Source organism: Serinus canaria, chromosome 1A (genome assembly GCF_022539315.1).
Source record: "Serinus canaria isolate serCan28SL12 chromosome 1A, serCan2020, whole genome shotgun sequence".
Classification (NCBI taxonomy): domain Eukaryota; kingdom Metazoa; phylum Chordata; class Aves; order Passeriformes; family Fringillidae; genus Serinus; species Serinus canaria.
Window position 1 is genome coordinate 46,026,965 of NC_066314.1, and position 210,365 is coordinate 46,237,329.

At 43.1% G+C, this 210,365-nt stretch overlaps 8 protein-coding genes and 1 long non-coding RNA gene across 25 annotated transcripts; 5 read left to right on the plus strand and 4 right to left on the minus strand.

Annotated features, from left to right (window-relative positions):
- Positions 1-760: 760 nt before the first annotated feature.
- CNOT4 (CCR4-NOT transcription complex subunit 4) lies at positions 761-77,708 on the plus strand. Of its 7 annotated transcripts, none has more exons than XM_009086626.4 (13): positions 761-1,127; positions 34,260-34,503; positions 41,779-41,976; positions 44,685-44,771; positions 45,322-45,423; positions 46,120-46,245; positions 50,742-50,866; positions 54,803-54,958; positions 57,532-57,589; positions 58,047-58,296; positions 60,149-60,646; positions 75,269-75,481; positions 76,277-77,708. In XM_009086626.4, the coding sequence occupies exons 2-13, from the start codon at positions 34,330-34,332 to the stop codon at positions 76,576-76,578; spliced, it is 2,289 nt and encodes a 762-aa protein (XP_009084874.1). In that variant the 5' UTR covers positions 761-1,127; positions 34,260-34,329; the 3' UTR covers positions 76,579-77,708. The 7 variants fall into 7 exon arrangements, with proteins under 7 accessions (XP_009084874.1, XP_050842417.1, XP_050842420.1 ...); XM_050986453.1 differs by lacking the exon at positions 761-1,127 and adding an exon at positions 1,757-1,775; XM_050986460.1 differs by lacking the exon at positions 54,803-54,958 and having other exon boundaries at positions 50,742-50,875.
- Positions 77,709-84,489: 6,781 nt separating this feature from the next.
- LOC115485213 (sushi domain-containing protein 3-like) lies at positions 84,490-93,097 on the minus strand. Its single transcript, XM_050986542.1, is given in 5 exon segments — positions 84,490-86,146; positions 86,440-86,612; positions 88,432-88,571; positions 89,594-89,782; positions 91,425-93,097. Coding segments are annotated over 5 exon segments (876 nt in total). The 5' UTR covers positions 91,603-93,097; the 3' UTR covers positions 84,490-85,950.
- On the plus strand, positions 86,080-118,702 carry LOC103813632 (solute carrier family 23 member 1-like). Of its 3 annotated transcripts, none has more exons than XM_018910055.3 (13): positions 86,099-86,173; positions 98,541-98,620; positions 102,174-102,317; positions 103,624-103,781; positions 106,753-106,912; positions 108,238-108,419; positions 110,118-110,238; positions 110,565-110,721; positions 110,899-111,152; positions 114,145-114,309; positions 115,157-115,265; positions 116,235-116,330; positions 117,432-118,702. In XM_018910055.3, the coding sequence occupies exons 2-13, from the start codon at positions 98,567-98,569 to the stop codon at positions 117,713-117,715; spliced, it is 1,884 nt and encodes a 627-aa protein (XP_018765600.3). In that variant the 5' UTR covers positions 86,099-86,173; positions 98,541-98,566; the 3' UTR covers positions 117,716-118,702. The 3 variants fall into 3 exon arrangements, with proteins under 3 accessions (XP_018765601.3, XP_018765600.3, XP_009085211.3); XM_009086963.4 differs by having other exon boundaries at positions 98,545-98,620; XM_018910056.3 differs by lacking the exon at positions 98,541-98,620 and having other exon boundaries at positions 86,080-86,173.
- On the minus strand, positions 118,617-134,751 carry STRA8 (stimulated by retinoic acid 8). The gene is given in 9 exon segments (XM_009086962.4): positions 118,617-120,205; positions 123,759-123,870; positions 125,536-125,612; positions 126,882-127,164; positions 130,069-130,201; positions 130,204-130,220; positions 130,615-130,699; positions 132,084-132,159; positions 133,882-134,751. Coding segments are annotated over 9 exon segments (966 nt in total). The 5' UTR covers positions 133,990-134,751; the 3' UTR covers positions 118,617-120,130.
- A 281-nt stretch (positions 134,752-135,032) lies between these two features.
- WDR91 (WD repeat domain 91) lies at positions 135,033-153,505 on the plus strand. 3 transcript variants are annotated; one of them, XM_050983571.1, is made up of 15 exons: positions 135,033-135,189; positions 136,861-137,040; positions 138,023-138,229; positions 139,064-139,147; positions 141,273-141,397; positions 143,189-143,366; positions 143,635-143,793; positions 145,845-146,044; positions 146,497-146,647; positions 148,103-148,197; positions 148,498-148,666; positions 149,367-149,475; positions 150,931-151,043; positions 151,811-152,008; positions 152,874-153,505. In XM_050983571.1, the coding sequence occupies exons 1-15, from the start codon at positions 135,067-135,069 to the stop codon at positions 153,036-153,038; spliced, it is 2,256 nt and encodes a 751-aa protein (XP_050839528.1). In that variant the 5' UTR covers positions 135,033-135,066; the 3' UTR covers positions 153,039-153,505. The 3 variants fall into 3 exon arrangements, with proteins under 3 accessions (XP_050839528.1, XP_050839533.1, XP_030093823.1); XM_050983576.1 differs by having other exon boundaries at positions 151,782-152,008; positions 152,874-153,022; XM_030237963.2 differs by lacking the exons at positions 135,033-135,189; positions 136,861-137,040; positions 138,023-138,229 and having other exon boundaries at positions 139,064-139,187.
- Positions 153,302-157,046, plus strand: CYREN (cell cycle regulator of NHEJ). The gene is made up of 4 exons (XM_050969909.1): positions 153,302-153,321; positions 154,921-155,146; positions 155,238-155,624; positions 155,941-157,046. The coding sequence occupies exons 1-4, from the start codon at positions 153,302-153,304 to the stop codon at positions 156,172-156,174; spliced, it is 867 nt and encodes a 288-aa protein (XP_050825866.1). The 3' UTR covers positions 156,175-157,046.
- Positions 156,923-162,247, minus strand: TMEM140 (transmembrane protein 140). Of its 7 annotated transcripts, none has more exons than XM_018910052.3 (4): positions 162,096-162,247; positions 160,000-160,118; positions 159,263-159,373; positions 156,923-158,478 (listed from the first exon to the last, which is right to left on the minus strand). In XM_018910052.3, the coding sequence occupies exons 3-4, from the start codon at positions 159,273-159,275 to the stop codon at positions 157,841-157,843; spliced, it is 651 nt and encodes a 216-aa protein (XP_018765597.3). In that variant the 5' UTR covers positions 159,276-159,373; positions 160,000-160,118; positions 162,096-162,247; the 3' UTR covers positions 156,923-157,840. The 7 variants fall into 7 exon arrangements, with proteins under 7 accessions (XP_018765597.3, XP_050839578.1, XP_050839571.1 ...); XM_050983621.1 differs by having other exon boundaries at positions 156,923-158,766; XM_050983614.1 differs by having other exon boundaries at positions 159,106-159,373.
- Positions 162,248-162,269: 22 nt separating this feature from the next.
- On the plus strand, positions 162,270-166,818 carry LOC127060429 (uncharacterized). The gene is made up of 3 exons (XR_007779489.1): positions 162,270-162,351; positions 163,729-163,818; positions 166,359-166,818. It is a non-coding gene; the product is annotated as an uncharacterized LOC127060429 (long non-coding RNA).
- Positions 166,819-192,781: 25,963 nt separating this feature from the next.
- PDE6H (phosphodiesterase 6H) lies at positions 192,782-197,918 on the minus strand. The gene is made up of 4 exons (XM_009086621.4): positions 197,740-197,918; positions 194,502-194,688; positions 194,212-194,252; positions 192,782-193,371 (listed from the first exon to the last, which is right to left on the minus strand). The coding sequence occupies exons 2-4, from the start codon at positions 194,639-194,641 to the stop codon at positions 193,295-193,297; spliced, it is 258 nt and encodes an 85-aa protein (XP_009084869.1). The 5' UTR covers positions 194,642-194,688; positions 197,740-197,918; the 3' UTR covers positions 192,782-193,294.
- Between the last annotated feature and the right edge of the window lie 12,447 nt (positions 197,919-210,365).

Below are 210,365 nucleotides of genomic sequence, written 5' to 3' on the forward strand. Positions count from 1 at the left end.
TTGGCCCAGCATCACAGCAAGAAGAGAGGGATACAGGTTTAATTTGAACAGGTCCATGGCACAGGGCGCCTGTGGTAGAAAGAGGGGATAGAAGCAGCACAGTTTCTCTGAGTTTCTACAAAATAAGAAGTGAGAATAAAGCGAGAGGCGGCGCGGGGTGGCGCGGCCGGCTGTGGCGGCGGCAGGGCGCAGTCCCGCTCCGCCGGCGGGCGAGGGGCCGGGCGCCGTGAGGCGGAGCTGCCGCGGCCAGCCCCGGCCGAGCCGCTGACAGCCACGCCAGGCGCTCCGGGCACGGCACAGCACAGCCCCGACGCTGTAGCCAACAAACGGCAAAGTCCGACGGGGAGGTACACGGGATCGCTTCGACCCGCCAGGGGGAAAAACCCCAAAGCAACACCAATGTCGGGAAAAAAAATATTTTTAAAGAAATCAACCCATTGCTTGAAAACCGCGCGTGTCAATGTCCAGCAACAGGTGGCTGAAGTTGCAGGGAGTTTATGGACGGGGACTCCCCGGAGCAGGGCGGTGGGACGGCCCTGCCCGGTGGAGAGCTCTGGATCCCCGGCCTGGCAGAAGAGGACCGTGCTCCGGCTGGGGCTGGGGCCGCCGCCGCCATCGCCATCGCCACCGCCACCTCCCGCTCTGCCCGGGCCACGGCCACCGCCTACAAGTCCCGTCATGCCCCGCGCCGTCGCGGCCGCTGCCGTCGCGCCCCGTCCCCCCTCCCGCGCCGCTCCCCGCCCACTGCCGGCAGCGCACGCGCAGCGGGGGCGGCGTCCGGGGCAAGTCTCCCCAATGTAAGATGGTGGCCGGGCTGGCAGCGGAGCGCCCCGAGCTCGGAGATCGCCCGTCCCTCGCGTAAAGGTCGTCGGAGCAGCCGCCCGAGCGCCCGACCGGTTGCCGCCACACGTCTCGCTCCAGGAGCGCCGCTGCGGGTTTCTACCCTCCGCTTCTCTCCTTCCTCGCCGCCTCTCTTCTTCCCTCCCCACCCTTCTCCTCCTTTTCCCCTCGCCTCCTTTCCCGCACGCTCACTCACCCACCCGCCCGGCCGCCCCCGCCGCGCTGGGCAGCCTGAGAGGGAGAGCCGCGCACACGCACCGCGGGCCGGGCAGGCAGGAGGAAGGCGGGTGAGTGCGAGCTGAAGGCCGGGCCGGGGAGGGAAGGAGGAGGGAAGGAGAGACGAGGAGGAGGCGGGGGGGAGCCGGGCCGCTCTGACTACGAGAGCGCCGAGGCTTCGCTGGGACGGCGCAGGCCGCAGCCCACCCGCCGGTGCAGCCCCGGCGACGGGAGGACGCGCCCGGCCGCTGCCGGGGGCCGAGGGCACCGGGCCGTAAGGGGAGGGCGCGGGGGCGAGCGGGCGGCTCCTCCTCCCCGGGGGCACCGGGGAAGGGGCTCCCTCCGTGTCGCTGCCCGGAGGAGGCTGTATTTATTTCCTCCTCGCCCCCCCCCCCTCCGGCGCGGGGAAGCCCTTGGGCCGGGCCGGGCCACCGGCCGGGGTGGCGGAGGGACGGTGGCCCCGGAACCGCTCGCATTTGCCGGGCCAGGCCGGTGCGGCCAGGCGCGGGCATCGCAGCGTGATTCACTTAGAATTTGCGTGGAAATTTCCTCTCTCCTCTTCTTCCTCTTCCCTGGAGCCAGGCTCCATTTCTTCTTGTGATAGGCACTTTTTTCCTGAGGGAGAGGCAAACAGATGGTGAATGGCAGCCTCTTAATTTTGGTGTTATTTTGGACAGTCCGTGCAACCTCCTGAGATTTGTCTGTCAGTAAAACAACCGGTATGTAACTTTCTGTCTCCTGCTTGCAAAATCCTAGAAGCTCTTTCCGTTTCGTGTATTAGCAGAAGCAAATGAGGAGGGTATGTATGGGTGCTCATCCTGCTTCTAGCGACAGCTCTACCTGCCAGTTTAAAATTGAGCAGCCGGTGCCTTTGTATGTACAGTAAAGGGGAGGGAAAATACACTAGATAATTAACTTAAAATGCTTAGTTACTATACCAGAAAGGATTTAATTGTCCATGGCTTGTATGCTTCTGTCAGTGTGGTAAAACTAAGTATGCTGTTCATAGGAGAAGCAGTTCTCTCCAGAGGGTATGTTAATGTGAGCAAAATCAGCTGGTTAAAGCTGTGGATCTAGACCTGCAGATGTTGGCTTACTCCTGTCCAAAAGTTTTAGGAGTTAATGTTGGCCAGTCACATGTTAACTGAGCCTGTACAGGTTTCTAACTTGCTGTGTTTTACTGCCTGTGTTTTGTTTTAGTTTTGAAATGTCTTGACTTGAACATCCCTGTACTTTGACTTCATATTCATGTAAACATGGTGTCTGGCACTAGCAGAAGAGCACACATACTGAAAGATGAATATGTAGAAGAATGAAACTTTTTCTAGCCCCTTTCACTGCTTAAAAAGGAAAGGGAAAAAGAAATACAGGCTTATGAAGAGCAGGGAATAAAACAGCTGTTTGACTCAAGAGGGTGAATTAGTTTCAGATGACCTACAAATGGCCAAATGTACTGCTAGTTTCTTAGCACCTCTGTAATAACGTAGTGATCTAACTTGTGGTCTAGGATTCAGCTGTGCTGCACCTTAGGCTTTTGGAATTCTGTGATAGAGTTTCCATTTCATAAACAAGATGAACAAATGTTTAGAAAGGCTTGGCAGTTGAACTTGGCTGAATTGCAAACTAAGTTCATTTTAGGGGAAAAGATTGTTTTGGAAAGGGGGAATACAGTGATAAAATTATGTATTCTTTTTACTTGCATGTTTCTTCAGGTGCTTCTCATTAGCTTTTTAGCTAAAATTAGGGGTGTTGGAGGATCCTGAGTTTGTCTCTTAACAGAGAAACAGTGATGAGTGTCTGTCAGGAATAGTGCTCTACTAGTTTCTTGGTACCTCAGAAAGTTTAAGAACATCCTTGGAGTGCCAACTAAATAAAAAACTTGGGTTAAAAAGGCTGGTGAGAGAGTATACACAAGTACGTGGCTTTTTTTACTTAATAAAAAATCATCTTTGTGTAAAAGTACGTGTTTTCCTTTGTGGCTTTTGTTCATAGAAGTCAGGATATTCTTTGTGAGTTAAATGTTTTTGAAATAGCTCTGACCAAGATCCTAAGTATGGGCCCTGAAGGCTTAACTCTGGCAACTATTGCTCAAAATCTCACCTGCCTCTTTGAAATAAATGAGATTATTTCAAATAGACCAGTCTGTAAGCACAGGTAACTGTTAAGTGGCTGATCACAGATTGCATCTTGGGCCTTGGTTGTTATGGTAAGATGAGGCTGATCTATAGGCCTTAACACATGCTGGAAGGAAATGACTTGCTCAGCAAGATTGCTAGGGTCAAGGGTTCTTAAACTTTCACACGGTGAATAGTGCCTTAGGTTGTACAAACCACCTCTTGTCCCACTTGCAGTTATGCTGTATTGCTGAGATAACTTGAGTAAGTGCATTTGTGAAAGACTGCATAACTTACCTTGCTTCAATGTCCTGAATGCTTTGTCTCTTTAAAGATGTTCATGCGGTTTTTTTTGGTTTTTTTCAGTGTGTATCTTTCTACCTGATTAGTCCCCTTTTTATTGGATGGAGGAGATAGATAGAGCTTTGTGAATAAATAGAGTCCCCATCCCTCTGGGCTGCTCTCTTCTGTTTTCTTGGAGAATAGTCCATGAATTTTTCCTTTCTGAAGGTCGGTTAACACTTGTTAGCATTTTAACAACTGTAAATACTTTCCAGACTTGGAAAATTAAGTTTAGTAGCAAAAAGTTTGGCATGGCTTGAGCTGCTGCTCAGACCTTCTGGTTCTTTCTGTAAGTAAGTTGGGAGGACAGTGCAAGTGCCTAGCAGGAAATATGAATATAGCATACCTAAGTAAAAGCATGTATGCATTTTTGCATTAGACTGTTTGGACCAGTTAGGTGCACGTTTTTACCAAAGTGGGTTTTTTTCTGTCACACCAGAAACTTTGGCGTGCTTGGTTTTGTCAGATGGTGTTTTTTTTGTATGGGTTTGAAAAAGTCTCCTTATTTCAAATTTGTATTCAAGATTATACAAATTTAGTGAGTATTCAGGATACTGGTTTTGGCTTCTGGTTAGCTGTTATTAGACTGGCTGCATCAGCTCAAAGGGAAGAACTCATGTTTAAACTAGTGATTTCCACGTAGTACTAAAATCAAGAAATTTTTGTGGTGATATGTTTTATTTTCTGTCCTTCCACTTGGCTGTTCTGGGAAATTGACAACTTCAAGGTATTTCTCGTAGGAGTCTATCATCATTTAAATGGAGCTTGCAAGTGTTTTCTAACCATGGATCTGCAAAATAAGGTATTCATAAATCTCATGCATGTACTTTAACAACTTGAGGAATCCTGGATCCAGAGCTATCAAGACAAATACAGGCCCAGGGAATGACACTTCTCATCATTTTCTGTGTATCCTGAAGGCTATGATTTTATTCTGGAGCAAAATATGTTAATATTGATTTCATAATGGTTAATCAGTTGTTAGTGTATTTTTATTAAGGTGTTTCATCTGTTGCTAGTTTTCAAATGGGGGAAAAATAGGTTGGAATCAGCATAAGGGAGATTTTTCTTAATCCTTTAGTCACTGAATTAAAAATAAAGGTGGATGTATAGATCAAGCAAACATGCTTCTGAAGTTGGTGGAAAGGGAGCTTGGATCTTTGCTAAGGCTTGTTCTCTGATCTGTGCTGTCTAATTTTGATCCAGTTCTGTTCTCTTGCAAGAGAAGAATGGAAAACTTCATCTGTGAGTAGCTTTCTATTTACTGTGATCCCAGGATCTGTTTCTTCTATCTCACTGTTGTCTTGAGAGCAATAGATGCCTAATATGAAGTGGGTTTCAATTGACTACAAAATCAGATGTAAAGTAATTGGACTTCTGTGTATCTTGGTGGAGGGATGGAGGGTCCCTTGTTATAGTGCAGGTTCTTGTACTGTCTGATCCCCTTCTGGGCTTTGAATATTTTACTTTTCTCAGCCTAGCAGCCTTTCATTGCTGGAAGGTGATATGGCAGTATTTTGTATTTGATTGCAAGAATCAATTATTAGCACTAGAAATTTGGGGTGGTGTTTTTGTGTTGTTGGGGTTTGATTTTTTTTTTGCTGTTGTTTTCTCTTTTCAAAACAAATGAAGTGAAAGAAACTGCGAAAATGGCAGCACACTTCTGTCTTCACTTCTAATGAGTTCTTCAAATTTGAAACAGAATCACATGAGCTTTGTAGGGATGGCCAAAAAATGTCATAGGCATGTGTGCTGTGATTTTCAAGTAGTGCTGCATCCCAGGTTTTACTTTGGGCCAATTTTAGGCCTTTTTTGTGGTTGAGTGCTTATGTTTCACACTGCTGAGGCCTGATCTTTTCCTTGCTTAACAGAAGGGGCATTTATTTTTTTCCTGGTGTGGATGTTCTTAAATGTTTTCTTCCAGATAAGATTTGATATGCAAAAGTACTAACTAAAAGGGTAGTGAACTTATTCTTTGTAGAATAAAATACATTGCATAGGTAGACTTGCTAACAATTTTTCAGCTTATTTTTTTTCGGGAGCACTGAATTCAATGGATGATATTTATTTGAAAGCAGACTTTATGTTATATTTTGGTTTAGAGTCTCTTTCCCCAGTATGGATTTTATGTGGATCCTGCTTGAATAGTGTATATTCAAATTGCAAGATAGATGAGCCAAGACACCTCGAGTGTGAAATACTGTACTTGCAGGTGGAGTAGTTTTGTTATTTCTAAACCTGTCTCTTACTACAAGTTACATTAAGTTGCCTTCTTAAAAAAAAAACAAACATAATTTGAGTGCAGGACTGGGAGGAAGTAATTATATTTGTATGTGCTTTGGAACTGCCTACCTGAAGAATTTGTAATAGAAGTTTTGATGAAGGTTGTGTCCCAGATAGGTAAGCATGTGGTGGCTCTTGTTCAGAGTTTGTTTTCTACTACAGCCTAGAATTACAGAAAAACAGGACAGGGAAGAAATCTGTAGCAATAATCACTAGCTGTGGGGACAAAAGTATTCAGCTACTTTTTTGTCTTTGTCTTCACTCCAGATATAATGAATGAAGATAGGTATGTGTAGCTATAGCTGTACCTGTCAGTTAAAGACCTAAAGCTTTTCTATCATTTGTAGATATTACCTTGGGCTGTTGGACATTCAAAAATAGAAACTGTTCCCTGTCTTTGAATAGCTCCTGCTTCATGACATGTGACTTTTTTTTTTTTATTGAATGAAATCTAGAATTAGTCTTCAGTATCTCATTCATAAAGTGTGTCTGTCCCCTGAGAGCTCTTAAACTAGCATAAAATAAAAGGCCAGAACTTGCTAGGTCAAAATTAGTGTTTATGGGTCAGCATGCCCAATAGTTAATTTGAATGCATTTCCCTCAATCAGTGTGAACTGTAGGAGCTCCTAAACTCCTGAAGTTCTGTAAAACACACTGGTCTGAATTGAGAGGGGCCCAGTAGCATTAATCCAATTTGCCTAGTGACTTAATCTTACTGCCATTTATCATGTAACTGCTGCTCCTCTGAACGAGCCTTCTTGCATGTGTTTCTGTTGATCATTTAGCATGCTGAATCTCTTTTCCTAAGAAGGTAATCTTCCCTTTTGTGAAACTTCATCCTAGGTTAAGGGGCAAGTAATTTATAACTGAGAAACCACGTTCGAGAAGTTAGAGCTTCCTTCCATCTTTGAAAGCTCCTTTGCTAATCCTTTCATTTAGTAAAGCATATATTTAACATATTAATGGTTTCACAGTTAGTGGCAAGCTGGTTCTAGAACATAGGTGATCAGTCTGAAACCAGAAGATGATTGCTGGTTTTCCTTTACGTAACTGTTAGTGTACGTTGAAAATATGGAAGAACAGCTGGGAAGTTTAAGGGAATAGCAGCTCTTATATCAGGCTGTCTTCTGCACATTGGTAGTTTTATCTGACTGGATTACACTTTGATTTGAGCCTTGAGTAGTAGTTATACCTTGAAGCATGCTTACAATTATGTCCAGTCTCACATTTTCACCAGTGTAATGGCTTCTTCCTTTCACTGAGCCCTTTTAGAGACATTAATTTCTTAAATTTTTGTGCTCATGCTCTCTTTCTGATTTAACTTGAGGCTTGTGATTCTCTGGGCGTGGGGCAGGGGCATACCTTGTGTGAGAACTATTCCTCTGGTTACTAGGGTATACATACATAGCACAGTGAAACTTGGTGAGAGCCAGCTGTGTTGTGTGACCATGTGACTCTGACGGTCAGAAGAAAACACCATACCTTGGGTAGAAACTGCTTAGAATTGGTTCTGTAGTATCTTTTCCTGGGAATCTAGCTATTTGCTTTTGACTTCAGTGTCCAAAAAGAGAACACTCTACAGCCATCTTTTTAAGGAAGCCTGCAGTGGCACATGGCTTTTATTCTTAGAGCGTAGTTGTATAGAGTGTAAGTGAAGAGTCAGAAAATAGGCAGTTTTGGAGTAAAATGGCTATTCTGTCTCTTTTTGTAATGAATACCAGTTACCACTGTAAGGGTAATTTTTTTTTAAATTCATTGCACATATATATTAAACTATTGACCAGAGGTGCAGCAAAGTTTGTTTTCAAATTTATGTGATTTGGTGTAATGAGGTGAGAGGGAGGGTTAGGTTCCTTTTGGCATTTGCAGTGCTGTAGTCATCTGCTCTTAACAAATGAGCTACTTAGTACCAGCTGCTGTTTCTGCTGTATTCAGTGTGTGCCACCTCTGAAAGCCTGGTACAGGTAACTTCTACAGAGGTGCAGTGCAGCATCTTTTGATTGTACTGTTTTTCCTAAGACTTGTGATGGACTTAGAAAGTACCATAGTATATGAAAGTATAAGGGAGGAGATGGACTCAGTGTCACTCTCTGTTTTATTTGGGTTTTTGTTTTACTTATTACTAAAAAGAAAATCAGATATCCAAGAGCATATTCTCAAAGCTGACAACAGCACAAATGTTTCTGAGGCATCCTTAATGTCTTCATTTTGTTTTTTTTTTCTTCTAGTTTTAAAGGAACTTAAATCTGTCAGCCAGTTCTTTGTTCTCTTGAGGCAGTTGTTTGATTTTCTTATGGATTTTGGTTAGTTTCTGTCTCATATGGGCTTAGGCTTCTGCAAAGGAATTGCATTCAGCTGCTCTTGGTTGGTAAAACCTCAGACCTGTCTCTTAATATTAAAACATCACAGCATTTAAAGGATATGTTGGGCAAGTGCATTTGCAGTCAGCTTGAACCTCTGTGCTTTTTATAACATATATTTGTTGCATCTGACAAATTGTTTGGGATTTTATTCAGCACTTCATATGTACCAAATGACTCCTTAAGTTCACCTGCCTGAGTTAATGCAGCTCCAGGTAGTGGAGGTAGCAGTAGAAGGAATTTATATAAATCCAGTACTACACTTTCTGCTTAAATTTGTGGAAGCTGATGCTGTTATTTCTCATTGTTTTCCCCTTTTTTTTCCCTAAGAAATTGCTTTATATGTGTCTAAAATTTGTTTACCACAGGATATAGATTATGTTCAAACAGTTCTCTATGTTCTATTCCTCACTGGGATAAAGGTGCTTCCCTCAATGCAGGTCTTGATCTTTCTCAACTTTGTTTTTTAGCAACAAATCTGTATTTCCCTGAAAAACAGAAGTAGGCAGTTATAGCTTGGATAGCAGATATGTGGGAATAGGTATTTATGATATGGGTGAATATTTTGTGCAGAGCAACTTGCTTTTTGAATTTCTAGCAGGTATGTGGAGCGTGTGTGATTAGAAGGTTCTTCGACTCTCCGAAATTTTTCTGTGCTTCTCATTAAATTAATTGTTTGCTTTTTGAAATAAATCTCATTTTTTAAATTGCAGAATGGAAAGTAAAGTAAAATTCTAAGTATTCTCTGTAGAAGCCAAAGCAGCTCCAAACTGAAATTGAGTGTGGCTGTAACGTGGTAGATGTTTTTACCATTTTCTGCTGACTCCAATGTCAATACATGGTATTGAAACAGCATCCCGCTCTTGTCTGAAGCAGATGATGTCTTGAGCATAGTATTCTTATTTTCCATAGTGAACTCCAAGCTGATCTGTTTCTTCAGCTAATAGAACTGATAGCTCATTGGATTTATTTGCTCTTACCTTTTAATTAGATGTACCTTTTATGTTACAGAACTGTTTTATAAATTACTAAAAAAGAAACTTTATTGCCTTGAATTGTGTGCTAGAGAATTTCAGATTTTAGAGAAGCTTCATCCTTTGTAATTTCCAGCATGAAACAAGAAATAAGCCACAGGCCTTATTCCACCTACTTTCAGATAGTGCCACAAGTTTGAGCACAGGACATGTGCTATATTTGGAACTGACTTTACCTCCCAGATACATATCAAGAAAAAGCTGAAATGGTTCACTCATTTATTTTTTCCACTGGGCTTTGCAATTACTAGCTAAAGGGGCTAATGCTTTATTTCTCACTCTTGAAAAATTTTAAGTGTAGATACCTTGGTGTAACTGTAGTCTCTTTAAAGTGTAAGTGGGTTTGTATGTATTAAACTTCTATTGTATCTTTACAGTTCCATTGTGCCTTGTGTATTTACATATTAAGACTGTTATATTGTGTAACAGCAGTGCTCAGGGTAGGAAATTGTTATAATAAAACTTACATTTTTTAAGCTAATACTGCAAATGTAGGCTATGTTTCTCTGTTTCAAACATGTTCTCTAACCTCATTATCATCAATAGATCTATTCCATTGGGTAAAGTTGACTACTTAAATGTTTGTAGGATCACAGCCTTAATTTGTAGTATTTTGGTTTTCTGCCTTGAGCATTGCCTAAATTCAATTAGGTTTTAATGCATTTCTGTGTTGACTTAGGTTTAAAGTGGAAATAAAGTATAGGCAAGTTCATAGAATCACAGAATGGTTTGGTTTGAAAAGGACCTTAAAGATCATCTCACTCCAACACTCCTGCTATGGGCATGGACACCTTGCAATTGCCCAGGTTGCTTAAAGCTCTATCCAGCCTGGCCTTGAACGCTTCCAGGGATGGGACATCCACAGCATCTCTAGACTGCCTGTTCCCAGTGTCTCACCACCCTCATAGTGACGAATCTATGATCTAATTAAGATCATAGATTCCTAAGATCTAATTTAAATCTACCCTCTTTCAGTTTAAAACTTTTACCCCTAGTCATATCACTTCCTTCCTGAGAAGAGTCCCTCTCTGTACTTCTTGTCGGCCCCCCCATGGGATACTGGAAGGCTGCTATCCAGGTCTCCCTGGAGCCTTCTCTTCTGCCAGCTGAAAAACCTCAACGTCATAGGAAAGATACTGCAGCCCTCTGCTCATCTGTGGCCCTTCTCTGCACCTGCTGAAACAGTTTCCTCTCTTTATCAGGCTGGGGGCCCCGGTTAGTTGCTCAGCTAATAATGTTCTGTCTCCCAGTTGTCCAGTGTTCATTTACCTGGGGCTTAAACTGACTCGCCTCTCCTGACTGTAGTGAGGGGCGAACACTGCCATGTTTTGCAGGAGTCAGGTTTGCTTTTTTTCCACTTGTGACTAAAGGCTGAGAGTGAATCTGGGGGCGGTGGCTGCTGTCTCCCAAGTTTTAGGATGAGCCTGAAGAGGCTGACCAAATCCTCCTTGTTCCCTGTATTTCTTGGTAGTTTCTCAAGGATTCTGAAGAATGATTTTAAGCCTGTGCAAAAGTTTATTTTATCTGTGTAGATTTTTATTTAATGGGCTGGATGATGAGTACAGCCTTTTTTCTGACATATTTGCTCCCCTTCAGCTGTGAATGAAATACAGAATGCGGGTTTTCCAGAGAAATATGGAGAAGATTCCTTTTTACTGCCTCTTCCAGTATCTGTAGCCCCCCAGCCTTTTCTTTTGAGAAGTGCTGGAACACATCTCACTTACTGATAGGAGGTATAAAATAAAGCTTTGGATACATTTCTTCTTTACTCCTTCCCCTGTCTCTGGGATTTTTTGACTGATTAGTCATGATGTGAATTTTCCAGTGGTTACTAATTCCTGATGTTATTTGCCTTATCAAAGAGTGTGGGACTTTTTCTGAAGAGCTGTTGCTGTCCTGAAATATCTTATTGTTAGACTGATAAGTAACTTTGGAGGATTGGGAAGACTGATACAGGAAGTTGTGTGTAATTGTTGGTAGGGTACCTTACCTTACCAGGAATTTGCTTCAAGTGCTAGAGTACTTGTAGTGTCCTTGGAAATGTTACTACTTTTTTTGGTGCATGGTTTTGTCTAAACCAACAATGGTTTAGACAGCAGCCCTAATAATGTACTCCTATTTTCCTCCCTGATATATTTCTGATCTTTGAGGCTTGGTTGTTGGTTTGCTCTTTTATTTCTCCTTCAGTTCAGGGCATCTTTTTTTCTTCCTGTGTGTGTGTGTAAATATGCTCTTGTGAAATTACAACTCTTCATTCAACTGTATGATGTTTTTCTAGAAGTTCATCCATAACTTTTAATTCTAATTTAGAAACAGAGCTGGAGGCTGAATAGGAGATGTTGTCTTTAGAGTTGATCTACATCGTAGAGAGGGGCTATAGTGGCCCCAGAAAGACAGTACGTATAACTCATTGTAGCTTGTACTAGAGCAGATTTTAATATGAGTTCTTAGTTCCTGCAGTTGTTTCTGGGGAAGTGCAAGGATAAAGATAACAGCTGCTTTGAAACAAAACTTTGTCTTTGTGTTGGAAGGATTTAAATCTAGCAGATGTGTATAAGAAGTAACAGTTTGCTAAAATTGTGTCTGCTGTTAGGGATGCATCCTCAGGCTGCAGAAAAGATTTTGGGAAGCAGGAAGAACTAATGGTTGGAGTACCTATGGACACGCTATTGGAGATACTGAGCCGAGCTTGCTAGGGCGGTGTGTGGAAGGCTGGCAAGAGATGGCAGGCATGCATTAAAATAACTTCATTTAGGATGAGCATGTTTCTCTGTGGGGTGGGACAATTATTGTGACAGGTGAAAGAGGTTCTGCAGTGTTCAGCTTTGAATGTTTTGATGCCCAGCTGGATACAGCACAGTGTAATATAGACTTGTTTTTCTGGTTTTGATTTGAGAAGGAGGTTGAATGGAGAACCCTAGAGATCCTTTCCAACTGGGATTATTCTGTGAATCTTTAGCAAAAACTCTAACCATCCTCAGCTTCATGAATATAAAACTGTCCATGTTAGAGCTTGAAACTAAAAATCAATGATAAGCCTATAAACTTACATGAGGCTTAACAAGACCAAGTGCAAGGTGCCTGCACCTGGGATGGAGCAACCCCAGGTATCTGGCTGGCTGGGGGAGGAACAGGTCAAGAGTAGCCCCACTGAGAAGGACTTGAGGGTACTGGGGGATGAGGGGCTGACCCTCATGCTCGGACATGACCCAGCAATGGCACTCACAGCCCAGAAAGCATCATGTAGTGACAGTCAAACTGAGAGTAGGCTTAGCTTAGATATTAGAAAAAAAATCATTACTGTGAGACATTGACACAGGTTGCTCAGGGAAGCTGTGGATGCCCTATGTCTACAAGTACTCAAGGACAGGAGGGATGGAGCTCTGAACAACCTCGTCTATTGCAAAAGGTGTTGCTGCTCATGGCAGGGGTGTTGGAGCTAGGTGCTTTTTAAGGTCCCTTCCAATTCAGTGATACTATGTTAATAGGCTTAAAGCAGATGTGGCTTCAGTGGAAGTGCAGGAAGGTTTATTTAAACTTAAAGGTACTCCTTGATGTAAATACTGAAGCTTATGGATGTAATGCAGAATGTCTGAGTCTCTTGCACAGACACAGGATGTTCATCTTCCTAAAGTTCAAGGTGGTTGCTTAAAAACTCAGTGATAAAATGCTCAAAAGGGAATGGGAAAATACCAGGCTTGCCAGTAATGTGCAATGGGATGGTGTGCCAAAATTCAAGGAAATGAGCACTGATGGGATCCCTCAATGCTACAAAGTACCACAACTGAAATGTTTTTACACCAATACAGGCAGCATGAGGAATAAGCAAGACTAGCTCCAAGTGTTGGCCCAGTCCTAGAAATCTGATGTTGGCATAAGTGAAACCTGGTGTGATGAGTCTTGTGATTAGTGTGCCCTCTTGGATGGTTGCAGGCTCTTCAGGAGGAATAGGCAGGGCAGAAGAGGTGTGGGGAGGATGAGTGGGTTGGGGGGGGGTGAGGGTGGCATTTTTTTAGTGGAAGTGATGGACTCTGGGAGTGAGTAGTTGTCAATGGCACATGCAAAAAGCATTTGGACACTGCTCTCAGGCACATGGTGTGTGGTGTTGAGGTGTCCTGAGCTGGGCCAGGAGTTGGACTCAGTGATCCCGATGGTTCCCTTCCAACTCAGCTTATTCTATGATTCTATCAACTTTTCCATACACTGTCCATGGTACTGCAGTTGCAGACATTTCCCTTCCACAGCTGTAGTCAGGCTGAGAGTGTGTTGGAATAAAAGTGATTTAGTATTAAAGTTGGGCTGGATTGTGTGTGTGTGGGGTGGTTGTGGGGTTTTATTCCAGTCTCCCTTGTAAGGTTTTTGTTGTTTGTCCTTCAGGTTAAGTACTTCTGTCCAAAGCCCCAGGAATAGCAACAGGGTTTTGTATTTGGGTAAATGTTTGTTTCTTTAGTTGTGTCTATGTAGAAAGCAGGAGAAACATATTTTACTTCTGTTGGCTAAAAAGCATAATTTTGATAATCCAGATTTATTTCTCCAATTTGTAACTGCAAATGCAGTATGATTTATCTTACGGCAGAATTTAGTCTAAGATCTTTAGGTAGCTTCAGTGTGATGATCAGGACTATGAATAGAGCCCCTAATGAAAGATAAAATTAGGTGTTGAACATTGTAATGGTCTTTCATATCTTCTGCAGAGTCTCTTGGGAGAATGAAGGAAAATCTGGTCCTAGCAATTAGCTCCATCTTTGCATTGTACCAATAGGTAATGTCCTTTACACTAGTTATTCTAGATTTTGCAGGTATTCTTTCTCAGGCTTGGGAATTTTGTTTGAGTAATTAGAAACGTGTTTTTAAACTAACTCATTATTATCTTAGTAGTGCTCTTAGGTGAAATCTGAAGGACATGTAATTTTTCAGCATATTAGGACTTGTATTTCCTTTAAAAGCAAAGCACTGGACAGTAATTATCACTCATCACACTTAAGACTTGTGAGGGTTTAATGGCACTTGCAAAGTACAACTAATTAGGAATTGATAAATGAATACATGTGTTTATAAACCTTTATAGAATGTTGTAAAGGAAGTGTTTGAGCTTTTTGTGTATCTAGTACTACTCTTCATTTTTTTGTCAGTCATGGAAGTTTAGCAGATGTAATGCAAATAATCATACACTAATTCTGGCCTGGAGGAATGCAAAGGTACTTCATTCTTTATTCTGGCCGTTTCTTGGTTTCTCTCCATGGATGGTAACTTAGTTTGTTAAGGGCACTCTGTGGGTTAGTGTGGGTGCTGGATACCTGGGCTGACAGGTGTAGTGAGTAGTTTACATGTGTGCTGTGCTGTACAAGTGGTGTTCTGCAACTTAGTGTTCCACTGAAATACTCCAAACCACGAGCAGCTTGCTCACTCCTCCCTCCCTCTACAGCAGGCTGGGGAGGAGAAATGGAGGCAGAAAGGTCAAGACCATGTGTTGAGGTAAGAATTTGCCAGAAACAGCAATGAGATAAGGCATGGAACAGTAACAGCAGCAATACAAATGACAGAGGGTGCAAGAAAGAGGTGGATGATGCACAAGTGATTGCTCATCCCAGGAAACTCCTGACAATACTTGACTTGCCTCCACTGTACTGTGTGACCCAGAAGGAATGGACTCTCCCATCCCTGGGAAATGGCCTAGAATAACCTCTGTGTCATAGCAATGCCCCCTTTCTGACTACTGTAAAAACTAACCCTGTCCTGACTGGGACCAACTCTGAGTTGGATCTAGGTGCCAGCTGGAAGGTCAGAATTCTAGAATGTTCAGTGGCTACTGTAGATGTGCTCTGTAAACAAAATTTTTGTGTTGTATTCGAAGAGCAGAGGAGATGAAGAACAAGCACTTCATCTAAGTGTATGATTTTTTTATGCCTTTTTTTGTTCTTGGAACTGTTAAACATAAAATGTGTTTTCTGTTGTTTCCCTCCTATATAATTGTAGTGAATTACATCTGTATTTTAACTGCTGCTAGATATATTGAAAATAAAATATTATTGTCTTTGTCTAAAAATGCAAGTGTAACATTTGTAACAAGTGTGAGCTTTCTTGAAAGGAGGGAGAAGGCCACTTATATTTGTTCAATTCTACATCATAGTCCTTTTGTAGATAATTAGTATTAAAAAACAATTCTGAAAGACAAAATTACTTTTAAAGGTTGATGAAAGTTGAGAAGCAGATCCTGTATGTTTTGTGGAGAACAGTAAACTTTTCAGTTTAAGCTGTTCTAAGTTAATTTTTTTTCTGTGCAAAGTGCATATGCCACTGCAGTTCTGCCTAAAATACTTGGTATTATTTACATACCTATATGTAATGAATTTTGCCACCTATACCCCGAATTTGTGTTGATCTGGGAGAAAAGAGCAAATGTGAGATTTGCAAACACATTTAAATAGGAAGCAGATGCAGTTGAGATGTTCAGCAATGATAATGCTGCCTATTACAGACACTGTGGAATGACTGTTTAATAGATACTTCAGGGATTTTTTGATCCCTTTTAAACTGATGCAAGATACTTATTTTACTGCTCAGTTATGTGCTGAGGGGTCTGGTTTTTTCCTTTTACCTTGTCTGGAAAGACTTTGCTATAGTGGATGACTTAAAATGTGTATGTTCCAAGAGTATCCTAAAGAGCTCTTTTACCCCTCCCACCCCTAGGTGTAGCTATTGGTTTTCTCTGCCATAATGTAGTTGATTTTGATCTATTTACTTTCCAAATAACAATGTTTCTCCTTTTGTTGTTTACTGAGAATAACAAGGTAAATTACTATTAATTTTCATTCTTATGCACACTCTAAGATAGATTTATCTTTATTGGTGATAAAAATTTGGGAAGTAGCTTTGTATCAAGTGTTGAATATAAATTATAAATAGGCCCTTTAATATATCAGTCAGTAATTACTGAATTTTTAAAGTGTCAGACTTTGTCATCCTGTTCCCTGTCCAAAATGAGGGCTGCAGAAGTAGCATCTTGTTGGGTGCAGAGAGAGTACCTTGTGTTAGACCAATAAACTAGTTCATTATATGCATTGGTTTAAAAAAAGATGCAATCTCAACGTACAAACTCTATGGCTTTTTTAGAGTAGGATGAATGTAGGAGTATATGCAAGGCATGAGGTTGGCTTCTTTCTCTTAGGCAGTTTCAGGACTCTGCAGAAGTGTGCAGTGCTAGGAGGAGACAAGTTTTCTTCATGTTCATGCTCATCTTCTCTTGTGGCTGTCCTTGATCTCTGTCCTGCTGAAGGAAAACTGGGCATGTGCTTTGCCTTTGCTACACCCTGAACACAGAGGTACCAAAGTGACTTGTGACTTAATTCTGCACAGTGATGTGCTATTTTATATGCTGTCTGTGCATTTAATCTAGACGGAATATTCAGTGTGCTTTAACATTCTTAATCTTGTGCATAGCTATGTTTTTCAAGTACTTAAAACAACTTGTGGGACTATTAATGCTCTTTTAAATGTATTCAGAAAATTTTTTAGTCTTTCATAGAAACTGTTTTCATCTGAAAGTTGAAAAACTGAACTGTGGAGTTTTCATCAAAAGATGGTTACTGGAACATAGTTCTTTACCTTGAGATTGCTTGTGGGGGAGAAATAATGTAAATTCTGTGTGGGGTTGGTTTAGCTCTTGCCGTACATAGAAGGCAGCTAACCTGGCAGCTGTTGTAATCTGTTACCCTAAGGAATGGGGCTGTGGGAAGCATGTCCTTGCCACTGACTGATGTCAGCGTGCTTTCCTCTGCCTGGGAGAGGATGTTACTTTTCTATTACTCTATAACTGGATTTCTTCTCTGCACTACCTGCTCCACCCAAGGAGCATTTCCTTCCACAAGGTCAGGGAATTGAGTTGCTCATGTTCCAACAGTAGCAAGAATATTTCATCCCTTTCCAAAGGCTTGCTGTTTGTATAAGAGGTGGGAATTTATGTAACTGATGATCTGGTATGAATTTGGGAACAGTGATGTAGTTGAAACCTGCATACATAACTAGATATTAATAAACAAAATGGCTGGAGAGCACTATAAAACCAAAGGTGCTTTTATTCACCCTGACTATTCATTGTTGACTATCTACAGGCACACTAATGCTTTATAGGCAGTCTCAGCTACCAGCATTTTTCCATGTGTTTTGTTATCAGTGTAAACTCTTGACAGCATCTGATTTACCTATCTGTATGCACAGTACTGATCATGAGACTTTTCTGTTACAGTAGATAAGGATGAAACACTAACCTCTTCCTAAGACAAGTGTCCTATCTTAAAGTGGATAAAAATCTCTAATTTTATTGTCAGAGGAGGAGAATATACTGTATGTGGTCTTACTGTTTGTACAGATTACTTTATCCTCTCTTTATTACTGTATGGGTCTGGCCCATCATGCAGATGGGTGTTAAAAGAACCCGGAATGTGTAAACTGTTCCTTGTCAGGAAGCAGATACCCTGGGTGTTATATCCCTGAATAATATGATATTCCCCTGCTGTCTCTCTTAAGTCCTCAGAAAAAATATTGAGAAATATCTTTGTATAACTCAAGAAGTAGATTTAATGCTAAGTAAATCTAATGCTTTGATTTTGAAAGAGGACATTGCTATTAGGGACAGTGGCAACCACTCCACTCTGATGTAGGAACAGTAATATGGGTTTTCAGGTTGCTCTTTAAAATATTTAGTTACTATTCAGCACCTTGCAGATGAAGACTAAACCACACTGTAAAGTTTCTATTATAGGTCTGGAATCACACACACACTAGCCCACACAACAGTAGCAGTGCAATATGACCCATTGTTTTATTTTCTCATGTCTGCACACACATTTCAGATGGAGTATCTGTGTCTTTAAGACTAATTTTGAAAGACTTTTTCTCATCAAATTAGGCTCTGTGCTTAACTGTTTTCCTAAAGTATATTACATGTCAGATACAGCCAGTGCTGTCTGTCCTGTGCTAAGTATCTGTAGTAAGCATAAGAGTAAAAAGCACACATTTGTATTTCGTTCTGGTTCACTATTACTTGGCCTCCTGACGCCAAGATCCTAGAAATTCTGAAAAGTACAACAGAGCGAGTGCGTCATTTTTCTTGTAGAATGCAACTGCTGGGCTGATTTAGTTTTATTTGCATATTCATTTTTCAAATACCTTGATTAGCAGGGGTTTATGGCTGTTTATAACATTTATATAGGTTAGCCATTTTCCCATTCAAAATGAGATTTGCAAATTATTAATTTATATTATTAATTTGCTTTTTTAGAGAATCAGGTTTTAGAATATGTGTGAGTAATGCTGTAGTTATATTCAAGACTCAAATATCATAAATCTTACTAAGTAGAATGTCTTAATGAAAAGAGAATGATATTGTCAGAAACTGTTGAGCTCTGAAAACCAAAGCCAAGAGTCAATAATAGCACGTCTCAAACGTGATCATAGCAAGGGAAAAGCATGTTGTTTTGCTGCTCACTGGATCCTGTTCTCAGGGGTTCTTGCACACCAGTCTGGACGCACTGGACAGATCTGTCCTGAGTAGCTGTTGTACTTAGCCTGGGTTGCTGGAAGAATAAGGAGAAGTAAGGGTGCAGACACCTCTTGGTTCTGATTTGCCACAGTTCAGGAGTAATGGATCCTAAATTGATGTGTGCGATTGATTATATGGCTGATTATGTGGCTGCTTTTAGTGTTAGGCTGGTTTGGAATCCACTGCTCTTTGAAATTGCTGTTTGGTACTAATGACTTTCTGAATAAAACACCATGTACATTTTGTTTTTTAAAGAAGTCCCTGCAGCTTGTAACCTTATTTCTTTGTGGTCTGCTTTGATACGTTTTTGTATGGGTTCAACTTCTCTATAGAAAATGCTAGGAAAGCCTTCCTGAGCCTGTAGAGGCCTCTTTTATGACCACTGTCTATAAAGAGAAAGGATTGTTCTGCTGAAAGACTTACAGTGGATTCCAATACAGATCAAGAAACAAAGATGTTCTTTCTGTATTTAATGTTCTAGACCTACTACCTTGAGACTTCTAGAATCTCTGTTCCTGCCGTTTTATCTGGAGAGGACTGTGAAGCTTTTGAGACTGTTCAGTCCTGAGAACTTTTAGTGATTATCATGGTGCTGGCCATGGCAGTCTGGCACTGTAACTGACCCCATTAAGCAGGGCTTTGCAGTTGTCCCTGAGAGTAATGTGTAGCCAGTATAGACTTAGAGTTGAAAAAACTCGTTTCCTGACACTCACATCTCTGGCCCCAAACAAAAATGCTTGCACTGTTACTGATGCAAGACTTTCTACTTGGGTTTCTCCCCATAGTGGGAAAAAAGGGCCAGGATATACAAGTCAAGGATTTTCAGAGAAAGCTACAGCTTTTCAGGAAGTCATGATGGCATACTAAGTTGGGTTTTTTTCCCCCACTTTTTTTGTTTTGTGGTGTGTTTTTTGTGGGGTTGTTTTTTTGTTTGTTTGTTTGGTTGGTTTTTTTTTGGTTTTTTTTTGTTTGTTTGTTTTTTTTGGTGCTTCCACAATCTTTACACCATCCAGCCGGGTATGGTTAAAAGTGTTAGTGGGGGAAGCTACCTTTCACAAAGGCAAGGATCTCAGCTGCTGTGGGAAGCTACAAAGCAAACTCATTCAGTTTGTTTTGTAGGAAGGTAAGAAATATTTTACTAGTGCTTTCAGATTTTACTGAGATCTAAACATTCAGCCTCCTAAGTCTATTTTCATTGATCTCCAATACAATTAAGGAATGAGTTGTAGATTTTCCAGGAATGGAACAAACTTGCCAATATATTCTGAAAGCTAATCCTGAATATAAGGGATGTGACACTTAACAGTGGTATGAGTTTTCTTGTGTAGTTTCAAATATTGATTGTTTCAATAGCAGTCTAATCCATAGATAATACTGTGTTCTTACAAGTTCTCCTTAGCTCTTGAATTCTTGTGTAGTCCTATTTGAGGGAAAATCTGAGTGTTTGCTTGTGAGGTGGTGTTACTACAGTCATCTCAGCTTTGTTAGCACCAGCCCTCTGAATTCCTCTTCTGCAAGACAGGTTCTGTACACACAATGTATGATGTCTAGAGCAATGGTTGAGTATAATGGGCCTTGTTTAGGAATGAGTGATCCTTCTGTAAAACAAACTGTGCAAAGAAGCTTTCAGCTTGGGGTAATATGCTGGACTTTGAAAGTTTTATGTTGCTATTTCACAGGAGAGGTGCTGTGTTGGGGGGGCAAGGAAAAGACCTTGTGTTGATTCAAGATGCCAATTACCTGGGGGGCCTAACAGTAGCCTCTTAAAACAAAATTCTTGTGTATTTACCTCCTTTGTTAAAATTCTTCGATACTGGTCAGTGGGATGATCTTGTAAATCAAAAGTTTTAGAACAAATTGAGTTAATTCTTAGAACCATGCCTCTGGGCTGTGATTGGTTTGGAGTTTCTTCTTCCCCAGGAAGTGATTTAGGCTTTTCTCTGGTTCCTTTGATAGGACCAGATTTATAAAGATGAGTAGATGGTTGTGTGCTGGTTGTATGAATGCCTGTTTCAGACTTCTCTCATTCCTGTTTGTTGGTGTTGTAGGTTTGATCATCACCAGTAAAAGTGAAGAGAAACTTGATTGTGGTACTGATCTCTCTGGGGTGCTTGCCCTTGCTGAGGAGACTCAGGCTTTCTCTGAACCTGCCCAGGCTACATGTGATCATTTGTTTATGCTCCCTGATGCTGGTTGCAGGATGTTCTCTGTGCTCCTGCCATCCTCCTCATTACAAAAGAACTCTGGCTTTTTGGTCCACTGTGGAGTCTCTCCCATGCCTTGGATCCTGACGATTAAGATAGACTATTTTGATCCGTGACATCCTGCTTCCTCTATTTTATACCTATCAAGGCAGAATAAAATGAAAACAAGCTTACTTTGGCAGCTAACTGGAAGAACACTGGGATACAGGCTCATGTGACTTGACTTTGATTTACCTTATCAGAAATATGGCATTAATGTAAAGTTTAGCTCTAAATTATTGGCAGAAGTGGGCTCAAACTCTTAACCTGAACAAATACATGATTAACTAATTTTCTTCCCAGGAACTTTATCCAGGGCAAAGTAAAAATGCATGGATTCAAACCTCTGATTGTATTGTCCAGCTAAGAGTATTCAAGCAGAAAATGTTTGAAGATGATCTTTCTCCACCTAGAGGGAATCTTGACATAAGGTTTGCTACCAGGTGGTAAATATGCACCCCCACGAACACTCCCAAACTGGGCTTGTATAGCCTCTCTATTTTTTACTTTGTCCTTGCACATTTTACTTGTAACAGTACCTTAGTTCTTCAGGACTCTATGCTCTGTGTATTTTGATGCTGCTCTTTTCCAGAATTTATTTCTGCTGCTCTTTAGGTTAGAGCTGCCCTGTTGGCTGTTGAAAGCCATTTACTAACGAGAATTGACACTACCAGCATGAAAAACATTGCAGTGGAGTCCTTCTAATTAGGCAGTATGAGGCCATGTGATTTACTGGCTAGGGATGTGTTGCTTCTTTTTTCTTCAAATAGTTATGGTTGTGGTTGTGGCTGTCTGTACAGATTATGTATGAAGTTGCAGGATATTGGGAGGTGTTTGGATCTGTTTGAGATACTGCTGTGCCAAGAAAAAAGTTTTATTTATATTAACAAGCAAACCAACAAAGAATAGTATGGTCACAAGAAGCTTGTTCCAAGTGATAATAGCAGTAGGTAAGTTAGTCTCTTGTCAATGCTAAAGTTTTGGAGCTGGGTTATAACTGGTTTTTTTTTTTTTTTTTGTGTGTAATGATATTCAAGTAATACTACAGAAACATGTCCTCCCAGTTTACACTTAGATCAAACCAATCTCAGTGTAACTAATGTCTTCCTCAAATTTTTATCTGTTGCGAGTGACTAGAAAAGCATGTTTATGGACAGTATTTCAGTGCTATGGGTAAATGTTTCTCCTTAATAATATCTGGTACTGCTGGACACAGAAATGCTTTTCGCTGTAGATTTGCTTACGATGTCTTTTAAATGTCTCGTAAATGAAAGCACTGCAATACAACAGAGACCTGGGAATGTCAGGTAGTACCTGTAGTGAGAAAATAAAAGTGATGCAGTTGCAATTCTGTGCATGTAGTGTGAGGGTGGTTACCTGGATGATTCAGCAGTTTGTTACATTAAATTAGGTTCTTGTAGGTTTTATTGATCAGAAGCATAATTTATAATGTTCAACATAATTTCCTGATGTACTTCTACAAAGAGCTGTGAAATTTCATGGAGTGTATATCCGTTGCCTGACTAACTCCTGGTAACTATCTTCAGGACTTCTAATGAAGTTATGGTGGGAGAACTTTTCTTGATTTTAGTTAAACGTGAGAATCTTTATGCTTTCCCTATCTTCTCTGTGTGAAGTACAGGCTCAGCAGGTAAAAACTGGGCTCCTCCCCAGTTGCTTTATCAACATGGGTCACTGACGACAAGACTTTGTGAAAGTAAACCTGGGTATAAGTTTAATAACTTGTAGAGACAAACCCAGTCAAACTCTTAAGTAAAATGGCTTTTAAAATAAATATAAAGTAGAATTTATAGCTCTTTTGCATAAAAAGTTTGTGAAGAGATTTATTCTTTAACCTCATTGACGTTTGTTTCAAAACAGATCAAGCATTAATTATGTTTGATTTTATAAATTTTCACTCCTTATTTGTAGTAAGTAGAACTTGTATTGGATAAAGAATGAATGTGGACGTGTGGAGGGAGAAACTTCTGCCAACTTTTCAGGCCATGTGTACTAACATATTGGACCTTCTATATTTATCAATGGAGGCAAGAAATTCCAGTTCTAGACTATAGGTGGGTTAATATATTCAAGGTCTTTGTGATATTTAGTGATTGGGAATGTCAATTCACCTGTCAGCATTCTATAACTGATTGCTGATAGTCATTCTCTTTCCGAACTGTGTATTTTTCTTGAAAACTCAAAATGCAGCTTCATTAACTTTGGCTTGATGCTCCTAAAGAGAAAATTCTGGCATTGTTCTTTGTGTGCTGAATCAGGAACACAGTCAGGAAATCTGTTCTTTTTTTTTTTTTTTTTTCTCCTTTTCTTTCTTTCTTTTCTAAGTGAGCTGTAGACCACAGCACATTCAAAAAACGTGAGTTACGTGAAAGGAAATTACTGCTGAGTTACCTGATTAAAAAAAACCCCAAACTCTTCATCTTGGTTTGACCATATGTAATCAGAGTCACTAAAAGGCAAAATTCTTGATTCAGAATTGGAAGTACTTTAAATAGGATAGTACAAAAAAGCTAGTAGTCTGTCAGAAGCTGTTATTCCTCCAGCAGTTTTCCTTGAGTTCTGTCCTATGTAGAGGAATGACAGCAGCCAACTATTGCTTCTACACCATATCTCTAGGTCCAGAAATATGAGGTGTTTAATAGTTTTTAAGTAAATAATTTTACTGTCTCTGCTTCATCTTGACCCTTTCAGGAATGGCTTGTATGGTGATGACTGGGCAGGGGTTTGATCATTATCACTGCTTACTCTATTGTGGTCTTCTTCAGTTAAAGCTAAGAGCTCCAGTTAGCAGCCCTCTGCTGATGCTGCTGCTCCTGGGGCTGACCTAGGTGTGGAAACATTGCCTTGAGACAGAAAAGTGTGGTTCCTGTTAGCTTTTCAGGGGAGCAGTTGCAGCTTCAGAGAGGAATCTCTGGAGTTTTTTGACTCTGATTAAAGAATGTAGATTCTATTATATACATATTAGGCTACTTTTCCTTTAATTTTTTTCCTTATGAGTTCTTTTCAGAAACTTTCAGGAGTGAGACAGGCTCATCATGTATCAGTACTATTCAAACTGTTGATTATCATGCTTAAAAAGACCTGAGAATGTCTTTTAAGACTTGAGAAGGTTCATGCTTAAAAAGACCTGAGAAGGTTTCATTGCTTCATGGCATCCAGTAGGACACTGAGTTGTGAGGAATAAAGCTACAGTCTGCAGAATCAGATGTTCATTTGGATTCTTTCTAAGTATCCACATGATTTTGGAGTGAAATGGGGGAGACATTGACATAGGTGCTTCACAGTTGGTGACCAGGGAAGGGATGCAGTAATAGTTTGTGTTTTACTAGTATAAGACAGCATTTCCAATGTAGTAGTCTATGGCTTTACTTTATGCCAATCTTCTAATTTCTGGCATCAGCTGCCAGTGAGTTTCAGGATGGAATTGTGGGCCCTGAGAAGTGCATGGACTTTGACAAAGAGTTTTTATTCTTCTGAGCTCAATTCTTTGCATTATTAGTTGATTAGCAGAAGCATTCAAGCTGGAATCACTACTCATCCAGAACCTATAGATGAGCTGTATAAGGCTTTCTTTCTCTGTCTTAAACTTGTTTGGGTGCTTTTCTCCCCTTCCAACCCAACTAAAAAGTCTTTTTGCTTTCATGGATTATGGAAAAATATGAGAGATTTAATACTGTGTATGCTAAGAAATCAGTAATTAGGCTGATGTTATGTTTATGTTTGCTGTTTAAAATGACTTGAAAGTGACATAATAATTACTGCCCTGTAAAGGTCAAATTATTTGAAAATATTGGACAACTGCATGAGTTGAAGCCTAATAAAAACATTTTAATTGAGAAGGTGGAGAAGAAACAAACCTTAAATACTCATCTGTTTTTTGAAGGTTGTTTTAAATTAATTTTTAACACATACACTAAAAACTTTGAGAATTACTTAAAATTTCTTCTGTCTCAGATTTTCTGGTGTATTAGTTAGCATCCTTGAAATCAGGAAAGCAATCAAAGGGAACTGAGGGGTAGTTACTAACCCTATCTGGATCCCCCAAATCCTCATTCTGAAGTGTATTTTCAGCTGTGTTATTAAGTTTCAGAGTGAATAATTCTTAGTTTTATGCATGTCTTAGTAACAAGGAAGAAAGATTATCTCTTACATTGATTTGTTCTCTTTCTATTGGAGAGAAGCTTCTCAAACAGTCTGTGAAATCACAAACCATGTTCAAGGGGGCTCTTGGCTAGAGGCAAGGTATGTGGGGTGGTCAGTCCCCCCAATTATACATAAACAGAAAATTTATTACTTACTGTGTGTCTTGTGTGAGGGTTTTTTGATAATACTAGTGTGTGGCTGCTACACTTCCCTGGTTTTTTATCACTTAATATTGCTGTGACAACCTGGCACTTCATAAGGATAGTTAAAAAATTTGGAAGGTTCCTGATACACTAAGCAGGTTGAGAAAAGAAGCCATAAGCTGTGATCATGCTGATCTGGGTTTTATAGCTAATTTTCTACAAGCCATTTTGGTAATTCTTACTTGCTAAAGGAATATATGTGTGTCTTTATAGTGCATCATGCTTCAAATAAGAAGCAGATATCTCTTCAGTGTGATCAGCTTCTATCCCCTTTTTTTGCTTGTTTCCCCCTGCCCCTAGCAGCTCTAACTTGCCAGGTATTATTCCCAAGATAATTTCAGAAGTGTGTGTTTTAGCTACTGGATATTATTCCCCCAAGAGCAAAAGTGCTGCCTGTTAATGATTAAAAATCTTAGAATTTTTGTAAAAAATCCAGAGAAAAAAATTAATGTGTAGTGTGCTTTTGCGCTGATGACAAGTTACATTTCTTTGGTTATGCTTTGTGTGGTACTGTTCCTGTACCTGCTTCTTCAGGGAAGAATTCAGAGAATTCCTCTGCTGTAGAGAATGCAGTTATCTAATAGATACTTAAATCTCTGGAGATCTGTTTGCAGGAGTTTTAACTGAATTTTCTTTTTCCTTCATTTGGATAACATAAATATCCAGGAATGAATAAGAAAACTGCTTACAGGTTTTTTGCACTGGACGGTATAACTGCTGTAGTTTTAAAGAGTACAGCTGGATAAGCAGGCTAGGACTTCTAAAGGTGCTGCAGTGGGTCTTGTTCATGCTGCACTGTGAAAATGCAAATCAGGAGTTTTTTATAATGTAAAAGCTGAGCTGTCCTTGAATGCAAGTTTAAAAAAAAATTATATGCTTCATTCTGAGCATACTGTGTTGATGTTCTGTGCCAGATTGTTCTTCAGTGATGGTATGACTTTAAGATCAGACCGGTTGGAATATTAAGTCTGTGTGAACTAATGCAGCTGGAGCAACAGGTCAAAAGTAAATCCTTCTGGAAAATTATCCAGAAGGTGATGGCTGCAGGCAGAGTTATGCAAATGGGTTATATTCAAATACAGACTTACAGCCTCAAGTGGGCTGATTTTCCTGTGTGTGTAAGAATTTCTGGGTCATTGCTCTTTAAAGGATGTGGAGTTCTTCCGACCTGAGCTGTTCTTTCTAATTGGATCTGAGAATATTTACCATTACTAAGAATGTTATCTAGTACGAGCTAACACAAACTTTTGTTATAGAATGGCATGTTCTCACCTCTTCTGTGAGGAAAGAAAAGGACTGATAAAAACTCTGATACCTGGAAGCCTGGAACAAATGCTGTTTTTTTTTTTTCCATCTTTTGGGTGAAGGCATCCTACAGAAATGTGAATAGCCTGAATGGTGCCAGGAGATCAAATGAAAATGGGAGATGGTGAGAGGACTACCTAGGAGACAGGCAGAGAGAGCTGAGCTGTGTCATGAGAGATGGAAGAATATCCTGAATGGCAGTGCAGAGGGGAAGGGCATTTATTGTTGGTGTGGTCACTGGGAGTGACATGTTGAATATTTGCAAACTTAGAGTTTAAGTTCTAAATTGATCTGTAGATCATGTGTAAGTGTATGTAGCCCCTTAGTAGGGACTAGATAGAGCACAGCATTGTGGAAGAACTGGACTATGGCACAGTGATGTGTAGACACCCCAACTGCAAACTGAGTGTTTCATGCTAGAGTGCTGTGTGAGCACCATAAAGGCACTCCATTCCCCAAACAGCCTGTTTCCTAGCCACCTGTGGTTGCTGCATGATTGGCAAGTTGGTATATCTAGGTCATGTGTCTGATAGTGACTGGTAGCAGACGCTCTGAGGAGAAGGTAGAAGGAATGGAGTAGTACCCTTTTTCCCAGTAATGAGAGATTTAGGGAATTCAGAATAGTTCAGATGGAACATATTTTGTATTTAATGGGAGCAGACAGATTTGGGGGTTTTTTTGCTATTACATGTTACGGTCTCTGCAACATCCTTTGGCAACAGTTTGTGATATATGATTTGCTGTATACAAATGTGTAGGGGTATAGCTTTTTACTTCATTTGTTGCTTGAGCATCTGCTTTGTCAGGAGGAAATAACCATGCTGGAATACGCATACCAATATTACATGGGCTCTGTGTGTGACAGAGGCCTAAAATATGTAAACTAATAATTGTATAGTCCATTTCTAATTAATTATCCAATTGGTTTAGACATATAATATCTATATATAGTGGTGCTGTAAGTACAGAAAATAAATAGGGGCATGCAGAAAGTGGAAGAATAGGAATCCTAGAACTGAATGTGAGTCAATGTGGGAAATTAATTTTTACAATCAGAGGCAAATATTATGTTTTTAATTTCATGGAGTGAGATGACCTACATGCTGGGAGACTGTTGTCTTGTATAATTATGCCCAGGCCTTTATGAGCTTGCAGATGAATTTGTCAAAATCTTATTTGGCCTTTTTTTTCTGAATAAATTGTCTTGATTGTGTCCATTACTTGTAAGAAGGTAAGTTATCTGAGTAAATAATATCTTAGTTGGCATTCTTGTGTCACTGATAGTATGTAGTCCTTTGTGCAGTGTTCGGGGTGCTGTAACAATAAGCCAATAGTGACCAATTCTTGGTTCAGTTTAAATGGGAGAAAAGTATCTTTTTGTGGTCCATAACTTTTTTCTTTGCCATATAACTGTCTTAAAATAGTTTGTGTTCACATTGGGTTTATAAAGAATGATTAGTTGCCTTTTCATTTAGTAGGAGTCATCTGACTATTTTTGTTATTAGTTGCCTTGAAGGCATTAGGGTGGAAACTTCTCAGGTGCTTTCTTTGGCTGTGTTGCACTGTTGCTGAACACCCTGCTTGAGCAGTTGCTACCTCTAGATGCTTGTTTCTGTGTTTTCACAATACTCAAGCCAGCTTCTGTATGGCTGTGATGGAGAGGGAGGATTGACTTAGTTAAATATCACCATGCAAAGATCGTTATGTTTTGGTCTTTTGGGTCAGGTGATGGTACAGCTGCTTATGCTGGCAGAATTTGAAGTCTGAGACCATGAGGGTGAGCTCCCTAGGCTCCTGTAGGGAGACATAAACCAGCGGAGTGCCTAGAGGCTGACCTCTGAGCTAAATAACTTGGGGATAATCCTAGCCAGTGTAACAGTGGTTTTAGAAGTACTGAGATGACTGTGTGATTCCTGGTCATACTTTCCAAACATTTGGGACTTCGTCAATGTCTTAACTGTTCTTAGATGTTTGTCCTGTGATCAAAATGTAGCTGTAGATTACAAACAGAATAATAAAATCCCAGAAAGAGGCCATGGGGGATAATGGACTTTGTAATTACAGGACATAATTTTACAATCAGTAGTACATTTTGCTTTAAATATTCAGCACAGTCAGGAAATGGGAGTAGGAAGTGAACTTTTCATTTGTCTTAAATTAAAATTAACTTGGATGAATTCAGGAGCCTGCTTGCTTGCTACTGAAGTGTCTTTGTTCCCATTCAGTAACAGAGCCGTAAAACTCAAATCATGGCCCCTTTTCAGTACTCCTGAAAATTTTGTCTCATATGTCAGTGTTGCTAACCAGGGGATTATAACATATTACTGTATTTTGATGTGAGTGAAGGGCTGGTGGGAGAAAGGGATCCCTCTTTTTGGTAGGGCTCAGAAAAAGACAGGCAAATACAGGGTAGCATGTCAAAGAGATGGAAAATTCTGTGGAAGTTTCACAGATTTCTTCTGAATTGTGTGGATGACTTCATGAAAACAGCCAGTCTTGTGTCTGTTACAAGGATTTGGTATGTGCATATGTGAATGTTCTGCTATATGGATTATCTGCTAAGTCACCGAATCTCCCTCAGTTCTGTGTGCTTAAATCAGTAAAAATGGACATTTCTTTGTAACGTGCCTATGAAAGGTTTTAATGTGAAGCTTCAAGTGGTCACTGCAATGCAATGAAGTGATAGCCTTTCTTTCTTGCAGTCTGAAGGAGGTGGATGTTGTTTTCCTTCCAGCAGTCACTAGTGGAAGCAGGTTGCCTTAAATATGCCTCAGATGACTTAAACGTACCCCCCTGGCAAAGCTGGCCAGAAGGAGAGTGCTGTGCTGACAGAGCTGCTGATTCTCCCCTGATTCAAGGAAGGGATAACCCATTATTGCTGCTGTCTTCAGTCTGCTTGTCTTTCTCCCTCCAGCTTGTATGTGGATCAACATGGAAGTGAAGCGTAGAAAGGGAAGTGATCCTTCAGCAGAGTGGGAGCAGGGGTCTTGCCAGGGGGAGCTGCCTTCCCAGTAGCATTTTATGGGCAAGCATCTACATACACTGAGGTTTTGAGACTTCTGGTGGCTGATGCGTTTCAAGAGATACAAGGCCATGAAAAAAGCATGGGTTTCTGTTTGCGTAAGTTTAATGAGCCCTTACTAAAGGTTCAGTGCATAGACTCCGACCTGTTTCACTTCAAGTGTCAGGTATGTTTGAACTTTAGGTGAAACATTAGCTAATGCATGTCTGGATTTTTTTCCTTCAAGAGGCCCTAAGTCTCCAAATGCTTTCTGGGATGTGAGTCTACTAAGTTTTTTCATAACTAGATTTTGAGAACTTTTGTCTGTGACACTTGTGTTTTCTTAAAGCAAGTAGCAAGGCTGGATTCAGTCCATTGTGTGAGAAGAAGAATGTGTCTGTATTCCCTGGAGCTAGCTGCCCTCCTGGAGGAGAGCTTAAACTTTAAGGGATGTGCTTACTAAAATTACCTGCTAGCAAATGGACATGATCTTGTGTCTGCTTTGGAAAGATGAGGAGTGTGTGTCAGGTCTTAAACTGTTGAGGAAAAAGAAGGCATAATAAGCTTAATTTTTTTCCCCCTGCCTCCTCCCCTCCTTTTTTATGACCTCTTTTAAAATTAAATAGGGAAGATAAACTGCTGGAAGTTAAACTTGCTTACCTCAAGTGCAAAAGAGAAAGGCAACAAGCATCTGCATCCTACATGGGCTGAAATCACTAGGTATATTAAGAGATTGTGTTTAGGTGAGTACCCTCAAATAGTAGGATCACTTTTTCCTCAACTGCAAAGTCCAGAGGTTTTTATCAGGAGTAACAATTGTTTGGTGAAGCTGATTAGACACAGCTGTCATCTGCTAAGTAAGCACTTAAAGTTAATAAAAATGTCTCAATTTTTTCCATTCCATATGTGTTTGGAAAAGAACTTACTAGTTGGTACAGTACAAAGAACTTCATATTTCTGTAGTTTGGGTATTACCTTTTACAAAATCACTCTACCTAAAGCATGCTGCTGGACATTGTCTGCTTCATTTCTGTGCGAAACTTTTGGCACAGTGTCCTGTAAACAGGATGGGGAACTGTTGGAGCCATGTTTGATTTCAGTCATTGGAGTTTTGGATATTTATGCACATCTACACATGCAGATAGAATTTGTACATAATCTTCCTCCTTTTCTTCTCCTGAGACACAGTTAATTTAATCTCTTTGAATTGATCCCAAAGACAAAATAGTCTGGATCAAGCACAACAAGTAATACTGCCTTTTATTTTTTGCTATTGCTGCATTACTTTTCCTGTGCTGTTTATCTGGAATTGTTTGGAATAGTCTTAGAGCTGACTAGTTACTCTCTGTTTCTTGGTCGTGCATGAACTATATGCAGAATGCATTTTCAATGCCTTACTCTCCATGTTATTCCAGTTTTGAAAAGAAACAAGCACTGTTCCGATGCAGATTTCAGACACAAATCATGGTATATAAACCCTTCTGAAATGGAGACACACTTCAGTAGAGAATCTTTAAATGGGATGCTTAAATGGTCTGTGGCCAAGTAAATAAACATTTCCTCAGTTTCAAGAAACATGGCACACAGCTGCTCCTTACTCCTTGTTGTAAAATAACGGGCCATTTGCTGACTGAAGCAAGCTATTGACATTATTGTTAGCAGCTGCTGAACTCTTGGTGTTAACTTAAACAGCTCATAAATGTTAATTATGTTGCAGTTTTGTTAGAGCTCATCTGCATATCCCAGAGGCACTAGCTAATATGTCATGCTTTTTTTCCACGTGAACTGATGTCATTTTTTAGTGGAGATTCCAAATAATAACTTCCTAAGTCAGTTCAGTGATTTTACTGTAGCGGTGGAAGTTTCTTCAAAAACTTCTCTTTTAACTAAAGTTTCACTTTAGTATACTGGTAAAACTTTACTTAAATGTCTTCCAACAGGCTCAGAGCTGCTGAGCATGTGGTGGAATGAGTATGGAAGTATAAGGGAATATACTGAGTGCTTACTGACCTGTTGTTGGGAGATCTGTGACAAAGTTAAATCCAAGCCAAACTGAACTAAATCTGTTGAGTTTATCCCATGCTTTGGTTTAAAGTCACTTTCATATTGTTATGGTTTTGCTGCTATACAAATGTGAAAAGCTTACAGCAAGTGTTTACAGGCTACTGTAGAAGTGCGTGTTATCTGCCTAATAACCACTTAAATTATGTTTTGGAGCTTTTTAACAGTCCCTTCCATTTTTCAGCCAGTGGGGATGTGTTCTTTAGAACAAAGCTCCCAAACAAACGAATCCTTTTTTCCCTTCAGATCAGATTCTGCTAGTGTTCTTTTAGAAAACACTAGTAAACTTCCAGAACCTGTTTTTGAGACTGTCAAAATGATTGTGAATGTAGTATGAATGAAAGAACAGATAATGAAATGAAAGCTGCTGTATTATCACTGAAGTTTAACTTTTTTATTTTAGTCATTGTGACAGTCAGAAAGAGGACAGTGTTGTTGCTAGTGCATACTATATAGAGAAGTTATACTTACAGCATCTAATAGTTGTTCTCTCATCCTTACTTTTTCATGGTCATCCAGTGGACCTTTTTCTCTCAAGGGCAGTGGTATATGTTTACCAGAAGTACACTTGGTGCTTGGAGGCTATACTGCCTACCAAACTAGTTGGAATTGCAGGTAGTCTGGTCTTCTGGTATCAGTCTGTGATTGCAGGTTAACCTGGTCACAATGCAGCTATTCCCATACAAAGCTGTATGCACTCTGCTGTGTATTTGGATGGCGCTTTGATTGCATGCGTGTGTGGTTTTCCTCTTCAGGGTTCTTTTCCTGGCTGCTTGTAGAGGAATTTCTGTCCCTGAAGTGGTGTGCAGACAGGGATGAGTATTGCAGACTGATGCTAGATGGATCCAATCCCGTATGGTGGGGGGGGTGTCCCAACTTGAGCTGAAACCTCTCGGTCTTTAAGATAGACTTCACACAAGGAAGTATGATATGGGGTGAGGAAGATCAAAATACAACCAGTTGTTTGGCTTTTATTTTTTTGGGGGGTGGTGAAAGTATCCAGTCGAGGCTATGTAAGTCTAGCATCAAACCATACTAAAATCTGTGAGCAAGGGTTTGATCTCACAACAATTCAGTCATCTTATTTCCAGGGACAGAATTAAATGTCACTCCTCTTCAGGTAGAGGTGTGTGAGAATTGGTTTCTGGATTTGCTCATAAGAGCCTGGAGAAATATTGGATAGTACACAATCCAGTAGCTTTTGGTTGGAAATGAAACGGAAAACTTTTTGGAAGAGTAGAGGGAGACTCTAAATTGTGTGTGTGTGGTTCAATTATAATTCAATTACTGATGTTTTGGGAAAAACATGATTGCAAAAAGAATTCTGGATTTTAGAAACTTTAGAGTTCACTTATTTCTAAAGAAGTGGTGTCGTTCATTAAAGCTAGTATGACCATCTAGCTATCAATTCTGGTCACATCTTTTCAGTATTTATCAATGGGTTTCTAGGGTTTGTTTATTTTTTCCTTTTATTTTTCTTCCAAAGGTCCACCTAAAAATTCTATTGTTGCCCTTGATTTCTGCCCCAACTACATGCATGCAGCAGATGTAGACAGCTTGTTGAGATTGGATACAATTTCATATATCCAGAGTGTCACTTAAATAAGAAAACACCCACATTGATTTTTCTCAGTGGTGACTCCAAGTGTTTTGTTTTGAGTCTGAAAGTAAATTTCCTGTGCTGCATCCTTAAACTGAGAATAGAAGCATACTCAAATGGCTGATTTCAGGAAATTAATTAAGAAAATAGTGACTTGAATATTGGCCTTCTTCAAAATTCTGGTTCAGAAATATCTTCTTGTGGCTGCACTCCAAATTACAGCTTGATATTTTTAAACCACATTGCATGTATTTTGGCTTTGGTGTGAATTGGGTGCTGATGAAAAAGATAGCTGACTTGGATGGAAGATTGACACATGTAGGAAGATGTGTACCTGAAAAATCATGGCTAATGAAGTAGTCCTAAGGCTGATCTCAGATCAGTCTCTGAACCAAAACAATGAGATAGAGAAAAGAAACAAATTATCCTGAGTAAGAAGCCTTCCTTGGTTTTGTTTATTAATTCTGTAACCTCAAAAGTCTGAATGGATGACTTAAATTTTACTGCAAATCTCATTGTTCCAAGTCTTTGAGCAAAGGAATAAATTGATTGTAAACATTAAGTCCTGCATTCAAGGATTTGACTTTGGGTTTGTAAAGGACTTCAAGAAAGCAATAGTTAAAGGAGGTTCATGTACATAGGAGACAACAATGTATGGTGTACACTGCTTTCTTTGCAATCTACATTTTAAAACCCAAACAGGCCAGTGAACTGCCAAAGTGCTTGTCTGTCCTGGTGGGGAGGGTGCATCATCAGTACCATTTTTCATATTATTTGTGAGGCTTGTAAATAGGAAAAGACAATCAAATTGATTTGGCAGAAACTTGTGTTTTAGTAGGTAACTTGTGTGGGGAGAAGAAAAGTGATAAAAAACTGAAATGTTAAAAGGTACAAAAGAAAAGTTGTCAACAGTTTTAATAATATTTTTTTTCTTTTTATTTCCCTCTTGCAGACCTTCAAGTGCTGACCTTCTTGGTCTATTAAATTATTATAAACTTTTGCTGCTCTGCGAACATATAAAGATGTCTCGCAGCCCTGACGCTAAGGAAGACCCTGTGGAATGCCCTCTTTGCATGGAGCCTCTGGAAATTGATGACATCAATTTCTTCCCTTGCACCTGTGGGTACCAAATCTGTCGTTTCTGTTGGCATCGTATTCGCACTGATGAGAATGGACTTTGTCCTGCTTGCAGAAAGGTAAATCCCTGCAACAGCGGCTTGTCTTGCATATTTCACAAGGCTTAATTTTTGTGTTGGTACCAAAGACATCCTTTTCCTTGAGGGAAACAATCATCTAGTTATGGCCTAGATCAAGGGTGAGGTGTTGGATCCTTCAGATTCTGTCTGCATATGTATTGAAGCTGGTCTTGGTTTATTAAATTCAGAACCAGATTGATAAGGGAAGCTTCAGATCAGAACCAAGGCATGCTGATGCTGTGAGAACTGCCAGAAATGAAAATCCTTTGAGTTGGGGTGCTCATGCATTAGCAAAGTTTTTTCAGGAAGAATAGTGAGGATTCCAGCATTGGGTTTGCTGAGAGCTAAGGTTCAGCTAAACTGACAGAGCTGATTGAGAAGCAAGTTTATAGAGCACCTACTTGTTTTGTTTGTGGCACTGGAGCTTTTTAATCCATATTTTAGTGGATACTGAATGTATAAAAACCTTTGGAAAGATATCCAGAGGTGTTAAATTTTGAAGCGTTTCAAAATATAGACTGTTTGTGTAGTATTCTGATCTTGTTGACAGATGCTTGAAGGTAGTACTTGATATCTCCCTGTCGTCTTGATGTCTGGCTGATTTGGTTGGCCACAACTGTAAATGTCAGCTTCATTAAGTTGCCTGTTATTTCCTTTGAATTATTTTATTTCTCCTTCTAGTGTTTTGCTTAAACTCATTATTTCCTAATCTTCAATGTTCAATAAAATTCCTTTTCAGTATCTTCTTGTCTTTAATGACTTCCCTTGACTGTAACTTTCTTGCCTGGCCTTTCTCTTCTTGTAGCTGCAGCTACTTATGTATTTTTGCTCTCCTACTATTTAATCATGATCCTGTCCCTAGTTTATGCCTCTCTTGTCTTCCTGTCTCATGTTACAGCTTCCTTTTCAGACCCCAAGTAATCTTACTTGGTCTCACTATCTTTATTTACTGCCACAGTATTTTATAAGCACTTCCAGTCGTATTTTCTTGCTGCTCTTTTGAGCTTTGGCTATGCTAGAGCTGCTACTGTTGATCTGTGTTTGGATGCCTCTGCAAGCCTGGAGGCTCTCCCACAGCAAAATGTTTATTTAAAAATTCTTCAAATTTGCTGCAATATTTGAGCTCCATGTTCTGCAAGGAAGATCCACGTGTTATCAGCCAAATCCTTCTCCACTTGGGATACCTGCTGTAGATGACACATGCTGTATAGTAATTTCCCACAGTACAAGATGATTTCTACTCTTCTGAGACAACGTGAGATTTCTGGCATTTCCTTGTTTAAGTCGCTTTGTTTTCCTGGATTTGTTCCGCTACTTTCACCTGTTTGTTATTCGGAGTTTTGAAATCTATTTGAAGAATCACAGAAGCAGTGTGCTAGTCACTCTTTTTGGGTGTCTGAATTCTTTGAAATATGCTCAACTCTTAAATGTGGAATACTCTGCCCTGTGGTTCAGTGTGCAAATGTTTTGCCTAATATTGGATACAGTTTGCTCAGAAAAACTGTTTCATGAGGAAACCTGGAGTAAGTGCTATGATTGGAGTGAATCATATGGGCCACTCCTGGAGAGAAAGGAGACATCTTTCATAACAGATGAGGATTATGTTGATACTTCCTTCATCTATGGACTGCAAGATACTCTTGAGTGGATTTGGAGCTGTATCACTGGATTGTAAGGGATTGGCTTGAAGAAGGCTGGCTAAGGAGGACGTCTCTTCTGTGGCACAGACACAGACATTGTGATGCAGAGACCACACCAGGATCTTGGGAATAAATCATCTTGAGCCACAGAGTTACAGCATTAAATGAGTGAAGAAGCCATCTTTGGAAGTGTGCTGGACAGAAGGAACCAGGTATGTGTATTTGTGTTCAGTGTGTCCAAGTAGTCACTGTCTCTGCATAGTAAAGCTTCTGGGGATAGATCTGAGCATTTTTCTATTTGTAACTACTATGGTGTACATTGATTGTGGCCACTTAAAATGCTGGAGAACACTGCGAAGCAGCAAAGTTTTAGCAGGAAAGTTATAGTAGGTACAATGGTTTCAACAGGTATGCCATATTGTTATGACAAGTATACCAGTGCAGGATACTTACTGTGAAATGGACCATGGATACAGATATATTAAAACAAGGATGAGTTTTTTATTTACAATTACATAATAGAAACCTGCTATTTGTGCCAATATTATTGAATGCAGTGTGACTTACCCAGTAATTTGAGCACTACTCCATGGAGAGGAACAGTGAACAACCCCCTGTCCAGGGGTTTTGGTTGAAGTGTTTGGGGGAGATTTTGGAGAAGTCTGTAATAGAATATCTTGGCTAAATGCTGTGGTGGCACATATGCAATTAGTTGTCAACTGTGCGTTTCATATATACCATTATCTTCCTAAGCTTCTTTAATTCACTTCTAACTGAAAAGATGTTAGCATGTGGTTTCTTCTGCCCAGGAGAGAGTACTTCTGTGTTTTTGAACTGTTATATAACTTAATTTCTGCACATGCAGAATATGTTCATGTGGTTGCAGTCAATTGATTTAGTCTACCTTAAGTTTCCTCCTGTGAATAATAGTAGTACACAAACATTCGCTTTAGTAAAGTGCTAGTGTGAATTAAACTTAAATGCTGGTTGGAAACTGGTACATCTTAGTATTAACATGTTTAAAACTTTCTAAACTTCATTTGAATCTTCTGAAATAGACTTGGAAAATAGTCTTATTTCTAGAGAAGTAGAAATTGTTTCTATTTATTTCACTAACTCCAAAAGTACCTACTTCAAAAAAAAAATCGAACTGTCTGGCTTTGGGTTCCTGATGCCCTTCAGAATTGTAGGTGTAGCCAGTTGTAAGATACCAAGCAAGGCTTCATGTTTTTTCCAGTTAATTGATTTCTTAACTGTGAGTGAAATAGCTGCTAACTAGACAAAATAGAATGAGAATATGCTGTCTTCAGAAGAGATATCTGTAGCCAGAAGCTGGTTTGCTAGCCAGCAGACTTGCTGGTTCTGATTGTAATGACAGTGATTTTTCTTTGCAGGGGTGTTTCTATTATCCTTTCTGTAAAATTCAGCAGTCTAGCTCCTGTTTGCCATGTGAATAATACATACTGTCTCAATTGCTTAATTAGAACATGCCACTCTTAGCCCTTTGTCAGTTCCTGCACTTTTTAAATCCAGCAACAAAAAACCCTAGCTTATTCACCTTTCTTAAGTACTTTGCTCTTCCAAATAATGTAACTTAATAGACAGTTGTTCCTGTGGTGTGGCTTTGGCTTTTTCTCAAGTTGCTTGACTAAGAGTCCTTTATCTCTCCTATGAGAGATCTAGCACCTTGTGTTAGAGGTGGAGAGCAATAGCATACTGCTAGATGTATGATCAAGAAATTAACATGCTTTGTTGATGTTTCTCTATTACTTCTGTATAAAAGGAACACTTAGTCTTAATGCACAGTCTCCAAATATCAATGTTTCTTCCTATGCTTTTTATCCCACAACTTAGTCGTTTGGTGCAACAATTGATATTTTGAAATAGATAGGAAATTGCTTTTTTTTAAAATGTAAGTATAATGGTGTATACTGTGCATAAACCTTATTGACTTCCTTTGTATTTCTTGTTTCAGGACCTATTTGGTAGCAAGACAACAAGTGGGAAATGTTGGTGCATCCATTTTGTGGAAGGAATGTGACCTACCTGGCAATGACAAAAGCAAAGTGCTTGATAAATCACAGCTCAGCTTTCAACAATTGGGAAACGGGGGAAAAAAAGTCTGGCAGGAAACAAAACTGAAATAACAAGACAAAATTAGTCAGGAAGACTGAGAATTCATCAAGGGCCTTCTCGGATTAGAGAAACAAAGACTTCAAGAGAGGCATTCAAACTTTTTGGTGACATTCTTGCAGGGACTACCTTGCACTTAGTGTAAAGAAAATTTGGTCATATTCCATGATGGCACACTGATTTGGGGAACCTCCATGTTTTTTTCTGAAAAGCGTTGGTATGACTGAAGTGAGAGGTGTCAGCTGAACTTAGTCAGTGAATCAGTGATGTTGATATCTCCTAATGTCTTGCATCTGAAAGTACATCAATGCTGATACCACTAGAGGTAGCTACTTTGTATCAGCTAAGGCATTGGAGACAGTATGTTAAGCAAGTAGATTGTTTAAAAAAAAATAAGCTGTAGGCATGTCAGTAGCATTTCCACTTCAGTTGTTGCAAAACCTGAGAGCCTCTGATGTGTATAGTCCTCTCTCTACTTCTGATTTGTAGGGTTAGACAGCAAAAACAACATACCAAATGGTGCTGTGAAGTACACCAGCTGTCAATCCACCTTGCTTGGCTTTCAGAGACTTGTTCCAGCAGTCTGCAGTGCACACACCTGTTTGTAGTTGAACCATCATCCAAGTTCATTAACTTCATCACTGGGAAACAATGACTCTGAAGATGAAATAATTTATTTCACTATCTGTAGACTGATTTTGGTCCTTTATTTGAAAGGAAAATGGTTTCTAATACTATTTTTTTTAGACTTAGTTTCTGAAATGTTGATGCTGTGCTTATTTGCCTTCCACTCTCTTTAAATGTGCAATATCTCCTAATTTGTTATTATGCCACACATGATACATAGCTAGGAAAATCATCTACCCCTCAGTTGTGTTTGGATTATTCTTGGGATTCAAGAATTCAAGAGATGTGTGCAGATTCATTTATAGGTCCTGCAAGTCAGCATATCAGACTACTTGGGTGCATTTAGAAGCATGTCATATGGGTGATGCACATACAAAACATGTATCTAATACAGCCCTACAGTATCTAGTGAGAACTTCAGAAGATTCAGGTGCTCAGACAAGTATGGTTATCCATGGTGGCATACCAATTGCTGCTTCTACTTAATGATTGAAGTTCCTGTTCTGCTAGTCTCAAGCTTTCTGCTGAGATGGAGACATTTCTCTGTCCCTGATTCTGAAGCTGCTGCCTAGTTGTGTTCTACTAGGAGTTTTTTATGCTTTTCTGTAGAAATACAAACTACTGTTTGGACATATAAGTGTTCTGTTCAGGGTTATGCTTGAGCTACCCAGGATGTTTCCTGATTATTGTTCAGGACCTCCAGCAGCAAATAGCTGTACAGAGAAGAAATATCCTGTCTGATTTGCTACTCACTTGAGAATATGCTCTGAATGTGGCTGGACTTGGCAAGAGAGAACCTGATGAATTTTGACACTGTTTGCTGTAGTTTCCTTGGACCTTCAGGAGCCTTACTGAATCTACTGAAAATCATTAATGCATTTCTTGAACAGTATCAGAGAGCAGCACTATTGCAAGTTTTGCCTTGCATAGTATGGGATGTGGAGTAGGAATTAATCTTTGAAAGAATGGATTGTGGATAGGACAATCACTTGATGTAGGGCAATCTGTGTTTTTGGAACTATATCTGTTATAGTGGTGCACTTTTCTTCCCATTCCTACCTGAACTCACTGATAACTGAGATAACTCACTCTGCCCTGAGTAGTCTTTTTTACCTGTAAAAACCCAACATTTTTCTTCTTTTGTTTACATGATTGACTAATACAGATTTTAAGAAGCTCGTGAAGTGTAAAATTATTCTGCAGCTCAGAAGCCCGCACATGTAGATGTGTTAAAACACAAGATAATAATTGGCTATAGCATATCTCAAGTGACCTTACTAGTTGGTCACTGGTGTTCATCAAGTACATTCTGAAATCTATATAACGTATTCAGTGTTACCTCTGAGTTAACTGAGTAACTAATCAGAGTAATGCTGAATATCTTCCTGAGAAATCCTATGGTTTTGACTGTTCTTCAAGGGTAACTTGAGTCCTTATTATGTTTTCATGTTAAGGACACCTTTGGCTGCTGCTGAAGTATCACAGACTTTTAAATTCCTTTGTGATACTAAAACACGTTCCAGAGGACTTGATGTTTGACTGTGAGATGCCATCTGCTCAAGTCAACTGTAGCATATTTGCAGAAGATATCTCACGTGTAGCATAACAATGCTGAACTTTAACTGAAGAATGGATTTTGGTTTGTTTGGGGATGTACTCAGAAGACTGTCAGGTCTGAGCAATTGTTGGCTCTTTGAGTAACATCATGCAACTCTTTAACCTACGCATTTTCATCTGTTGTAGATTTTTTTTTCAGGTTATTTAGTATGACAACTAGTTCTGTACTCTTGTGACTAACACAGGACTAACACAGTCAGGAAAAAGTTAAATTCATTTTTGTTGGACTTGGACACTGAAAGCTTTGGTTATGGTAGAACAAGCAAAGACCTTAGCTCAACATATTGGTGAGCTTAGCTTCTTTGTCTTAAGTCTTTGTCTTAATTCACATCTCCTGTACTCTTATTTTTTTACTTCTTGGTGTTTAGAAACTCTTTTTGTTTGAGACATGTTCTGTATACTTGTTTTTGTGCTTAGCATTGTTTTCTGTGTACAATGTGAAATCTCACTTTTCAGTCTAAAGAACTGGGGCAGGTAAGGAATGTGGGAATGCTTTGAGGAGTAATCTGGGGCAGAGGACAGTGCACTGTAGTCTGCAAGACCCAGCTAAAATAGTGCCTTTAGAGCAAGAATAGAGCAGTCTTTCTAGATAACTCTGAGGATACTTGTACTTCTCTTATATACTTATGAGATTAAAATATATGGTGTTATATCTGTGAGGAGTTACCTGCAGGGATGGAAAGACCAAATTTCAAACTTGTACATAAGCATGGCAAGAATACTGTCATTAATTGTTTTGAAATCTGTCTCTTCACTAGAAATTAACCATGTAAACTTTGAGTAGTGTGATGATGTTACTTAGTGGGCCACTGAAACTACATTTGTATTTTAATTTCTTATCTCAGAAATACTTAAAGATACTTAAATGTCTTGAGTACATTTAAGTACCAAGATCTGTATCAGAAATAAATATAAAGTGCATGCTTTCATCCTGCTTACACTAAGCTATTGTTAGGGAAATTATAACAGGATGTGTTGGCTCTCATGTTGTAGCTGCTTGTAATGTTACCAAATTGACTAGGCAGCTGGGTTAGAATTTGGTTGCCCAAATCAATATTATGTCTATAAATAAAAGAATTCCATGTAAATATGCAAGAAAATTTACCATTCCCAGAGGACTGAGTATGCCTCTATAATGTGGGTGGCCATAACAATCAAGTATAATGAAGAAATTTTTGCATTAAAACACTGTGATTAATGGTTTTCAAAGGTGTTCTTTCTTACATGGGTTGGTTTTAATGCTGTTTGTTATGTTTAGCCATATCCAGAAGATCCAGCAGTGTACAAACCACTCTCCCAGGAAGAGCTGCAGAGGATAAAAAACGAAAAGAAACAGAAACAAAATGAGAGGAAACAGAAGATATCAGAGAATCGCAAACATTTGGCCAGTGTACGGGTTGTACAGAAGAACCTTGTCTTCGTGGTAGGGCTATCTCAGCGCCTAGCAGATCCAGAGGTGAGCACTTCACACCTGCAGATCTTGCTCTTAACTTGATGCCATGAAACACTGGAATATTCTTGTGTTTCTCTGAAGGATTGAAAATTAAGCTGTGTTGAAAAGGTTTGCTGCTATGAGGCCCCCATTTCTTAAGGGAACTTAGCTTCCTGCTTCATAATACCCTCCATAAGTATTTGTCTGTGTTTTAGTGCTCTGAATATTTTTTTTTGGGGGGGTGGGGTGGGGGGAGTTGTTCTTTGTTTAATAATGGGAGCTTGGATTTAAGCTAAAAATAAGCATAAGGACTTTTCAGGTACTCGTTTTCCTAGGTTGGATCTGGTGGCACTATACAGCTATGTCATGAATCACCAATTCTAAAATGGGAGTTTGGTTGGATTATGAAGAACTAATATACAGTATCACACAAACCTGTAGGGACAGAAGGAAAAAGCCAACACTTGGAAGTATATACTAGGAAGAACGATAAGGATTATGTCCTTAAGAAATTGTGGGGAAAAAATTAGAGGAAGACCCCAGAAAAAGTTGGCCTGCTACTCTGCATCATCAAAAATAAGGTTTTCATTTGAGAAAATTGATTATATTTAAAATGCTCTATTTACTTCCGTCATCAGTCATAGGTGCAGGTGGCCAATGGAATAAGTGCTAATGCACAAAAGTATCTTGAATTAGAATATGGAGGAAATGTACTACAAGGTAACATAGATGTCTTCAAAATTACAGTGCCAGATTAAATTCACTTTATCAGACTAAATTATCTGGAGAAGTCTCAGACAGAAGTGGCTGTTTCTGAGGTCTCAGAGTATGGTCTGTATTTTGCTAGACTGTTAAAGAATAAGTGTAAAAAGCTGATTTTAGTGAAGGAGAAAAAAAGGATAAGAAGGGAAGAGAAAAAATCAAATTAAAACTGATCTGATGTATAACACTTCTGTAAGTACTGAAATATAGCAGCAAGTACTGTCAGCACTGGCTTGGGGCTATTTTACCATTGAAAAATGCAATATGAATTTATTATTGAAATTTAATTTCTTTGACCAGATGGAGGATTTGTAATTAAGAGAAATAGTAGTAAATAGAGTTGATTTTTTTTTTTTTTTTAACACCTCAGATAATTTTACACTGAATACTTTAAGTAACTAGGAATGGGTTTATTTGGGGGGTGGGGATGTGCTGCACTAGGTGTATTGGTAGCAGTATTCTCAATTACATACCAGAATGTTGTATATAGCACAAGGTGACTTGATCTTCAAGAAACCTAGCCTGAGAGAGACAAGCTAAAGAAAGTATATGCTATATTCAAGTTTTCTACTTAAGCAGGCAAAAAACTCCTTCATAAATTGAGATTATTTGGAATGGGAACTTGGCTGCTATGCGCTGTTTCTGGAAATAGGTCTGTGGATCATAGTGGAGTACAGGTGGATCCTCTTCTGTTGACGTGTTCTTAGGAGAATTGTGAAGGCTGTACTGTCCTATTGTACCAGGAGTATCATCTGCAATATGCTTAAGTAAAGGGAAGGCTTCTTCAGGATTGTCATTCTCTTTGGAATAATGCCTTCAGGGTGGGTGTAGTATGTTTCAAGAGCGTGTAGACCAAATGAAGAGCAGTCAGAAGAGACCAATGAGTGCCTGGTTATCTATACAACAGATAGTAGTTCTTTGGGATGTTCCCAGTGTGATGATGCTGTTAGTTCCTGAAGGCATTGATGCATGCTTGGGAAGGGAGAGGGGTAGATTAATTCTTGGATCAGTACAGTTCACCTGCACTATCCAATGCTAATATGAAGATGGAGCAGAGGAAACAAATCTTCCTTTATAACTTCTCAGGTTATTTTCTAGAACTAGAAATGCCCTTATTTTGTCTAGCTTCAGTCTGAGTAGCCAGTACTTTTGTACCTTCTTCCATCACAGAAATGGGGAAAAAATAGCTTTTGGTATAAATGTCAAATATGTTGCCAGTTTCATTGGCACACAGGTAATGGTTATGCAGCAGAGTTGCTTAATATGCTGGTGACGTTCTTGATTTGCACAGGGTCCCTTAAATGATGTGTTAGTACTAACTGGTTCCTGGAAGGGCAAGACGAGTACTTATTTTCCTTTATGGATGTGATAATCACTCATTCATTTCAACATGATATTGATTCCAAAGTATTTTTTCTTGTCCCTAGAAATTTTCCTTTGTCTTCCTTTACTTAGTCTGGTCTTTAGAAAACTTGAGGTTATCTTGAGCTAATTGGTTCACTCCCTTTTTTTTTTTGGAGTGTGGGGCATGGCAGTCAGGATTCAGCATTTTATACCTAGTAATTAATATAGCTGAATGCAAGTTTAAGGTGTATGGGTTTTGGAAATGAGAATGAATGTGATTTTTATTTTTTAAATCAAATTATAAAACAGGTGTATACAGGAACTTCTTATGCTGAATAGGATATATTTTGCCAGGGTGGGATTTGGGTGATCAGAGTACTGAAAGAACTTTTTAAAATACAACATGAAATGCGAGATATTTGTCATTAAAGTTCTGCAGTAACAACATAGTTGTAGTGCCAGTAACCATGTTTTTGTGTGGGAAAACAAATCTAAGTCTTTGTGCTCTTCTTTTAGGAGAGACCTGATTTTTATTAGTTAAAGGTATAGCTGCACAGTCTCTCAGAATAATAAGTACACCTCTTTATGAATTTTAAGTTTACCATTTGAACTTTCTTTTCTTGTAGGTTTTGAAACGACCAGAATATTTTGGGAAGTTTGGTAAAATACATAAAGTTGTCATTAATAACAGCACATCATATGCAGGCTCACAGGTAAGTCAGAGGTCTTTGTAATTTTTTTTATTAATTCCTTTAAAGAATACATGTGTGCAGAGTGATTCTAGGCTCTCTATTTCTGATTAAGCAATAGGAAAGAGTGTAAAAAGAAAAAAAGGCCTTGCAAGAATCAAACTACTGTTAAGTTACTGGGGCATTTTCCAACCACACTCTTACAGCTGGATGCAAAATGCAGTGTAGAAAGATTGAAAATGGGGAGACAGGATGAGAAACTTTAAAGAAGCAGCAATATAGCATTTAGTCACTAGTCTGCATTTTGGGGATAAAATGTTTTTTAAGTATTTTTAGACCGTTAATGCAGCATACTGATGCATTTCCTCATCAGGCATTTCCTCCTTCCTTTTCTTCATTCTTTATGCATCACAAATGAGTTTTTATGGCTTTTACCTTTTGGGTCAGTTTCTTGTTAAAAACATCAAGCCCTGAATATACCAGTTTATTAAGGGAGGGGCTAAAAAGGTGACTTAATGATCAGATCTGTCTGGGGATAAGGAAAACAAGTAAATAATGTGTGTTTTCTTCCTAGGGTCCAAGTGCCAGTGCATATGTAACCTACATCCGGTCAGAAGATGCCCTCAGAGCCATACAGTGCGTCAATAATGTGGTGGTAGACGGCAGAACACTTAAGGTAGTAATAGTTATGTGTTCTTGCATATATGTTCTAGAACATTAATATCAGGGATGGGCATACAATTTTGTTTGTATTGGCATTTGACTTCCTGGTATTAATCTCAAAACAGAAGTTCAGTGAGCATCCAGCCAGCTCTTTATTGGTGTGTTAGCAGATATAACTTCTTAAAACAAACTTTGAGGCAAACATATGCACCTCCTCCCCATGCTTATAGTGGCTTTTTTGTTGTATAGCATAATAGTACAGTGTGAAAACCCACTGTTTGCTTCTACAGAACCTTTCTGTAGTCTGTATACCACACCTCTCAAAAGCTCCCTGGGAAATCAAAGGTTTTTTTTTCCTTTTGGTGTCTGTGTAAACAGGTCTTCAGGCTGCTTTGACCAAAAAGAAGGTGGCTATAGAAAATCTAGTTACTACTCATTTCCTGACCCTGCTACATGTCTCCTTATGATTATGCAAATATTTACTGAGGCTCTTAGTTAAGCATTTATTTAGATTAGGATGCATTTTTATTTTCATCCAATTGTCTAATCCACAAGAATATATATCTTCCTTACAAATTGATTTTTTATTCCATCTGCATCAAAAATGCATTATGATGGAATTTCAAATCCTGAGGTAATTTTTAGATATAACTTTATCTTATATGGTTAAAGGCATTCTTAACCTCCAGTACTTTTTTTTTTCCTTCAGGCATCATTAGGTACAACAAAATATTGCAGTTATTTTCTAAAAAATATGCAGTGTCCAAAACCAGACTGCATGTATCTACATGAGCTAGGGGATGAAGCAGCCAGTTTCACAAAAGAAGAAATGCAGGTAAGTGTAGTGAATAGGAAACACATGAAATGTGCCACATATGTCTTACTGTTTATGATTTAGTCTAATATGTGTCACGTGTTTGCTGAATGTTGTGGCGGTGATGAATTTTGAAATCCAAAAGGTGATTAACCAGTTGGATATTGCAAAGAACAGTTAGCTCAGGTTTTTTCATTACGTGCTGTTTTTAAAGTCTGAGAAGTCCAGTGGATGTTCATGAGGCAAAAAGATGGAGGTAGACTCTTAGCCAGGAATTCAAACAACCTGAGCTAACTGATTTCCCTTTTTTTACACTAAAGTAAGGTAGTGTCATTTTAGATCTCTATGAGTGAAGTTAGTTCAGATCTGGGTTTTATTGTAAAATTGGTGTGTGGACAGTTATCATGGATTGACTCTTGTGCTGTGACTGACCACGCTGTCTGAATCCCAATAACCCTCCTAGCCTGTGAAGCATTTAGAAACCATTTGTAAATAAAACATTGAGGTTTACTATAATAGCACATAAAAAATGATGCTGGGATTTTTTTTTAACCATCTCAACAACAAAATGCTTATTGCCTAGGATAGGGAAGCAAGTAAATGGATAGCTTTACTGTCTCAAATGTGGTGCATTCTGAGCAGACCATTTTTGGCCTGTCTCCATCCTTCTACAGGAGGTGTGGTAAAGCTGTTAAACTCAAGTATGCCAACCTTGCATCCATGCTGTCATTTTTGCATGTTGTCTGTCCATGTAGCAGAGGGTCGGTCTCCACCCTTAGTGCCAGCACAAATGTTGTTCTAGTAGATTATTTTTTGTGTTAGGCTCATGTAAGCTGGAGAATAAGGAAGAATATTCATATCTATTAAACAATACTTTCCACAAACTATTTCTGAGGATTTCAGCAGATAATTGCAATAGAAGGGGAAAGTCAAGGACCAACCAGGCCACCTTCCCTGTATGTTTTCCTTGTATTTCTCCCATTACCTAGATCATATGCATGTTTGAGGATATGTTCCCATCTAGTCTTTCTAGTTTTTTACAGACCTGTCAGCCGTGAATTTATTTAATCCATTTTGAACCTGTTGATGCTGCCACAAAAGACTTGGCAGTAAGCCCCAGAAATTGATCCGCTGTTTTGTAAAGTGCTTTCTTCTGCCTATGTGAAACTGTGAACTAGTTAGTTATGTCAAGTGTCCCTTAATCTTAGCTTTGGAGTGCTTGCCTTTGTGATATGGTAAAACTTGATCTAGTCTCTCCCAGCTTTCTCTCTGAATCATAGTTTCCTGTCCTTTAAACTTCTTTTAGAAGCAGTTGCACCTTATCTACGGTGTCTGTTGCCCTTCTCTATATTTTCTAGCTGTGTCCTCCTTGAGATGGAGAGCTCAGATGCATGATGTGGGGGAAGCCAAGTTTAATTTACCAGTTTTCAGTGTGATACATGCTATTTTAATTTTTAGTTTATTTGAAGTGGCCTTCTTGGTGATGCCCAGCAAATCTTTTGTGGCTAGTGCATAATCAACTAACAGTTTCTGAGCTCTGTTGGCAGTAACCTCAGCATCTTTTTTCCTGAGCTGTAACAGCCAGTTCACAGATCAGGAATGGGTTACTATGGTCTAGACTGCTTTTCCCTTCTTGTGTCATCTGACATGTCCTTGGTGAAGCTTATTTGCCACCCTTTGCTTATTTATTGATTTTTTTTTTCCTCTGGGATTCCTTTGGAGCTCCTCATTATCAGCGTGGCAGTTTATTACCCAAAAGCTTGATATTGTCAGCAAAGAACTTGCTTTTAAGTCCTTTCTCGTGCATGCTGATGGTGTTGCATAGAACTGATGCCAGTCATGAGTCCTCATTGCTTGCTTCTGCACTCTAAGAGCTATACTTTGAACCATCTTCAATTCACACTCTCTTCCATGGCAGATTAATAAATAATTGGTGTGAAACCTTATCAAAAGTGTCTTCTTTTAAAGTTTTGTGGAGCATCTCTATGCTTACTGGCTCTATGAAGAATTCGTGTTAGTGAAATAGGGTTTCCCTTTACAAAAGATATTCAGATTCAATCCCAGTGGCTTGTGTTTTTCCATGAACTTCTATTTTTAAAAATTATTGTTATTGATATTATTGTTACCTTGTCATCTTTGGAAGGATGGAGTTTTACTTAGCAGCCTGTAGTTCACAGAATCTTTTCTACAGCCCTTTTTGTAGAAGTCAGTGGCAAACTGTCAATCCTCTGGCCTGACTCTTAGTTAAAATTGATAGGCTATGTACCTTGGTCAGGATTTAATTTTCATGTGTGAGTTTCTTCAGAAGTTGAGTGGATTTTACATCATCTTGGTGACTTACATGAATCTTCCTTCCCTATTCCTTGTTATATTGCTTCAACTTTTTTTGAATTTCATTTTGCTTCCTTAGGAGTAATTGGAAATTACACACCTGCTAAGTACATTGTTCTTTAGGTGTGCCAGCTTTTTTGCATTTGTGTGTCAGTGAATTTCCAGATCCATTTAATGAGATTGAATGTTCGTTGCTTCAGACTTTGACACTGTATTTTTAAAAAGCATGGTCAATGGATGGTTCAGTTCTAAATTAAATAATTAATAGATCTAAACATAGTGACAAAATAAAAAGAATTGGTAGAACTCCAGGAAGTCTAGGAAAGTGATGTTGGGAATTTTAGGTGGGTTGGAAATGCCAAGTTTGGCCTCTGGGCTGTCTGCTATAAATAAAATACAATTACTGCAAGCTTCTTTATAGGATTTTAATCTTGTTTCTTTCTTGTGTTGGTGTGGCAAGTAAATGAACTTAAAGACTGACCTCTGATGTACCTGACTGTGATATTCAGTCTTTAGTCACTGAAGCAAGTTGAGAGGTTTCTTCTTACTCAGCTTAATGTTTGCAAATTGTTAATTTTGCAAATCTGTGCATCAGCCTGGTTACTACAGTCATAGTGGATGGTGAAAGAAGCATTTCCAGGGTGCAGAATATCTCAGGTTTGCATTTAGGTGAGCCATACTGTAGAACCACACTTTCCTACTATAGGTAGCAACTTGGGTGTGGACACTGACCAAGTGTGTAAGGTGATGCATACACCAGATGTTTCAATCCTTCTTGAGAGGTGTATAAGTTGACCATATAAGGACACATTCAGGATCAATCAGTAATGGAGAACTGGAGACTTAAGTAGCAAAAGAATGGACTCATTGATAGGGTTTGACCTGAAGTATTCCAGTGAGATATGCAGTTGGCCTTCTACAGGCAACCATAAGGGAATGTAGTTTATCAACAGTATTATTTTTTTCTATTTTGTCTATGCATGCTTATTTTTTTAAAAGAAAAACAAGTTATATTTTTCTTTTAGATTGTAAAATTTTTCTAGGGGTATGTCCACATTGCCTGTGCATTAATTCCATTCTTGTTCCAACAGAATTGTAAGGAAATAATTCATGTTACAAAGAGTTTAATTTTATATGTAGAAATAGTGTGAGAACTTCTAAATCAATACTGAAGGTGTGATAGATCACAACTTTGGTGTTTCAGACTTAAAATTCAGAAGACCTGACCATAAATCTTGGCACTCGTTTCCTTTGCTAGAGGACATCTAGTATCTGGAAATGGTAGAGAAAAGCTATAGACAACTTCAAGGTCACTGTTTTATTTTGTATCTTGATTCAACTCATAACAATACTTAACTTGCAAGTAGTAATTCTTAGGTTGGAATGTTGTAACAACCTACAAAAACCATGAGTGCTCATCTTGAATTTTATATGTTACTGTAAGTGTTGGGGGTAGGAGTAGATCTTGCTGGTTTTGTTTTTTTTTTTATTAAGCTACAGAATGTTATCTGCAAGCTAGACTGAAAAATACTCTCTTCCTTCACTTGCCATATTCTAGTACTCTGGAGTTGAATTGGACCTCCACAATTTCTGAAAGCAATAAATTGTTCTCAATTGATTCAATTAGCTGAAAGAATATTTCAGTTACTAAAAAGAATGGTTTATCAGTTATTACCTAGAATATGCTGTTTGTCATGTCATACACCTCAGCTGTTTTATTAAGCCAATATAAAATTGCTTTCATTTTGGAAGAACTTTTGTTTCAGAGGAACTCTTTGTTCCTTCCCATCTTCTGAAAAGCTAAGTATGGTTGAAATATGAAATGCAGACTTCATTGGCAATGTCTCTGTTGAATTTTATGGTATATTTGTGAAGCTCTTGATTAGAACTGAGGAGCAGGTTCTAATTAGGTTGTAGGTGCTTTTCTGCTTTAGAAGTCTCAAAAAATTATAAAAAGTATAAATAGGGGATTTTTAGGCAAACTTTAGAGCTGTTGAGATTACGTCTGTGCTGAGAGTGAGAAGCACTGTTTTGAGTTTGACAGTGAGTGAGCTGGTAAGTTGTAAAGGCTAAACTACGAAGCTTTGGGACATTGATATGGGCATATTACATATATTTAAAAAATTATAACTATAAATATATATATTATACCAGTATTCATTCATGGTGAGTTTCTCTTTCCTTAGGCGGGTAAGCACCAGGAATATGAACAGAAACTACTGCAAGAATTATACAAACTAAACCCCAACTTTCTCCAGTTATCTACGGGTACAGTTGACAAGAACAAGAACAAAGTGACAGCACTGCAGAGGTACGATGCGTAAGTACTGATACTGGACTGCCTGGTTATTCTTTCTGGTTATTCCAAGGAAAACTTTTATTCCTGTTTCATCCCCCAAATTGCCTACTGTTTTTAGTACCTACTGTATGATAAAATCTGATGGGTTTTCTCTGTGGAGACACGTATTGTTTAGGAATGATATTCTCCAATTTACCATGTTCCCTCTGAAGCCGCTCCATATTCCTCCCCTTGCCCTCCCCTGTACCAGGCCAGGAGAGGAGAGTTGGAGGCGCAGAAGGTAAAGATGAGAACAATTTCCTGGAAACAGCAGTGAGATAAGAAAACAGTAACAGCAACAATACAAAGGACAGAGGGTACAAGAAAGTGTCCAATGATTCACAAGTGGTTGCTCACCCTGCGAAAGCCCCCAGCAGTACTGACCACTTCCTCTGCTAGGCCATGCTGACCCATAAAAGAGCCCTTCCCCAGAAAATTACTTAAGGTGGTATGGAATTGTCCTAGCCATGCCCCTTCTTGGCTACTGCAAAAATTAACCCTGTCCTGGCCAGAACCAGGACACATGCCCCGCTTTGTTCTAAAACAGAGTGCGTATCTTCAGAAATAAATATTTCTGCATTTGAATCAGTAGTTCAGAAGAAGGTATTCTGAAAGAAGATTTTATATTTGCAAAACCAAATGCATTTGTTAAAGACCAGATGTCTACTTTCTTGGCATGGTATCATTATGAATGCAGTCTGTATTTTATAACTGAGATACCTTATAACCTTAATATGTTTTTTTACATAATGATTTATAGTGCAGTCCCTGCATTTTTTACTATGTTGTAACTGGAGATATAACTTATTATGGCTCGTTAAAATAATGTTCTGTTGATGTAGTTTGTTTGGTAAGTTGTGAAAAGATTTCTGTCTATATGAGTATATAGTCACACAAAGATAGATGAAAGTCTGAGGTTACCAGTTCTTAATTACTCATTCAAATGTCATATGTAAGATAAAGCAATAAAAACTCTTGACAATTTTTTCCACAGCTTTTTGTAGGAGTTTGATAAAGGAGATTGGCAGAGCAGAATGTGAAAGTTAGATTGCACTTCATATGAACCTTGGCCTTGTATTCAGGGTTGGTGTTGTGTGCCAGTTCATGCACTACTGAATTTTTCAGACAATAGTTGGCCAGTGACAGCATCACTGCACAGCTGTTTAATCAAGACAGTGGGTACTGTATCTAAAATACTGTCAGTGGGTTTGAATGAGCAGAATACAATTCTGAGAACTGGTATTCCAACTGGTATACAGGGACTATTTTCTTTAATTTCTGGAGTCAGTTTCATATGCACTTTGACTGCAAGTGGTCAGGGCTTCCAGAGGGATCTTTTTTCTTAAGGACAGAGCTGCTTCTTATTTCTCAGGCACTGGTTCAATATTGACTTCAAAGGTAAAGTGTGGCAAGCAAAACAAATACACCGCTTCTTGAACTTGGGTATTGGTTATTTTAAGTTTGAAATCTGAACTAATTTTAATTTGAAACCTGATTAGATCCCAGCAAAATAGGTTATACTAGTGTGGGAAGAATGCACTATCTGAAACTGCAGCAAACTTTTATGCCTTTAGGAAGCAATTAGGAGTTGGAGCTTGGCCAGTCTTTGGTGCTAACATTTAGCACTTAGGGAAAATACGGCATGTTACTCTAAAGACAGCAAGTGGTAATTTCTGGAGGTAATTTCTCTTGTCAGTTGAACAGCATAGTCACAGCTCAAACTCTGTTCTTTGCTAGTGCCTAGGTACCATCTTTAGAGTTGCAAAGTGAATTTCCTGCCACTGGGATTTGGACAAGTTTTGTTGTAGCTTTTGCACTGGTGATGCACATTGTTCTTTCACAGTTTCTACCCAATTGAGTTCTTGTAGGATTGGTTTTTGTAGGATTCATTGATAGGATATTCATATTTCTAGCAGTTTGTCACAACCTCTGACAACTCCAAAGTGGTTCTTGTGTTTCTGGGGTGCAGAATTTCTGTTTCATAACAGAATGGAACAGAAGTTGAGGACTAAGTAGTAGATAGTTAATTATAAATATCCAGTAGTAGAAAAGAGTTTGTTAAACTCTGATAAGTGTTTTTCTACAATTGTTTTAATTTGAAAGGTCCTGCTTGGAGACCTTTTCTTCCTGCTGAATACAACTATTAAAATCCCCTAGGGCCATTCTGTGTACTCATCTTCTGTTACGTTATTTGATAGTCATGATGACTGTGTTCTCTTAAAATTGGAGATATAGTCCACATTTAAAACAGATCAAGCTTTTTTATTTTCTTGATGACATTTTTCTGAAGAACTGAAATGAGTGTTTTGTTATGCTACAAGAAGAACCAATTATTAAGCATATACTGATCTTTTAGAGAACAGCCCTTCAGAGACATGCAGCCTGAACTTAACTAAAACAAAAAAGCCACAAACACAACCCCCCCCCAGAACACACACCAATTTGTTTCTTTTCTATTTTCCTTGGATGCAAAACTGACTTTTAACTGACTTTTAAACTAAAAGTTTGTTTTAGTATAGAGATGGCTTTGCACTGTAGTGAATATAAATATGGATATTTAAAATAAATGGACTGACAATTCTGATAATCCAGATTTCAGTTCATTTTTGTGCAGTGACACTATTAAATTACAGATATTCTGCTGCTGCTGTCTCTTCATTCCCTGATGTTCTGTATCTGATCAACTCAGTATGTCAAACTTAATCCAAATGTGAGCAAAGCCAAGATGAGATCTGTAGATCTGGTCAAGCTACTCATCTATGTACATATTGTATATGTGGTTGAGAACAGATGGATACAGAATAGCAAATCTTAAAATACTGAGATTTGAGGGGAGCTACTATTACTAATTTTATCTGAGTAGAAGTAGGAGGCATTTGTGTTGCTATAAACAGTTACTGAAATTTCCAGATTCTGTCTGTGAAATTACTAAATTGACCTAAAGATGTAGAGTAAATTTTGGACCATGTAATAGGAATATGCTAACATAGGGGAGCATCAGAAGGACATAAATGTTAATTTTTTTTTTTTGGTGAAAGCTGCTTTCTTACTGTAAGGCAGGACTTGGACACTAAAACCAGCTCCTAATAGAAGGAATGAAAAGCTACAGGTAATGTAGAAGAACTTGAGAACACAAAAGATCTTTTATAAGAAGATTGCAGAGTTGACAGACAACACTGTATTTGAATCCATTTTGTTATAGATTATATTCCATTTTGCTTAAATTTGTACAGAATGTTACTACAGATAAAACTTGGGCTTTGAGTCCTCTCTTGAACTTTTTTCAGTTCTAATGTGCACTCTAAAATGAAATTTATTATTACTTTATAAAAGGGAAGTAATTATGGCTTTAAATTAGAAATGAAGAAAGCAGTAACTTGAACAATGTTTGTCTGGCTGGTCTCATGGTCTGTTAGTAAAGCTGTGGACTCCTCTGTAGGTGTAAAACATAAAACTTCATCTGTTGTGGCCAGGCTTGATAGGACCTGGAATATAAAACATATATTATAAAAAGTATGACTTACAGAACTTAAAACTAGTTAAGGGCTAAAGCAAGTAATTCTGAATGAGTTGTGCAGAGGTCTGGACACTTGAACTATTGATGGCATTTTAAATTTTTATTTACCTTTTTTTTCCTCTTCTTCAAACGGGCAAGTTGAGACTTTAGGATTGGCAAAGCAGCTATCTATTCAGGAAAGAAAACACAATTCCCTCTGGTTTTCTCTCTACCCTATCCCACTAATTTTTTATCATCTTTTAAAATCTGAAAAATAATGTCCAGATGAATCTATTCTTATGGATTGTCTGGCACAATGTTTTATTTCCCCAGTGTTTACAATTTTTAAAACACTTTCTTCATAACTTGAACTCTTCTATTTTTTTTATTATTTTACTCTTGCCTTTTTCCAGACCCAACAGTAATAACAAAGATGCCTGGCCATCATTACAGAGTTCAAGTAAATCGGCCAACGGTTTAACAATGGAACACAGGAAAACGCCTCCTATATTAGAAAATGGCACAGACCCAGAACACATCACTCCAGATGGTGCAGACTCAGATTTCGGGTAATTGTGCTGCCTTTTGTACTTCAGACAGCTTGCTTTCTCTCTCACTGATTGGTGTGGAGGGAATGATTCTTCAGTCTCTCTGGTTGGAGAGCTGGATACAAATCCTGATCAGGTCACAAAAAGCTGGGCTTAGTGTAGCCCGTGTTAAAAAGACTGATTGGCACATTGTTCAGGAGAACCCTAACATGAGGTTAGTAAGGACATTACAGGTAATGGCTGAGGGGAGCAGAATAACCAGGGGATCAACAGCTTGTACAGCTGCACAGTCCCAGTCAGAGCTGAGTCCTTCCTTTTTTTCCATACAGAAGCTTCCACAAAAGTAACATGCCATTTGCTGTACATCAGGAGGTTTGTCACTTGGAAAAGCTTCAGGAGAGGGAAGTTAAATGTTAGGGCTAAAATATCTAATTTCCTTCCCGTGATGTGTTCCAGAAACACAACACAGAGGAAAGGGCTCCCCAGTTACCACTCAGAGGGACAACAGAGCAGCAGGTTGAACTGAGGCTTCTTTGTATAGAGGAAGTAATTCATCTGCTTACAATAATCTTATTGCCAGCCAACTTTTTTTTTTTATGCCCTTCTTAAGTAGAACTGGTGTCCTAGTCTACCTTATGCATCACTAGCAGTTACAATTCTAGTCTGTAGTCATGCTGGTTTGTTTTTTATGGACCCATTTAGGTAATAAACATTAGACTCATTCAGAGGTTGGATGGGGAAAAAGCAAGGTAAACCCTAATACTTCAAGCAGTGGTGCTACTGATTAGGTAGCCAGTCTTCATTTTAAATCAATATTGAACCAATGCATTAACATGGAGAGTATTGTTGCAAGTGGTACCTTCTTACTGGGCTAAATAGCAGTCCAATTGAGGAGCAATCAGAGAGCCTGTGAATTGCATCTCAATAGTGATGTGCAATTATTTTTTCCCTGAAAATAATGTATTTAATGTAAATAAAAATATTGTAGTCAACAGATAATGAGCCTTATTCATTCCTGGGGGTTGGAAGTCTGTCTTGCAAATAAAGGCTCCTTAGGCAGGTTCAAGTATAATAGGCATTTTCATTATTTAGATTGTCAGTAAAAGTTGTCTTACTCATAGCTTTTTAAACTGCAGAATGGTGAAAGCTAGCTCTGTAGGAAAAGAATTTGACTGGAATATCAACTCTTCAATCAGAATTGATGGTGTAATGAAGAGTCTGCAGCAGACTTCTGTGCTATAGGAATTTAAAAATTACTAACCAAAATCACTGTGTTTCAAATGGAAGAGCTTTATTCATGCTGTTGGATCACTAAGTAGAGAGGATTTGTAAATCCTCACTGGAGTAACGCAGTGATTTTTTTTTAATAGTCATAAGTATTTCAGCTTAATTTTTCTGTTTGAGATAGTCTCAATCAGTGCCATTTTTCACAAAAAAAGGTATTGATGATTACGCTTACACAGTTTCTTTTAGAATGGAGAATTCTTCTGGGTTTCAATTACTCATTTTGAGATGAGGGGAAAAATTACAAGTGGAAGAAATCTTACAAATAGCTGACCTTACTATATGGCTGTATGCAGTAATTAAAGTTTGCAGCACCAAGGGCTGTTTGAAAACAAGGTGTGTCTAGAATCTGAAGTCTGCACCCACCTTAAAAAAAATTGTTACATGTATTTTTCAATATCATGACTGTAATTTTACTTGTATCACATTGTGGCCTTTTAGTGGAACTGAAATTCATGTTCTTACTTCTGATGCTTGTTTGTAGAATCTGTGTATTGGCCTGTGGAGCCTGATGCTTGTGCATCTTTTCTCATGGGTCGATGAAAATGAGTACCTTGAAGTTGCAAAGCAAAGATTTTAGTGTCATCTTCAATAATACCATTTCATTAGTGTGGTGTTTAGCATTATTGAGGCAACTCACAGATGCTCATAAGAATCTTGAGTCCTGAGATGTGCCATTTCAGCCAAGTCACAATAATTTGCAGTGAATGGCTTTCCAAGGTGGTGTTCTGCTGTATCTTATTTTATCCTTATTTTTGGCAGGTTTTTATGCTATGTTTTTTCCCCTTCTGTCATCTCAAACCTCAGTCTTTAAGGCTGGTGGGAAGCTTAACTTGCTACCAAGACTAAATCATTAAATTAATGTTTTATATCTCCCAGATTTATTTTGGATTTGTATGGAAACTGAAAACTTGTGTGTTTGGAAAATAGATCTTTTCCAATTTCTTTACAATAGTATCATAGATGGAACTGACTGTTACAAAACACTATCATAGTATAGACTTCTAGGGTTTTTTATGGCATAGATCTGCTATGAACATGTTCAAAACTTTTACTTTTGTTCCTTAAGGCAGTCAACAAGCAGAATGGAAAGTGGTGAAAAGAAGTATTACGGTATATAACAAATTATTGGAATGCTTTTGGTTAAAAAAGCAGTCTCATAAAAATAAGTGGACTTTTTTCCTTCTTAATCCCTGCTTTTTAATTTTTGCCATAATTTTCAGGCGTTTCTTCCGCTACAAAAGCAAATGTTGATTTTTTCATGTTAAATACTTGTCTCTTACTGTCTTTTTCCCCTCCCACTTTTGCAGCCCTATCGATAAACCTTCAGATTCCCTCAGTATAGGAAATGGTGACAGCTCTCAGCAGGTAAGACACAAAGATAAGTGCTCTGAAAGTAACAAGTGGGTTTGAGGACCCAAATGCAACTTGCAGTTGGAGAAGCATGTATTTTCTGAAGTGTATTATAATTGGGCATTGGAATGGGCTGTGTCAGGAGGCAATGAAGTCTCTGTCTCCGAAGGTTTCTAAGAAAAGATGGATGTGGCACTTGGTGCCATGGTCTAGTTGACAAGGTAGTGTTTAATCATAGGTTGGACTTAGTGAATTCAGAGGTCTTTTTCCACTCTATTTTATTCTGTGATAATTTTAAACATAATTTAAAAATGCTATTGCTAACTTGATTTTTTTGGTTGACTTTGTGCTGAACTATATATTAACAAACCTAATTGTGGTCAGGAGTTTTGAGGAAACTTTTCATCTGAGTTAGTGAAGAATATTTTAGATATAAACTCATGTCCTAATTTTTCCTCTCTCTTGCTTGTAGATAACAAACAGTGACACACCTTCACCACCACCTGGTTTAACAAAACCCAATCCAGTTATACCCATCAGTTCATCGAATCACAGTGCACGGTCTCCTTTTGAAGGGGCTGTAACAGAATCACAGTCACTCTTCTCTGACAACTTCCGGCACCCTAACCCCATCCCTAGTGGGCTTCCTCCTTTCCCCAGCTCTCCACAGACTTCGAGTGACTGGCCCACAGCACCCGAACCACAGAGCCTCTTCACATCAGGTATGTCCACAGGTTACATGGCTGGGTGTTGCTTGCTTTAGCAGTTGTTTAAAACTTGTACAGAGTTGTACAGAGCTTAAAACTCTGTAGAACCTAAAACTCTAGGATTTGTCCCATCCTGTGTTTTCCCCCCTTACAAATGGTTAAAGTTTTTTACTTACCTGTAGATGAATTGCAGTGACCTAAGGGTTCCTTCCTAAAGAAACTTTGCAGAGCTTTCAAGCTGCATGGCTAAATTAGCAGAGTGCTTATTTTAGTTTTTCTTAGCAACATGCATAGGATGTGACATGTATGCTTTAATATTTAGTGTTACAGGTTTTTATTGAGAGGGGGGAAAATACATGGCATCAATATATTTTGATGTGATAATCTGTAATTCTAATATTGGAAGCTGCTGTGTAGAATTCAGAATTATCTTAGTATCCTGCATAGTTATCTGAAGGTGTCTCATCTTTCTCTTTGAGGTGAGATTCTATAAATTCAGACATGTTTAATTCCATCAGCTGAAAGATACCTGTATTTTTCAGGTACTCTCCTATGAAATACCTTGTCATATGCACAAAACATTGTTTTCGTTATAATTATATAGTCTTGGGAATGGTTAACAGTATTGAAGAGCTCACAGATAACTTTGAGGGAATTGATAGAAAATTAAATGAAACAATATCAGTAAAAAAATTGAACGTAAATAATATTATATAGTTGGTTTACTTAGTGATTAGTCATCTTTTGATGTTTATCTTGCTCCTGGATATCATAATTCTGTTTGTAAACAATATTTATTACCAAGGAAATTCCTTTCTGCTAAGGCATTTGGTGCACCAATTTTGTGAGGATAAAGTAGTAGTGAGAGATAATTTCCAAGTAGTAGAGATCATAGTTAATATAAAGCTCATGGTTGTGGTTTAAATAAGAATGCAAAGGACAAGTTCTTGTTGGTCTAGCAACTCTTTATCATCATGGATTTTAAGAATGAAAATAGAAGTGTCGATTTCTTCTCTGAAGAGAGGATACTGAACCTTCTTACAGCGGCACACCAGGTCCCTACCAGCAGAGGGAGTTAATGTTGCAAGTGAGGCTACCCTGTACTTCGCAAGTTGCTTGACCACAGTTTTGAGGAAAACTAATGTGAAGATAGACCAGAATTCACTGAACCTGAATAGCAAACTTAACACAATCATGAAAAGAAGTAGTAACTGAAAATGAGGACAAATTCTGATAACTTTTTTTGCAACACTCCCTCAAAATATTTAACGATATCTTGTAATGCAGTTCCCTTTTTTTGTTTAAGCATTGTGTCTCCTCAAGAATTTGACTTCTCTTCATAGTAGGGGATTTTTTATGGGTTTTGTTTGTTGGTTGCAGTTTGTTTTTTGAACTACTGCTCTGAGGTTCTTCCTTTTGAGAGGGAACATCCTGCTTATCTTTTTTTCATTAATGGTGAAAGCAAAATATTGAACTGAGTAACAGCCTTGTTTATGCTCTGCTTGTTCATGCTTCCATGAAGTAGTATGGGGTATAGAAGGTTCTAAACAAGTGGTCATTGGTCTCTTTCTGCTTGGGACTATTCCTGAAAATACTTTCTGGATAAGGTTTTTCCATAGTTCAAAACAGTGCAGCTGTGCAGTAAAAATGTTATTTACTACTTCTAGCACTTCACTTTTAGTAGAAGTCTATGACAGTTTGATCTAAAAATGGCATTCTAAGCTGATGAATAAAGTCTCTTTGGGGAACGTATAAAGTAGAATTACATGGAAGATAAGACCACAGTCAGATACACAGGCTGAAGTTTTGATATGGAAAAATGATTTCTAGTTCTTGTTCTAAATCCTGTTCCTTTCTTCTCCAACAGAAACTATACCAGTATCCTCCTCCACAGACTGGCAAGCAGCTTTTGGGTTTGGTTCCTCCAAACAGCAAGAGGACGACTTAGGGTTTGATCCCTTTGACATCACCCGCAAAGCCTTAGCAGACCTGATTGAGAAGGAACTGTCAGTCCAAGACCAACCTTCCCTTTCGCCCACATCTCTTCAGAACCCCGCCCCACACACTACAACTGCCAAAGGGCCAGGTTCTGGATTCCTGCATCCTGCTGCACCCACAAATGCCAACTCTCTCAGTAGCACCTTTCCAGTCATGCCACAGAGGTTTCCACAGTTTCAACAGCATCGAGCAGTTTACAACTCCTTCAGTTTTCCAGGCCAAGCAGCTCGCTATCCTTGGATGGCCTTCCCACGCAATAGCATCATGCACTTGAACCACACAGCAAATCCCACCTCAAATAGTAATTTCTTGGACTTGAATCTCCCACCACAACACAGCACAGGTCTGGGAGGGATCCCTATATCAGGTAGGTGAATAGGGATGGTGGTGAATATGACTTAATTCATGCTCTCAGCTTCTCTGAGTCAGAACCAGAAAAGGAAATAGCCAGCAACGAGCAGTAGACTGTTATCTCTTATGAACAGAGGGAGGAATATTGTTTTAAATTGGTCCTTTGTATGAAAAAAAAAAAGTAACTGAATATTTAGCCTTGTAAATGTTGAGCTTTATAAGGAAGGTGGAGTATTATGTGCCCTCTTAATTTTGTGCCAAAGCAGATTGGTATTTTGGTTCTTCAGTCTTGCCAGACTGGCTTTACTTAAGAATAGGCCCTGGAAGTGCATTGTGACTTTCATGTTGGCATGCAGGTGTTGACCAGAGTTCTTAGTGTCATGCAAAAAATTGTAATGATGGTAATTTGTGCCAGATGTCTTGGCTGGGTCGTTCCTCTTGTGCATAACCGAATGGCTGCGCAGAAAAACATTCAGTGCTGTTCATTTCTGTACTTCAGATGGCCTTAATATTATACTAATCTTCACTGAATGGATGCTTGCAATGTGTGTAAGAGGATTCATCCTGATTCTGAGGGCTGTGATGTTGGAGAAAAATAAATGTGCAGTCAGGCCAGTTTAGGCTGCCCTGAGTGGATTAATAGGCTCTTGCATCAAACATTGCAGCCAAGGAGCTAATTGTAACAATAGTTGTCTTGATTAAAAATTTACTTCTGGGGTTTGAAGTTCTTCCATAGTTCCAATTTAGCTTGTCCCAAACAAATTCTTTTCTTGTAACAGGGGAAAAAATTGTATTACATGAATAATGAACTGCAGGTAGAAAGTGTCTGTTAGCTCTTTGTAGCCTTGAGGTGGAGAAGACTGCTCCTTGAGATGTTGCCAGCATTATTTTCTTTTCATGGGTTTTAGAAGTACTAGCTTTACTATAAGAAAGTGACCTAGAAAAAAGTTAGTGGTTTTTTTTGGTGCTCTAGTACAAGAACTAATTTTGGCTGTAACTTTGCTGTACTTTGTCCTCTTTGAAGGCTTGTTGCAGCTACTGTACTGTTGTAAGGTCTTTAGGCTGATTGAAGTATAAACATGGACTGTACCTAGTGCAAGTAATTCAAAACTTTTTACACTGGCAATAGCCAAGTTTTAAGCCTAAAATGACTGTTATTGGTTGCACAAAAAAAGTTGTTTCTGGCATGGAGTAACAAAATACAGCATCCACAGCTGCACTGTTGCTCCCTTTCCCCTAAACTACATACAATTTTCAGAAAAACAACAGGACATGACTTTTCAACTCTACCACACAGTTGTAAGTGCTTCTACTTTGAGGGGTCAGTAACAAGACTATCTTATGACCTGGGAGACCAGTCATAAGTGTTGAAAAAGATCTGTTCAAGTTGATTTCAGGTTTGTAAAAGTATTGCATTATTTTAATTTTGGTTAGCAGTTTGAAAGTGGAACATTTTGTGTTTGTAGGAGACTTGTAGATCTTTTTTTCAACTTCTGAAGAGCAGGTTGTGTGGTACTGGTTAACACATAGCCCAGGCCATGTGCTTCCCCCATATGTTTTAAGGTAACAGAATTGATATTTAAGTATGTCCTTTTTTTGTGTGCAACTGCTACAACCAATTAATCCAAAAATATTTTTGGCAAATATCATGCTAAAACCACAATAAACATCTGCTGTAGTAACCATGGTAAGTTCTTTGTGTTGGTTTTAATCTCTTGTTATAGAAAATATTGTTAGTTGACTGGCTGACAATTAGATAGCAGTTGCTGCAGTGCAAACCCTTCTCAGCTGATATATGTCAGCTTTGATATATCTTGAAAAAAGAATATTTTGCAGAAGGATATAGTACTCCTTTTTCCTGCTGCCAGAAATCAGCTGAAGTCTCAGTTCTGCTTTAGTTTGCTGGGTAATGAGCTTATATTATTTATATTTATTTTAGTGCTCTAACTGCTTCAGAAGTACAATGAATTTGAAATTCAGGAGATGACCTCATAGCTCTTTTCTTTTCTGCTGACTTAAACATTTCCAGTTCTGTTTATTTTTTGATCTGCATCTAGAGTAAAGGTCTCTCAATCCCTTTCATTTTCTGTTTAAAAAAGAATAATTCCTCTTCTTTGTTTGTTTTTAATCTATCAGTAGCAAGTATTTATTTACAGAATTTTCCTAGTTTCCTCGTGTAATTTACAGATACATCTATCTGGTGGGGTTGGGGAAAGAAAGTGGTGTCCAAATACAGAGAACTCATGTGTGTAAGACTTTATCATACCCTAGCTGACCTGCTGGAAAGGCAATTCATATCATAACAGCTGTTTGCAGTATAGAACAGTTAGTTGCAGTAGACCTGAAGTCCCTTTCTCTTGGTTCTTTTGGTCCATATTAGGGTGTTTTAGTCAATGTTACCAACTTGGCTGGTTCAGATATAACAGGAAAAGAAACCAAGTGCAGGTGAAACTTCACATTCTGTCATGTAGCAGAGACCCTCTACTGCTGTAAAAGCCACATGTTTCTTAAGGTCTTTGATCAGTTTTTTACAGGATTATAAATTCCTAAGGTAGCTAATACTGGACCAGTTGCTGGTAAAAAAAAAAAGGAGGGGTGGGAACAGGCACATGAATCTGCTTGCTCTATTTAATCAACCCTTTTGAAGGCTTTTATTTATGTCAGAACAAGCAGATCTCATAACTTCTATAAATTCACATGTTAGAATAGTATTTTCTAGGCTTTCTAAATTTGAGTTGGTTTCACTAGGTGTATTTGTGGTATGGAAGCTTGCATTAAGAAAATGGTACCTTTTAACCTGCTGCTGTTTTTGCTTTAGACATTATTATTCACATGAATTTGAAATGCTCCTGTGTGACATGTTAAATGTAATTTGCTGAAACTGTGTTTTGTTTATTTGAGCTGTGCTGTATTCATAAACTCACAGCTTCAGGCAGGTCTGTTCTGTGATGTGTATCCAGTTTAAATGGAGAAACACAGGCACTACCTACCTCTCTTTTTTTAAAATTAAGCTCTCACTTTAAAATATTTTTTATGTGGAATTGGTTGTTTATTTCTCAGAGGAAGTAGTTAATAATTAACTAATTCTGCAGTTTCCAGTAAAATGACACAATGACACATGACTGACTTCCCAGATTTATTATGCAATTACTTGAAATGTGTCATACTCATCAGGCATATGTTTGTCCCCAGCCCATATTTAAATGAACTTTGATTGATTGATTCCCAGAGTAACTTTTTCCTTCCCTCACTGTATCATTTTTCAAACTGTAGCAGATGTTTCATGTTGTCATTTTCAGGGACAATTTAATCTTATGCTGCTCTCTGGAGTGGGATGGATTAGATGGTTTACTGTGAAATTACTAATGTGTAACTGTGCTTCAGGAGAAAAGTCCAGTGACTTCTTCATGGACAGTGTGATTGCTTCTACAAGTGATCTCACCCTAGATTGTATGCAAGCTATTCTGAGAGTATTGGCCAGCAGCTAGGCTTTGTTCTGCAGATAATGCCAAGGGAAAGATTGATTTACTGACAGCAATGTGGGTGGGTGTGTGCCTTTATTTTTATTTTACTATAGGATAACAGGAAACTTTGTGATTTGATAGCTAGTACACTACCATCTTTGCTACCCTACTGCCTGGTGGTGTGTTCAAAAAGAATAGGTATAGTATGGGATCGTAGAATAAGGCAGGATTCAGATTAACAGTGTTTTTTGAGATATATGCTTATAAAATGAGATGTTTGCACATTAATTTGAAAATATAAATATATGATTTTATTTCTTGAATTTACTGAGTGGTTGGTACTCATTGATTTTTGTTACATAGAAGTACAGTAACAAACTCAGAGTTAAAAGTATTAGGAAAAAGTTGAAAATGGTTAGTCCACTTTCCCCATCATCTTCTATGCAAGATGAAGTACTTGACATTTTAAAACACTGGCTATTACTTCATTTAGTAATTTCATAATTACCCTGAATGTAAAACTTAATTGTAAGCTCTCTGTAGACCATAATAATGAGGTAGTTCGAACTCTTCCAAGACTACTCCTACACAATATCTATATATTCTTCCCAGAAAAATCATTGAAGCCCCTGAGTTGGAAGGGACCCACAAGGATTATCAAATTAAATTTCTGACTCTGTAGAGGACAGCCTAAAAATTAAATCATATGTCTCAAAGCTTTCTCCAAATGCTTGTTGAACAGAGGCAATTTATGTATATCATACATGTATTAAAAATCTAAATAGAAGAAAGAGTCAAGTGGACACAGATACGAAGCATAAAGAATTTAACCTTATTTCGGATGGGGAAAAATATTTTATTCATTGTCTTTAAAGATAACCATTGTAAAGTTCATCAAGATATTTTAACCATGCAGCTGACTGATACAGAAGCTGTCATAGTTTTCTGTGAGCTGTTCATGATATTTCAAAACATGGGGGTTGAATGTAATAAATCTGTGTAATGGAATATAGTGAAGAATCCAAGTTTCATTCTCTCAAAACCTTTTAGTTTTGATGTTGTGGCCTATATCTGTTGAATATGCACATCCTTTTTGATTGATATTATGTATATTTAAAGATGAGACAATAAATGGGTAGACAGCTCTAATAATTTTAGGTGTCCCCCAGCAGTATCTGTGGTAGTGGTGTTACATTCCTTATCCAGACACAGATTAGCATGCATGTCTTCATGTCATGGCTGCATTTAGGTTGTTTTGAAGCAGTAGCTGGTAGCAGAGAGGACAAAGCAATGACAGTTTTATTAAGAAGGTCCAACATCTTCCCTCTTAAAGTACTGAGCTCTTCCACTTCTGACCTATTTATGGTGTTGCATCTTCTGCTGCTTTAAATTTTCTGTCCTCTATGCTCCTCAGCTGTTGAATTTGGCTTGAACATCAAATCCTTTCTTGCCTAATGCTGCCTTTTAGACAAGATTTTAGTAAAACTAGGGAAGATCCCTGTAGGTTGGCTGTGGTCATATTTTTTCAAGACTATTTGCAGCACGAAAAAGGATGATATATCAGAATAAGGGTTAACATGTTTTCCCTTTAATACTGAGATTCCTTGTCTGACTTGCAATTTTCCTATAACATAACTGCATTTCCATTTGAGACACAAAGTTTTTATTTGGTCTTTGTCTTTTGGTTCACTCTCCCTGGGTTGTTTCTGTTTCCTGAAAACAAATAAACAAACACATACTCCAAGCCTTGTTTTATACAGTCTTGGAAGGAAACAGAATTTGTGGCATAGCAGCTGACGGTTTCCTGTGGTCTCAGGATAATAATTTGATATGGGGTTTTGTGTGTGTTCTGCTACTGGGCCTTTTCAAAAGAGGGTTTTGGCCATGTGGTATGGCTGTTGAGGTCATCATGCTGTAAAAATTCTCCAAGTGCTGTGTAAAAAAGGCATTTGATCCCATACCCTATCAACAAGAATGTGACTTGAACAGTGGTGCCTCACATCCTTTTATTTGGATGCCATGGTTAAACATTTTCCTATACTTTTCCTCTTGACCTGACAGTATGTGAAAGCTTTAATTTTTGTTTTAAGTATTGGTTTCCTTACTCTTAGCAGTAAGAGAGGTAGTAGTCAATTATTTTTCTGTCCTAATCTTTTAAAGAAGACTGCTTGCTCACTTGGTGTTCTTCCTTGATCTTTGGCTTTTCAACACCAGCTGGGCAGAAAGCATGGCAGCTGAATGTCATCTTTTCTGTGCCCCCTGGTTAGATCTATGCCTGCCTGAAGTCTTTCTCTGATTAGGGATAAATATTGAAAATAGGAAACCTGGTGAACATTTTAGCTGATACAGCTAATAGTTGTAGGTGCCACGTATGGCATTTCCAAAGGCTTGTCTCTTTTCCAGAGTGCAGAGCTGCTCTCCAAAGTAGATGTGTTGCCCCCCTAACAGGGTCACTCCTCATTTGAAACTGCTTTGAAATTTTAAAATGAGAAGTACCTTCTGTAAACCGCCTTAAGTTATTTACGTTATTGCTTCTACTGATTCTTGTACGTCCTGGTTTCCTCAATAAAGATGACTGTTAGTACAGCCTTTGCTACTGAACATTTTGTTCTTCTCATCAGTCCTTTTGTTCACAGCACCCTTTTTTTTTTTCTGTGGAGGTTCTTAGTCCTCCATCCTTCCTCTTCAGGAGATGCTTTGTATCTGTGTGTATCCCCACCTTGAAATTCGGTCTCCTTTTATTTCCTATCACAACTAATTTTCTGTTTCACTGCTGAAGAAGTGTTCAGCACAATATGGAATTAATCCATTTTGAAAATAAACTTTTGGCTTGCTCATTTCTGTTTTTCTGGAGGAGTTTAGTGGGGTTTTTTTTCTTATGCATCCAGGTTTAAACTAAATAAAATGGAAGTGGGATTTCACATTCATTTCCAAAATATAAAATCACTGTGAGGATCAAAATCCGCTGTGGATATTCCTTTTCTTAGCTCTGGTGTCTTGTCCATTAACTCCCATACACTTCCTACATTTACTACAAATGCCTGGCTTCCTTGATGTAATCTTGTCATGATCTCTGAGAGAACATCATCCACAGCACCTGTCCTTTAAGTCCTGCTACTTCTCCATCTGTTTCAAAATCTCATCTGGCACACCCACCCTTCCTTCCAGTGCTATTTCAGTGCTACTACAGCAGGAGTTTTCTAAATCCTGTTGTATTTTTTTTCTGTGATTATATAAGCGATACTGTTTCAGACATAAATATCTGTCTTCATCTCTAGCTTGACTTTAAGGTCTTAAGAATTTTTTTAAATCTTTGATTGCAAGATTTTAGGCATGGTGGTGAAAGACAGGCATCCTGCTTTTTTTTGGGTACCAAGATGCCTATTTTTAAATATGTAATTTTATTTTGGAAGAAGAATATGTATGTGACAAAGAAAAAAGTGGAAAAAAATCCTCCAATTTGGCTGCAGTGTATCAGAGGAGTGACTAATCACATTAACTCTACTACATTTGAAATAAACATGGGGTTGGCTAAAATAGGTGGCCTGAGTAGCTGACTCAGTCTGCATTCTGGACTGTTAGTCCTGTCAGCTTTTTTGGTAACTTTCCAGAACCAGGGAGAAACAAGCAGACAGGAGGTTTTTCACATCATATTTCCTGACTCTCTTTGTCTGTAGTAGTGTCATCAAAGGAGCTTCAGCTACACTAGATGTTTGCTTTTGCCTGGGTCTTAGGGATGGAAGACTGCATTTTTTTAGTACTGGTTCACCAAAACATAGAAAGGCTGTTTCCTTTCACAGGTAACGGTAAGATATCGGGATGGCCCTGCAGTAGTGTAAGAGGCTGTTGTCTTAGGTGTCTCCTTCCTCCAGCAGGCAGATGCTTAGCCTTGGGATGCTGTGTTCTCTTAGATGCTTTTCTGAAGTCACTTCAAAATATGCATTAGGTCAATAGCATGAGTTAAAAGGTGCAACTGCCTTAGTGATGTTAAAAACATGGAATTTTCCTTTTAAAGACTGGAAAGTAAGTGCACTCGGCACTGCCATCTCAGTGTCGAACAAAAGGCTGTGCCTTGGCATAGACCTGAAACTTTGGCTCTTTCTAAGTCCATTTAACAAAATACCAGTAATGACTGGTGCATTTCAGCAAAAAGTACAAATAATTCAACGGCTTTCTGCATGAACTTTTTCTAAGTGCTTCAACTTGAAAAACAACTGAGAGAGCCAATGTAATCTTTTTAAAAATTGTATTGGGGGAGGAGGCATAAATGAATCCTGAAGGAATAGCAGCAACTGAAAGAGCAGTTTTGCAAATAGTGTTTCTCCTCCCAGTACTGCCAAATCACATTTGAGGGGGAAAAAAAAAAAATTTTTCCCATCTCTTGGTTTCTTCTACACAGCTTCATTTGAACTTCATATTGTCCTCAGAGGAATTACTTTAAAAAATCTATTTAAAAAATAGGTCACTTCTATAAGAAGACAGCAGCTAGTAATCAGAAGGAATTTCATGTCATGGAAGGTGAAAACTTGGCTTTCTTGCAGTTTATCTAATTTTCCCACAGAATTATTGAAATCTACAAATATATATCAGCCTTAATTGTTTGCAGATGTGGGAAGATTAAAAATGAGTTTATCATTTGTCAGAGTATGCTTTCATTGTGCTAATGCTGGTCTCACAGTCTGAAGTCAGAGGGTTGGTTAATTGGTTGGATATTCCAGAATCTCTTATCACGATAGGCTCTTGATAATTGTTACTATAACTTTGAAGATCTCAGTTTTTTTCTTTGCAGTTTCTAGTTACTGCATTGCCCATAGGGCAGATTTCAAATATTTTGGTTTTATTTACGCATGTATCTATCTGTGTACCCACAAGTATATTTGTACACGTGGGCTTTTCTTTTGAAGTCAGAGTTTGTTCTATTGACAAACAGGGTTACCTGGTGAGATTGAACTCTGATGCATGATGTGAGAGGAAGTGGGTTAGGTTAAAATGAACTTTATTTCTCAGATGAATGGAATTACATGCTTTCTGAGCTTTTAAATCAAACTGTTCTGTGTGTAGGGTAAAAGTATCTATTTCATTTGTTTCAATATCTTAAGTCTTTGTGCACTTAGTTTAGATTTATGGTAATATTAAAGATTATCAACACCAAAACCTATTTTCGTATGGAGTCAGTGATAAAAAATGTGGGATGCTCTGGAAACATTTTGTAGGAAGTCAATCATGTTTTTCAAAGCAACCTGGAATCTCAATTTAAAATTTGCTTATAGATGAAAATTGGGTCGCTGGCTGCTATAATTATGGTTTGGTCTCTTGAGCTGTGGTAAGTGCAAGTCAATCACAAGAACTCTCCAGAATACTTGATGTTACACAGCTTTTCTCAAGCATAATAAAATTGACACTGTACATGCAAGCAAATATGAGTCTTTTTACTGTCCCCATACTAACATTGTAGAAGGAATTTCCTCTGAAAATAAACGACATTGTCTGACTCATAACATTTACATAGTCACAGAAAGCTCACAAGTTGTATTGTCAGATCATCATCAAAAATCATTTAGAATATCTCATTTTCCCCCTTTAAGTGTATACTTTAGAATTAGTATATTTTACTTGATAGTTTGGCTAACTGGCAAGTTAAGTTGCAGTTGGATTTATTTGACATTGAAGAATAGTGTGCTTCTGTTTACGTGGCTGGCTTTTAAATTGAGTGGAATTACTATAACCATGGAAATCAATATGGAATTGAGGTAAAATGTGCTTTATCTGCAGTATTTTAAAGCTGAGGTGAGACTGGTGTCTCTTGTCTACCAAAGCCAATTTTGTAGGTGTGTGTATGTACACAAATTGTAGATACATGTGCATCTTTTGTTTCCCCAGCTCTTAGAGCTCATGACTGCAAGACTTTCACTTGAAATTCACACTCTGAAATGACACTTAAAAATCTGGGTTTTGTCAATTGTCAATTTGTTTCCTGTGTATAGCCAATGTTTGTGAAGCTTTTAAAGGTTTACTGCAAACAGCTTTACCTTCTAGTGCTCCTCTCTCTTTATGTCTCTCTAATATGATGAAGTGGCTGCTTGTATTCCTGATGGGCTGCACTGCTGTTTAAATGTGGACAGTTTCCATCTTCTCTAATCTGCCAGTACATTCTCAGGTCTCTGTAAATGGATGAAAGGTCATTGTTTGGTTTAACTGTTGTAGGATTTCTAGGAGTCATAGATACAGAGTCAATGAAGCTGAGAGAGAAATCCTTGAGGTCATAGATGTTTAAATGGGATTTTATTTGTGATTAATAAAATTTCATGAGCAAACAAGCTTATTGCTCATACTGAAGTGAAACAGCTATAGTTCTTATCATAAGTGTTTTGTTGATGTTTAAATATACAACCTTTGAATGGAAAGCTTTTGAGTTTATGTAGTGTGATGGTCATAATTTCTTTTTTGGGTGTGGTAAATTGTCCTGTCTTTCTCAGTTCCCCCTCAAAGGCTGGACAACTATTTCAAAACAGAAAAACAGTGGAAAGTTATTTTGAGATCAAAATAGAGAAGCCCCAGTCACTTCCCAGAATAGGGCAATAGGCTGTTTCAGGGAAAGCACTTGCCTCTCTGAACATGGTAGCACAAGGCAGAGACTGGGACCAGAGATGTCACTTGAAAGGGTATGCTTCTCTGGTGGCCCCATTTGTTTCTAATTGAGTTGAAAGACTTGGTGGACTCCTGGTAATCCTTCCTGTTCTTGTTTTTCTCTCATTTTTCTTTGGCTTCAGAATTTATTGTACAGTGTCTTTGCAGATTTCCCAAGGCCATTTTACAGGCAGGTTGTTGAAATAGCTATTCTATTACTGAATACACCTTGGTAGTCTCTTTGCTTCTTTTGTTGCCATTCTTTGCAGTCAGGTATGTGACATAGGCCAGAAGTTGATTTTTCTCTCATATCATGATTTCCTCTGATTTTATTTTGCTTATTTGACTCTTTTCTGTAGTTGACACACTATGTGCCTTGGTCACACATATGACATACTGATGGCATCTTTAAAAATAAATAATTGCGACCAAGATTTGCAGAACTGTTTGCTTTTCAGTGGGACTAGAATATTTAGGACTTGGAGTGAAGGTATTTAATGTTTTTACTCAATTAGCATGAAAATAGGCTTGGAATATAAATTAGGTAGAGCAAAGAAATGCTCTTGCTTTACCCATAATGTAACAGTCTTGTGATCTTTCCTATTGGTTGTATTTATTTAAGCATGTACTGGGTGAATTTTGCTTTGGATTTTACCATAGGCTTGTATCAGAACTGGGACAATGACTTGAAATGGTCTAGTCACTGTAGAATATTCATTTTAGTGGGCTTGTCTCGCACCAAGAAAACTGCAAATTCTGCTATCCCATCAATATAAAAGATTGAGTGCATCAGTGTCACCAAAGTGGCACAGCCAAATTTGAAACACCTTTGGGTCTTCATTGCGGTGTCATTGTCAGAATTTTGGAAGTCACAGAACAGCCCATATCAGTGCAGCAGACACTCGTGCAAACATCTTCAAAAGTACTGATTATGTGCAATAGAACAGTATTCTGGCTTGGCCATTAATCCTCTTCATGGCCTCTCCCCCAAATACACACTGCTTTGCCTGATTTGAAGAAAGAGGGTTAAAGCAGTGCAGGTAGAGAATGAGGTAAAACTTGACTGTCTGGTAGGATGTGATAATGGGGCAATGATTTTATTTAGAAATTCGTTAAGTGATTAGTTTTATACAATTTCATGTTCAGCCTTCTCTGAATGTATTATTTTTCTTAAATGGTTTCTCACATGGTTTTTTATTTAGAATGGAAGGACAAGTTGCATTTGTGATGAAGCTTTTTTTTTTCCTTTCCTTTTCTTGTTCTAAGACAGTGATTGACTTTGCAAATTTTACATACAAGTGCTTTTATTTCACGTTAACATGCCACCTCAGACACAGGAAAATTTCAGTGCTAGAAGTGTGGATCTGTTCACCCCTGTAAACACAAGTTTCCACTGGACCAGACAGGATTATGAAATGTACATTGAGGGAAGACCAGAGTGCAGGCTGTGGGTTTGAAAATGTTTTTTATGTAAATAGTTCTGCTTTCAGTGATTCTTCACAAGGTTATTCTCTATGCTGGGAGACAAAGGGCATGAGGGGAGCAATCTCATATTTAGCTTAGTATAGAAAGCACTTTCTTTACAGTCATCTGGGTTTTACCTTGTTTTCTTCTGTGTTTTCCCACTGTCAGTGGGCATGCTGCTTTAAGCCTTTTAAGGTTAGCCTATGGAAGGAGACAGAATTTTTACTCCTTGAGAGAGAGAAACTGTTGTATTGGTTCTCACACCCCTAAGTTGCAATGTCCAACTGTAAAGTCTGCTAATAGTCAGAAAATTACTTCTTCCAACCAGTTAACTTTAGAAGTAGGGAAAGATAAAATGCAAATGCCCTTTTAAATACATCTGTATTAACTGAGAGCTAGCTTTTTCTCGCTTTTAACTATGGTCCTAGCTTCATCATGAAGCATAGACATTTTTAACAGGAAGAATAAACCAACTGATGGATGAGTAATGATTTCTGAAGAAATGGTTTTCCTTTAGTTGGCAGAAGTAACTTCCCTTCTCTGGGGTGGGTTAGCATTTTCACTTAGGCTGTTTAAGATGTGCCAGAATTCAGCAAAGAGGTGCTTGGGGTTTTTTTTGTGTCAGGGGCCAATGTTTTTGTCCAGCTGGCCTTGCAGCCTCACAAACACACCTGTTTGGGAAAGACAATAAATTTTTTGTAATTCTCTATTTTGTCACTTTTATACCTAGGAGCACAAGATTTTATCATACTGACTTTCTTATAGCTAACAAACAACACCGTTTTGGTAGGTACTGAATCCTTTTAGGCCTTTCATCTCTTGACTTCTGTGAATCCAAGTAAATTTTGTTCAGACAGTTGAGGTAAAGAACAGTCTTCCTCAGTTTATTATTTCCTGTTGTTTTGTGTTAGAGAGGGTACTCGGCAGTGGTGCACTCTGCCTGCCTCAGACAGCAGTGTTTCCTCACCACAAAGTGCCAGCCTGTTCCATTTCGTGAGAGTCTTGTGTCTAAACACTTGCTAGCTGTCTTGACCCTTATATGTGCTGTATTATGTCTTTTTTACATGAAGAATAACATGACAAAAACATACATATTTTCTCAGCCCAAGGAGACCTAATGCCTGCCCTGTGACACTAATTTTCCTATCCTGTTCCTTATAACATCCTGCAGACTTTGTCTTAGTCTCCCTCGATGACATGTTGCAGGTAGTTTACTACAGGTTCATTTTCTTGCACAAGAGCTTTGAGGGCGTGTTGAGGGTTAGTAAAGTTGGTGACTGAGACCCTTGCAGATCCCCAGCTCACAGGTGTTGAGATGAATATGTTTGCTCATGCACAGACCCAGGAAGCATTTTTGTGTGCTTTTTGCATTGCAGTAGAAGTAAATAATTAAACAGAGCTGTGTTTCTTTACACAAGCTTTTTGAAGCAACAGTGAGGAAAAAAAAGTGGAAACTAATGGCGTGCAATGCAGAATTTGTTGCAGTTATTTCTGTGAGCTGGCTACTTTTGTTCAAAAAGTTAATTTAGAACTTGTCTCAAATGGGCTTGTTGATCTTCTAGAGGGTTGTGAACAATATCTCTTGAGGACATTTTCTACTAATACTTTCTAAAACTTTGATTTATTATTTTTAATCTCAGGATTGTAGGTTTTGATGAAAAGCATGTGGCTCTGAATTCTTTAAAAGCATTTATTTTGTATATTATAATTGCAAAGGAAAAAGGAGGAGCAGTGAAAGGACAAGATTTCAGGTAGTTTTCTTGTTTGGTTTTGGGGTTTTTTTCTCCCCCTCTAGTTACAAAAAGGTAATTGCTCAAGATATCACATTTTTCTGAACATTCAGCTTTACAAAAACTGCTAGGGCAGGTTTTGATAGGAATTGAGACTGCTTTCTTTGCTCTCCAAAGTAAGGTTGTGAGTTAGTGATATCCTCTAATTTTCCAGGAAGACTTAAATCTGTTCTTTTGTTGATGAAGTCACTGTATTATCAAAGTACCTCTTTATAACAGTTCTAATTGAGATCAAGGTCCTTTCTTCAGACAGGACAGGCAGAGATGTTTGAAGAAGAAAAAATTTTTATTCTAGATATTTGTCAAAAAGACACACATGTGCCAACATACTGCCTAACACTTCCTTTCCAAATATAGCTGACCACAAGCTATCATGTATGACTTGCTGTATTGGATAATAAATACTGGAGTGCTCATGTCTGGTTTGTCCTGCTTTGAGATACTTACAGTGGGAGATGGATCACAGAACCAGATAGTCTGTTCTAGATAGCCTGGTGTGGTTTTTGTGTTGAGGGATCATTTGTTGTAGTGCTAATAGCCACCTTATCCTGTTGTCCTTTATCGATATGTCTTGAAATGTTCAGGCAAGTAGTTGAGACTTGGCTGCTTTGGTGTCTGGCTGGTTTGCTTATTACCAAAGTCTTGAGGATACTGCTGTGTCAGAAATTATTCTGAAAGGTCTTTAAAGAGTTTTCACTACTGTTCTTCAACTGCAAGAGGAAATTTCGCTCCCTCCAACTTCATTACCATTTCCTTCGGAAGAACATCTCTAGGGCTGTGAATGAGCAAGCTGTAACAAAACAAAAGACATCTGTGATTTTCCTCAGCCTCCCTGGTTTCTCACGTTCCGTTTCTATTGCAAAGCCCTACCTAGCCTTTCTTCATTTTGGTACACGTCACCCTTTTGAGCCTGCTGCCCATCAATAAAGCAGCCAAATTGCAGCAGAGGTATTCTCATCAAGTACCCGGTAGATTTTCCCCTGTTAGTAATAGAGGGAGAGCCACTGTGTCCTTGATTATTTGAGTCTCTGAATCAAAATGGGGAAATACATCTTGGGGGAGGAGTTACATCTTTCTCCCATTCCCTTACACTTTGCTTAAATCCTGCCAGTCCCTGTGAGTAATTCATCGATCATGGAAACACTGACCCTAGGTTTTGAACAGGGAAAGTATTAAATGCTTAGCTTAAAAAGTAAAAGCAAAATCCCATACCCCACCAAAGAAGGACATCTGTTTCTAACTTCAGCTTTTTATTTTTTTATCTTTCATTTTTTTTGTTGGTAAATCTCCCAGACAACAGCAGTTCTGTAGAGAGTTTAAATATGAAGGAATGGCAGGACGGGCTAAGGGCACTTCTACCGAACATTAACATCAACTTTGGTGGACTGCCCAATGCTTCTTCCCCCTCCAACGCCAACCACAGTGTACCAACGTCCAACACTGCCACCACCGACAGCCTGAATTGGGACAGCCCTGGCAGCTGGATGGACCCCGCAATCATCACAGGTAACCGTTTCTCACTCCTTCAGCTCCACTGGCAAACCATCCAATGGGTATTTGGCACAAACTGATTTACATCTGGAAAAAAAAAAAAAAAAGAAAAAGAAAAAGAGAAAAAGTCAGTATGCGGTGGTCTCTTCCAGCTTCCATCCACAAAACCTCAAGGGTCCAGGAATTTTTGTGGAACCTCTAGGTGTAACAGAGCGTCACTTAGGCCTTTGCAATGCATGCCCAGGACCTTTGCAGGCAGTCAGGTGGATCTGTGCTTTCCAGTAGGGTCAATCTAGAAGGTGTCCCTTCTGCTGGATGGCATGTCCGGTATGTGCGTCGCTGGTCCTGAGGCACTGGAGGCAATCGCTGGACTTGGTTATTTAAAAAGGGACATACTCCACTTGTTTATAAAGCTCTCTTTTATAAGGCTGTCTGGTTGTGTCTCCCTGTTAGAGAGGCTGAAGCATGAGTCAAGTAGGCAGAATAAAAGGTGAAGCATGAGTGTACTGGCAGCTTGGTGTGGTAAGGTCATGTTGACAAGGAGGCAGTTCTTGAGCAGAATGTTTGATAGAAAAATGTGTGTTTTCTGAAGAAGTGATCTGAGGGTGAACTTTCTCCTATCTTGATTTAATGTTAAATGTTTTTGCGGGCAGGGTAACTATACATAATAATGTAAAATGCATTTTCTGTACAAACTAATCATGTTTTTTCATTGTTGCTTTTTGCTAGGTTAAGTTGACCTCCTTCGTGGTCAATTTATTGCTTCTCCTCTCACTTGACTGTATCCTTGTTTTTTTCTTCTTTTCTTAGGTATCCCAGCCTCCACAGGAAACAGTTTAGACACTCTTCAAGATGACAATCCTCCACATTGGCTAAAATCTCTTCAGGCCCTCACAGAGGTGGACGGCCCCAGTGCAGCGCCATCACAGACGCATCACAGTAACCCCTTCGGCACACAGATCCCTCTGCACAGAGCCAGTTGGAATCCCTACTCTCCTCCTTCAAACCCCACCAGCTTCCATTCCCCACCTCCAGGCTTCCAGACAGCCTTCAGACCCCCCAGTAAAACCCCCACAGACCTACTACAGAGCTCAGCGCTGGATCGTCATTAGGAGAGGAAGAAAAAGAAAAAAAGAAAAATAAGACCCAAAACGTTAGAAATGCAGGAAGTGTCCCACCCTGACTCCTCCCCACGCCCACCTACTGTTCCCTGTCATATCTTTCTTTCTGAAGAATCCAGTTCCTGATCAAACTTCCCCCCCAAATGCAATGCCATCACAGGGTCATGACCATTCTTTTTGTTAAGTTTCTGCAGAAACGGTGTTTGAAATACACTGTTTGAAATACTTTCTAACCATTCTAAGAAAAAAAAAAAAAGAGAGAGAAATCAAAATGCAGTTTCAATGCTTAAGGAGAATATTACTGTCTTATGTCTTTTGCACATGAGTATTTCTGCCTAGTGGAAAAGTGTCAATCTGCAGTAGGGGGGAAAAGTGCAATGCAGAATCAAATGCAAGAACGTAAAAAAGATATTTAATTTAAATGAAGTTACTGAACATGTGGGGCAAGCAGTGGCCCAGCATTTATTTTGCATTCAGTGTGGCACTACACAGGGAAAATGCTATGTTGGGGTTGGTTGTTTTTTTGGTTGGTGGTTTGTTTTGTTTTTTTTTTTTTTTTAAGAGCAGGGGATTTTATTGCATCAGTCAGAGTTTGACATGAAGTGTGTTGAAAGACAAAACACTTATAGCTATGAGTAACTGGCATGTTGCTAGAGTGGTTTAAAGAGGGGAGAAGAAGATTTTTCTTTAATTTTGGCTTTAGATTTCAAGTAAACTTTAATGTTTTGAAAGTATTCACAGATTTAATACCTAGTGTATACGTAATATAATTATAAGCAGCTGAAACACGAGTGATATTTACTTCAGTCTTTCTGTCTCCTCTGTCAGTCTCTCTTTTTTTTTTTTTTTTTAAAAAGACTCACCTGATTAGGGCACTCTGGGATAGCACTGCATTGGGGCCACATGATCACCATCAGGAGCAACCTCTGACCTCCTCTGCCTGCAGCTTTTACTTAACCCTGTAGTTTCTGGACGTTTGTGCAGTATTGAAAAGACAGGAAAAAAGAAACAGATAAATAAACATGGTTATAACCTGACGCTAAAACTAAAACCAAGGAAATGTACCTCTTTCTTCAGAATTAAAACTAAAATCTTAAATAAAACAGAAAACTTGATGATGACTTCATGTTTGCTTTCTGGTTTTTTTAACCTAGGATTTTTAATTACTGCATCTGGTAAAAAGTGTATGCCATTGCATGTTTGGTGTTTTCTTCTTATTCATCTAAACCAGAACTACTTTATCATTGGAAATACTGCTTTGTATGGTAACTTCTGTATTGAAGGGTAGAAAAAGCTTAACACTTTAAATCTTTTTAAGGGATTCTGTTGTCTTTACTCATGGCAATAGCTCAAGACAGTCAGTCTCTAACTGTTATTGGTAGTATCCTTTTAAATCTGCAGCATGAAAATCTTGTTTATATTTTCTGAATTAAATGCTGTGGCACTCGGGGTAGATAGCATGCAATAATATGCCTGAAGATATGGCAGAGAATTTATTACAACTCCCTGTGTTCGTTAACAGCCTTGCATAAAGGTGTAAAATACTGTCACTGCACAACAGGGGATGAAGAGCACTTAATGGACAGAAAGCCTCCCGTAAGCTTTTACACTTGCAAGCAGACATAATTAAAACCTGCAGCCGTGTGGTTGGGCTGCTGATTGATGTAGCTTACGAGGGTGGCAGAGAGCCTGAAATTCTCAAGATGCCTGTGCAGAAGGATCTCTCACCTGGTGTGAGCTGTACAGTTCAGGCTGGCAGCCTTCTGAAAATGTTGGCTACTGGCAGGGGCAAGGAAGGGAATTTCCACTGATGAACTGTGAATCCTAAATGGGGATGGGGTGGGGTGAGGAACTGGCCTGTCAGGAAGTGGGAACAAATGCTGAATCAGCCTCTGGACAGAGGAGCAAAGTCTTGAATCTGCACAGTGTTTTTCTAAATGTCCTGTTAACACAAAGCAGCACTTGGTGACTACATGCTGTTGCTTGTCTCTCACTTGCATTGCCATTTTAGTGCTGTATTTATTACTCTGTATTATACGCCTGTATGTGCTCTTTCTGAACTGTCAGCATTGCTGCAGATGAGTCATGTACCTAGTGGGTACATGGGGGAATGTGCACACCCTTTGATGCCAGTGCTCCCCCAAAAGTAAACTATGTTTTTGTCACCCAGTCATCTCCTGTAACTGCTGGTGGTGGAGAGAGAAATGCTGCAGGCTGGAATGGCCTCATCTATGGCAGTGCCTACTGGTGCCCCTGAACTGGGGGTGCAGCCCAGCAGGAACTGTGCTGGAGGTGTTGGTGAAGATATAAATGATCTTTGGTTTGGATTTTTTTTGTGTCTCCTTCCATAGTTGGTAGGCATTTTTCCACCTTTAACATTTTGTTTTAGAAGGGTGCCCTTTCTGACCCTGAAAATTAGCAAGGCTCCTAAAGCAGCTCCAACTGCTTTCGATGTACCACAGCAATTCCTGAAGCTGCTGCCTTCTTCAGGTTTTTACTTGTCCCTTTGTTGCAGTTTAGGAGGTGCTGTGGCAGTGCTGTGCCCATGGTCTGCTGCCTCTGGAAACCAGGCTTTAGCTGCTTGGGAGGTGCTTACTCCCTGCTGCCATGCAGCAGCTGGTGTGATCAGCCCACCAACAGACCCTTAGCCTTCAGGAAAAGCTTTGCAACTACAATGGCTTCTTCTCCTTATGATGCTGCTTTCCCAAGAAAAACTTCTTGGTGGGTAACATCAAGTATGGTGGTAACATCAAGGCATTACAGTAAGGTGTATCACTGATCAGACTGATATGTGCTGATGGCTGCAGCTTTTGTCCCATTTAGTCTATTCTTGTGTACTGTCTGATGTGGACTCTGCATCCCCTCAGTTGGGAACCAACCTGGTGTCACACTCTGTTCAACTGTGTGGAGCTCACCTGGTTTTTTCTCCTGAAGTTTTGCGTTTATTGGTAAGGGGGAGGAAGGTGAGTTTTTGTTTTGTTGGAGGTTTATCTTTGGTGTGGTTTTGGTTATTTTTTTTTTAATGAATTGATGGAGTTTTCCTATGACATGAAATTCTGTACAGGAACATTTATTGAAAAGAGAACATGACTTTAATTGTTTTAGTTTATGGTCTGTTGTTTCTTGTCTTGTATGGGTACTTGCAGCTCTTTAATGTGTTAAGCAAAGAACAGCCCTTGACTGAAAGGCTGGTGATGCAGGACTGGCAGCACATTTGGTAGATAATATCTGGAGAAGGTAAAAGATGGGCCAGACTTCTCTTCCAAAATGTGTATGAGTGTGTGTTGAGGGAAGGAAGGGGATTGTTGGCCATGGATATGTTGGTATACGAAGCATTTTTAACAAATTTACAATTCATGTGTGGTAATTTGAGGGTGAGCAGTGCTGGATTGATAGTAAGGGTTCCTGGCTTCCTCCCCCCCATCTTTTTAATACTGAACAAGGGAATTATGTTTTTTCTAGACACAGCAAGGAATATAATGTCACCTTCTGGCTGAGGTGAAGAGCTATTGCACTAATTCTTTTTCCTTTTAAAACTTTCATTGCCTAGTTGGAAATCAAGCGTCAGCAGTGCATTGTAAATGCAGTGTCTTGAAAGACTTGTTTTAATCACAATTAAAATAGAAAATAAAACTTAAAAGGAGAAAGAAAACAGCTAAAAAGGGAAAAAAGTAAAGATGTTGAAAAACGAAAAGTTAAAAAGGAGGGCCACTTGCAACTGGCACGTGTTCAGCATGTACTGTGAAGTTCATTTTCCCTCCTGCTGGGAAAGCTTTTGGCAGCGCCCTGGTCTCCCTGTGCCTGGCACCAGGAGTCGGGTGTCAGCTGGTTCCAGCTTTTGACCCAGCCTGGTGACTTGAGCAGCAGCTGCTGGCAATGGGGGAGGGTCTGGTTCTCTGCTGAGCTGATCTCAGGTGAATTCCCTCCCCTGGCTCCTGCAGCTCCTGAAACACTGTTGCAGGGCTGCTGCTGGGGCAGGCACTTGAGCGGTGCTTGCCACAACCGACTGGGTCAAGCCAGACCTGCCTTGTCCCTGTTTGAGGATTTCCTGAACTCAACTTTTGTTTTTCTTTTCCTCCATCAGAGAATCTGTTGTCCAGTAAGATTTTTTCCCCTTAGATGCTCATATAATCATAAACATTGAAGACGTTGGATTTTAGGGAAAACGGGGGATGGTTTTAGCTTTGTGGTTTTGCTGGTTCTGATTTAGTTTGGAGTTTTTTATAGTTTGGTAGAGTTGTCATGCTGCTGTAGAGATTTCTGGCTTTTTTTTCTTCTGGTGGGAGGGAAATGGTCATGCATCCGTTTCCATCCTTATGCTTGCAAAGGAGTTTCGAAAAATATGCTTTAAAAGCTTGTGGCTCCTGGGTGCTTATTGTTCATCCCTCTCCTCAGAACGTGTGGAAGTTGCCTTAGTTGCAAAGGAGCTTGGCACTGGTGTTGGTCTCTAGCACAAAGAAATCCAGTGCACAGCAGGAGTAGCATTGCCTGGGACTAATTCCCTCTGGGGAAAGCTGTTGTGCTGAGATAAAAACTCACTGCTCAGAACTGAGGTGTGTCAAGAAGCTGAGAGGTGGCAGAAGGGTTGGGGGACTGGGGTTGTCACCGGCCCACCCTGAAGGGCTTGTAGGTACTTGTAACGTCTTGAGGGGGATGACCTCTCCTCCAGTCCAGCTGGAGTTCTCAGTGTGGCCAGAGCATGTACTGTAAAGTGGTGTTTGGCATGAAGCTGTGCTTTGAGTGGTTGCTGCATTACACCTCCAGTAGGATGTGGCTGCATGGCCAGCTGTGGATGTGCATTCCACTTCACTGGTGTAGGGTCATCTGTTCAAGCTGAATGCAGATGTAAGAGCTTGTGCTCCTACCTCTTTGCCCAAATCTCAGCAATTTTTTCCTTCTTTGGGATGTTCAAATGATATCCATGCCTTAGCTTTTTTGTATATTTGTGGCTTTTTAGATTTTTAAGATACAGTTGTATGGTTTACAGTACTTTTCCTGCCCTCATGTTTTAGAACAATAAGCTAAACCTTTCTAACACATTCTTGAAATTCCGTTTAGTTTTATTCTTAAAAAGAGAATTTCTGACAAGGATGTCTTGTTTTCCATCAGAACCTGAGACATAACAATAAATAGGGTAAAGAAACCCCTGGACCAACTCCAAGGGGGTGACCTAAGGGTAGGTTACTGGGGCAACTGATCTCCTATTGGATGTACCTGCTAGATATACTGAGTAATTGCACTTATAAAAATGGTAGTAATCCTTTGTATTGGGTGCATATATAGCCATATCTATGCACCCAAAAGCTTTCATTAAAGAATTGCTTTTTATCTTACCACTCTTAGTATTGTTGGGAAAGTTTTTGTCTTTTGATTCTGGGCAGCAGTAGGAAGGAGGTCTTGAGTTCTCTTAATAGTTGAGACCATAAACAAAGCTTCTAAAGAGTAAAAAGGTGAACTATCATCATAGCTTTGGGTTGCAGTATAAGAAAAGGCATAGCCTCAGGATGCTATGATCTACATGCAAGAGTATTGTTAATGAGTGAGGTGTTCACCTTCCCTAATTTCTGGGCTGTGCCTTTGCCCAAGACATACTGCAGCAAATTGATGAAAAATTGATGGCAAATTCAGATGGAAATGGCCATATGAAGTTGTTGCCATACAAATTCAGGGAGCTGGAGTGACTTGTGGCACTCTGAATTGCTGCATTGTGAAGTTTTGAGGTGAGTTGGGTGACCTGCCAGCTGCAGATTTGTTACTGGCTTTGCTGATGAAAAGTCTGGTCTAGGGTGGTCTGATGCAGTGACTTAGGTGTCGAAGTCATTTGAACAGAGGTGGTATCACTGCAGAGAAAAACAGTACAGAAAAGTCCTTTTTAGTCTGAAATCTGTGGGAGAGTGATCTGCCTGACATCTGATGATCAGGAGGTTCCATCTCCTGCAAGGCAGGTGAATCTTTCAGTGGGATACAAGCATCACATATTTACTGTTGTTGTCTCCTGTGAAATCTTGCTAGACTGCTATTTCTTTTTCTCAGTCCTGAGACTTAAAACTTTGACAATAATGTTTGTATTTGAGGTGCATGGAGAGAGAATGAGACTTGCTCAGCTCTTTCCTCTTCCTACCAGCACCTAAAATGTTACTCTAGAAAGCTTGTACTGCCAGAAGGTGGCCATTGTTTTCAGGCTCACAATGAGTGTGTTTTTACAATTTCATACCTTTAGCATTTGGATGTTACCGGCCCCAGCATTAATCTTGGCCAGATCTCCAGAGATCTCTTCTGCCAGTGCTAAACAGTCACAAGAGGCTGGTACACCAGCCTTCACTGGAGAATTTAAAGTTGAGACCAAAACTCGTTCAGCTCTTTGGAGATAAGCATGCAGGCTGAGGTTTACAGTGTGGAGTCTGATGCTTAAAATCCTGTTTAAAAAAAGAACCAACTGGGAGTGGTTTGTTCAGACACTCAGCAGAAAGCTACCTCTTGTGAGGTTTGCCTGGGACAGAATGGGCAATCAGCTGGCCTTGCAGCTATCTCCATCCCACTTCAGATGGTTTCCTTTAGTTCCAAGGTCCAGTTCTCTGCAGGATATTGAATGCATTTAATTTACCTTTTTAAAAAAGGTGATATATGTGGTTCAGTGGATGCTGGCTCCAACAGGAACCTCTGTGTAACATGGCAAGAATGCATGGGATTAAAGCCTAAGAGGTTGGCTTCTTCCAGTTTACAAATTACTTAAAGCTTCTATATGGTTGCCTTCCTCCTCCCTCCTCATTTGGTAAATAAATACTAACTGTGCTTCTTGTTGCCTCACTGATGGTGCCTTCCTGAGTTGAAGCTGAGTGTGGCTTTTCTCAGCTCTTGCTGCACTGCTCCAAGGAGCTGAGGCAAAGATTAAAGGCTAGATAGGGAAACTCGTAGTAGAGCTGACCTTCCTGCCCTTAACCCATATTTCTTCTCTTGGTTCTCCTGCTGCTTCAGATGACTTTTGAAGAAGACCTGGCTGTGTGCTCTTCCTTGCTGGAGAAATTTGGCTAAGACAATGATTTGGGTCCAAAGAGTTTTGTTAGGAAGCTGAGTTTGCATACATGCATTAAAAAAAAAGAGTCAGGAAAATGTTACTCCAAAGAAACTTTTCAATTTTGTCAAGTAAATAATTTTTTAAATACCAACTGTATAAAATGCTTGATTCAAGTTGACAATTTTTTCTGTACAAAAAACTACTGTGTCAGTTTTTTATTGAAAATGCCAGCTTTTTGTCATGACACTTCATGTGAAGTGAAGTTGCTGACAAATCAGCAACTTTCTGGACATGTTTGGCAAAAGGTTTTTATATCTGCAATGTGCATCATTTCAGTTTATAGTGAAAGCAGGTGTCAATCTCTAATATTATGTAGCAAAAATAGAAAATCACACTTGGTTTTAAAGCCTCACTCAGATCCAAGGAAGAACAAACTGAGTCCCAAATGTATTTTTGGAACAAAAATCTCTTTGGAGAGAGAGAAGATTGTAGTGAGGTTTTTTGGATTCAATAAAACATAATAATGGAGAGGAACAGAGAAAGAAATAGATAGGAAAAGTCTCATTCCCATCCCATTTTTCTTTTGAACAGTTTACTTTGGAACAGGATTATTCCCCTCCCTGTGCATTATACTTGGCTGGAAGAAGAGGGAGGACAAGGTAGGGTTAGGCTGTGAGCTGAAGGGAAGCTCAGAGCAGGTCTTGTTTTCCCTGTCCTTTCTAAGCATCAGTTGTCTTAAGAGAAGGAAAGATTTCTCTTCCTTGTGCAACTTTTGGTAAATGGCCACTGTCAGCATCATTTTCCAGGGATCTGTAAAAGTTTTACCACCTGCTTCCAGACTTCCCATACCTTGGTCATGTGAAAAAAAAAAAACATGAGAGGTGAAATCGGAATAGATTCCTTTATTATTGGAAATAGCAAAAACCAGTGTCCCTAGCCCTCATTCCAGGGAAAAGTGGCAGCAGTATCAACACCTACTATGAAACCTCCTCTTATCACAAGAAAGTGCTACCTTGCATCTTTTTTAGGCTTCTTTCCTTGAAATGTGATGCAAATGTTGACAGAAACAAAGTCGGCAGACTAAAACTCCCAGCCTTTGTAGCAGGATTGTATGAGCATCCCGTGTTGGATCCTTGAGCCAGCAGGGCATGCTGGGGTGCTTGTTCTTATTACCAGCCGCATGCATGCAGCAGCTCTGGGGCTGCCAGCCCCTCCTCTAGCACCGCAGCGCCTCCGAGATCCCCGGAGCGTCTCTGTGCAGACCTGATGCCGCAGTACCACCGAGCCCCGCTGCCCAGAGCGCCTTGGGCACGCTGCAGAGGCACAGCTGTGTCCTGGAGCTGCCTGGCCAGGCTCTGCATGTGCTCCTGGGACATGCCCCTGGACTTCCACCCAGGAGATACTGAATATGTTCCTGGAACGTGCCCCTGGACTTCCACCCAGGAGATACTAATTATGTTCCTGGAACGTGCCCCTGGACTTCCACCCAGGAGATGGATATAGTGGACAGAAATATGGTGTCATTGCTTTCTGAATGCAATTGATGGTGCTTAGGTTAGCTCTTTGAGTCCTGCTATGGGTCCTGATACATGTGATTAGAATTTCTAATGCTGGAGAGAAAGCATGAAAAACCCCAAAGAGATTTGATGCATTTTGAGTTGGGCTTTTTTTTTTTTTTTTTTTTTCCTTTCTTTTTTTTTTTTTTTTTTTTTTTTTTTGGAGGGGGTGTTGTTTTGTTTGTTTTCAGATGTGCTAGGTTCTTTGTGTTAAAGATAAATTCACATTTTCCCCTTGACTGGCTAGCTTTGCACTCTTGTCAATACATCTTCCAAGTTGAAGAATGTCCGTATAGAAGTGGGAGGATATGGTGACTTCTGAATGCCAACAAAAATAAACTTTGTCTCTGTCTATATTTAACTGCAATTAATTGTAAATGCTTCCAGATATCTAAACTCATTCTTTGTTCCTGGTAACTGTTTACACTTTCAGCCTTTAAGAGCCCCAAACAGGAAATCACATTCATGTTCAAAACCTAGAAGTCTATACATGGACTTTAGGTTAAGCTGGGGCTGCTCAGACTTGATTTGATCAATGATCAATTAAGAAGTTTATAACCTGGTAACTCCTATTTGAAACGTGCACTGCTGGGCAGGGGAGGGAAATAAAAGGATTAAATAAAAAATATAATCCTTTTATTATTCTTTGTCTTTCAGCAAGAAGTGTCAGGTTTTCTCCATTTGAAAATCCAGGTGCGGTAATTGGCTCTTCTGAAATGCTTTCCTGAGCTCAAGGAGTTAATAGCGTTAAAAGAGGGGGCAAAAAAGGAAGTGGGATGGCAATTTAACCTCTCAAACCGGCTTCCCGAGCTTGCTGAAGAGGTTATGTTCCTCCAGGCCGGGGCAGCCGAGGGGCAGCAGGGCGCCGTGCCCGTGGCGGGGCCGCTGGCCGGGCGGGCCGCTGCCCGGGGCGGGGCCGGGCCGCAGCAGGGCCGGGCCCTCACTGCGCCATCTTCCCTCGGGCGCCTTCGGCCGCTGGGCTGGGCTGCTGGAAAGGCAAACGGGACAGGCCATGGTAAGGAGCCTGCAGCCTGCCCAGGTGATGCTGAGGCAGGGCAAAGGGAGCGCCGGGCCTCCGGCTTCCCTCCCGCTTGGAAAAGAGCTGGTGCCAGGGTTTCACTGCTTTCGGGGGCTAGGTGGGTGAAGTCGGGGACTGACTGCTCAAGGGACGCGAGCTTTTCTACAGCTGGCTGCTCCTGCCTCCGCGCAGCCTGGGAGCGGCTCGTCCCTGTGTGCGAGGAGCTTGGGAGGGCAGCGGCAGGAGATGGTGCTGAAGCGTACCTGTGGAAAGCCAGGTTATTGCAGCCTGCGAATGCCCCTGGGAACACCGAGCTGGAGACGGCCGAGAGGTGGTAATCGCGCCGGTGGTAGTGCTTGAGTCTTCCAAAAGCATTCCTGCCCCTCGCGGCGGTGGAGCGGTCACGCTTCCCTCCTCTGGCTTTCCTTCTCTGCTGCTGCTGCTGCTGCTGCCTGCCGGGTGGGGAGAGACAGATGCCCATGCAGGTGCTTGCTTTGGGCTCTGTGGTCTGGCTTTTATTTGCCCACACCCCTGGAAAAGATCGGGCATGTTTGTATCCTAAGGCAACGCTGTCGCCCAATGATTTTTACCCCCTTCCTCTGTTCCCAGAGGAAAGGACTGACGCTGTTTCAGCCCTGCAGAAAAAGGTTGCACCACCTAGGGAAGAGCAAGCCTGTGGGGAGACTCCATCTCAGTCTTTCTACAGGTGGTGCCCGTTGAAAGACTGAGATGCCCTCTGTTGCTTGCAGGGTTTTTTTTCCTCCTCGTCCTTGTGCACTTCGGATAGAGTTAGGCTCTTGGTTAAGGTGTATTCCTGGGCTGCATGGTCCCTGTTACTGTAATCCTTTGCCCAGGATACAAAAGAGGCCTTGCTGGACTGTAGTGTGTGCCGGGCAAACTGGGCGGTGCTGCTGCAGGGATGATTCTCTGTGAATGTGGTCCTGCTACCTCTGTTTGCCCAGTTCTGCTTCCCACCATGGCTTTTCTCACAGCTATTTCCAGAGAAGGGTGCTCCTCCTTTCCCTCCCCAGCCCTGGGCTGTGTGCAGACAGTTGCACTGAACTTAGCCTCAGAAAAGTGATATTCCTATTAACCATCCTCCACGTAGTGTCTGTTCCCTTCTTCCTCTGGTAATGGGGAGCTTTTTGTAGATCACCAAGCTCACGGAATCATCGAACAATTTAGGTTGGAAGTGACCTCTAAAGTGACCGCACTGCACTGAGCAGGGACACCTTCCACTAGATCAGGTTGCTCAGAGCTCCATCCAATCTGACCTTGAATATTTTCAGGGATGGGGCATCTATAGCGTCTCTGGGCAACTCGTTCCAGTGTTTTACCACCCTCATTATAAAACCCATTTTCCTTATATTCAACTTTAGCCAATCCCCTTTTACTTTAAAATAATTCCCCCTTGTTCTATCATAACAGGCCCTGTTAAAAAGCTTGTACCCCTCTTTCTTATAGGGTCCCATCAAGTACTACAAGGCTGCTCTAAGATCTTCCTGGAGCTTTTGCTGCTGCCTGAATGCCAACTCTCACAGCCTTTCTCATAGAAGTGCTCCACCCCTCTGATCATCTTTGTGGCGTCCTCTGGGCCTTAATCACAGGTCCATGTCTTTCTTACTTTAGGGACCCCAGAGCTGGATGCAGCCCTGCAGGTGGGGTCTCACCAGAGCAGAGCAGAGGGGTAGAATCCCCTCCCTCACCCTGCTTTGGATGCAGCCCAGAATACAATTGGCTTTGTGGGCTGTGAGTGCCATTGCTGGGTGATGTCCAGCCCCTCATCCACCTGCACCCCCAAGTCCTTCTCACAGGGCTGCTCTCCATCTGCTCATGGCCCAGCCTGTGTTGATACCTGGGGTTGCCCTGACTCAGGTGCTGCACCTTGCACTTGGTCTTGTTAAACCTCATGAGGTTTCCATGGTCTCACTTCTTGAGCTTGTCCAGGTCCCTCTGTAGGGCATCCCATTCCTCAGGCATGTAACAGGAGCCCCCTCTGCAATCAGCAGCAGCAGCATCCCCACTGATGGATGCCCCTTCCACAGTCAAGCGTACCTTGGCTTTGGAGCAGTGGTTTAACTTTTTTTATGCTTGATAGTTCCAGATGTGTGAGCAGGGTTGTGAAAGGGCACAAGCGGGTCTCAAGTGTCCCGAGTGGGCGCACCCCGCGTGTCTCAGCAGATGGCAGCAGCGACACTCCAGCTGCTCCTCGCTCCTGCCGAGCCCACCGCACCGCTCCCGCACCACCTCCATACTCACCCGCCGCGGCTCTTCCTCGCCCTGTCCCGCCAGCAGCACACGGCGAAGGAGACGGACAGTGCCAGGATGACGGCTCCGCTCAGCAGCGAGGCGGCCACCGCCATGCGGGACCCGGTGCCCGAGGGCTGCGCGGCGGCTGCGGGCAAGGGCCGGTGAGCGGGGCCGGGCAGAGGGACCCACCCTTGCTCCCGGCCGCCGTCCCCCTTGCAGGTAACCCCAAAGTGACGTTCCAGAGAATATTTAATAATAACTATTATAAAACCTCGTGGTGAACGTGGGTGATGCGACGCTGGCTCAATACACCAGAAAGTTGATGGGAAAAAATCCCATATTAACATATTTTCATATTTTTTCAGATAATTAATATAAAATAATCACACGGGGCAGAAAATATAAAGCATTTGATGTGCCTTGCATAAAGCATAAGGGTAGTAGGCATTAATCCCTAAAAATAGAAAGGAAAAAGATTATATAGGAAAACTAGAAAAAAAATAAATGTAGCAAAGTTAAAAAGGGGGGAAAGTTTTAAAGGGAGAAAAGTTAAAAAGGAAAAAAGATTTAAAAATGTAAAAAAGAAAAAATTAAAAGGGAAAAAAAAACAGCCAAAAAGGGGAAAAAGTTAAAATGGTTAAAGATAAGTCAAAAAGTATTAAGGAGGGTCCCTTGCAACTGGCACGTGCTCAGCATGTACCGGTTACTGGGAAGGTGAGTTTCCCTCCTGCTGGGAAAGCTTTTGGCAGTGCCCTGGGCTCTCTGTGCCTGGCACCAGGAGTCGGGTGTCAGCCGGTACCAGGTTTTGACCCAGCCTGGTGACTTGAGCAGCAGCTGCTGACAATGAGGGAGGGTCTGGTTTTCTGCTGAGCTGATCTCAGGTGAATTCCCTCCCCTGGCTCCTGCAGCTCCTGAAACACTGTTGCAGGGCTGCTGCTGGGGCAGGCACTTGAGCGGTGCTGGCCACAACCGACTGGGTCAAGCCAGACCTGCCTTGTCCCTGTTCAGGGCGGCCGGGTCACCCCACCTCCTGCTGCCCTCGCCGCCTTGGTCAGAGCGAGGAGGGCCCCGTGTGAGAGCCGGGGATTGCCCCTCCCCACCCGAGTTAGCGCCCCCCGAGCCCTTGGGAGCGGGCGCAGGGCTGGGTGCCGCCCGAGGGCTCCTTACCCTGGCACTGGGGCGGGGGGTGGCTCCAGGATGAAGTGCTGTCCCGGCGGAGGCAGGCGAGCCTCTCGCTGCCCACCAGCTGGTATCCCTCCTGGCACCAGTACACGAGCACCGAGCCCAGCGAGATGCCTGAGCCTCTGTCCACGTAGTAGTATCCGTAGCGTGGCGGGGGGAGAGCGGTGCATGGCACTGGGGGAGAAGGGGACGTGTTAAGCTTAGGTTGTGACAAAGCCCCCCCATCGTGATGCTGTGGAAAGGGCTGCCAGGCCCCTGTGTCACTCCTGCAGGACCTGCAAGCCTCTGGGACATTTTTGTTGGTTGGTTTTTTGTTTGGGTGTTGTTTTGGTGGGGTTTTTTTGGTTGGTTTTTTGTGTGTGTGTGTTTTTTGCATAGTCCAAAGGAAATACATTAAAAAGTCTAGCAGCTTTATCTGGAAAATAATTTTTTTGAGTTGCAGACTCTCCAGTGTGAGCAGCCACTCAACAGCAGAAGTGAGACTGGAAAGGTGCAGGCTGGGGAGAGTATGCAGAAAGCAATTTTTAGGAGAGAAAGTAAGAGAATGTTTTTTTAATAACACAATAGTCTGGGAGAATATTGTTGGTTAAAACTCAAAACAAAGAAATATTACTCTCTGCCAAAGAGAGAGAGGCTTTTTTTTCATCCCAGCCTTTAATTTTTTAACTAGTTTGTAACTCACAGCTATTCAGAGCTACTTAATTATCCTGCTTAGACCATCTCTTTTGCATTGCACTAATACCTAGGGAGAGCCAAAAGTTAGGTAAGCTTCAAAAAGAATGGCAGTCTGACCATATGCTTGCCAACCCCCCCACCTACATATTCTACCATGAGGCCAAGAAGGTGTGGTAGCAGGTATCATGGGTATCAATATCCTAAATTAAAGGAAAATACTCTGATCAATTCTAGTTTAACTAAGCTTAAAACCTGCAGGTAGAAATGCGCTTTATCTAGCTTAGGGGTAACTTCTATGGGGAATTCCAAGTGGAATAGAAAAGCTAATGTGAGAGAAAGGTCTGGTTTCCCTCTGCTTTTACTGCTTTTACTGAGATGGTGTAGGCTTCTAGTCCAGTGGAGCTGATAAGAAACAAATCAGGCTGAGTAAGATCAGACTTTCTCTAATTTCAGCAGTGCTGTTAACAGATGTCTGTATGTGTTAATTCAGCAGTGCCAGGGAGGCTGCTGAGTGCTTGGACTGGATCTCTTGTATGATTACATTGTCCAGCACTGGTTGTTATGGCCTTTGCCCATAGTCACCATGGTTTGTATGACATGGGCTCTCTGAGCTGCTGCCAGCCCCAGGTGGGTGGTCACCGCACAGCAGCCCTGAGGCCATATCTCACTCATTGGGGAATGGTGTGTGCTTTGCCCTGGTAAGTGGATTAAAGAAAAATAATCACCCTCAGCAGCTGGAGATTATTTGTGTTTTTTTTTTAAAAATCTCCATTTCTTCCCAAGGGTTGCAGCTCAACCTCTAGGGATAGGGATGTGTTCAGCTGGTCCATCGTGATGTGCATAGATGTTACCATGGAGGAGGACTTTACTCTCAAAGGAAAACATTAACTGTTGAGTTTCCTCCCTGTGCCTCCTGACTGCTTCTGGTGCGACACATCTCTCCCACATCACAGAAGCTGCTGTGTCCACCACACAAAGCCTTGTGGCCCCTGTGCATGCCGTGGGAGTGCCGCTGTGTCTGATGAGAGAAGCACCATCATGCGTTCCTCCCTGCGTCCCTGCGCCCTTCCCCCTGTGTGCCTGCACCGAGGGGCCCCAGGCAGCCTGCAGAGGGAGAGGCGGGAGATCGCTCAATTCATACCTGAGATGTTGCTCTGCACGTCGGTCCCGTTGGCAGCGTCTCTGGGCAGCCCCTTTCTGACGTGTCCTGCACCGAGTGAGGCGGTCCCGGGCCCAGCAGCATCACTCCAGGCAAAGCTCAGGCAGCTCCAGCGCAGCAGGCAGAGGACGATGCATTTCCCGAGCCTTTGTCCCGTCATGGTTTGGGGAAACACGGCACCACTGGGTGCCTGGCCGCCCCGAGCGCCTGCGGTTTCCCTTGGCGTCTGAGCAGGAGTCAGCTGGGCTCTTAGTGCATTAAGCCCTGAGCAACAAAGCTAGCAGCCGCTCTTCCCCCGGCGCTTGCCTCTCCTCTGTGCCGGCACAAGCCCTGTGTCCTTGCTCCTAGCACTGCCAGCCCTGCTCTGGCCACTCGCCTCCAGAGCCCCACCAGGAAGGAAAACAGGTGTGGGAAAGGGAATGAGAAAGAGCAAACCCTTGGGATCCATCCTTTACAGCCCCTGTCTGCAGAGACTGGCTGTTGACATCTCTCCAGGTGCTGGAGCTGCACATCAGGAACCTCCTTCTCCTCCTCCTCCAAATCCATGTTCGAGCTCACTGCTGAGGCTCTTATGCTGCAGACCCTCCTGTGCGTGTCCTTTCTTTCCTGCCAGAACCTAGGGCTGATTTTCTGTCAGCAGCAGTGGAGTGTAATATGAGCCATGGGAATCAAAAGGGTTTCATAGCAGCAATTCCGCTGGCTTTGCTACTATGGGAGTTGCAGAGAAATCTGGTTTTCCTTTTCTTTTTCTCTGCTTGGCATCTCTCTGCTTGTCATTCCAGGCTGTGATGTTTTATAGGTGGAGGGGCTGTAGTAGCAATCAGCTCTTGCCTCCTGGAATGTGTGTTGCTCTTACCTGGCCCACCTGCCTGGTCACTTGTGTACACCCTTGAAGAGAAAAGATGCTCCATGTTGCCTGAGTGCTTGAGAGCCAGATGTTTTGGAGCAGGCAATGCCTTTGTGCCAGCTCTCCCCAGCAGCCAGTACAGCAGCTGTGAGACCAGCAGGACTTTGGGGTGACTTTTGGAGCATCCCCTGTTTTCTCCCCTCCTTGCACCCCCTGGAGCTCCCCTGGCTCTGTGGGTCTCCTTTGCCTCTCCTGTATTGCATCCTTGCCTGTCCTGAGACTTACTGCAGGTATAAGGGTTAGAGGCTGTTATTCACTAATAGCATTGGCACAAATACAGTTTTGCATGGAGATGGGTCAGTTTTTGTTCATTTCTCTTTTTATATCTGTGGCCTTTAGCTGTAGCCAGTGTCTGGGCTGCCTATGGCTGCCCCAGTGGGTTCTGAAGGGGGGAATGTTGCCTTGGACGTGTGAGCAGCTTCTATTTCTAAAACCCAGCAGTGGCCTTACCATCTTAATGTGATTTACTGTAGTGCATAAATGAGAAAGAAAAATGTCAGACAGAATCGAGCTCATGTCACATCCCATTCCAGCACAGGGATGTAGATGAGGGCATCTGCTGAGTGGAAGGAAGTTGTGGGACCAAGCAGTGGCTGGACCTTGCTTGCCTTCCTCCCCAGGTGGGACCTGCTCTTGCTCCCCCCTGGAGTAGTTCAGCAGTACTCTGGCCCTCCTTGCACTTGCAGAGATGTTTCTTGTAACCTCCATGAGATTTTGGATGTGGGAACACCTTTAGCCTGCTCTCTTTGTCCATACATCATCCATCTCTCAGTCCTTTTTTTTTGTTTGTTTTGTTTTGTTTTTTTTTGTTTTTGTTTTTGTTTTGGTTTTTTTTGTTTTAGCTGGGCTGGTATTTCTGGGTTTCTCTCTAAGGGATTTATTTGATTTCTTAGGAAAAGCTGTTTTAACCTCCCATGACTCATAATGATCTTGCTTAGAAACTACTTTAATTTCTTCACTTTTCTGGTTAAACCTTCTTAAGCAGTAACCTTTCCTTGGCTCCCCCTGGAGAGCAGACCAAGGAGGTATATTCCTCCCTGTCTCAGTGAATATTTCTGATTTCTTGGGAGTTTTTAGTTTTTTCTTTTTTCCCCCCTTTTCTCCATCTGACTGCAGGGATTTTGCTGTTTGTTCGTGCAGTAAAGGTAAAAGTTTTGAGGCAGGCTGGGCTGTGTGACAGTCACAGAGGAGCCTGCCTTGGGGCATGCCCTGGCTCAAACCCCGTGGTGTCCTGGCCGCTGGAAGCTGCAGCGCGGGCAGCCCCCTGGGCTCTGGGAGTACCTCTGCCTGGACAGGACCGACCCCGAAGTTCTCTCTCTATTGAGCCTGAGCCTGGAATGTGTGCACCTTCTCCTGCCGGGGCTTACGAGGTGTCGATGGCTGGCGGGCAGTGGGAAGAGTGCCCTCCCGGCTGCTGGATGCGTCCCGGTGTGTTCCAGCTGTGGGCCGAGCACATGCCGAGAGCCTTCAGCCCGAGCGGGCAGCAGTACGGCTTGTCACGCTTGCCAGGGAGTGACCAGGCTCAGCAAAACCCCCGTGGCACAATAACCACTCTTGTGCTCAAAATGCTGAGTAGATGACGTGGATTAACCCTTTGCTAATGCTCTTAAGAGCTAGCCTGCGGCTGAGGGAGATAAAGAGGCTTATTATTACAAAATCAATATCCTGCTGGAGGGGGATTTCAGTGCTGTTCCCAGTTCCTGCTTTCCAGAGGCAGACATCTGCATCGAGCTGGGCACCAGAGCAGGGCACCAGGCTGTTCTGCAGGGAGTCACCCTGGGCTCAGGAAGCATGTCCGTGCCCCAGGTCAGTCCTTTGCTGGTGAGGAAGGCTAAGAGGAAGGAGGAGCTAGTGGGGAAGCTGTCATGGCCATAAGGCTACAGCTCTCTTAGCTCCACAGCCTTGGCTGGGGTTGTCCACCTTTGCTGTATATTCCCCGTGGGTGATCTCCTTCCAGGGCTGCTCCTCCATCACAGCAGCCTGCAAGGCAATGCTCAGCTGATGGTTTTCAAAGCTGGCTCAAGTGTCTCTTGTGTTTGCACTCAGATCTCCCTGCTGGCTGGTGGGGATAGGCTGAGGGTAAAGCTTTCCTGAACCAAAGGCATTTCTCTCTACCGTCTCCTGTGCCCCTTTGAACCTTTTAAATCTTCCCTCTGCAAGAGTGTCCCTCTTCCACACTCCCACTACTGAATTCTGAACTACAGAGGAGTTGTGGATGCCCAGAGAAATTGTGAATGCTCTGTCCCAGGAGGTGTTCAAGGCATGGGGTTTGAAGCAGCATGATCTAGTGAAAGGCGTCCCTGTCCATGGCAGGGGGCTTGGAACTAGGTGACACTTAAGGTCCCTTCCAACTCAAACTAATCTATGATTCAATGAACACACAGGTACTAATTTCAAGTCAGTGACCATGGGTAATCCTCTTTGCTTGCAGAAGGTTTTGCAGACAGGACATAGAGGATTTTTGTAACTAAATTAGTAATTTCAAGTCACTTGCTTGGTTCTCTTGCTAGTCCATCCTTCATGCAAACCAACCAGGGCTAGAGCTGTGGAAGAACAAACTGTTCTTCATAAAGATGATTGCAGTATTTCGTGTTTTGTTGGGTTTTTTTGCACAAAGTCTCCATGACATGCCTCTTTTATTTCATATCCCTGAGTTCCCTTTGGACACACCTTTGTTCAACCCCAGGAGCTGGGATTCAGTGCCACAGGTTTGTGAGAGCACTGTGGATGAACCTGCTCTCTCAGCAAGGGGCTTGGCACGCCTCAGCAAGTCTGCACCTCCCTGGGTTAGATGCACAGCCCTGCATGGAGGGATGCCTCTCATTCAGCTTTAGACATCTTCACCTGTGCCAGTCACTCTTGGTTGGTTCATGTTTTGGGAAAGAATATGGTGCTAATAACACCAAGGCTGTGGGCTCACTCCCTGTATGGGCCATTTACTTAAGAGTTGGACTCGATGATGCTTGTGAGTCCCTTCTAATTCAGAATATTCTGCAAATCTATCCCACTTGGGACTCCGATTTTAAGGTGCACTGGAAGTTTTGGAGGTACTCACTGAAAGCAAAGGGAGCTCCTGTATCAGTGCTTGCATTGCAGAGGCATAAAGTTTGATTTATGCCCCCCACAGGGGCATAAGAGCCAGCCTTTAATGTCATGATCAGCTGGCCAGGTCACTTGACTGACAGCAAGAGGTGTACCTGACACACAAGTCTGAAGCAATCTGTCTTATATTTTTTTGTTTTCTTTCCTAAAACAGTATGAATAACTTGAAAAGGTCTGTACCTGCCAATTTATACTTAAAAGTCATTTGTATAATTTTCTGTCATCAATAATCAATGGTTCACAACATTGCTGTTCAAACATGCATTTTTGCTAATTGAATAATAATTTGTTCTGAAAAAACCTCACAATTTAGTAATTTATTGATAATCTTGTTATACATATTCTTAAATATGCACACAAATGTGCTTGTATACATTATGTATACAAATATTTGCATGTACACAGAGAATTCCTACTTTTCTTGCTTATTTCCAATGGCAGGATATTCCAGGCTGGGGCACTTCACATGGACCCCATAAATTTCTACTTTGACATATACATTGTGCTATTTCATAACCTTCATCTAGATTCCAGATTATTAACCTTCTGTTGGCCAAAGGTTGGTATTGTTAAACTCTTCACTCCTAACAGGCTTAAAGTTCAGACTTTTGGCTATGTAGGACTTCTTTCTTGTGTTTTTTTATTAAAAGCTGCAATCTCTTGGTACTCTAAAAAGGGCATTTTTTGCACTGCAGGATTTCCCAGGAGGGAAACTGGTTTTCTGCCCAGCTTTTTTTGAGGAAAAGGATTGATGTTGTTATTATAATTTTGTTCTTCTTACCCTGTTCCCTTAATATTCTTTTGTGTGGGCAGTTTCATATGCTAGTCTAGGTGACACAGGTGTTGTTATGCACCCACACCTACTGGATGTTAAACAAGTTTAAATTGTTTAAGAAGCCTTGGTTACTGAATGCCTGGGTCTCATCTGAAAACAAGGTAATGGCAGGACTGAGGAGTAATTGAACAGATGCTGGGCTGAAATTAGTAGGTATTTTTATAAAAATAAAAATTGACTGAGAAGATAGACTAGCCCCAGAGGAATATTGTGCCATTCTAGTCTAGAACTAGATGATCTTTAAGTTCTCTTCCAACCAAGCCCATTCTGAGTCTATGATTCCATGATCTTCCAGGTCTTTTTTAATACGAACCATCCTAGGATTCAGTGATTTTGATGTCTTAGAATTTATCTGTCCAGCAGGATGTAACTTCACTAATAGTGTTTAAGGCAATGTTGTCCTATCCTGTAATGAAGTCCTGGTCGCAAGAGAAGATGTGAGAATACCAAAGCTCTACAGAAGGAATTGTGACTGGAGTTTATTTCACTTCCACTGCATCCTTCAAGGAAACCAGGAGATACTGCCAATGGCTAGTCACCAAGTCTAGGTGATAACATGCCCCTCTCCAAAGGAGTTTTTGCAATTGAAGCTCACTGCCTTAGGAAGCCATTAAATTAAATAGAGTTTAATCTAAGTAGGGTGGGGTGGCTGGAATGGTTTGATGGAGCATTAACACCATTAGCTACTTTAAGAAAAGGGTAACTATGCTTTGGCCATCTGATGGTTGTGAGCTAGGATGCTTAGCTGTATGGGGATAATCAGATCTCCTGAAGTCATCTTTTTTCAATATCTTACGTTTTCTATACCTCTTTTGTGTCGTGTTCTGATGACTTGTGTGAAAGGAGAAGCCACTGCCTTGGTTTTCCAGGAGTCAGTCACACCCACACATGCCCCCCCAAGACTACACCAGCTGAGACCAAAATCCCTCACAGTAAGCAGCTCCATCAGCCAGTGAGTGTTCTTTCCTCACTCTCACACACACACACGCTCTCAGGTGCACTTCCTCCTCATTTGGACTCAGCTACATGTTTCCTACAAAAGAGTCTCAGGCATCAGAATTTGTAAAAACAAAGAATTTAATAGAGTGGTACAGCAGCACATCAGCTTGAGCTGGATGCCTTCAGAGAGGGACCATGAACAAAGAAATCCCCAGGCAATTATATGCTTAAGACTACACACCTGCCCCTTATGTGCGCTTGATGCAGTTTTTAAGTCCAATGGTGATTTTTGGTCTGGGTCTTCTAATATCTTATTGAACTCTTTCTCTGTCTTCATGCAGCCAGGCCATCGCCTTATTTTATTGAGTTGATGGATGTAGCATCCTTATCTTCTGTTTTGCACTTCTTGTGCATCTGTTCCCTAGAACAGAACATGGGGAACTAAAAAATGTTAGACTCAGGATAAATATTACAACTAAATAATCAGTGTATTATCAATATTCTTCTCATCCCAAAGACAAAACACAGCACTGTACCAGTTACTAGGAAAATTAACTGCATTTCAGCCAAAAGCATATCTCTATGAAAGTCCACAGCTTGTGGCTCAAGGCTTCAGGAAATCCAGCTGCTCATGCTAAGCAACGAAAGCTAAGCAAACAGTATTCCAAATCACACAATATTACAGCTATGACTCATTCTATTTCAAATTTATTTTAGCTAAACAACAAATATATGTCAACACTTGGTCCTTGGTTGCTGCCATAAATAAATTCACAGAAAAAGCTTCATTCTTTTCAGGCTGTAATAGGAGTATCCTACAAGATGACAGTGTTTGTACAGTAGTTTATATATGAAATAAGTGAAACTGTCTAGTAATTGAATGTCCCAAAGATGATGACAAAGATCTTCAAATAGGCCCAACCCACACAAAAAATGCAAGTTGTTGTTGAAACAGTAATGAAGCAACAATTTCCAAGGTGGTGTGGGATGCCTCTCTGATATCCTCCAGCATCCTTGGCTGTGGATGAAGCTTTTCTGTCTGGAGTTACTGATTCTCTCATTCCAGGGAAGGGCTGCTTTCCATATTGATTTGAATGCCAGTCCTCTAATCAGCTGGAGAAAATGAGTCACTTATATAAGCCAAAGAAAAGGGAATGCTTCTGCAATACAGCTCACATGAATAGCTAGGACTGAGCGCTGTTTGGCTCCTGAAATCCAGCTTCTGCATCTTCTCACCCTGTTTCCTTGGGGCTGTTTTGACTGAAAGGAGTGGGAATTTGGGAGGCTTTCCTCTTCTGACTGGTTCTTTTTCAAGGCAGTCGGTGAAGGCAAGTGGAAGGCATGACACCCTCTTCAGGCAAAGATATCAATGGGCTAGGGAACCCCAGCTTTGCGGTGAGTCTGCTCTCTGAAGGGTAATTCTTGCATAAAGAGGTGCAAACCCTGGGGAAGGAGGAGAAGGGGAGAGCTGGGGGCTCGGGCTGCTGCAGTGATTCTGGTGTGTGCTAAACTTCTGTCTCGGCTCTTATTGACAAGAATCTGAGGAATGATTTCCTCACTACAGCCCCTGCTGCTGCTGCAGGCTCAGTGTACTTTCTACTCTCTGGCACCCTTTTAATTTCTTTTCCCTCCACTGTTTCTAAAATGATAATGTAGATGAATGGTCCTGCATGTGTATCTGTACTGAAAAACAGGTGAGCTTGTGGTTATGTTCATGGTAAAGCATTTTATGTATGCATTAGAAAAATTACAACTGAATTTTAGCCTAGTAAAGACTGTTTTTCTTTGTCTTTTGGACCTATTTCCAAAGAGAAATGAGATGAATTGTTAGAAATGTGAGTGAAGAAGAGATTCGGGTGTCAGCTGAGGAGGGCATCCTGTAGAATTATAGACGTGTAGTAAAAGCTGCAAATGATGTGCCAGTCCAGGGGTGTGTGGTACACTGAGAATGCTATAACAGCCATGGGCAAGGTCCTGGGATATGACAGCCCTCTTCCTATCCCAAAGCAGGGGTCACCTCCATTAGAAACTAAAAACTTTGCTTATTTTCTGTCAGCAGGTATGAAGGAGTAGGGTCCTGCAAACATCTTGCTACCTTGATACAGACCACCTGTCTGTGCTACCTTGGAGGAAGCATTTAACCTCCTAGTGTATAAGCCCCACATTTCTTGGGTAGCTCTAGGTGAACTTGCTATGTGCAGTGGAGGTGCTGTGCCAGCTGTGGGCAGAGCCTCAGGGAAGTGCTCAGTCAGTTTTCTTTCATTATTTTTAACAGGCTCACCATTTTAACTTGTTCTGCCAGAACACATATCAGACTTGTGAATTTTTATGGTTTGAATCACCCTCAAGGAGGTAGAAGACAAGGGTCTTTTACCTGTGGTTCAAGCAGTTCAGTTCCTGATTGCCTTCCTGATACATCTATTTAAGATGTGATTGAGGACCCTCGTGCAGTGTCTGGACCCTGAGGCACATGGAAGGTGTACTGGTCCCCTGGATTCATGGGAGCAGCTGGGCTGAGAACCCTGCTCCAGACTGCTCCTGCCTTGTCCTCCTGCCAGCATCTCAGCCTCACAGGCTGGCTGAGGTTAGAATGCAACTCTGGAGATCACCATCTCCAAACCCCTGCTCAAGCAGGGCTGTCCAGAGCCAGCTGCCTAGGGCTGTGTCTAGACAGTTTTTTAATATCTCTAAGGATGGAGAATCCACAACCTCTCCAGGCAACCTGTGCAGTGCTTGGTTACTCTCACAGCAAAAAAATGTTTTCAGATATTAAGATGGTACCTCCTGCATTTCAGTTTGAGTCCAGTGCCTTTGCTCCTTTCTCATCCTGATATCTGCACTCCATCCTTTTCCTGATGAGCCCTGCTCACTCTCCTCCAGCTCCTGGGGAGGGTCAGGCGCTCATGTGATGATCATGTGGGCCTGTTACTGGCACAGGCTCTGCCTGCCTGGAATATTCCTCCTGGTTAATACAGGGAAAATTGCAATGAAAAGAAAGGAGCTTACTGCTGTCTGCCTAGCTTAGCATTTGTCTACCCATGGTGTTATTCAGGAGTAATTGTCTCCAAATAATTCCATGCATGGGCAGTCTTAAGTACCTTGCTGTACATTTGTTAATCCATGGCTCAGGCTCTCTTGTTCTGAAATGAAAATGTCTGCCCAGGGAGTTATTAAGGGGCACCTTTTGCTCTTGAAGTTCATGCCTGAGTCAGTTTGAATTAAGTCTGCCTTCACCTATCTATTTTGAAGTATCTGTAATGCTCCCAGTTTGCCCAGGCTGGGTAAATACACTGTGTTTGTTAAAGAGGCTTCTCCAGCGTAGGAATGCCGGAGCAGAGTCTCGGGCTTTAACTTGATTAAGGTCATTTATTTGAGTGGTACTGCAGTAGAAACAGCTCGAGCTGGGTGCTGCTGGAGAGGACCCTTGAACAAAGAAATTAAAAATTCATTCAATCATACTCTTACAACCTGAGTTCCCCACTCCTCACACAACAGTTCAGATCAATACCAATATTAGGGTCTGAGGCCTTAGGGATTACATGGCCTGTTTTCAACAGCATGACCTAAAGTAGAACTTTGGAGACTCAACCAAGAGAATGCAAACCTGGAGGTTTCAGGCAAATGATTTTGGAAATAATCTGCCACATCTGCAAATTTACAACAGAAGGTAACATTAATTTTATATCTCTGTTCCTGACCACAGCACTATCTGTTTGCCTCCACCAGTAGGCAGACCAGGAGTGTTACTGCAGACACTTTGCTGTCGTGATGACTATTTTGGTGTCTTCAGGTTCCTGCAGGACTTGGAGGATAAAAAAATAAGCAACAACAAAAAAGAAGTTTGGTGCAGACAAACTGATTAGGCTTCTCCAGACAGCAGGTTTCTGTCCCTGCCTGACAGAGCAAGGCATGTCAGCTCAGAAAAGCCCTCTGCTGCCAGGATGCTGAGGACTTGCTGGTTGGAGATGGGCCAATGAAACAAATGCTTTGGGATCTTAATTAGCTTTTGCATCTGGCTCTAAGTGTTGTGGTTTCTCAGGCAGCTTCTTTCCACCCTATGTATATGTGTGTGTGTGTGCACAGGGGTCAGAGTGGGCTGGAAGGAGGCACGGACAACCAGAAGAATTTGCTCAACTTAAAAGCTGTGGCAAGTGAAGCAAAGCACTACTTTGCTTTCCTTGGCAAAAGGCATCTTTATATAAATAGACACTGTAAGGCATAGAGCTCCCTGGGGCTTCTGGCTGCCTGGGAGGAGATCCAAGCCTTCCTGGGTAGCAGTTTCAGCCAGCTCCTTTGGCATGGATGCTGGGATTTCCCACCTACTGGTGTCCCTGTGTTTCACCCAGCTCCTCTGGAGAAGCAGGGTTTTCTAGCAGGACAAAAGGCAGGTGTCTTTGTCAAGGCAGAACATTGGTAAAGGTAAGCATAAGGAGATTGAAAGAGAAGATCTAGGAAATGCAATATAAAATGTGCTTGTACTCAGTAATTAGTGGCAGCCAGGTATTTTAGCATGTTTTATAAAAAATGCTGTTTGGGTGGAATTGCCAGGAGGTGCAGAGATCAGAGGACAGGGCAGCTTTCACTGATAAGCCCACTGCACTCTTTTCCTTGCTTCTGGTTGCGGTTTCTTCATCCTTAACTAGATTTTAATGATATTAACACACTTTGTCTGGATGTCCCTTTGAGACTGAGACACCCTCTAGTGTTTCTTCAGGCCTAGACACACCAGCACATACAAAAATTTTCCATATATGTTTTGTGCCTCTGTTTTAATTTCCCCTCCTTGGTTTTGTTTTGTTTATTTTTTTTTTTTTCCAATATTGTGGCATTGTTGAAAGCTACACAGGAGGTATTCCTGCCAGATGTGGAGCATGGCTGCTAGAGAAGCAGCTGCTGGGCATCTGCAGGGCCAGGCTCTGGCTAACAAAGTGTCTCTCCTGTTGTCCAGGGTAAACGTGGGAGTCATTTGTCACCAGCTCATGCTGCCTGTGGCCCAGAGGAGGGTGGAGGCACTAGTCCCAGTGGGACCAAGCTTGGCTACTCTGTCACAGATGTGCCTCCCTGGTATCTGTGCATCCTGCTGGGCATTCAGGTGAGATGGGAAAGCAGGTGGAGGCTGGGAGTAGGTAAAAGTTACAAGGCTCTTCAGCCACTTAACTGGGGTGAAACCTGAATTTGGGAGTGTTTTACTTTCACAGGGCTTGAATGGAGCCCTGAGGCTGGATCTTAGTGAGCTCAAGTCCTTTGGTCTTGAATGCTATTACCATAGTCAGCATTCTGAATGCTGATTATTACCATCATGCCCACAGCTACATTGCACCCTTTGAAGAGCAAATGGTCAGGCAGAGTCTTGGGGCTGGGGTCAAGCAGTTAATAAGAACATGTGGGATACCTTGGCTGAAGGTACCCAAATGTGTAAAGGCTTTCTGAACTTCTGCCTTCCCATGGCAACAAAAACTCAGGCCCCATGCTGTTTTGGCTGGTGTCTGTGCCCACGTGTGTTAAATGACCCAGTGCCACCAATGCCATGCTGGGTGGGGAGCCTGTGGGAAAAGAGACCTCAGAGTCATTAAGATAATGATGGACTGTGCTTGGAGGTTGGTGGAATTTTGGACTTTGTTTTCTTAAATGGAAATTTAGAGTGTATCAACCCAACACATCTGCATCATAATTTTAATAAAATATGCCAATAGTGAATGAAGTGTGTTTCTGAGTGCCGCCAGTTCCACCACTGCAGTGCTGTGCTCCAAAGTGAGAGTGAACAACATAGGTTAATAATGAAAATAAAAAGAGGTTTTAAAAGTTGTTTTCAGATTTAGTTATTAACAACAGGTCATTGTAGAAATATGTCTGTGACTCTTCTGACAAACACAATACCCAATTCTTCCATTCTTTGGCACTCACTTTTTATGGTTATCCATAATTGTGCTCTGTGAGAAAAGCTACTGATGGCAAAAAACGTGTAGCTCCAATTTGCCAACTTTTCATGTGATGCTTTGTGGTGCAAATAAGATGGACTGAAATACTTGCATTCACTTTGCCTGATTGCTTTCTCCCTGTACCCTGGGAGGTTCCCAGCTTCCTGGAAAAGTATGTCCAAGAGCTTTGTCTGCAGATGCTGGGGATAAACTGGTTGTGTCTGACAGTGGTCTGGGAAGTCCACAGTACTACAAAAGGTCTTTGGACATGTCAAGGAGGAGACATTTCAGTGGGTGCATTGCAATTCTTGTAGGTGCTTTGGACAGCCCCTAGGAAAGCATTAAAGCTGCCAAAAGAAAAAGAGAGAGAATGGGTACTGTTAGCATCACCCAAGCACAAATCTGTGAGTTCTCAACATCATGGTAATAACAGAGAGCCAGTTCTGTGTCCTTCACCCAGTCTTTCTCTGTGGCTCCCAGCACTTCCTGACAGCCATAGGAGGTCTTGTAGCCGTCCCGCTGATGCTCTCCAAAGGCCTTTGCCTGCAGCATGACCTACTGACCCAGAGCCACCTGATCAGCACCATCATCTTTGTCTCAGGAATTTGCACCCTGCTGCAAGTCGTCTTTGGAGTGAGGTAGGCCAAATGCAAGAACTGAGAACATGAGCAATTACTGTGTGCTAAGCCACCACCCTGTTGGAGAGTTTATCAGTGAGTCATTTGTTACCCTTGGGCAATCCCAAAGTTGGCAGGGTCCATGCCAAAGCACCCTGAAACTGCTGAGAGCTTTGCAGGGTTACCTTGCTTTTCCAAATTTTTCTATCTTCTGATACTTCATATACCTTTTGTTTGGTTTATAAGGAATCTGTCCTCAAAATAATAGAGCATTGTGACATGCAGTAAAAAGAACCTGCTTTTTCCTTACTCCAGGGATCTTCCAGCTGAGGCAGGAGCCTTCTGATTTGGGCCTGGGGTCAAGAGAACACAAATTCAAAGGAAAACTCTAGGGGTGAAGTCCATCTGCCACCACTTAGGGACTCAGGGCACATGTGGTGCCATTTCCCATGGTCAGGGATTTGTGGCATAAAACATCCTTTGCTGATGAGCAGCTAGCAGTGAGATGAGCATGGAGTTGCTATTCAGTACCCAGAAAAAGAAGTATTTAATGACAGAGATGACTGCAAGTACTCCCCTTTTCCAGAAAGACCCTGTATCTTTGCTGACTTTGAAAAACTTCTTCTATTCCCCTTGTCATAACTCTGGGCTGTCTCTCTCTTTCCACAGGCTGTTTTTTCCTCTAGTATGCTGGGAACCTGTGTTTTTTGCTTCAAAGACAAAAGCTATACATTCTTTGGCTTCTGAATCTGAGGGACTCTGCTTAATCACTGGTCAACTGCCAGCACCACAAAATGTTTTTCCTCCTCCTGCTTCATTCACTACTGAATTTTTTCTGTCTCTCTGTCTTAAGTGTCTGTAGGCAAATTTCCTGAGGCATGCTCTCCTTCTCCTACATTGTTACAAGATTAGTGGAGGAAGGAGGAGCACCTTGACCACAAAAAACAGAGAAACTGGGTTTTCAGCTAAATTCAGGCTGGAGTCTGTGACCACCACTGCTGGTGAAATTCAGGCATTCTGAGTTCTCCCAGGCACCCTCCAAATGCCTCGGTGCTGTAATGTCCCCTGCTCTCTGTTAAATGGGGATTAAAGAGTAGCAGAGAGCCTCTCTCTCCCATGGATGAATAGCTAATTGAGGTAAAACAGATCAAATTAATTGGTAAGGAGCTGTTCCCATGGGATAAACTTGAATGGCTTTTGCCATGCTGAGGGTGCAGTTGCCTTGTTGCTGACCCCAACTATAAGGCATGAGGACATTCATGAAGCAATAACCAAGGGAAAAGCTGACCCACTGCAACCTGCAGCTCAGTCATGTTACACAGCATGAAAAAGCAGCAGTGGGTCCCAGGCAGTCGCTGGAGACACTGTCAGAGGGTCCTGAGGGGAGACACAGGTCATTTGCTGTTGTGGTGAGTCCTGCTTAGTAAATGCTTGGACATCATATACTGATTATCAAAACATAGTATTGCCTTCCCTATTTCTGCAGCTTTCTCTCTTGCAAACCCCACAGGAAAGAGTTCAGGGTACCCCATAAGCATCACCTTGGCACTCCATTTTCCTCTGAGCCTACCCATGCCAACACTGGCTGTAAAATATCTTAAGAACCAACACTACAGGAACTGTAAATCTATTGTTAGATTCTAAGTCATGGCCCTGGGCCTGCTCTGTTTCTTTTTGTTTGTTTCTTGTGTCTTGCCCAACAAAATTGTTTCAAAGCTTTGACAGTGCTTCAGTTAGGCATGACTAGTATAAATATTTGGTTTAGGTGACAGAGACATGGTCTGTTACAGCTACGCCATCTCTTATTTCAAGAATGTTAGAAATTCCTCTGTTTCGGGGAAAGCTGTGCCTTGCAAAAGCAGTCACCTGAATTGCTGTCCCATGGCTTTTCTGAACAGGTGCCATGAGAGCTCCTGGCACAAGGAGAGGTTGCTTTGGGGGTTCCTCCTAGGGGTGCTCCCTAGAGGAAGGAAAACAGAGGCACCTTGGAGATTTCCCTTGGCTGTTTCAGGGATGTTGTGCTACCCTCAGGCAGCTAGGATTTTTCAAGCACACTAGAGGAATGGTTAAAAAAACTTGCACTGCAATGGGGGCTTATGTGGGGCTTTGAGGAGTCAGGCCTTTTAGGTCTCTATCTCCATTTCTTCATGCATGGAAAAAGAGGCTGGTGCAGCTCAAAAGAGCATTGCTCTGCTGTATAAATCTCTGCATGAAGCCAGTGCTGAACTCCTCTGGAGATGCAAGCCCCTTGCTACTCTGAGGGATTCCCAGAGGGAGAGATACTCTAAGCCAGGAGACATGGGGTACGGGGGGAGAGCCAAGGTCTCCCCAGACACCCAGGCAGTGCCCACAGACCCCTCCATGCAGGTTTCCTTTCTAGTTTCAGTGGAAAAAAATGCAGAAAAGGAATTGGCATTAAAACCCGGTGTACTAAAAGCCAAGTCACATTTTCTGTCACCCTCAGACTGAGGATTGTTGTGACATGGAGAGTAGTTAGTGCATGCCCTTGTGTGCATGAGCACATTGTGAAGAAAACCAAAGCAGCCAAAGGGGAGAGAGGAAGCAACTGGATATTGGCAAAATTGACTGAACTTTCCTTCCGCATCTCAGCATCCTTCCTCGGTCTTCTTCCTTCCACCAGATTTTTCCTACTCTGTGCAGGTCTGTGGTCTCATCAGCCATCAGAAGCAGTACTTTTTCCTTAACACGGGGTAGCAGGGCTGGACTGTAGCACCGATGTGCCCCTCTATTGCTGGTATTTGAACCTCAGCTCTTACCCCATGTCAGTGCTCTTGAATGCAATGGGCAGCAATTCCTCCCCATGGTCAGTGACAGTGACCTGCCACGACAATTCAAAAGATACTGTCCGAGGCCATGGGCAGACTGACTTTTAAATTTATTTTGCTTTCCTTTCTCTCACCCTTATAGAGCAGAGTTTCTAGCACTCTCACTTGTTATTTTTGTCATTTTTTTCCCTCTGCTTTCCTTCCAGGCTGCCTATTATTCAAGGAGGGACTTTAACATTCGTGACTCCCATCTTGGCAATGCTGTCTCTCCCCAACTGGAAGTGCCCTGCCTGGACAAACAATGCCACCCTGGTGAATGCCTCTTCACCAGAATTCATCCAAGTCTGGCAGACACGGATGCGAGAGGTATGTTACATTTTCAGTGGCACCTGCTCTGTATCAGGGCTGTTTGCTTTCAGTAAAGTGCCTGACCATATCACAGCCATCACAGCTGGAAAAACTTCTATTCCCAATGAACCTTGGCCCTCAAGCTGTTGCAGCTTTCTATGCATCTGTTCTCTATCAAAAAAGTAGGTGCTTCACTGCTGCTGAACAGAGGATGTGCAGACCTCCTCATGTGATTTATGGTCCCTGCAAAGTCTCCACTGGGCCAGTCAGATCCCTTCTCTATAAAGCATGGTTAGCCTAGAAGAAGAAAGGGAGGGAAAATATTGTCAAGGAAATCACCCTGTCTAAGCACAGGAAACCTAGTAAAAAATGCAAGGCAAAGCCTACTGTAAATATTAAGGAAAAGGACATTCTTAGGTAACCAGAAGGGTTAACCAGAAAAGTCAGTGGTTTCACTGCCTTATTCTACATCAATTGCCTTTATCAGAGCAAGTGACTAAGTTTGCCTCTGTGGATCCATTTGTTGGTGTGTTTTGCAAACCTCTTGGGAAGTGTTCAAAGCTCACCAGGGGTTTGCTGTGCAGCACAGGCTGCTCTCTGCTGATACACATAGATCTATCACAAGGGCACTGCTGACGTCTCATTTCAGCCTGGGTCATTTACCAGCCCCTGGAGCTGGGGGAAAGGAAGGTGCTCAGCACCACAGAGGTTGAAGCCTGGGTTTGTTATCAAATCTGAGAAGGCAGAGAGCAGCCTTGCCCCTGCCTGAAGCTGACACTGAGGTGAGCAGCATTTCAGAATGTAATTGCTGGCTCCTTGGCAGTGATTGTCAAACACTGGGAAGTTCAGGGTGATAAATGTGCTCCCAGAGTGAAACTGATACTCAGGAACAAAAAGAGGCTGCGATGAGTCACCTGCCTCAGCAGTGCGCTGAAGAGACCCAAGCCCTTCCCAAAAGGAAGATCAGTGGAGACCATGGCTCTGCTCCTGTTTTTGCAGCAACAGCTTTTCCCCTGTCCTGGGGGAGCAGGCAGGAGAGAGCAGGGCAGGTGATGCATGCTTGGGTGGCCCAAGAGGACAGGGAGGAGGTGATCTCTGGAACAAAATTAGCCCTGGTGAGGACTAAATCCATCAGCCAAGGGGGAAGTTGCTGTGCTGCTGCTTTGGTGGTCCTTCCCGCATGTAATTGTCAGCCAGGTTTTACTGTTGTCAGCAGAGGCCTCTATGCCAGTCTGTCCCTAGAGACTGAGCCTGGCTCTCATGCTGGATTTGCACTGACGTGAAGAAAAGGCTCAACAGCTGGAGTTCCTTCCAACTTCTGTTTTTATCCTCAATTTTTCCAGGTGCAAGGAACTATCATTGTAACTTCGTGCTTTCAAATCTTCGTTGGATTTTCTGGCCTGATTGGGTTTCTGATGAGGTTCATCGGCCCCCTGACAATTGCCCCCACCATCACCTTGGTTGTACTACCTCTGTTTGAGTCAGCTGGAGACATGGCTGGGCAGCACTGGGGCATAGCATTCCTGTAAGTCTCACATCTCTGGGAAAGATGAGAGTACACAAATCACTTGCCTCTAATATGAAACCAAGTGTCACAGTCCATAGCAGAGTTCCTCTGGGTTCATGGTTTATTTGTTGAGCACCAACATACGACAGGCTTGTGCAAGGCAGCCATGTGACATAGTCATTCTTCTCCAGTCCCCAGGAGGTTAAGCTCTCAGCAACAAAGCAAAACCCAAAAATGAGTTAAAAAACCACAGACTTTTGTAAAAATATAAAATCCATAGGTCAGCAGAGATACAAGCCTTCCCCATGTGTGTGCAGTCTCCATCACAGTTGTCTACACACACTTACACACATGTTAGTTAAGTTTAATAGACATTCCTAAAATGACCAAGTTGAGCATTCAGATATTCTGTGTTGAAATAGCTGGTGCTTTATGTGTTGTCTTCACATGAGTAGGAGGAATTGTTCTCTCCAGAGTTGTAAGGCTGCTGAGCACCTTTGTTTATGCAAATGGACGAAGTGTGCACTCACACAGTCTGTCTGGACACTGTAGCATTAGAAACCACAAATGGAAACCAGTCATCCAGAGCTTTGAATTGTGTATGTCACAGAGTGTCTTTGCAGAGAAATGAAGACAGAGTTTTCTTTTCACTGTTGGAATTCTGCCTGTCCCTGACTACTGCACCTACAGTTTGTCACTTTTTCACATGGGGAAAACTACCAGTTTTCCAGTAAAGTCAGTGCACTTCAGCTGGTGCAATTGATTTCTCAACAAATCCTATCCAGATGAATTCACTCCATGTATAAAATTTAGATTTGTTGTAAAATACTGAGGAGAACTTCAGAGGCCTGGCTAACCCAGGAAAAGTTCCGTGGTCTTCTACCAGCTCAGCAGTCAAAGTGGGATGCCCAGTCCCTGCCCTCTCTCCACATATGGCAGCCTCCAGCTTCATCTGGTTGGCCTCTCTGGGCAAAAGGCACAGGGGGGGCAGGCTGTGAGTGCACCCAGATGTGCTGCTGTTCCCAGATGTGTCCTACACAAGGGATGGGAGAGGAGCTGCAGCTGCAGTTACTTCCATCAGCATGAGCCCTGGGTGCTGCCAGGGAACACCCCAGCCATGGAGGGCCCCTCCATAGCTCAGCCCTCACTGACAGAGAGCCATGCTCTCCCCTTCTTGGCTGGCTGGGAGGGCTCTGAGGGCATCATGTGCAGCCCCACCATGTTTTTTTCTTTCAGAACAGGGATTTGCACAGCCAAACCAAACTCTCTTCTTTCACTCTGTGTTACAGGAGCTTTTTGCCCCTGAAGAGCAGCATAGATAAACCCGAAATCAGGAAACAATAAATCCTGTATTTCTAGTGTATCTGAATTACACAGGCAGAACCTGAACCTTGCATGTCTGTCAGGTCTTTCTTTTACTTATGAGGCATTTTAAACCTTTCTGCAACTGTGTCATACTCACAGATGCACTGCCTGGGGTGTCAGTCTTGAAACAATAAGGGTAAAAGAGTTATTTGCAAATATGCAGAGCTATCAGTAGATTATGATGGAAAGCTTGTTCCACATCTGGCTTGGTGGAGTGGGGTGCCACCCTCTGGTGCTGAGAGCCTGTTTTTATGGGTCTTCTGGAGTCCTGGGTTCTTGGGTAGCAGGTCAGTGTGGGGACAGGTGGGCAGCTGGGCATGCCCTTCATGGTCTCATTTCCCCTCCTTCTAGGACTATTTTTTTCATAGTTCTGTTCTCTCAGTACTTGAAACACATTGCTGTGCCGCTTCCATCTTACCAGAGAGGCAAGAAGTCCCACTTCTCTTCAATCTACCTCTTCCAGATCTTCCCGGTACGTTGGGGTTCCTGGATACCAGGGAATTGTGACAGGGACTGGCCTCACCCCCACCCCGGGCTGCCTGGGCTTTTTCCACTCGTGTCCCGATGAGCGAGTGCTTCCCAGCTGAGCCTGTGTGGTAAGGGGCAGAGAGGAAAAAGCCCCCCATGGCCCTGATTATTGGGAGGAAGGGAGGGAGGGCCACCAGGAGCTCCTGCTGCCTCTTTGCCTCCCTTCCGTGTGCAGGGAAAAGGGTCGGGCGGGGACACATTGTCCACCCCAGCCGTGCTGAAGACGCAGCCATACCCTAACCAGACCCCACTGCTGCTTGTGATGGGCAGGTGCTGCTGGGGCTCTCCCTGAGCTGGCTGCTCTGCTACGTGCTGACAGTGACCAGCGTCCTCCCTGCGGCCCCCACTGCCTACGGCCACCTGGCCCGGACAGACAGTCGTGGGGACGTTCTGTCACGGGCTCCCTGGTTTCGGCTGCCTTACCCAGGTACCACTGCCTCCCTTTCCCCATCCTGCCTACTCCGGCTTGCTTACGACTACCAGGAGGAGAGGAAATGTCAAAAATCAGGCGAAGGCCCACAGGCATTCCTGCTGTTCTTCCTCCCCCGGAGCAGGGGGAAATGAAACCCTGAAATTTCACCTGAACCGAGGTCTTTACTTGCAGGCCAGTGGGGAACGCCAACGGTGAGCCTGGCCGGGATCTTTGGCATCCTGGCCGGGGTGATCTCCTCCATGCTGGAGTCCGTGGGGGATTACTACGCCTGTGCCCGCCTGTGCGGGGCCCCGTCGCCGCCGAAGCACGCCATCAGCCGCGGCATCGGCATGGAGGGCATCGGCTGCCTCCTGGCCGGGGCCTGGGGCACGGGCACCGGCACCACGTCCTACAGCGAGAATGTGGGCGTCCTGGGCATCACCAAGGTGAGCCTGGCCGCCGCTGCGGTGCCGCCCGCAGGGCTCCCCCGCGGGGGTGTGTGCAGGAGAGCGGTGCGCACGGCTGAGTGCTGGACCTGGGGAGTGAGCTCGGGCCGCCTCCCCAAAGTTTTATTACTCACATACAACTTAGAACACGGGAAATTGTGCCTTGGCACATTGGTGACCAGCTCAGCAGCACTACAAATGACTTAACAGGTGGGCAGTGCTTCTCTGCCTCTGGCCTGCGTAGGGAATTAGTGCACTGACTCAGACACCTGGCCTAGGTAAGGCTGGAGAGACAATGCTACATCTGACGGGCATGGAGAGCGAGAGGAGAGAAAGGGAAAGGGTGCATGTGTAATAGGGCTTCAAATTCCACAACGTCTGTAATCCAAGGATGGCAATCATGTGAAAGGCAGAGTATTTCTTCAGGATTACAAAATGTGATTGCAAAGGTCTGTGTGTGAGTCCCTTAAGTATATTAATTGCACTTATCAGGGAAAGAAATTTCCAGAGATAAGCTTGACAACCAGATCAAAGATTTTGACTAAGCTTTGCAGCCATACATCCAGCTGCTAACTGGACAACATTTTCAAGTCATTGCCAAATAAGCAATGATAAGCCAGAAGAGTTGTGAGTCAGTAAATAAATGCAGCTTCCTTACAGCTTCCACTCTATAATATTGCTTATTTCACTGGATTTTATAAACCTCATTCACAATAACCATTTTTCACACATGGCAGTGTTAGTGTTTGACTGAGGTGGCTGCCTCAAGCACCAAGGGCTGTCTGGATGTCTGCATTGAGTCCAGTTTAGCCTATCACCACGTGTGCTTTGTCACTAGGAAGTCTGTGCATACTAACCATCCACCTGAGCCAGCTCTTTCCTGATGTGCAGTTTGCTGCATGCATTGTATGTGTGGGATGCTGCCCAAATTGATAATTACCAGGTTATAGGACAAGTATTCTCACAATGTATGCTAAGTCCTCCAGGAGGACATGCCATCCTTGCTGATTCAGGAGAGATATTTCCCTTGGATCCCACCTCCGCTCACTCTGTCCACACTTAAAAGAGCTGAAAATAGAGTGTCATCTCAGTCAATTTAAATCAGTGTAAGCATCTCAGTCAATTTAAATCAGTGTAAGCACTCTGGCTGGGACAGATGGGGGTGCTGAGAGCACAAGGCAGATTTCATTTCCTTTTTATGTGGGAAACATGTTTTTCCATAACAAATGGAAACACAAGGGACTTGTTTCCTCTCTTAAGCACAGATGTCCAGCACCACTGGAGAAGTCTTTGGAGATCTCAGATACATACAGGGCTGACAGATAAGGCAAGGAGAAGCTGCTAGATGCTGCCAAAATGCAACATTTTACATGGTATCAGACACCAATATTTAAACTGCTTGATCAGGCCTGGTATGCCAGTACTGAGAACTCCTTTCCAAGAAAAGAGGATTTTAAAGAGAAGTAAAGGCCTCAGAGTCACCACATATTGTGGGGAGCCCTGCAGTTTCTTCAGCCTTAAGAAAGAGAACTGATTTTATCGTTTTCCTGATATAACTGAAGCAAACTCCAAACTAGTGGCTTTAGCAGAATATGGTCACAGTGCTATCACTGGAATTAGGTGTTTTGTCTTTAAGTTCAACTCCATACACATGGTAATTCAACATTTTAGCAAATTGAGACTTTGAATCTTTGTTCTAATCCTGGAACAAATAGATCTGTTGACTTTTATAAATTGTCATTTAGATGGTAATAGTGTCCCAAGGTTTTAAGCCAGAGTATAAAAAGCAATGAATCACCTGAAGGCAACTCATGATTTTATTTTGAAACTCCACACCAAATCTTTTTTATTTTTCTTTCACAATCAAGAAAGACTTAAAATATTTTAAATGGACATGTTTAAGAAATACTTAAAAAAGAGACACTATTAGTTACTGAGAATGTTTTTGTTGAAAGCATTCACAAAAAGCCTGTCCTGTAATTAGACATTCTTCAGATATTTGAAGGGAGGGATTAAAATATTTAATTTAATTATAAAACGTTTGCAGAGCATTACAGAACTGCCCTGACACAAATATTGTACGTTTAGAATGATTCTTTGTCAGTCCAAGTTTTGGTGTGGGCAAAGCTTATCTTGACTTGGAAGTTTAACAAATATTGCTGCTTTCCTTTTCAGTTTCCATGTAAATGTCTCTTTCAAGCCTTTATTTGGCAGATACTCTTTTTCTTTCCTATTCATGTGCTCTAACAGATCTGAAAATAGGGCATGGCTTGGTCCTTCATCCCATCTTTTTTGTAGTGCTTAACCAAGAAAAGGCCTAGGGGAAAAAATGAGAAAAAAATGGTTTTACTGAAGATAGATGGGTGATGAGAGAGAGGGACAGAGCAAAAGACTTCCTCACTTCTTATTTCTTGACCATAGAAAGGACATATCAGATCCCAGAGCTTAGGATGGAGCAGCCAGCCAGCTCTGGTCTCTGAAATCTTGGTCTCCAGGGAATGGAGGGATCATTGTGGGATACCTCATTGAAAGCCACTTCTGGATGCCAATCCAAACCCTGGCGGAAGGATTGTCAAGTGAACTGGCTGGGGGGTTGCAGTGCCAGGCTTGTATGTATGCCAAGATATTTCTAGGCTAAAGCAAGAACAAGTGGGTATTACTGTGCTCTTAATTTTTTTTTTTAATTTCAGTTTAATAGCAAACTGTTGAAGTTCTGGCAATAGTAGGAGAGAGGATAACACTGAGTAAATAGGTGTGGTGCTTTCAGAGTCCTTTATGTGATAAATACCTATGGTGCACAAACACTGATGCTTCCCATTCAGTGTCAGCATCCCAGCTCACCAGCAGCTGTATCCAGACCTGTCCCTGAACGTGCCATGCAGTGCTAGGGCCAGAGCTGCAGCACCTACCTGACAGGCTGGCCCTGGGGCCTGCCCCCATGGCCCCTCTCTGCCGGTCAGTGCGTGACTGCCTCCTCTTCCTCTCGGTGCAGGTGGGGAGCCGAATGGTGATCATTGCTGCTGCCTGTGCCATGCTCCTGAGCGGCATCTTCGGGAAGGTTGGGGCCGTGCTGGCCAGCATTCCCATCCCTGTGATCGGAGGCATGTTCCTTGTGATGTTCGGAGTGATCGCGGCAGTGGGCGTTTCCAGTTTGCAGGTAACAGCTGTGGGAGCGCTGCTCATCCCTGGAGAAGGGGACTTAATGTCATTGAAACAGAGAGTCATAGAATGGGCTGAGTTGGAAGGGACCCATCAAGACCATTGAGTCCAACTGCTGGCCCTGAGCAGCACACACCATGTACCTGAGAACATTGTTCAAACACTTCTTGAGCTCTGGCAGGCTGGTGCTGTAGCCACTTCCTTGAGGAGCCTGTTCCAGAGCCCAGCCACCCTCTGGATGAAAAGCTTTTTGCTGATATCCATCCTAAACCTCCCCTGACTCAGCTTCATGCCATTTTCTGTCACAGGTCTTGAGATTTAAGAGATCAGTACCTGTCCCTCTGCTTCCCCTCATGTGGGAGTTGCAGTGAGGCCTCCCCTCAGTCTCCTCTTCTCCAGGCTGGACAGGCCAAGTGACCTCAGCTGCTCCTCGTACAGCTTCCCCTCCCTAGACCCTCACCACCCTCATGGTCCTCCTTTGGACACTCACTAATAGCTTTATATCTTATATTGTGGTCCCCAAAACTGCACGCAGCACCCTCAGTTTTAAGTCAGTTTCTTACAGACTCTGTCAGCTATAACCAGACTGCAGCAAATGCCAACATTTGTGTTGGCAATTCCTCAGGTAAAGATAAGGGGCTGCACCCAGAGGGGCTGAATCACAGAGGGCTCCCTGGTATGGGCAGGGCTGGCTGGCACTGGGGACTGCAGGATCACAAATGCCCCAGCAGCACCAGGGCTGGGTCCATTCCTGATTCCAGTGTTTGCAGCCCACCATGTCTCATGAACACAACAGTAATCCAGAGTTTTGTCCATGTAGTAATGTATGAAATTTCTCTGTGCAGTATACAGACATGAACTCCTCAAGAAACATCTTTATCTTTGGATTTTCTCTATTTGCTGGCCTCACAATTCCCAACTGGGCAAGCAAAAATAGTGCTCTGCTGGAAACAGGTAAGAAGTGACATCAGAAGCATTTTCTGTAGCATGAAATGGAAGGAAAGGCTGACCAGAGAAATCTTTTAAAATAGTTTTTCCTGATAAAATGGTGAAACCTGTGCTTTGACTGTTGCCTGTTTCTTTCTGTGTGGGCTATTTTTGCCTTTTGCCCTGAGGCATAGCTCTAGTGGAGAAATCTCTGCTTTTGGTCAGTGACTGAGTTCTCAATGAATGAGGCTTTCTTACGTGCTCATAAACAATAAATGCTGTGCTTTCAAAATGCAAGAGCATACTCCTCTACTAAATTCTGTCAAGTTCACTTTATTTTAATTTCAGTTCTCCAGCAGCTGGCCCTTCACTGTGTCTTGTGTGACTGATGTCTTCATCACAAATGCCAGTGTCCTCTCTTAGAGCATATGTGGTGTGCTGGGTGGGCTGATTAAAGAGCTGGGCCCACAAACCACATGCTCTATAGATGCCCTGTCAGATGCTCAGTGCCTCTGGGCTTTGCTCATGGCCATCAGCCCTCAAGGGGAAATATCACACCTGGTGGCCTTGTGGTGAAATCCCATAATTTCTAAATATACTCACATTTCTTTGGGAACTGAAGCTCGCGCTCTGTAGGGAGCTCTTAGGTGTTAAGTTGTGCACGTGCTGAATGTGTTTGGAGCAGAAGGTGGCTTTTTCTCAGACAGTGCTGGGGTCTGCACTGTTAATAAGCTCTTAAAATATTTATGAGCCATTTCCTGCCTACTGAGAGTCTGTGAATAATCACGTAAAATAAAACTGTAGGTCTGAAACTAGCTGTGAGATCATTCTCCCTTCCACTCCCAAATTGTACACTCTGCTTTGGATTTGCAAGTCTCATCCAAGCAAGCATGCAGCTTGCAGCCTCTTGGCACCAGAAATGTTGCTGGTAAAACAGGTAAAATGCTCTTCCTATACCATGATCCAAAGCTTTTTTTTTTCTTTTTTTTTTGCTAGGAATCATCCAGCTTGACCAAGTGATCCTGGTGCTTCTCACCACTGGCATGTTTGTGGGTGGACTTCTGGGATTTATTCTGGATAACACCATTCCAGGTAGGATTTGCTGAAAAGAGCTGCTAGTTTGTGCCTGTCCAAGGGTTTGTTCCCTGGTACTTTTTGTTTTGATGACTCCTGTTCTATGGATAGGAGTTGTGCTGGCAACCATGAAACACCGTGTGACTGCACTCCTCCCTGAGAGGGGTGAGGAACAGGAGACATCACTGAAATGTTCTCTGGCTGGAAAACAGCTTATTAAAAAAAAATAGTTTGTCAGGAACAACTCAGGCTGAGGAAAAGGTTTGTTTGGCAAATATGTTTTTCAGGGGAAATGCTAGCCTAAAACCATATTGCTAGTTAAAAGGAGAGAGGAAAGCTGCCATAAGAAGTGTGCCAGTATGGGAGCTGCTAAAACTGAAGCTGAACTAAAGCCACAGCAGTGTAAAGCATTAGGAAAGGCTGGTGCTGGCCTTCACAGGCAGCAAAGAGCCTTGGATTTTCATCTAGCATGGGGAGGGAGGGCATAAGAGTAGGAGAGAAAACCCTCTTTTCAGCTGCAGGAAAAGAGCAGGAAGAAAGAATGCTCTGTTAACCAGATTCTGTTACTGTCTGTGGCTTCTCAGAAAGCCAATCTCCTTTTGGCTCACTAATTTTCCTGCAGCCTTCAATCATCAGCTCCTCTGGGCAGAATTTACTGGTAGGATCACTCCCTTTCCCAAGAGGTTCTTGGCTGCCACAGCAGCTACAGGCACTTAGGAATTCCTTTGGCTAGGGTACATACCTGTGACTGACTAGTAACTGCTAGCTAAATCTGCTCTGAAGTGTCTGGGCAGTTAACATCCAGCCTTGCTTCCCCAGCACTGCATGAGCCTCCCCTTTGAACAGTTCTTGGATCTCCTGTGGCAGGTGAAAACTTCCCATGGAAAGCAGTGGAGAAGGCTGCTTATCTGGAAGCTGTTGCAGGAAAAGTGGGATTGTCTGGAAGCTCATTAGTGAATATTTGTAGAGCTCTTTGGAGCTGGAAGGGTTTAAGTAGAAGGGATTTGTATTTTGTGCTGGGTCAGCTGGGATTTGAGCAGCGGGTGTGAGGCACACAAAGCAGCCCTGTGCTTGAACACCTGCTGTTTTAAACACAACCACCTCACTTTGCTGTTGCAGGAACACAGGAGGAGCGGGGGCTCCTGGCATGGAAGGAAAGCCACAAGGGAGGGATGGAGAGCTCTCAGCTCATTTCCAAGGTCTATGATCTTCCTTTTGGCATAGGCACCAGATACTGCAATGTCTCTTGGTTTCGCTACCTCCCTGCTTGCCCCACAAAACTGTCTTGTGACAAGAGAATGGATGAACTGAAGGCTGCTAGGCACAACACCAGTGTTGAACCAAGCTTAGAAAGAAACTCTGAGATTGGTGCTGATCCACCAATCACCACCAATTGGTGCTGATCCAAGGATATAAGCACCTCACCTGCAAGTGAGCTCATCTTAGAAATAGAGATCTGAAAGTATGTCTGCAGCCCTGTCATCTGAGCATGAGCTGGCAGCTGTTAGAGGGGGAAGCAGGAAAAGGATGATGTCTTCCTCTTCCCAGCTCTGCTGACTGCACCACTGATGGCTTTGAGGAAGTAATTTTTTCCTTCTCTCTTCCTGCCTGCTCACTTCTAGGAAGACCTTGATCCCTCTTTGGGGAACACCAAAGCCTAAGAAATGCCTAGGAAAGATTTTCTGTTTCCTTCTTGCACTGACCCTTGGGCACCCTGAGGGGCAGCTGTCTGATCTGGCACCTGAAGGAGCTTCCCTGACATGGGCCCTGCACCGCTCTCAGGCATCCCTTGGGTGGGGGTTAATCCCCAGCACCTTAAAGCAACACCCACCTCTCACCTTGTGTTGTATACCTCATCCTGGCCAAGGGGAAGGAGCAGGTGCCTCATTCCAAATTCTCATCATTTAGCCAATCAAATGAATATTGGTGTAAGAGAGGCATCTAAAGTTAATGGGATGGATTGTCTGCTGAACCTGTCTCTTCTGCCTCAGACCACAGAGGGACTCTAGAGACCTTAGTTAGGTTCCTGACCTAACAGAAAAAAACAGCCTTACAGAAATGTATCCCACCTTTGGAGTGTTGGGAATAGTCTCAGGAGAACCAAGTTGGCCACCCAACCCCACAAAGATGAAGGAATCCTCATCAAATATAATGGAGAAAACACTTCTGCTCACAATCTTACACATCCCTATGCTGCTGCTGTGTCCTGTGTACCTTTGCTGTACCTGTTTGGTCTAGTGTGGTGACTGTGTGGTGATAAGCACTTCTCTGGAAAACAGGTTATTGCTCCTATTCCCTATTAGCTTCAACCTGTAGGGCCACATGCAATGTGATCACATGTGGTCCTGCGATTCCTGGTGCTGTGTAATAAAATTGTTGCTGTAGCATAAGTTTGTGTTTCCTTCACTGAGATTAATACTTGTTTTTTGTAAGTATAATGAATAATAACATGTACACTGTAATGTATTTCTCAGGGTGGTTGCTGGAGTGAGTGGCAGGTGGTATTCAGAGAATCATTTGCAGGCCTGCACTCCTGTGAACTATGATCATGCAAGAGGAGGGACCAAAGTAACATGTTCTTCATCTTCCCCTTAATGTCATCACAATGCTTCTAGCCTCAAAGCAATGCCAGCATGTCTAAATGAAGCACACTGGGAAGGCCAGGGAGTAGCAAGGCTGCACCCTGGAGAACTCTGAAGAGCTCTTAAACCCAAACAGGACCCCCTGCAACCCCACTTTCAAACACAGCAGTGTGGCAAACATTGATCTGGGGGAGCTACCACAGTCTCAGCTGCAGGGACAGAAAGGGCTCTGTAGTGTTTATTCTTCCCTTGTACTTCAGTAGTCAGCTCCACGTGTTTTTGCCTGAATGTACCATGCTTTTATGCACCAACGCAATGCTGGGCCACAGTCCAGGCCTCCTGGACTCAGTCTAAAAGCTGGCTGCTGAAGTTGGACAGCTAGGCACACCAGCTTCAGTTTAGGTTTTAAAATAGAACTTCCATCCTTTCTGTTTGTGATGGCTGGTAGCATGACCTCAACATAACCACTATCAGAATACAGTTTGTTCAAGATTGCAGAGAGCCTTTAATCATAACTCAGAGATGTGAAGGACTTTATTCAATTTCACAGCACTTTTAATTCCAAGACACTATCTGAGCAGCACTGCTCAGCCAAGAATTAGATGTGGAAGAAGAGCACAAGGCTGATCACTCAGCTTTACACACTTCACAAAAGTAAACAATCCAAAGTGTATTACTGTGCCTGCACTTTTTTGGGTGACAGGGGAGTGGGTGCTCACTGCTGCTGTCCTCATAGAGAGACAGACGAGCCTCATTCCACTCTCTGTGAGGAAATCCCTCTTTCCTTGTGAGCCCAAGATGAAATATTGCACCAGAAAAATAATCACTGCCAGGTTGCCTGACTTTTGCAGGTTGCAGTTTGAGACCTGCATCCTGTGGGAGTGTGCAGACTGCCACTGATCTGGCCTCCCTGCTGCTCTTCCCACACCTTATGCTAGGCAAGGTCACTTAACTGTACATGCCTCCCTTTCTTTTTGAAGCAAGGCTAAACATTAAATAGCAATGGGTAAAAACATTTATTAATAAATAGCTAAGACCTTTAAAACTTTTTAAAAGTATAAATTATGTAACTGATGTATCAAGAATTACTAATGAGGGAAGGAGAAGTCAATGGTAACAAACCACTTCAACACAGTGTCTCCACACTCTGCTTAGAGGCAGCTCACAGAGAGGTGAGGCTCCTCCCGTGCCTGGTGTACCTGGCAGTGCTTGGCAAAACATTGTTGGAGACACTGCTTAGAAATCTTCATCATCGAAGGTCTCCGTGCACCGCAGCATCACAGTCTCATGATCATAGTGAAGATCTTCTTCCTGAAAGCCCCCCCAAAGTCAAGCAGGATTAAAAACCAGAGGAGTTCATTGAATTTCAAATCTACAGTGAGTTGGTCAAGAGCTGATATACCAGAAAATGCAGCATGAGCCCTCCCTCCTCTCTGAATCAGCCACCAGCACTTGATGAGTTCCTGAGGTACCTGATGAAGATAGGCTCAAATTTCCTGCCAATTTCCTTCTAAAATCACAGGGCTCCACCCTGTGTCTATTTACATCATCTAGACAGCTGTTACTGACTGTGGTAGCAAGTTTGTCACATAACAGGCTCTGAAGGTATGAGAGCTTCCTTGAGGCCTTAACTTCTACCAACTTCAGGCTTTGCTCCACTTTTAGCAACAGAAGAAAAAGGTCTTCTCTTTCACCAGTTTACAGAGAACAAGTGGCTCTTGAGAAATCAAAGTCTGGAAGATAAAAGTATTCATGCCTGCAGTCCATCTAGTCCACCTTCTGCATTGATGCAAGACTCTTCAGTGAAATACTGGTTTTAAAAATAGGTGCTGTTTGAAAATGTATAGCTTAAGAAGCACTAAATACCACTTGCTTGTCAAGTGACTGATCTAAAATCCATAATTTTAAAAGAAAGTGTGCCTTTGAAGACACAAAGGTGCTCAGTACTATTTAGAAGAAAACCCCACTGAGTTTCATTTAGGTAAAACTTTCGGATCTCAGTCTAAATTAACTCTTTACTGCCTTTGCTGCTAAGCTTCTCTTATGATGTGACGTTAAGACAACAGCTCTTGAAAAATTACAAGATTGCTTAACTAATCTCATGTTCAGAAATATTTCTCTATCATATGCTTCTGTTCTCATTTTGGGGTCCCTGCCCTTTTAAGAGCTCTCCCTTTCCTTGTCCAAATTATTTCCCCTCTCCTCTCGTGTGAGTCTTTCTGCAGCTTTTAATTCCAGCGGGGTGCAAGCCCTAGGCAGCCTTGAGAGCCAGGGCAGCGGCTCAAGAGGAGCTGTGCTCAGTAGCTGTGACTCTGAAACAGTGACCATCCACAGTCCAACAGCAGTGGTTGCAGTTTGTACCTGCACAGTTAACTAGAAATGACAGAACAGGGCAGTGGCATGAATGACCAGCAATAAAATCCATCACCTCATCAGCTCTGCAGATGAAAGGAAAGGAGCCATGGGCTGCCTTTTGTATTTCAGTGGGGTCACATCACATGCCTTACCTTGGTACTTACTGTACTTGCTGCCCACCTCTGTATCTCCTACAAGGTGTGTGCACAGTGCACTGGGACACTGCTTTATCCTTGGGCAAAGTGCCAGCACTGCCCAAACTCCTGTGCTAGCATGGCACCAGCACAGGTACCACAGCAAGGGAAGGGGAGTGGTCTGCAGAGGTTCAGTCATACCCATAAGGTAAGCAGGACGGGTTCCTTTCCCTGTAAGTCCAGGAGTCTCTGATGCTCTGAGCAGCCCAATTTCTGGGGGAAGGTGAGTAGCCTATACTGATCTCTCTGCTGTTGCCTGAGTTGGTGTGTTTCAAGCTAGCTGGAACATCTTCTATACCTGCTCTGCAACCACTTTCATAACTGTCTCAATCTGTTTGCTTTGAGATGGATCCGAATTTCTGCTCTCAAAACAAAAAATAGCTTGTCAGTCACATTTTCCTTTTTCTACTCTTTTGCCTCTTGGCAGCACTGTCTAGATGTGTTGTTCTGCACTCTAAATCAAAACAGATTGTGACCTTCATATTATCTAGCCTGGGTGATTTCTGCTCAAATTTCCTTTTTATTGTCTTATCACAGATAACTAAAAGTTCCTGTGTAAAAGAACCTTTGCAGCTTTTTATTTCCTTTTGGATCTACATACTACAGTCAACTGCCAATTTGCAGTACTTTGGGCTCTTTTGCTGCTTATCTTCCCATCACTCCCAGTCTTATTTTAAATCTGCCTCTTTGAACCTTGAAAGAGACACTACCTCTTCCCATACCACCTCATCTGGGAGCTGGGAGATGGACTAGGGCTCACACATAACGAGGCAGCCCCAAGCAGAAGGACAAGATGAGACAGGCATGACACTCACAAAAGAAAAAAAACCAGAAAATGCCATATCTTGCCTAAAACTTTTCTTTCTTTTCTAGGCCTGCTGAGTTCATAGTCATTTACTTAAACACAAGAAGAGCTCTGCTCTTACACAGAACATAGCTAGTCACAGACCAAAAGGCTGTGGAGATCAGTGCCTGGTCTCTGACAACAGCCAGCAGGGGAAGTTTAGAAAAAAGTGCAAGAATTGGGCACACAGTGTGCTTTGTTTTACAATAAATGCTTGTACATTATAGCAAACTGTGCTGTGAGGCCCTCCTGCACTGGATATTGAACCTGGACCTTCAGATTTAGTAATTGCCCATGGATTGATGACCCTGGAGTCTAAATAGGGTAATTTGTACGTGCAAATATTTTTAATATGTTGTTTGTTCATTTTATTTAGTGGTTTCTAGTTCTTCTAGTGTTAGACACAATGAGTAATCATTCTGTGTACTGAATCCACACCATGTATGAATAAAATGGTTTTGCAGTACCCCTCAGTTTTTGTTGGTTTTTTTTTTTTTTGTAGAGAAGTCCTGTTCTTAACAGCATTCAATGTCTTTTCCTGTGCTTGCTGCCATTCTCTGCACCATCTCTAGTGCTACTATCTCCAGGATGGGGGAACCAAATGGCACACAGCAATCTCTCTGTGACAGATTCAGGTAGTGGTGCAACACCAGTTTCTGCTTTGTTTTCTGTCTCAACTACCCCTCATCACAAAACTTCTATTTTCCTTCAAAGGAGCATCTGCTCAAGTACCAAAAGCCAGATGGGAACTAGGCAATAGAAACCAGCAAACCAATGCCTACTGTGAAGGTATCACTGACACTGAACCAAAACAAGCACACTCTGCCTGAGGGGTATGTCCCTTTCAGTTCTTTACCCATGTGCAAGCTCTGAGCCACCCCCATGGCAGGGAGACAAGAAGGGGAGGAAGAACAATGCATACACAAAGACTTCTGGCTCAGCAAACCTGCAACAGTAGGCTGAAGTTAAGGGGAAGCTCAGGAGCTTTTCATCAGCTCTCTCAAGAACACGAATATCCTGCTTCTAGGGCCTGCCAGTGGAGGGCTCAGGGCAGGGAACCTGGCTCCCAGACAAGCAGAAGGTGGTTCCACTGAGCTCAGAATGAAGCAGCTGGGGGTTGATGGAGAGCTAGAAAGTGAGCTTTACCTGCTCAGAGGTGATCACTCAAGCTTTTCCACAAGGAACTTTCATGTAAACGATAATAAAAAGAAAAAATTTACAATTCCCCATGTCATTTGCCAATGAACAATATTCAAAGTGTTCACTCACACTTAACCTCTTACAAAGGCAATCCTACTGGCCTTTTGGAATGACACATCTAAAATTATGAACCCCAAGTTCTTTTTGGAATCATCCTGGACAATGTGATCAAAAGCATTGAATACAAAAATTCCTTTCTGACATTGCTCCTGAAATACATTGCTCTGAAATACACTGCTCCTTCTATAAGGAATCTTTTGGCAAGGCTTACCTGGCAAAACTGTGTATTAGTGAAGAAAAGGTGTTTTAGGAAGTCAGTGACCTGCAGATAGAGTCTCTGGTGATCCTCTGGATTTTCAGAAGTGCAGCTTGCAAATGCTGAACTGAAAATGGAATCAGATACTGTATTTAATTTTCTGTTCTGTTCTCCTTACTTTCTCTCCTCCATATTTTACTTATAAATTAAAAAAAAATCAATCTGTTTTCAAGATGCTTCTGTTATTAAAGAAAATAGACAAGCAAGACAGGGAGGAGTTGTGATGGATGCATTGATGAGATACTGTTTGCCCAGTGCAAGGCAGATAAGAACAGAGAAAAGAAATACAAGAAAAGGATGTCACAACAAGGAGATCTGCTGATACATTACAGCACAGTAACACTGTTTTGGGGGAAAGTAAATATCCATTTAAAACAGACAGCAACAATGGTTATTGGGAGTGTATTTGTTAGGGTTGTTCAGAGGAACAGCTTTGACTTCTGTAAAGTTTTTGACTGAATGCAGTAACCTGTGATCATGAAATGACGTGGTAGCTATAACTGGAGGGTGTGTTCTCAGGTAACTGTGGCACAAAGCTAAGCTTTTCATTCTAGACCTCACCTCTGTATTCTTCCTGGGATTTTACAAAGTTCTGCCATCACAGCTCTGTCCAGAATTACAAGGTGCAGAACAACAGGCAAGAAAGAGAAAACAATAAATGTTGACTATTGAAATACCAAACTGATTTGGGACCTAAAACAGACTTTAAAGATTATAGTAATACTTTGAAGTATTAAGGAATACTTAATCTTATTTTAAAAGCAAATGGAAATTGTGACCTAATAAATATTATTTAATAAATAAATATTTGTTAAGTTTTTTCATCCCTTCAAGTATATTTTGATAATCAGCCAAAACAAGCTTATTTTAGTTTATTCCTTTCTGGAAGTGCAACCTAGCATGGTGGTGAAAGGAAGAGATTCACATTAAAGATCACTCTAAATGCTGAAAAATAAGTAGAAAATGGGATCAAACCCCCACATATTAAAAACACTATTTGCAAAGAGAAACAATCTTAACAAAGACTAAGTAGCAAGAATACATAAAAGATTAATCATAATGTGATTTTCCTCTTGAGGAAAAAAATGCTTTTATTTCTTTTGTCTACTGGGAAAAATCAAAGGCAGTGCCAGCTTTGTATCTGACATGTTCTCTTCTAGGTCACTCATCTGAACTGAAGAGGAAAGAGATGTTATTATTTAAAAGGTCCTGTGTTTTTTTGGTGTTACTGTTGAGGTCAACCACATTTTAACCTGATCACCTCCATGTGACTGAATTAGAGTAAGCCAAGGGAGAAAATGTTGAAAAGTTATCATTTTTGTTTTAATAAATGAGAGTATGGCTTATGATTAGCTGATTTATTAGGGAATGCCTCTTGGTCCTCACAGGCCTGGTAAGTGAGAGAGAAAAAGAAAACATTACAAGTATTCTAAATTGAAAAGACAGAAAGCTGTGCAGAATGGCAAAGAAAATCAGAAGGACCCCAGTTATCCTGAAGGGATGGGGCTCTTAATAAGTGATTCTTACTGATTCTGCTGTAAATGACCATTAGTTGTTTTATTTTGTCCCCTAGGAAGGAAGTATTATTGTGAGCACAGTTGCTGGAGGCTGCTATTCTGACCATTTATTCAGAAAGAGAGCTGTTGTCTTACTCCACAGAGCACTTGCCATGGACTGCTGACAGTGGGCTATGAATATACTGTGTCTACCAAAAGTGGTGTTTGTAATTTACCTCTGGCTGGACAATCCCTGAGCCTTGCTTCTGTCAAGGAAACCAGCAGCAACATCAAATGCATCTTCAAACATCACCTAGCAGAGAAATCACTTCAGATGTCAGCATATCCAGCCACCTAAAAAGTTTTACCTAGGGCATAACTTCTTTAAAAGCATGATATTCTTTCTTTACATTTAACAGGTATGGTTACATCTAGAGTAAACCAAGAGATTTTGCGGAGGCAGGAATAATGTGGAATAACTGTATTTCATGGCTAGGAACACAAGGTCAGTCCACTCCCTTAAGCCTGTGCTTCAACCTCTAGGAATTAGACTTCACATTACATCTCAAAAAAAAATCAGTAAAACCCATGAATTGTATCAGTGCTTTAGAGACTCGACTCTGGACTGCTGCTTATGGCTGGAGCTCTCAGCTGTACCAGCCAGTCTCTCCAAAACTGACTCCAGTTCGACAAAGGAGTTTGGATGTTCCTTGTGCCAGGCCCCTAAAGTCATTAGTTCACTCTGCCATAATGCAGCTCACACACTTTCAGTGCCAGAAATACCATACAGGGAACATTCCCGTGACATTTCCCAAGGCAACGAGCACTATCAGTTGTGTCCTGTGACTCCAACAGAACACGTCAATGCAATTTACTTACATGCTAAAGGTAAACACCTGTCCCTTCCTGGCAGCTAATGCAATTACACGTACCTCTTTGAGCAGCTGGTTACTTCAGCAATCACTGCTCCAGGAACCATTGACAGAACTGGCTGTTATTTACTCAATCTCATTAATAAATGCTCTGGTCTACTCAGTCACTGACTTCTTGGCTCTGCAGAGGTGCATGGTACAGGCAGTCATTGGCCCTGTACCACTGGGACTGGTCTAAAAATATTTTCTCTTTGCTAACAAGTGCTTTGATGGAAAAAAAACCACCCAACCCAAAACACAGCAGGCTTCAAACTAGGTATCCCTTCTGGATTTAGATCATCTGTGCTCTTTGGAGAGTGTGAAGAGCACAGTAACTGTGTAATTCTTGTTCTTGCTCCCTGTCCCTGGACTAAGGTATGGGCAAATTGAACTGCTACTGAGCAGAGAAACTCCACAAGTCAGTGGAGACTAGCAGGATTACTACCACTGCACTTCTGTAGCTCACTAGGCATCTTACCAAGAGAAAATCTGGTGCAGACATTTACTCCAAGACTGCTTATTGTCTCCATGTACGCATTCTGTGATCTTGAGAAAACATAGTTACAACTACTGTGTGTTTGCAATAACTACTGTGTGTTTGCAATTAGAAGCTGCAGAGCCAATCAGCTTGGAGTTTCAGAGGCAGACTATGAATGTTGCTGAGCACTTACTTCCTCTGGTGTGGAGACTGAGGAACCACTGGCTTCCTCACTGTTACCTCCGCTGTCCCTCACACTACCTTCAGTGCAAGCAGGCTCTGGGCAAGCAGCCTTGGGATCCATGAGGAAATCTCTCTGGCTACAGTACTGCAAGATGCTGTCCCTGCTCTCTTCAGAAAGCTCTTGCCAGAGATGGGAAATAGCTGTGGAGACCTCAGGAAGAGGCACCTCTCCAGTGCAAACAATTCCATGCTCTACCAGCAGGTCCACTGTGTGCTTATAAAAATACAGGTATCTGGAAGGAAAGGAAAGGGAGTATCTCTTAAGAGCAGGCTATAAGGCAGCCAACTACTGAAAATCAGCAGGACACCGGGGAGTAGCTGTGATCCATAACTACTTCACTGACTCTGCCTCCCAGACTTCCTACAATTTCTGAATGGTGCCCAACACTGACAATTTCACCTGCAAAAAGCAGGCTCCAGCTTCAGCCTCAGCAGGACTGCCTCACAACAGAAGCTTCAGGCACTGCAGGTTGCACGGGTTGCATGGGCAAACCTCACTCTGGAATTTAATACATTTTCAGTTACTTGCCTTTGAATCCTGAACCTTTTGTACTGCAAGTGACTTTTTATACATTTACTGGTATTGCACTGCACTTTAAAACCCTGGCTGAGGTCATATCCTGATGCAACAGGTACTGTACATACAGACAGAAAGACACTGCCCCAGGTCTGGATGCTCTGACTTATGCATGGGAGTTCCATTTCCTCCATTTAACATCTAAGGAAACACATCCCTAACACTGACTTCTATGCAGTCTGTAGTGAAACTGGTGGTGGAACACAGGGGTCATAATTTCAACCCAGTGACTAAATCTCACAACAAGCCTGCTTCTTCTGTTAGCACTGTGTGGCACAGGATAATAATGTCTACCCTAGAAAGCATTGCTGAAGGTTATTTTACATTAATTAAATGCTTAGGGAGTCTCAGACAAAATTAAAAAGATCAAAGGAGTATAAACCAAGAACTCTACAAACAGCAGTCATTGGTACTATGTTAGGGCTCAAAATGATTCCTTGGAAGATGTCCCACATGAGCACATTTCCTGATTAATTGAACAGTATTGTATGAGAAACTCAAAAAAAAAAACTTTTTTATTTGTAAATATTTGTTCCAGCAAACCAATATTGAAAATATAATTTTGTAGGCAAACATAAACCTGTTTAAACCCAGGTTTCCACACTCTGGAGTATTTTCCACCACTGCTGGAGACAAAACACCAGAAGGGGAATAAGTGTTCTCCTGTAAGGTATTGCACTCACTAAGGTTTCTGGATGTCCAGCTCCAAACAAAGGACCTGGAATTTCTCAAGCAGAAGAACATGAACCACCATTAGACTGCTCTGCTAAAGAAATTAGGCTTGAAGCATGAGTCAACGATTTCCTTCCCAGCTGGAAGGAGACAACCACATTTTGTACTGGACAAAGTACTGTGAAGTCCTACTAATGTATCTCCTACTGCTGAACATGGGAGAAAACCCAGTCAGTTGAAGCTCAAAGCATTTCTGATGCTTCCCAAATAATCTGATTAAATGATCACCAGAAGGCTGTTGCTTTCTTTGCTGAAGAGTCCTTGTCGTTTTATGCCTGTTATGAAAGGTCATTTTTTACAAGAATTAGCTACAAACCAAATGCAATCTGCCCTAGGACTACAGGATAAATGCCAGAGTCCACACAATACAGGCCCTGGTCTACCTGGTCAGTAAAGAACATGAAAGTCAGGTGTTTATGGCTCTGTTGTGCAGTCTTTGATGAAGCAGATTTTTCTAATCCTGAACATCTGGATTCAGCACATTTCAAGGTCTTCTGAACGGTACCTTAACTACAGCCACCTCCAGTTCTAACAGAAGCAAAAGCAGGAGCAGGAGTGGGAAGCTGGTGCCATCTGCTGGTCCAGCTGCAGTCTCCTTTTGAGAAAAAACCCGGTGATCTAAGGGGTTTTTAGAAATAAACAGCAGTTCAAAGCAAAAGAGAAGAAGGAACTGCAGAAGTTTTTGGTTGTGGTGGTGATGCCATGGAAGAGGATGCCAGCTGCAGCTCTGGGTTCTCCTGCACTGCATGCTGTTAACTGGGGAACGGTTAGGGTGAAATTCACTGCTTGATGGTGTAGGGTAGATTACACATGCATTTATTTCTTATATTTTGGCAACCAAATAATCGTTTATCCTGTTGGAAATGCGGCATAAAACCTCTAAGTACCTCCTAATGTTGTCTGACAGGAAGGGGAAGAACATGGAGTATAATATTTGGTTTTAAGATATCACTAACTTTGGAAAAAAACCAGTAATTTTACCATTATGACTTCCAAATAAAATACATGGACAACTGACATGAGAACAGTAGTCTGACTTTTAGGTCCTGCATCAGGCATTTAGGAACTTAAAGGGTTTACACACTCACATCCACTAGCTCTAAGTGTAACACATGAGGGTTTAGGTTCCCCCCTTCCCCAGCACTGCAGACAATTTTGCATTGTTGCAGAATGCATTCTGGTATCTTCCAGACTACCACTATTCTGCAGCCCAGAGGCTGAGGACTGTAAGATCTTACTTGGTTGAATCCAGCCTTACCCTACTCTGATCCCACTATAAAAAGTACTCCAAGCTGCCAGGAGCTAAGGGTCTGCTTCTGGAAGGGGCAACAGTGTTCAAGCTCCTGAAAACAATGCTGTTAGAGGAATGATGAATATCACTGTGAGGAAAAGAACATGCTTATCTCTGGTTCCTGCACCTCCCTGGAACACATACAGCTAGACTCTTGGCAAGTTCATCTGGTGCGGCAATTCTTACCCTCCTAAAATCTAGCCCCATGGCAGGGATACAGTGGGAAAGTGTGGCAACACAGGGACTGACACGCTTGAAAGAAATTTTCTTCTTTTTCTTAAAGGGTGAAAAATCCTTAGGGATTTACCAAGGCCTGAAAAGCTGGGGGCTGCTACAGCTCTAAGAGTCCGTCCATGGGCAAACTGCAGAGACTTAAGAAGTGATCAGCTTCATCACCAGCAGAGCCAAAGTTGCTGGCACAAGGCTTCTGTGAGGCAGACACAGGCTCCAGCAGGGCTGCATGAACGGCAGTGCCTGGATGCACAGTGATAACTGCAAACAAATTAAAAACCTGAAGGCAATGTGGGGTGCACCTACCGTTCAAATTCCACTAGATCTGGGGAAAAAGTGTCTGAAAACTGGATCAATTCTGGCTTCTCATATTCTTCCAGTGTTTGTTTTTCACATTCTTGAAGCAAATACCAGATGGCAGAGTCACTTTCACTATATCTTCTGAGGCCGATATAGTGCTGGAAAGAACACAAGGGAAAAAAAGCCACATTAATAACTTCTTAACTGGATTAATAATGCCCTCGTCATGGTGACTCCAGAGCCTAGGGGCATTCTTCCCAAGCCAGCTTTTTCCTCCTTCTTTTGCTTTTAAGGCAATGAGACATCCTTGCCAGAGATCAGCTACATAGAAGGGGAAACAAAATTCAAGCACTGACTGGAAATGAGACCAACAATATGCTTAGAATGTTTGTGCACTCCATGGGATTACAGCAGTCCAGGTGAAACCTCCTTGTCCTTTCCTCATGAGGAAAAACCTCTGCCTTGAAATACAATAGCAATGACAAAGAGATGCTGGGATGGAAGCAAGCACAAAATATTATCATTTTTTTCTTGACTGGTACAAGCCCTTACCTCTGACTGCCAAATTGCCTCCTGACGTATTCCTCCCTGACTTCCTCCAAGCTGGATGGGCTCCCATCCTCCAGACTGCAGCTCGCTGTTGTCAGCAGAAAGGTCACTGTCACATCAACGGCACTTTTGGCTTCTCCCTCACCCACAGCCCCAACCAAGCAGAACACTGTCAACAACTGATTCTTCACAAGGCAGAGCTTTTCATTAGTCAAAAATGATGTGAAAGAAGAAACATCTGTCTCTCCTAGAACATAACTAGCACTACTGGGAGTTTATGAACACTGAGCAACTTAGAATCAATGCCTTCTTCCTAACATTGACTTTACAGAATTGATGGTGAAAACAACCTGCAAATCAAACTCGGGGCACACACTTGTCAATACAGTATTTTTTGATTACCTTATAATGAACAAATTGCATGTGAAAAACCCTGAAATCCAGCCTGTGATTCACAAGCAGTATGGATTTTACATATATGCAAGTACATACAAGGGGAAGCTTGCCTCAAACTCCCCTCAACCAGCCTCCCCGCTCGTTATCCTTTTCATTTTGCTCTGTCAAACTATTCTTTCTACCTGTGACTCACTTTTATGGGTTATCCAAGGATGTGGGTTCAGATGAGGTTGTTCATTTTAAGCACTGAGACTTCTAATTGATTCAAATTATTGGAGGTGCAAGTCACATGAATAGCAGGTTTTTTTCTAGCTGACAGGAATTTGGACACTTAAAGGGACAAAAAACCATTTTCAAAGCCTCTCTGTTATCAGCCCCTAGTCCTGCCTGCTGCTAGCAGAGGCAGTGGCCAGCAGCACTAGACAGAAGGCACGTTGTTGGGGGTGTGAGGCCACGCAGCAGGAGCTGCCACAAGTGCAGAGGGTACCTGCTGGCCAGTGTGACCAAGGTGTCACAGGCTGTAAGAGAGCAGGGCATGGGGATGGCCCGCCAAGCTGAAAGAAAAAACTGTAGCATCTCTCTTTAACAGAGGCTTCAATTTCCTACCCTAGGAAATTCTTGTACCTCACACCACAGCGTGCTGCTGTTGTGCAGTCTAAGCTCTGGCAGGGCTGGGTGCTGGTGACAGCTGTGACTGGCACTGTGCCACACTGTTGTGACCAGGAGGAGCACACGGCTCCTGCAGGCTCTGGGTGGGAGCCTAGGGATCCAGCCTGGGGACCCATGCCAGCCCCATCTGCCAAGGGTACTGAGCCTGAATGGCCTGCTGCCACGGGATAGCAGGAATTGCTGGTTTCCTCTCTTCACCTAGGCTGGGGAGGGGGAGGAAAGGCTGAGTCAGAGGGGGATTTCTGAGATAGATACAGTGCTCAGTGCATTGACACAACTTATTGACTAAAGCCACAGCCAGCTGCAATGCTTTAATGGGCTCAGCTGTGTACCTCTGTCTCTATTTAACAAATACATAAAAACCAAGTCCAGGCTCTTTGTCCAAGCAAATACTTGCATACAGTTACCTTTCATCTTCAGCAAAGAACACAAGGTTTGCTCCAGCTTCTGGATAGATGTCTTAGCCTTACGCAAAACCTGATACTAAACATAAGAAGAAAACAGAACTGATTGTTCTCTGCTCTAACTAGATTCATGTTTTAACATGCCTTTGTTGCATTGCTTCTCCTTCATGTTTACCTTCAGTAATTTCCATATCTCTGTGAAAATATATTGTGAAAATAGTGTTGTTTCACTAGCTACCCTTATACATATGAAAAGGGGAAAGAATTAATAAAAGAGTAAGCTTCAATAGAGAATATAAATATTTGGGTATCTAATATGCAATACATACACATAACACCCAGTCACACAGACATTTGCTACTTAACTCAGATCTTTTTTCATCAGCAAATGGTCTTGTTTGGATCGTTCTCTTCTTGGAGCATGTCCAGAAATACCATGCTGTGAAGTCTTGTTGGATGCCTATCAACTTAAGGCATAAGATTTTACTAATGATTTCCCATGAGACTTTTGCCAGGAGAAGTCTTTGCCATGTTCTAATTGCTGTAACCTGCATTACGGCAGCATAAAACATGGCAAAGGCTTCTCCTAGCAAAAGTCTGGATTAACAGGATTAACTTCAGTGCTGCACATCATTCCTCCATCATCTATATAGCAAGTACAACTGAAAACATATGGCCAGTGCATTTAAACACACACATCTCCAAAATATTTCAGGATTTTTGTGCATGGTGAGACCATCCATATCCACTTTGCAGAGCTTTCACGCTGGGTATTTTAGCCAGGCACCAAGCACTAGGATTACAAACAACCTTCTGTATTAAGACTTTTTAGGATATTAAACTTCCTTGGGTCCCAAGAGTCACACAAGGGGCATAAGACCCTGTGAAAAGGCAATTTCAAGGACTGGCATGTGAACACAGTCCCCTTAGACCAGGCAAAGGAAGTAGTTGTTTAGTCTTGGCATCTGAGATCCTGCTGACTTCAGGTTAGCTTGTATCTTGCTCAGAACATGGCAAACTGAACTCTTACCTCAGCCTACATGAGAGCTAAGGGACTCAGCAGGCACAAGACACATATAGTGCTATTTAGCATATTCAGGGGACAATTCTTCTCCTAAACAATCATTACTCCCTCTACTTTACAAACTGGAGGTAACCAATGGAACTAAACAAATCAGGTGCAGAGCTGAGTAGATACTCCTGAGGTTTACTCCTCTGCCTCGAGCATAATTTTAGTCTTTTCAGTAGTATTTTGAGTAAACTTCATCTTTATAAACAATTTTGCTAAAATAGTTTTTTCCTTTTGTTGAGACCAAAAAACAGTACTGGTGCTTGTTTTTATCCCTGAACTTATTTTTCCACTGTCTTGAAGACAAAGTGCACCTCATAAAGCTGAATGAATTATTCCTTTCCCCCTAACTCCTTCTGTCCCTAAACTCACTGCTCTGATTTCAGAACAAAATGCTGTGACATCAGCTTCATCATGGGATCCCTTGGTTTGTTTCCAAAATACTATAAAAGAAAATGCAAAGCCATAAAAATGCTGCAAAAAGCCTGTAAGAAAAGTACAGATAAGGCACATGATAAACTCATGACCCAGCAACTACAAACTGGACAACTCGCTCAGGCTGAGTTGGCAGCTTTAAAGAGATCCAGGAGAGGTGCATACAGTGAAATTAACACACATACTGGCACCCATAAAGACACAGTGATCATCCTCATAGAGTGAGCCTAAGCCTGGTTCAGTTGGAACACGCTCATGTATGACAACGATGCAGAGAGAAACAGTCACTGTTCGCACCTTTGAGGCACAGCTGTCTGACTGGGATAAAACTCTTCCCCGCAAGCTGCTGAAGAGTCTTGCCAGAGGAACCCAGTGGTGTGCCTGTGGCAAGTGCTGCTTTGCCATGCAGTGTTCTACCTCTTGCAGGTGTCTCAGGGGATTGAGACTCACTTTGGCATGTGTCTTCCTACAGTCTCCAGCTGTGCCTGTTGAAAGCTGCAATGCAACATTTATTTATACTGAATAAATATCTAAGTGAAGGGAAAGAAATCTCACAGCCTGCACAGGGGATAGACAAAAAGAAAAAAAATCTGGCTGCCTGACAGGAGCTTATCTTTCTGTAGAAAATAATGGAGTTTGACATACTTTCTTTGCCTGAGAGATACCTGCCTGTTAACTACTTACTAAAACCTACTTCACCACTAGCAATTAAGAGCAACCCAGCTGAAGCCAGCCTCCCATCTCCTGCACCCCTCCCTACAATGATTTATGTTTCATTTCCATGGAAAATCCAGGCCTTGGCTTCACAAAGCACTAAGACTCCTCTTTGCTAAATGACAGGCTTCTTTACAACATACTTTTTTTTTTCCCAATAAACTGTGACACATTGGTGTGGGCAACGATACCAGACATACTCTTGCACGAGAGGGCCAGATCCAGGCCCAGCCGGGCCTGACACAGCCTGAGGCGCCCGCCTGGAAAGCCCTTCCCGGCTTTCCACCGGATTAATGCCCCCTGCCTCGCTACCGACCGCAAGCACAGCCCAGAGGTAAGAGTGCCCGCCCCTGCTGCTCCTTCTGAGGTCGGGAGGCACGGGCCGGCCGGGGGAAGCCCGTGAGGGGCCGCGCCGGGAGCCTGTGGAATGGCCCGCTCGCTCCGTCTATCAATCCACCCATCCAGCCGTCAATCAATCACCGCGCCCCGCCCCCGCCGCCGCCGCGCCTCCGCCGCCCGCCGAGCAACACCAGCCGCACGTGGCGGACGGCCAATCGGCACGCAGCCGGCGCCCGGTGGCGACCAATCAGAAGGCGGGAAAAACGCGGGCTGGACTCTCCAGCGGGGTGGAGAGTGGGGCAGGGAAGAAGCGCGCAAGGCACGCTGGGAGTTGTAGTCCAGTTTGGGGCTGGTCTGGGCCGGGTCATCCCCTCCCCTCCCCGCCCCCGTGCCGTGGGCGGGCGGTGCCGGCGGCGCCGCGGGGCCCCCATGGCGGCGGCAGCGGAACGCACGGACGAGCTGGTGCGGGAGTATCTGCTCTTCCGCGGCTTCACCGCCGCCCTGAAGCAGCTGGACGCCGAAATCAAGGCGGACCGGGAGAAGGGTTTCCGGGTAAGTGGCGACCGTATCCCCGCTGCCGGCGGGGCGCTGGGCGCCGGGTGCACCCTAGGAGGACGCGCTCCCTGGGCGGGCCGCGGGCGCCTCTTCGCGCCCCAAGGGCTGGGTGAGGGGAGCGGGCCTGGCGGCGGAGGGAGCCCTCGGAGCCTCCGCGCTTCCCCGCTGGGCTGGGCTGGGCGCCGGGGCCCGGCCGGCCCTCAGGCGGGACCCCGCATCCCGGAGCCGCCCGGCCCGCCCTGCCGCCGCTGAGGGACGCGCAGCCTCCTGGCGGGGGCTGTAGCCGGCTGAAGGTTCCCCTCCCGCTCGGCTCCAGGGCCCATCAGCGCAGGACGGGGGCTCCATCCCCTCGCCTGCCTTGCGAGCCGGGGGCTGCAGCTCCTGGCAGCCGCTCCGCGCCGCTGGCCCGCTGGGGACCCTGCGCCCGACCTGGGACCCGCCCGGCTTCGAGAAGAACGGAGGAGACCTGCGGACCGAGAGGGCAGGAAGACATTCCTTTGCCTGCATATTTTCTCCCTCAAGGGATTTTTATCCAGCGGCTTTACGGCTCCGCTCGTTAGTTTGTGTGTCTTGAGTACCAGCTGCCTTGACTAACGCGTGGACATTGGCACAGAATCTGCCAGTATCAAAAATCCAGTTTCAGTCCATTATGTGAACTTTGTATTCCTGTAGCAACAGTTTTGGGCACCGAATGTAGTGCTTTGAACAGATTTTTTCTTAACCAGTGATATAAGCACTACTTTTATCATTAATAAAGCACGTTGCTTTTATTTTTTAAAACACGCGCACTTTGCTGGTGCATTGTTGCCCAAGAAGGGTTTGCTGGAGTAACAAACTTCAGTTTTCTATATCTGTAGGAAGCCACAGAGATAAAAGTTATGTATGTCCTAAGATACTAAGTCATGAGGGGAGAGCAAACCACATGCTAAACAACCTTATTTTAATTTTATACAGGATGCAGTTTTTTCTTTTTCTGATGCCTGTTTTGGCCATCAGAAACCACTGAACAAAAAATCTATTCCCACAGTACCATTCTGCCTTTTTCATATTGCAGAAATGATTTTTAAAGAAACATAATGAGAAAAAAAATCCTTCTGCAAAATTTTATGCTTGCCTTGTTAGTAGATGATGTTACTAAAGATAAAGGTACTTCAAAAATTGCAATGGAGCAGAACTGACTTCCTCTTTCTGTTGGCTAAATGCAGGTAGTTTTCCTTTTAGTCTAAAAATAATACTTTTTTTCAGATGCTGCACTTGAGTTTTAAACATTTAATCACATTTATTATTATTATTATTATTATTATTATTATTATTATTATTATTATTATTATTATTATTATTATTATTATTATCAACAGGCTTTTAAAGGAGGTGGAAAGTTTTGCTTACTTGCAAAAAAATCCATCAGTCGGGTTCAACAAAATGTGATATTCCTGTCAAAATCTGTTTGGCTGTGCTCTGTCATGTTTCTTTTTCCTTCATGTGCAAAGTGCTGCAGAGTGGAAGAATGCTAATGCAAAATGCAGAGTGTTTCCAGGATTAGAAAATTGCTAATGCATAAGGATTGTACAGTTAAAGCAGTTGCAGCTTCTGAGCTCTAAGTTACAGAAAGTCTTGTGCCTCAGGGGCCCTCCCATGAGTGAAGTGTTCCTGTTTTGCCTTCTCTAGGTGGATAAGATAGTGGAGCAGCTGCAGCAGTTTGTGCAGAGCTACGACCTGGCTGCCCTGCGGGATTACTGGAGTTATCTGGACCGACGCCTTTTCAGCCGTCTGGAAGACGTGTACCGGCCAACGGTGAACAAGCTGAAAACCAGCTTGTTCCGATACTACCTGGTCCATGCTGTTCAGGTGGGGTTTCATTTTTAGGCTACTTTGCAAAGGTCCTGGTCTCTGAAACCGAAGCAATTGTGAGCCTCTGCCAGGCCTGCTGGGTTGGGAACAAGCAGTTCATGTGTCATGATCAGGAGTGTAGTGCGGAGTTTGATGCAGACTCACATGACAAGCTTGTGTGCAGGATAGGGAAACTCGGGCAACAGGGAAACATGGTTTACTGGGTGCGAGGTAATTCACACTCGCATAAAGACAGGTTTCCTTCAGAAAGGATAACACTACTGCTAGCTCAGTCCTGCTCAGTAAGCTTAGATGCTGGCAGAGAACACAAGGTTCAAACTTTAACAAGGAAATGTGGAAGAGAAAATTAATGTCTTTTTGCTTGCTATGAATAGAACAGAAAATAATGAACTTAGAATGAAACAGATTTTTTTCTGTTCTAATCCTGGAAAGTCAATGGAGTATATTCTTCCCTTGATTCTTCTTGGTTCCATTTTCTGACTGAAGATCCAGGTGTTAGTGGAGGAGTCAAAATCTAATACATCTTTCCAGAAGTGTGCTTTTTCATGAGTTTTTTTTGCCATGTGCTTACCCTGAGGTGTTACAGTCCTGTCTGCATAATGTGTCAGCTGGAAACCTTTTCAAGCTGCATGTGCTGTGGACTTAAGTAATTTGAATTATACTTTGGTCCTGTATATGAATGCTCATGTCAGTGTGCTCTGCACTGGTTTAACTGAAATCAGTTCGTTTGGTTCGATTGGTCTCAGCCTTTATACAGGATGGTGGTGACTACAAAGAAGGTTGGATTAAGTGCATTTCTGAGCTTCTTCTACCGTATTTGGGATTCTTTTGTTTCCTGGTGAATCTGTAACTAACCACTTGTTGTGTCATTGTGGTGAAAATAGTTGTTGTTGTGTTCCTCACAAAAGCTAAAGTTCCTCGACCTAATGGATCTAATCTGGTGGCATTAGTGAGCCCTATTCTTCTTGCTGTGTTTCAGAATGGCCGCAATGACAAGGCACAGGAGTTTTTCCTCAAGCAGGCCTCCGAGCTCCAGAACCAGGCCGAGTGGAAGGATTGGTTTGTCCTGCCCTTCCTGCCTGCTCCAGACTCCAACCCCACCTTTGCTACCTATTTCTCACGCCAGTGGGCAGATACGTTCATCGTGTCTCTGCACAACTTCCTGAGCGTCTTATTTCAGTGCATGCATATCCTTCTTTGCAACTAATAGTTAAATCTCCCTTGCCCTAGTGGTATACTTTCAGCAGTTATGCCAAGGATATAGTACTCTGGAACTTCCTCCTTTCAGGTGATTTTTTACAGCCAAGACTTAATAGAGAGTTAGTTGGTGTTTACCAGAGGAGTTGGAATAGTTACTGCTCAGTTATCTAATGATATGTTGTATTCCCTGGGCAAAACAATTATGATTGTTGCTGATGCTGAATCATCCTCATGCTAGTGACTAGAAATCCTGTGCACATCTTGTTTTGAAATGGTTTTACTCTTTGCTTGACATAGTACAAAACAGTCATACAACCTTGGGTCATAATCTATAACTGTACTGGCATCTGCTGTTAGATCCTTCTTTGGGTACATTATGTTCACAACATTGCCTAGTGACAGCTCATTATAATAGAGCAGTTGATTTTTGGCAGGAATAAGTTTTTAGGCACTACAGAGTTCTGTCTTGTTTGGTGATGGGCAGGCTTATGCTGCAGCTGGAATACAGCTCATCTTGAACTGTTCAGTGTACAGTAAAGCAGTAATAGAACCTCTCTTGCCCTCCACTTCCAACTCTAAAAAGAAATAATCTAAAAATCCTTGCAAAGCCCACATGAAATAGTTTGTGCAACAGCAAAGTGAAAAGTTGACTTAATTACTTCAGCTGTTGCTAATCTTCTGGTTGTGCACCTACTTTTTGCTAATTGCATGGACTGGGCAGCTTTGTTTTTACAGAGAAATGGCCAGTATGGAGTGCTGGCTTTTAGAATTAAGCCAGGTGCACATGAGTTATCACCTCAGTTTTCTTTAACACTGCTTACCAGTTCCAGTCATACTGAACTTTGAAGCTGAATGTCTCAGGACCAATCTCATACAAGAAGAAAATGAATCGTTGCGGCATAAGGTCAGAACTGAGATCACTCTTTAGCTGCTGACTGTGTGATGTGAGTTTTGTAAAATTGATTCCATCCATTTGAGAACATTGTTACTGTTTTGTTTGGTGCATTTATTCTAAGGCAGATTCCTTATGTCTTTTGTTTTACTTTGATTTATCATTCAATTGTTTCCAGCAAACTTAATTGTGAAATGCATGTTTAGGATATTCCTGTCCCTCTGCCGGAGGTGATTGTCTCCCCTCCCTGTGCTGTCTGATAGGTGACTGAATACCACACAAACTCGTTTTCTGTTACAGTGCAAAGTCAAAAGAAGGTGAAGCTGGTAGCAGGTTAGGGGGATGTGTGTCGTAGAGTTATAGAATGGCTTGGAAAGGATGTATGGCTGATTTTGTGAATAGTACTCAGTCACTTCCAGGTTTTAGCTGATAGAGAAATAGAAGCAATAGAAATGGATAGTAAATTCTGGCAAAGAGAAACTGTTACTTCTGAAATGGCCCCTTCACCATGTTTGATACATACTTAAAGCAATTTAGATCAACTAATGGAAATGTTGTGAGTGTCTGTTTCCCACCTCTAGATCTTACAGTAAGCCATAAGAAGGGCCCCTTAGTTCAGACAAAATGCTCCATGTCATATCCATATCATCAGCAGATACTTAGGGAAAGGGTGTAACATGGGTCAGTCATTTCCACATACAACTTCTGTTAGAGAAATTTGTGAAATCTGCAGTTTAAGAACTTTCTAAACTATAGATCACATGTGGATGATCACATACAAGTAGGAAGGCTTATTTGTGTAAGCAGAACTTTAATTTCGCTTCCTCAAACATACCAAGAAAAGCTCTTTCTGTATAAATACTTCAGTAAAGTTTGTGCTTTACCTCCTGTGTTACAAAACATTGTATGTTGTGTTTTCTGTTTGTACTGTTTTAATAGCTGTTCAACACTGTCCTAGAAATAGAAGTTAAATGGAATAATTGATTTTTAAAAAGGAGGCAGTTTTTGGGAAAAAACCCAAGATTTGTCACTGTGTACTGTATGGAGTTAGAAGGTCAGTCAAACATTGACAGGAGGGTTCTGCAAAGATGGTCAGTGAGTAGGGACAGAGGATGAGCTATGTTTTGCAGTAGAGCTCTTTAATTTCCTCAAATTTTGTATTCTTTACTTTTAGTCAGAATAAACCTATGGTTTGTGTTTTGCATGTTGGCTGATATCATTTGCAGTCTGGATAGAAGTTTTCTGGCAAATTGACAGAAGTAAAACTAGACTTTCCCTTTTAGTCAACTGCTAGGCTCAGAGGGGGAACCAGCTATCTCTAGAATACAGGTTTTTAAAGAAGGATGTCAATAAATACTGAATTTTACGCTAGCTGAAATTAAGTAGTGATTCTGTTTTATGCTGCTGAAACAATGCAAATACATAAATAGCAAGCTAGATTTCTAAAGCTCATTTTTCTTCCTGTATTTTCTTTCCATAAATAGTGTGTTAAAAAGAAAAAGAAATATATCTGAAAAACAAACATACAGAAACAGAAAAGCCTGAGGAACTCTTTATGTAAGAGTCACAGGCATAAACCATATCTGTGCCAGAAAGCTGCATCCTGAGGTTCCTCTCTACTAAAGGGAAAAAGAGATGGTTTTCTTTCTCCACAATGTGGAGATAAATCTCACTATCATGCCTGGGAAGGAGTTGCACAGGGTATGGAGCTGGATTTCAGGGTGACCTGGTTTCACTGACCTTGGTGCACCCTGCCAGTTCAGCAAGCCCTTAGCTGCGGGAAGAAGATTACCTTCTAGGCTCCGTGCCTGCCTTGCCCTGGCCTCAAACTGCCTGCAGGGAGAGGGGCTGGTGAGCTCTGCCCTGCCCAGCTCTTGTTTCCCAGCACCACTAATGTCCCCACGGCCAGCCCGAGGAGAGCAATGAAGGGTTTTAAGTGGGCTCCAGTTTCATGTGCCTAAAGTACTGATTGTTTTGACTAATTGGACTAATGTGGTGCTCAGCCAGTCAGAGCAGCTTTTTTCCTTCCCCGCCCTTCTAGAGCTGTTGAAATAAAAGGAGTAAACAACTTCAGTGAGTGGGAAGGAGGTGAATCTCAGTGACCCCGTGTTTACTTGGCTCTTTTCTCCTGTCCTAGCTGTTCGCTCTGCAGGCTGAATCCTCCCGCATGAAGAAAGAGGAACTGGAGGTGGAACAAACAGTTCTGCATCACAAGTTGCCTGCATATGTGGCCAACATGGATCGACTAGGGGACTCTGAGCTGTGAGTGCCTGCAGGAGAAGAGTTGGGGACAGGCTCTGCTGCTTTTGTTGAGTCAGGGAGGTTCCTGGAGGGTCATTTCCATGTCCCCTGCCTTGGGATTCAATGCAGAAAGACATCCAGTCAGACATTATGGTGACCTAAGCAGGTTTAATGGAATTCATGACAGGTGTCTCTCTCATATTTTGGGAGGTCTTGCAAACCAGTGAGAGCCCAAGCACACATGGAAGTGATTATGCTCTGCTGTCAGCATTGCACCAAGGTGTTCTGGGCATCTAGGGCACTGGCAGCAGTGCAGTACCTGCAGTATTGCTCAAGTGAAGTGGATTGGCTCTTGATTCCAATTTACTTGAGTGCCTGCAGTGCCATAGGTGAATGCCCTGTGTTGTTTTGTAGATACTGTTACTGTATGACCCAAAGGGATTCTTGTTACACAGGGATGTTTCCTTGCTTTTGCAAAGTCAAGGGAGAAAGAGCTTCTCTTCTGTGAGGCTCAGTTATGCACAGATTTCCCCATGAACTTGCTGCAGTTAAAAGTGTGTTTTATGACTACATCTATTTTGTGCCTATCTCTGGAAATTGGGCAACATACACAGTGATACAGCTTCTTTAACTGTTATTTTTTGCCCCAGTACAGGACAGAAATAGGATTGATTAAATTATCCTGTTGCCAGTGACAGAAGTTTAGAGGTAGCAGGTACTACACACAAAATGTTTTAATCTAAAATTTGTCTTATTAAATAGACTTAAGTGTTTATTAAACTATCTTGGTGACAGCTCTGCAGTCTTTGCACAGTACAGGCTAGAGAGTTTAGTTTGTGATATGTTTTTTTAACTATGTGGAAAGCCCTGATGCTATCTGCATGTATGGAGGAGTGTGACATGAGGGATGGGGTAATTTATTCCTGTATTTATTTTTGTCCATTTATATTAGAAAAACTTGCCTAAGAAGTGGCATTTCTTGCATGTGCAGCTTATCTCCTAGTCTGGGGACCAGTTCATTTGCTTGTTTTCATGGCTCTGTTTAACCCAAAGCCCAGCTTTGGTAGAATAGTTCCATCCCTGCTGAGTGGATAGACAGTGAAGATTATTGTATTCCCCTTGCCCTTGCTGCCACTCTGCTCTCAGAGGAAGCTGTAGCAGAGTGAGGTCAGACAGTTATGTTCTGGAAAGCAGCTGCTGCTCTTGGCATTGTGGACTGAGAAGGGAGGTGTTTATAATCATACAGATGGGCTAGGTGTTTATAATCATACAGATGGGCTGTAGCTCTCTTATTTTCTTTGGGTCTGGATTTTGAGATATTGAAGGCTTGTGCCATAAAATTGTTGAACATAACTTGCTGTTTATCAGAGGGTGTTCAGTGAAGTATTGGATGCTGAAAGTCTCTCAGAGTAGGCCTGTTTTATGCTATGAATTGGGAATCCCATCGGAATAAGTCATACAGAAATCTGAATTCCCCTGCCTTTCCCTTAGGGTCTTTCTAAACAAACCAGATGGAGTGGAAGGAGTTTTAGGTGCCTCTAAAGGGGACTTAGCAGCAGTTTGAGCTCACTGTCTCAGTGGCATCTCTGAGAAGTGAGCTTTTGGTTACAGTAACTGTAATGACCTGCTCCAGGCACTAACAGGATATTTTCAAATAGGGTTTTAGTGCATAGTGGTGCACTGCCTTGGAAATTAACATCTATCTTGCAGTGGTTCAAACAACTGCCACTTCACTCAACTGGGTGGTCTTTGGGCTGGTTGCCTTGCTACACTTTCATACTCTATTTGGTGGTGTTTTGTGTTTTTCATTAGTGATATGACCTGCAATCAGAGAAGTACAGCACATTCTCTACAGTCCCGGGGAGGCTTTCTGTCCTCCTTTCTCTCCCAGAGTAAAAAGGGCCCTTCCAGACCAATCCATTCAAGTGGGGCTTCTCCAATGCAGGCTAGCAGTATGCTGCTAGGGAAGAAAGAACCAACAAATCACCAGGTAATTCTGAACTGAAAGTTGCTCAGTCTCTGAGGAATTAACTTGCAGCGTGGCACTGCTCCAAGCTTCTGCTTCCACCTGAAAAATTAAATGTCCTTTCCTGCCTTGCAAATGTGTGCTGGGCCTGAATGCAGCACAAGAACAGCTATTGTTATCTAAGAGCTTGTGGAGCCCTTGCAGGTGCTTGGTTGCTTTGCTGCTTCTTTTGCTTTTTGTTCTGCAGCCTACTAGAAGCATGACTTTGCCCAGTCACTTCTCTGCTTTCCAGAGTGCCAAAGGAAAAGAAGGAGCAGTGAGCTCTAAGGATGGGAAGAGCCACTTCAGTGGTTTAGTGGCAGGCGAGTCCAGTTCCCTGCAGCAGCGGCAGAAGCGCTTGCAAGAGCATGGGAAAGAAAGGAAGGAACTGTTGTCAAAAGGGACCTTCCAGGTACTGGTCAGCACTGCAGGGCTGGGAGGCAGAAGGCTTGTATTTCTGTAAATCTAAGTGGTAAAACAAGTGCAAGTGTTTTTTTAAGCTTTGGAATTGGTAGTCAGAATAACTGTATCAAAGGTTAATGTCTGTAGTTAATCAGCTCCTTCTGCACTTGGTTTATTTCTCTGTCCCTGGAAGTTAATCAGTATTGGCATTTCAGGTGGAAGAAGAATTGTCTTTTGTCTCTATGTTTTTCAACAGCCTGGTCCTGAGGCTTCATTAAGGTTTGATTCACTTTCAGTGGTTGTGTTCAAATTCCTTGTTAAAATCCCCATTCCTCAGTGAACTTGAGGTTCATGAACTTGGCTCACTCATCCAGCCAAAGTGAGTTCTCTTCCTGTAGGTGCTTATGTTGATTTATACAGGCTCTGTGTAGGACAGTAAAAACTAGTATAAAAATTTCCTGGATAGGAATGGAATTTGCTTTCCTAGCAATATTTGCTTTTTGGAATTTTTTGTACTTTATTGGTGCAGTTTTGCCTGGGGGTGTGCTCTGCCTTAAAATCTAATGAAATAATAAACCTGTCTCCTGGACTTCAACTGCTGAAGCTCAGCACACTGCTTCACCTGTGTGCTGTCTGGCTTTCAGCAGCCACGTTGTCAAAAACTACAGAGCACAGACAGCACCTCAGCCGTTGTTATTTTGTCTGTATGAGACATTCTGCCTTGTGGAGAGACAGTGCTGAGGGGCTGTTCCCCCGTTGTAGTGTGGCAGTTCTGTGTGTGGGAGTGCTGGTTAAAGAGATGTTACTCTGTCACTCAGCATTCAAGGCCTTGAGAGACCTTTTTTGTTTGTGGTTCATCTAAAACACTTTCAGCGTTTGTTGGAAAATTGCAAAGCCTGATTTCCCAGTAAGTTTCCTTTCACTTCCCTTTTTCTAGAATGTTCCATGTTAAGGCAGTGATTCTTTTGGGCTGTGTAAAGATTGGTCTTTGTGCTCTTGGGGAAGCGTGATACTCTTTAACTTTCTCTTGTACTCAAAGCATGTGAGCAAAAAGGAAACTGAAAGGTTGGCACTGTTTTCTTTCACATGAGTGTCATTAACTGGTTGTTACCTCCCCACATTAACTAGCAGAATAATTCTTGGATTTATTTCCCAGTCTATTCTAGCCCTGTGATTTCAGATGATTTGATTATGTAGTGCTTGATCCATTGGTCCTGGTGAGAAGCTACTGTAAATTAGGCAAGCATGTGTTACAGAACAGGAATTCATAACCATCAATACCAATACCATTTTGGGAACACTTAACTTTCAGAGAATGGTTTGTCAAAAGAATGCTAGCAAATGGTTTACCACCTTATGTGCTGTATCTGCTTCTTGTTCATCTTCTGGTGGCAAGGGAAGACTAAGCTGCTTCCAAACATTTCTGCAGTGCAGATCTTGTCTCATTTAGATACCGTCACTTCCTAAAAATCCATTTGTTCTGTCTGTCCTGTCAAATTGGGTTTTAAGCTTTTGGACTCATATGTCAGCTCTACTGTTGTCATCAATCAGTTGGCTGCAGTGGTGACTCCAGTGTGCACAATCTAAATCTCTGGCAGATGAGGATAATCCATCCACTGGAGCTTGACAGCCAAGTTTTTGTGCAGGTTTGCTGAACTGCATATTATACGGACTTTAACTGATATTGCTGACTGCAAGAATTCCTTGAAATATGTTGATTTTCTTGTGAATCTGTGCTCTAATGGCATGTAAATGGGCCTCTGATATTGGCTGAGGTATGCTAGAAATGCTGCAGTTCTTTTCATTCTTACAGGAAAGTATATAGTTGGTCATGTATGGGGATATACAGGACTCAACAGCTAAGCAGGCCATATTAAATAGTGCAGTTGTGCAACACATGGTCCTTGTCCTCAGAAAGGTCCCTGGCAGAAGGAGTGTTGGGCTGACAATGCTTCTGTTTTGTTGCAGCTTCTTTTTTTTTTTCTCCCAGCAGGCTGGGGTAGCTGAGGAGCTTGATATGGAGCTTCTTCCTTGTATTTATCACAGGATTTCTTCCTTCAGGGCCAAAGTGCTGAGAAGAAAACAGATACTAACATAGCTGAGGCAGAACCATGCTCAGAGCTGCATGCTGAGCAAACAGAGACTTCAACCAAAATGCCTGGCAGCAGTGCAGAGGCTGTGGGGGTTCGGCAGGAGCAGCCATTCATCGTCCTGAGCCAGGAGGAGTATGGGGAGCACCATTCATCCATCATGTACTGCAGGTAATGCACTGGCAGGAGAGGGCTGTCTTGTAGAAGCCTCTGCAGAAGGATCAGCTGTGTCTGCCCTCTTTCTCCCAGCCTCTGTTCTGTCTAGCACATTGGACATGTACTCTCAGTTTTTGGACCTTCAGGCTGGTGTGACTGAAATAGCATGTAGTTTGTGCTACATGTGAGAAAGGACAGAGATATTTGGACAGAGATATTCGTGATTGGGCAATGCTAGTCAGGAAGAAACTCTTGGAAAGCAGGTATTGTTTAAGGGCATTATGCTTTATGCCTGGCGCTTAGTGTGCTTTGTTGTGCCAGTTACTGTGAAGTGAGCAGGAAGTAGTGCAAAGAAGTGCTAATTCCTGCAGAAGGAACTCGTGTGTAGCCAGGAAAGGAAGGATTAGTGGGTTACATCTAAGAAGTTGAGGGAAAAGAATATCCCATCAGTTTCATTCTACACACAGGGTTGATTGTTCTGGACGGAGGGTGGCCAGCTTGGATGTGGATGGGGTCATCAAAGTCTGGTCTTTTAACCCCATAATGCAAACAAAAGCTTCATCCATTTCCAAATCTCCATTGCTGTCCCTGGAATGGGCCACCAAGCGTGATCGGCTGGTGAGTAGTCTGTGTGTGGAAGTGCAGCAGATCTGGGGCCGTGTTGCATGTTCACTTCTAGACAGCTGCACTGGGGATAAGATTGGGCAGCAGTTAATTTCCACTTTCAGGGGGACACAGGGAACTTCTAGGGTCTAAAAAGAACTAGAGTGGGGAGTGTATGCTTTGTATTGAGCAAGGAGTTCACCACTGCTTGCCCTGAAACAGAAATTCTGAAGTGCTGTGTGGTACAGCTGCAGGATAGAAGTAGTGCCTTCGAGAGAAATGCCTGTCTTCACACAGATCACACAGCAACTTGTAAAGACTGGCAGAGGCAATTGAGTACAACAGCTTGTGGGAGGCCTGCAGCAGAGAGCTGTAGACCTTTACTCATACCCTGAGCCAGCAGCAGAGAAGGGGAAATGGGGTTGTAGGGGGGGCATTTTACTTGTGTGTGAAAAAAGCTCCATGGCCAGTTCTAGACTGGTGTCTTAAGAGCTGAGGGTTTTTGTGTGTATGAGGAGCTTGGATCTTGTTTAAATAACATGGAAGTTTAAATGTTTCCTATATCCCTTTTTCTCTAGTTGTGTTACTAGAGAGGAACCTTAAATGATATGCATTCCTTTGAGTCCTTGAACTGTTGCTAGTGTTTCATGCCCTCCCTTGGCAGATACAGGGCTGTATGAGGAGCCTGGCCTGCAAAAGAGGCAGTATTTATTTGCATTTTGGCACTGACAGTGTGTGGCTTGCTAACCCCAAAATGCCACCTGTGAAGAGCTGGTGCTACAGCTTGTCTCTTCTTTGGCTTTTAGAAAGCAGGTTGTCAATGCAGTTGTTGCACTTTGTTTGTTGTGATGATGTTTCTTCTGCTTTGTGGAATTAATTTTCTTCTTGCTAATGGAAAGATTCTTCATTCTGAAGTATGTGTAGGATTCACCAGCAAATTGGGCACTAAAGCAACAAAGATTTGGCTTGCTCAATTTTCTTTTATAATGCATCTCTTCATGACTTAAATTTTAATTGAAATTGTAACACCATTGATAAAGCATGTTTGAGCTCTTCTGGATGATTTCATCTTCCCATGAGTGAAAGGAGTTGGCTTCTGCTTGAATTTCTCTTTAGCACACAATTAAAAATCTTAAGCTTCTCTTTACTTGGACCCCTAGATATTGAGACTCCATACATGTTTTGCATCCCATAGGGTTGAGCCATGATCTAGAAAGTGATGTTTATGCCATCTTGGTGCCTGTTAGATCTTTTTCTAACTGGGAGGCAGGGTTTTTACTCTGACTTCTGTGGCTTTGGGGTAGTCCCACTCTGTGTGATTGCACGGGAAGACAGGATGTACCAGAATGGAGTAATATTTAGTCTGAATGCATAAATAGAAAAAAAATGCCTAAGTCTTGGTGGTTGTTGGCCAGCATCATTGTATTGCTCACTCACACTTTTTCCATCTACTTCCTTGCTGGTTTCAAGCTATTGCTTGGCAGTGGGGTCGGGACAGTTCGTCTTTATGACACAGAAGCAAAGAAGAATCTCTGTGAAATCAGCATTGATGAAGACATGCCCAGGTAACTCTGGCATACCGATTTTTGTATATAAATATAAATAAAATAGTAAACATAATAATGTTCCTGCTGCTTTTTTGCAACTGCAGGACTATCCAGCCTTCATCTAGAGGGCAGTCCCTGCCTGAGCGGTGTAAAACTGTTCAGGTAAATGGGAGACACTTGAAAACTAAGCAGATGAATCTGCCCTCCTTTACAGTGCACTCTGTCATGCAGACTCTTAATAGGAGAGCTCATAGGTGAGTGTTTTGCTTGAGGCAGCTGCGGGAGAGAGGTGATTCAGACCATGTGCCTGTGTTTCAGGATCCTCTCGCTTGCCTGCAGCCCAAGTGGTGCCTCCTTCGTCTGCTCTGCAGCAGCCCAGAGCCCTGTCTCCCACATTGACTTCTCAGTAATCAACTCTGGGGGCAAAAGCATGAACCAAGTTCCTGGGAAGCTGCTACTGTGGGACACTAAGACAATGAAACAGCAGGTACTTGCTGGGTTTCTTTTCTTTCTCAGTCTGCTTGCTCAGAGTGAATGTCTTCTGTTTCAATGTCTAGGAGCCCTCTTTGGAAATGATGCTGACTTTCTTTTCAACACCCTTCTTTTTCCTCCTTCCTCCTTTCCCCTCTGTCACACTCAGGATAAAAATAAATAATGTAAGTAGCTGCTGGATTGGGTGAAATGTTTTTGTTTTATTGGTGTGTTGGGATTTTTCTGAGGAATTCTTCAGAATAGTCCATGGCCTTGTTTCTATCATGGCTGTACAGTTTGTGACTGGAAATATCCCAAGTGGATTGATTGATGCTTTGCTGAGGCTTTCTCCACTTGAACTGTACTGAAAGGTTTTCGTTGCTGCTGTTTCTCTTGCCTTCCCTGTTTTTAAGTGGAGTGCTGTCCCTGACGTGTAGGAGAAAGCAACATACTCAAGCTAATGCCTGCCAGAAGCTGGTTTTGCAACCTTGAGGCCATGGCCAAGAAAGCTGTGGCTTGGCTGAGGTGAATTGCTGGTTTAGTGTCACAGTAAAATGCCGCAGCCAGACCTTGAAGTCTGTAGTCATTAGAGGTGTAGGGCTCCAAACCAGAGTTCTTGTTACTAAATACCATCTTTCTTTCTTCCTTCCCTGGAGTTCAGCTCTTCAGCACCCCCAGCTCCATTTCTCAGCATTTATGCAGATTTTCCCTTCCAGCTGCAGTTCTCCCTGGAGCCTGAGCCCATTGCTATTAACTGCACAGCCTTCAACCACAATGGCAACCTTCTGGTCACCGGGGCTGCAGATGGCATTGTTCGTCTCTTTGGTACAGTGGAAAGGGACCTGGGGGTGTTGGTTGGTAGCCAGCTCTGAGGCCAGGGGGCCAAGACTGGCATCTGGGCTTGTATCACAAAAAGTGTGGCCAGCAGGATGAGGCAACGGATTGTTCCCTTGCTCCTGGCACTGCTGAGGTTGCATCTCAAACAGCATGTTGGGTTTTGGGGCCCTCACTACATGAAAGACATTGTGGGGCTGGAAGGTGTCCAAAGAACAAAACCAAAGCTGGTAAAGGGTCTGGAGTACATAAGGAGTGGCTGCAGGAGCTGGGGTTCTTCAGCTTAGAGAAAAGAAGACTGAGGGGACACCCTGCTGCTTTCTACAAGAACCTGAAAGGAGATTGTAGCCAGGTGTTGGTCAGTCTCTTCTCCCAGGTGACAAGAGATCAGACAGGAGGAAACAGTCTCAAGCAGCATTGAGACTGTTTAGAGGAGGTTTAGATTGGATATTAGGAAAACTTCTGTCACCAAAGGGATTGTCAAGCACTGGAGCAGGTTACCCAAGAAAGTGCTGGAGTCACCATCCCTGGAAGTATTTGAAAGATATTACAGATGTGGCACTTAGGAGTGCAGTTTAATGGTGCAGTTGGCAGTGTTAAAGTAACAGCTGGGCTTGATTATTTTGGAGGTCTTTTCTAACTTAAATGTTTTTGTGAAGCTGAGTAGTGAGTTGGTCCCTCGTCCTCAGCTGGCTGCCCATAGCAGGGAGGCAGCTATATGATATGCTTGGAGACCAAGGTGGAAGCTATTGTCTCCACAGGAGCTCTCAGGATTGAATTGACATAGACTTTTTCTGGAGGACATTGGCTGGAGACCCTGGCAGTGCTGCTGGATTTGTTGTTTCTCTCCTGCTGAAGAGGAGAGTGAATTTGCTCTTAAGCCATGTGGTCTTGTGCTGTGCCAGAGAGCAGTACCACTAGAGGCTGAGTTGTGAGGAAAGCAATTAATGTGAGACCTTCCATTTAAATGTAAGGGTTTCACATCAATCCTCCTTTTGGGAGCAATTTGTGTTTCTCAGGTTTTTGTTCTCTTCAGCCTGTCCTTGCAATAAAGACAGCTCAGGCCTCCTACCTTTGAATGGGGAATCTGCTTCTGGCTCAGGTAGAGGCTGCAGTCCCAGGTCTTTGGGAGGACAGAGCTGTCAGCAGGTAGGAGGATGGGCAGGACAACAGGGTGAGGAGGAGGGCCAGTGATGCTTGGATGCAGAATGCCTGCAGTTGACAGTGAGTGTATGAGCAGCCCTGTAAAGTCCAGTAGTTATAGACAATGATTTTTGTGGCCAAAGTGAGAGCAGAAGTATAGGCACGGGGTGCTGGGACTGGATTGTGCTCCCCCAGGCTGGTTTGGAGGGCTGGCACAGGGACCTCAGGAACATAAAAGGCCTCCCTCTCTTCACCTGAGCTCTGTGTGAGTAGGAGGAGTGTTCAGTACTGTTCTCCCCTCAGATATGCAGCAGCACGAGTGCGCCATGAGCTGGAAGGCACACGATGGGGAAGTCTACTCCGTGGAGTTCAGCTATGATGAGAACACAGTCTACAGCATAGGAGAGGATGGCAAGGTAGGCTGGGGATGACCTCCTACTGCTCAGCTGGCAGAGAGGTCACTTCTGGAGTGTTCTCCATATGGTGGGGACAATCATAAAAATATGCTCAGATTCTGGATGAAATGTGGGCTGCTAACTGCAATCTTAAGTGTGCAGTACCTCCCTGCTCCAGGTAATCTGCAGAGAGAGTGGCTGAAAAATGTATTCATAGTTGGAACTGTCTTTGACCTTGTGTGCAAATCCTTCTGTTGGTGACATCCTTTTCCTAGACAGTCCATGTGAGGATGACCTTTCTCTGCCCCTGAGATGACCACATTTGAGATCTGGGATTCACAGGGAGGCATATCCTTGGCCACTTTGCATAAATCTCGTCAGCAGCTCACTTTATAATTGTTATTGTAATTTTTATTGTTGTTTATAATAAACACTTCAATTTCTGCAGTTCCTCAGTCTTCAGCAGTAGAGAGAGGTGTGACTCAGGGAGGGACCTTGGCTGAGGAGTTTAAGCAAGATTTTACCAGAGTACTGCATGCAGTGTGGAAAGACACATAGGCAGTAGTGCTTGAGGAAGGCAGAGAATATCTTTGCCTGGATAGAAGGCACTCTCACAGCCTTTGCAGCCTGTGTTCTATTAATATAGTCATTTAGGTATAGATGTCAAAATGCCATCTTCTGTTTGTGAGGAGTACCCACTGTTTTGCTTAAAAGCAAAAATAGGCAACTGCACTTGCATCCCGGTTAATTTCATTATAGGCTTTTCTCATCTCTTTTTCTCATTCTAGTTTATTCAGTGGAACATCCATAAAAGTGGTTCAAAGGTGTCTGAGTATGACCTCCCCAGGGAAGCTACAGGTCCTTTTATTCTGTCTGGGTACAGTGGCTACAAGCAAGTCCAGTTCCCACGAGGACGGCTTTTTGCTTTTGACTCTGAGGGCAATTACATGTTGACATGTTCTTCTACTGGGGGAGTAATTTTTAAGGTAAGTCTGAGAAGTGATGGGGAGTACTCTTAAGTATCCATACATACTTCTGTTACTTACAAGGGTGCAACAGCAGCCACTGGAAGTTTTTAAGCAATGCATGCCCGTTCTGGCTCTGTCAAAGCTACTGCTCAATTTCACACAGTGTGCATTTCAGCAGTGTGTAGTGACTGTACATTAAGTGTTTGGGTCCTACAGCTGGGGTATTTGTGCCTTTTCTTAAAGCCTAGCTTTTAGTGTCCAAGTGACTAGGACAAAGTTTTAATTACTTTTTAAATGTATAGATACATGCCAGTTCAATGCAGAATGTATGATTGTTGACTGGTGCTCATGTTCAATCTGCCTTCTGTGTCTGCTGATTCTGTGTTAGACCCAGCCTGATCCTTGTCCCTTACCATGTACTAAAATTAAACAAAGGGTAAGGCTGAATGGTTCCCAGTGCCCAAATCTCTGTACTTCATTAACAAGTGTTACTTATCACATGCCCATGCTCTTGCAAGGCAGATTAGATGGAATTTTTGCTTTGCATCTGAGGCACTCAGAGCACCTGAACTAACATGAGCTATAGCTTAGGCTTATGTGATTCTCATCAGTGTATGCTCTTAGCCTGCCTTGTTCAATTACTGCAGTTCAGTCAAAAGTTGAGCTGCCTGAGAGCACATGCTTCTGTAGTGAGACTGGAAGCTTCCTTTCCTGTGTGTGCTACACACATCTCAGTATCTCTCTGATTTTCTGCTTACTTAGCATGCTTTCTGCATGCTTTTAGAGATACAGAGTCTATCAGGCTTTGGCTTGTCTTGTCGGGTGCATTGCCCCCACTGCAGAAACATACCCCCTTAAAATCTTATGCTTTCCTTCTTTTTAGTTAAATGGTGAGGAAAAGGTTCTGGAGAGCTGCCTTTCCCTGGGAGGACACCGAGCTCCTGTTGTCACAGTGGATTGGAGCACAGCCATGGACTGCGGCACCTGCCTCACTGCTTCTATGGATGGGAAAATTAAATTAACAACCTTGCTGGCTCAAAAGTCTTAACCTGGACAGTACTGAAGGGGGAAAGAGCAATAGAGCTGACAACCCCAGTGTTAACTCACAGGAACAAACTGCGTGGGAGAGAAGGCAAAGCAAAGTCCCTCATTCTTGATAACTACATTTGCCAAACCACTGTGCAACAGAATGCCAGTATGGGACTGGATCAGTGGCAGCACTGAAAAATAAGTCTCCACTAATCCATTGTGGCAGCTGGACTTCCCTCTGTTAGGGAGTCTTGAGTAGCACGTGGCTAAAAGGCTGTGGTCATGTCAAGGTTCTGCAGAAGGTGAGGCTGGAGGAAGCAAGCATGAGGCAGCACAGTGCATGACAATAAGATGACTCAAACTGGAAAGGCTGATGAGAAACCAGAGTATTCTTTGGGTATAACATTTGTTGTTATGATTTTGTTAGTTTGTTTTTATTTGTTTTTCTTCTGTAAAAAGAAAATATTCCCTTGCATTTGAACTCTATGCTTTGTTCAGCAGTTGCTGCAAAACATGGAGGGTGGTGAGGGCAGTGATGTGCCAAGTCTCCTGCATGCAGAAAAGCTCTTGTGTTTTCACCAGGTGCTTCCAGCACCACACCTGCACACCGTGGTGAACCAGACATCCAGGAACAAAACCAACTGCGTTTGCTTGGATGTATTGTGCTACCTTGCCATAGGTATCTGCTACCAACCAGAGCAGAAATTTGAGTCAGACTTTGAAATACTTGTGTTGGAGTTCAGAAGCTACATAATGCCGAGCAGGGTACCTGATGGTGGATAGGGGAGGGAGGCCACGACCAGTCTGGCCCTGTATAGAGCTCTCTGTCACTGGAGCTGCCTCTCCCCCTAAGTCCCCAACATCAGGGCAAGTGCTGTGCTCAGGTATTGCATAGCCTTTGAATGGACTAAGCAGATACATTTCATCTGCTTACACATGGCCATGGAGCTTTCTGCTGCTTATGTCCTTGGCCTGTATTGGGAGTTGGTGGTACTGTTGTTCTTTGGCAGTACCACCAACACTCTGCTGGAAAATGAACAGCCATTCATGAGCCATATGGGTAGCCATTCTCACAGACAGCTGTTCAAGGATAACACTGCTGGATACTGAAATCCTCACTACAGGCATATTCATGCTACAGGTACCTGTTGTCCGTGGGGTAACTTGCTCCTGTTGACTACACTCATTTTATAACCCCACCTTCCGTTCTCCAAGACTAACATGTCCTCTGCCAGACTGACATCTAAGTACAGGGTTTCCACCTCAGTGGGATATGATACTGATGGTTCAACTGCTCTTCATGCCAGTCTGAGCTAATGTCTCCTCAAATCCAGTGCTGAATTCAAACTGGCTTCAGGAATTCCCAGGGTTAGTCTGAGAGTTTAGAGAGCTCTCAAATGGGAGCCTTTGTTTGCCTCTCAAAAGGCCAAGACAGATTGTGGCTGTATTCCAAGCCCTGCAGTGTTGACTACGTTGCATAGGGGTTTTAGAATTTAGAATTACAAAATTACAGAATGGTTGGGGTTGGAAGGGACCTAAAGCTCTTCTAGTTGCAACTCTGCCATGAGCACAGGCACCTTCCAAAGTCCCGTTTAATCTGGTCCTGAACACTACCACAGATGTTACTTTCTTCCAGATGTTATCTTCCAGCCCTCACAGAGGGTCAGTTGAGGTTTCTGGAGGGAGACTGCTTTCAGGCTGGCTTCAGAAGTAGGACTATGAGCAAAAGAAAATCCCCCTAAACAGGGCAAGAAAGTAAGTATAAAAAACATGCACCAGGCCAAGGCTGCTATGCAAAATGATTGTGCATTAGTACAACGTTGATACTGTGCCAGAAGCCTGGAGGGAAGGGATGAACATGCTCTTTTGCTCGAACAATGCTCAGCCTGCTGTTTTCCCAGAGGGGCTTTTACCATCCTTGGCCCAGGCTCCCCACTCTCCTCTCTTCCCGGCACGAGTCCCGGTCGCTCCGGCGGAGCGCTGCTGCCGGGCCCCCGGGCCTGCAGAGGGCGCTCGGGGGCGGCGCCGGGCCCGGCCCGCCAGGCTGCCCGGGGGCTCGGAGGGGATCGGAGGCTGGCACGCGTCGTTCCCAACGGGCTGTCTGCTCCGCAGCTGGCCCAGAGCCACGTTTGCTCCTTGACGGAATATCGAGGGACGCACGGCCTCAGTGGCTGCCTGCCTGATCAAGCACGGGGCTTTGTCGTGACTTGGGTTTTAGGGCGGCCTGGGGCTGCTTTTCCAGCTCGCCTGCGCTCCCGGTGGGGCGAGGAAGCGGCCCCGGTGTGACGGGCGGAAGGCGCCCCGCCGGCACCGCCCCGCGTGGGCATGGCGGCGGGCGCGCGGCGGCGGCAGCTCCCGGCCTGGATGGGGGCGGCGGCGGACGGCCGGGTGGCGGCGGCTCCGTCCCCCAGCGCCGGGCGGCGGCGGGCGGCGGCGGGGCGCAGGTAGCGCCGCTGGGGCGGGGGAGCGGCCGGGACGGCGGGCGGGAGGGCGAGCCCGTGCGCTGCCCGCGCTGAGCGTCCCCTGTGCACTGCCCAGGCCGGCGGCGCTGTACTGCATGAACGAGGCGGAGCTGCTGGAGGTGGCCCTGGCGGTCCTGGCCGAGGTGAGCCGGGGGTGGGGGTGGCAGGGCTCCGGAGGACGGGCAGGGAGCGCTGCTGCCCACGGCTCCCTGGCGGCCCCTCTCTGGGCGAGTCGGCGGGCGCTGCCGGTGCCGCATGGCTCTCCCGGTCCCCTCCTCTCTGTCCCAGCGGCGCTGCTGCCTTTGCACCCTGCCTTGCGCCGCAGAGCAGAGCCGCGGGCCGGGGTGGGCCTGGCGGGGCGCGGCTCACGGGCATAGTGGGCTGCCCTCCTGCTCCTTGGGGTGCTCCCGGCGTGAAGTCATGCACGGCCGGCACTTGTTGTTTTTTCCCTCTGATCAGAATCTCCAGTGCGAGGAAGGTGAAAAGAAGGCCCGGTCCCGGAGCGAAGAGGAGCAGGAGATCCCGCCAACACCAGAGGAGGTTCCTGGAAGCACGGCCAACACGCATGGAGGCAGCGACCACGGTCCGGCACTTCCATCCCCTCCTGGTGCTGGTGCTGGCGCACAGGGGATAGGCGGGGAGAACTCTGAGGACGATGTGCTGAAATACGTCAGGGAGATCTTTTTCAGCTAACATCTCTGACTTACGAGGAGAAGAGGGCACAATGGGGAGGATGTCTCCTCCCGCGGCCCTGGGAACGGTGGGAGGAGGGCCTGGAGGGGGGCTCTGCATCCATCTGCTGTGTAGGATAGCCAGGAAGGCCAGAGGGGGAAAGGAAGGAGCTACTCAGTTCTCCCACTCTGTGCTGGGCTCAGGGGGATTTGGCTCCAGATTAGAAGGTGTTCGTTTCTGTTTCACATTTCAGAGCATGGGCAGATAAAAGAGGCCATTCGGGTTTCTGTGAGCATCCCTTTGGTGGTTTGGTGTTGGGCATGGAGGGGAGCAGGGAGCTGCTGACCTGGAAGACCTTTGCTGGCAGAGCTACATGGTCATGGTTCAGCCTTGGGGGCTCCCTTGTCCTTGTGGTCCCTCTGTCACAGCTGCAGTGGGGCCTGGCAGGCTGTTCCCATTGGGCCTGGTGCTGTTTGCCTCCAGACTCCAGGAGTCTTCCCAATGCTGAGGAACACATGTGGGAGCAGGTGACTGCCCTGAGGGGGCTGATCCCATGGCAGCATGCATGGGGGTCTAGGAAGGGATGAAGATGGCTCAGTATCCTCTTCCCAATCAAAAAAAAAAAAGAAGGACAAACAAACCACATGAGGCCAGCATGTATTGAAATGAAGAATCGGTCAAATCACCAGCCTCATCCCCACCAAGGCTGTAGCAAGAGAAGACAGACCCTCATTTCCCTTGAAACAAATTCACTCAACTGCAAAGAATATCACTGTTAAGCAGGCATTCTTTATTTTCATAAATTCTCCCAACCACTGGATGAATTAATGCAGCACGTACTTACAAGGCTGTTACATATTCACTACAAATAAAACTCCGGTTTTGAAAACTTATTATATGCACAGAGTTAACCGTTTCAGTCTTTTCTGCCATCTAGTGTCCTTTAGGGATTATTACTGCCCTCTGTCGGGGTTTTTCTGGTCGTTTAATCCTCCTTTTATTGCACTTTCTTAGTTGGTGCATGCCCAGTCTGTTGTTTTCAAACTACAAACCTGCTTCTTTCTAGTGATACTTCTGTATTGTCCTAGATAGCTTTCTTTGCAGCCCTGAAGGTTGGTTGTTGATTGGCTGCTTATTTATTTTAAATTGTATGTATCCTGTCTACTTATGAAGAAATTACCTATTTGGTTACATTTTCCTGAACATTTGTTAGTTCCTAGTTAAACATAATCTACATATCCTGTTTTTAAATTCCCTTATCTTTGTTATATGGTAGGGCAAAATGTATTAAAAGCATTTTGTTAGTTAATTACAAATTTAATCACATTCTATGAGATACTAGCAACATTTTTCCTTAGACTAGGTATGAGCAGAGGGCTGTGCCCACTGTATGCTTGTTCTGCTACCTTCCCTGCTCTTTGGGGCCACAAGTGCTGTCACTTTGATGCTGTGCCCCAAACTGAGGGGTGTTACATGCTGTTGTACCTGGGAAGCTTCTGTGCTGTGGCTGTGCTGTGGCTGCAGTTTGCTGCCAGCTTGATGCAGGAATGCTGCATGCAGCAACATGCCAGAGCATGGCTGGACACGAGCCTTTGGACTGGGAATCAGATTTTTTCTAGGGAGTAAAGCTGTATTTGGATCACAACTTTAAATCATATTACCGATAGCTCTCTCATCTCCTTCACTGTCAAATCTTAGTGGGCAGGGCCTCCTCAGTTAAATGGTTTTGACACATATGTGTGTGCTTGGCCCAGCTGAGGTACACAGTGACAGTGAGAATCTGGAGCAGTAGCAGAGCCTGAGTCCCAAGCAGTGCCAGGAAGCCTCCAGTGAAATCAGAGGGATTAATCCACTGCGAGGTTTGTAAAAGAAACATACCCAGGCCTCCAGACAGGATAATCATCTTGATGAAGAGTATGATGTGAATCATCTTCCATCCCTCTCCCTGCCCTGTGCAATTCACATTTAAAACAAAAGGGAGGTGGAAGAGGATGAAGACCAGGCAGGAATACACACAAACCCTGGCTAGTCCCAGTTGTAGTAGACTGATGCCCATTGCCTGCAGATGCTTGCTGTCCAGGCACTGCAGCTCCCCAGCTGCATCATCCCACAGGCAGAAGTTGTAAAAGCCAATGCGTTTGTCAGGGAGGTTCACCAGGTTTCCGGCTTCGTACAGCAGAGCGTAGGACATCAAGGCCAACGTCCCAACAGTCTCCAGTAAAGCCAGCATGGGCAGCAGGTTCTTGGTACACCTCTGTGGCAGCAGACCCATCCTGGTGCCTGCATGCTTTCTTGCTACCATGGTAAAAGCTGCTGCGGGGATGCCTGTTGCAAAACACGAGTGGGACCCCTCAGTTGTTGCCTCTTATGGCACCCTTCCCAAGATGGGCTCTGAGCCTTGTGGCTGGGGTCTAGGCACTCCCCTTGCAAACAGAACAGGAGTGTCTCAGTCCTGCCTAGGACTGAGCTGCACATGTGTTACTGGGTTGAGGGGGGTGCATTTGGTGCACTTTCGGTCACAGCAAAGGTGGCTTAATGATGTCCCATGTGTGTACCAGTACTGGGAGGAGAGTATGACTCATTTCCAAACATGCCCTTTGCATCACAGTCTCACTGGAAAAGAGGCATTTGTCAGCAAACTGCAGGGATGGGAGGAGAGAAAAACTGCTGTCTGGTAATAAGCATGATAAGAGCTATTCTGGGATAATGCCTCTCTTTCAGTTTTTATCAGACAAGGACATCCCTTGTGATCTTTGGGCTACTGAGTAAAAGTGCAGACGTGACAGGATCTGAACTGCAGGGCTCCCCTTGTCTCCCTGCCCTTGTCCTATAGCTCTGGAACACCCAGTGCAATTGATATGGGTGTGACATGGGTGGCCATTTCCAGCATCTAAGCTTCACAGACAGGTCCTTGCATGCCTGTAGATTTCTGAGCAGAGCAGGACTGAATACCTGGAGCTCTGCTACCCACTGAGGCTGGTAGACATGGTGCTCCTCTGTCTTGGTTGCCTGGGGAGCAGTGCCTTACACAGACAGGCAGGTGCTGAGCTCAGAGAGGCACCTTGGATCCTCCTGCAGCCACTGGGACATAGGTGCTACTGAGACACACCTGTGATTGCCATCCACCTTGCTCCTCTCAGACTGGCTGGCAAACCCGAGTGCTCCTCTCCCCGGAATGTGTACTGTCCTCTAGTGCCGTCCTGCGGGCTTCTGCTTCCCGCTGAAAAACAGGGAGGTAGCATCAGGAAAGGCTATCACTGCCTGCAGAGCCACATGGCACTGAAGCACTGTCCACCCAGGTCTGCAGAGAGGCATAAACACAGGACTCAAGGGACCTTGGCTTCAAGCCCAGCCTCAGGCTTGAGGCTTTGCAATTAACTCTTCCTTCCTCTGACAAGCTTCATCTGCTAAGAATAATTTACCCCTTTCCTTTAAGAAGTTCACATTGGCCCTACTGTCCCCTTCCACTGCCTATTACCCAGTGGTATATCATTTATTTAAGAACTGGACTCTGGGTCCCTTCCAGTTCAGAGTAGTCTGTGAATCTGTGGTAACCTGGATATCCTCCTAGACCATCACCCAAAGCTGGTTTTGAATTTGGTACAGCCTCTGAGTTTTTGGAGTGCCAGGAGAGACTCCACTCAACATGTACTCAGGCCCTGGTGGCAGTGCTTCTGACTAGAGACCTTTCAGCATTCCCCTCCCACTCCTCATCTCTCCCTGAAAAACTTGGAAGTGGGGCAACTGTTTAATGAGCACAAAGATGAAGCTTCTCAGTCTCAAACTTCTTCCAAGAGAAACACACAGCATGGAGGGGGGGAGGTCATCACAGCATCAGACACCAACCTGTCCACTTCCCCTGGTTGCTTTTCTTTCACTTCTTGTAGCCTCCCTTGGAGGGCTTCTTCTCAAAGGGCTTCTGGAGAGACTGAAAGCTCACATGGAGGACGCCCATTGTTCTGAATCTGCAACGAAGACCAAAGCAACCACGAAAATATCTATGCTTGGGCACAGGATGTGCTGCAAAATGAGACCTCTGGTGAAATGTAATTTCCCCACTGTTTCTCTTTCCCCTAGTGTTGTCGCTTGGTTTGTCTGTCTCACACATGGTCTCCTGCACCCAGGCATTGCTGCTCTTCCTCTCCCTGTTCTGCAAGGGCTCACACCCATCGTTCTTCCTGCTGTCCTGCCTTACCCTCAGAGGAAGAACAAGCTGCACTTGGAGGCTGACCAGGTCTCCAGGGATTTCTGTTAGACCTCAGGGCTGGGACCACTACAGCCCAGCTGACTCTTGGCCCTGCCCACCCACCAACCCTTGCTGTTGTATTTCTTTAGAGCAGTTTCCTATGGAAGGCAGGCTTGAAGAAAGGTGGAGTTTTGTTCAGTCATCTCACACTCACTCCCTCGGCATCCATAAAATGTAAAAGCTATTAAAATTGTCCTAGTTGCACATATTACTAGAGAGGGGACAGAGAATTAAATTTCTATCAGGTATTATGGTAGTATGGTAACATGTGGCAGGGGTGGAGGACAGCCACCTGAGAGACCCTGTGCTGCTGTGTGATCTCTGCATGTACAGGGACCTGGGAAAGCCCATGGTATCTCTGCCCTCTGCTCTGTTTTGAGGCTCATGTGTGTAAGGACATATTTTCCCAGCTATGTCCCTCTCTTCATGGTTAAATTGCTGGCATCTTTGCCTCCTGCTGCCTCCCCGGCCCAGCCCAACCCAGGAGGTAAATCGCTGTCCCTGTGTGACTGATAGGCCCAGAAACATGCCTAGGATGGCCCTGTGCCAGCTGGATAGAGAACTGGCCTGGAGGCAGTGAAGGCTGAGACCTGGCACCCTGCCACAGCACAGCCACAGACAGGACATTTGTGAGCTCTGCAGCTCATCAGGGAGGCAGGTTTAGCAGCAGCCTGGCTGAGAAGCAAGAGACAAACAGGAAAGAGCTCTCACCCAGTGTACAGCTTGGGTTTTTCCCAGACAGAGGCAGTCTCGCTGCCTCTAAGGAGGTGTCTGTGCCTTTGGATGGGAGACTGTGGCTCCTTCTCAAAGGTGCAAGAAAGGGGAACCTGAACATGGCACAGCAAGCCCCAGCCTGGAGTCAGCCTCCTTGTTCCTGGACTGGCATTGATGGAGACACTGGGTTTCACACTGGGAGAGCTCTGTGTCTCAGTGTCCCCGGCAGAGAGAGGCCCCATGTGAATGGCTCCGGAGCTCCCTGAGGTCTCTGTGTGTGAGATTAGGCTCCTAGGCACGCTCTGTGCTTTTGGGACCGCACAGCCCTTTCCTCTGCTGCTCACAGGCAGGTGGGCACCCTTGCCAGGCTGGGGCTGTGCCTTTCTCCGGCAAGCAGCTGGCAGAGCGCCTGGGCAGGGGGACAGGAAGGCACACACAGCTCTGGCACAGGACCTGTGCAGGGACGAGCAACTCTGGGAGCCACTGGATGCCGCTGCAGTGGGGCTGAGTGCAAGAAGGCGAGGGAATGGGCATTTCCTTTTGCACTGAAGAGCCCCCAGACAGTTTGACTTCCCTGTCTCCCCTCTCCCTGGCTGCTGAGGGGAGAAATGCTGTACAAGAGTTACGGGAAAGCGTCATGCTTCGGACATGACACTCTTCCTTCAAGACATCTGTCCTGTCCCTGCACCACCTCCCCATCCCAGCTATCCGGATCGCCTTTCCCCCTCAGGCAGGATTAGCTGCAGAGAATCCACGGGTGAAGAAAGGCCACTGACAAGCTAAGGATTGCTGGCAAACAGAAACCAACCAGCAACAAATGGAGCAGACTGTGGAGGAACTGCCCTTAAAGCGTCTTAAAGCAGGGGAAGATGTCTTGGAGGGTTCTCCAAGACATCTGCACCCTTCAAGACCACTTCTCCTGGCAGTTCCCCCCAATGCCAGTGACATTAAAAAGGCGGAGGTGTCAGTGGAGGATACTTACGGGCTGCCCATTGCGTGGGTGCGGAGCTGAAACACGCTGGAGAGGGCTGTGGAGCCGGTCTCGGACAGAAACGGGGCTGCGGCTGCTGCCGGTGCTGTGCTGGCTGGTGGCTGTCCCCACAGCCTGTTTTTGTCACGTGCAGATAGTTATCTCTGCTTTCTCTTTCGGTTCTGAGGGCAGTGCTCTTTCCCGATACAGAGTCAGCTGCTTGTGACCGAGAAAACAAGCCAAGCCCAGCTCCACAACCTGAGCCAGGGTCAGGCTTGCGTTTCCTTTCCTTCTTCCCGCTGTGCTAACCAGCACGACCGGGCTAAGTTCACCCAGATTGTTGTGCTGTTAGAGTAGCTTGGGTGTCCATGGGGGCTTAGATTAACTTGTTTAGTTTCGTTTGGACACTTCTTTAGAGGTGACTGACCGTCCCAGCACGGATGTCAGTACCTCAGCACTGCCAACATGGCCCTTCTTGCACTTTGGACACGGATCCCTCCCTCCCTCTGCTTCCCAGGCACAGCCTGGCCCTGTCCCCTCGCCTGCAGCCGCCGTGCTTATGCAGGCACAGAGCAAGGTGCCACAGTGCCTGCTGCTAGAGGGAACCACTGACACCTCCAGTTCTGTAAGGGGTAAAACTCTCCTGCCCTTAGTCCTCCTGGGCCCATCTGGAATGGTTTGTCCTACTAGCAGTCTTCGTGGTGGGGTTAGCCCTCCTCTGTTAGGAGGGCTGTGTGCTGGGTGGAGGCTTATGCATGTGGGACGCCTAGCCGTGAAGCGGTTCACAGATTTTCATCCAGTAATTCCATGCTTAGGCATGGTCTAGAAATGTCCATGTGGTACACATGTTGTGAGCCTGTTAATACTGGCACTCACATCCCAGAGCACAAAGTAAGTGGGAAGAAATACTGGAGGAAGTCCTGAGAGAAGCTCAGTGGACAGACATGCAAGTGGTGGTGGGGGGATGCCTTCCTATGTGCCTCTGTGTGTGGAATAACCTCAGCGTGGAGAGGGACAAGGGTCTGCATCAAAGAGTTCAGATCATGGGGGGCTTAGGCAGGGCTCTGGTGGGTGGGGACAGAAATCTTACAGCAAATGAAGTCCAGCAGTCCAGAGCTGCTGAACTGAAAGGGGAGAAGGAAGCCTTGGGGCTGAACATGGCCATCTTCTAGCATTGGGGCTGATGGCTGGGAACCTGAGGAATAAGAGACTTCTGAAGCAAGACCTCTGTTCCAGTGAAGTAACATACTTTGGCAGGGGCATGTTTGTGCTCCCAAGAGGGAGGGTCTTGCAATTTGGGAACAGGATGTTTATTTTTCTGTCATTCAGAGAGAAAAAGGGTATATAATTTTTATCTGGTGATCAACCAGCTCTTTAGCTGATCTCAGCACAAGTGAAGCTGCTGTTTCACTGCCATGGGCAGAAGGCACAAGCAGCTCTTTCAAAAATATCCTTGCTTTCACACTGGGGTCCTGTTTGCAGGGGTAATCAGGATGACTGCCACACTGGGTCTGCTCTGCCATGCCAGAGCATTTCTCCCTGGAGCCACTGTCCCCTAGAGGGGTGGCTGTGCCAACACCAGCACATGTAACCTGACATTGCTTCCACTGGGCACACACCTTAACTTTTTGGCCTTTTTTCCCAGGAGAAGATCCCTGTTCAGCCAAGTTCGTCTGCTGCCTCATCTGCTTGACTTCCAACATTTTGGAATTGCTGGCTACTGTGCCCTTAGGAGGTGATGTTTAAATGTTTAAAATATACCATTTGGGAATGTTACTCTTGGGGTGTGGCATCTCACTGGCCAGAGCTGGTTGTCTGATTGTGCCCCTGTGGCAGAAGCACTTTTCAGTGTTTCCTGAGGAGCCCCATGTCTCCTCAGGAAAGGCAGGGTCTCAGTCTCTGCTGCTTTTTATGCCTCCTGGGATGCCATAGCTGCTAAAAGGGAGAAATGCGGTTAAAATTTGACTCCAGATTGCCCTTGGTCCCAGGTGACCTTCTGACTCTGGAGGCTTCCTTCCACACCTTTGGCTGCCTCTCTAGCAGGTATTTCCCTGCCTTCTCCTTCCAGGTGTTAGGGCAGGGAGGATTGTGCCCGAAGGCTGGGCAGGATGCAGTATGCCTTTCCATTCCCCTTCCTGGGGACATTTTACAGGGATGCTCTGACTGCCCCTTGGGCTTCCAGTGCCCAGGTCTGATGATGGAGTGGTTGGGAAGGACAAGTCTCCTGGGGATGAGGTGCGCAGGGAAATGATCACCAACACGTCTCATGGAGAAAGAATGGGAAGGGAAAGAGAGCAGGGCTTCTGCCTGTGTGTGCCTGGAGGTAGGAGAGACTGGATGGAGTGTTTGGGCTGCTGGGTCCTGTTTTCCTGTTTTTGTGGGTGGGAAAGGAGAGCGTGTTCCAGGAGCCAGCTTCTGCTAAAATCCCTTGTGGGCGTTGCTTCCTGGAATTCTTTCCTGAAATGGACATCGTTTTTGCATGCATTAAGAAGGTTTATGTGGTTTTAAAGTGGAATTAACTGCTCTGCAGTACTTGGTTTCTCATTGTGCAGTTAAAGCAAACACTCAGCAGTTTAGTAATATTAATATTAAGGAAAGCATGAGATGAACTGGGACTATGCAAAATCTTTTTGCTGATTTTACCCTCCTGTTTTAAAAGTAAACCACTACAACTTATCCCACATATGATTCTGTGGAATAATACCCCAGTCTGGCTATAAAACACAGAAACAAAATATTAGGAGTTGAGATATTTATTTATTTGTTTGTTAAACTTCCTCTAAGCAATGTCCATTCCGGGAAAGCCTAGAAGAATGTGATCTGTTACATTTCTCCCCTTGGTTACAGTACACTATATCTAGGAATGAAATCTGCAGCTGGGGGGAGGAACTGCCAAGCCTGCAAAAACATTTTACAGTTGATATTGAATTTCATTAATAATATTTAGCCCAATGAGCACAATATTACTAATGCATGTACCCTATTGCCAATAGGAGAAAATATTTTTTAACCTCTCTGGAATTTGCCTTGGGTTTATTTTTTCTCCAGTGAGATTGTTGTCAATCAGTAAATCATAGTGGAGTAATGTGATGAAGACAGTTTAAATTACAGAAAAATGAGCTCTTTCAAATGCTGAGATTGAAGGAAATCCAGCCAAAGAACTCCATACTTTGTGGAGCATACTCTTTACTGAGGTTTGAGGTTATAGGAAAAAAAAATGGCTTATTGGTATTTAAAGAATCAAACAAACTTGTAATGTTTACTTTTTTTCACTGTCTCAGGTACTTGAAATATCCTAGTCAGAGTATCAGTGCCTTGTGTCTGTGAAACAGAGTAGTGCCTTGAGTTTCTGAAAAAAGAATAGAAACAGGAATGAATTATTATGACTAACAAGTTCCAAAAGATTGTTTGACAAAAAGTTATTGTCTATCAGTCAGCCACTTTGGGGGCTGTTCAGGGGGTGTACACCAGGCTGGGACAGGGGAATCTTGGTAAGAGTTCAATAATTAATGGGAAAACAGTTACCCTGTAAAGGCTGGTATTTTTCTTTTGGTGACAAAATTTTTTTTTGTTTGTGTAAAGTTACAGTGATTAAATTAAATTTTCATATATCTGGTCAGAATATTTTTCATATGTCTCTGGTCAGAAAAAAAAAAAACAAAAACCCAAACAGCATGTTTGTCCTGGGAGGAAAAATACAGGTATTTTTGCTTTTATGACTTCTGTTCTTAGCCATGCTGTGAAAATGTTCTCCTGATAATTTAGGGGGTTTTTTCTGGTGTCTTGGTAACCATTTTGATTCATAGGGGAATATTACAGTTACAAATTAAAAAAGCCTCAACAACCCAAACCAACAAATAAACATGATAATCCCAATGCCAGGAGTACATGTAAGAAAGCTGCTGAGGGTTGAATCCCTTATGCAGTTCCTTTTAGCAAATATTTATGAATCTGCATACAAACATCTCATATTGACAAGGGAGCTCACTTCCTACTCAGTATGGCTTGTTTATTTTTAGTCTGGGAACTGGACAGCTATGCTTTCTCAGTAGCACTAATTGCCACTGCTCTGTTTTTCATATGTTTGGGCTTCTGAAAAGAAGAATTGGCATAAAATGCCAAAAGTCAGGAAATACTTGTCTACCTCTTGAACTAATGAAAGCATTAACAAAGCAGTCAGCATTCTAAAGTGTATGTACATTAAAAAAATATCACCCACTGAAATATCAATGTGACTTCTTTCCAAATAACAGTTTGCTTGTTTGCTTTCTCTAGGCAACAATAACAGTGCTCCTGTTTTACATCTTGAGGCCATACAGTTTTCTAGGCTGAAAATCAGCAAAGTGTCATTGAGGGCTACGTAAAGCTCCAGAAAGAATTTCTGTCAAAAGTTCTACTGCAGCTGTGATACTCCTTGCTGTTCACCTTTTTTCAAAAGCATTTAACAGCTTTCATCAAGATCAACAACAGAAATTTTGTCAAGTCTTTTGATCTAATAAACTTAGTCACTGGAGTGGATCCACATGGGGAAATGCACATACATAATCATGAGAAGAAGAGAAGAAGTTTCTTGAAGGGATCATGATCGATTTGATAAACTAATATTTAATCTAAATATCTTACTTGCTTTGCATAGTACTGGCATTGCCCTGACATGTTTTGCTCCTGGTACACATCCAGCAAAAGAACTTTATTCATTGTTAGATGTATGAATGCAATCCATACAATTTCATTGCATGAAATATGTCTTTGCTTGTATTTTAGCACCAAAATAACTGAACAGGACCTAGTGAAGCTCGACCTGACAAACAGTTTTGCAATGCATACTGGTGTTTATAGGTCTTGGTAATCATAGCCTTACACAGCCTCAGGCTCTTAGGCAGCCAAAGTGGTGTTCAGTCCTGAACATCTCCTCCTCTGCTAAGTTTTCCTTTTTTTCTGTTGTTTGTTTACAGTATTTATGTCACAAACAGGAAGCAACAATTTACAGGAATTATTATTGTTGGCTAAACTTCATCCCTAAGCTTTCTAAAAGTCATTTACTCGAAGGAGTTTGCTTTGCATATCTGTGGGAAACCTCTTGAGTAATAGTATGTCAATCACAAGCACGAAAGGAACAAACACCAAGTAAACAAGGAGAAAAACATGCTTCGACCCTTTTTATCTCAGGAAAACAAGTAAATACAGGTTACAGAAAAATAAAATGTCTCCTTGTCCTCCTGTGAAATGACTCTTTGAAATCTGAGGCTACATTTGTCTGTGAGCTTAGATGTAGGCAAGGGCCCTTAGTGACACTGTGATGGCTCTTCTGCAGGTGTGAGAGGAGCTCACAGCTCCTGAGCACAAACTGCGACTGACACCAAAGCACTGAGCATGACACTCCTTGTGCTCAGTGCCTGTGCCCTCCCCATCCTGACCCTGGGACTGCCTGCTCAGCTGTACTGCAGAAGCTGACAGGTGAAAGTCACCTTGCTTGGAACAAAAACTGCCTTCTGGATGAGCAGGGTTAAGCTACAGGGAAAATGAATACTTCTGCTCTGCACTGCTCATCTGACTTGTTCTCTGACGATGCACCAAGATCACAGAACCACCACAGAATCACAGAGTGGTCTGGTGGAACTCGGTGATCTTTAAGATCTCTCACCTCCCCTGCCATGGGCAGGGATACCTTCCACTAGACCAGGTTGCTCCAAGTCCCACCCAACCTACCTTGAACACTTCCAGGGCTGAAGCATCAACAGCTTCTCTGGCCAACCTGCTCTGGTGAGTCCTCACCCTCGTAGTGAAGATTTTTTTCCTGATATTTAATCTAAATTTATGCACATGTCTTTTTATTTCTTTGCATTTCAGCACCAGGGGTGTTGCTCACATCTTGACTTCTATACTGTGGGTATCTTAAATTTGATGAGCTAGATCCAACCTATTAATGTTTCCCCAAAAGAGAAACGTACAAAAGTTCTATTCCCTAATAAATGCCGTTGTTAGGGCCAAAGATCTTCATAACACACAAGGCTCACCTCTCTAAAATCACCTGCACCTCTGATCTCACAGTCTACACAGAAGGAGTGTTGGAACCCTGCATGCTGAGAATTTTAAACTTCCTGTGCTGAAAGGCACAGACCCACAAGAGAACACTACATTTAACCTGAGCTGTGGAGAAGGCTTCCAAAATTGATTGATAACACTAGAATTGAGGGTGTGTAGTTAGTTAGAAGTGTGTAATAACACAGAATAGAAAACTTAGAATTTAAGGTTTTAAAATATGGTAATAAAAATGAAACAAAATGAAAGTTTTAAGGCAGAAACAGGTTGTTGTTCTTTACTTTCTTCTTCCTTCTTCTTCATAAGTTTAGGTGACTAAACAGAAAAGTTCACATTGTGGGCTTCAAAGGATTAGTTATTGAGTTAAAAAGGAAAATAATCTAGGTATCATTTCTTATTTGGATAGTTTAACCTTAAAAGCCCTTATAGCAAGAGATGGTTAACCATTTTGTACCTTACTACTGAAAGACTACAGAACTCACAGCTGTGAGGCTGTAACACTAATAAGAAACAATAAACAACTAAGTCTGAACACGAACTATCGTCTCAAGTACCTTCAATCCCAACCCCAGAGGAGCTGATGATGTTTAATAGGTGTGTCATTTGGTCAGCATACAGATCCTTGCTCTGCTGTCAGTTACCCTGAGCTTCCCCACTTTGGCTGAAAGCAATCAGAATAGTGTCTTCCATGGTGAATGAAATAAAACCACACAAAACCAAATCATGCACCTTTCACTGTGCCTAGATTGATCTGCAAAATGTAAGGCTGCAGAAAAAACAGCATATTGGTTTGAGTGATGCAATAGACCAAGCTCTGTAGCACCACAGTTTTTTTCTCCTCAGAAAGGCCACCTGGCATAGATACAGTGCTTTGCTTCTTCCAGTGAACTGACTATTAAGGTTTGATCATAAGGTTTGTGTGCAAGCTTTTAAAAGGTGTTAAACTGAATAGTGTGACTCTTGAAAGTCCAGTTTAGTAACACTTCCAATATTTACTCTGGCATTCTTTATGAGAGACAGAGAAGATATAATAAATTGTGGCATACCTGAATAGTTCTAAGTTACCTGGAATTCCAGTTTAACACATCAAAATTCAGGGCCTTGGAATTTACCCTCGCTTGCTGTTTCACTGCCTTCTCATGCAGAGATAATAGTAAGAAATACCACAAATTTAGTTTATTGCTCAGAGAAAGCACTTATCAAATTTATTATTGCTATAAACCTACAGACTATTATGTTTTTTACAGCTGGACTGATGAGGCAGGAAAAAGGGTGTAGGGGAAACTTCCTTTACCTGCTTGTCATTAACACAGTTGTCCAAGAATACATGTGGAAATGCTGTCCTATGGACTCCAAGTCTTTCATAAGGAAAGGGATGTTTAGTCTGCAGCCTGAAGCATCAGTTTCCTGTAGGTTAGGGATCTACAGGCCAAAGCATTCATTTGAAAGAACACAAACATTATTCAAAACAGGCTGTAACAAGGTGAAAAGCATTAAATGTACTAATTCTGATGCTGGCTTTCTGCACAAGAGTCTTTTTTGTGTTAGTTTGTTATAGAAGTTAAACTGGAGAGATTTAGTTTACTGGTTTGGGGTTTAGTTTAATACAGAAGGTTTAATTTTATATCCATCAATGTCTTTGTAAGTCTGCACAAGAAATCAAAGCCATTTGTAACAAAACATACAGCAAACTTGGCATCTTTGCTATCAAAAGGACATCTGGGATCTATTCTAAACCTAACTTCATTCTCAAAAGTGGTTGTATGCCAGAAAAGAAGAAAATGAAAGAAATAAGGAATTTGATAAGTAGATTTTTGCAGAGGACATGGGGAGAAATACATTGAAAATGTCTTGAAGAACAAGGCATTGTTCTTTTCTACTCTTTTACTCTGAAGATATTACCAGAAAAGAGAAAATATATTAAAAGAAAACCTTCACAATACTGAAGAAAAAATAACCCATTCTGAAAAGAAACTTAACCTAAAAAAGGCAATCAGAAAGGCTTGGGTGCAGTGCAAAGATGTAAACAATGCCGAAACAATAAGGGACATAGAGACATCAAACTAACAAAGATATAGTGGAAAGGAGAATAGGATATTCTAAAGGGAAAGAAAATAAGATTTCATTTTGACCATACTTTAGTTATACCAGGTTAGTTATATCACATTTAGTTATATCAGGAAGGGGAACATTTCTTCACAATAGATCTGTATTTGAAGTACAGCTCCTGGCCTGTTAAAATGCAGTGGTGATTTCCCACAATCCAACCACCCAGATTAAATATAGGTACTGCTTTTAAGACAAAATTGTCCTGCAGGAGTTGAGTTTTTCTTGAGTCACCAAGAATGAAATCCATAAAGCCCTTTGTTATCCAGGAATTCTTAGTTCCTCCTGGATGCAGCCTCACTGTCAGTATTGCAGCCTTCTGCTCAGTGCCCTTGCCATTTTTGGAGGGGGGTAGAGGTGGTGGTAGTTAAAACATGCACTGTGTTTCACAGTGAGCAGCGTAAGATGTGAATCTTGCAGAACTGAGACCCCACTGGGCCTTTAGAGACGGCCACCAGGTACTCCTGCAGGTTGTTGGAGGTGTAAGGATAGCAGTAGGAAAAGTAGCAGGTGTCTTGGTGAGGGAACTGGAACATCCCAGTGACTGAGAAATAATAATATCTGTATTGCCCTACACTGTTTTTGCAATACTTGGTTTATTTCCAGTCCTTTACCAGGCATTTCTTGTGCTGTTCCTTAGTGCTGGTTTCTGAGTGCAGCAGTGGCCACAAGCCATGTTTGCACAGGCTGTTTACTTGCTGAAGCTGTCAGCAGTGAAGCACTGAAGCATCCCTGCCTGCACATTGCTTGCTTGGAAGTAGTACCACTGCGTGTGTGTGTGTGTGTGCTGGTGTGGAGGTCAGTGTGGGGTCAGCCAGGACTCAAACACAGAATCTGCAGGCAGAGAGCACACAAACAGTGTGATGCTGGCTAGCACTGTAGCAGCAGGCAGTGTCAAATGATGTGCAAGGCCATGAGAAAGCACCCTGCAGTGAACCAGGGGCGAATCTGATTCACAGTGGTGTAGATCAAAGTCTAAGCAGCTGCTGGGAGAGGATGCCTCATCTCACCAAGCATGACAGTAATGCTAATGGTGTCTTGATTAGAACTCCTAGTAATAAGTGCAACATTCTCCACACTATGCTTTAAAAGGAGGTGCTTCAGAAATGTGCTGAGTCTGTGTGTATGATCATCACCTAGAGAACACATTCAGTGCCAAGCAAGCCCCCATGTTCTACTGCAGCTTCATGCTTGCCATGCCAGGGGTTACTACCTGCTTGTAACTGCCTGCATGTCTTTCCTCAGGAGCAGGAGGGACAGCTGGCCACACTTCAAGGCAGCATTTTCTTCTCCTTGGTTGGAAAGTTTCATTAAAGAAGGCTGAGAGTCACAATGCCACAACACCCACTACAGCTGGAGAGCTGTACAGGCTGAAACAAGATTCCCTTCCAGTTGCTTGTCAGTAATAAAATCATGGAAAGTTGCATTTTTAAAGAACAGCAACTAAAAGACTGTAAGAGAGATCCCTGTCCTTGTTTGCAGAAAGGCAGGGAGCTGAGATTCAGAGTCCTCCTCCACATCTTATCCCTTGCAGGAGATTAGCATGCCCAGTTGCAAAGGACAGAGGCTCCTTCCTGCACAGCACTTACCAGTTCTCCTGGGCACCAAGCGTAGCAACCTACTCATGACAGGTAAAATGCCCATCCTGTAGAAGCAGCAGCTTTCTAAATGAACTAATCTCCAAGAGAACCAGTGCTTTTCTCTGTGTTACAAGCCTTTACTAACTGTATTTGCCTCAAGAAAGGTACCAAATCCCTTTCAGTTTTGTGCTTCTGAACATTTCGTGGCCACAACTAGTTATCCTAGGATTGCAAAAGTATTATAATCCTTTCTTATCCATGTTAAAGTATCCCAAAATCAACAACTGCCAGAAGTTCCAAGTTCATCCAAGGCAACTGGATCAACGTAGCAAACACAGGAAAGAATAAATAAATCTGATGCTCAACCGGTGGCAGTGAAATAAGGCAACTAATTCCTTCAACTCTGTCCAATGAATCCTTGCCAAACAGAGAAGTCTGTATTCAAGAACTGATCCAATCTGACCAGGTTTTGTTTATAAATTTTGGCAAAAACAAAATATTCTTCCAACACAGACTTCAGCGTTGATGTTGCAGTTACACAGCTCTCAAATTTTTCACTTTCTCTTTTGGCTCTTCTCATTCTTTGCTCATATTTTCTCAACAAACTCATTTTAAGCTGGTTCATGTTGTTTTTCACTGAGAACAATGGCTTGAGCTGAGCTGGACTTCTGGGATAAGTAACAGGACAAGCAGAGCTTAAAGAAGATGAAGATGTGTGTAACTGTGACTAGTTTGCTTCCCCATCTATAGCAATATAATTTATCCCCAAATGCTTTTAAATTACATGGAAAATTACATCGATTAATTACAAAATTACATTGATCAGGTTTTGAATTATATTTGTAAAGAAGATCAAAGCAAGCTCTTCATCTGCCTATGTCTGATAGCAAGGTTTCTTAGGCTGTTCATGTCTTCTCCTGAATAAATCACTTCTAGATAAAACCTCCTTTGTCAGGAGTTTGCTCTGGCAGCATTGTGTCCCCACCTGTTGCAGTGTTCAGTGATTCAGGGGTAGTGAGTATCCACTCTCAGTCCCACCTCTGTGCATTTCCAATTTTTATTTTATCATTTCTGAATTGCAGTTTGTTGTATATATGAAGCACACAAACTGCCTTAGTCTTCACTGTCTCAAAATAGGCTTGCACTAGAACTTCTGTACAAACTGCATAAAGTCAATGAGCTGACATTCCCATTTAACCCTGTGACCCTGAAGTACAGTGCTGACATTGCTAATGACTGGACATGACATTTGTACTGAATCTGTAAGGCCTCAGGACTAAAGTCTGAACTTTATCTGCCTGCAGTTGTTTCACTTAATTTAGCTGTGACAGCAATTTCTCTAATTGACATGGATGGCTATTTTGTTTTATTTTGTTTGCCTTTGTGTGGTGCAAACATAGGCTCATGCAGACAGCAGGAACAAGGAGGAGTTCTGTGCAGAAATGCAGGCATACATCTGGACAAACTGCACTTTAGGGGTAACAGGGAGACATCTGAAGTCAGTGGGGGTTACTTGCTTGCCAGCAAGGAATTCTTGGAAGTTGGGAAAGGCCACTCGAATGAAAACATGGCAGGCAGAGAAAAGGCTTTGAATAAAATCCATTAATTGGATGGTTGGGACTGCTGGTACTGTGCACTGACTGCAGCACTGCTCAGGGCTAGTCACTGGTCATAGGATCACAGATATGAAAGGATCCCTTTCCAAAGCATTCCCTATCCTTCCACTATCTCCTTATATCAGGCCAAAAGACAGGAGTTTGGTTTCATGTGACTTTGTATTTGCTTTGGGTCTGTATCAGATACCAGCACCAGTAGTGCTGATTTTTTACTAGGAAAAAAATTCTCATTGCTTTAGGTCTGGTTTCTAGATTAAATCCTCTTCACAACAGACAAAGCCCCATAATAAACAGAATATTTTCATCGGAAGGATCTGGTTTCACGTGTAGATGACATCATATATGAGAAGTAAAGGAATTAAAAACAAAACTAAAGAACCCATTTCTAACCTGTAGTGGATACCTAACTCCCAGGGAGGCCTGGCTCATAAACTGGTGGTGAAGGGTGAGCTGCAAGGTGAGACTGAGCTAAATGCTCACCTAGGTCAAGAACCATTAAGTATGAGTAGATCAATTCCCAATTTTGTTTACAGCATCACAGTAATGTGATCACTAATATATTTCCCCTTTCCTTATCCATCATCTTGAGGTTTTACAGGGAAAATGCAGGGGAATAATTGAAAGGGTCTTAATATGTAAGAACAGTGCTGACTATCTTTTGTCACAAATTAGCTAGGGGGGAGTCTTCATGCTAAACCAATTAAATTTAAATACTAAAATAAAATTGAAAGTCCATAGGAGGCTGGTTTGATTTTGTTTATCTCCAGAGAAGAGCTGCCTCTTGGTTTGTTTTATGGCCTGCAGAAGAACCAGACCTAGTGTCTGTAATCCATGTGCTGCCCCATTCCCGGGTGATCCTCCTGCCCCTGTGTAACTGAGACAGGGAGCTGAGGAGGCACGAGCAGCAAGGTCTGGTGGGTTATCTGAGGAAGGCCCCACAGAAAGGACAATTTGCACAGGAGTTCAGGGATAGCTGTGGTGTTGGAGGTCACAGGCACCTAAGCAAACTGGCTAGACTCCTCCAGCTTCCTCTGTTGTCCAGGAAGGTGATGTACTCATGAGTTACAGTTTAGAGCACTGAATTTTGGATCTGCTCGGGTTTGCTCTCTGGAAGACCTGCTTTTCCTCCACTGGTTACAGAGGCACCAGTGGTGAGTTCCTTGGCTGACACAGGAGTGCAAGCAGGTTATGTGTGAAAACACATCCCCAGAACTTCTCTGAATTGCAGGTAGGGATGGCTGTCCAGCCCCCTGGACTTGCCCAAAGCAAGTCACAAAGGGGATACACGGCCCCAGAAGGGGCTGTGGGTGATGTGTTCTGTCCTAAGCAGAAGAGGGAGAATTCAAACCTTCTTCTTAGAGTGCTCAACATGTTTCTGTGTGCTCTTGACCATGGATGTAACAGAAAACCTATGAGCTCCACAAACATTCTCCAGGGCTAAACACTCAGGGGAGTTCTGCTGTTTGCTGCCACAAGACAAATGCCACGACCTCCGTTATCGGGAGTTGTGTTTGTCATGGTTCTATCAGTCTGCACATGACCAGTGCTGCTTCATACAGCCGGGAGAGTTTCCTCCACCCTGTCAGAGTCACACTCCGCGTATGGTGACACAACCCCCTCTAGAGTCAGACTCTGCACCTTCAGCGCTGGAAAGCCCTGGATGAGTTTCTCTCTCTGAAGGGAAGACGGTCCTGAGAGGCAAGCAGGTGTGATTTCCAGAATGGCTTATTTCTTTTCCCCAAATGCCAATTGAATGATCAGATTTACTTCCCTTGCATAAACAACAATTTATGTAATCTAATCATGAACCAAATAAACTCAGTCATATGCTCTTATTTCAATTTTATTTCTATCATCGTGACACTAAAAAAAAGCATCATCTCAATCAGAATTGTGTGCAAGCTGCAGTGTTTTGCTAAGAGTCCATCCTTTGCTTGGAGAGGTGAACAGGAGAAGCAGAGAGGGCAGGGGTAGGAGGCAGGAGTGACTGCTCAGAGTTTGGAGTGGAAGAACTGCCAAGGAAAACTGTGTCATAAATCTGTCTTGTCCACTGGGCAGCATTATCCCTTACATGAGCTCTAAGGTTTGCTGCTGACATGGGGAACTTCACAGCCTAAACTTTAGTCTGGGATCCCCAGGAAATCTGGGTACCTCTGGTGAGAATTTTTGTATTCTTTCTTGGGAAAAAAATGCTTGTGCCGGTAGCAGCTTGATTTAAAATGTTTTCTTGAAGCTTTATATTGCAAACTGTTTTTCTAAGTCTTAATTTGTTCCTGATTGAATCAACAATGACAGAAATTCAGGATGAGGGCACTAAAGCTTTGTGTGATATTAAAGAAATTGTTCTTCACAAATTATTAATTTTTTTAAAGGATCTGCGTTATATTTCCTTAAAAGAATTGTATTTGCTTTTGCAAAATGAAGTGATAGGTGCTATTTTCAGATCCTTGTGTAAACTTTATGAAAGATGTTTTGGACAGGTTTTTCTTTAATCTTATTATTTTTACGCTATCACAGAACATCTAAAGTGCTTTGGGTTTGCTGCTTCTCTCCCAAAGAATTATTTTCTAGTGGAACAGGTAAGAGGACCGGAAAAAACACAATAAGCTTTTAAAGAGGTCGGGCGCTGCTGCCAACAGAGAGAACAAGAATGGCCACGAGATGGTAGCAGTCTGTCAGAGAAGGCCAGGGGATGGATCTCAGCTTCTCTTCTCGATCCAGGCAGGCAAATGCATCCTGTGAGCCTTGGACCTTTCAGTGGAGCATTGGCAGTGTCCGAGCAGAGCTATTTTAGAGCTATTTTTCTGAAGGATTTCGCTCTGAGGTGATCTCGAGGGAGGTAGAGCAATGGAGAGTGGCACCACAGGCTGCTGTGCCATGCTCAAGCAAGGATGCCAAGTGCCAATCTGCCAGTGTAAGCTGGCATCTGGGATTGTGTGCTGCTGTGAAGCCTCGGCTGGCTGGTTCAGCCCTCCCTTCTGGGCTGTCCTCATGGCACCCAGGCTGGCACAGCCCCAGGCTGCAGGGTGCTGGCCTGCCACACACCCCTTCTGCCCTCTCCGATGGGGTCAGAGGAACACAAGGGGTTAACTTCATGCTGCTGGGCCTTGGGAGAGCTCAGGTGTCATCCACTCTGCCCCGGTGACATAAACTTCAGAAAAGGACAGTGACCAGTGCACCATGTGCCCTGTGTGGTTTGACAGCCATGCAGTCACATGCACACGTGTGAGCAGGATTAAACTTGTGCTGCAGAGCGATCTGGCAGCGTGCCACCCCCTACTGATGTGCACCGACACACGGCTTGGGGGGAAAAGAGAAAGTTTTTGCTTCTGCTGCTTCTGCTGAAAGGTAAAAGAGAAAGGGGAGCTTCTAACAGACTGCTGAGGCTGAGAACTGTGGGGATCATTTTGGTCTGGGTTGCAGTTACCAGAAAAGGAGATTTTTCTGTAAACCACTTCTCTGTGAATTCTGGCAGAACTTCATCCTTTTTTCATGCATGGAATTTATGGGAAGGTGTGTGAAGGCTGGCAACACTTCTCTGTCTTGTATCTGTTCTACAGCATGCTTGAGTGAGGTTATTGTGTGTCAGCAGGACTTTATGTAAAGGCAACATTCAACTTACAACATTGCAAAGTTAATTTGAGTCGGCAGTGAAGACCAGCCCTGCTCTGCTCCCATTTCTCTGTACAAATGCTAATTGTGCTGCAATGAGCAGCAGCTTCATTTAGGCCTGGTGCTCAGATGTGAATGCTCAAACACCTTCCAGCATGCAGTTCAAATATTTAAAAGCCAGCAGAACGGTATCAGTGCTTGTATTGAACCAACTTTCATGAGCATTTGCTTGCTGAGAGCTGCCCCCAACAGTCTGAGCAGCCTTTTCCTCCATGAAGCCCAAGTTCCCTGTAAGTTTTTCTCCTCGGTGCTAGTGATTTAAATACCTACTCATGACTCAGTGAGACTCTGTCCCTGGAGGCAAGGAGGAGCCTAAATGTCACTTCATGTCCCAAAAATGAAGACTTGGTTTGTCTGAGGTCCCTCAACCCAGTGCAAACATGCACACATGCTTTAGATTTCTCCCAGTCTCCATAGGACTATTCTTAGCAGCACAGTGAAATGTGGTTGTGTTAAACGTGCTACAGAGAAGGTTCAAAATAAATCATGCCTCAAATCGACCTGGTTCTCTTCTTTGCTGCTTTCTTTTTGGCTATAATCAAGCTCACAAAGGGATAAAATGCTGTACTGAAAGTAACAGTTTAGTTTGTTTCTCTCTGATGCAACTCTTGACACATTTTTCTATTTCTGACTTAATTTCCATGCTTTCCTTTGATTGCACAATTCTCAAAGGTGCATCCTCCATTTTACAGAAAGCAAACTGTTTTCAGAATATATATATATTCCAGATACTTGTAGCTAAATAAAAATAATCTACTCTCTGGATACTTACAGCTGGCTCACTTTAGGGATTTGGTAAATCTTTACGAATTTCTACAGGTATTTGAGCAGCTCCAAGTCAAGCAAGCTCCTTTAAATCCAGTTATTTCTGCTTTTTTCTTTTCTGTTCTTCGCAGACATTTTGTTCTCTCAGGCCATGTCACAACCTCACATCCCTAGCAGCCAATACTGATTCTTGTGTCTGTGCTTAGGGTTGTTTTTTTTTTCCTTTTTATAAATTTTTTTCTTTTTTTTTCCAGTTCCATCTTCAATAAGCCCCCTGGGCTTTCTTTGAAGATTTCACTTGCAACTGCAAAGAAACCCTTGTGTATTCCAAGTCTTCCATGTGGATTAAAAATGTTTTAAAATACTTTATTTTAAAGACTGGACTCAAGAGTTCTTGAAGATATGTGGAGCTGGGTACTTGACACACACCTGAACTCAAGCCTGGTACACAGAAAAAGTAGAAATGTGTAAAGTGTTTTTGTGCTTTCTGTAACACATTGCTTTGAGCCTGTAGTAATGTTTAAATTCCTTCTTGTGCTCACAGAGATTTAAAGGAGGGCTGTAAATGTTTCTTTCCTATTTTCCTCCAAATGTTCTGGTTCTTGTATATAAACAGAAGTTTCTCCACATACTTGGGGAATAATTACAATATTTTTTTTTGTAACTTCAATCTGTTTTAAAGTCTTGGCTGAAGTTCTGGAGACCTGTGGAAACAACTTGAGATCACCTAAAAGGAAATCCTAAATGTCATGGTACAAACCTGGCCTTGCAGTGTCAGTAAGTTTGCAAGCAAGAATATATGCCTTTTTCTGAGGCCATGCTGTTTTAACACAAATTTTACCCAAACCATGTTGCCCTGCTCCAGAACAATCCCTTGAGAGAAATGGGCAATGCTGAGAAACTTTTGGAAGTGGCTGGGGGAAAAAAGAGTCACAGAACACGGGTGATGGCCACACAGGGATCCTACTGCTCCTGCACATGATCTCACGAGGTCAGGAGGGCCTTTTAATTATATGGTTGAGCAGCACTCAGCACAGCAAAGTTTTGAATCCTGCTAAGGGTTTTTGGATGTTATGGGAATGCCAGTAAATACTGTGCTGTTTAACCAATGGTTACTGTAGTGCTTTCAGAATTTGTTTTGTTCCCACAGGTTTTATTTTTATCCACGTTCCTCAGCTATGTGTTGGTGTGACTATCACTGCCATTGTTTTGCCAGGATTGGTCCTCACTGCATTCTAGTCTATTTTATTTTTGAATTCTGGGTATGGCACTGACCTCTAATCAAATGCAAGTGTCCCTGCCTGAGCTAGGCACCTTGGGGCTTCCCTTTGCTTGTGAAGAGTTCATCAGTCTAGCTGAGACTGGAGCACAGCTCATGCCATGCTGAAGCAGATGCCTGTGCTTGGTTAGATGAATCCATCCTTCAGCTCCAGCAGTTTTATTGACTTGATGCCCCTTGGCAGTCCTGCTAGAGATACCTGAAGCCAGGAGAGGTGAAACCATCCCTGGGGGCCTGCACCATGCTGCCTGTGTGACCAAGCATGGGAACATGATGTGTGCAGGGTGCTTCACCCAATCCCCATCTGGGGGCTGGGGGCTGCAGGGGCTGTCCCCCCACCCAGCAAAGGGGCTCCTCTCCATTTTCCCTGCTCTGTGAATCTGTCATAACCATGTCCACAGAGCTGGCCACATCTAGGGCAGAACATGAGCTCCAGATAACAGTGCCTCTCCCTTTTCCTTCTGCCACACCTTCCCTCCCTGCCCTGCCCTCCCCTTTGGCCAATCCCTGCTGCTGTTCCCAGTGCTATCCTGGTGCCCATAGCCACCTGGGGTGATTAGGGCCTGGTGGAAGACCAGTGGTAGCAGGGCTGATGGATTTCAGAGTTGGTACAGAGTCTGAGTTTGTGATCTGCAGTAAATATTGCCTCTGATTTCACTCAGCCATCCAGGACATGGATGTCCTGGGATAACCAGGCTGTGAAGGGTCTTGTGTCTTGGAAACACCTCTGTAAGATACAGTGCAGCCAAAACTCTTCTTTAGCTCAGAGTTTACACCCAAAACTGTAGAATGCAGGCTGGTTGTGAGCAGCAAAATGACACCAGTGCTGGGAAGAACAGTGGCCAGCTTTCTAGAATGGCACAGAAATGAGGGGGATGTGAGAAAGCTGATGGGGAAGATGCTTTAGGGAGTGAAAAGTTTTGTTTCACAAAAGGGAAGGTGAGCAGACAGTGTGTGCCTACTGATGGCATGCTCTGGTCCTGTGGCACTGCATCAATATGCAGAAGCATTTGGAGACCAGCTGTCCTAATTGTGTAGCCTGTTAAACACCTTGAACTTGGATTAACACTCCCACAGCACAAGAGAAGGAAAAATATTTTGTTATTTTCTCGTTTCCTTCTCTGTGGAAACACGTTGTCTAGGGCTGGCGTGGTCTGTGTGGAATGCTCCGCGTGCCTCCAGTGATTTCTGGGCTAGCACATGGGGGTCCTGTCTGCACTTCCCAGCTCAGTTAGGGCTGGGCTGGCTCCAGTGAGCTGCCATACCTGAGCAGTGCTGTGCTGAGGCAGCAGCCTGAACCTGGAGAACAGCACCGCAGTGCCACTGGTGATCCATTTCTCTGCAGGAGAATTAGCTGACCAGGCTGCTGTGCTGAGGTGTTAGGCTGCTTCCCAAGGCAGAGCTGTTTTGCTGGGCAGTAGCTCTGCAACCTTTGCAGCAGGCTCTGCTGCCTGTTTCTGCACCAGACAGAGCTGTGATATAACAGCCAACATGACAAATACTAACACAGCTGAGGTTATTTTAAACTCTCTGTTGCAAGATAGCTGTACCCAGATTAGGACAATATGGAGCAGATCTGGGGATGCTTAATAAGTCAAGAAGACCTGGGGCTGGCTGTGTAAATCAACATAGCAGATCTATAATCCAAAAAAACCCCAAAAATTCAATAATGTTCCTACTTTTAAGATAAGAGCAAAGCCTCTTGGCTCACTGAAATGACAACAGCTCAAATAAAGTAGCACTGAAAAGGTAATGAAACCACTGCACTAGCTTTAAGCTTTCTGGCGTGGATGCTGCTGAGAAAATTGGTGCAGCAGCAAGAATTCTGCATGGACTGCAAAACGCTGCTGAGAAGCTATAAAAATTCACCATAGCTTCACATTTCAGCTGGTTGAAACACAGTCCAGAAACTAGTATATATGAAACAAGCTCCCGCTCTTCTTGGACTTTTCTAGACTGCCTCCAGCCTTGGATGATTTCTTCTATCTTTTCCCTAAACATTTAAAAATATTTTTTCTAATGGACTGACCATGAAATCAAAGCACAGTGATAAGCATCTTGCTTGCTTTGATTGTTTGTCCTGGATTCTTCAGAAATAGTTCATGAAGTCCCTGCAGACTGTAGACCACAGACTGAAAATCATTTAATAATTCTCTTTGCATGTGCCTTGCAGTTTCCTGGGACACAGCCTGCCCTTCAGCAGAAAAATCCGGGTGATGCCTCACAAATGCTTCAATAGGTTATTTGAGACTGGAGATGTGGTTTTTAGCTCAAGACAGAGGAGTATGTATGGCAAAAAGAACCTGATAGACAGCAAAAGGACTAAGGGGCATTTAGAGTCTGATAATGAATTATGTTTTTAATTTATTTTTGTGTTCAAAAATTTTCTTTATGAGGCGAGAGGTGAGTGAGTTTGTGGAGTAGAAAACACTGGTTAGAGTTCCTCTGCTGATGCTGTGCTGGGGGTTTTTAATGTTAAATTTGGGTTAGGAACAGTGTGTGGCTGTTACTTTCTTCTTCAGTTCTATTTTTAACTTTTGGCAAAGTCTCATATTCTTGAAGATGTTTATTTTTATAGATTCCAGAAAACAAAATAAATAAAAACAAGCTATTTGGATCTCTGTGCTTGTATAATTCAATGTCCCGACTATGACTTTCTCTGGTCAAAACCAGGACCAGGACCCAGCAGCTGTTTTCTTCTGCAGCTGTGGAGAACTCAAATAATACTTGAGAGTGTTAAAGGTACAAAGTATTTTTAAAAACCCAAACCATTGTCTTTGCTTCCAGTAAGAGAAAGTTATTTCTGCAACAGCTGCCAAAAGATGAAACTCATGTTATAACACTGTGTTTTTCCAAGCAAGCTCATCCCAGGAGCCGGGGAGGGGCTTACCACTCATTTTCCTACTCCAGGAAATACTTCCATGTAGGGACAATTTATCCTAAGACACAAAGATGTCATTGAGGATGAGCATCCTGGACCCCCTGTGCTGCTCCTGGCCCCAGGCACTAGGGTATTGCTCACCTCCTGCATGACAGAGTGGTTGTGGGAAGCAGCTGGACACCTTATGCTCTGCAGGTGCTACTGATCCTAAGATTCCTCCTCCATCAGCCTTGGAAATGTTTCTATGGATGGGGAACTTCCATGTGTTTCAGAGTCAGAAATGGGAAGCTCAAAGGGTCTTCACTTGGCACAGCCTCCCTCAGAATGATTTTGCCTCAAGGTCTGAGAAGCATGAGCTAGTAGGACAGAGGTTTTAGGGCTCAGTTTTTGCAGAGACTTTCAAAGAATGCCATTGTCATTAAAGGAGCTTTCTGATATTTCTGGCTCTAAAAAGTCCAATAAAAATTTAAGAGGGAAAACATACCAAAGTCACCCTTATTTTTCTGTATTTGTAGCTCCAGTTCTCACACTACACCACAGACATTACTAACCATACAAGGCTGCATCCTCAATGAGGACATCTGTGCTGACATCTCCTGAAGTCTGGCATGGCCAGGAGCTGAGTGCCCAGCACTGTGTGCAGAGGGGAAGCCAGGCACAGGAACCCTTGGAGGAGCAGCAGGCACAGCCACTACAAGCACACCATGAGAGCAGGACCTGCTTGGCAGCCACTGCCACCATCCTCCAAAGGGGGCTTAGGGGAGGCAGCTGAGTACAGGGAGGAGGCAATAGGGGTGTCCTGGATACCCTCTCCTCAATGAAACCTTATTTGCTGTGAATGAATGAGCAGCATCTCTCTGGTTTGAATCCCTTGGGAATCTGCAGTACTCCCTCTGCTTCTGCTATACCCAGTGTGGACCCTGCCTGCTGGGTTAACCAACCAGTTTCTGTCCTGGGTGTGTCCTGCCAGCTTTCCTGAGGCAATAATTCCCTACCTTAGCTTTGCTTTAATAACCCAAAAAATGTAATATTCTCGGTTATTAGTGACCATGAGGCTGTCTCCTCTGGTTTGCCATAGATGGCTAAAATATGAAACCAGCAGCTACCTCATCTTCTCTAAAATGTTCCTTCTTGCTAATTATTTAATGAAGGCTGAGAACTTTATATCTTTTTCCACAGTAAAGCCCTCAGCCCCGTTGCTTCAATGAGCCTAGATGGGTTTTGCTGCTGGGATCAGTTGCCAACACTCTGGAGAAGCTGGAAGTTGACACTTGGAATGGTGATGCCTCAAAAACAAAATGTGGAAAGAGACTACTTGCTGGAAGAAAACACAATTCCTTGAAACAGTGCACACAAGACTGCCTGAGCTTCTCCCAAGGACTCAGAAAGCTGGTCTTGTGATTATAATAATTATAAATTGTGGGAACAAGGTCAATTTTCAGCAGCTGTGGTTCTGATCCTGTGTGTAGAGAATGGCTGTGAAGTGTTTTTTAGATCTTGAAACTACTGCTAGAACACAGCAATTGGAAAGATGATTTTATCTGCCCACAGGAAATTCACTTAACCAACTTCCAGTAACTTCTACTTATCTCCACCATGTCCTGTCTGAATTCTTTAAATGGTGCTCCTAAGTAACACTGTCTTAGAAGAAAAAACACCCTCCCCCTGTATTTAAATACAAGTGGTGTCATAACCTCTCCAGGTAAGAAATAAAGTGGAGTTTTAATAGTTTTCAAGTAACAATATTTTAAATTGGAACCCAGCAATTGCAGCTGATTACCACTGGACAAAAAATGAATGACCACAACATCCTCTTCCTGGGAGCACCAAAATTAATAGGAATAGCTTACTTCTGTCAATATAGTACTCTTGTCTCTTCCAAGGGAAGCACTGAGGAAACTTGCAAGTAAAACAATTTGGGGATTTTTATGCATTCTGAGACGAAAAGGCCACAGATCTCTTAATTTCTTGTTTTTAGGTATGAGGGTTTATTGTGTGAACTCCTTAACTAAGGGTGCCATAGACAGTAAAAGTTTCTATAAGTTCAGAAAGTGTGTCTACTGCATCATGAAGGAAACATTCACCAGGTGCTATTGTACACAAAGACATCCTCTCTGGCTCAGGATGTCCTTGAGTGCAAATCACTGGAAGCTGCCAGATATGTTAGTGACATCCTGTTATATTTGTAACTTGTATCTCGTCCTTTGCTCCAGCTGGAGACAAAGTGCTGGGTCTGAAGGACTTTGATTTGGTAGAGACTTTTGATTCTTGTGCTTTTCTGCACATTTCTTATTTAAATTAGACACACAGCAGGCAGCAGTGAAGACCTATTTAGCCTGTTCTATAGCAATAGGCTGGAAAATTTGCAGTGCCTGTGCCAGGCTCAGTGGCATTAGTTTAACACACATTCCAGTCTCCATTCTTCCAAGGGCTTTTGTATGAGTACACAGGTTATTGCCTTCAAACCCAGTTCTTGCTCATGGAATCCCACCTGTGCCCCAGGGGGAAAGCATGGGTACCAGGCTGTCAAACACAGCTGGCATCACCCTAATGACATCCTGTACAGCTCTGGCTTGAAAGCTTCTCCAGTGGTTCTGCACAAGAGCTCTGAAATGCTTGGGCCACAGATGTTACCCTCAGCAAATCTATCTCCCTTCCTGTCACACACTCTTGGTTTGAAGATCTACAGGGCACAGAACATGTGAAAAATTGTTTCTGAGTTTCATGATTGCCTCTGTGAGAAATTAGCAATGTGGTTCTTATCTCAATTTGCCAAACCAACCACCAGATAGGATTTTAGTTTTCTGCTGCATATAAGAAAGACACATCTCCTATCAGAAATACGTTCCCATGAAAACATTTCTGGGTCTGATCAAATGGCCTATTGACCATCTCTTTAGTAAACTAAAGAGGGGTTAAGGACCTCTGATGGAAATAACAAAACTGTTTTGGGTTACTGAGTACTGTTCAGCAGCAGAGCTGCAGCAATGGGCTGCTCTTGTGCTCTGAGCTTGCTGCATGCAGAGATGTGTGCAAGCCTAAGCCACTGTGAGCTCTATGTCATTTGACAATTGGAGCAGCCAAAGAGGTCACCTTCTCTAACCCAGTCAGTGAGCAGCAACCCCCTTGATTTGGGTTTGTGTCCAAGCTCTGGACTGATTCATCCTCTCTGTGTACATTCAGTGCCTTCTCACAAAGCTCAAGGGACTGAAGTGGCTGTGAATCAGATTTTTAAGTAAAGTCAAAGTGAAGCCATGGGAAGGGCAGAGAATGGATTTTGCACTGTTATGTAGCTCCCAGCCACAATTACAGTTGGAAAACAAGCCAGAGGATTTGTACTATTGGGAATACTTGGGACATTTATTTGAGGTTCATAGAGAAATTCCAGGTGGTTCCCACAGTATGATTTTTCTCAGACCTTTGAAAGAGGTGATTTAAAAATTCCTCTGTAACTAAATAATTATAACTCAAACAACTTCCCCCTGTTTGCAATTTAGTTATCTTAAATTTGTCTTTATCATTTTTGTCTGGAGGAACTTGGGAATCCACTTCATTATTGGCTCATATGGAGAGATCAAGAAATAATGTTCTTCTGAGAGTAGGCACCCAAAGGCTTCAAGCTTCTCATGTTCTATCACTGTGTCAGCCCTGGGCCAGGGTAGTGAGGGTAAGGAAATACTTCTTCCTTAAGAGTTTATCAATTGCATCTTGTCATCAGGGTAGCTAATTATTTTTGTTAAATGCTGCTGGAAGTTCTGGAATTCTTATGAGTGTAGAATTTATATACATAGAAAAGCTATTGTAAGAGAATATAAAACCATAAAGCCTTTTCAATCAGGTAGTTCACTGGTTTGCAGCAGGTGGGGGTTTTTTTTTTGGAGGTTGACCTGATCCAAAGCTTATGGAAGTCAGTGCAAAAACTCCAAAGAGAATCCTGGCTTTAATTCAAGGAATTAAGTTGTATGCCTTAATGCCATAGGATATTATTGCACTAAAGAGCTTATTAAGATTAAAATGGGATTAGGCATTACTATGAATAAATGCAAAAAGTTTACATGGCTGGGATAAAGCTTCAAAGCTTTATTCCACATTTCAGGGAAGTGGTTCCAGACTGAAGCAAAGTATATTGCATATCATAGAACTACACACAACTTGGTGCATGTTGTGCCTTCCAAAGGGAGAAACCTGGCACTGATGGTAAGATGTGGAAAATGTGTATTTTCCATAGAAGCAGTTCTCACTGAAAAGTGAAATGAAAATATCTTGTGTGCTTCCATGTTCTCTGTTTTGAGCTTGAGATTTTTGCTGGCTTTTTCATATCTGTTTTTCAGCAGCTGAGAACCCAAGATCTTACTTTATCTTGTTATCAGAAGCTTACAGATGGCTGCTAAAGAGAGCTTCCTATGCATCTGGCTTTGATATTGTAACAGCTGAGCAAGAATTTCACATGAAAAGCAAACTTTCTATACATCACTAGGGTACAGCTTGAGAGTCAACAGCAATGGAGATGGCCTGGTGGGACTGCCCTGGCTCCTGCAGGAACCACGCCTGCTCTGGACCAGATGTTCTCTGCAGGGGATTCTTGGATGCTTTCTACAGCACAGTCACAAATGTACTGACTATCAGAGCCTTCCCAGTTCCCATGGGGACCATGTTTTCCCAAGGAAGGTATTTGTCAGGATTTCTTGATAACAGCTACTTAATATTTCGATGTTATTTTCAGGCAGTTCTTCCTTGTTTCATCCTCGCTAATATTTATCCTCCTAGAACTGAATGGAGCCTTGTGGATGGGGATGCAATGGTGTTAAGATCCTCTCAGATTTATCATAATATAGCTTCTTGTGGTACTCTTTCTGTACAGGCAGCTTTGGTTCAAAATTGCCTCCTTTGCTGACAATATTTCATTCCAATGTAATTGTTGACTTGCTTTCCCCTTGCTCTTGTCTGAGACTGGTGCTTACCAGATCATCTAACTTAAGGTTTGTGTTTGAAAGGACTTTCCCCAGGGCCTCCATCTGCGTGTTCCTCATCCCAGCTGTCTGTAGGCGACCTGGCCAGGTACTGGCATTTTCAGGACTGACTGTGCTGCATCTCTGCAGTGGCCCCTTATTAGTGCAGTTCAGCATCCTCAGGCTGGAGTCATAGCCTTGCTTGGGGACCAGGGTTATAACTAATTCATTAGTTCACAGTGATGTGCTTACAAAGTTCCTAGCATGGAAAGACCTTGGTCCCAGTGAACACTTCTGGTAAACCTGCAGCTGCTAAAGTCAGATCTAATACAACTTGTTGTTTTCCACATGGTTGTCCTTCTGGTATTTTTCTTCCCTTGCTTTCAGACCTGCAGCCAGTTCCCTGGTGCAGACAGATGCAAGATTGCTATGCCCATGCCAGCAGCTGTCTGAATGATACAGATTTGAGCTGGCTTGAATCCAGACAGCTCTTGTGAGATGAGCAAATGTGTTTGCCTTCTCCCTGTGTCTAGAGAAACCAGTGTGGTGTTTTGATCAAGCAATGGGAGTTTATGCCTCAGGTCACAGTGGGGCAGAAGCCTCTGTATGGCTGAGGAATTGGCCCTGCCTTCCATCTGCCTATGGCCTGCATGCCCCTGTAAACCTGCCTAGGTCATACTTCCAAGAGATGGGTTCCAACAGCCCTCAGTGGTGGAGATTTTGATGATCCTGGGATTTCCATCTGTGGCTCCTTTTGGTGTCCTGTCCAGAGGTGAGGGGAAGTAAACCACAGGTTTACCGAGTTCCCCTAAGAGCACAAGACATAGATTTTCCCACTGATGTTATTCCTGCTCCCCTGCTCTGTCACCCATGATCACAGGGTCAGTGTAGGGGGAGTCTGGAGCTCCCAGACTTTGATGTGTTTTTCTCCAAGCTCTCTTCCTTCCTGGGTGGTTGTGCAGCCACTGCCTCCCAGAGAGAGCAAGGGACCAAGTTCAGCTTGCTCAGTGCTTTATGAATTATTTCAGCCTTGTGTGGATGCTCTTCTCCAGTATCATAACTGGCTCAGAATTCCTGCAAGTGCTCCTTGGCCAGCTGCTATGCCCTCCCGGTGTGGCACAGAGCACAGGGCAAAGTCCAGTGTACAGCTTTGGCAAGCAGCTTTCTGGGGCTTCACCACATTCCTCCTCTGTGTTCTCCATGTTCTTGAAGGTATTATTCCTTCCTGTGGACTTTTCCCGTGCTGACCACTGTCCTGACCAAGGTCTCAGGGTACCAAAAGCATTCTTCACTCCCAGTGCCCCCCTCTCTAAAGTCCTGCTCTTCACAGGGTCGTGTAGTTCATCTATTTCTGTCACATCCCTGGTCTGCTCTGACATCTGGACAGTCTGTTTTGTGTTGAGTATGTGCTGGAGATTGCTATGCTCAGCCACTTCATTTACAGCCTCAGGAATGTGAGAGGCCCACAGAAACATGCCAGAGGCAAGAATGTGCTTGAAAATTCCTGAAGGCTTTGATAGAGAAGGTATTCTTTTCACCCAGCAGGAGCAGCAACACCAAAATTCTCACCATAGTTATGCCAAACTTCAAGAGGAACAACATAAAATGTGAGAGCCCACGTTAAGTGAATTGAAGTAAGTTGAAAGTTGCCAAGTGACAGAATTCAATTGTTATGTACCCCAGCACAGAGGCCTCAGCCACCCCACTCCCTCCAGGTGGATCACAGTTGGTGTGGAAAAGGCTCAGAGCCACAAATGCTCCCTGCCTCGGGCTGTCAGGACAAACTTTGGAGGTGCAGGTGCCTAACATTAGGGTACTGAGCTGATCCCAGCTCCAACAACACTGGCAGCCCTATGGGCACTGGGAATAAGGCTTCAAAGTTAAGCAGTCTGGTATCAGGAAATTCCAGAGTTGAGCACATTTATAAGCATGTGATACCATCTTTTATTTTAATTGCATAATCTGATGTTCTTTTTTTTTTTTTTCAAATCTGTCTAGATTTGCATCACAGTGGTGTGGTGATGCTGAAACAGACTGCTGGCTGGAATAACCTGCCCACTCTATGGAGCATTACATAAATGCTCTCAAAAATAGACTTCTTGTTCCTCAGATCTCCAAGCTGAGGCCCTGGATCTTACAGTCTGAGTGGGATCTGACTCAGAGAGAATAAGGCTCACTAATGAGTACTTACAGCTGCAACCACAACTAATGACAGCTGCATTTTAAACCTCAAGATAAAATGTTAAGCACTCTGAAAAATCAAGTATTGAAGACCCAAAGGTGGTGGCTACTCTCAATTTGCCTAACTCTCAAAATCCCATTTATAAAATAGAAAAGTGCCCCACAAAACACTGAGTGATATTGCCAGGGCACATTTTTTAGCCTACACCTTATTGATCAATACCACAGGAAAATGTGACAGTGGCTTGATAGTGAGTGGGGTGCTGGTTTGAAAACTGTTGGAGGATGGTAATTTTGCACTTAGACCCTTCAGTTCTCCTGAAGAATCCAATTTACACTGAGGGTTTGGTGTTTATTTAATTTTTATTTTTTAATTTTTAAAAAATTATTATTTTAAACTGAGGTGATTTAGATTGGGAGGAGGGGGTGGTGAGTGGGGGAGAGGGAAGCAAGACAAGTGCTTCTCACTTTTCCCAAGGTTCATTCTTCACTTCTTTTCTTACAGTGATTTAGGTTTAATTAACTTTTTCACTAGTCAGAAACTGGGGTCAGTGAGGGTGGGACTCAAAATTTGGTTGCAGCTTTAAGTAGACATAAATACATGAGAAGATGTTTTTCTGGCTTTCAAAACATGGTTGGGAAGGGTTTTATAGAAAGCTCTCACAAAGGGAGTCCTGGACACCTCAAATTTGTATCTCACAGGATAGAGAACATTCAAAGACAAAAGACCTTCAATTGGACACCCAGTAACGAATTGCAAGGAAAAAACTCCAAAGATGGCATGAAGGAAAACACTTCCAGGGCTGAGGTTTGACAGCACAACACAAGAAGGCAATTGCACTTGAGCAACTTGAAACCCCTATGGATACCTAGAAAGTTCAGCAACGGAAAGAAGCAAGAGGAGATGAGTGTTGGCAGCTCTGTCTCACAGTCATGGCAATGAGAAGGAACTAAGTGGCATTCACACCTCAGCAATTTTTTGCTATGGGGTAGAAAACATGCTGACATTCATTTGCACTCATTTGTAGAAGATGTAGCTGGCCAAAAGATTTCGGCCTGAAGGAAACCACGTGCAACACTTTTGGGAGAATATACCAGTCATCACTCAGGAAAAAACTGCTTCTCAGATGATATCACAGCCAGTCTTTATTGCCTATTGTTTGGAGATAAATAGCTGCTTTTCTCTGATGAGGAGTGATAAGTGACTTTCAGGGCTTTCCCCAGGAAAGGAAAGGATTTCAGAAGGAAGAGCTAAGTCATCTGCCCTTCCCTGGCTATATTTTGTAAGCAAGTCAGACTACATTATTAAGATTTTTGAAACATTTTTTATTAATTTTTATTCCTTTTGACATGTTTTTATAGTAAAAGAACAGAGAATAACATATTACAATGCATACAGACTGAAATCCTTCAACAAGCTGCTTTAACACATTTGCTTTCTTGCCCCATAGCCATCTCTCACTGAAAAATGGAAGTTTCAGGAATTATGGCTCATCAGGAAAAACTCAGAACCCCAGGAAAAAACAACCATGAATGTCTTTTAAGACTCTTCTTCTAAGCCTCAAAATTCCTTACAAGTAAAGGAATGCATGTGATTCCTATTAATGAATAGAAATTATTTTTAAAATAACTAACAAACTGTGTTGGCTCAAAACATCCATCTTCTGACACATCTCATCAGCCAGGTATGGGAGCTGGGTTATGTGTGCATTCCTGTTGGACTCCTCTAGGAAGGAGAATGGGGAAGTTCTCTGATGGGAGCTGGGGCTATGGCAATCAGATGGGGAACTACAGCAGGACCTTCTGATTTGCTAAAACTTCAGTCCCTGGACTAAGGAGAATTTTGCTTTTACCCCAGTATTTTCTGACTAAGTATCTCACTGTCTGTGGACTGTTTTCCCAAGGTCTGGGATGAAAAGGGAGCAAAATGGTGAATTAAAATTTCCTTCTTGTTTTTGTCCTGCTTAAAAAAGCTTAAAAAAGGGAAAACTCAACTAAAATAGTGGCAGCCAGCTTGAGGGATTCAAAACTGGATCTAATGGGTCTTTTCCTAGGAGAAGAGGACAGACTGAGAAGGTGGAATAAAGATCATATGTAACAGGATGGCATAATGGGAGGGAGAGCATGAGAGTATTGCCATACAAACATTCACATTTAACTGCAAAAGGAGAGGGCTAGTACAAGAGCTTGGAAAAAAAAAAAAAAGAAATCAGTTCCCTATAGTAAAATCTAAATAAAATGTAATTTATATAAAGAACACTTAGGGAAAGAAGAAAAGCATTAAAAGGTGAGAAAGGCAGGAGAAGCTGGAAGTAAGTGGAAAGGACAGAGTGCCTCTGGCCAAGGAAATAGCTGCGGGTGCAATTAGCTAAATGGTACACGGCTCTGCGCTGCGATGGTGCTGCGGTTCTGCGCCTGGCCGCGGCTCACTGCTGCGCCTAATGGCAGCGCTGCTGAATAATAAAAGCTGTACTCTGCACTGCCAACAGGAATTCATTTCCTTTAGCTTTCGGTGCCCAAGCTGTATTTTAACCGAAAACTGCGAGCTTTTATTTCTGGAATAACAGTAGCAGATAACTATGGCACGGCCATGGATTTATAGCAATGCTTTTTGCGTGGGGATCAATTGTTTAGACAGGATTTGCTTTCCTCTCCACAATCACTCCTTGCTCCCATGACCATGTCCAGCCGAGGGAAGATAAGATAGGGGGAGGCAGTTCTTATGCAATGAGGCTTCCTAAGCTAAAAGCAATAACTGAAAACTCCACCTCCTCTTATGAATATCATGTAGCTACAACAAACTTGCTCCTTGCCTGCAAACTAGCCAAAAACCCTTCCCTAATGCCAGGGGATCTCGGTGCCTTCCCTGAACATTTAAGTGTCTGTGGGTGCCTCACCACTCGGTGACACGGGGGCTGCCAGAGAGCAGCAGACACAGATCGATGGGGCTCAGTGGATTCGCTCTGTGCTTGCCTGCCTGGACACATCCCGCCCTTCCCCTGCCTCCCCGCTCGCTCTGCTGTCACTTCTCTCTGGGGACACCATTTGCCTGCTTGTCCAAACAAGCTCCAGAGCTTGAAATTGCCAGGGAGTGAAGAGAGAAAAGCCTTCCTACTTACGAGGGGCAGGGTGAAGGGAGACTTGTCCTATGCTAATACAGGGAAGAGGGAGCAATTACTGCAATATCATTTTCTGCTGCGTGTGGCAGGACCGCTGGCACAGCCTGGTTACAGATCACAAGGATTCTCTGTCTTAATAAGCAGCAAGCATGTCCTGGGGAGGAAATGTCTCATGTAAATATGTATTGGCATGGGGACAGGTGTCACACAGGGCTTCCCATCAAAGGAGAGGAAATGCAGCATCATTTGGAGGACTGCTGCTTTGGAACTGCAACCACAAAGGAATGAATAATAGGATTAATTCACTTAGCTATTGATCTCAGATGCACACATTTTCATTTAACATTATGAGAACAGCCAGACTCTCATGGTTCATAGCCTGCGGGCAGTACAGCAGAGACAGCATTTGCAAGCCCTTTTCCCCATTTGCTGATGAGGTAAATCTTAGCAGCACGTTCCTTATGGTGAGCCGCTGGGGAAGGATCTCCTATGGAAAACAGCCCCATGTTTGGATTGGTGACTCTAATGCTGCTCTCTACAGACGCACTCTGAGCAAAAAATTGGTGGCCCAAATAACACGGGGACCTACCCATGGAAATTCTATACAGAAGGCTGAAGAAAGGGAGGGAAAGAAGAAAGCAGAATAGGCTGATTTAATTAGGTCTGGACATACATGCACACAATATCTCAGCTAATCAGGGAAAAAGTTCAGATACAGCCTCCCCAAATCGCCATAAACATTGAAGATCTATGACAGTGAGAGAAGAAAGAATGTGGTGCAGGGAGACATTAAAACATTTTTCAGTAGTTTCATCACATGGAACATGAGGTCTGCTCAGGGTCCCAAATAACTTCTTTGCCAAATTAATCTGCAAAGTTAAGTTTCACATAACTAGCTCTTAGAAAAACACCCTCTCCATAAGCAAGTGGATGCGAGGGCCAAAAGTAAGTGTCAAAGGTGGTGAAGACCATGCTGGGATGTGTGGAGTCACCAGGTGACACCAGTAGAGATGCTGACACCTTAGATGATCCCAAACTGGGCCAGCTCGTGCAGTTCCAGATGGCTGAAAGCTTCCCATGGGCAAATCACGGTGATATCTGCAAAAGAGGGAAAATGACAAATGTGTTCTTGTAGTCCAATGCACTCTTGATTTACTCAGGAAATGTTAACAAGAACGAGATTCTGTTTGAAGGTTAACTGTGCAGGTGAGCATTTCCAATCTGGTACTACCAGTCAGACCAAACAGATCAGTGTTCTTTCTCTCTGTGAGCAAAAGCAAGCCAGCAGCTCCTAGTCTCCTCAGTGACTATGTAAACTGGTGTAAAAGTTAATTCCAGTTATGTGGTTTCTCCTGTTCTTATAAATTACCTGTAGCCAAACTGTGATCTCCTCGAAGGAGTGTGCAGTTTTAGATCAGATGCTGAATAATTTGGCCTACAATATTCAGGATCTGTAACTCTCTCTTCACCAATACTTCAAAGTTCTGACTGGCTACAGCTCATCCAAGGCATGTTTCTCAATCCCAGATGGGTACATAAAATTCTTAAAATTAGGATTCTGATGACAACACAAATACTTGGCCATCTGGGATTTTGCTTCTGTGATTTTTTGGTATTAATAGCTTAGCATTTAGCATTTATTTGAGAATCTCATGCTGATGAAATTCTTAGCCAGAGCATTAGCAGAAAACAAACAAGCACTTCTGCAGCCCAATGTAGGTAGTTTGAAGCTGAAGCATACATAAATGGCCTTTTCTTCAGGTAGAGTATAAGCATGAACGTGGCAGATTGAGGAGGAAGAACCAGTCTTCTCTGGTGACCCTGAGAGCTGCAGACAGGCCAGGGAAACAGAGGCCACCCCAGAATCCTCTCCCATGATCAAGTTTGTCTGTGCTAGAGCTAAAGCAGGGCATGACAGCAACATCCTGCAGAGCTTACCTGTGCCCAGCCCCTCCATGCCTGGGATGTCATCTCCAAACCTAGGAGAGAAAAGACCAGGTAAGGAGTGAGTTTGGGGCAGCAGCAAGGAAAGGGGAGATGCCCTAAGCCCCCAGCCAAGGAAGAATTGAGGGTAGGGAGCGGAAGAGGAGCAGCTCCATGCTGGAGAGCTGAGGGGGCAGAGGGAAGCCTTCCGGCTCCTTGCCCAAGGGAAGATGCACGGAAGCACAGTGTAGCAGTGGGGAGCTACTCAACCAGCACGGTTGCTTTTCTTTCCAAAATTCCCTTACCCTCTGACTCCTTTTTTGGGGGGCTTGCTCTTGAACTGCCTTGTCTGTCTCTGCTTGAACTTGGGAGGGCCCTTGCGCGGTGTGGTGGGGCCGGTTGGAGCATCGCCAGTGTTGAGGTTGGCGGCTGGGGTCTCGCTCATGGCTGGGCTGTGGGCAGCAGGCACGGGCCTCTCTCAGATCCCTCTGTCTGCAAGATAACAGCAAGGACTGACACAATGCTCTGCTTATCTTCCCCAGGTATCAGTAGTCAGACGGCAGAACTGTGGAAAGTATAATTGTGGCAGGATGAAAGATAATGGTGTTAAAGGTAAGGAAAGATTGTAGTGAGTGCAAATCTGGCACGCTAGAATTAAGTTGCCAAACAAGGAGCACTTGAGCTAAGGCCAAAGAGACATTTACCCCATGGTGCAATGTCTTGCAGAGCCATGGAGACTAACACCTTCTTTTGCCTCAAACACAGCTGCACTCTTGGAGACAGGTTGCTGCAGAAGCTTGCCCCACAATTTAGGTAAAACGGGAAGTTTAATGCCAATGCTGGGGGTTTTTTCTAGCTAGCCTTGGAGCAGTGTTGCTGAGGTTTTTGCTTAGTGCTTCAGGACCTGACTACTACAGGAGCCACAAAGACACATGTATAGCTTAGAGAAATATCCTGTCCTTGGGAATCACCATGATATACTTCACCTCTTCTCATACTTGTGCCCAAGCATTACCTGTCCATTAGAACACTGATGGACGTGGGATGCTGGGCTGGATGGGTCCTTTGTCTGGGTGGAGCTGCAATTTGGGCCCAACCTTTGTCAGCACCAAACTCATGGGAAATAGCACAAGATCATTGCAAGATTGTACAGAAGGCTAAGGCAACACACTGGAGACTATCTTATAGTCAGAAGTTTATTTCACAAATTTCTCAGGATTTAGAGGAGTAAAGCCTGTAACTTTCCCCAGGATGTGCCCACTTTGGTATTTTTGAGCGTTGTATTGCATGTGCTGACCCCTCTTCCCCACACTGTGCATGAGGCAAACTCCACAGGGGATTAATAGTTATCAGGGAGCAATTTCTGCTCAGGAGACACGTCTCCTGTCTTAGACAGCAGAACTGCTGCACTCTGAGCCTTTTGCTTCCTTCCCAGAGAGGACAGCTATAACTCTCACAAGTGTTCAAAGGGAAGCAACCAGCCCTTCATCAAATTTTGTGCTAATTAGTATGCCATCAGTAATATAATGGTCTGAACAAGTGCATTTATGGATAAAAATTAATGCAACTTCTTCCCTTCTTCCTTGAAGTCACGTTTTTCATGGCTGTTATATATCTCCTATCTCCAGGTGTTCATCCCCCTCCATCCAGGCTGATGTAATCGCTGATGGAATTAACTTCAGGATTTGGTTCTGAAGACTAATCTCATTAGGTCACCATAGTACTCTGGCTTAATCCCCAACATCACCTGCCGTGACACTCTGGACTTCTAATCTCAGAACTATAAATGTCATCCAAGATTTTTCCTTAGTCTAAAGAGAGTTCATTCCTTTATCCTGAAATAGCCAGAGCATTGGAAAGCAAATCCTCCAAGGAGAAAGATCATCCGAGCAATCCTCCTGTGTCACTTCCACATCCATGCGAGGTGAAGAGCCATATTTCTGTATCTGTGGCAGTCTGGAGATACTTCATCCAGAGCACCTTTCCATCTGTGGTGGCATTTGGATGGTTCCAAATGATGGCACCTAGAGGCAGGTTAGTTCTCCTGTCTCTTGTGGTCAGGCTTCTGCCTCAGCTGTAATATCCCAAGCAGGAGACTGGACAGGTTCCAGCAGCCCCAAATGGAGCAGCAGATGGTTGTGTCTGAAGCTGCAGCATGCACAGATGCTATTCCCCCGCGTGTAACACAACGCTTCCTAAGCACACTCTGTGCCCACAAACACAAGGATCAGCTCAAACCCTGGAAGTTACTTATTTGGCTGCCATCTCTGCAGTGCCTGAACAGTTGCCCAGTATTTACAGCTTTTTCTTTTTTCTCACAGCATGGTGGCAGGACAGGCAAACACTGTCACCTTCTTCTTTTAACAGAATGAGAATGGAAGTGCAGTGATAGGTATGACCTGGACTGCACTGCTGGGAGGAGAGATAAAATCTTTTGACTCACAGATTTTTAGGGCCAAACTGAGAGATGAGAGATTTTTTTGTCTCCAAAACAAAGACAGAATTTTGTCCCTCTCTGTTACTCAGGATGGGAGGAATTCAGATGATACTGCCCTACAACAAAATGCTTTGCATCAGTAAGCTGCTCCATAGCATGTCTGCCAATGTGCCAAAGTCTAATATTATGTCTCTGTCTCAGGTGCAATTCTTATCAGTAGGTTTGTCTGTCTCAGTGCTAAACCCCCCACTCCTGAACTAAAAGAGACATGCATCCACTTTTAAGCACCATGTTACTTGGCACCCTTCTCAAGGGCTCCTCTCAAAAGTACCACAGAAAAGCAAACCAGCTGACAGATTTCCATTCTGTAGGACTGACATCCAAACCTTGAAAGATGCATTTGAGCTCCATCTCCAGCTGAATTCCTGCCCTCCTTCAATAACCTCTGCTGTGCACTGGCATGTTACCTTAACCACAAATGTGTCTTTGAGGGTCAAAACCTCTTAAATCCTGGAGTCCACATTTTGTCCCCAACACCACTCAATAGAGGAGTAGCTAATGGGAAGATTCATCCCTTGAAGTTTCTTTGTGCCCCAGTCTGAAGTCGTTGTATTCATTAACCAGATATTAAATAACCCAGGGTTTGGTAGGAAAAAGGATCTGCCCGAATCACACTTCATCCTCTCTTACCTGCAGGAATTCAATTAAGAGCATTCAATGAAACTTTTAGCTAGGGACATTTCCAGCATTAGGGTCAAATTTAGCTTTTTCCTTACTAATCTCCCTCTAATTCTATTCTCTCCATGCATCACTAAGAAAAGGACAGAGGATGGAAAGTAACCTTAATGCCACATAACAACTGACATCAAGCTGCCTTCCCACCATGGAGCTGGTGGGACTTGCTTGCCATCATTAGAGTGAAAGAATTCTCCCTTCGTGCTTGAGTGGGCCCTGCCCCACAGCATGGAAACTGCCCCAGATCCCACACCTTGGGAACAAGCTGCTCCTACACACAGCCAGACAAGCACCCCAGGATCACAGACATGAAAGAAATGCCAATAGCAGCTTCTTCCCATGGGAATTCACAGCCTTTTGTCTTACCATACCTGGTTGCTTGGATAGTCCTTGGTACCAGATCAAGCAGTTGGCTTGACAAACGTCCTGAATCTCCTCTAGATCTCTGCAAGTGCTGTGCTGCCTTCTCCCAGGGTTTCCTGGTCTGCCAGAGCTCTTTTGCTCCTGCCAGCACCAGCACACAGCTCCTGGGCAGGAGCTGATGGCTGTGGATGCAAAGACTGTTGAGGCATAAGATCCTCTGCCATGCACTTCCTCTGCTCCCTCCTCTGATGAGGTGTTACCTAATTGCCCCTGACAGCATTTCTGCTCAGTCAAGGGCTTAATCCTCTAGGTAAGAGCTTTGCTTGCATCTGAATGCTAATTATACCTAATACACATTAATGGGCTTATCTCAGTTGCGTCAGAAATCCCACCTCGGGGTTGTTGGCCAGGTTAATCATCCTTCTTTTAGTTTTATTCAAATTTAAGGGGCCTTGAATACTACTGACAAATGCTGACTCTTTAATCTGCTCCATCCTTAATCTCTGACTCTCCATGGAAAATGTCCCTGGCAGATAATGCAGACCCTCATTGATCTTCTTTTCAGACCTTTTTGGTGTAGGAACTTATCTTCCCCTGTCCAAAGCTTTCAAAAGTACAGATTCCTCCGTGTGCACTTGTCGTGCACTGCCCCAGGGTGTCAGACACAGAACTTCCATGAGCCGTGGCCCTCCATGCAGATTCTCTTCTGTGAGTAGAGAGGAACAGGGGGAAACATCCTGTGCTCACGTTCTCTCTGTGGGTTTCTTGCATGCTCAGATCTTGGCCTCGGGAGAGCCATAGCATCATCCTTTCAGGCTTTTGTCTGGGAGTTTCCAATCCAGGCCCTTTGAGGACTGTCACAGCTCCAGTCTCAATTGCTGGAGGTGGCTAACCATAGTGATGGGAGGAAGTCCATGTAGGTTCAGCCCTTTCTGCTCCTGTGTCTTACACAGGATTTCAAATGCTTCGTTCTGGCAGCAGTTTTAAGACCAAGAGCAGGTGAAAGAGGGTGCATTCTAAGAGACAGAAATTCATTTCCAGTAGAACTATATTCCCAAGCGGGGATCACTGGAAAGACTATCCCAGTTGAAAGAAGGGATTCAGTAGCAGCAGAGGTACAGCAGCACCACGTTATGAGCTCCTCATTGATGTGCCCTGCAGGTGTGGCTGGGTGCTGGGCCAGGAAACACCAGCTGCCCATCCCAGCTGCTCCTTGGCAGCCCCCAGTGCTGCTCTCATGCAGGCTCAGCCAGACAGGACACAAGCCAGGGGAGTTCCAGGGAGCCCCAGCAGAGGGGTGCCCAGCCCAGGGGCTCCTCAGCATGAGGAACTGAGCAGCCCCTGCTTGTACAGCCAGGGAGCTTTGAGACAAACCACTGCAGCAGCACCTGCCCTAATGACAGAGGAAACAAAGCAACCACGCAAGAATCACAACTCCTCCTCCCAGCTACTGGATCTGTTCTCACTCTCCAAGCACAAACATCCAAATTTTCCCCCCATGGAGTTTTATCTGGGCTTTTCTCTCCCCTGGGTTTTTCAGCCAGTTCCTTTTCCACCCCCTGCCCCCCCTTGCTATTGCTTTGAGCTCCTGGGGAACACTTACAGTGCCAAGGGCTCCTCTTGCAAATCATTCAACTCCCGTCCTCCAGCCTGCCTAGAAAGAGTCTCGAGGTGTCCCTTGTCCTCCAGATATACCCTGCCACCAGGTGACATCAGGCCATCGGTGGTGGGTGGGGCTGAAATGGGGGGAGCACAGCGGGAGCAGTGCTGGGCAGGCACGGCTCCAGCAAGGTCTGGAGGAGCAGCAGAGCCCCAGCACACCCCTGAGGGGTGATGTGCCCCTTTCTGCAAGAAGTGGTGGCTTCTCTTCAGCTTCTTGGGGGACATCTCTGGAGAAGCAAAGAGAAATAAAGAAATAACCTGCCCTTTGAGGGGTGCTGCTACTTGGAACCACACGTGTCTGCACCTGCCTGGGAAGGGAGGATTCCCTATCCCTCTCCTGAGCTGGTGAATGCCTGGAGGGGTTTCCAGTGAACTTCTCAGAGGTGCTGCTGTGTGAAGACACACCTTACAGAGCCATGCATGCAGCTAGCCCAGCTCCAGCAGGGCTGAGTCCGCTCAAGGAGTCACAGGGAATGCTGCTGAGATGCTCCAGGGCTCTAGGGAAGCAGATGGGAAGGCAGGGGGGAAGTGGGAACCTTTGTGTTGCATGTAGGTGGCCAGCCAGCCCCTCCTGAGAGCCAAGGTGCTGGGCTGAGGTAACAGCTGGGTCTCATCTGGGCACCAGCACCACTGTCACTGTGAGGGGCCCTCAGAGGCAGAGCTCAGCCCATGCTCCAGCCCATCAAAACTCCACGTGTGGAAATGCATACTGTTTTATTCCCAGCCCTTGCTGTCTCCCATGGACCTTAATGGCCTGTTGTAACTGCCTGGAAGATCAGTGCCAGAGATGGGGAAAGAGTTGGTGGAGTCTCGGGATGAAAAGAGAAGGTCCAGAGCCCTGCAAAGAGGTGCTGGAAGATCATCCTCATCCTCAGCCATGGCCTGTAACTCTCTGGCTGGAGGTAAAACCACAAGGTTAACAACCCTCAGGGCTCTTGGGCCGGCTGAAGCACCTCACACTCACCCTTGCTGAGCATCCTCCTCACTGCACAAGATCAGGGCTGGCAGGACTGGAAATAATCCCAGTAAATGGAGTAGCAGCAGGAGCATCAGAGCAACACAAGGGCAGAAGGAAACCAAAGTGTGGGTTTGTTTATGATGGAGGGGGTTTGTCTGTGGGTGAGGCTGGAGGAGGGGATTTTGGAGCAGCCAAGCCAGCCTGGGGTGTGACTGTGTGTGACCAAGAAGGGTCTGACTGATGTGACAGACCCTGGCAGGGAGCACCAGGCCAGCACTGCACTGGTGCTGAGCAAGAGTCCCATAGCTGAGGCCTCTGACCCTTCAGATGCTGAAGTTAGACAAGATAAATCCTTCAGGCAGACTCTTAGCTTACATTAAAACAAATCAATAGGGCCCTAGCCCTTGAGTGGGCGCTGAGAAGCCGGGAAGTAAATCCTAGATGGAGCTGAGAGGCTTTCAATCTAGCAGAGAAGGAGCAAACACACATTCCCACACATTTAAGACAATCACACAGCTTTCAGAGGCTTGTGCAGCAATTTCTGGGCACGGGAAAGAGAACGGGGGCAGCATCTTGTTGGCATCCTCTCTTTCCCTGTGATGACTAGAGCTTGTATACAAATGTGTGGAGATTGATTGCACCCATCCTCTTCTGACAGCAGAAGTGATTACTGTGGGCAGGGACCTGCTTGTGTGGATATAAAGAGGTGCAGCCTGCTGGCAGCAGACTCCCTCCCATCCCTGCTGCTCATTCCCATGCCTCCATCTGCTGCAGACAGGTTTCCAGGGGCTCCCCCTCCCCTTCTGCCTTCTTCTATGTAGGTAAAGTTGCTGGGGAAATCAGCTGCACAGCCCTCTACTGCTCTTCCTGAGGCTTAAAAATTTACATATGTTCAGGCTGTTTTCAAAATACTCCCTTTGTTTTCCTGTTTTCCCAATGAAATCTGTCTCGTTACCCTTTAAGAAAAAGTGGACTGTGGGGAAAAAAAAATTTCCACGGTGTCACATGAAGATATTTTTTTTACCACTGACAAAACATGACAGAAACTCCCTAAAGGGCCCCACTTCTCATGTTCTTTCTTATCTCCCGGGATTATCAGTCCTCTCTCTCCATCCATACTCTCTCCCTTTCCCTCACAAAGTGGGTGGCATTTACTTTGCAGAGTTGTGGGTGCACAGCTTCCTTTCAGAGCAAGAGGCACCTGCTTCATGTTCTTGCCTGGCTGCTGCACCAGATGGACAACAAGTCCTGTCCAGGGACTGAGAACCCAATCCCTGTCTCTCCCTACCCAGGGTTTTCTTCCCCAGGAAGGCCAGTGCCAACTTTTCTGGCCACAACAGTTGCCATTGGATCCAGAGAAGAGCTGCACCAGAAACCATGGTGTCCAGGTGGTAGCAGGAGTGCAGTCCTCATGGCCTCAAAGGAAAACTCAGGAGCTTCATCACCTCCAGCCAGATTATATTCCGTTCCAAGGAATCACTTAAAAAACATCTCCAAGGTTTCTGACCCTATTTGTGAGCTGGTGTAGCCATGGAAACAGTAGTTATGCCAGAAATAGCAGCTCCCCTGAATGACAAAGAAAACACAAGTTTACAAGACAGTGATTTTTCCAGAGGCTGACTGAGCTCATGGGACTGTGGGAGGAAATCCCAGCTGAGGCACAGACTCAGGGACGCAGCTGATAAGGGTTGTGGTTGCTGTGGGCCACAATAACTTTTGAAATGCATCTCTACAAGTTTGTGCCACATACTTGGGAGACTTTATGGATAGAGATTTATCACTTGCCACAAAGATATACCTAACTGGAAGCGAGCAGAGAATGAGCCAGGCAGCAAAATGTTGGTTTGCCCCCTGAAGGCAGGCAGCTTACCAAGTACCCCTGGATCCCTAGTGAGGGAGCCATGGTAGGACCTAGATTTAGGATGGGACTGTCTATTGGTCTCATGGAATATCAGTGAGGTTGTCATGTCAACAGTGTTTTGGTGAGAAACACAGGGTAGTAAGGTGCCTGCAAATGAGGACCCACAGGCTGGAATCCTCCTCCTGCAGAGCTGACCATGTTCCCAAGCCTCACGTCATTTGTGCTAGTGTAGAAAAGAGGAACAGATCCAGGGGACTGGGCTTTCCCTGGCACAGATATGGGCTTGTTTGACAGCATGCAAATCAGTCCATTAAAAGTGCAGAGAAGAAGGCATGCTCATGGAGAGTTTTATCATTTTTCCTTCGGGAAATCTCGCACAGTTATTTTGGTGTTGGGATGAAACCTCCATAACAGCCTGCAATAAACAGAGTGTGCTGACTTTGGGAATCTGTGCCTGCTGCTGGATACAAAAGTTGTGTTTGGTGTCACTGAGCTCAGCTTGCAGAAGAGCCTGATCTTGATACTCCCACTCACACCCTGGAGGCTTCTCTGGCAAGAGGGCAGAGAGGAAAGAGGCTGAGGTCTGAGTTTCCACTACCAGGGCTCAAGAGGGAGATTTCCATGACCAACCTGTAGAAAAAGGTCCTTTGAGGAAATATAAATCAAGTGATAAGGTTTTGCTGAACTATCAGCAATGGCCCTGCCTGTGCTACAAACGAGCTATTGGGGACAGAACCAAGTCCTCAAGCCATTGCCAAAGCTTCTGCAGGAAAAATGAAGTCCCTGCTTTTCTTATGTGGTCAAGGGTGCTCTACTTGCACATGTTAGAACAACATTACAGGCCCCAGGCTTCCAGGCACGAATGCTTCAGGACATTCTGGGGCTTTTTATAGCAGATGCTATAAAACCATGTAGTCTGTCCTACACTTCATTAGTTACCAGAGTTATATTTTATTCTCAGCAGTAAGTCTGGCCTTTCTTGGAACAGATAACCAAGTCTTAGCATCTCACACTCACAAGACTGCTATGTTAGCATGATTTTCCCTGATTGGCATAAATAAAAGGAAAACCAAAAGAAATCCCCTCTGTCTGTCTGTCTGTCTGTCTCTCTCTCTCTTTTTTTTTTTTTGGACAGCCCTTTTTACCATCAGATCTCAAGAGAGAGAACTACATTTTTATCGTTCTTATTTGTAAATATGGCAGAGATGGTGGAGGGGAAGTTCATAGACCTGCAGATGAGACTCAGCCATGCAGGCATCTGCTGAGGAGACTGATGTTCTTGGCCATGCAGCACAAAAAGCTCAGTGTTTCTAACTGCTTTGTGATTCATTGTTTAAGAGCATCCCCATGCTAATTGCAAAGCTGTCCCAAGAGAAAGCAATATCATTAGTGAGCATCCTTTCTGTGCACTCACTTTGCCTAGTGTCTGCATCCAGGCTGTTGGTAATGACACAATAGGGCTGACTTTGTTATATTGTTTAAAAATCATCCTTTCTTTTTGTTTTCACTCTGCCCACAATTAAGATATCTGCTTTCTTCATTTATAAGATTATTTTTCTCCTGAATGACATGTACAGAACAAGCTCAACATTAATATATTGAACAAAAACTTAGCATTTCTCCCTTTTTTATCAAGCCCAGGTAGTTCATCTGGTTATGCATGGGACTGCTGTAAATCAGAGCTTGTGGTTGCCCTTAAAAAAATCACAGTTTCCACAGTATTGTCTCAAGAGTCTTATTCAGATTTTTCTTTTCTCATAATTGACTCCTTCAGTATGAATTACATGCCATGTCCCTGTGAACAGCGATTAAATGGTACAGTAGCACTCTCTAAAATCATGCATTGAACTAAACAGAGAAGTAATATTGCCTTGTTAAAAAAAGAAGTGTGTTTTTATTTAAAGAGAAATCAGGAAATCAGATTGCTCCAGAGCTTTGTTCAGTTTAAAACAGTGTAGCAAATGATTCAGTGTCACTGGGCTAAGAGGCAGAAACTGTACACAAGTCAGCTCCAGATGTCTCCTCTTCTGACAGCTCCTTTTCTCTTTTTTTTTTTTTTTTTTTTTTCTTCTTTTTGACTGATTGATTCTTTCTCCTTGGAAACCAGCAGCCCAATAAAGGAAAGCTTTCCTAAACATTTTGGTAAAATGTTTCTTTCTTCCTCTTATGGGGGCACATGTCTTCCCGTGGCTTTCACACCATGCAAGAGGCATTCTTCCTTCCTCCTCCTCCGCATGAAAGCACTGCTGTGCAATCTCATTCGGTTCAGCCCTTTGCCACCATTATTATGATTTTCTTCATGTAGCAGTTGAGGCTTTCAGGAAGAAATGATTGCTTCTGGGGAGCATCTCACACTCTCCTTGGGAACATTTGGCTAATGGGCAGAGGAGGCAGCTCTTCTGCTCCATTATCTTGTCTCTTGGGGTGCTGCTCACCTCCCAGACACATGGATGCTAAATGCTTTAGCTGCCATGTGATAGCAGATCCCTGGTGGATATAACTGTGGAAAGGGAAAAAGCCAGGGGATCAAAATCTGAATAAATTAAAAAGAAAAAAAAAATTCTCCTTTTATTGCTTAGGTGTACTGCTAGTACAAAGCCTTCTGTTTTCCCCTCAGGATCTTGCACAACTGTAGAGCTTAATGTTGTAATGTTTATTTGTTTGTTCATTTGTTTTTGGTTTTGATGGCCTTTCACTGTCAGATTCCAGCCTTTTTTTTTTTTTAATGTTTTTATTTAGGTCTCTACACTCTTGTTTCCCACTGGAGGCACACACCTACAAATTGCTTTGAAGTTTCTTACTGGGAGGCTTCTAAGGATATTTCTGTGCCAAGGACCTGGAATTGCAGCTTGCTTTCTGGTCCAGTCAAGCATCATAAACACAGCATAGAAAAAGTGAATAGTTTAGTAGTCATCAATGCATGTGGGGCATGCACATGTTGCACAAAGGATGTTCTGACATGAAGATTTATTTGTGGGACACTGACAGCTGATGGTGTTCTTTGGCTGGAATGCTGAAAGTTATTTCTGGAAAGAAAAAGAAAATAAAGGAAAAGAAGAGAGGGAAAAGGGGGAATTTTTCCCCACTGGCCAGCTGTGAAGGGCAATGATGGGGCCCCATAGGAACATCCTCCTCTGAGGACTCTCTCCAATGCTGCAGATGATGGCAGTGAGAATGACCAGCAGGATGATTTCTTGCCATGCTTTCCCTTGGTATGATACAATTTTCATCAAGACCCAGTTAAAACTCCTATGGCTTATTTCTGGGTCTGTTTCTATTAAATCTGGGAGGAGAATGCTCATCATGTGCAAATGTTGCACATTCATTGCCTGTTAATCTTCTGTGAATACATAAAACTGGATAATATTTACTGAGAACTTCAATAGCCACTGGCTCTTCTGTTGAGCACCACATTTGTTTTTCTCCTTTATACACTGAAGTCTGCAATATAAAAGAAAAAGAAGGAGTGGGAGGAACAGCAATTCTCACAGCAGTTCCTGCACGAGAATCCACCATAATAACACTGTGGGGGTTTATGGAGGCAGGGCTGTGAGAGCAATAATATGTGAACAGCACAAGTGCAATAAAGGAAAAACATTGCCACAGAGAGACTGGTAATTCTTGTATCAAGGCTTTCAGAGATGCTACATAGCTGCAAGCAGCATGCCCTGAGCTACAGGGTATATAAGGAACCTAAGAGCTAGACAGAGGCTGGACACAACCTGACTAGAAGCCATAAATTCTGGCATGCCGTCAAGTTCCTTGTTGAGAGTACTGTTTAGCACAGGAATGTCAGGGCGCAGCTGGCAAGGGAGATTTCCCAAGGTCAGCAGAGGAGGAGAGGATGCCACAGCTCTCCTAATTTAGTCCCAGCTTCAGCTCTGGCTGTTTCAGAAGAAAGTCACAACACAGGGAGGAATGCTTGAATAAATAACTCCTAACACCCTGCTTGGTGATCAGCTTAGAACTGAGATTTGATTACACTTGCTGAGATTTGACCTTACATAACCACCTGTTCTCTGAGAGGTCCCAAAATAATCCAGTCCCCTTTTAAATCCAGCTCTGGTGGGTGACTTCTTCACCTGCAGAACACTGACTTCTGCCACGGCACCAAGTGAGGGATGCAGAGCAAAAGCTGCTTTCCTGCATGCTGGGCTCTGGAGTGCAGGGGATGCAGAGAAGACACCCTTGCTTCCCCATTACAAGCACCACCTTCCCTTCACCAACCCTTGTCCTCTCACTCACCCCCTCCCACCAACTTAGCTCTCCGCTCTCCCCTCACTGAGCTGCTCTGTCCATCTTCAGCCTTCCTCAGGCTAGACCCTGAATGAAACTGGCTCTGTTTTGCCCCTACCCTCTCATCCCCCACAAAACCCTTTTCCTTCCTCTGTCTTCCTGTTTCCCTTGCTTCCTCAGGGGATTGTGAAGTGCCATGTGAAGTCTTTGCACACCTTCAGGCTTGTGACAGGGGTTATGGGATTAGCACTTTAACAAGCCTGAAAGCTGCTTAGACAAGTATTAAATCTCCAATCTCTCCATCTTTCAAAGATCCCTGCTGGAGGAGCTGGAGGAGCTGGAGCACATGCTCATGTCTTCAGGGGTCAGCTCTTCATCTGGCTGAAAGCCCTCAAGTCCAGTGGCTAGGTGGTTTGAAAGGATTCTCATGGGACTTGGGGCTGGAAAACCCAGTTAAACCCTTACCAGGGGCTTTGTGTTGGCATCCCAAAGTGCCTTCTCTCTCCTTGCCCTCCATGCTGAACGCTGGCTCCCTTGCCTGACATTTCATCTGGCCTCCATTCCTTTCTTCCCTTCCCCCCCAAGGGCTGCAGCACTTTAAAAGGGGTGAGTTGCACCAGGTAAGAAGATATTAGGCACCCCCTCTCCTAGGCACAACAGGATCAGCCTGACCATGCTGACTTCTAAAGCCCATCCTGGGGCAATTTGTGCCTGTGTTTTATTCAGAGGAGATGAATTCATGCTTCATTGGCTGTATCACCCTGTTTATCCCACTTAACAGAGAGTCAGAGAAGGCAGTGCTGGGATTACCAGAGTTGATGCTCCCCCACAAGGCAGGGAAAGCTCATGTCTGAGCTCCTGGACCTGTCACCTTGCCCATTCCCATCCCCTCGTGACTGCCTCAGGAGCAGATTACCTCCTCCCATCCCAGCAGGGAGGAGGATCTCTGCATGTAGAGAGGGACATCATCTGGGGACACCATCCAGGGGACACCCACGACCAAAACTGACACCTTGCTGCACCTGCTGACGTGAATTTGCTGAACTGTGAGGTTGTGTAGCTTCCCAGTATGTCACCTGTAGCCTTCCTGGGACTGTAAAAAGCTTGAGGGGGAGGCAAAACTCATGACAGTGACAGCATTCAGCAATATTATTCACTAGACAGAAATCAAAGCTAGTAACTATGTACGGAGTTCAGTGAAAATGCAAATTAGTAGTTCCAAAACAAATCACTTTACAAGAGCAGCATTAAAGATACTGCTCTGTTGAACCTCTTAAAAATACAAACATGGATTCCCTACCTGGACTGAAATTTCTTTTTATTTTTCCCCTCAGAGCTTCCAGCCTGGGAAATTTCAGCTCCAAATTAGATAGTTTTGGAAATTACAAGTAGGTGAAAATAAGAGATTCTAACAGGTGAAATTTTTCTGGATTAGTCACTTCTAAAGGTCATAAAGTAGTTCTGCTCCTCAAATGTGGCGAGCAACCTGTTCCACAGAAGATGGAGATGACATTTAGCAGCACAAAGCTGCAATGCACCACCACTGCAAAAAGTACAGATCTAGAAATACTGGATACTCAATGGCAGCAATCCAAATTCAAACAGGAAAAAAATGCCTAATTTTTTAAATCTTACTGTTTTTAAAAAAAATCAAGGTTTATTGTTTCCCATAGGGTGCTACAGACATATATGTCTGTTGGGAGTACAGGCTGTGTAGTTGAAGGATATGCATTTAAAATTGTGAATAAACTTAAGACACTAGAGGTTGATCATACCTATTATCGTGGTGTACTAATTGTACAATCAGCTGTTATCAGTGGGGTAAAACTGAATAAGACTTAATCCTAATATTTTAAGTAAAAAAGTATTACTTTCCAGCTAAGAACACATTTGAAGTTTTACCATGTTTTTTGCAATAAAGCAGGTACACTTTAGCTGTTGTCCCTGCCTCCTTCTGTCACAGACAAAAGAACTGGCTGGGGTTGGGAAATGTCTGCCAAGAAATGATCTTCGTGGCATGGCATCAGTTTGTCAGAGATTAAATACTTGGTGGTAGAGATTTGCTTTCAGTGCTGTCCTGCTCCATCATGGTTCAAACCCTTCCTTCCTTCCAGCAGAGCAGTGACGTGGTTCCCCAGCAGGATGCTGGATATGCTGACCCAAAGGACCATGCCTAAGTTCCCATCTGCTTGGCATGGTGTGATTCCAATGTCTACAGCTCCTTCTCACTCTGCTTATGAACAGGAAGAGGAGGCACAGAGCAATTACATGATGTCCCCATGATTGCATGCTGACTAATTTCTAATTTAGGAGTAAAATCTGTTTCCCCTGCATGCTAGGCAGATGAAGCCATGCAGGTTGAATGCACATACACATGGTGGCACACAGCTACACATCCCTATACCTTTATGCATATTTGTGGATAAACTGATCCCTATTTATGCTCACATGTGTTTAGAAATAGTGTGTAAATAGCTACACAGAGGCACGTGCAGTCTGGTGCTTAACTAAAAAGGAGCCCACAAAAGAAACCAAGCTAATCTCAACTATTCTTCAGCAAGAAGGATTGCAATAACACTACTTACAGTTGCTGTACACAGTGGCTAAAACCAAGGGAATTTCAAACCAAGCCATGAGTGAACAGTAACCTCCACCCACACCTCCTCCCAGCTAAACTGTGTCCAGTTTCTAAACTGAAATCCAAGATGAGAAGCTGTTGTACAAGACACAGGGGGTTCCTCAAATCCTTCCATAGTTAACACATCCAACTCTTCACAGCTTTCCCAGGCCAGGACATGAACAATATGAGCTGCCATAAAGTGGTACTGTAGTTGAATAAATTTGCTCTGTTCTTTTCCTCATCCCCATCCCACTCAGCCACTGGTGCTGGCATAAAGGTTTAGTCCCATTTGTCCATTATAAACAGGTATGGGGAAACCTATCTGGGCTGAAAACTCACCAATGTATACTTACACATTTGCTTGCATGTTTTTCTCTGGTACCATTTGAACTCCTCTAACTATTGTGTTCAAGTCAGGTCCCTTGTGTTGGCCCAAGGGAAGGGTTAGTGTAGCAGTGAAAAGGAGTGGCAGAGAATAAAGTAATTTTTCTTGATGGTGAAACTAATTAATGGAAGCTTGGAATGTTTCTGAGGCTATAGCCCCTGATAAATGGGAATCCATTGTCAGACAGATATATGCTCTGTTTTTCCCTTGAAATTCATGAGGTAAGGATCATTGTGCCACCCACAACCTAAATGAAAGCAATATCTGGCTGGAAAAATCAATCCCCCCTCTTCTGAGATCTGTTAATCCCTGAAGAAGATCCCTTTCCCTCAGCTGTTTGCAACCTTTAAAAATTTGTGTACAATAAACACTTTTAATGGATATGTGGATCTGGGGCAGTGAATGTAAGCCCATTGGCAATAGATATGCTTTGCTTATTTTGCTGCTGTAAATGCATTAAGAGCAGTCTATCAGTCATTGCAGGCCCAGATTTGTTGTTTGCAAACCAATGATCTAATTTGTTGTGCACTGAGGACTATGTACATGGAGGATTTATGTGACTGATGAACTAAGTGGGCACTCCATGAGGGGCAAAGAGAGAGGAAATCTGCTGATATTTCACAAAGTAAGGGGTGTAAAATCTTTTTGATCATTTAAGCAACCATGGGAAATGAGAGCTTTTTCTCCCTGAGGTAGCTGATCTTGGAAACTGCTTCTGTTAGAAGGGCTGGGAGTTGGGAACAATAAGCTGATTAAGTGCAGCAGGTAGCAGGAAAAATGAGGTTCATGAGAACCTCCATTTGCAATACTGCTTTTCTTCCCACGTACGCGGGAACGCACAACCCGATTCTCCGCATCTTTTAATCGGTATAAATCAGCGCCACATTTGAAATGACCGTAATTACACCAGGA

Coding starts and splice junctions, on each gene's coding strand:
- CNOT4 (XM_009086626.4), top strand. CDS start 34,330: ATGTCTCGCAGCCCTGACGCTAAGGAAGACCCTGTGGAATGCCCTCTT. Junction 34,504..41,778: donor TTTGTCCTGCTTGCAGAAAG/GTAAATCCCTGC, acceptor TGTTATGTTTAG/CCATATCCAGAAGATCCAGC. Junction 45,424..46,119: donor TAGACGGCAGAACACTTAAG/GTAGTAATAGTT, acceptor TTTTTCCTTCAG/GCATCATTAGGTACAACAAA.
- LOC103813632 (XM_018910055.3), top strand. CDS start 98,567: ATGACACCCTCTTCAGGCAAAGATATCAATGGGCTAGGGAACCCCAGC. Junction 102,318..103,623: donor GCATCCTGCTGGGCATTCAG/GTGAGATGGGAA, acceptor TGTGGCTCCCAG/CACTTCCTGACAGCCATAGG. Junction 116,331..117,431: donor TCTGGATAACACCATTCCAG/GTAGGATTTGCT, acceptor TTGCTGTTGCAG/GAACACAGGAGGAGCGGGGG.
- WDR91 (XM_050983571.1), top strand. CDS start 135,067: ATGGCGGCGGCAGCGGAACGCACGGACGAGCTGGTGCGGGAGTATCTG. Junction 148,198..148,497: donor ATTGATGAAGACATGCCCAG/GTAACTCTGGCA, acceptor CCTGTGTTTCAG/GATCCTCTCGCTTGCCTGCA. Junction 152,009..152,873: donor CTGGGGGAGTAATTTTTAAG/GTAAGTCTGAGA, acceptor CCTTCTTTTTAG/TTAAATGGTGAGGAAAAGGT.
- CYREN (XM_050969909.1), top strand. CDS start 153,302: ATGTCAAGGTTCTGCAGAAG. Junction 155,147..155,237: donor CGCAGCTGGCCCAGAGCCAC/GTTTGCTCCTTG, acceptor CTTGGGTTTTAG/GGCGGCCTGGGGCTGCTTTT. Junction 155,625..155,940: donor CCCTGGCGGTCCTGGCCGAG/GTGAGCCGGGGG, acceptor CCCTCTGATCAG/AATCTCCAGTGCGAGGAAGG.
- PDE6H (XM_009086621.4), bottom strand. CDS start 194,641: ATGAGCGAGACCCCAGCCGCCAACCTCAACACTGGCGATGCTCCAACC. Junction 194,253..194,501: donor CCCAAAAAAGGAGTCAGAGG/GTAAGGGAATTT, acceptor TTTCTCTCCTAG/GTTTGGAGATGACATCCCAG. Junction 193,372..194,211: donor CATGGAGGGGCTGGGCACAG/GTAAGCTCTGCA, acceptor CCTCTTTTGCAG/ATATCACCGTGATTTGCCCA.